A 275,063-nucleotide genomic window follows, 5' to 3' on the forward strand; every position below is an offset into this window, starting at 1 on the left:
GACGTCTTGTCTACTTTCTCTACTCCTAAAAAAACCAAAGAATGAGATTTTTTTGTGAGACCACTGAGGGCCAAACTTCACTTTGCCAACTCGCCATCGACACCGTAAGATTGTTAGGACCACCCAAAATCTTTCTCTATGCCCAAAATTGAGGACGGCGTGCTGGCCATCGAGGGCGAGAAGCAGGAGCACGGCGGGGAGGAGGATGGCGACAGCGAGTGGTGGGCGGCCAGCAGGTACCACGGCAGTCTGGTACTCTCGGACGACGCGCGCGCCGAGGGGATCACAGCGGAGGTGAAGGATGGCGTGCTCTACGTCAACGTGCCGCTCAACGGGGAGCGCAAGCGGAACGTCACTGAGATCAAGGTCCAGTAGCGAGCGGACTAGCGAGACGTGATGTCGGGTGAAAAAAAAGGAAAGATCGCGATGCAGGGTACATGCGAGATACATGGTTGTTTGTCTCTTCGCTAACTAGCATGCGTGTGAAAGCCACCATGATTATGTGTGTTCTCCCGAAATAAGTATTAAGTTTGCTGAGTTTGGGGGTCAACGGAAACCTAGAAAATGATGATACGCATGTTTAGATTGCCGCATGAGGTGGTTCTCGAGATTAGAGGTATGAGGTTGTTCTCGAGTGATCTAATCTTAAAACCTATTCTATGATTTTGTTTGGATTTAGTTATGAGATGATCTCACCCGGCATCAAACCGTCCTACATATTACGTAATTAACTTTCCGATTGACTTGTGGGCCAACTCGGGCGAGTAAGTTGATGACATCATCTGGAATGATTCCATATAGACTGTTAGTGTATAAGTACTTTGTAGAGTTTAAGCCCGTCAAAATCTAAAATTTAATAGGCTTAAGTCTACTAAAATCTATAGCTGAGGGGCACGTGCCCCCACTAGATATTTACTGGGTTTATGTTGCCTGGAGATCTTCATCGGGTTCATACCGCTTGCAAGCATATTATCATTGATGGTACCATCAATACTAAAATGTCTGTTCGCTGGAGTATAGCTCCATTGCTGTCGGATTTTCGAACTGTTGTCCTAGAGGGAAATAATAAAGTGGCTGTTAGAGTACGTCTATTACTGTTGTACTTTTTAACATTTGATCGATGTTTAGACTGACAACCTACCGAGGGATATTCCGAGGTAGTAGATTGGTTGGATGGGTTTTGTCGAGATCAGAAACTTAAAGGTGAACGTGTAACACAATTTAGACAGGTTCGGACAATGAATAACGTAACACCCTACATTATATTTGGTATATTATATTGTGTTGGGTTATATGATTCTTTGGAGGGATTTCTGGCTTGATTTATATATCGGGGCAAGGATTACAAGTCAGTTATTATAAAATTTCTTGTCGGTTAAGATAGGAGAAGTCCTAATGATCTAGTTATAAATGATTAGTTTTCATTTATCCGGCTAGTTCTCTCGGTCAACTACGTCGTCATGCATTGTAGTCTGTAGTTTCATGTTTACACTTAGCTGCTCTATCCCCTTTCCAAAGTAAGTCCATGACATGTCAGTAGACTCATGAATCTTGATCCATGTTGTCCTAGAAAGAAACAACGACTGGCTACTAGAGCATACCTCAGTGAGTCAGTGGCAGCCAACTTAACAGCTACATGGTCAGAGTAGGTCGCCTCATCCATATATACTCTGTTGCAAACCAGGATAATATGAAGAAATTAAAGAAAAGACTTACATGGAAAACATATAGTTAGACTTAGACGATTGCCCTATGGTGGATTAGTAAAAGTTTTGCACCAGCTACACCCAATCAGTGGGAAATTACAAGGATGGGATGCCAATCTTCCAGTAGCGCATTAAGCAATTACAATCTAAGGCCCTTAACCGTTCATTCTGCTTGGCAAGTCACTTTTTCCCTATGTTATCCATAGTGCTTTGAGATTCCAAGAGGCACCAGCAGAATGACAGGATAGTTTTTTTCTCGAACATGCAGGAAAGTTGTGTATCATTGTATTAGGAAGACAAATAACCGAGGATAGCTAGAACCCACAAAATTGAATATACATACAAACCCCATAGTCTCTGCAGAATAAGGGAATGATTGTTCTTCCCATTTTACAAGATCAACAGATTGATTTAAACAAATCTGTTTGCATTTACAAATTGTAGAACCTAACATATTACTAAGCCTAAATTCATCTACCTAATCTCAGCAACCATTTATTTATGGTGCCCAGTTGTTCACTGACTAAATCGTCAAGAAACAGAACTCACTAGGCACTGAAATCAACAGATGCGAACAGAACTAGCATTTTTTATACCTTTACAAGTACTTGCTTCCCAAGGTCATCAGCAACCAGTATTCCAAAAATAACTGTAAGTCCATAAGTCAAGGATATATCATACTCTATCAAATTGCTAAATCTACATGCTTTCAATTAAATCAGCAGTTAGTCACAGAAACGAGCTAACAATTATCATTTTCTAGTTTCACAAACAAATATACACGAGATTAATCTAGTGGGCAAAGTGAAAAATATGAATCTCTGTTTGTCCTTTTCTGTTGTACCAGTTATGTTTAGAGGCCACTGATTGCAAGCTTTACAGAGCAGGATAGGAAAAGGAGCTCAAAGAAATATGAAACCAAGAGAATTAGGGCGATAACCAGCATTTCTGGAAAACCACCAAACACTATTCACACAGAATTGCCACTGTACAAATAACCATAGTACAATGTAAAAGGGCCATCCTACTGTCGATTCTACCTGTATGACCTGGGTTTGCTAGGGTTAAGTGGGTTTTGAGACTAAGAACCATTTTGGAGCCTGCAAACTTCCATTCCAGAGATTGCTGAGGTAACATTTCATCAAGGGCTACAGCATATAGCCAATTGAAGATATATAGATAACCCAATCTATAGTCAATCGCGTCCGAGCAGCAAGGAGATTCACCTCCTGGAATTTTTGCCTTTTTCCACCATTAACTTTTGTGAAGTTCTTCAGACCCGGGATATCTTGCTTGTGCATCCCCTTTGAATGATCAAACCTTGAACCAAGGATTCAAATATATTCATATCCATATACACATCATTTCAATACCCCTTTCATCTTGCGCTCAAAATTGTGACCATGCCGACTTGCAAACTGTTGGAGCTGGTCGTAGCCGGAAAGAACTCCAGCTCCTGCCATTCCTGATAGAATATTCGCACCAACTCCTCTGAATAATGTGAAGAACCCTTCAGTTAAAACTATCTGTTTTACTGCATGGAAGCCGTTCCTGTATTTGAATGGCTGTCCTGAAGTTAACATCATTCTACGACGGACCGTGTCGAATGGATAGGCGCAGGCCCCCGAGAAAGTAGTTATTGCCCAGCCCAAGGCGAAGCTGGCAAAGAAATTCCCCTAGAATTGCAACCAAAACAAGTTAAGGGTGTCATAAAGATTTAGCTTGAAACTCCTATGCGATAGTGAAATTATGTCACAAGAATGGAAGTACCTCCAATGGTCCTACTAGAACAAGAGGTTTCATGGTGTCATAGATGCCAAAATATAAACCCCGGTACAGGGTGATGCCCACAATAGACACACTGAAACCTCGGTATAGTCCAGATATGCCGTCGGTTGTAAGTGTCTTCTTGTACACATCCAGCAGCCCCCTGAACTGGCGTTTGTTGCCTCGGGATTCAATTGCATCAGTAGCTAGCCTTGTTCGTGCATAATCTAGATGGTATAGCAGTAATGACGTTGTAGCTCCTGCAGCACTGCCAGAGGCTACATTACCAGCCAACCACTTCCATTTTCCATTTTTCTCCCTGTCGTAGCCAAAGAAGCTTTTAAAGTAGCCCTTGAATGCAAAGTTAAAAGCCTGTACAATTGAGGTTCCATTAAGATTTTGAATCTTTCTCCTGATGGAAAAGAAATATCATATTCATTCATCGCTCGAAGGGTTAAGGGTGCATGTGCATCCTTCTTCTGAGGGCCAGGTTTCATAATGCAACATTAAGTACAGTTATTACAACAAACTGAAGGAAACTGGAGGCACAAGTTTCAGTCCTTGGCAGTGACATACAATCTTTACAGTACTTATTGTCAACACAGTTAGAATAAGTGGCTGCAAAGATAGCATGAGTCTAACCTCCATAAGGTTGTAGATTTGCTCTTTTCTGAAAATTTATGCCTTAGCAGTATTGTGCACAAAAACATATGGATGCAAATGTTGAGTCTAGTCTTTCTAATATCATTTACAAACCATAAGCACACCACAAAATTTGGCTTACTTTAGCTTTATTTATAAAGATTCATCTATATGATAGTCCAAATGTGAAGTGCTCCTACATACTCCAGTAGGAACACCTCAATAAACACATAACCGGGCAGATTACACGCCCAAGCCAGCTTTACTTCCTAGTATTAGTTCTAAGAACTGTGCTTGCGAAATGCATTATGTGGTGAGGAAGGATGTGAACGTTTTTCCTTTTCCTTTCCTTTTCTTCCTTTTAGGTGGGGTCGTGAACAATTGAGTCCATACAGAAATCAGCGGCATTGAACGCAAATGTTTGCACGAAGTTGCTAATCCATACATATGATTTGATTGCGTGTTAATTTTGTGAAAATTTGATCAACAGTTCGCATCAAAGCCATATGCAGGTTGACAGGAAGAGAAGAGCATGATGCATCGAGACACATCAAGCGATGGCAACTAGTAGGAAAAGAAAAAGGAACCGGAGGCCGTCGGACCTGGGTGGGGAAGTAGCGGATGACGTTGGCCTGGTTGCCGCGCCAGAGCGCGGCGGCGCCCTCCTCGCGGAGGACGCGGGCGAAGGCGTGGGCGATGCCCTCGTAGGGCCGCGTGAGGGTGCCCCGCCGCAGCATCTCGCCCTGGTTCTGCAGCAGCAGCTTGACGCGCTCCACCGGCGCGGCCCCCGTCTTGGCCACCGCGGCGGCCGCGCCGCCCATGGCGAAGTCCGCCGCCACGCTCGCCGGCGACCTCGCGGACCTCACAGGCGGCGGCGTCGCCTCCTCTCGCTGGTTCGGTGGTACGGGCGCGGCGGCGGCGGCGCCCATTGCTCCCCGACGGCGGTCGGGGTCGTAGATAGACGGGGATTCGGGTGTGCCTTCCTTTTTTTTTTTAATTACTCCGCCTATTCTCTCTTTCAGAAGAAAAAAACAAATCACCTTTTTCAGGTGACGTATGGAAAACCAATCGGGATAGCAAGAAATTGGAAAACACAAAAAAAATACTCCAAAAAGCGAACCACACAGTTTGTGCAGGAACAGGAAACGACTGTTCTTCCCATTCGAGGCTGATTTAAATAATTCTGCTTGCATTTACAAATTGGAGAACCTGACACATTACTACATTAGTGCACGTATCTACCCAATCTGAGCAAGTGATTTTCTCGGTCTTCGCAAAAAAAAAATGATTTTCTCGGAGCTTGGAGGCAGGCTGGGCGTGTCTCCAGGAGGCGTCGTATTTGGATTTTAAACTTCCTCGTATGCGAAATGAACCGTGGGAATTTGCTTCGCGTAGCTCTTCCATCCGTGGCTCGACTTGCCTCGTCGTCCTGCGGGCGCGCAATTCGGCGGAGGAGAGAGAGTTTCAGAGGTGGGCGCAGGCCGTTAGTGGAGCCTAAAGGCGCTTTGGGCCCTGGTGGTGATGAGGTAGCTGCTTGGTCCAGCGTGAGTCCGGCCCATTTTATATGAGACCAGCGTGCTTTCTCGACGACTCTGCCAGCGAGGCCCCCCCCCCGGCCCGTTTCCTCCGTCCACGACGACCTCGCTCTCGTTGCCGGCGGTCTTCTTCGTCTCCAACTCCAATGGCTCTTCGCGGCGACTGCCCGCCCCACCCCCGATAGCTCTCACGACGAGCTCGTCAGCTGTAGTACGCGCGCAAGGATCGCCGCCCTGCCTGTGCTGAGCTGTGCCCTCGTGGCTCATGCGGTCATGCCCAGTTGGCCAGTTCGTTGCAGCAGAAACAGAGAGCTGTTTCTTTCTGACGGGGCTGCATAATTAGCAAAATATCTTATGACAGTTTGTGCTGCATAATTGGAGTGATGAGGATTGTGCTAGAATCTTGAAACGGTCAAAAGAAACTATTATTTCCACTCGAGAACAAGGGAAAGGTGATAACCACATATACGGTGGCAGGCTCAGGGTCCAAAAAAGCATTTGAAGCTTAAACTTTTTGATGGATATATGCATGATGATGCTAGCAACGGGTGAAGAGAGAGATGATGAAAGGTAGAATATGCTATTCCTGAATGCAGGGTTTGGTCGAGACAAGATAAGTCCATCTTGGGATCTCGATCACTCATGGAGATCTTTCAATAGAGAGAGCGCGCGCGCACATATATATATATGCTAAAGTTTAGCACATGTCACATCGGATGTTTAGAACTAGAAGTATTAAATATAGGCTAATTATAAAACTAATTGCATAGATGGAGTTTAATTCGCGAGATGAATCTATTAAGCCTAATTAGCTCATGATTTGACAATGTGGTGCTACAGTAACCATTTGCTAATGATGAATTAATTAGGCTTAATAGATTCATCTCGCGAATTAGCATAGGGGTTCTGCAATTAGTTTTATAATTAGTTCTTGTTTAGTCAACCTAATTAGCATCCGAACATCCGATGCGACACTGCTAAAGTTTAGCACCTAGTATCCAAACACCCTCATAGGCTAGCTGGGATGCACATATGGTATGAATCTTACCATCTTGGGATCTCGACCACTCATTCAGGTCTTTCCATAGACCATGGCCTCGTTCGGCTGGCTGCTTTGCAGCTGGCTGCTGTTGCTCGGCTCTCTGCCGCAACAGCTGCAGCACGCAGCAGCTCTCTGCCGCAGCAGCCAGAAGCCGAACGCAGCAGCCAAGCGAACGAGCTGCATATATATAGGCTAGCTAGCATGAATATCATCTTAATGAGAGCTAGCATGAATATCTCCAACTCCAATTATTCTACCTTATTAATTTACATCATCTTATATCTGTGTTGCCATTTCAACGGTTGGCTCTTGGTAGCGAAGAAGTTCTTTACCCATGCACATGCGGTCATGCCCAGTTGGCCAGTTAGTTGCAGCAGAAACAGAGAGCCATTTCTTTCTGGCGGGGCTGCATAATTAGCAAAATATCTTATGACAGTTTGTGCTGCATAATTGGGGTGACGAGGATTGTGTTAGAATCTTGAAACGGTCAAAAGAAGCTATTATTTCCACTCGAGAACAAGGGAAAGGTGATAACCACAGATACTGTGGCAGGCTCAGGGTCCAAAAAAGCATTTGAAGCTAAACTTTTTGATGGATATATGCGTGATGATGCTAGCAACGGGTAAAGGGAGAGATGATGAAAAGTAGAATATGCTATTCCTGAATGCAGGGTTTGGTCGACACAAGATAAGTCCATCTTGGGATCTCGATCACTCATGGAGATCTTTCTAATCCCCATTTCAACGGTTGGCTCTTGGTAGCGAAGAAGTTCTTTACCATGCACATGCGGGACTGCGGGACGGTCTAGCTTTTGGATTGATGGGGATTGGGGATTGATGGTATTTTTTTTTATTTGGAAGTGTTTATCATAGAGTTATGCCGGGAATGCTTTTTAAGGTCTTGTAAGAGCATCTCCAGCAGTCTCCTTTTCTCCAATCCAACTACCATATTGGAAGAGTTGATAAAAAAATAGTGCTCCAGCAGTCTCCCTTTACCTTCACCATTTCCCAATAATTATTGAAACAACCCAGCCCTTGTTTACTTCCCAAGTTGGGAGGTGCCAAATTGGCATTTTGCCATAAATGCGACACTGTAGCGTTTCGTTTGTATTTGTGAATTATTGTCCAAATATTGACTAATTAGGCTCAAAAGATTCGTCTCGCAAAGTACAACAAAAATGTGCAATTAGTTTTTGATTTCGTCTACATTTAGTACTCCATGCATGTACCGCAAGTTTGATGTGATGAGGAATCTTCTTTTTGCACAGTGTCAAAGTTGGGAGTTTGGAGGGAAGTAAACAAGGGTCCAATAATTCACCACATCCCTCCCTAAATAAAGGAGGAGTTGTAACTCTCCCAATACGGTAGTTGGATTGGGATGAAATTATTGAGAGACTGCAAAAGCAACTCTCCCAATAACGGTAAAGTAATATTAGGATATCCCTATTAACTAGTTATTGGAAAATATTTATTGGGGAATTGCTGGAGATGCTCTATCATCTCTATGTAAAAATCTTGAAAATGAATAAACTTCCCTCATGAAAAAATATACTTGATAAGAGGGTGGATTTCATGTGCAGATGATGTGTCTCGATCTAAGCCCTTCAGTGTTGATCTGTCAGCTTGGATTAGGATGGGCAGGCCTTCTGCTCGCAAAACAAGGCAAAAGATGGTGCATTGCATGTATTTTATGATCTGTCAGCTTTCTGCTCGCAAAACAAGGCAAAAGATGGTATATTGCATGTATTTTATGATCTGTCAGCTTGGATTAGGATGGGCAGGCCTTCTGCTCGCAAAACAAGGCAAAAGACGGTGCATTGCATGTATTTTATAAGTGCAACAAGAGAGCCGTTTAATTCCGGCAAGTTCAATTTCTCCATACGCCAAGGCCACTATGCTGCCATGTGGATGGTGGGTCACCGAGATCAAAATGGGATACTGAACCCCGAATCTGCAGTCCATACATATTTTCTAGATTTTAGATTTTTTTGTTTGGATCTTGAGTTTCTTGATCTCTCTTATATCGAGATGGTCAATGTTGGTGACAGGACCGAGATGTCGCCTAGAGGGGGTGAATAGGCGAGATGATCAATTTATAAAACTTCCTCCGTTCCAAATTATATTATAGATCATTTTAGCTTTTTTAATTCATAAGCACTTAGATATACCCTATGTCTAGATGCATAATAATATCTATGAATCTAGAAAAATCAAAACTACTTATAATTTGGATGGAGAGAGTTATCCAATAGATGGTTTGCTGTCTGGCTGATTTCAGTACAGACTTCTGAAAGAGTTTTATAAAAAAATTTACCCCTTCCATTCTAAAATGCACTATATGTTTTACTTTTGTTCTATGTCAAACTAGTTGAATTTTAACCAAAATTCTAAGAAAAATACACAATATATATAACATCAAATTAATTTTTTATTAAAGCCATCATAAAATATATCTTGATATTAAATTTATTTAGTGTTATAGTTTTTAATATTTTTTCTATAAATTAGTTAAAACTAAATAAGTTTGATTTAGAACAAAACTAAACAACTTATACTTTGAATATATGCATTATGATTTTTGGTTAGTCAACTTTGTGGTAGCGTCATCTGCTCAGTGCTACTCCTTTCGTACCAAGACATATGCCATTTTAGTTTTTTTTTCTAAGTTAATCTTCGCTGTATTTGACCAAGTTTATATGAAAAATGCACAATATCTATGATATCAAATTAGTTGCATTAAATCTATCATGGAATTTGTCTTGATAGTATACTTATTTGAAATTATAAATGGTAATATATTTTAAAAAATTATTCAATGTTAAATAAGATTAACTTAAGACAAAACTTAAACGACCTATGTTATGAAACGAAGGGATTAGTACATGCCTAGCAATCCCATGTGTTAGGCAAACTGAATGTTAACTTAATTTGTTAGGTTTCTTTGTATTATGTTTGAGTCAAATGTTTACACTTATGATGTCCTTGTCAATCTTAATATATGCTGGCCCACTATTTCGAAGATGCTCACATGTGCATATGTGCATATAAGTATATGTTGTGCACCGTGTTTCATAAAAAGCAAACTTATTTTTAAATATTGCGTAAATTATTTCACGAAGTCAAAGAGTGATCCCTTTTGACGAACGGTGCCAGGGGTCTATAAATACCTCGGAAACCAGCTCAAACTGCCTCTCAATCACGTTGAATCAAGGCATGGCTCAAAACCACTCTACGCATCCCATGATGGCTACCACCACCACCTTTGAACTTCTGCAAGCCCAGACGGAGCTTTGGTGCCACACCCTCGCCTACCTCAAATCCATGGCGCTGCAAAGCGTGATCAAGCTTAGGATCCCCACCGCCATCCATCGTTGCGGCGGCGCCGCCTCCCTGCGCGAGCTACACGAACATCTCCCGGTCCCCGCAAGCAAATTGCCATGCTTGTCTCGCCTAATGAAGCTGCTGGTCATCTCAGGAATCTTTAGAGAGGGCAAGGAAGGCGTGTACCATCTCACCCCGGTATCACGCCTCCTCGTGGAGGACAACGCCAAGGGTGGCAAAGCATGCCTGTCGCAGTTTGCACTCCTGGCCACTTCACCATTCCACTTCCGGGCGTCTCAACTCCTATCTGAGTGGCTGGAGAGTGAGGACGATGCTGTGGCAGAGACACCGTTCATGATGGCGCATGGAGCGGGATTTTTTCCCTACACGGCTCGTGACTTGGAGTTCGGTGAGTTGTTCAACGGGGCCATGGGCGCCGACAGCCGCTTTGTGGCTGAAATCGTCGTGCGCGAGTGCGGCGATGTATTCGCCGGGTTAACGTCTCTGATCGACGTCGGAGGTGGGGATGGTACCACGGCGAAGGCTATTGCAAAGGCCTTCCCACACGTGAGGTGCTCGGTGTTGGAGCTTCCCCAAGTGGCGGACAACATGCCGGTTAATGGCGTGGTTGAGTTCGTTGCAGGTGACATGATGGAGTCCATCCCTCCAGCTGATGTTGTGTTACTCAAGGTACGTGTGCCATGAGTAGCAACTGTGTCACTTTCATGTTTTTTTTTCAAGACACGGGGTTATTTGTGCATTATTTACATATAGCTTAGTGTTTATTATACTTGATTTTACTTACGTGATTACCAAACCATCCCTATTACAGTTTGTGCTGCACAACTGGAGTGACGAGGATTGTGTACGGATCTTAAAGCGATCGAAGGAAGCTATCTCTACTCGAGGACCAAAAGGGAAGGTGATAATCATAGATACGGTGGCAGGCTCGGCGTCGTCCAAACGGACACTCGAAGCTCAGCTTCTGATGGATGTATGCATGATGATGCTAACAACGGGTGAAGAGAGGGGCGAGGAGAGGTGGCACAGGTTGTTCCTAGACGCGGGTCTTAGTCGATACAAGATCAATCCCATCTTGGGATCTCAATCACTCATCGAGGTCTTTCCGTAGACCAAACCATGCATTAATAATGCCAGTTCCAATAGCAAGTTATTTTTTGTTGGTTCTGATGGTGACACACCATTTACATTACTTTGAGTTGATGAATGAGACGCCACCCTTCAATGTGCTGTGCTTGTGCCATTTTATTGTTTAATTATAGGCACAGGATGGGAGAAAATTTAGCTGAAATGAAACTGGTCACCCCCAACCTCCATCTGGGTCACCTCTGCCTGCCTGCCTGCCTGTCCAAGCGAGCACGGCATGTGCCATTGCCGCTTGCCACCTGAGCATTGGCAGGCAACTGGACGCGAGAGCACGGGACAGGCGGAGGCCGTTTCATCTCTGTCCCATACCCGACAATGTGCAAGTGAAATATCTCCCGGATCTCTCCGTACGCTGCCCCAAGGCTGGGCTGCTGATACGGCACGAATCACCTGATGGCTGCCATGTGATGATGGCAGATCGGATCGCCTAGCACCTAGCAGATCGAAGCGGGGATACCGTACGCCGGAGTAGCCAGATCTCACCAGGTGACCAATCACCAAGCACCAGATTCGAGGGAGGAGAGAGATCGAGGACGCGTCTGGTGCTCGGCATTGCGCTCGTCGGCCTTGGAGGAGGAGAAGGTCGCGGCAATGGCGTGTAGCTCGGTGTGTCATGTGTGTGAGAGGGGGAGAGAGGAGCATACTACCATTTCCGGTCCGGTCCATTTTGAAGTCGAAACCAGTTGGGCCGGGCCTCTCCGTACTGCTGGGCCGTCCATGCCCATGCCGACGAATGAAGATTTTGTACTCTAGGCTATTGGGATGGGTTCTATCCGGACCATCCTTATACCGAAGCTGCTCATATAGAGATCTGGATCTGATCAGAATTAGCAGACATTATGGGGCTGTGTATCTAATTCTCAAGACGAATCTATTAAACCTAATTAGTCCATAATTTGACAATGTGGTGCTACAGTAACCGTTTGCTAATGACGGATTAATTAGGCTTAATAGATTTATCTCACGAAATAGCACAGGGTTCTGCAATTAGTTTTATAATTAGCTCATGTTTAATCCTTCTAATTAGTATCCGAACATCCGATGTAACAATGCACCCCTGTGTCCCGTCCCTCCTCGTTTCAAATCCCTCCTCTCTCTCTCTCCCTATTGTTCTATCTCTATCTCATCCAGCAGTGGCGGCGGCGACGCCGCACCGGGCCAAATTCGGCGGTGTGGAGGCCAGATCCGGGCAAGCTGGCAACAAATCTCGATGAAGAAGACGTCAGGTACGCAGAGGCGTGCCTCGCCGGCTTTGGGCCTCGAGGGCGCTAGATCCGGTCGGCGGCAAAACCACGAGATTCATCGTTACCGTACATCACCGAGCAAGCCCATTCGGCCGCTGCTCCCTTCCTCGACGACATGATGGGAGCTGGTGCAGCAGAGCATCTACAGCGGCGGATCGGGCTAGGCGTTGCTAGCTCTCAGGAAGGAGGCGCCAGATCTGCGCTAGTTGGGGGCTCCGGCAGGCAGACGACGGCAATCGGTGACGCTAGGCGAGGGGTTGATCAAGTCTTCACTGCGGAACCGGCAGGAGCCTCGACAGGTCAGCAGCGGTGCCATGTCGCTGTCGCTCAACTTCCTGAGCCATGAAGGAGGTGGCGTCCATCAGGCCGCAGATCGTCTCGCCCGGCGGCGCTCCCTCCAGCCGGCCGACCGGGTGGCGGTCTCCTCCACGCGACTATTTTTGCCAATGCCGTTCGACCTGAGTTGCCTCCCGTGGCTTAGCGACCTGAGCACGCCGCACGCCGGCCACCAGCGGGAGCGCGGCCTTCTAGGGAAGGCAATAGGGACGGCAACGGGGCGGGTCGGGGTCGGGTGGAGCTTCCGCGGACCCACCCCGAAACCAAGAATAAAACTTGTCCCGAACCCGAACTTCCTTTCGGGTGACAATGTGCACCCAAGCAAGAACACGGTTTACAGGTGAGGTACGGGCGACCCACAGTGTGCACAGGCGAGGTACGGGCAGCCCACGGCGTGCACAGGCGAGGGGCGCGGGTGGGCGGCGCTCACGGAGTCACGAGCGAGGACGAGGGTTAGACGGTGGACTGGGTGGAAGAGGTTAAAGTTGGGAGAGTTATATATCTAGGGTTTCCAATTACGTATTGGGCTGGACTACATCTAATTTTTGGGCTGGAATGTAATTCGGGACCCCGTGGGTCACCCGGGAGGATTAGAAACCTGCTCCCACCCCACCCAGTTTCGGGTCCCTAAACCCGCAAACTCGCGGAGGAAAACAGATTCACCCCCACTCCATTGGGTCTGAAACCGCAGGTTTCAGTTTCAAACCCGCTCGACTGGCATCCCTATGGCCTCCGTGTCCTAGTTGCTCAGCCGCACCAGGCATCGTTCCATCCACTCGAAGGTACCAGCATACGAGCACAAGCATGCATGGCCACTGCCGTTCCATCCTTGCTACGCTCGCTAGGCGCAGCGCCTCCTCCTACTGCTCTGTTCCTTCTCCTTTCTTCTTTGTCATTTCTATCTTGAAGAAATTAGCAATGGACGTCTCCACTGCTGATTTGGGTTCCTGGCAGTTCATTCATCTCCTTTATTTGTTTTTCTTTACGGATCTTGTCCCATGGACCGCCAATCTGGTAAAGGACGCAGCCGATGGCCTCCTCCACATGGTTCTGTATCTCCCATCGCCGTAGCAGCTCCTCAATTTTTTGCATAGACTTTTGCTTATATTCTGGTGCATATATCATTTGTTTATGCATTATGGTTCAACGACAATAATGTCTAGTTGGCTTGGCCGCTCTCTGCTCTGTGGTTGTACATATTTATGTTGGTTGAATAATGCGGTTTAGTTGTGATTTAAATTTCGATTCATATTTTTCTACCGTGTTTGTCACATGGATTTCTAGTAACTTTATTTGCGATTCAACAATTTCATGCCAAATGTTAAGTTACATCTATCGTAATATGTATGAAAAATGGATAGTGATTATTATTAAAATCTTCTCAATAATTTAATTTTCATTCATTTGTTCAAATTGGGCAAATTATTTCTTAACACAACAACCTCAGTACATGCTAGTTTAATTTTTTTAACATAATTGAGTAATTATTTGCTAAGCTTGTCTCGTGTGCATCTTGATGTAGCAACAACTGGTTGATGTCATGGTACATGTTAAGCTCCAGCTCAGGCTTTTGATCTGTGATGTCACTTTCATGCTACAGCCATCAAGTACTTGAGTAATCTTGCATAATATTTGTTTTATTGGATAAATCATGTGTGTGTGATATTTAGCATGTTCCTGGTACAGTTAATTCAATCAATTTTTTCTCTACCAGGCCATCTTGTTACAAGTGTTCGGTTCTAATAGCTTGCCCACCTTTTATTTTGTTGTTGTTTCATCATGTACTGACATAGAAACATGGCTAGTTGCTGTTTAATTTACTACTCAATAAATCTTATTTTGTATGCTTATGCTTACTTTTTTTTTGTCTGTTTTCGAATCCAAGCTAGTTCGTTTGATGCTTTCGAGCATTTCCATCTGCTCCTATCTCCTCTCTTTGAGAATGATAAAACCTGTGTCTAGGCAGCACTTACTTTTTAGCGCTTTATATGCTTGTACACGAGATCTACATTAGTTGTAACCAAGTAGATGCAGCATATATCAATTTTAGATGTACATTAGTTGTAACCAAGTAGATGAAGCACATATCAATTTTAGATGCAGATTGACAGATTAAGAACCATAATTGTCCAGTAGGCAAATTATTGTGCACTTTGTTATACACCTAGATCTTAGATCTCTCGAGGTACCATGAATATTTCTTGATTGCTTGTGCATTCCCACCCTAGAAACTAAGCTTTTTGGTGCAATTGGTATACATCTTTAATTTATGACGCTTTTGCGTAATTTTTTAAGGTATGTAAAATCTGGGTTAGTGTTACATATTATTTTGGATAAAATTTCGGTATGAACTTTTTAAATTTGAGTAGTACAGATTCAAAAGTATAAAGCATAATAGTGGTACTTATAGTTTATACTGAAACATGTGTTGACATGTGTTGCATGGTATCACAAAACATAGCTAGTCGACTTGCATATTGGTGTGTAGTGTGTACATTGTGTTTGACTATTTTTCAGGAAATTCTCCATCAAATCTTTGCCTAGTTTGTGCTTGTTGTGCATTTATGCTTTGGGCGTTGACCTGATTAGCAGATTGTGTTGTTGTAGGACCGATCTGCAGATTAATTTGCATTCAGTCGCCTGTACATATGAGTAAAAAGGATCGTTGAATTTTGATCAATTATTAGTATTTTGATTTATAACTTTGACGATCATTCATGCACCCCTTTTATTTTGGTCAATTTTTGGATGGTCCCTGTATGATGGTCGGTACATGTGTGATACATGCACTATACGTATCTACTATTGATGAGTTAAGAAAAATTTTGAGCAATGTGTGGGGTGTCATGATACATGCAATATACATGGCTAGTACATGTGTGATACATGCATTATATATAGGTGTCTGCCACTGAAGAGTTGATAAAATTTTTGAGCAATGTGTGGGGTGTCATGATACATGCGATATATGTGGCTAGTACATGTGTGATACATGCATTATATATAGGTATCTACCACTGAAGAGTTGATGAAAATTTTGAGCAATGTGTGGGGTGTCATGATACATGTAATATATGTGGCTAGTACATATGTGATACATGCATTATATATAGGTGTCTGCGACCGATGAGTTGATAAAAATTTTGAGCAATGTGTGGGGTGTCCGCAGCATGTTTTAATTTTCTACTTTATAGATATGTTCAATTTGGTTCTTGGAAAAGAACGGTATTTTGGTTTCTAGGATGGATCACAACATAACTAATTGTTTGATTTTAGCAGCAAGGTATGTCCCTTTGGCAATAGTGAGGTACTAGCAAGGTACCTTTAGCAATAACGGAGGTACTATGGTAGCAGTAGTTCTCTCATTTGTTGCACGTGCTGTTCAATATCCATATTTTTTTTACCGCGCAATCAAACTTTGAGTGAGAGGTGTGCATGTGCTGCCAGTATCTACAATTTTTTTTATTCTATGCATTTAAAATTTGAACGAGTGGTAAAAGTTGGCTGCATGAGCACATGGTAGGATAAAAAAGTAGTTCTCATCGTGAAATGTGTAAGGAAGCAACCTGACAACTTTATGTCTGTTCCAACAAGGACGAGTAGTGCGGGCGTATCTGACATCAAGCAAAAAAAACTTCATTTACACTGTGAATACATCGACAAAAGACAAAATGGCACGTCTCTTACTGTAGAACGAACGAACCAACTCGCTCGAGTAAAACGTCCCTTTCGCATGCATGCCGAAGCACATAAACAGCCCAACCACCCGTTCCCAGTCCTCCGTTTCACTGATGATGAGTTGATGACTGTGACCCGGTCCCGCCCAACTATTCTCCCTTCTTCTGTTCTTTTGAAAAACAAGCTGTCTAACAATTCTGAAACACGTGCAGGAAGCAGCTGTAGCCTGCAGTAGCTAGTGAGTGACGGTGACGGCCAGCGAGCGGTTCACCCACTTGCTCCCGCAATCCTGCGCCTGCTCCCCGTCACCTCTGGCTCTGGAGATAACGCTCCCCTGCTCGCAGTCAGAGCCAGTGCGTCGGTCCCTCTCACCGAGCGACACCGCGAGCGCCAAGCTGGTTATTAAGGATTTTGGTAGCATCTGAGTCAAATGTAGTGGTATTCTTTTTAGAAGAAATATAGTGGTATTTTCACGGTCGTTGCAGTTAACCTTGACCATGTTTTGCGTAGAAGGAAGAAGATAGCACCAGTGACATAGGAGTAGTCACACAAGCTGACAAGCAATTCTTATCAGAGGTATTTCAGCATTCTGCAATCGGTCTTTCAACTTTGTATACTTTGATCACTGTTTTACGAAAAAAAAAACTTTGAACCTCTGTACGCTTTCCTTAAAGGAAGAAAATCCTTTTGAGGATAAAAGAGAAACATTTTCACCCTCAGCGGCTAATAAAACTGGTCATAGAAAATCAGTAGCAATTTCTTCAAAATCATAGTAATTATACATTATCAGGTCATAAGACTTCACCAGAGTGATGTGTAATTAAACCAGCTGTTCCTAAAACTACACATCAAAGACCGTGTCAATATCGTAAGCGACAAAACGGACCGGATCACACCGTATCTCGACGGATCACTTAACTAAACCGTGGGAGATTTAGTAGTACAAATCATTGATCCACTAGGCGATTAGACAAACCCCCCCTCTAATTAAACAGGTAAGACGCCACGCAAGTGGGGTGATTATGTTAGGCTGTTAGCACAAAGGAGCCTGTGTTAGTGGGCGGTTTTATAATTAGCAAAGCTCCGTGCGAAACCATGCACCTGGACTGGTACGCTTGGATGGATTTGGGTGGAGACGGAGAGGAGGATAGGCGAGAATCACGAGGGGGATCGTGGAGTGGATTTTGAGGGGTGGGTCATGGGTGCAACGCACCTGGCCGCGCTGGGGACGGGTGGGTGGTGGGGTAGGCCGGTGAGAGGTAAAGGGTGGGCCCGGCGCCGGGGAGGGGAGGGGAGGGGAGGGGGCTAGGTTCGCTGCACGCGCGGGAGGGTCGTAGTGACGAAACGTGCGTGACGCGCTGGGAAGTTGACAGGGCCGGCCTTTTTATGGGTGAAAATCCGTTGCCGGAACGGAACGGAACGGAAGGGAATTTTGTTTTGCCAGTCCTCCTGTTGTCGTTTTCGGGAGGTTCCCAAATAGGGAAGCTCATCGCAGGTGACTGCTATTTTCTTATGCATCCCTTTTCTATGAGGTGGATCTCGGTTTGTTGATAGGAATTCAGGGTGAAAAGGTTTGTCGTGGAAGAGATGAAAAGAGTACTTATTTTTCACCTCTCTTTTTTCAGGCAAGGTGCACGATGTTTTATCCTCTAAGTATTTAGCTTAACGGAACTGAAGCAACGTAACAAGGACAACCTCTACCGGCCACTAATTCTCCGGAGCTATGTTTAGTTTTAGTTTTTCTTCACATCCAACACTTAAAAGCGTCTGACCTCTGAATGTTCGTTATGCTCTGTTATTAACCTTTCTTTCGCAATTTTGTCTTAAAAGCTAATTATTAAATATCATATATAATTTAAAACAAATAGAGTATATGCAAATTTATCTGGTTGCTTCTATTCATTGGCAATAATGTACTTTAACAAATATATGCTAGTAAGCAACGCAATGAATATAATTTCAAATATATGATAGTCATACTCTCATATATTTTTCTCTCATGTTAAGTTATGATTACAATATTTTTGCAAGAAAAAAAAAGCAAATACGGAGATACCTCTTGAGTTGCGAGACCTATCCAACCTTACCAAAGGAGAGAAAACCTTCACTAAAATCCATTACTCATAGTCATAGCATCATCATGCACGCAAGCACGTTGGATCTGTCATCCATAGGGTGAACACCAAACCTTAGACCTCGTTTGGTTCTTTAGGAGCTCCTAAAATTCCTGTCACATCGAAATGTTTAGATACTAATTAGAAAGTATTAAACATAGACTAATTACAAAACCAATTGCACAGATGGAGGCTAATTTGCGAGACGAATCTATTAAGCATAATTAGTCCATGATTTGACAATGTGGTGTTACAGTAAACATGTGCTAATGATGGACTAATTATGTTTAATAGATCCGTCTCGGGAATTAGTCTCCATCTTGTAATTATAATTAGCTCATATTTAATCCTCTAATTAGCCTCCGAATATTCGAGGTGACATGAATTTTATTCCGAACTAAAGATCCAAACACCCCGTTACCACTCCCAAGATCAACATGCATTGCATGTAGTCGTGCCTTCCATAGTTCCATGCCGCATCCTCTGCATCAAGCCAGCCCAAACAAACCGCCCACCCCCCCCCCCCCCCCCCCCCCCCCCCCCCCCCCCTACGCGGCTACGCCGTACCTGTCCAGCGCGGAGGTTCAATGAACCCATCCACGATGCGCTTGCAACTTGGCGCCACGGGGGGCACGCGACGCGACGCCGAGGCCCCCGCCCCGCCCCTTGGGCGCGCCAAGGGCGGTCTCCTCCCTCCCTCCTCCTCCCTTCGCCCCGATCCATCCGCGCCGCCCGCGGCCCCGCCCGCCACACGCAAGCAGACCTCACTTTCTCTCTCATCCGGTCGTCACCGCACCCCCCTTCTCTCTCTCTCTCTAGCTGACTGGAATAGTCCATATTCCCCTCTCCCATATCTTCGCCCGCCTCTTCTTTTCCTCCCCAGGTCGCGGTCTCCTCCCCCCCTACCCTCCCCCCAGAGGTTCCCCCTTCCCCTTCCTTCCCTTCGTTCCCCTTTTTTCCCTGTCGCCGGCGGCGATAGGGTTCCGTTTTCCTTGCTCCGGCGGGCTGTAAATGCTTCCGGCCCTCACCGGCGCCTCAGATCCGGCGGTGGCTGCGTTCTTGTTCGTGCTTCTGGTCTTGATTCGAGTACTGGGAGGGGAAGGGGTCCCTTTGGTCGTGGGAGATTCGGAGACATGCCTGCGTTCTGCGCTTACGAAGGTGAGGCAGAAAGATCTCTTCTTTGTTTGCCCCCTGAGCTTCGTCGATTTGATTTGGGGATTTTGTTGGGGGTGGGAGTGATTGCGTGTGCTCTTCCGCTCTGGTACCAGGCTAATTGGTTGTGTTTCTTGGATCAGATGGCGGGTGCCTCGTCTCGGCGCCGGCAGAGCTGTCCGGGCTCTTCTGCCGCGGCGCCGTGCAGCAGCGGAAGCGCACGCTGGTGGCGGCATCCGCGGTCGCCGTGGCGGCGGCCACGGAGTGCTTGAGGGCCGCCAAGAAGCAGAGGCAGCAGCAGCTGCCGCTGCCGTCGCTCGACGCGCTCCCCGATGGGTGCCTCTTCGAGATCCTGCGCCGCGTGCCCGGCGGCCGCGGCCGCGGCGCCTCCGCCTGCGTCTCCCGCCGCTGGCTCGCGCTCCTCGGCAGCATCCGGGCATCCGAGCTCGCCCAGGCCGCGGCGGCGGCGGCGGACACCCCGGCGCTGCCCGACCTCAACGAGGAGTTCGTCATGGAGGAGGACAAGGACGACGAGACCCCCGCGGATTCGTGCGTCGAGAGGGTGCTCGAGGGCAAGGAGGCCACTGACGTCCGCCTGGCCGCCATGGCCGTCGTCGCTGGATCCCGTGGGGGGCTGGAGAAGCTCGCCGTCCGCGGCAGCCACCCGACCCGTGGCGTCACGGACCAGGGGCTCTCGGCGGTTGCTCGCGGCAGCCCCAACCTCAGCTCGCTCGCCCTCTGGGATGTGCCTCTCATCACCGATGCTGGGCTTGCCGAGGTCGCTGCCGGGTGCCCCTCGCTGGAGCGTCTGGACATCTCTCGCTGCCCTCTTATCACGGACAAGGGCCTCGCTGCCATCGCGCAGGGGTGCCCCAACTTGGTGTCTCTGACCATTGAAGCATGCTCCGGTGTTGCCAACGAGGGCCTCAGGGCGATTGGCCGCTGCTGCACAAAGTTGCAGGCTGTGAACATCAAGAACTGTGCGCATGTTGGAGACCAAGGCATCTCCAGCCTGGTGTGCTCTGCTACTGCCTCGCTTGCCAAGATCCGGCTCCAGGGTTTGAACATCACTGATGCTTCGCTTGCTGTGATTGGGTACTATGGGAAGGCTGTCACTGACCTTACACTTACTCGTCTCGCTACTGTTGGTGAGAGGGGTTTCTGGGTGATGGCTAATGCAGCTGGCCTGCAGAATCTAAGGTGCATGAGCATTACCTCTTGCCCTGGGGTCACGGATCTTGCTCTCTCTTCTATTGCCAAGTTCTGCCCAAGCTTGAAGCAGCTTTACCTCAGGAAGTGTGGATATGTGTCGGATGCTGGCCTTACGGCTTTCACAGAATCAGCAAAGGTGTTTGAGAACTTGCAGCTTGAGGAATGCAACAGGGTTACTCTTGTCGGTATTCTTTCTTTCCTCCGCAACTGCAGCCAGAAGTTCAGGGCTCTCTCTTTGGTGAAATGCATGGGAATCAAGGATATCTGCTCTGCGCCTGCACAGCTTCCTCTTTGCAAATCACTTCGTTTCCTGACAATCAAGGATTGCCCAGGTTTCACTGATGCAAGCTTGGCTGTGGTGGGGATGATTTGCCCTCAGTTGGAGCAGGTTGACCTGAGTGGTCTTGGTGAGGTCACTGACAATGGGCTTCTTCCTTTGATCCAGTCTTCCGAAGCTGGTCTGATCAAGGTTGACTTGAGTGGTTGCAAGAACATCACAGATGTTGCTGTTTCCTCCCTGGTGAAGGCACATGGAAAATCTCTGAAGAAAGTTAGCCTTGAGGGTTGCAGCAAGATAACAGATGCTAGCCTCTTCACCATAGCTGAGAGCTGCATGGAGCTTGCCGAGCTTGACCTTTCAAACTGCATGGTTAGTGACTATGGTGTTGCTATCCTGTCATCCGCGAGGCACCTCAAGCTCCGTGTTCTCTCACTGTCTGGCTGCTCCAAGGTCACCCAGAAGAGCGTGCCGTTTTTGGGCAACCTGGGCCAGTCTCTGGAGGGTCTCAATCTTCAGTTCTGCAACATGATTGGCAACCACAACATTGTATCACTGGAGAAGAAGCTCTGGTGGTGTGACATCCTTGCTTAGGCAGACAAGATGGTCCGGCGCTGGAGGGGCTCGTGTCTACTGAGAGCCGCTTCCAGATGCAGATATACGTCCGTAGCAGTAGCACAACCAGATGATCTCAGTTTTTTGGCTCGTGTGCGAGTCATGATGGTGGGCTTCCTCATTGTTCAAGGACCGGTTGTTTTAGGGGGTGCTTTCTAGCCGAGTGCTCGTTTTTCACAGATCACCTCACAGGAGGTTAATCTGTTTTTTGAGCCTTGGCTGCCATCACTGGCATCCTGCCCCTCGATCCAGACACTGGTCCTTGCCATTATAGTCATAAGGTTTTTTAGGTTGCCGTAGTGTCCAAGTCCTTTTCCATTTTACTGCTTCCTGGTTATGAAGTTGCAGGCGCTGGCGATCCATTGGCAGCTCTGGAGTGTCACAAATCACAAATTAACTCAACCCATCACTCATGCTGGTGGAGGACATCATTTCCAGAGCTTCTGATGCCGGAGCGTCTGTGGACTGTGCAGTGTGTTTGGTTGTCGAGTTTGAGTATGTTGAGTCTTGATGTGTTGTGTGCTGTTCTCTGTGGTGTGTAAGGTCATGTAGGGTTGCATCTTTTTTACAGTCTCTTTGGGATGCCTGTTGTTCATGGTGATCTCGGCCATTGCAAGGCGCATACTAGAAGCCTTGCCTTGACAACCTTGTATGGTTGTTTTTTTTGCCAGATCCCAATTTTTACAGGCAGATTGTTGGGTACTGTAAGCTTGGCGACCCTCTATGAATAAATGAAGTATGTGTTTATGTTGAAACTTCTTGCTTGCCTTGAATTTATAATATTGTTGTGTTTGCAAGTTAATCCTATGGGATGTGCTTAAATTTTATTAGACAATCCTGAAAATGTGGAGCCCATTGTCTTGCTGATGCATCACCTTCTAGTTTCAGACTTCCAGTATTTCAACCAAGGAATTCAAGTACTGAGGCACAACTGCTCATGCTTCAATCCTGCTAGTGGAAAATGCTGATTGTTTATGAATGAGTTTTTTCTGGTTTATTGCCCTGCAATCTTGAGTGTGCTCCAATCGACTTCTTTGTGCTTGCCTAAATACGGTCTTACCTTTCTTCATAAAATGACACGTAGTTCTTCTGCGTTGTTCGAGAAAAATAATTAGTCTTATACATCTTTCGTCAAATAACTATGGAGAGAGGATTGTTAATTGGATAGAGTATGCTAGAGCACTTCGTGCAGCATTCTGTTGTCAAAGTAAAGTTGATAGTTGTCTGAAAAATGTTGAACGTGGCTCTTTTTTTGAAAAGAGGAACTTGCCTTTGAATTGTTATCTTGTGAATCGTGATGCGAAGCTGAGCTGTGACGAGGGCCTCCCGGCAAGGTTGTTTTCACATCCCCTATCCCCCTCCCTTTTTATGGTAAAATTTTGTTTCTGTGTACTGATCGTAAATTTGTAATAGTAAATGTAGTCAAGTTCTCAATTTCAAAAAAAAAAAGTAGTCAAGTTCAAAAGATCTGTCACAAACCGTGGTGTTTAAACCAAGTGTCATACCTCAAGTAACTTTTGTTGGAGGTGATGATGTTTTCTGAAGCAAGTAAACTGCAACACTTGGAATGCCTCATGCCAAATCCTTGTGTTTGACGCTTGGAACATAGAACTTAGGTTTTGTGGAATTTACTCAGAGAGAAAATGCAATGTGCTTGTTATCTGACTAATCATGTGCCTGCATAGATGTCTTTTGTTGATCACAAGCACAAAGTGGAGTCTCAAAATTAACTAGATTGTTCTCTTCCAGGCTCATCATTGTGTGTTGCATTTATGATGTGAATGTTCATTGCAAATCATTTGTATGATAGTTTTTCCAAAAAAAAAGAAAGAATATGCATGATATCTTGGCCTGCAACTCCCTTTTATGTAGGAATTGTTCATTTGTACATCTTAAGCATTTCGTCTCTTTTGATAGCAGCTGAAGAATGTGTCAGCTCCTTAGTGGTTTCAAACTATGGACCTTTTTGTAGTTTCTGTTTTATGTTCTATGTACTGATGTGCTGCCACTTGCATGTGTGCAGCAACAGAAACTTCAAAGGATTTCTCGAATAAAAAACAGAACTTTAAAGGGATATGACCAGATTGATCGGTGCTAGATAAAGCAATCACGTATGGAAGAGGTACTTTCCTATTCCTTTGCTTCTGTTGTACAATCACATGGTTTAGCACATTTAAATTGGTTAGAGTTAGGACTTTAGACTCAATTTACAAGCACGTATAGCCTCACTTGTTTGGACGGTTGGTATATACAAGCACATCCTACAATTTTTGTTTAACTAAATTTTGACTGGAGATAAGATACCAGTTTTGGAAAAGAACATGATCAATGCAGCTCATTTCTGAAGCTCATATACTGCATGGAACAATGCTAAAGTTTCCTTTTCTTCAATGTTAAATGGAATAATCCAGAATCTTGCAATTTTATTTTGTAGAGCAAGATGACCCATTGAAACTACCAGGAAGACCAGACAGCTTGGCCTCATTGTAAGTATTTTTTTTCTAATGCTGATTTTTTTATCACATTGGATTGAGCATCATACAGCATGCCGAGCTGTTTCCTGTAAGGTCTGCAGAGTAACCACAGCCAAGCTGGTATCACCAACTGATGGGTTCCATCAATTGGTGATACCAGCACACCCGTGCTTGGGTTCACGGATGGATCATGGTGCACTCAAATATGAAAGGGCCAAGCATTGTACTTAAACAATAAGTAGAACATCGAAGAACTTAAAAGTACTCACAAACTAATGGTAAATCTTTTACAAGATGATTGAACACACAAGGATAAGATTTATGTAAGGTACATTAGAGAAGCTATGGCCTCTCTTTCCCAGGCCATAGGCCGTAGACATTTCACATTTGGAATGCCACAGCTATGTTCTATGGGTAGACCTCAATGAGTGAACGACATCCTAAGACGGGGCTAATCTTGTACTGACTGAACCCTGCATTTAGGAATAACCTATGCCACTTTTTCTGGTCTCGCTCTTCACCCGTTGTCAGCACCATCATGCATAGATCCATCAAAACTTGGGCTTCAAATTTTTGTTTGGATACCGAGCCTGCCACCGTATCTATGATTATCACCTTTCCCTTCGGTTCTCGACTAGAAATAGCCTCCTTTCACTACTAGGAAAACAAGTAGTGAAAACGCCATTAGTATCGATTGGGAACCCACTTTAGTACCAGTTTCGTAACCGGTACTGGTATACCGGTTGAGATAACCGGTACTAAAGGGTATCTCTTCTACTCCTAAAAAAACCAAAGAGGAGAAAAAACTTCGTACGTCGTCTGTCCTCCGCTCGGTTCACCCGTCCGCTGGCTCCCGCGTCCTCCGTGCAACCCGGTCCGCCCTTCGATCGAACGCGCTTCGACGCCCACCACGCGCACCGTCCGCTGCTCCTGCTCCAGCCCTGCGCTTCACGCTCCGCCATCCGATGTTCCCCTCGCTCGCCTACTCCTCCTCCCTCGCCCTGCATCGCCGCCGCCGCTCGCAATCCGCATCACCTCGGCTCGCTCGGCTTGCAACGCCGCCGCCGCCTGCAATCCGCCTGACCTCTGCTCGCTCGGCCTGCAACGCCGCCGCCGCCCGCAATCCGCCTGACGTCGGCTCGCTCGGCCTGCTTTGCCTCCGCCACCGCCCGCCATTTTCCTCTCCTCGACTAGGTCTCCCTGCGCAGCCGGCCTCGCCTGCCCTCCTCCTCCTTTCCTCCGTCGCCCTGCGCAACCGGCGCTGCTCGCCCGCACTCCTCGGCACGGTCTCCCTGCACAGCCGGTGCCGCCAGCCCGCCCTCCTCTCCTCGCCGCAGTTGCCCGCCAACGAGCCAGGTTCTATGTATTTGCAAGAAATGCTTCAATTGAATTTCAGAATCTGAATGCTTTAGAGAAATCATCTAGATTGCATCTAGATTGCATGATTATCTCCTTGTTTGCTGTACACATAGACTTGAGTCAAAGTTGTAAATGTTTTTTCTTATGCATTATGCAGGAAAATCACATGCATTGCAAAAAGAGAACCCATCCTTTACTATGCTTCATTCTTGGTTAAAACAGGCATGTACTGAGATGGTAATGCCAATTTCTTTGCAGTGAAGACAGGAGCATATATCCACCATATTAATTTGACAAGAGCATGTATCCACCATATTAATTTGACTACAGAGTTTGGTGTCAGGCCAAGGCCTCGGTGTATTACTACAGAGTTTGGTGGGCAACTGGGCATGTAAGTTTAGTAAATGCAGCATTATCACAGAATGAACGGGTTCTTTTGATTACTTTTCCAGCTAGATGTTTTAATTAATTTCAATTGTAGCCTGATGTATCTCACACACACTACTCCACTGCTACAATATTGCTTGGTTTCTGCAATTCATTTTTTCAGCGAGCATAGTAGCACAAATCTTCAATGGAGTTTAGTGGAACCAGATTCAGTGCTATCAGTATGTTTTGTGGCAGGTGTAGCTGAAGTATCATGTGATTTTGTTTATCTTTTCTCAGTCAAATCATTCTCTGCATTTCAGGTCATGGGAAGGATACATGCCATTCTTTCAGATTGAACTATTGTCACGGATGTAGGGGTATGACATTACATTATGTCTCTCTGTTTTCTGGGATTTTCTTTTCCAAAAGCAGAGGCTACCAGCTTGCTGCCGGATAACTAGGATTGTAAAACAGAAATGTTCTGTAGCTAATGAAAAGCATCAGTTAAACATGAAATTAATGAATGAGTAGATGTTTCACTACCAGTCTACCGCAGACCTTTAATACATCTCTTTCTCCTGCGTTCACTTAAATTCTCTGTGTTGGTGCGTAAGTGCAAGATTTTGTCCTTGTGTTAATGAGTCCATACAATGTTAAAAAATCAAGATTGTTAAGTTTTAGTGTTAAGCAAACTCATGCACTAAAATTTTCTTGATGAAGTCCAATGCACTCTTGCATGCAGAGATTATAGTCATTATCATTAGACTGTTACAGTCAATGTGCTGACTGTAGCGAATCATGTGCTAAATAATTTGCAGTCTAAGTTAATCTGACCTTATCTTCAAGAATTAGTTTATCAATTTGTAGTTCACCAGAGGTTTTGGGAGTACAACTAGGAATATTTCCCCCATTAATTGCTGTTGAGAGTCTCTGCCAGTACTTGCTATTGTTCGATGCCTATAAGGCTATAATCATTCCTCCATATGGGACCTATAATATCTTGTCCAATGCTCCAACCAGCCATTACTAAGCCCAAGTGATGACTTGATTTATTTTTGTCTTATAGACATTTTTTGCAGTACTTTGAATAGGTGATTCAAGTTTGTGTTGTATGCTAGCAATGTCCATCGATATCTGGAATCATGATGGTTTGTTGCTCCACATAAGGATCTGTTGTACAACACTATTTGAATGAAAAATGAAATGTGCTGCATGCCTGATTCATTTTGAACCGCACAAGCCTACAAAGGGTTGTAGGTCAGCCAGTCCGATTTAACTGATCTCAAACAATACAGGGACCAGTTTCCAACAAAAATTGCATTTATCCAATCATTGTTACGAACTATTATCTGATGGGCCAAAAATACAAAATATACAAGGTTGGCTAATTTCATCCATTAGAAAGTGACAGCCCACTATCTATGCTTGAATTTCTCCTAGAGCCTGTGGACTGTCACATATAATCTGCTACTACCCTTCAGGTGATACAGTTCAATCATTTGCACTCAGGGCAAACTGATCTGGGCCACACCACATTGATATAATCATATTCAGTGCTCATTTCTGCGATTCTTGTTGATCTCTCTCTGTTTGGTATGGTCAGATCTTGCTTATTTTCTTGTGTTCTAATATTATTTTATTTTTTGCTTCTTGCAGATTGGGAAAAGTGACCACACATCTTTTCCTATACAGAAGAAACAGGCATCAAGAGAGTTTCTCAGAACTGTAGCCCATCTCCGTCCTCAGACAAACACTTTTGGTGCAGTATGTTTTACTCACTGCTGTCTCCTTTTTCTTCCCTCTCTGGCATTCGGGACTTCAAAAGTCACCAATTCGAGTTTCTTTTTAGTTTCTTTCAGTATATAAAGGTGCATAGGTTTGTTGATCATGAGACTGGAAATGATTCTTTCCTTCCATTACTCAACCAGAAATTGAAATGCAACTTATCAAGTGTCATCCTTTATCTATTTGTATGATTTGTTCCTTACGGTAACTTACAAGTTAGTACACAATCTGTAAATATGGTTGCCTCTGTAAATTTCTAGATTTGGCAATGATATGGTCAAAGGTACTCACAAGACTGGCCACCACATGCATAGTAGTGTGGTTCTATAGTATGTATGAATTTCCAAGACAAGCTATCTGGGGTTTAGTTGCAAACTTTCATTTATGAGGTATCAAATCATAATTGTGTTGCCTAGGTGGTCACATAATTTCTTACAGATTATTGGTTGTGGACTGTCTTACATATTACAAGAGCTGCAAGGATAATATTATTGTGCCCTTTTGCAAAACAAGCTTTCTACAAACAGAAAACTGAAAAGGTATTTCCTTCTTTAGCAGTTGGAGTATCTATCGTGTTTAAGTGTAGCTGTTAACTATACAATTTTGGTGATCCTCCCTGCATTAGCCAAGCAAATCGATTTAGAATCAGCAAAAGAGTTATCATAGCTGAATGTCAATAGAATACAGGATTGGAGGATTCCTCGAAAAAAAAAGAATACAGGATTGGAGCATAACACAATAGAAGGACTATATACTGTAAGGTGCCATCAACCTCAGTGCCAAGGGAAAAAGATGGATCATGTAACTTGCAATAAAGCAGCAATCTGGCAAGATAACTTTATTTTAGGTCTATCCAATGCTTGCTTTGAGAACATGTGTTTGCAAAAAAGTGGCCAAGAAATAGAGATTGTTGTTGAGGGAACTATAAAAGATCAATATATGAATGCATTGCTCAGGCAAGAAAATAAACCTTTTGAGATAACCTGCACACTAACAAGTATATGCTATGTGGGTGGTTAACTTGATCCAATCACATTTTAAATAAAGAAATCCTATCAGTAATGTATGACCTGCCAAGCTAGAGCAGGAATAGTCCCATGTATAATTTACCAGGCCTGTACCCTTATAACCTATATTAGTTCCCTGGAAGTTAGCAAAAACTACATGAGATGCGCAAGCAAATTGGTTAACTGGCAATAATTTTTCATTGCCTTTCTTGAATGTTATTGTAAACATCAATTTTATGAAATCCGGTTTTGCCTTTCATTTAGCTTGTGCAGGGACTATCACTTTGATGGAAGGGTCAAGGCGGTCTAAGGAACCTTTTAAAGAACTCACAAACATAACAATCCAAGGTGAGGATACAGTTGGACATTTGGGTCGTGATGTACTATGGTCACTCATTATGTCATTTCAATATGATCAAGGTACGCAAACCCCACATCATGTAGATCCTAAGGAACGTGATAGAGAGGGTAAGAGGAGAAAAGGGGAACAAGGTGCCATTCAACACATTCCAAACCATCGCCAAGGTACTGTTGTGTTCTTCGTTTCACTCCATTTCTGCATCGTTATTTTTTCATGACAAAATATTGACACTTAGGAGTTTACGTAGATGACAGTGTACACATGGAGGTATAGGGGAGATTTGGGAGAAAATAAAGACAGACTTCATGTGGGGACAGGTGAATCAGGTGCGCCTACACACTTTTGTTGTTCTGGAAAAACATCAATGTTTCATAATGTGCTTTATTTTTTATGATCTTTTAAAGATGTAGGCACTGGTTTAATCAATGATAAGGCTACTCTTGGTGAGATGGAAGATTTATGCAATCAGAGTTGTATCAGCCCTCTATGTGAAGGAGGTAATCGTGTGCTTAATAATCATATGATATGCCTGATTTCAGGAATTTAAATCTCTAAAACTTTTTTAGATATAAACACCGCATTACGCAATGATGATGCTACTCTTGGGGACATAGGGGACGTTTGCGTTGAAAGTTATAGTAGTACTACGGGTGAAGTAGGTAATCCTGTAGCGGCTAATTATTTAGTGCTTCTTAATTATGACGGCCTCCTTTAATAGGTATTTTTATGAAAACATCGCATTAATAAATAAGAGGCGGTGCGATTCATATGCCAAATCAAATAGAGATCTTGTTATCCTCAATTGTTGCCATCTTAATGCACGAAACACATTAACCAAACATCAATGCAACTTATTATTTAGGTGTTGGATTAGATCCATATTCTATGGATGATCATGACCTCTCGCCTAACGAGCATAGGCGTAGAAGGGATAGGGCACGGAGGGCAGCAATGTCTCATGGGCAGAGGGCTATAATAAATAAGAGGCGACGTGGTTCATATGCTGCAAAGAGATTATTTATGAAGCTAGAAGAGAAGAAGGAGAAAATAAGACAGTCCAAGAGTGAGTATAGAAAGAGGGTCAAAGAATAACGGGCAAGCAATTTGCATCCTGACTCTATCGCTATGCCAAGTCCTCACTTCAAGCAATCAAATATTTGAAGCAACCATTGGCAGGAATACCAAACGGCCTGCTGGTGAAAAAATCAATTATACGAGCCAGCCGACTCAAACGTCTTGTGTCATGGACAATGTTAATTAGCTCACATCCTTGGCCCACCTTAGTATTCATATTTTCTATTATTATGATATTTAAAGTAACCTGCATTTATCCTACTGATATTCTACTACTAAAGGTGGCACCCAAACGGACGCTCGTGACTCCCATCCCTTCATTGCATCTAATGTATTTGGAGTGGGTAAAAAGAAATTCAATTTGATTATTTGTCAATACCGGTTCTATGTCTCACCCGCAATTCATCTTTCGCAGAAAATATTAGGCCAGCACCTAATGACACTAATGACGCTACAGGTACTCAGACACAGCCATCTGTTGTTGACCAGCTATATTCAATGCCTCCACATGGTGGACAGGGCAGAGACACATGCCTCTATGGAAGAGGACGGTAAATGTTGCACGTGTTTCCTTCGTGCTCTTATTCTACCTATGTAAATACGTTTGTCTCATCACTTATTTGCCAATGTTGCATCAGATTGCGACGAGAAATCATATTTGAGGAAGATGAGGAAGAGGATGAGGGGCACAATTTTTGGAGGTCAAGGTACACCTCGGCGCATCTATGTGACGCTTGAGTTATCTTATTTCCAAAATCTAACACTTCATACTCGTGCTAATGATTAGAACCTGATTATTGGAAAGCTGATGAGGATGTTGATCTCGAGACGGCTAATGAAGATCCCAACGAACCCGATGTACCAGATCCATACGATGCGGTTTATGCCAATGTCCCTAATGAGACGCACATGCTTAAGCCAGAGGATAATTGCGAGCACTGCAATGCAAAGAAGTTCGAGTCAGAGCCACCTGGATTCTGTTGTCATAGTGGAAAGATTCATCTTTCCACCCCTGAGACACCACCAGAACTCGTGAGACTGTGGTCGAGTTCGAACGCTAATGCTAGGCATTTCTGTGCAAATATCAGATATTTCAATGGCCACTTCTCTTTCACTTCTCTGTACTGTAAACTTGATCGTGTGACTACTGACATGAAAAACTGTGGAATTTACACATTCCGTGCCCATAACCAAATCTACCATAACATACGATCATTTGGTAAAGAGGATGGTCACGAACCTAGACACCTCGAGCTTTATTTTTACGACGACGATCCGTCTCTTGAGCATAGGCTCCGCAAGTGCCGTGAGAAGTCTGCCCAAGAAGACAGGGAGGTCATCCAGAGGCTAAAGGATATCTTACATGGCATTAATCCCTACTCAGAGAATATTAGGAGTATAGGCCAAGTTGACAACCTTAAGGATTACCATGTCGAGTTGAACCTTGACCAACGGCTGGACCAGAGAACATATAACGTGCCATTAACATCAGAGGTTGCTACCGTTTGGATTGAGGGGAGCGAGCATCGGGGCCAATTCGATAATAGTGTTGTCCTCCAAGGGAAGGATAGGTCGATCCATGGCATCCAGTCCTATCATGGGTGCTACGACGCTCTCTCATACCCGCTATTCTTTCCAAGAGGTGAGCTCGGGTGGCACAACTGCATTCCAAAAGTTGGTGTGACTGAGGCTGAAGTCAATAAAGCTTGAGCGATCCGCAAGGCGCATGTTGATGGTGGTGGCGACGATGATGCTGGTAAATTCTGATCTCTTTATAGTGTCTTACAAACAGTATACAAATGTTCTGGATGCCGTCAATCACGATACTAACATGAACAATGTTTATGTGTGTACGCTCTGCTGGAAATAAATGTGTCTCCGTGCGTGATTACTATTGCTACAAATTCCAGATGCGTCCTGGGATTTTCAATCCAATACTATACGACAAGCGTCTATTCCAGCAGTTTGCTATCGACACCTACGTCAAGATTGAAAGCTCGCGTTTAAACTACATCCGCAACAACCAGGACCTTCTTAAGGCTGACCTGTACCAAGGTTTGGTTGACAACTGGCGTACGAGGGTGGAAGACGCTGATGAGGTTGGCAAACGTACTATGTTGTCGCCGACTTTCATTGGATGGCCCCGTAATATGAGGTGTCGGTACATGGACGCGATGGCTCTAGTTCGAAAGTTTGGTAAACCGGATATCTTCCTCACAATGATGTCCAATCCTAATTAGGATGAGATCAAGAACGAGCTTTATCCCGGCCAGAGTCCACAGGACCATCCCGATCTTGTAACTCGAGTGTTCAGGGCGAAGTTGGAGAAGCTCAAGAGGATGTTGATGGAAAAAGACATACTTGGAAAGGTCCGTGCATTCGTATATGTCATGGAGTTCCAGAAGAGGAGCTTGCCGCATGCACACTTTTTGCTAATAATGCAAATGAAATACAAGATCACGTGCCCCGAGCAGTATGACTTGCTTATCTCTGCTGAGCTACCAAACAAGAAGAAGTACCCTGACCTCTACAAGATGGTGACGAAGCATATGATGCATGGCCCCTGCGGGACGCTAAATCCATTATGTCAATGCACAAGGGGACGTACTTCATGCAAGAATCGTTACCCGCGGCCATCCTGCGATTCAACGTCGCAAGGTAAGGATTCATACCCCATCTATCGCGATGCGATAATGGTCGTAAGGAAATAATTCAAGGTCACATCCTGGACAATCAGTGGGTCATTCCATACAACCCATGCCTGCTACATACTTTAAATTGCCACATCAATGTTGAGGCATGTAGTAGCATTAAATCTGTGAAATACCTATTCAAGTACATATACAAGGGCCATGATAGAGCATCCGTGGCTGTTAGGGAGGCTGGAAAAAAAGACAAGGGGAATGTTGATGAGATCACGCAATACAGAGAGGCCCGGTGGGTGACACCTCCAGAAGCCATGTGGAGGATATACGGCTTTGACTTGAGCAAGAACCATCCACCTGTGCAGCAGCTACAACTTCATCTTCCCGACATGCATATGGTTACATATCATAAATAGGACAAGATCGAATAGGTTGTCAAGCGTCCAGGTGCCGACGAGTCAATGTTGACAGTGTACTTCGAATACAACAGGCTTCATGAGGAAGCTCGAGGAATCTTGTACCGTGACTTTCCAGAGCATTATACTTGGGAGTCTAATGGTAAATTTTGGAAACCAAGGAAAAACGCTGTATACCTGGTCGGGAGACTCATATCGGCTCATCCGGCTAAGGGGGGACACTACTTTCTTCGGGTTCTCCTGAACCATGTTGCTGGGGCTACTTCATACAGGGACCTGAGGACTGTTGACGGTGTGCTCCTGCCCTTGTTCCGTGAAGCTGCGGAGAGGCGAGGCCTAATCGAAGAAGATAATACACTCGATGAGTGTCTTACTGAAAATAGTTTGTTCCATATGCCATCCTCATTGCGTAGGTTATTCACGACTATATTGGTATTCTGTGAATCGAATGATGTGTTTGGGTTGTGGACAAAACACCTTGACGCAATGTCATAAGACTACAGGCGCAACAATCCAAACCCGAGTCTGGTGGAACAGATGGTTTTGATTGACATTAGGAACATGTTGCAATCTACGGGGAAGGATATAAGGTCGTTTCCTCTCCTAGGAATTGATGACTCATATGACGACGCTAGCGGTATCCCTCGTGAGATATTTGAGGAGGCAAGCATTGACCAGAATCCGGAAGATGTGGGACTATCCAATTCCCTAAACGAGGAGCAGAGGGCTACCTACGAAGAGATAATGTCCAAAGTGGACACCGAACAAGGCGGTTTGTTCTTTGTGGATGGACCTGGCGGCACAGGAAAGACATTTTTATACAGGGCACTTCTCAGAACCCTTCATGTCAGAACAAGCCTGCTGTTGCTACAGCTACATCTGGTGTCGCAGCGTCTATAATGCCTGGTGGGAGGACGGCCCACTCACGTTTTAAGATACCCCTTACTCTTGAGGATGGCAGTTGTTGTAGTTTCACCAAACAGAGTGGTACTACAAAGCTACTGCATCAAGCGTCTCTCATCATTTGGGACGAGGCGTCTATGGCAAAGAGGCAAGCTATGGAAGCCATAGACAATGACCTACGTGATATAATGGGCCGGCAGGATCTGCCGTTTAGTGGGAACACTGTTGTCTTTGGAGGGGATTTCAGACAGGTTCTCCCTGTTGTACGGAAAGGATCCAAGGCTCAGATAGTCGATGCTTCTCTACGAAGGTTGTATCTTTGGGAATCCATGCGCCATCTTAAGCTCGTGCGCAACATGAGGACACAAAGTGACCCGTGGTTTGCGGAATATCTACTGCGCATTGGTGGTGGCACGGAGGAGGTTAACGGAGATGGTGATGTATGTCTTCCTGACGATATATGTGTCCCGTCCTCTGGAGATTCTGAGAAAGATCTTGATAGTTTGATTGAATGCATCTTTCGAAACCTCAATGCAAACATGACAAACAAGGACTACATCACCTCCAGAGCGATTCTATCCACACGTAATGATTGGGTGGACAATATTAATATGAAGATGATTGGCATGTTCTAGGGAGAGGAGATGGTGTACCATAGTTTCGGCTCCGCGATTGATGATCCGCATAACTACTATCCGTCGGAGTTCCTTAACACATTGACTCCCAACGGGCTTCCTCCACATTTGCTAAAGCTCAAGATCGGCTGCCCGGTCATATTGCTTAGGAATATCGACCCTGCGATTGGACTGTGCAATGGTACAAGGCTGGTGGTTCGAGGCTTCCAAAGAAATTCGATTGATGCTGAAATTGTGCTGGGACTGCATGCCGGAAAGAGGGTTTTCCTTCCTCGAATACTGTTGTGTCCCTCTGATGATGAGATGTTCCCATTCCAATTTAAGAGGAAACAGATCCCTGTTAGGCTCAGCTTTGCCATGACGGTCAACAAGTCACAGGGCCAAACTATACCAAATGTGGGTGTGTACCTCCCCACCCCTGTGTTCTCTCATGGTTAATTGTATGTTGCTATGTCTAGAGCCACAACCAGAACGAATATCAAGATCCTCGCCCTCCCGCCTAATGCAGAGGTAGAAGAGGAACAGACTAAAAAGAAGGAAAAGAAAAATGGTAATAAGAAAGTGAACGACCAGGGTAATCAAAATAACAAGGAACAAAAAGGTAGATCCGAGAATAAGAAAAGGGTACCAACAGTAGATGGCACGTATAGAAGAATATTGTATACAAGGAGTAACTAACCCCATAGGCGAGGTAATATAATGATTAGTCGTGCGTGTCTTACACTTTTCATTTAATTTTTTAAAATACTTAACTCATCAATTCCATGTTTCTTGTTCTTGCTAGGTAATTTTAAATGCTTTGTCTGCATGGATAATTTGCATCCACACGAGCTGCTAATTATCAAGTCAAGCGTTTAGGTAAAATTGATTGCTTAATTTTGTCACATGATGTCACTGCAAAATCTGGATTACATCACATGATTATATATGATGTTTGGGACATGCTAATTAGTTCAATATTTTGTTTCTTCAAACTCTTCTCTGTTTCCTGTGCTGCGTGTCTGAACTTATTTGCAAATTTTCTTAAAATTCTTACCCTTGGTGCACTTGTGAAAACAACTTATTGCTGATAAATTATTCTGATTTTGTTTGGATTGCAGCCTGCAAAAGTCAAAGAATTTATTGATCGAGTAATCAACATTGCACTACATGACATTGCCATACCACTATCAGGTTCCGTTGGGAATTTAATAAGGTGACTTTCTTTAAAGTGGCAGCCTATTTTATATTTTGCTTGCTTACTTTCGTGCAGTTGCTTACTTTTGGTACTTGGTAACAGGAAAATTTCCACCACTCGAAGCTTTTATTTATGCATTTTGACACATTTCAAGACATACATTTCTTCTAGGAAGGATCTTCTTTTATCTCACGATATGGCTGAGGCTGATCCTTTGCCAAAGAATACCATCTTGAAAATTCAGTTATACAGATTGTTTTGGAGAATTATCAGAATAAAAGTTCTTTTGCTGGTCTTGAGGTGAGCTAAAAGTTTATGCTACTACCTCCTCATGACTTCAGAAGATGCGAGTTATAACCATCCATGTTTTTTTAGTCGCCTCATGTTAATTTGTTACTTTTTTTCAGCATTTTAAGCTCCTGGCATCGTCGGACCCTGAGATAGTTGTAGCAGCTTTGGAAATTCTTGCTGCATTGGTGAAAATAAATCCTTCAAAGTTGCATATGAATGGGAAGCTAATTAGCTGTGGAGCTATAAACACCCATCTTCTATCATTGGTCCAAGGATGGGGCAGCAAGGAGGAAGGTCTAGACTTGTACTCTTGTGTTGTGGCAAATGAAGGAAATCAGCAGGAGGGCTCATCCTTATTCCCAGCAGATTTGGAGAACAAATATGATGGCATACGGCAGTCTTGGTTAGACTCTTCGTCTCTTGACTGGAATCTGATGAATGGAACGGCATACTCTTTCTCATTTCCACAGGACGACTGCGCAGTATAAAATATCCACGTCCCATTTTGAGTACATACGGTGACATATCCAATGTTGAGTTTAAGTCGCCGTTAGACCTTGCTAGAAACGAAGACGATGTAAAGGTGGTTAACTGCCATATATTGTTTGGGAATTGGTCACATGATTATTCTTTTGCAACTCGAGATAAAGAGCATCAAGCGTACTTATGTTATTACTCATTGCAAATTCATTTTTTGTTTCACATTGGGGGTATTTCGAAGTAAATATTTCACACGATAATATTTAATGCTTATAGATGAAATTTGTTTTGCCTGTAGCAACGCACGGGCACGATCCTAGTTAAAAGAGTAAAGAAAAAGAAAATCCGCCGGCCCCCGCCACCGGCCCCCTCCAGTCGCCTGCCGCCGCCCGCTCTGCCTTCGCCTCCGCCCCGCCGCGGCTCCCGCCCTCCGCCATTGCCGCCACTCCCTCCGCCGTCGCCGCCGCTCCCACCCTCCGCCGTCGCCGCTGCTCCCGCCACCCCTCCACCCCCACCGTCGCCGCCGCTCCCGCCGCCCGCCATGAGGGTGAGGGTGCCGGGTGAGGAGGAGGTAGAGGAGGAGGAGGAAGCTAAGGAAGAGGAGGCTGGGTGAGGAAGAGGAGAGATTGAGAGAGAAGAGAGATAGAGGAGGGGTAGGTGAAGACGGATAAAGAAGTGGATGGATCAGGCAGTGGCGGTGGGTGGAGGCACATTAGTATCGGGTGGGATTCCCACCCGCTACTAAAGGGGGTCAAAGGGGGCTCTTCGGGGACTATCCGTAAGACCCGGTACTAACGCTCACATTAATACCGGGCGAAAATGCAACCGGTACTGAGACTCGGGACGAATGCTCATTTTTCTAGTAGTGTTTGATCGCTCTAAGATTGTAACACAATCCTCGTCACTCCAATTATGCAGCACAAACTGTAACAAGAAAGATTGCTAATCGCATAACTGAATCAAGTGTTGCAAAATAACATCAACACTAAACTTTGTATATCACAGACTGTACTAAACAAAAAACGTATGCCTGGATGAAGAAAAAACTAAGATAAACACAATTAGTAGGTACTATTCCATGGCCACACTCGTACCTTGAGTAACACAACATCAGCTGGAGGGATGAACTCCATCATGTCACCTGCAACAAACTCAACCGTGCCATCAACCGGCACGCCGTCAACCACCTGCGGAAGCTCCAACACCGAGCACCTCACGTGTGGGAAGGCCTTTGCAATAGCTTTCACCGTGGTCCCGTCCCCGCCTCCGACATCGACCAGAGATGTCACCCCGGCGAACACCTCAGCGCACTCACGCACGACGATTTCCGCGCCCATCGCCTCGTTGAACAGCTCACTGAACTCCAAGTCACGGCTCGTGCAGCCGAAAAACCCTGCTCCATGCGCCATCATGAACGGTGTCTCCGCAGCGGCATCGTCCTCATTCTTCAGCCACTCGGGCAGGCGTTGAGACGCCGCGAAGTGGAATGGTGAAGTGGCCATGGCTGTGAACTGCGACAGGCATGTCTGGCTGTCGTCGACATCTTCCACAAGGAGGCGAGATACCGGGGTGAGAGAGTACACGCCTGGCTCGCCCTCTCCGAATACTCCCATGGCGATCAACAGCTTCATGAGGCGAGACAGGCATGGCCGTTTGCTTGCGGGAACCGGAAGAGCCACGTGCAGCTCGGACAGGGAGGCGGCGCCGCCACAGCGGTGGATGGCGGTGGGGATCCCAAGCTTGATCGCGCTTTGCAGCGCCATGGATTTGAGGTAGCCGAAGGTGTGGCACCAAAGCTGTGCCTGAGCTTGCAGAAGCTCCGCGCTGGTCAGGGTGGCTATCATCGGTGGTGTAGAATGGTTTTGAGCCATGCTATGTAGCAGTATGCTTTGCCAGTCTTCTCGCGCATTTTGTATAACATGTTGAGTACGAGTGAATTGTCTCTCTTTCCTCGTCAGTTTTCGCCTTTTGGCTGAACTGAATGATGCTTTTAAAGAATCTCTCTCTCATCAGAATCTGCCAGGTACTTAGCCAAGCATACTGCTACATCCGAAAGCAAACCTTGAAGCGTTGCAGTCCGCAAGGGCGAGGCTTGATCACATTGACTATTCGTCACGGTTGAACCTGTCTTTGTGTTCGCACTGGCTCTCTGTCCACTCTCTGTTATTGGAGTTGGAGGAGCTCCATGGCATCATGCAGCAGGACAGAAGTAACATCATCCTTCAATTCAGTGCTGGCCATGCTGTTCAGGCTGCAGGCACGCAGCTGGTTTGGTGTTCAAGATGATGCCGTAGCTTCATGTACCATGTCATCAGCATCAGCATGTGTTGAAGCTAAGACCTTGGTTGATCCACAGAAAATTTCCCTGTGTTATTTAGATAAGGGAAAAACATCCGGCCGCTACACTGACAAGAGTGTATATAGCCAAAGAAAATTTCCCTGTGTAACATTGACTTGAGTGGCAGTAGTAACTGGTCGTTTCTCTCCCTTGCGTATGCGTTTAGCCTATCCCTGCTGCATCAGATACTTGGTCCCTTTCTTCACGCAGTAGGAGGCCTTGTGGACAGCAAGACAATCAGATAAACAGATTTTCTTGTGCTAAAATCACTTGGAAGCAACATTTACCTTCAAAAAAGAGTGAACAAAGGATTAGCAGGAGAGGTTACATTCAGAAACCAATGCGCCTGACCCTTTTTTTTTACAAGGAAAATTTATTTTAATCTCTGCATGAGACATGCACACTTCATTATTACGGCCTCAGACTAAGATTATGCACACAACCATTCATTTAATTATTACGGTGCATGCACTGATGCATATAACCTCTCCTGAAAATACACGCGCTTCTCATCCAATGGGCCGGCAGCCCACTCTGGTCAAGCCCATGATGAGGGCCCACGAATACGAAACTCTAGTGCACAGTGTTAGGCACAGTGTTCTCTTGCCGTAGCCTAGTAGAAAACTCTGAATATTAAAGCAGGACCACTGAGGATTAGTATGTTATGGTTTGCAGGCACTTGAATTAGTAAGTTATCATTTTCCCTTGCGACAAACTTCAAACGAATAAGTACCTGTAGATTATGAACAGAAGCTATCTAGACAAGCAGCATACAGGCTCAACTCCAGGAAAACGAAACAGGAGTACATCACATGTAGCATAGTACAGGTCACAAGTTACTCTAGCAGACAAGCACAATATCATACAAAGCTTCCGAGGCACACCATCCATGACAATTCTCAGTTGGTTTGCTCACCGTGATTTTCGCTAAACGGCAATCTGTTCATCAGGATTAGCTCCAGCTTGGATCGGCCCCTGAACGGAATCTGTCTTCATCTCAGCTCCTTGTAGCTGCCCTGCAGCTGACTGTCTCTTGAGCTGGTTTGGTGCTCTTTAGCTGCCTCGCAGGTGATGAGCTTGCTGCGGCATCAAGCGTACCAGTTTCCTCTGATGGCAATCTGGGGAGTGACTTCCTCTGGGGCTTCTTTGCTGAATGTGATGGAGTTGATTTTTTCACACCATTTTGAGAAACCTTTTCCTCGAGGCTCAAACGGGCAGGTTGGTCCGGCGTGGTATTTTCTTCAGCCTCTGATGTGGACTTGTTTTTAGAACGACCAAGCTTTGGTGATTTTGCTCTAGTTGGGGGGATCTACAACAAATACCAGCATACAGTGAGTAATATATTACCACATGTCCATGTCAAAGCTGGAACACAGAAAGTTTGTTTGAAAATAAAAACTCCATATTTGGCCATTACTAATATATATACATGTAGAGAAAAGAAAGGTGTCTTCTACCACACGTATCACAACTGAATTAGTAAGATGCATTTGATTATCTCATCTGGCTTGATAATTGCTGAGTGCTGGCCATATGAATAATTTTGCTTCCCGTCCATTTTTGACAAGGTTGTCTGGTGCTGTGTCATGTGCTTGTCTAATAACGAATGCCATATTTGGAGTAACCAATCATATTAGCGAAGCGCGAAGAATGATGACAAGTTGAACCATGTCAAATATACAAGGACTTAAAGAGAGTTGCTAGTCACTAATGCAACTGTCAAATCTCTGTCATTGTCAGCAAGAGATTAACTTTATTTAAGTAGTGTGTCCCGATTGGCAATAAATATTACTTAATTAGTGTGGATGCTATGAAACCAGACCAGTCAGCCGAGAGTAGAGTGTTCTTGTATAGTTGTATTATTCATGTCAAGGCCCTGTACAAGTTCTGCCACTCAAGATGATCGAGAACAGAACATTCCCTACATATGTAAATAGAGAAAAACAAAATACCCAACTGCAGTTAACCACCTCCCTCCAGATAACAGAGTTTTATGTTATCATGATAATTCAAGGTTTCCAGGTTCCACCTAAACTATAAGGTAGTTTCAACTTCACCTCCTTTTTCTAAAAGATTTCTGTGAAATACATATTTTGAAATGGCAAGAAAGGCAGTGGATGATTATAACCAATAGAATCATGCTGCATGAGTGAATGTGATGACTCCACACATGCTCATAAGGCATATCAGTCACAAGTTCACTGAAAGTATAAGAGACTATAGCTAGCCATGAGTCATAATCACTAAATTACCTTTTTCAGTTCAACCTTCGCAGGAGTTGGTTCCTTGTAAAAGCTTGGCATTGGTGTTGCCTTGAAATTCAAACTCTTTCGCAGCATTTTGAGTTCTGCTTCTTCATTTTCCTGTGCATTTTAAAGAAAAAAAATATCAGCAAGCAACATAAAAGATGTGATAAGGGAAAGCAGCACCCAAAAGAAGGGCAAATAAGAATACCTTTGATTTAGCTTGCAAATTGCTTATTTCTAACTCTCGTGCATGAATCTTCTCCTCAAGCTTCGAATAGAACTATTTGATTGAAGAATTGGGTAAACAAAACAGACAATATACATATTTCAAAATAGATCAGCAAATAAAATAGCTAAACAAAAATTTTACCTCACGCCTTTTTTCCGATCTCTCATCGCACTTGAAGGTGAAGCCATATGAAGGAGTGCTGCCAACTTTTCGAGGCTTTGTACTCTCACAGTTGGACTCTTCTTCATCTCTCTTGATGGAAGAGTGCTGGCCTGATGACTTTTGAGTTTTGCTTTTCTCCCTGGATTTTAGTGGGTTGAACATAAATAGCATAAGTGACCCTTTGAACATATATAGCTGTATTAGATAATTTTATTCGAAAATAGCTATGGAGTGCATCTACTATGCCTACTCAGGGAATGATGATGAGTCAATGTGAACAAACACTGAACACAACGAAGAGGGGATTCTTGTCTGGAATAGTTCGAAAATAGCATGGTTTGTGCTGAACATCTCCATTTTGAGGTGTTTAAACCAATATACCATTAGTCTATTACTATGTTTCTTCCTTTTCCAGATTATTCTGATTTAATAGACAGATACAAACAGAAAGGAAACAAACAACTTACTTGGAGTCATCCAGCAATGCTGCATCCTTGGACGATGGGTGAGACTCATTCTTGACAGCTTTCTGATAAAAGCGAAACAAAACATATAAGATCCAACTGGATTGGGCAGGAAGCTGATTCCAGATATCCATAACTAGAGAAGAATGAAGATATTAAAACAGTGTGCATCATCATGTAAACTGCTTACATTACTACCGACACCAGCATCACCATTGGATACCCGGGCAACGGCTGCCTTAGGAAGAGAAGTATTGGGAGTTCTTCTCCTTGCCTGACCTTCATCTCCACTCCTTGGGCTCTTAGACTTGACAGCCTTAGGTCCATGACCTTTGTTCCCCTAAACATACATCACGTAGGAAATGCCAATCAGCACAATTGCACAAGGTACCATTATCCTACCGATATGTACAAGATTGCCACTGAAGCATTACAAGACATCACCGTCAAGAGCTCACATTGGAAAGACGAGGCTTCCTGCTCTCCGGGGGCGAGGTGGCCTCCCCGCCGGCCTCTTCGGGTGGGTTGATCACCTCGCTCTCCCCTGAGTTATCCTCATTGCCTTTCCCCTCATGCTCTTCCTCACCATGGACCCCTAAGCTAGGCAATGCAGGCTTCCCACTGGCCCCATCCTCGACGGCCACCGCCGGACCCCTTGCGTCGATGACGTCATCGACCACGTCCTCCATCTCAACCAAGCTGCCACCGACGCACCCCGCCGAGGGAAACGAGGTACAAGCGAGATCTACGCCTGAGATACGCCAAATGCGCGCAGATCTGGCCGAGCAACCGCGCAAGAAATGCCGGTGGCAACTACGGGGCCGGAGGGGGCGGGAGAAGGTGGAAAGATCGCTTCTTTACCTCCACCCGAGGGGAGTGATGGGGAATGGCAGTGCGGAGGAGCGCGGCGGGGGAGATGGGGCAGGCGGCGGCTCGCCGGCTTCCGCGGAGAAGGGCCGATTGTGGCAGGGAAGGGGAGGAGACAGCGGGGGTTGTAGGTGTGGTGACTGTGTTTGGGCTGGAGGTAGTTACTCGTCTCCAATCTTGCTGTCTTTTCATGGTTTTCTTTTTTCCGTTTGTTTTCCTACTGTTTTCTTTTTCCTTTTTGTCCCCAGTTCCTCCTTTCAAGATCTCCTGTCCTTAGATCTTAAAATGGAATCTTATGTTCTCCGAAGAGGATAAAGGATAGATCGTGCGAAATAAACGCCTCCTAATACTAAATGCACGGTTAATTCCACTCAAGCCGTCACTCAACCTCTTTTATGGTCAAGGTAGTAGGATTAAAAGGAGCAAAAGAATGATTGATGATTTCAATTTTACCATAAGAGGATATGGGTAGTATCTCATGTGTCTACGATGCTTAGATTTGCTTTCACCATGCTATTCTTTTTAATGCTATATCTTGTCACATTATGTAGTGTCAACGTGCGACATCCAACATTGCACGGCCGTAGTCGTAGCGTGTAGCTTAACCTTTTCTTCTATAATGATATGATACAGTGCGTATTGGATAAAAATACTATCCTATTACCTCAGTAGTCATTAGAAAAGTAAGGTAGCAAGAGATACACATGCTCTGTAAACCTTGGTTAAACATTAGGTTAAGGATCTATTGAATTTGTTTCATTTTAAGGTGACGAAGCCATTGATTCTAAACCTAAGATATTCCATTTAACTTTGTTAGAGGAGCATTTAATCGGATAGAATTTTGGTGATGATGGTCAATCCGTGTACCAGCTATGTGCTTATTTCTTCCTTATTGTTGGACTTATTATCTCGATAGAAAAAACTCAACGTTAGTAAGTATAAAGTTAGTGAATCTTAAGAGTGAAAGTGCTCTGTTTATGTGAAATGTTGGAAATGACTGTGTAAAGTCTATCATTGAGCGCGTTGATAAGTCCAATTTATATATGTCTTCATCCTTGTTTCGCGCATAAAAATGGTTAATTTGGATCGTTGATACGGACTCAAGTAGCAAGGTATGGGCCACCATGGGCCTGAGTATAACTGAGTCGGTATGTCACAAGCTAGCTTGAAGCTTGGCTCAATAATAGCTCAGTAATTACGTCAATTCGATACCTGATTTAACATCAAGATAAAAATAGGTTTGAAAATTTGGAATGCCCTGAAAATTAGCATGGAGTAACTCGCAAGACCAAAGATAGAAAAAACAGGCTTGAAAAATTGTTAATGAAAATATTCGATCTTGATTATGTTAGGCTTGCGGGCTTTGCCCTTTCGGAGGTTAGCCCTTAGCTCGAATCCAACCTAGAACAAAGCAAGCTTGAGTAACCCGCAAGCCTCGAGCTTTTTTCGAGTCTTTCTACTGCTATTATTGGCACCCACTGCTCCTAATTCCTATTCACTCCTTCCTCTGAGAAAATGACTTACTCTAGTCATCACTCATCAGTAGTCAAACGAGTATGTCCATGGCGGCTCGTTTGTAACAGCTATGGTTTAGCTGCAAGCTTGTCTTCAGGGCACCACAAAACTTTTTGTGGTTAGAAAGACGATGCTATCTCATCCGATGTATGTATACATGATGATATATTACTTTTGCAGTGTTTTTTTATATATAGCCACAGATGATTCTTTATCCTGATAAGCATAGAATGATGAGGTCAAGTTTCTTTCTCTGTAGATTGTCTGGTGCTGAGAATGAAGTGTGGGGACAGGGACAGGGAAGGTGCATCCAATGTCCATCACTCCATCCCATCTTGCCTCCCCCCCCCCCCCCCCCCCCCCCCCCCAACCCAACCCCCCCAACTGGTCATTTCTTTCTCTTATTTCCCCCTCCTCTTTGCATGACATGTCTGAGAAAGGTCATTTGCGCAAATTCTAACAAAACATGTCTACTTTTGCAGTGTTTCCAATAAGTCATTGCAGGGTCCAAACTAGGGTTTGGAAGGCCAATTGCATGATTACATCCATCAGGTAGTAGTTCAAGCACCACTGGATCGAAGGGAGGGAAGAAGAAAGTGATGATTGCTTCATATATACTGTATTGCAGCCTTTTTTTTTCTTTTACCTTATTTAATTGCGTCCTTTTGCCTTTCCTTTCTGCTATTTTGGTCCTCCTAGTCTTCTCTATGGAAATCAGTTGTGCTGACGTGGATCCGACATGGCTTTCCATCATGTGATTACAAAATATGTTCAACACTTGTTTATATACTTTTATTGGGGTGATCCTTTCTGCTGATTACACTTCTCTGAAGTCTTGGCATCCTGTTTTTTTTCTTTTTCTTTTGGAGCCCATTACAGAACCCCTAGTGTCTTTTTCCACTATCTCCTTATCAGAATGTTTATCCTTTCACGAGAATAACGCAGGCATGGAAATATGGAATATCTTCCCCACGGGATCTAAGAGGCCTGTCTCGTCACTTTCCGCGAGTGGAACATAGGCCACACATCGCCCCTTGCTGATGCACAAAGTTGTGTCGTCTGGTCAGATTAATGGCTGCAACCAAAATTTAGTCTTCCTGAATTTCTGGGAACTCGTTGCAGAGCAGACGCCTGGCCAGTTCTGTGCGGAAAGACCATTGCTGGAATGATCGATGATAGACCACTACTCTTTACAACACTTTGTTTAAACTGCAAAGGCTAAATGTGCAAGGGCAAAGCATGCACTGAACTAGAAAGCATGGAGAAACGTCATGCAACTTTTGCTATTTTGAGAAAAAAATATCAGGTCATGGCCAAGTGGAGACTGAAAGGTTTGTGCCCGATTTGCCTAGAAATTGGAGGAAATAAAACACGTGCTTTGATCAAAGGCACCCTCATCAGGTTTGGTGTAAGTTGCACCATCAGCATCAGGATTCAGGAGTGCACTTGTTCATCATAAGTCGATTCAGCTCTGATCTCCTCTTCGACCTGATTGATAATGGCCATTGCTCCATGCTTAGTTATCCCCTGACGCGGTTCCTGCTCTGAGCCTCTGATCAATCACGTAGGAAGGAGTACCTCGTCACTGTCAGCATTCCACTCCATTCACTTGCTCTGCTTTCTTCCAATCCTTGGATCGATCTCTGCAGCCTCTCGTCTTCTTCCTCCCTCCTTTTCTCACCAAGGCAAGGGAAGTCAGTGTAGAAGACTCTGCAGAGCAAGAGCAGAGGACGCAGCAGCGCTCAGGTGGCGGAGCAGTGGAGCAGAGGCAGCGGCAGAAGCGTCGCATGCGGACAGGCAAGGCAAGGCAAGAGACCGGATACCATTCCCCCTCCCCCACCGCCATTCCATTCTTGGCAACCCGTACCACCACTCTCCACCCACCGAGCCCGGCCGGGCAAGCAACCGGCCGACCTCGCCGGCGTGCGCGCGGGGGAGAAGTACTAATCTAACCGTGCGCGAGGGCGCTCCATGGCCGCCGTGCCGCCATGCCCCGCGCCCCACGCAACGTGCCCCGCACGCCGCCCGCCTGCTCTAATGCCCGCCCCCCGCGCTGCCGCCACACCTTCCTCCTCCGCTCGCGTCTCCCGCCGCCGTTGCTCGCGCCAAGCTCCTCGCCACGCCATCACCGGGAGACGGCGGTGATGTCGTCGCCGCGGTGGAAGTCCGGCGACGGGCGCCGCCGGCTGCTCCTGCTCCTCTGCTGCTGCCTCCTCGCCTTCCCCTGCTGCCACGCTCAAGCCACCACCACCAACATCTCCCACCGCTCCGACCATGGTTAGCTGATCAATCTGTTGGTTCTTTTGGTGCAAAAAAAATGATTAGTGTTCTTGATGAGCTTAACATGGATTGACACATGATTTACCATGCCTGTGGCTATGATGCAGACAGCCGCTCGTTCGTGGGCACGTACGGGATCAACTACGGGCGCATCGCCGACAACCTGCCGGCGCCGGAGGACGTGGTGCGGCTGCTGAAGCTGGCCCGGATCCGCAACGTGAAGATCTACGACGCCGACCACAAGGTGCTCGACGCATTCCGCGGCAGCGGGCTCAACCTGGTGGTGGCCATCCCCAACGAGTTCCTCAAGGACATGGCCGCCAACCCGAGCAAGGCCATGGACTGGCTGAACGAGAACGTGCAGCCGTACCACCCGTCCACGCGGATCGTCGGCATCACCGTCGGCAACGAGGTCCTCGGCGGCGGCGACACCGGGCTCGCCGAGGCGCTCGTCGGCGCCGTCGCCAACGTCCACGACGCGCTCAAGATGCTCCGCCTCGACCGCGACATCGAGCTCACCACGCCGCACTCCGAGGCCGTCTTCTCCAACTCCTACCCGCCGTCGGCCTGCGTCTTCCGCGAGGACCTCATGGTGTACCTCCGCCCGCTGCTCGACTTTTTCTCCAGGACCGGCGCGCCCTTCTACGTCAACGCCTACCCGTTCCTCGCCTACATGAGCGACCCCTCCCACATCGACATCAACTACGCGCTCTTCAAGCCCAACTCCGGCATCGTCGACCCCAAGACCAACCTCCACTACGACAACATGTTCGAGGCCCAGCTCGACGCCGCCTACTTCGCGCTCGAGGCCGCCGGGTACCCGGGCATGGAGGTGCGCGTGGCGGAGACCGGCTGGGCGTCCGCCGGCGACGCCACCGAGGCCGGAGCCAGCATGGTGAACGCCGTCACCTACAACCGCAACCTCAGGAAGCGGCTGTTCCTGCGCAAGGGGACGCCCTACAGGCCCGACCGGGTCGCCAAGGCCTACATCTTCGCGCTCTTCAACGAGGACCTCAAGCCCGGGCCCACCACCGAGAGGCACTACGGCCTCTTCAAGCCCGACGGCAGCGTCTCCATTAACATCGGCCTCAAGGGGCTCGTGCCCTCCTCCGCGCCACCGTCGCCGTTGTTCTTCAAGGTACGAATCTCGATTTGCTTTTCTTTTATTTGTTTTATTTTCTTGGAATCTTTGGCGTCCTCATTCCTCAAGTTGTGTTCTGTGTGTGCACCGTTGCACCATCCAGCATCAGGCATGGTGCATTGGGATGTGTGGCACACCATTTGGTACTTGAACTAATTTTCAAGGGCTGGATGGTGTCTCAATGCAGTATGAACAAACGTCTTGGTGGCTCGAACTAACTAATTACTTGTGCATTTTTTTCCTAATTATTCGTAATTTCGATTTTGCAGAGAGTTCGGGCATGGGGGTGGATTGTACAGTACTCGGCCGCGCTTCTTCCATGTACATTGATTTTTCTAGCATTAGCAACATGACCGCAGATTGATTAGCACGCATGGCTGCAAAACTGTATAGTGTGTTAGGGCCATGCTTCTTGAACTGGATGCTCGTGGCGCTCATCAAGAGCTAGCCGCTGCTGCTCCAGGCTTGAGGCTGGAAAAGTGCATGCAGTTTATTAACACTGATTCTTTCGACGGGAGCTTCATAGAAAACTCAATGGATGATTAGGATCACATGTCAGGATTTTAGTTCTCCTTGCAATGAGTACCAGATGCATTTCTCATTTCTGTATAAAGTAATCAAGCCTCACGGTTCATAGTTCAGCATGATGTTTTTAAATATTGAAACTTCGAGTTTACCTCTTCGGTCGGCATTTCATTTCCCCCTGTTTTACCTTACGAAATCTTGTAAGGTTATACCATGTCCTTGTAATAATTCACCTTTTTTTTAGTTTCCCCACAATTTGAACAATCAGGACTAAAATTCCAGATGTGAACTCCTTGTACATTTTCTTTTACAGAACTCCTTATACACCAATCACCAGCTTTCCACTCATATTGGAGAATTACTGCTACTTGGATCTTTGAATCAGTATTTATGCTTTTCACTTTACTAAACAATTTGTGGAGGCAATAATTCAGCACTACTTGTCATGGACACACATGAATTTCAATTTAGAGCCTTTTCTTCCCCAGTAAGCAGCTGTAGAATCACTGTCCTATGTAAGCATAGGGCACTCAAGGCATCCATCTGACCTGGTTGGCGGTTGGCCACAAGCCTGCCACTGCATGCAACCTCTGAAGAAGCACAGGCTGATGTGCTCAAGTTAAGGATCACTTGCACAGGATGGAAAACCTCATAATCTTCTGCTTCTGCTTCCAACAAGTCTTTCCAAGGTTGATGCTGCCTTGCAAACAAGAGGGTTTTCTGATCCTTTGCTTACCATAATAATTTACCGGGTCCGTAAAAAAATTACCGCAGTGATTCACTGGAAAGCTAGTTTCAATCCTGCAGTGACAAGAACTGCTCGAGCAGATTCCTGTGGCTCACCGGCCATTGCTTTTTTGTAAAGCCAAGGGTTCCTTCGGAAAAGCAAGGCCTGTAACAGTGTGGTCTAGCTGCAGCAGCTGCAGAAACGAATTATTGGCAAACATTTTTCTCCCTCATGGCTGACTTTTGGAAGAGCTCGTGGGCCAGTGATTTTTTCTTTCACCTTTGGTCCTTGGCTCCTTGCACAAAGGTTTGGTATCTGTATCACAAAACTGAAAAAGAAGGCCGAAAAGCGCCCTTCTTGCTCTTTCCGCTCCTGACAACTTTTATCATACAAAACAAGGAATCCCGAATCCCTAATCACAATTCGACATGGAAAAGAAAAACTTTGCTCGTGACTAACCACAATCCTCCATCCAAAACATTATGACTTTGCAGTGAGTGCTCACGAGACCATAAAAGAACATTGAATTAATTAAGAAGTTAAATAAAATAACATTGAATTAATTAATTAAGAAGTTAAATAAAGGTAAAAAAGTAAAAAAAATCATAAAAAGTAAAAGTAACTGCGCATCCGGGGAATCGAACCCCGGTCAGTACCGTGGGAGGGTACTATGATACCACTACACCAGATGCGCTCACTTTGCATCGTTTGGCCAATACATTTTATAAACGTTTTGAGGAAGCATATATATAGCACGCGTCCTGATCCGAGTCGCGGCGCGGCGTTCGGGTGAGGGAGGGATGGTCGCCTTCGTGGCCTCCTCCTCCTGGTCATGGGGCTGGGAGGACACGATGCCCATGGGCCACGGTTTGGTCCCCGCCGCAGCTCTACGAACACGCACAGCGATCAAACCGTGCGATCTCGTCGAGATCACATGCTGCCCAAGTCTTGAGTTGCAGGCGCGCATGGGCAATTGCGGCCGGCGGCGTATATCCTGTCGGCGACGGCGACGGCGATGGGCAATTGCGGCCGGCGTTTATGCTGTCGGCGACGGCGATAGCACCGCGCTGCAGCTGCCGTCCCCTCAAACTCATCCTCACAAGCCATTTTGTTGGAACTGCAGAGAGGTTTTTGAGTAAGAAACAGCTGCAAAGAGAAGTCATCATTCACAATCCACCAAACACTTCTTTTGAAAAATGACGCATATGCAAAAACTGTGCGGGAAAAAAAAAGGCGCTTCCATGGATCGCCTCTCATATACCAGCTAAATGTATGTCGGGGTTACACTAGCAAAAAGGTGTTTATGGCAGCTCCATGTCCATCTAATATACACCGACTTGTTTATCTCTCAGCCTCCCCAGCTATAAACTCGAGCTTGCACCATGGGAGGCGCAAGGCTTTGCTGCTATATTCCCCAGGCAACTGGGGACCGTCAACCGAAAAGCGGAATGGACATCAATTGCCAATTTCATCAGAGGTCACCGGGGCGGCACCGGGCAGGGCGTTCCAGAGATCGATGGCCAGCCTCGGCGCGTGCTAGTCCTTGTGGCCGTTGGTGGATCCGTCCTGCTCACCCATCTTCTGGAACTCGGCCTGGATGACCTCGACGATCTTTGCGTCGTTTGGGTCTGGCTCGGGGATGCTGACGTGCAACGATCCCATCTTGATGAGCTCCCTGTGCGAAGCTTGCTCCTTGATGTGGCCATAAAGTTCTTTGTGGAAAGGATGGTCGAGGGAGAAGCAATTGTCGACATCCGATGATGAATGCTTCGATGATCCGGAGCCCTCCCGGCGGCAGAAATGGGGGAGTGATGAATAGTCCATAATCTACAAAAGTCAAGCATCACAACTGTTTACCATAGGGAAAAAATAATAAAAATGTTCTGTGGCCTTCCATATAGGGTACTTGTGATATTATTGCAACCAGAAATGAAGGATCTAAGTGGAAAAAGTCACCAACAGGAGGGAAGAATATTTTTCCAGTTATTTACCTTTAGAAGTTCATCTCTCCCACAACCACTCAAAACTTTAACTTTCTTTTTGGTCCTCTCCTGCAATAAGGGCTTCACAACCTGGCAGCAGACTCAAATTAACTGCCATCAGTTTTTCTAAAAACTCACTAGTAAAATCTTAGGCCAGAATATCAGTGGAAAATCGATAGTACCTTCCAACAGGCGGAAAATATGTACGGAACATTAACTACATAATAGGTCTCTGTCTTTTCAGGGTAATTCAGATCATCAACTGTCGATATGGAAGTCAACATCTGTAAATCATATTAAAACTATATCAACAAAATAACATACCACAACTGAAACCCAGAAGTAACACAAGTAATGAGCATGGCTTGCAATGTTTTTAACAAAAAAAAAGGAATAAGTGAAAAACTAGTCCAGGGGTTTCAGTGTAACACTTCGCTTGAATGGTATACAAAACTGAGTTGGAAGTTCAAGGAAGTTGTTCTTCATGAACACAAGATGTTAAGATAAAGATAACTCCAATATTCTATTCAATTACTAGTACAAGAATATGCTTATTAGCCAAGTTATTATTTTACACATCCATACATGCATAAACAATAATACTAACTCATTTGTGTATGATCTCATGAAAAAGTACGGTTTCGGTTAATAGTCACAAAGCATACCTTTATTTGGCTCAGTGCTGATAGCTTCAAACCAGTCATATCCAGGACTTTTACACAGCTGGTAACAGGACGCCCGAACTGTTGTGACAGCCTAGGCTAAATGTGGTACAGATAAACATTAGGAAATAATTTATATGTTAACATAAGAAATCTATTAAACTCACAGCATTTTGTTGGATACTCACCAAAATTATACGATCACGGTACTCGTTAATTTGGATATGAGATTGCACATAGTAGTGGACCTGAGACAAAAATACCTCTATTTTTAGTCAAGAAAACTCAATTCAGTAGAAGGAAGCATAGGGCCATAGATAAATCAAGATAGTTGGACAAGAGAATTATTTAGGTAGCTAACTGATTATGATACTATGTTTGAAGGTTATATCAGCCTCTGAAAAATATATGTTTCCGCAGACAGTAAAAGCAACCAGTTCCATGATTTCGGTTCTAGCCTAATCAATATATAGCAAGCATCTGGCAATTACCGAAGCTTTGTCATATGTGCTATGTCCAACACCAATGGCAAAAACTGGGAGACCCTGCCAATGAGAGAAACAAAGATTTATTGAAATAAAGATGAAAGAACTGGGGTAGCAGACTTGCTATATTTTAAGAAAGCAAAACTCAAAGGTGAGAAACATCACATAAGATCCTACATATCTTAAAAACAATATACTGTCAGGTCAACTGCGACAGTTCCCAAGAAAAAAACATCACCTATGATCCTACAGTCCTTAATAATCAAACACTGTCAAGTCAACTATATCATAGTTGACTTGACTTGACAGTGTTTGAGCAAATCATCTTGATGCTATATCATACGTTGAAACTAGAGATCTTAGGATGGCACTACCCACCTTCCCTAGCTAGAAAAGGTTGGCTACAGTGTTGCTGATAGTAGGACATCACTCCATGGGAGTTTGACGATCAACATAAGTTAAAACTTTAACCTCTTCAGTGCTACCTTCTTTCAGCTTATATAACTTGTGAAAAATTAAAATTCGAAGTACTCTGTTCGATGGATTTCAACATGTAGCTAGATCAAATTAAGTACAAGAATATAGTGGCCTTACACCTTAGGGCCTGTTTATTTGAGCTACACCTTTTGGAGCTTTTCTGAAAAGCTGTTGCTGGCTTTTGGTTCTGAAAAGCCAACAATACCTTTTAGAAGATGTTTTTAGCTTTCTGGGCTTAGAAAGCTTCTGAGTTTTTCAGCTTTCCATATAAACTCAGCTTTTCTGGGCTTCTGGCTTTCCAGAAGCTGCACGAGAAGCTCAAACAAACAGGCCCAGGACACTTACCAATAAAAAGGTATGTCTATTTCAAAATTCAAACACACAAATAACTGCTTCATAATCAATTCAGAAAGGTAAGAAGCATCTTGCATAACTGTGAAACTAACGTTCAACCGACACATAGATTTTAGTTATTGGAAGTAACAGCTATACCTCCTTTGTGTATCCTGACAGGCCAACAAGTTGTGAATCCCGTATTGATCTGTATAAGTCTACTGGGACTATAGGTCTCTGCACATGTACAATGCAAACATTGATCGGCAAAAGTGAAGAATTTTGCTAAAGAAACATTGCAGAAATAGGTAGATTATCAGGAGTGATATATGGTGCACTAAAATAAATAAATAAAATAACTAAAATGAGAAAGGATTAGGTTTTGGTGATGGTGGTGTGTGTGTGTGTGTGAGGGGGGGGGGGGGGGGGGGGCAATCAAAACAGTATAACTATAAGGGGCTCTTCCGTAGCTTTCTGACCCGGTAACATCTGGCAGGATTATATTCTAGAGAGGGTGACTCACCTCCAGCACGCTATCAATTTCGTTTTGAATCCTCCAATTCAAAGAATCTACAATCTATAGAAACAACAATATTAGTAGTCAATTTCAGAAAGCAGTTCACCCACTGTTGGGAAACTTTGTATAAAAGCTTACCATTTTATGAGCCTTTGATACATTCCACTCTCTAGCCTTAAGGAAACGCATCAGTGTTTCTTTGGGATAACCCTGGTGCACATTCTGAAATAAACAAGATATGGTTAGATTTGTTTTCCCAGAATCAGTCTATGAGTCACAGATTAAGTCGATGATCATCAAACAATCATATTACATCAAAGTGCCACAGCAGTGAAGGTAGCAATCCATCTTTTCCGAGAAAAATGTAGTCATATCCATAGTCATGCATTTGAATACACAACATGGACATGTGATGAGTACTACAGACTAAAGAGCCAGGATATGAAAACACTATGAACGTAGGTAGTATCTGTAGGAGGTTCGTAATTACTGCAATCACGACTATGAAAAAAAGCATGTATCATAAACAGAATGCTGACTCCATTCACTGAACATTCTCCTATGACAAATGCAACTTATAAAGTATGTTTGCGACCACCAAAATTTAAAACAGGTGGAGATGAACCAACTAATAATCGATTATTGTTCTAACGATGGTTTATGAGATTCAATTAAAGATTACAGGGCTGGTTTGGTCCACAGAACATCAGTTCTTGATCGCGATCTCCCAAAAGCATGAAGTTACATTAGATGTTCTCTTCCTATAATCTTGAAATTTCTGCTTTGGAAGTTACATTAGATGTTCTCTTCCTATAATCTTGAAATTTCTGCTTTGGAATAAATCCTCCAAAATGGGTTAGGTGGATTTGGTTCTGCTTCACTAGTTTAAGGTTTATTTCTTTTGTTAGCCTTCACTAGAAAAATAGAAGGAAAAGCTCAGCTTTACACCATTTCCACAAGTTCTAGGTGCAGTGATTACATGAAAAATCTAGCAGATGAGTTCATTCTTGAGAGGGTTCATGGGTGTACACACAACTAGTTTTCACTCCCATCAGAAAATGTAGGTTTCTAAAGATAAAATGAAATGAAAAAGCAGACAGAAACGGTAGAACTAGCCAAATCCAGTAGTACCTGGGCTTCAGTTTAACCAATCATAATCACAGCCCTTGTTGGTTTCTGCAGGTTTCCTATTTGTTGAAGTATAAGTGAATTGCCAAGCAATGAATGGAACTGACTTAGCACATGTGTAAAACATTTACGAACATATCTTAAACTGGCAATGTAAACATAGTAGATATGTTTATGTTGAAGCACGTGTCTACAGACTCCTAGCTGCAAGTTTGGTTAACATGAAACATGGAAAGGGTGGATCACACCGCAGGATACCAAAAGTTCCTAGATGGCAGCTAGTTGCGAATGTATACAGATGGCACATCAAATGCAGACTCCTGAATACGTCCAAATCTACTTAGCACACTTAATGGACTAGAGATCAGCACAATTTTGCCATTCAACTCATTGTGGACCAGAAGCATGATCCACGGGGCTCCCAATTGATGTCAACCCAAATATGTCCAAACTGACTTAGCATGTTAACGAACTGGGAATCAGCATGATTCTGCCACTCCATTCATCGTGGAATACGAAAGCTTGATCCACAGGACTCCCAACTCATGTCAACCATGAAACTGTAACAAACTCCATAGAGCACACACAGCTGCGAAACTACCATACTAGGCAAGGGCAAGCAGACAGCCAGACAGGCACCACCAAACCTGACCAACCCATTGAAATGCAGCAAATTCACATGGCACATACTACTTGTTACAGATCAAGCAACATCTCCAAGCACGCACTTGCCTAGCAGTAATAGCTACATCACCATATCTCTAGCATGTACTATTAAGTGTTAACCACGAAAACATCAGAGATGAAGCGAATTGTCCCATTTTGATCTATGCTGATTTAGCAATTCCAAAGGAGTAACGATACACTGAGTAGCTCACTCTCCCTCCCCAAATCAGATCAAATCTCGACAAAATTAGCTAAGCTACGCTATGATCCGGCAGCATAGGCTAAATTCTACCAGAAACAACACCAAGATCCATGCTTTCCCAGCGAAATGGCTGTACGGCACCCCCAGATCCATACCTGAAACGATCTCTTCAGCGGCGTCTCCACTGTGAAGATCCGGACCAAGAAAAGGGAAGTCAGAAACACAGAAACACCTCAAGAATCGCAAAGAAACACCGAGAAACGGCGCAGAGCTTCGCCTCCAGCAAGAAAGCACGCACCTTGCTCCATGAGGAGGCTGAGCTGCTTGACGGCGTCCTCGGAGTCAGCCCCCATTGCCGCGGGAAGAGGCGATCCCGAGCTCCGATTCGGCGGGCCCGGCGCGGAACCGGAGGCGCGAAGCGAGGTAGATTCAGTCGGCGGTCGGAGGGAGGTCACCAGAAGTGTATCTGTCCCCTGGTTGTGTGCTCCCGTGGGCGCCTTTGCTTCGAAGGTCTTGCTTCCGTTTATGGCCGATCGCGCTGCCGTCTGAGTGTGCGTATGCTTCGGTGCAGAAAGTGGGGGAAGCGTGCGTCACGCCGTACTAAGCTCCACTTTTTCGCGTCGGCAGATGGAAAATATCCTTTCCTTTTCAAGAAAAATAAAAAACTAGGGAGCAGTCAACACAGTGAGCTGATGCAACGCCTAAACCCATCATATTATATTTATAAAGTGGAAATTGCAAATACTTTAGAGTTTAGAGGCCGCTTCAAGTTGCAATTTTCTTTAATTCCATTTGCAACATGGTGTGTATCTACAAGCTACGCTGAATAATCTAATTGTCCACATAACGTAGGTGAATTGCCTAGAGCTCTTCTGTTTTGTCACCTGATGCCCAAGAAAGAGCATTTGGATTTTCTTTTTGTCATTTTCGTTCGCGTTTGACATTTGCTGCTTCCCTAACCAATTGTCCTGGTAAGCTAAACGTCACTTTTAGGCAAATAGACAGATCCTATATTTTCGTTCTTCTAGCTTAGGCAATAGTCTTAGCTGTTATATATCTTTTTCAGCTGGCAGCATATTCTAGGAAATATTCCCATCGCAAAGGACATGTAGCGAAGACGAAAGAAAATCTTTGATGTTTTGAAGTACTCCTATTTCCTAGGACGGGGAAAAATACACCACCGGGTTTAGACTATTGTTTCTTGCATTGGTATGGAATACATGTGACAGTTCAAACTTTGTGGTATTAATAATCCTTTGTCTTAGTATACAAATCGATTTAAACGTATGATTTCGTTGATCAGCCCTCTTTTGATGATGAGTGAAGGGAGCCTTGCACATTCCACTTGCAAAAAAAAAAACTATTATACTAAATATTGGATCGGCGCCTCTTTCGGTTGCCGCTCACGTTGCCATGGCCATTACTGGGGATGGCATATCTTTTCCGAAATATGTGACGAGTTTAAATCATTTCTTTCTCTTTTATACTAAGAGCTTTGATTTGCTCCTTTTATTTGCTAATAATGGAGAGAGTCTTGGTCAATTCTGCTTGGGGTTTATTTACAAGATGGTTGTTTTAGAGAACAAGGTGTTAGCGATAGGGTTTATGTGTAGTTACCGATGAAGTACTTGTCAACATTCCATTATAGAGTTAGATACGTTTCGGAAAGGGTTCTAAGACATTGGATCATGCGGAGTATCTAAGAGGTGCTCGGCGATTTTAGAAGGTAATTATTTGGTCGTGGTGTGTTGTGTTGTCTCGAGACAACATGAAGTTCTCTGAAATTGATTTACAAGAAATAGTGCGAATACAAAAGAATGATAGAAACATATCTCAACATCGTAGAATGAAGGTTAACCTTTGAGTTTTGATATGGAGCGTGAAATATCAACGAGACCTAATATTTTCTTAAGTTTAAGGACTGACCTCCCGTCGTCCATAAATTACACTGGATCAAAAATTCGTTCACAGCGCAGACATCACCTTTGCTATTCACCACACACAACTAGATCAAAAGTAGATCAGCATAAGTTCACTGAAAGTCTGAAACACATCAACATCCAGCTGCAAACAAAGTTACGCAAGATCGCCATTTAACCCAAAGGAAACACTCTTCTGGTACAAAATCGTAGCATCAGAGGTAGGCCAATTTGAATTTTGATGAAGCTTCTGGAAAAGAACACGATGACGTTGGCTGACATCAGGGGCTTGCTAAGCCCGTGTCCGTCCGACGCGAGCGCCGCAAACCAACTTTCCTGAAATACAGGCAACCGCGGCCCACCATACCAAAGAACCACGGCCCACCACGCTCGCGAAACCAGTTTGCGGGTCGAACACGGATTACGTTTCCAGTATTTAGAACGCGGAACAGCCCGCCCTGCAGCCTGCTTGTGAGTTGTAGTGGATAAGTGCGGCGGCCTGTTTTACGTAACCGTGGGAGCGGAGAGAGGAGCCTGCGCGATTCTCTTCTTGCGACGGAAGCCAAAAACTAGACGGGCCGAGACTGCGGGAGGACGAGATGGCCGACGGGGAGGACGCCGCCGCCGCGCGCCGCCGGTCCGCCATCACCGACTACCGCAAGAAGCTGCTCAACTGCAGGGAGCTCGAGTCGCGCGTCGGCACCGGTGAGTCGTCCGTCCCCCGCTCCCCTCCCCCCCGTCTCCCCTGGCTCACCCTGCTCGATCCCAGTCTCCCTAGGGTTCGGAGCGGCCGATTCCTGTCTCTCTCTAGGGGATTAGAGGTTTTGTGCGCGGGATCTAGTCAGAGGTTTGGATGGCGAGTAATTTTTTTTAGGGGGTAAGATTCGCTAGCCGCGGTGCGGCGTACTCAGTGATTTCGAGGTTTTACTAGGGGGTCACCGTTTGTTTTGGCGATGTGCTTCGGTGTTAGATCGGGGACTGGGGTGTTGGCTCGGGCTGTTGTTTCAGTAGATTTGGTTTTGGGGCGCTGAATCTGGTGGTCTGGATGCTGGGTGCTTGATGTGGATCTGAAGTTCTGAAAGTATGAAGTGATCTTGGGTTTAGTTTGGTCAACCTCGGTAGCTGCGTGGATAATTGGGCCTGATATTGCCCCCCACCCTGATTGAGCCACCTATTATTTTTTTGATCTCTCAGTAGCTTTGCTCATTTGGCGTTCAAGAGTTTACAGTTATCTCAAACATGAACGACTCATGTTTGTTAGAGCATCAATTAGACACCGATAATTTTGTGTTAACTTTGAACTGCAAGATAGATTTTTTTCCGTGCATTCTATACATTTTATTTGCATAGTTGATGAGTTAGAAATTTATGGTATTCAAGTTGTACTGCAGGTTGAGCTAAGTTATAGGTCTAGCAATCCTGTAGTCCCACTTTTCAGGATGCTGATTGTCTGTTGGTTAGTAAGGAAATTGTATAAGGTATAAGTGCTCCAGTCCAAGCTTGGGCCTCTGTATCTGATTATGTGGTAATGCGGTATATTGAAAGCTTGGGTATAATATCCTTTCTACCAAGTGCCACGGTTATATGTAAATAAATGATCATAAGCTTGTTTTGCATATCATCCCAGTGTACTGGTTTGAGATTGTTCACATTTGAAGCTTCTGTTTTTTTAGTCTAACATAGAAAATAAGGTACATGATATGTCTGTTGCTACTTGGCTAATGTGGTCTAGTAATATTTTTCCTTAGTAAATTTGCTGCGGCAAAATTATCAGCCTTGGTGCTAAACGGCCTTTGTTCTTAGGGGGGTAATCTAAGAAGTTTGCTTGTTTACTGAAAAACTTCGTCCAATTTATTTATCTTGATTTTCCTTTCCTTTTACATGCAGTGAGAGAGAGCCTTAAAAATGCAAAGAAGGACTTTGCCAAGACTGAGGACGACTTGAAATCGCTGCAAAGTGTGGGTCAAATAATTGGAGAGGTTCTCCGGCCTCTTGATAATGAACGATGTAAGTACAAAGTATTTTCCCCACAATTACCTATCTTTTTTGCTGTTCTGCTTCACTTGGTAATAACTAACAAGATTGAGTATAGTGTTCTTAGTTAGCAACTCGGTCATTTTCATTGACATCTATATGAAATTTGAAAATATCACTTTTAGTTTTTGTTTTTATTCCTCAACACCACAAAAACTAAACAACTGAAACACCTGTTTCTTCAAGTTATCGTGAAGGCCAGCAGTGGTCCCCGGTATGTGGTTGGTTGCCGAAGTAAAGTAGACAAGGAGAAGTTGACTTCTGGAACTCGTGTTGTACTTGACATGACGACCTTGACAATAATGCGAACTCTACCACGGGAGGTATATTTTTTATCTGAATCATTTTATGTATTTTTTGGTTGGATTATCCTTACATTTCTATGATAAGATCAATGGCTTTATATAGAGAAACTGATTTTGATTATGTGGAATGAAAATCCTTTAGGTTGATCCTGTGGTATATAACATGCTTCATGAAGATCCAGGAAATGTCAGTTACTCTGCTGTAGGCGGTTTGTCTGATCAGATTAGAGAACTCAGGGAGTCCATCGAGTTACCGCTTATGAACCCTGAACTCTTTCTTCGGGTGGGAATTAAGCCTCCTAAGGTAAATGCAATACGTGTGTTTGTGTGTGTGTGTGTGTGTATACTTAGACCCAAATTATGCATATGAGGCAAAAGAGGTAAATTCTAATGTTCTGAAATCAATGTTTTGTTTATTTTAATCATTCAGGGCGTTCTGCTCTACGGTCCTCCAGGGACCGGGAAGACACTATTGGCGAGGGCTATTGCCAGTAACATCGATGCCAACTTTTTGAAGGTGTGTGGCTTTTCACTTCATTGATAGCATTTGGTCTTTCTTACACTTCTAATATATTGCTTATATAATCATTAAAACAGATTGTTTCAAGCGCTATTATTGACAAGTACATTGGAGAAAGTGCTCGTTTGATTAGAGAAATGTTTGGCTATGCACGTGATCATCAAGTAAGTATTAAAGTCTTGATATCGCTCAATTTTTATTTCTGGAAAGATAATTCGATCTTAACTGACTATTCATTATCTGTAAGACATTACTGTGGGAATAATAGAGAAAGCTTGTCCTCTATAAACTGTGCACATTTATTTGATGAATATATTGTGCCATCAAATTTATTTCCATTTATCTGGAAGACACTAGCACTGTGAGATATGCAGGTCCTTTATGCAATACTACAATAGTTTATTTGGTGAATATATTGTGCAATTAAACCATATTTCCTGTCAACACGAAATGAAAGCTATGCTTTGTTTATAAAACTGAGTAATGTACGGATCTCATGTTAGTTTTGCATGAGAGTTGCCCCAAATTGTCAGTTTAACATGAAAATAAATCACTGGGATCAATGACTTCATTTGAGTTGTTGGAACTCTACCAAATCTATACACTTAGCCATGCATCATTCATCGTACTTCAGTAACTAATAATTTTCTTCATGTCAAATTGTTCTTACTTAGCCATGCATCATCTTCATGGATGAAATTGATGCCATTGGTGGGCGAAGATTTAGTGAGGGAACTAGTGCTGATCGTGAGATCCAGCGGACGCTGATGGAGCTCCTTAACCAGCTAGACGGATTTGACGAGCTTGGGAAGGTAAATTTTATTATTTAGATATGTTGATATTTGCTCGTATAGTTTTCTAGCTTAATACAATCTGCAAATACATGTGGATCTAACCAAAGTTTTGCACTCCACATTTGGATATAATGACATCTGGGTATCATTATCTGTGATTTATTATTGGAACTTCTCAATTTTGTGAGGTCAATCCAATCCGCTTGATTCTGTAGTACGGTTGAGCGATGCTGTTTAATACTACAATAGATCTGTAACATAATGAAACTTTATTTGAACAATTGGGATATACCTAATGGTACATTGTCTGTATGCTGCTTTATCATTTGTGTACACTTATTTTTTGGTAGTTTAGGACTATACAGGTTTAAGATGTGGTTTTGTTGCATTATCCCTCAATTGATGTAATCAATGTAGTTATTTGGTTATATATCCATCCAATTCGATGTACTTGTTTTTTTCGTATACTTGATTGCAAGTTAGCTACTTCTATGCCTGGTTAGGTTTTGAATGGTTAGTTGACACCTGAGTTGAAACTCCAATTGAGGATACTAGTAACAGGATGAGAGTTTAGAATCCTAGATATAATATTGATTTATTGATCTCTCCACTTTCTTGTTACCAGGTTTGTGGGCTTTGCACAATTAAGTACATGACACTCACTTAACCTTCTCTTTCTAAGAATGCTGCACAGCACACCTTGTATTTGTTGGTTCTGTATGCATTTAGCTTGAGTGCTTCAGTGCTTGACAAGGTTATTTTTGTTGAACAGGTAAAGATGATCATGGCTACGAACCGACCTGATGTTCTGGACCCTGCACTGCTGCGTCCTGGACGTTTAGACAGGAAGATTGAGATTCCACTACCCAACGAGCAGGCAAGAATGGAAGTTCTTAAAATTCATGCTGCCGGTATCGCCAAGCATGGGGAAATTGATTACGAAGCTGTCGTGAAACTTGCAGAGGTGAGTTAATTGTATGGTGTATCTAACTTCTTTAAATCTCATGGCATATCTTCTCCTAACTTGTCCAGTTTTAGGGTTTCAACGGGGCTGATCTTCGTAATGTCTGCACCGAAGCTGGTATGGCTGCAATTCGGGCAGAAAGGGACTATGTTGTTCATGAAGACTTCATGAAGGTGAGCTATTTTATACACCCATCTATTTGTACCTGAACAAACTGGTGGTCATGCATTGACTCTTGAAATCCCTGCAAACTTCATTTCAGGCTGTGCGGAAGCTAAATGACGCAAAGAAGCTGGAATCAAGTGCGCACTACAGCGCCGACTTCGGCAAAGAGTAACATGGGACGCTGATGCAACGAGCAATCTTGCTAGAAGTGCATATGCCGTGTATCGTCAGGGAGCTCAGCCATCGCAATGCAGAAGAAAGAAATCAGCTATTTATGTTCAGGCTCCTGGACAGTCCTCTTTTTCTGATATTCATAATCATTGCTAGGAGGATTATCAAGCTGACCACTGGGAGAAACCATTCGAGAATTTACTAATTTTGAACCAGTCGCTCTTTGCTTCAGTGATCATACATCATCAGCTTCCCTGTGTATTAGTCTGGTAACTCTGGTTCGAGCTGTTTCATTTCCATCATTCCATGTACTTGACTGTGTGCTTGCCTGCTCGGTAACAGAAAACGAGGCTAGTTCATCTTTGAATTGCGATTTTCCCTCTTTTGCATAATCTAGTGCCAGATGGATCACGCAAAATTAAACATGTTTGGAATGCATGAGTTTTGCCTATTTCGTAAGAAAGAGTTCTCTAGGGGATGTTTGGGAGCACTCCATTCCAAAAAAATTGCTCCACTCCACCAACTCCGAAAATTTCGCAGCCAAACGTGTCTAGCTCCAACAACTTCGGCTCTAGAAAAAAGGTGAAGCGAGAGGTAGATCCACGTTTTTTTTGAGTACCTTAAAAGGTGCTCCAAAAATTTCCTTTACAGACCTAAAATTCCCTTTACAGACCTCCTCGTGGAGTTGGTGGGTATTTACCCACCATTGCTACTCGTTACACAACTTACCGGTTCGCGAAACAAAAACAAGCCTCCCGCCCGCCGCGCGCCCTGCTGCCCGCCTGTCACGCGCCGCCCTGCCCGCCCCTGCCTGCTCGTGACCTTCCTTTCCCTACCAACAAAGGAGAAGAAAGGGAGAACTAAAGAAGATTGACAAGTGGGACCCATTCACATGGGTATAATGGACTTTGCATAGCAAGATCTTCTGTTTCCGGAGCTGGATCTGTGCATTTTGCCAAACATGTGGACAGCTCTGGTATTTTTTTTGGAGTTGGTAGAGTGAAGCTGCAATGTAGTGGAGTTGGTGGAGTGGAGCTCAAAAATTTGGAGTGGAGTGCTGCCAAACACCCCCTTACTCAGTTTGGGGGTATATGGATTTTTACTCCACGTCCTCTAGTTTTAGCGCATCCGACTCAGTTTAACCTGAGGCAGCCCATGCTTCCCGGAACAGGGCCCACGCGTTGGGCTGGAGCCACCCCCGGCCCCGCTGATCGAACGGCCTGCGAAATGCCTCCTTCCCACTGGCACGAATCACGAGGCCGAAATGCGCCACGGGATAAACGCTTCTCGAATTCAAACGGCCGCGGGTAATCCCCCACCTCTCGCTTCATCCAAATCCCCAATTCCTCGGAGCTCGCTAATCACCCGCCATTTCTCGATCTCTCCCGTTCTCGCCGAGCACCGCCGCAGCGCTCCGTCTCGTCTCGCGGGGGCCCCACAGATGGCGAGGCCGGCGGCGGCGGGCCCTCCGGGTCGCGCGGAGCCGGGCCACCATGACGCGCCGATGCTGCTGCGCGTGCACGTGATCGAGGCGCGGGGCCTGCCGGCGATCTACCTCAACGGCTCCAGCGATCCCTACGTGCGGCTGCAGCTGGGGCGTCGCCGCCCGCGGGCGACCACGGTGGTGAAGCGAAACCTCAGCCCCGTGTGGGACGAGGAGTTCGGGTTCCTCGTCGGCGACGTCGCCGAGGAGCTCGTCGTCTCCGTGCTCAACGAGGACCGCTTCCTCGGCGCCGAGTTCCTGGGGCGGGTGCGGCTGCCGCTCACCGCCATCATGGAGACGGACGACCTCTCGCTCGGCACCAGGTGGTACCAGCTCCAGCCCAGGAGCGGCGGCAAGTTCAGGAGGAAGAGGCGCGGTACTCCCATCCGTTTTTCCTCTTGCCATGGAATCGTCAAATCAATGCTTCATCGGTAATAGGATCCAAAGCAATCGAAACAGATACCAAGGAAATGTGGGTAGGAGAATGGATGTTATATACATGGGCTACACCTCATAACAGGCGTTCTACTTGTTCAGGGAAATGAAATCGTATTGCCTTGCTCTGTTTGTCTGTAGTCAAAATTTGCCACTTCCTAGAGCAATGCCTCCCTAATTGACTCAGATTCACAAGCAAGTTCTTGTCCTAAATCTGCAACTTTCTTTTATCACCAGTCTGGTGAATGCTTTCCTGCTGAGAGCATTTCAAATTTTCTGGGAAGTAAATGCAGTGGTGAATCAAGCTAGCATTATTCACTGTTTAATTATATTTCCTTGCAGGTGAAATTTGCCTGAGGGTATACTTATCAGTTAGGGCCACCCTTTGTGAGGACGCACATCAAGCTCCACCACAACTTATCGATGATATATCATGCAGCTCACACAGGTCAATTGCAACTACTGACTCGTCATTATCAGCTACCACTGGTAGTCTGGATCTTTTAGCCTGTGGTAGCATGGATCGGGCATCCCTCAGAAGTTTGGATGGCTTGACCCAAAGCATCATGGAGCAGCAAGGCCCTAGAAGCACAGGGCCACCATCCTGTGTCAGCACAGAGCAATCCATTCTTCTGGAGCCGGAAGAAGATGACGGTAGTTCCATTGCTGATACATCATCAGTGGTGGAGGTCATGTCTCGATACTTCAGGAAATCTGCTGATGCTGCACATTCTGCAGCATCAGATCTTGTGTCCACAGACCAGTTTCGAGATGCACAAATGCATTCTGAGTCTCGTGAAAACGGAGAGAGCTGCATGCTGTCCGAGGTCAGTCTTGATGAACTACTGAAAACTATGGAGTCCAAAGACCAAGCTTGTGAAATGCCGGGAAACTTGCCTGGTGGTGTATTAGTGGACCAATCTTACAGTATTGCACCAGCTGAACTGAATTCATTGTTGTTCTCTGCAAATTCAGATTTCTGGCCAGAAGTTGCTGAACTTCAAGGAACAAGTGGATTTCACATCGAGCCCTGGAAACATGAGAACAATGAGAATTGTTTGAAAAGAACATTAACTTACACAAAAGCTGCAAGCAAATTAGTTAAGTCTGTTAAAGCTACTGAAGATCAGAAATACTTGAAGGCAGCTGGAAATTCTTTTGCAGTTCTTTGTAGTGTTAGCACTCCTGATGTTCCCTGTGGCAATTGTTTCAAGGTGGAGATATTGTACCGTATAATACCTGGTCCCCAGTTCCCATCTGAAGAACAAACCACACAACTTACTGTAAGTTGGCGTCTGAACTTTGTTCAGAGTACAATGCTTAAAGGAATGATCGAGAATGGGGCAAAACAAGGCCTTGCAGAAGGATATTCACAGTTCTCTGAAGTACTGTCCCGGAAAGTTAAAGTAGCTGAGCTTGATGATGCTAATAACAAAGATAAGATTTTAGCTTCACTGCAGCCACAGAAAGAATCAAACTGGAAGCTGGTTGCCCGCTTCCTTGGGAGCTTTGCATTCATATTCTCTCTCAGTACAGCACTGTATATTATTACACATCTTCATCTAGCCAGAACCAATATGGTGCACGGGGGACTTGAATATTTTGGTATTGATCTTCCAGATTCCATTGGAGAAGTTGTATTTTGTATCATTCTGATCATTCAGGGGCATAATATCATCAAAGTAGGGCGACGTTTTTTGCAAGCCTGGAAACAACGAGGTAACAATCTCTCTATTCTAAATGAAGTGAATATTCCTTTTTCATTGTTCTCCCCTAGTCTTTTCTGAAATTGATGGGGCCCTCTAGATGATTTTAATAGAACAAATTATTTATATTGGAAAACTATAATTCATTCATTTTTACCGCAACTTGGGAAATTCTGCCATAGCTCTTAGCCTCCTTTGAGGTCTTTCTGAAGTCTTTTTTTTTCCTTTTTGGGCATTGAGGTGCCCTCTGGACTTTTGTCCTTGTACAGTTTTATTTTATCCTTTTAATATATCTTACCACAGCGGGGGCCTCCCCCGCTGTATAGTTTTAAAAAAAAACTTGGGAAATTCTCTGTTTCCTGGGGACGAAGACATGTAATTTGCATTTTTCCTGTTTCAATGTTAGGCAGTGACCATGGAATCAAAGCTCACGGAGATGGTTGGTTATTGACAATTGCACTTATTGAGGGAAGTGGTGTAGTAGGTGCAGGTACACCTGGCTTGCCTGATCCTTATGTAATCTTTACCTGTAATGGAAAGAGAAAAACTAGCTCTGTCAAATACCATACGTCTGAACCAAAATGGAATGGTAAGTATCACTTCTATGTTGAGTTTCCTCTAACCTGCAAGATAAAAGCACTATTGACCTTCTCTGTGAATTTGCTTGATTCTTTGCTTTTTCAACTCCATAGAGATATTTGAATTTGATGCAATGGATGACCCTCCAGCAAGGTTGGACGTGGTTGTGCATGATTCAGATGGTGCAAGCAATGAAACTCCTATTGGTCAAACAGAAGTCAACTTTGTGAAAAACAATTTGTCAGATTTGGGTGATATGTGGCTTCCTCTTGATGGAAGGTTTCCCCAAGGGCACCAGCCAAAATTGCATCTGCGGATCTTTTTGAATAATTCACGGGGAACTGAAGTTGTTTTGAATTATCTGGAAAAAATGGGGAAAGAAGTTGGCAAGAAGGTATGAATTGTTCAAAATTTGCTTGAGGAAAAAGTTGTCAAAAAAATTTTTAGTGCCATCAAAATGCATTCTATTACTGAACTTGTATTGCATGACTAAATGTTCAGATGCACTTGCGCTCAGCTCAGACAAATTCAGCATTTCGTAAGCTCTTTAGTCTTCCTCCTGAAGAATTCCTCATTGATGATTTTACCTGCCATCTAAAACGGAAAATGCCACTTCAGGTAATTAGATTTCACTAATGTTCTAACTTTGTATGTATTGAATTGGCATTGATTTATCATGGTACTGATGCTATTTTGCTTAGAATAGGAGATACTGTCTTCAAATACATTATTATCATTTATTTTCAACGCCCAATATGCAGAGCTAGACCTTGCTTATGCGAAATATAAATCAATGTAGACCTTGCATATGAAGTTATACTAAAAACAAAACATAAGAATTGTAGCCTGTAAGTCCGTATATCATGGTTCCCAGTGAAATAGGGCCATCGCCGTACACTTTTTGATGATTGCATGGCACACTAGGACTTGCTACAACTTGTTATCTTTTCTTATCCTTTGCACCTGCTTTTGGTCATACTAATCGATAACTGAGGAGGTTATCATTTTTAACAGGGGCGCCTCTTTCTTTCCCCAAGAATAGCTGGATTTTATTCCAACATATTTGGCCGGAAAACAAAATTTTTCTTTCTTTGGGAAGACATCGATGATATCCAGGTTGTTCCACCGAAACTTGCAACAGTTGGCAGTTCATCCTTGATGCTTATCCTTCGCAAGGATAGAGGTCTTGAAGCCAGGCATGGAGCCAAAACATTGGATCCTCAAGGAAGACTAAAATTCCATTTCCAGACGTTTGTTTCATTCAATGATGCTCACAGGTATGAGGCACCCTTGTTTTAATTTTCATGTGATATGCAGAATTCTGGATTTTATTGATCATTATCACACCACTTGATTTAGTGCTCTTAAACAAGAACTACCATTGACACTTTTCTGAAATTTGTTATCCTGAGTTCCTGTCTGGTATGATAGCTTCAATAATCAACTTGTATTGAGGCTGCATGATTGACATGCCTGAAAAAATATCTGGAATTTCTTCACTGTGTATACTGTTTAAGGTAATTGGTGTTGCCTCCTGTTCAAGCATAGTAGGTCAACCTCCACAGGCACAAATACTTCTCTCCAAACTATATGAACGAACATATACACAGTTGGATAACTAATATCAAGTCATCCTACTCATATTTTCAGGAACAGGAATAGTGTAGTGAATTAATAATAAATTCATTTTTATTATCAATATATTCCTTACTGGTAGATTGCTATATTTTGTTCAGGTTCTATAAAGCATTGCGCGAACTCCCATTTTTCCATAATTATTTGGAATAGGCTTGTCATATGATTATATGATTATTGTTAACTGTTAGATGTATATGTATTCTTGTATTTTCCCCATTGTATAAGGCGTTTTGTGCATATTTCCTAATACCTGTACATGTATATATTTGGGCCTAGAGCCCCCATATTGAATACAAGTGCTATTCCTAACATGGTACAGATCCAAACTAGGGTTTAGATTTCTTCTCATCTGCCCTAGGTGATCTTTTCCCCCCGCACGTTGCACTTGCATGCCTCTGATCACCAGCCCATTGGATCGATTTTCCCCTGCTCTTCGTTTTGAGCACATCATCGATTCCTTCCGCCGTCTGTCGCTTCTTTCTGTCAGTGCCCCTCGCCAACCTTGTCCCACGGCTCCTCCATCGATTGGTGCGGCTCTCCGCCTCGTCCGCCTGTTGCCGGCTCTCTCGCACCGCCGACCCGCGAGCCGCAGGTCCGAGCGGCTTCCCATCGGCTATGGAGCTCGTCGCCCTGGCTTGATTCATCCATCGTGGAATTGATTCTGCGATTCCTCCGTTTGCCCGCTGTCCGTCTGCTCTCTTGCCGTCGATTGCCGCTTCTTTTGCGCTCTTGTCGTCAACTGTGTTGTTTGGAGATGTCTTCTTCAGTTCCTCCGTCCGATGGTGTGCAGGTTATGCGACGTCCGGTGCTTTTCAATGGCACCAACTATCGCAACTGGGTTCCTCGTCTACGTCTGCACATGAGTGGTCTGCATCTATGGGAGTTTCTTACCGGTGATATACCCTACCCAGCTCTCCTATCCCTCCTGTCAAGCCTACTATTCCTGACACAGCTGATGAGGCCGTGCAGAAGAAGCTGCTTGATTTTGATGATAGCATGGAATCATATGCATCTTAGTTTGCTGCATACAGGACATGGTTAGATGAGGATGCTTGTGCTGGTGCTGTTCTTGCTGCTAGTATGGAGGAGAGTCTTTCTGCAGATATTGTTGACTTTGATCATGCACATCAGATGTGGGCTTTTCTTCGTCTGCGTTATGAGCCCACCGGTCAGTCTACATATATTGCTGCTCTACGTCAAGAACAACTATTGCGACAGGGTGACTCTACAGTTGAGGAGTTCTTTGCTCAGATGTCTGCAGTGTGGCGTCAACTTGACTCTATTGGTCCTCCATTATCACCTAGCACTTGTGAGTCTTGTAAGGCTCAGAAAGTTGCTCTGGAGACTAGGCGCACCCATGATTTTCTGACCCGTCTTCATGATGAGTTTGAGCAGCTTCGTGCTCAGCTGGTTTCCCGTGAGCCTTGTGTGTCTCTGATGGATGCTCTTGCTGCTGTTTGTAATGAGGAGATACGTCTTCGTAGTGCTGGCCTGTTGCAGTCTTCGTCTTCTTCAGTCTTGGTTGCTCGTTCTTCTTCCAAGGCCTCCACTCCTCCACCTATGGTGCCTTCTTCTGAGAGTGGAGGGGGTGGTGGTCTTAAATGTGACTGGTGCGGCAAGGATAACCATGTGGAGGCATATTGTTACAGGAAGAAGAAGGCTCAGTCTCGTGAGGCTCAATCTTGCTGAGGTGGTCGTTCTTCACAGGGTACTAGTGGTGCTGGTGGTTCTGGTACTGGAGGTTCTCAGAGGAGTTCTGCTAGTTCTGAGACACAGGAGATGCTCATGTTGCTTCGTCGCCTAGCTGCCTCTACACCCACAGGAGCTGCTGGTTCTATTACTCAGGCTTCTACACCGCCAGGTTCTGCTGCTCTTCTCAGTCTTCTTCTTCAGGTACTTTTCCATGGATTCCAGATTCTGGTGCCTCTTTTCATATGACTCCTAATCGTACCAGTCTTTCTTCCATTGGTATTCCATCTCTTTCTGTCACTGTTCAAACCGCAGATGGATCGTCTCTCTCTGTTGCAGGACGAGGCACTCTTTTGTCTTCCTCTTTTCATGTTCCTGTCATTTCTTATGTTCCCAAACTAACCATGCAGCTTATCTCGCTGGCCAGCTCACTGATCATGGTTGTCGTGTTATCCTTGATTTTGACTCTTGTTGTATTCAGGATCGCAACACAGGTCTCCTAGTTGGTACTGGCCCTCGTCGACGTGATTCTCAGCGTCTTTGGGAGCTTGAGTGGCTTCGTCTTCCTTCCGCTGCCTTTACCAGTCTTGGGGGCTCAGTCGCTTCTTCTATGTCATCTACATCGTCGTTTGCTTAGTGGCATCATCTAGGACATCTTTGTGGCTCGCATTTGTCTACGCTAGTTCGTTGTGGTCTTTTAGGGTCAGTTTCTGGTGATGTATCTTTGGATCAGTGTCAGGGTTGTTGGCTAGGAAAACAGTTACAACTTCCTTATTATTCTAGTGAGTCAGTGTCAAAACATCCTTTTGATTTTGTTCATTCTGATGTATGGGGTCGGGCTCCCTTCGTTTCGAAAGGGGGTCATCGATATTATATCATATTCATAGATGATTTTTCTCGCCACACCTGGATCTATTTTATGAAACATCATAGTGAGGCTTTATCTATTTATAAAAATTTTGCCACCATGATCCGTACTCAGTTTGACACTGCTATTAAGGTTTTTCGTGTTGATTCTGCTAGGGAGTACTTGTCTGAGCTCTTCGTCAATTTCTTTCTGAGCAGGGCACCCTTGCCTAGTTCTCTTGTCCTGATGCTCATGCTCAGTATTGCGGAGCGCAAGCATCATCATTTGCTTGAGACTACTCGTGCTCTGATGATTGCCTCTACTATTCCACCGCATTTTTGGGCTGAAGCTGTTTCTACAACTACTTATTTGATGAACATTCAACCTTCTTCTGCTCTTCAGGGTGGGATTCCATATGAGCGTCTTTAAGGCAAGCTGCCTGACTATACTAGCCTCCGTCTCTTTGGATGTGTGTGCTATGTGCTTCTTGCACCTCGTGAGCGCACCAAGCTGACCACTCAATCTGTTGAGTGTGTTTTTTTGGGATACAGTGCTGAGCATAAGGGATATCGTTGTTGGGATCCTGTTGGCCGTCGGATGAGGATTTCTCAGGATGTTACTTTTGATGAGTCTCGTCCTTCTCTTGATGCTTCTCATGCATCTTTCGTTGAGCCCCTTTCTTTTCTAACATTTCCTGATACTCCTATTGCTCCTATGCATTTTCCACACCTAGTGCCTGCTTTTGCGGCTCCTGATGAGCCTCCTGTAGTGCCTTCTTCTGCATCCCCTTCATCTGTGGAGCCTTCTTCTTCTGATTCCACTCCACAGGTTCCTATGGGTACTATTTATGACACCAAACCACCTGTCACACATTTCTATGTACGTACTCGGCGGGTTCTTGAGCCATCTTCCTTTGATGTTTCTTCTCCTCCTACCGAGCCATCTTCCTCTGGTGTGTTTCTCCTCTTGATAAGCCACCTTCTGATTTGTCTTCTCCACGATATGCTCTTCGTGATCGTCTCTCAATTCATCCTCCAGACCAGTATGGTTTTCCTCGTGCTGGTGTTGTTCTTTCTGAGCCAACTTCTTATCGTGATGCCATTACTCATCAGGAATGGCAGCACGTGATGGCGGAGGAGCTTGCTGCTCTTGAGCGCACTAGCACATGGGATCTTGTACCTCTTCCCTCACATGGTCATCCTATCACATGTAAGTGGGTTTATAAGGTTAAGACCTATTCGGATGGTTCTCTTGAGCGCTATAAGGCTCGTCTTGTGGCACGTGGTTTTCAGCAGGAGCATGGTCGTGACTATGATGAGACATTTGCTCCTGTGGCTCACATGACTACTGTTCGCACTCTTCTTGCTATGGCTTCTGTTCGTGAGTGGTCTATATCTCAGCTTGATGTGAAGAATGCTTTTCTTAATGGTGAACTTCGTGAGGAGGTTTATATGACGCCACCACCTGGCTATTCTGTTCCTGAGGGTATGGTATGTCGTCTTCGCCACTCTCTTTATGGCCTCAAGCAAGCTCCCCGTGCTTGGTTCTAGCGCTTTGCTTCTGTAGTCACTGCTGCTGGCTTTTCTGCAAGCGCCCATGATCCTGCACTCTTTGTTCATACTTCCTCTCGTGGTCGGACTCTTCTCCTTCTTTATGTTGATGATATGATCATCACTGGAGATGACTCCCAGTATGTTGCCTTTGTGAAGGCACGTCTCAGTGAGCAGTTTCTTAGGTCCGATCTAGGCCCCCTACGTTATTTTCTTGGGATTGAGGTTTCTTCCACACCTGAGGGCTTCTACCTATCCCAAGAAAAGTACATTCAGGATCTTCTTGATCGTGCTTCTCTTACTGATCATCGCATAGTTGAGACTCCCATGGAACTTAACGTTCATCTTCGTGCTACTGATGGTGAGCCTCTTTCAGATCCCACTCGTTATCGCCACATTGTTGGGAGCCTTGTCTACCTTGGTGTTACTCGACCTGACATTTCTTACTCCGTACATATTCTTAGTCAGTTTGTTTCTACTCCGTACATATTCTTAGTTAGTTTGTTTCTGCACCTACTCAGCTCCATTATAGTCATCTTCTTTGTGTTCTGCGATATCTTCGTGGAACTATATCTCGTCGTCTGTTCTTTCCTCGCTCTAGCTCCTTACAGCTCCAGGCTTATTCTGATACGACTTGGGCTAGTGATTCCTCTAATCTTCGATCTCTTTCTGCTTATTGTGTTTTTCATGGTGGTTCTCTCATTGCTTGGAAGACTAAGAAGCAGACAACAGTTTCTCATTCGACTGCAGAGGCTGAGTTACGGGCTATGGCTCTTGTGACAGCGGAGGTTACTTGGCTACGATGGCTTCTTGAGGATTTTGGTGTTTTTGTTTCTATGCCGACTCCTCTTTTGTCTAACAGTACCGGAGCTATTAGTATTGCTCGTGATCCAGTGAAGCATGAGCTTACCAAGCACATTGGTGTTGATGCTTCTTACGCACGAGCCTAGGTACAGGATGATGTTATTACTCTTCAGTATGTGCCTTCAGAGCTTCAGTTGGCAGACTTCTTCACTAAGGCACAGACGAGAGTTCAGCACAGGTTCTATCTCTCCAAACTTAGTGTTCGGGATCCACCTTGAGTTTGAGAAGGGGGGGGGGTTAGATGTATATGTATTCTTGTATTTTCCCCATTGTATAAGGGGTTTTGTGCATATTTCCTAATACCTGTACATGTATACATTTGGGCCTACAGCCCCCATATTGAATACAAGTACTATTCCTAACATTAACGTATCAAACATTTCTGACAGGATTATCATGGCAATATGGAAAATGCGGTCATCCGGTCTGGAACAGAAAGGTGAGATACTTGATAAAGAATCTGAACTCAAAGAGCTCCCCTGTGAAGAAGGTTCTCTATTGGCCAATGACGATGTAAAAATGTCAGAAGTCTACTCAGCAGTTCTTTCTGTTGGCGTGAGTCTTGCTGTCTTGTGATCCTGTCAACATGCAATCTCAAAGGAATCTGCTAAAATCTCTGTAATTCTGTATTTGCAGATCAGTGCTTTTATGGAGATGTTCTCTGGAGGTCCACTGGAACATAAAGTGATGGAGAGAGCCGGTTGTGTTGACTACTCAGCGACAGAATGGGAACTGCTAAACCGTGACATATACCAAAGGCGTATCAGCTTTAGGTTTGACAAAAGCTTGTCCAGATATGGTGGGGAAGCAACGACCACTCAACAAAAATACAAGTTACCAAACCAAGATGGCTGGGTCGTTGAGGAGGTGATGACCCTCCAAGGCATCCTGCATGAAGACTACTCAAGTGTAAGATAAACAAACCTGATTTTGTCCAAACTGCTCCCATGTTTTACTTCAAATTGTCAGGTCGCAGTGTTTGCTGAAAATGCAGATCCAGTTGAAGTACCACATGACGAGCACGCCCTTGAAACCGAACACCTGCAGCCTGAAGGTGTTATTAGGGATTGCGTGGTTGAAGGGCGCTAAGCACCAGAAGAAGGCTGCAAAGAATGTCATGGCAAATTCCGCCAACAGGTTGAGGGAGATATTTGCAGATGTTGAGAAGGAGATTGCATCGAGAAAAGGTACCCTTTCAAACACAACTGGTTCCTCCCAAGAATAAATTGCCGAATTCAGCACAGAAACTACAGATGTTCAGAGTAACATACTCTGAACGACATGCAGACTCAGTAAATTACCGTCTTTGAAACAGCAGCAACACTGACCTGTACTTTTGAAATGCAATTCCAGGCACAAGCTAGTACTGGCGTAACGCAAGCACTTACTGATCCAGGTAGATTAAAAGATGACAGCAATTATCAGCTGGACACGATCTCTGATAGTTAGTCAGCGTCTCAGTTTGTTGCAGCTATTGACCAATATAGCTGCCGACCCAGTTTTTACACAGATGGTCGGCCTATGTGAAAGGAGTGTTTGCACAGATAGCTACAGACATGTCTTTATCATTCATTTTATTAATTCAGTGTTTACCATGTAGGAGTTCAAGCAGAATTGTATATATACAGTCAAAATATATCACAAGATATTTCATTGCAGCCGATCCAGATAATTGTACACGCAGATTTCAAATTTGTATCTTCCTATGACACAGTAGCACAAAGCCAAAAGATATTGATTCATAAGGCAGCTAAACTGCCAGCATAAGGCATGGAAATATGGTGGCTCAAACAGAAAGAAAAGAAACCACAGAGAAATTTTCAAAGAAAATAATGTAACTTATTACTTTGGAAAATAGTGCAAGCATTTCAGCTAAGAAGTTTCTGACATCCCAACTTCTGATATCGGCCCCTATTACAAAGTCAAAAAGGCAAATTCAGCTTGCCATGCAAAATGCGGGCATCAAAAACTCAATTTAGCATGCATCAACCCTCTGCCAATGCCGCTGTGACAGGTTCTTCCAGCTTCATCCTATTGAAAACATCACGAACATCAGCATGGTTTTGGATGCTATCAGGAGACTGGGAAAGCAACTGTTGGGCAACTTCATGCCTCTCTTCTTTGAACAAAGCTTGAAATAAGCGCACATAAACTATTCTTGATGGCAACCCCCTCAAAGATGTTGCATTCAGCAAACCCAGGGCATCATCCAGAGTCCCAGACTTTGAAATATGTGGGATAAAAGGATCAACGAAAGTTGGATAACCATGGCTTTTCATTAAACCTAGCACTTCAAATGCTTGTTTCAGATGCCCTTGGCGGATCAACTTGTGGATCAAATACTTGTAGGTAGTTTGCCAAGGAACTACAGCCTTCTCAGCTATCAAGTTCTTCAGAACTTGGAATGCTTCCTTTGCCCCTTTCTTCTTGTATAATCCAGAAACCAGTGCCTCAAGAGCAGAACCCACATTCTCATTGCCACATTTTTCCAGCATTTCATGGAAGCACGAGACTGCCATATCCACATTTTCACCAAGAGAATACTTCTGAACTAAACAAGACCATATCCTTGGACCCAACTTATGCCCTGATTCTTCCACACCAGTCAAATAATTTCGTGCTTCTTCCAGATTGCCAGCATCACACATTGCAATAACAGCCTTTTCATGTTCAGCACTATCTGGTTCAAAACCACCTTCCTGCATCGCCTTCAGAACTCTGCCACTCTCCCCAAGCCTCCCTACACTCCTCAACGACTTTAGAACAGAATCAAAAGCTGAGTCTTTGACCTCATTGCCCGCATGCCGATAATACCGCAAGACCCTCGTCACCAACTTGAGATCCAAATCACCAGTCGCTACAACCTTCTTCAGCAAGAATATGAAATAATCCGTCGAGAGCTTCTCCGGCCTGCTTGACATGAATCGGAACAGGTCCACAGTATCCTCAACCATCTTCCTCTTGAGGAACCTGTCGGTGACAGTAACATACACATCTCGATCCATCTCAAGCCCCTTGCCCCTCATCTTCCGCAGGACCTCCCGGAACTCCTCGATGCAATCCTCACGGCCAAGAACCCTCGCCATCGCATTGTAAACCTTGTCCCAACTGATTCCGGCCCCAGCTGACTGCTCCACCCACCGGAAGAACACCATGGCCTGCTGCGGGAACTGCCCGACCTTCTCCACCACTAATGCCACCAGCTCGTCAGTCACCTCAACACCCGATTCACTCAGCATGGCTAGCTTTGAGGCATCATCCTTGCCCGGCGCCCGGAGAACCTTGCATACCTCGGCAGCCGCCGCGTTCCTGCCGTGCGCGGCGAATGCCTCCTGCAGCAGGTCGGCGTCCCTGGCCATGTCCTTGGCCCGGAAGCTCTCGGAGGCGGCCCGGAAGGCGGGCTTGGAGATCCCGTAGCCCCTGGACCGCATGGAGGCGACGAGGGACCAGAAGCGCTCGGCGTCGCCGTGCGCGGCGGCGAGCTGGAGCATGGAGTTGAAGGACCGCGAGTTGAGCGCGGCCTTGGCGGCGGGGTCAGAGGCGGCCCAAGAGAAGAAGCGCGAGGCCGCGGGGTAGTTTCCAGAGAGCCCCGGGTCGAGGAGGAGCGCGGGGACGGTGTCCGGGTGGGAGAGATCGACGCCGGCGGACTGCATCGCGGCGGCGGGGTCCGGGGGAGGGGTGGGATCGGAGAAGAGGGAGGCGATGGTGGAGGATGAGGAGTAGGAGGAGGAGAAGATACGGGCGTGGTGGTGGGGAAGGAGGGCGGTGAGGCGGCCGCCGCCGGAGGTGAGGGCGGCGCGGAGCATGGTGGTGGCGGCGGCGGCGACGGCGAGGAAGTGAGGGGAGAAGGGAGGAGGGGTTTGGAAATGGGTTGGGGGTTTGCCCGTTGATTAGCGTTGGGTTGGGTTGTCTGCTTGGCCCGATGGTGGTTTCTGGGCTTCTGGCTTCGCTTGGGCCGTCTCTCGCCCGGGAAGAACAAACGGAAGTGCTATATGTATCGCCAAGCTCTCGGCCCAAGAAATGAGCCCAACCGGCCTGGCCAGCCAGATGCATATATACTCTAAAAAAAGCATCATCAGCATATATTAGTACTAATGAAACCAAACCGATTCCATTTATTCGGGCTTCTCTTTGTAACGCTCGGTTGATTGAATAAAAAGCTACCCGTTGCTCTCAAAAAAAAGTACTAATGAAACCTCCGTTTTCATTTTATTGACGCAAGTTTTTACTGTGGCAATTTCTATCGTACGTTTTTTTCCCAAAGAGGATTCTTATAGACATGCAATCTTCATATTATATGATTTTTCATTGAAACTTAATTTATTAGTAGCATATGCTTGTAAGGATTAAAAAGCTTTTGTAGGAAAAAAAAAGATGGTGGTTAAAGTAGCTCTTTGGTGGTAAATAGGGATGCAAAGAGGTCTTGCCCGTCTAAATGAGGATTCTTGGGCTAGCAAACTTACATCCCTAGCAGCGGCAAGTTGATGAAAATGGAGGTTAGTGCGTTACTTTTGTACATACAACATACTAAAAAGAAAAAAAAACATCAGGTCCTCCGCACCATAGGATCACTAGTAGAATATGTATTTTGACACAATCGCATCACACAGATTGTTGACACCACAGCTTTCAGTTCTTTCCATGCCACACAACTAAACAACAAGCTATGACTGTTACCTTTTCTATCCACAACTACAAAAGATTATAAGTCTGTCCTGAATCAAACTCTGTTAAATTCGATCAAATCAAAAAATAAATACAAAATTATTTTATCTAGTGAATCTAATGATGCTCATTTGGTATTATAAATGGCATTAATAATCTCTAACTAAACTTAAAATAGTAAACGCAATCGTTCTCATATTGGTGGACGGAAGAAGACCACGCACCATCGTGTCAATCTCCTGTGCTCCATGCCCTCCGATAGCTCGGGTGGCCCCCACGTACTCCAAGATTAGCATCAACGCCCGCCGCAAACTATGGCTGTCACGTCGCCGTCCCTGTTATAGGCCCGTTTGGTTATTTTGCTTATTTTTAGTACGTGTCACATCGAATGTTTAAATATTAATTAGGAGTATTAAACATAGACTATTTACGAAACTCATTACATAAGTGGAGGTTAAACGGCGAGACGAATCTATTAAGCCTAATTAATCCATCATTAGCAAATATTTACTGTAGCAACACATTGTCAAATCATGGACTAATTAGGCTTAATAGATTCGTCTCACCATTTAGCCTCCACTTATGTAATTGGTTTTGTAAATAGTCTACGTTTAATACTTCTAATTAGTATCTAAACACGGGTGCTAAAAATAAGCAAGGAAACCAAACCAGGCCATAATTACGCGCCGGCACCGCCCACCACCACCAAAGAAGGAAAAGGCTGTCACGTCATTTTCAGGGGGTGTTTGGCACACAGGGGCTAAACATCGGATGTTTGGACATTAATTAGGAGTATTAAACATTGGTTAATTACAAAACTAATTGCACAACCCCTAGGCTAAATCGTGAGACGAATCTATTAAGCCTAATTAGTTCATGATTTGACAATGAGATGCTACAGTAACCATTCACTAATGATGGATTAATTAGGCTTAATAGATTCGTCTCACGATTTAGCCTAGGGGTTCTGCTATTAGTTTTGTAATTAGCTCATATTTAGTCATCCTAATTAGCATCCGAACATCCGATGTGACAGGTTTAGCCCTGTCTCCCAAACACCCCTTATAGCTGTGTGCATCACAACAACGTGCCAAACATGTCACGTTCAAACTTTTAACAGGACGAGGAATACAGATGAAGCCAAGTGGACCAATCGCTGCATCTAAGGTCCTATTTGGCATGGCTCCAACTTCGAGTGGAGCTGCTCCACTCCAGAACTCCACATGGAGCCAACTCTGCTCCAAAACTCCAGAACAAAAATGGGGTGTTTGGCTAGATGGGTGCTCTCAGCTCCAAAAAAAAGATCGATTTCAGTGTGGATTGCCATTGTTCCCCCCAATTAAGGTGCCACTTGTCATCCTCTCTATCCTATCTTCTTCTTCCCCTTTTTCCACTGCACTGTGCCGCACACGGGAGACCCTCCACGGGTGGCGGGGTGGGTGGCGACGGGCGGCGGGGTGGGCGGCGGGCTGGGCGGCGACGGGGGCGGCGCTGGGCGGCGACGGGCGGCCGGCCATGGGGGCGGCGACGGGCGACGACGAGTGGCGGGCGGCGACGGGCGGCGGGGCCGGCCGGCCACGGGGGTGGCGACGGGCGGGGCTCTGGCGGCGAGTGGGGCTCGGGAGAATAGAAGGGAGAATAGAATGAAACGTTTTTTTTAACCAGTGGCATTGGTGGGTAATTACCCACCAACTCCACGAAGAGGTTGAAAAGAGAGGTTTCTGGAGTAGCAAAAGAGATGCTCCAAAACTCTACCTCCATTTGCACTACAGCTCCATGGAGTTGGTAACTCCATGGAGTTTTGGAGTTGGGGTGTTTGGCTGAATTTTTTGATGGAGTTGCTGGAGTTTAGGAGTGGAGCCGTGCCAAACATGAACTAAGTTCTCTCTATATAAATGCTGCTGCTTTTTTTTTAAGATTTGACCTCATGCAAAACCACAGATCTCTCTACCGTACTCCTCTCGAGTCCTACGGATTGCAGCCAGCTCAACAAATTTTGTCATGTTCACCGTTCACGCTCTCCAAACAACTTGATGATGATTCCTAAAAAAAAAACTTGATGATCTAGATTGGGAACCGATCGAACAGTGGGCGGGGCTATGGCTTGCAATACGACAGCTACCTTTTGTCTGCAACCAATTTGACACCAGCAATAACAACCGCTAGCTCACTTAAAAGTCCAAAATCATATCCCATGCGGCGAGATTGCACCTCACATTGGAATAAAACATCTATAAAAAATCCCATCCCATCCATCACGAACAGGCCAAGGCTGTCAGGCTTTTTCTTGACTAAGATAACAATTCTTTTGGTAGTACAAATCGTGAAATTTGAAAGTGTTTAATGTCCCTCCTGTTTGATTTAATTTTGTATAAACTTGAGTATATATGCTTATTTGCATCATTTTCAATCCAACTTAGTTTACGCAATATTTCTTCATAATTCGATCATTTTAAAGGTCCTATGTTGATTATATTACATTACTTGATATATCACAATAGGTGAAAGAGTAACACATATGAGATTAAACATACAAAACTTAGTCTCCGGTGCACAATGCCTAAATTTATATGATGACAAAGTTAAACTTAATCTTGATGGGATCTGGATAGTTTTGGCAACCTTGATTATACCTCTTCCTGTCATAACTACTCAACAAAGTTTAACATACGAGTATACGACCTCACCATTGCAAAGTGACACACTAGCCGTGCCAATTTTCTAGCTCATCATACACGCACACGCTGTTTGCACAATGCAAAATTCTTGTAAAATCTTACACGGAAAATAATGCTCCTTTGGAATCAAGAACTCGTCGCTCTCATCTTTTGTCTTCAACCAATTGTCACCAATGATACCACCCACCCACTTGCTCATCAAAATCCAACCCAATAGGAGAAATATCACAGCTCTCGGCGGCGGAAAAATATCCTATAAAAATTGCAATGCATCATATCATGGAAATCGTTGTCCTTCTGTGCTTTAATTTTTTAATAATCCGTACAAAGAAATGATATAGTAGCAAGTGATCTCAAAAATAAGTTTGGTGTCATTTTGTTCTAAAATACCAAATCCTCTTTGTAAAATCATGAATTACGACCTCAACCCCAAACACAAGACCCTCCGAAATGTGCGTCCAAAATGATTAAAAAAAATAGAGAGATACTTTAGATATCTCTTGGAATACTGTGGCGGCCATCGAAGCCAACACATAAAAATAGGGATTTGCATGCACCAATTCCATCTCTGTAGGGAAAAACATCGCGTTGTTGTTTCCAAGCGTCGCGTGCAATGGCACGGGTTCGATGTATAAGTAAAAGGACGTGGAGTCCAACATGGATGAGCGACAGCTAGAGTCATTGACGTCATGGAGGTTGAGCAAGAGGAAGAGTTGGTCGAAGGGATGTTCGGAGACGTGGGGGATGCAACAAGGTGTTCCTTTTTTTATTTACCATGTGGGCTCCATATGGTGATGTAGGTCGTTGTAATCTACATAGCGCGATGCTGATTTTGTAGCATTTTTCCCATTGTGAAAGACCGTATTCTTTTTTTAAAATACAGTACACACAGATGCTCCCGTACACGCATACTAACCTCAATGAGTATATCAAGAGATTGAGTCGACATTTCTTGAGATTGAAGCCTCGAGAGATTGAGTCGACATTTCTTGAGATTGAAGCCTCGCTCTCGATGGGTACGTCACCTATTACTGAAAGAATAATGTAAGCACTGGTGTGGAGTCCTCCACTCATTTCGCGCGGAGGCCTTACTTTTCTAGAGAATAAGACCTTGTTGCGGCATTGCATTATTGAAGATAAGGCTAACCCCACCAATAAATATAAATTTCCATCCAAACCATAAAATCTAAGAAAACTTACCAAAAACGACCTAAACAGATTGCATCTGATATATAAATCCCATATACTTTTTTGTGTTTTAAGATGACCCTCACAAAGATCAATTATATAAATGCTTTCAAAAATACTTGAGAATAATTTTGTTCAAACCTTGTTGACCTCACCATCACTCTCGGCGGAGGCTAGTGATGTTAGGCGGGAATATTTTCTTCCTTTCTTCTTAGACTAATCCCAATGCAGGTTTCATAGAGGTTTCATGCACATTAATTAGGGTGCCATATCAGCATTTTTGATGATGTGGCAGTGAGTTAATGAGGAGAGAGGTAAGAGGAGTTTCATCTAGATGAAACCATGTATGCACAGTTACCAACACAGTTTGTGTCTTGCATGTACTGCATATGAAACTACACCATGAAATTTTGCATTGTAGAGGTAGTTTCAAACACAATTTCATTTTCATGTTGCTTATGTAGCTATCTTAGAAACATCAAAATGAAACTCTCCATTGGGATTAGCTTTAGCAATTTCTACGGATTGTAGTGGTTAGATGGTTACGGTAATGACCGTGATTCTGTTACTCTTTCCCAGCACTATAGTACTTGCAATCCATCACTGACTAGCAATGAGTTGCCGAAACGTATAACGGTTCCGTTTTGTTGCTTCGCAAGTTCGCAAGCATGGTACAGCACCAGAATTCAAACAAAATGGGCAACCACAGGTTTCCAGAGAAACCAGAGGCTTTAGTTTTGTTTTGTTTCACCCGCCACGGCGCCACGTGGAAGTAAACCATGCCATACTTGAGTAATCAGAAGCCTCCCATCATCGCCGCGGTTCAAAATGGCCTCACCTCACCGTGTCAAACCGCAACTCAAAGCCAAGCTCACCGCTCTCGGCCGGTGCAGAGGATCCGTTAAGATGGGACCAAGATTAACCAATAATCAACTGTACGGAGCTGTTTCTCAAACAGTCAAACTAAACTAATCCTATGTAGGCCCGTTTGTATCCGCTTATAAGCGGCTTATCGGTGGAAATAAGCGAGAATCCCACCAAACGTTTTACTTATTTCCACCGATTCTCGCTTATATGGTAAGCCACTTCAACGATTTGAACTACGAGAACCGAAAAACAAGAAGCGAGAAAACCTTCGCTTAGATTATAATCCAAGCGGCTAGAAAAAGCGTATAGCCGTAGTCTACTTTAAGGTTTCCTCTCGCTGTCGCTGGGCCCAGACGCCGCGTGGCGACGCAGGCCCACGTCGCCCACCACCTCGCTTACGAGGTGTTAAACTTTAACACTGTCACATCAAATGTTCGGATGCTAATTAGGAGAACTAAATATGAGCTAATTATAAAACTAATTGCAGAACCCTATGCTAATTCGCGAGACGAATCTATTAAGCCTAATTAATCCATCATTAGCAAATGGTTACTGTAGCACCACATTGTCAAATCATGTACTAATTAGGCTTAATAGATTCGTCTCGCGAATTACACTCCATCTGTGCAATTAGTTTTGTAATTAACCTATGTTTAATACTCCTAATTAGCATTCAAACATCCGATGTGACGGGTGTTAAACTTTAACACCGGTGAGCCAAACAGGCCCTAGTTTAATGCGCTCGCGGAGCTCGCGCCACGGCCCCCTCTCTGACCAAGAAGTCACAGCGCGCAGCTCACTGCTCCAGCAATCCCCTACCCCACACGCACCACGAACTCGAGCAGCTGTAGCTCAGCTCAGCCAAGCTCCCAACCCATGGCCCGCGGCGAGGCAGGAGGCGACGCCGGCAAGGGCGAGGAGCCGGCCCGCAGCGAGATCCCCGACGAGATCACGGACGAGATCCTGCTCCGCCTGCCCTCCCGCTCCGCGCTGGCGCGCGCCGCCGCCGCCAGCGGCGACTTCCGCGCGCTCGTCTCCTCCCCGCGCTTCCTCCGCCGCCACCGCGCGCTGCACCGGGACCCCGGCGCGCTCCTCGGGGTCTTCACCTTCTCCCTCAGCAGCGACGGCGGCGACGGCACGGGCTTCCACCCCGCGGAGCCGCCGCACCCGGCGGCGGCCGCCGCCCGCGCCGTCGCCGGCGCCGCGGACTTCTCCTTCGGGTTCCTCCCGGCGGATCCCTCCGCCGCGGACGGAGCCGGAGCCGAAGCCGAAGCCGAGGGGTGGATAGTCCGGGACTACCGCGACGGCCGCTTCCTCCTCGACCGCGTGGCGTCGGGGACCGAGAGGGGCACCGTGTTCACCGAACTCGCCGTCTGCGACCCCCTCTCCCGCCGCTACGCCCTGCTCCCGCCCATCCCGGAGGACCTCGCGGCGACCGTCGACGGCGTGCTCAACGTCTTCGGCGGCCGGCGCGCGTGCGAGCCCTTCCTTGCCCCCGCCGAGGCCTGCTGCGACGATCCCGACGCGGCGCCGCCCTTCACCGTGTTCTGGACGGCCCGGTGCCAGCGGAAGGTCGCCGCCTTCGCCTTCTCCTCGAGCGACGGGCGGTGGCGCGCGCTCCCGTCGCCGGACTGCTTCATCTGGCGCCGGCACAGGTCGCCGTTCAGCTGCCCGATGCACACCGTCTGGAACCGGCGGCACTACGCGCACGGCCGCTTCTACTGGGTGGACTGCCTCACCAACCGGTGGCTCGTGCTCGACACGCGCGCTATGGAGCTCGCCCTCTCCATCATCCCCTCGCCGGCCGGCTACTGGGAGGAGCACGTCGCCGTCGTCGAGGCCCCCGACGGGAACGTCGGCGTGTTCGCGCATGACTTCCACCACCCCGGCGGCAAAGCCGATCTCCACTACTACACGATCGTGCAGGACGCCGACGGGCCGCGGTGGCGGCTGGAGAACACGATCCCGCTGCCATGGCCGGCGGCGTACCACCGGCCGTTCTGCCTCCGGGGCACGGCCAACGGGTGCTTGATCCTCGAGGTCAGCGAGGAGAAGCCGGCGTTCATGGCGAGCTACCGCGTCAGGGACGCCGAGCTGTTCAAAATCGACGTCAACAGCTTCCAGCTGGAGAAGATCTGCCAGGCACGGTGCGCCGGTGGTGCTGCCGGGCAGTGTTGCTGGCCGTACTTCGGATTCCCGCCATCGCTGTCCGTGCCCACTGTATGAGCAGCATGTGATATTGCTGAACAAAATTATGTTCCAGCTGGCTGCTCATAGAGTTAGAGCCTTGAGTTTGTCTGGCATATATATAATAATGATAACAATACAAGCAACAATTTGTCCTGATCCAGTCTGTTCACAATCCCAATGCATACATACAGATACAGCTTACAGGTACAAAGCAAAACAACAATCTCAACATTATTCAGCTGTACAAACCCCACAAGCAGGGGTAAACATTACCCAAAACTTATAGGTTACAGTCACAGCCATGTCACTTGCTGTTTATTAAGTTCCTCTTGTATACTCTGTCCCATTGCCATGGATTCTTATTTCCACCAGTACTGCAGCGATGAACAGCTCCTAGCTTGCTGTTTATTCAGTTTCTTTTGTATACCCTGTCCCATTGCCATGGCCTCTTACTTCCACCGGTACCATACCAGTGCGCTAATACAGCATCGCACCTTACACACAAACGATGGCAACTTGTAAGAGGCAAAAGGAACCAGCTGATGTACAGTCCACAGAGAGAGACCGAGCCGGGTGCTCCTAGATTGCTCTGTGTTTCGATATCTTCCACACCCTAGATTGCTCTGTGTTTCGATATCTTCCACACCCTAGATTGCTCTGTGTTTCGATATCTTCCACACCATGTTCATCGTTCTCTTTGTTCTCTTAAAGGACCGCTCGAGGTCAGCTGAGGACCATCCAGTGAAACCGCAAGATTTACCACGGCCTAACGAGGAAGAGGATGACCCAGCGCCTCGAAAAGATGGTCCAGGGTCTGCTGAGGATGGTTCATTGACACCAGAACTGTTTCCATATGATGACGCAGTCGAGCTCACCAAGCCAGTCACAGCAGGTGCAAAACTCTCCACAAACATGCCACAAGATATCAAAGTCTCGCCAGAAGGCATGTTGATGTACGAAACTGTACAATCCTGAAGATCTATGCAAATGAGTCTGTTTTGGTTGCCAAAGAAGATCTTCCTCTTGAGCTGGAAAAATGGGCTCATGCCCACAGGTATCCTAAGAGCAACGGTATGCAAGTGGATCCAGTCTTCTTGATGAGTCAAGTCCACCACCCAAATATCAGAAACTATATTGCCAGATGATCCATCACAATGATTTGACAATGAAAGAAGCTTTCCTTCCCCCTCAAATAGTTCCAAATCATGTTTTCTTACAGCATCTGGGATGGCAATTTTTGTGAACGTCTCATCCGTCAGATTGAGCATAAGGATATCTCGAGAAAAGCTGGAGGATGCCTCGTTAAGAAGTAGCCAGTACATGCTACCATTAACAATGACTGCCTTCGTTGCCTTTAGAAGCTCTGCAGATTCACGTATGGTCCTCCATGACAGCACACCGATAGTGCATATTTCAAATGCCAAGAACTGCACACAGTGACGGACAGAGACCACCTTGTACTGTTTTGTGGAGTGCACAAATCCAACAAAATATTCAGAGCAAAGAGACCGTGACTTGAGTACGGAATCTGGCAGTCTCAAATGCTTCCTTGTTGTGGGATTCAAGACCTCAGCATTGCCTTTTATATCATACGCGCACACTAAGCCATTGCAGGGGCCTGACATCTGAAACCTATTTGAGAACACAAGTTCCACGCTTCTGAAATTCATTGTTGCAGGATCAAATGTGTACAAGTGGACTAGGCCATGATCAAGCACGGTGAAACAAGCAATGGACTGGTGGAAGCGGCAAGCATTGTTGAGGTGACGGTCCACAAAATTAGGTTCTTCAATGCAGTCACGCCAGAACTTGCATACACTGCGAAGCTTGACTACAACCCTACCAGGAAGAAAAGCAAGGACAATCCCTTGGGCATCCTGAGGAACGTATACTTGAGCTTCTGTTGTTTCATTTTGCTTATCAAGATCATCGCTGTTGCAGTCCATGTCTAGGATGCAATCTACAACTATGTCCAAGGTAAAAGTTTAGTCAGTATGCAACAAAAACATAAAAACAGCAAGACAGGGAAATTCACTGATACAAAACTGTAGTGGAATAAAAGTATACCCTTTAGTACACAAAATAAAGTATAATATCTTTCTACTTTATCAATTAACATCTTAGGTCAAAAGAGAATGGGTTCGGTGCTGCTATTCGAAGTCACTCATAAACTACTGAATTACATGTAGAACATATTCAAATCAGTACCAGCAAGTTCTAACTAAAATTGAATCCAATATGGATGTGCCAGATTGATGAAATGGAGACTTAAACTTAACACTCCCTTCTTCCAGAAAATGGATACTGAATACTACAGATGTAACTCTACAAATCACAATAAGAAGAGACTTTCAATGACCATCCATAGAGGAAAACATTACTGGGCTATTGTCATAAGCATTAAGTGAGGTATCAGAATCAATAAAACTTATAGGTGGAAATAATAAAAGGTGCACAAGCATACCAAGTTCTAAATCAAGAAAGGAACAACCATGGTACAAAAAGCACAATACTGAATCAATATGCTTTGCCCTCTCCCTAACATTTATGATGCACTAAAATTGAACACTCGCATATTAGTAAAGATATTAGACCCACCCAACCCTATCTCCAATTTTAGATCACTGGACTTCACCAAGGACAAATCAAGGCACTTTGACAGAAAATACTTGTTATTTTTGCCATCTCTCTGTGCAGGTTTATTCTACTGTTAGAAGCAGGGATTCAGGGAAGTTAGAAATGCACTCCTATATCTACATAGAAGCAGGGAAGTCTTAAGCAAGTTTTCTCCCCCTTCAAAACACTGCAGTGATTAGCATTAGCTTCACAAGTTAGGTGGTAAATAGAGGTCTAAGACTATGACCAATTCCATCATCTGGATGGCATTTATGCATTTTCATTTAGAGATCATGGTGAACCCCTATTCCCCATGATAAAAGCAAATATGGAGATTTCTTTAAGGGATATATTATTGTCGTGGATCATGTCCCCTAAAATGCAAAGTGAGTCAATAGATGAATGTTCTAATAGTATGAAAGTTCAACTGCCATGCCTGCTACCAGCTAGTAACTTGATATATGCAGCCACCCGATCTAAACTGTTTGCCAAAGGGTGCTGATTCTACCAATGGTCTAGCTAAAATGGTAAGAGACCTGGTATACGCACAAATCATAGAAACAGTACATGACCAATGGCACAAAGATCTGCTAGTTTGTGCTGCTAAACTCCATTTCACATAATACTTCAACATGATCATGGATCATGTCTGAATCAAAAAGTATGGCTTACAGATTCCTAACCACAGGTGTGACAGAGTTAATAAGAAAAAGCTAAGGGCAGATTTGGCAACTTAGGAGACAGACAAATCCTGTTAGGAATGTCAAACACCAGGAATTTAGGTGCCTGCAGGATCTTCATGGATAGGGTTTTCATTAGATTGCAGTAAGCTATGAACATGATGAAATAAACAAATCCTACCTCATGAAGAGCAACAGTATCAATCTACTAACAAAAACAGTTATCGAACAACCGAAGAACCCCAAAATTGAGGCGAAGCAGAAGAGCCACCCTCGAAGCAAAACGCACGATCTGTACAGCATCCCAGTCCTTGTCGAAGGGATGAACAGATCGAGGTCGAGGATGACAGAGGGGAGAGATGGGAAGTGTAGTTTCTGACCTTGCCTAAGAGGCTGAAGGCTTCCTTGGATTCAGCGATATGGTCGTCGGTGAGCTACCACCGTCGCCGCCTGCGCGCGGACGCCGGCAGGAGCCCTCGATCCCCAGTCGCCGCGTGCTCAAGAGGAGCCAGAGATACCCCGCCGCCGCCTGCTCAACGGGAGCAGTCGATCCCCCTTCGCTCCCTGCGGGGCAGGGAGTGCCGCCGCCGCCTTCTCCGTCGGTGGTGCCGCACGGCACGAGCGAAGTGACGAGTCGAGCCGAACGGGCCCGGCGAGTTCAGGGAAAAGGCAAAAATAAAAACAAGTCCAACTTTAGCCCCTCGTGTCTTGTGTTGTTTCCTTTTGGTCCCTCAAGTCAAAATGGGTTGAAATTTATTTGTACTGTAACAAATATGGCATCGTTTGGATCCGATTTTGGATTCTAAAAATCTGGATTTTGGATGGATTTCCAAAATCTGGATTTTGGGCAAAATCTGGATGGAATTGTTTGGATTCCTAGATTCCAAAATCTGATTTTATAGCTATTTGTTGCATACATGACTTTTTTGCCCTTGCTACCATTTCATAGCCAACCTGTTGCTCAATATCAGAAGAGGGGTAAATTAGTAATTTTCATGTGCAGAAGCTGGTGGAATCAAGCCTTTAGCAGATTCTGGGATTCATAGAATTTGGAAAATTGGCTTCTGGAATCTACACCAAAATCTGACCTGTTTGGAGCCACTTTGGATTCCAGATTCTGGATTCACATAATCTGCCATGCTCCAAACGGGGCCTATAAGTTTACATCCAGGCTCATACAAAAAAACCCTTGAAAGAAAGAAAAAATACATTGAAATCCTTTTTATGAGCCTACTGAACATCTTCATCGTCACCAATTTAAAACTACAATGAGATCGAAAGATGAAGGCATACCCGCTTGGATGAATAAGCATAACTTTTTTTTCATTTTCTTGAAAAAGGCATGAGTGGCACATCGAACAAATCGATCTGCACCTGAATAGTTGAAGCTCCAACAAGAAGTCATCGGTTGTAACTCCATCACAAGAAAAGGGATTTGCATTTCACATTCTAATAGCATACCCCAATCCACGAACGATAAAGAACCCAAGAAAGGTATTTATACACAACCTAATTTTGTTAAGGTTGTAGTAGACATACCTCACAGGATCAAACCTGAAAGATTCATCGCCATCATCGTAGTTGCCAGAGATGACTTGATGGACAAAAACTCAGCAACGGTCATAACACACCACTAATTAGAAACCAAAAACTAAAACCTAACTATCTAAGCAATTATAACCTAGTGGGCATTGATCAGTTGATTACCCTGTATCAATGGCCTCTGGAGAGGTCGTCGGAAGTGAGGAACCAACAAGATCAGTGCCAGAAAAGGAGATCGCTTTCGAGGTTGTATTTTTCGCTGGAGATGACCTTTCTCCGGAAGATCTTATCCTAGTCCCTTATCTAACCATTTAGCATTGTTAATTCTCTCAATCCATCGCAAGTCATTCAGAGATTTAATCTGATTTAATCCTCTTTTAGATCCATCAAATATTTGCAATAATTACACAATTGACTGTGCATCATCTCGATGAACTTTTAAATGCATATTATTTGATGTGAAATCACAATTGGATTGCTTAGTGGTTTTGCCTATCGAACATAGCTTATTGAGATCTAAAATGTTGCTAGGAGATGCCGTGGTGGGATTTAGAGGTGGCGATGTAGGTCGGACTAATGAACAGGATAAAGTAGAGGATAAGAGAAGATAAATAATCGATTTGACTCAACCAAATAACACTAATTATGTATTACAGTCATCATATCATCTTTCTATATAAACCATTCAAAATAATAGTGGTGTGAGACTAGGGACCCACATGAAACTACCATCATCATAAGATATAAGGAACAAAAATAGACCTTTTCCTATGAATATTTACCTATTCGTATTTCCTATCTAGAATAGCGCTACCTAGTTTGTCAAACGTTTTTTCTTTCTGTAATATTATCCCTTAAATTCTAGCTAATAAGTGAAATACTAAGTCCAAACATGCCAAAGTGTATGACATGTGGATCGGAAGCTAATAAAATGTTGATTACATGATTGTCATGACTAAAATTAGACGTAGTAATGTTAGGCTCAAACCATATGAACCTTAAAATTGTTGACTAAACCCTTCAACCTATTTAGCAATTCATCCAACTAAGGTGTTGAGATTAGAAACATATACTTCGAAATCATAGCCAAAAAAATTGAATTTTGTTGGTTGATCCGTTTGTGGCGCACAACGCACCTCAGCACAATGAGCAACATAGTGGATGACAGGAGATTGGGATCTGGGGAGATGTTGAAGTAGCAACAAATTGGAAAACATGCTTGTATGTTGCGCGCTTGTGCTTCCTATTTGTTCTAGGGTTCAGACAAGCACAAGGGATCTGGGTGCGGACGTGAATTACGAAATCAGAAGAGCAGCAAATACTAGTGCTATGGTGGCACATAATGGACTTGGGTGTTGGTTTTTTAGTCCTATGGGCCAGCCTGAAAAGGGTCAGATCCATTTTAAGTTTGTCACCATTTATATCTTGAATGTTATATCCCTTCAACTTTTGTAAACAAAGACATGAATGGATGATGAAAACAAGAAAAACAAAATAGATTCTTTCTCTTAAAAACTATAGAAATTTACTCTACAACATGTTGTTCAATAAGGAGGCGAGGGATGCAATTGCGGGCTAGCAATGGCATCAGGTATTTGAGAAAAAAAATAGGAGAGAGTGATGAGGGTCAGAGGAGGAAAACAGTAGGGTTAAAATAGAAGGGATGAATGTGGTTGCATGTTGGTGGTGACGTTAGATTACCAAGGGAGAGAAAGAGGAGAGGAAGAGCTTAGGGTTAAAAATGAAGGAACTAGATATAAGCAGATGTCGAGATCAAATGGATACCTGACATTACTCATTTGACATGGAGGCACACAAAAGGAGATCTTTTAAAAAAATTGAAGAAATATAATATTCTCATATGAAAAAGAGCTTGCTATTTATGGTGATTATCAAGCCATAGTTTGCAGATTAAATATAGATAGGAAAAAAATCTGTGGATTATTTTTTATGTTGTCATATTGAGTGCAAATCATGGAAGTGGTTATGAATGTTTTCATGCTTATATGATGTTTTGTATTAGTTAATTAGGGAAGAGGAGAGGATTTCCAAGAGTTAAGTATACTAAATTTAAGTATGTATAATTCAACGTTCACCACTTCATCAGGAATCGAGCTTCTTAGGATTCCAATCTGATTTTTTGCTGGGCAATGCTTTCGTCCTGATTTTTGCTGGGCAATGCTTTTGTTCCGTTCCGTCATCCATCTTCGTCTTTTGGTGTTTTTTACAAGATTTATTGCAAAAAAAAAACACACTCAGCTTGATGAGAAAATAAGACTCGATTGACCCAAAGGGCCAAAGGAATTGGAGGGTGTGCGGGTGAGAAGAACATTCCAGCAGATCTTAAACTACAAGGGTAAAAATAAATTGTTTTACGAAATTAAAAAAATAGCAAAAAAAAGGAAAAATTTTGACGAGAGTGGGATTTGAACCCACGCCCTTTCGGACCAGAACCTTAATCTGGCGCCTTAGACCAACTCGGCCATCTCGTCGCGTTGTTAGCTACATTTTCTTTCATTATATATTTCCTATCTGTAGCTTTATCTCGCGCTTATCCACTTCGTTCCCCGTCCGTAACCCGAAGCCGCAACAATGGAGTCTGCGTCGCTCACGCCACTCGGCAATCCATTCCCGTGCACCTCCCAGTCTCCAAGGTAATGCAGAGCGGCATCTTCTACGGTCTCAACAAGAAAATTTGTGAGTCTCGCTCGTGTTCAGTTTTCTTAATTTCGACGCTCCATTGAACTCTCTATGCGAGTTTTTTTTTTTTCAATCAGATGCCGGTGTCCATCGGAGTCCAAGAAGATCCGGTTGGCATGCCGCAGGAGGGCTTCCTCTCTGAAGGCAACCTGTGATCTCTCTAGGCGGAGGGCAGTTTCAGGGATGGTGGTTCTTGGCGCAGCCGCCTCATGCATCGATCCTCTTGCCGTCGCATCGCCTGCGCAGGCAGCGATTCAGGAGCCTGACATTATCAGGTAACCTGCATCGCCTAGCGTAACGAGTCACAACGGATAGATCGGTGCAGTCGGTGGTTGAGGAATCTGATGCCTTGATTTCGTTTTGAAGTTTTCAGGTACCGGAAGCTGGACAGTGGAGTCATACTCGAAGGTACAAGTAGCAGTGACATGTTCTTGCAGAGTTTTCAGCCAAGTTTCTGACTACTCATGGAAGAATTGTGCTTCTTGAACTGAAGATGTCGTCGAAGGGGAGGGACCTGAAGCACGGGAAGACGATCTGGTGCAGTTCAACTATGTCTGCCGCCGCGCAAATGGTTATTTCGTGCATAGGTGAACACAGTACCATTGACTATATGCAGTCCATACACTGAAAACATGCTGCAGTTTCAGTTTGATCAGTTCCAGTCTTCTAGTGGTCTCACCATGGTTTCCCTGCATTTTGTAATCCAGCACGGTGGACCAGTTCAGCGGTGAGAGCAATCCGGTGACGCTTCCACTAGGCGGAGAAGAGGTTATAAACTTCAATGCTGAAAATTTTTCACATCCTTCAGAAAAGTTCAGATCTCCTCTAGGTTCACTCCGCCTCAGTTTCTTGTTCTGTGAATTTGTTTGATGTGCGATCTAGCTAATGTGGTATTCAGATGATTCGAGGCCTTAAAGATGTCCTAATCGGGATGAAGGCTGGAGGTACATCAGATATCAGCTTAGTTCCAGACAGCATACAAATTGTGCTGTGAATCTTGACAGTTCAAAAACGCAACTAAAAATTATACTTTTTTCTCGATGACTCGGTATCCAGGCAAGAGGAGGGCTCTAATTCCTCCTGAAGTTGGCTACATCAGCGAGACCTTGAAGCCCATACCAGAAGAGGTATAATAATATATCCTTGATGAACTCTAGTGCGTGTCTTTTTGTTTTTATGTCCTTTTGGATTTCTCTTCTCATGAAGGAACAGTAGTAAAATGCATCTCTAAAATGTAGACTTTGCAAGTACTTGACGGTTTATATAGTTCATTTACAATTACTCTTCTACTTGCCTTGGATGTTATTACAGTTTGGACCACGGCGGAGTCTGCTGTCTCATGCCAAGGAGCCACTAGTGTTTGAGGTTCAGTTGCTGAAGGTCCTGTGATTCTGCATTTCTGCCATCGTATCATGATATCATCATCATTCTTGGTCAATGCAGACACAGTTCCAAGGGAATCACAGAGTTCATTCTGAACTTGAATTTTCTACCATGGAAAACGAAACCAGCAAGTTGAATTAATGAAAGAGTCAAATAGCAGCCATCCCAGCTTTTGTCAAAACATCAGACCCTCTGGATAGTTATGCACTGTAACTGGAGAAGCGTATTAAAATTTTTCTGAACTTCCTCACGAACATTTGCAAACACATTCGCTAACTGCAAGTCATCATGGTTGCAGTGTTGCGCTGTGGAATTCAATGACCAGTTTTTTCCTGATAACTTGTTTGAGAGCTTTTAACTAGGGGTGTTTGGGAAACCCCTGTTAAAGTTTAACACCTGTCACATCGGATGTTTGGATGCTAATTAGGAGTACTAAACATAAGCTAATTACAAAACTAATTGCACAGATGGAGTATAATTCGCGAGACGAATCTATTAAGCCTAATTAGTCCATGATTTGACAATGTGGTGCTACAGTAACCATTTGCTAATGATGGATTAATTAGGCTTAATAGATTCGTCTCGCGAATTAGCACAAGGTTCTGCAATTAGTTTTATAATTAGCTCATATTTAGTCCTCCTAATTAGCATCCGAACATCCGATGTGACACTGTTAAAGTTTAGCACCTCATATCCAAACAGCCCCTAACTGCTAAATCCAAAAGTAAAAAAAGAAGAAGGAAAAATGTGATTTTGAATGCCATCGCTGTTTTCTATGCAAAGGTTTTTATTGTTTATCCTCTCTCTCGATCGTGCAATAAGCGGTGTAGTTCAGACAGTAGGAAGGGAATATCGACTTGCACAGCAGCACAGGCAATTCCGATCGGTCGCTGCCAGTGTCACGAACTGGAGTTGTCAGAGAGGCGTCTTGCAGGCTGACGAGCCCTCTCACCGGCGAGCCTGAGACGGCGACGCCGCGCACTGTCACGTGAGGTGGGAGGAGGCTGCCGGCCGCAGCGGCGACGTATCCACCGTTGCCAAGCCACGACGGCTCGGCGTGGCTGGCGGCGAGCACTCGCCGCCACAGCCTGTGGTCCGGGCAGCGCGACCTCAGCAGCGCGCCGACGACCTTGGCGCCGAAGAAGGAGCCGTGAAGCCTCTCGGCGATGGACTGGCCCACCGCCGCAAGCCGCGGGTCCGCCTCGGCGTCGTCCGCGCCGCCGAGCGCGTGCGCCTTGAAGAAGAACCAGTACTCCGCTGGCGGCAGCGGCCGCACGACGACAGGCTCCGTGGTGCCGAGATCGGCGATGTGCTTGCCGTTGCCCGTGACAAGGACCCTGCTGCCCCGCCGCCCGCGCCTTAGGACCGGCATGATGGCGTCTATCGGCCGCCTCCTTCGCGTGTCGACGTTGTCGAACACGGTCAAGAACCTCTCGCCGCGTAGCTTCAGCTCTAGAAGCCCCAAGAGCTCGCCGGCGCCGGCGCCGGAGAGGCTGGCGCTTGACGTGCCGGCAACGGTGAACAGAGAGCGCAGAAGCTGCACGGTCTCGCTGGCCACCGTGAGGCTCATGCAGTGGAAGTCCAGCATCAGGATCAGCGAGAAGCGGCGGCGCACGGCGGGCTCGTCGCAGACGTGCTGCACGAGGGTGGTCTTCCCCAGGCCGGCGCGCCGATTATCGGAAGAACGCCCAGATCGCCGCCTCCATCGCCGCCGCCGTCGTCTTGCAGCAAGAAGTCGATGACGCGGCGCCTCTCGAGGTGCCGGCCGAACATCTGGCAATCCACGTAGATGTTCGTGGCCAGCGGCCGGTGCAGCGCCGGCGGGCAGCACTGCAGCAGCATGATGAACTCGGCAAGATCGCCGGAAACGCCCTCCACGCTCGCGAGGACGCCGTCGAGCTCGCCAGCGCCGCCGCCGCCGCCGCGGAACAGCATCCTCCTGGCCGCGACGCGCAGGCGCTTGGCGGGGTTGAACGAGCTTGGTCGAAACAAACCCCGCCGCAGCCCGCCGTCGCCGTGGCCGTCACCCTCGTCCTCGTCCGCCTCCTCGATCGCCTCGCCGCCGCCGAACACGTCGAGGAAGTAGCGCCCTCGGTGCGCGCCGTCGGCGAGATCCGAGAGCCACTCGAGAAGCGCGCGGCTCGCGATCCGCCGCGCGTCGGCGGCCTCCGCCGCGCTCTCGAGCTTGACGACGAGGTGCCGTAGCCGCAGGAGCTTGCCCTCGACGCCCCGCCGGTCCCGGAGCCGCCCCGCGAGGAAGGTTATCGCCCTGCCCACCGCGTCGGCGACGACCGCGGACACGACGGCTTCGTCCATGCTCAATCAAATCCCTTCGACTGTTACCTCTACAGTTCGAACAGGACCGGCGCTTAAGCAGTCGCTCGCGTAGCACGCCGAGAGCCCGAGACCTCACCGCTTCTGGCCGCTCTAGCTCACCGGCCGTCAAGGTGCAAGACCCACCCAATGATCCGTCGATTTTTAAGGAAAAACTAAACGACAAGATGCCAAGCCATCGAAGATGGTATGGAACATTGTTCGAGTTCGAGATCGTCGATCATATATTGGTGCCAAGCCGTCGACTCTGAGGCTGAGCGTGTGATTTTGACGACCTAGCAACTAGTATGATATTATCGATCAACGACAACGTTCCTAGTCTTCACCTCTTCATTCCAAAATCGCCGAAGTGTCCACATGAGGACGCCGTAGTAAGACCATTTCCATTGCACTGTTGGCAATGAAGGCATGCTTGTTTCTTCAGGATCACCCTTTTCAGTTTTTTTACTGGCTTTTTGTTTGTTGTGTATAAGTTTTTATTCTGGGGCAAACTATTTTGCCGTTTCCAAGTGTGTCTTGGTCAACATTTTGTTTTCATTTAGAATTAGGGGGGCTTGAATCTTGCAAATGTCAACCTTTGGAATGCTAAAATTTGGCAGATTCAGATTTTAAGCCAAAAATTAGAAATGCCCATCGGGGCAAAACAAATGCTGCCTTGACCATACAGATTACACGAGGCCTTGACCAAAACCGAAGCATGGCCGGAACTCTGTTAACTCTGAGGCGTTTCCTCGGCCTAGTAGGCTGTATAAACCAAACGCACCCCAAAAGCGTCTAATTGGCCCAGCGGCATGGCGCATGGCCCATGAGCCGGCAGCAGGGGAGCTCAGGCCCAGAAAGCCAGAACGCATAAGCAGGCCAGGCCCAGGAGCTCAGTGACGACGGCTTCCCAATCTCTCGCTCGTCTCGCCGTTTCGCTCCACGCAGCCGCCGCGCGCCTACACCCCACCGGCGCAGAACCCTAGCGCCGCCTCGACAGCGCGCGCGGCCGGCTTCTCCTCGCCTCCCCGCGCCACTGCCGGCGCGTGGACGCCGCGCCGCATAAACGATTCCCTGATCCGTTGCTGAGTTCTGAGCCACCGAGGTATGTGCCCATTTCCAATTCTTTACGGTTGGGATGGATGCTCCAATCCCGTCCAGTTCGTCGCAGATTAGTTTGATGTTGTCGGTTTAGTATTTTCGGAGGTCCTCGCGCGGAGCGATCTAGCTTTAGTGGTGTAGGATTTGGCTTTCACCGGGCCTGATCTGAGGCTAGAGTGATTTGGAGGAAGTATCATTTAGAGGGGTTCATTGCGGAAATCTGGAAGCATGGATCTTCTAGGCCTCTTGTTCCTGCGTGTTAGGGTAGCAAGTTGTGAATCATTTAGGTTTGATGAATTGAGAAGAAAAGATTCTTTTGCTGAATAACCGGTGATTTGATTAGTTGGTGAGGGCAAGATCAATGTGACGGTTTGCTCCAGATACCATTAAAGTTCAGGTTAATTATTAGTCTTCTCTGCTTATGAGTTGTACTTTACCAACTGCCAATTGGGCCTTGTGTTGTATGATTGTATCTGTTGCTCTCCCTGCATATTGGTATGCAGCATTTGTGAACTGGGTGAAGCTAAACTGCTAAAGCATCCTACCTTTTATGGGTTATGAGAAAGTGTTATATGACAGAGCCATTTTTCATGAATCAAGTTAGTCTGCTTGTGTATGTATGGTTGTGTGAATACAGTTGTCAGTTTATCCGAATCACTGATTACATACTTTTAATTAGCTTCAAAACATGTAACATAGCCACCTTGGAATGCTGGACTGGCCAACACTTTATTAACTTGTCCTCTTAGTGACTTATACATGTTCCTCTATTTGTGCTACTAAACAATTGTGGTTCAAATGATCTCTGAGTACGTAGAAAGTTTCCGTGGCTTCCCATTTGATGTTATTTTTTCTGGGTCCTTGTGCAGGGAGAGTGTTCCACTCACATAGCTGATAGTAGGATGAGTCTCTGTACAATAGCAAGACGGCTATGTCTTTCAAGACCGTCCTCTAGCAGTCGTCTTTCAGCAGTTTGGGCCCATCTATACAGCACCGAGGCTGCAAAGGACACAGGTGCTAAGAAGTACAAATACCCTGATGTATATGATCCTTATGGGCCCATGCCACCACCATCAGAGAAAGTTGTGGATCTTGCTGATCGCATTGCTGCTCTCCCTCCTGAGGAGATCAAACAGATTGCTCCAGCCCTCCTCTTAAGACTGAACCAAGAGCCACCTCAGGCGATATCAGGCCAGGGTTTCAGTTTTGGTGCTCAGGGTGGTTCTGGTGCTGGTGCTGCAAAGGCTGAGGAGAAGAAAGCTGAGAAGACAGTCTTCGATGTGAAGCTGGAGAAATTTGATGCTGCTGCAAAGATCAAGATTATCAAGGAGATCCGGACGTTTACGGATTTGGGGCTGAAGGAGGCGAAGGAGCTTGTAGAGAAGGCTCCTGTCATTCTGAAGCAATCGCTCACAAAGGAGGAAGCAGAAGCAATCATAGCAAAGATCAAGGCTGCTGGTGGTGTTGCCGTGATGGAGTGAAGGGATCATCTTCGGGACACAACAGGATTTTTTTTATTTCTTCCAATTGCTGTTGTTACCATGATGGGCATTTGAGATTGCACATTGCCGTGCCTCTGCTGATGGATGAAATGGTTCAGCTACGTTGGTAACCAAAGTGAGAAACGGGACTAGGGTTTAGTTGCTATGATGATAGCCTTGACTTGGTTCTAGAATAAGCTTTCGTTGGCCCGGACACGAATTTTCTGGTGGAATGCTGTGCACTATAACTCAGTCAATGAGTGCGGACACCATTGCCATGAATGTGATGTCTCATACCTTCTTTTCTGTCTTGTACCTTTTATGACTTGAAAAATGGGCATCTATTGTGAAATCTTTCTCCCATACATATCCCAGTTACACCACAATGTAAGATTATTGTTCTTCTGCTCATTTGTCTAAGAAATCTCATGTTCTTGACTCAGCATTTCGTCATATTAGCAAATTAATCAACATCGTACTTTTGTGCTTGTGGCGATGGAGCATTTCATCTGGTGTGCTTGGATGAATTACCAGTGACAAGAAACTTTGATACACTTGAAGTATTCCCTGTTACAAATTTGTAAAGCTGAATAAGCTTTCAATGCCATTCATATTAACAGACCTTTGACTGTGGCACACATGAAAACAAGAACAAGATCGTTGCCCCACCCTCCAAATTTCAACGCTGCCATATATGCCATGGCCTCATTCCGTCCTCCATGCCTGAAGGAAGAAACAGAAGTCAGTCCCTTCACTCTGGATGCCATTCCCTCCGCTGTCCTCCTGGATCTCCGGCGCCGCGCCGGGCTTGAAGACGAAGGCCGCTTGCGAGCCTGGCCCGGCGAAGAGCCAGTCGTGCACGTCCCAGATCACCTGCACCGGCGCCTGGTCGACGAGCACCGTCTCGTTGCCCCGGAACTTCCACTGCAGGTTCTTGACGTGCAGCAGGACGAAGCCGTCGACCGTGACCCACAGCTCCGGGTCCCTGATGGCGCCGGCGGCCGGCGAGCACTCGACGACGATCTCGTGCTCCTTGCTCCTCCTGGCGTCGAGCCGCGCGCGCGCCGCGAAGCTCCGGCGGCCGAACACGCTCTCCCGGCGGCACACAAGCACGGCGTCCTCCAGCGACGGCCGGGACTTGGTCCGCTTGTAGGCGTCCTTCTTGCCGTCGCCGAGGAGGAGGACGACCTCGTCGTTGCTCACCACCGCGACGTAGTACCCGCCGGCGGGCTCCGGGCTGCCGCCGCCGGCGAACTTGGCCCCGCGCAGGTCCCAGAATATGTCAGCGCGGTCGCCGCCGCCGACGTCGAGCGCCTTGTTGCCCTTCTTGCTCCAGAACGGCCACGGCTTGAGCTCCACCTTGTGGGTGACCGGCCCGTCGCCGCCGTCGTCGCCGGGCCGGTCGATGGAGATGGTGAAGGACTGGTTGATGAGGTTCTTGCTCCAGACGGCGGTGACGAGGCGCGGGGCGCCGCTGATCTTGGCGAGGTACACCGACACCGTGGAGCACTGCGCCGCGGCGGCCGAGGGCGGCGGCGCCCTGCCGCCGGCGGTGGCGGAGTCGTCGCACGACGTCGCGCCGCCGCTGCACCCGACGTGGTCCTCCATCTTGCTGTACGGCTCGCAGGATTTGGAGCGCTTGTGCATCATCAGAAATCAAATCCTCCGTACTGTTATTTATATATATATTATTAACAACAACAGGATCAAACGCATTGGCATGGGCTGTTCCACATTCGTCGCGTCAAGAACATGTTGGACATGAATTGGGCTCCTCCACGATCGTCGTCATGGGCTGCATGCGTGGGCATAAACGACATGAACGAGCAGTTAAAAAAACAAAACAAAACAAAAAGCGTGGAGAGGAAGAACATCTGGACAGGAAATGAATCAGGAATCGAATAAAAGAAAATGTCGTGAACAGTTCGACGTGAGGAACATACCTTCATGTCCGTTTGCAATCAATTCTTTTTTGGTTCCGTTTGCAATCAATTCTTTTTTGGTTCCGTTTGCAATCAGTTGCGGTGGAGAAAACTCATCTTTTTTTTAGAACGAGGGAATTCCTATTTGGGTGCGAGAAAGGAGGTTGACGGAAACGAAGAAATGACCAGGAGACAGAAAGTAAAAAGGGTGGCGGGCGTCTCAAATTAGTTTCTGCGTTTTTACAGGTGGGATGAGGATCTTGCGCATGAGCCACGGCACTGCATTGTATTGTTCGGTAGCTGCTACGATTTGTAGCCGAAAGTTGGGTAGCGGTATTTTGTTCGACGGGTGGTAACGCAAGCGGAAATGGAATCAGACTTGCAGTGGGATTAGGTTAGGCATCACAAGCTTACAAACACAAATCAATTGAAATCGTGTGTTTCAAATGATGATTCCAAACATATCCACATATAGCACATAGTGGTCAATATCAGACGAACGATAAGAGACCACACTGTGTTTGGATGATATTTTCTTGAAACATTTTTTTTCCGATGGTGGAGCAATTTGATTGTGAAGCTTCCAAAAAAAAAAATGTTCCACATTCGCAATCAAAAGTGTTGTAGCTAAAAAGCCATCCGAACAAATTCAAGAATTATTTTTAAGATCCTTGTGTAAGAAATATAATGGTGCAATCGAATTTTAATTTAAAATGTTTCGTTTAAAATTGTATCTTTTCGCATTTGTACGTGGCCTTTTGTTTTCTTCCATCCGGCCCGCTAGGCTGGCGGCTATGTGAGATCCCTCAGCCCAACATGGTCGCACCGAGCCTAAGGAGGCCTCCTTCCTCTCTAAAAAAAAAACTACCAGGCCTCCTGGGTTGGGCTGGGATGTGCAGCAGTTAATGATATGTTTGTTGTTGCTCTAAAAAAACTCTGTGGGCACCATTCCAATCCAGCTTGTGGAGATGCCAGAGTGATCGAAGGTGACGGCGACCGGTCGGACGCCGGCGCTGACCGGCCGCCGCACGCAGGCGATGGTCATACGTACTAGATGAATGATCGGCGTCTTTTGAAAACACGATGCCAAATCGGTCAGGTTACCGTCTTACGGAGCGATCATCTTTTTCTGGATTTGCTCCTAACGCAGACACTTGATAAAACAAGAAGAAGATGGAGAAGATTTGTTTCTGATGCTAAACACTGCTGAATGTAGCTAGCGTTCTCACCGCTCGACTGCTCGAGGTCGCAGCCATGCGAGCTCTGACTCTTTGCGCTGATGGCGGCAGCTGCGGCGCAGATTGATTTAGAAAAAATTATGAAATTTAGAAAAATCAAAATGAACTATAATTTGAAATAAATAGTCATTGCCAAAGTGTGATCGTAGAAACCAACAGAAGCAAGTTGAAGAAAGCAACTGCATGAAAGTAAGCAAGCAAAATATAAAATAGGCTGCCACTTTAAAGAAAGTCACCTTATTAAATTCCAAACGGAACCTGATAGTGGTATGGCAATGTCATGTATGTTGATTACTCGATCAATAATTTTTTTGACTTTTGCAGGCTGCAATCCAAATAAAATCAGAATAATTTATCAGCAATAAGTTGTTTTCACAAGTGCCAAGGGTAAGAACTTTAAGAAAATTAACTCAGTGTATATTTCAATTACCAGACACTAACGCGCCCGGTATTTATCAGCATTAACGTCAGCTTTAAGAACGCACCGAAGACCTCCTTCAGAACTGCAGTTCGTCAGCATTAACTCAGTGGGCATCACCAATCCAGCCAAGCTAAAAGGCTTCTGGAGGCTGCCACTGCCAGAGTGGAGGTGACGGCGACCAGTCCAACGCCGGCGCTGACCGGCCGCACGTACTAGATGATTCCGGCGTCTTTTGGAAGAGAGAGACGAACATTATCGCCAATGCAAATTGGTCGGGTTACGGGGTTGCTCCGATGCTACAAAACAGCTCCAAGTCGCAGCAAGAACGCACGGCGCTGATGGCGGCGGCGCGGCATGGATTGTTGCTTGGTCAGAGTCTCCGCCACCCTGGCGATACATCTCCGCGTCCCCGCCGTCAAATTGCGGCGGCGGCGGCGGTGGCGCAGATTGATGGTGCCGGGTCGTCTGACTCCCGCCGCCGGCGCCCATGATCCATCGTGCTGCGATGCGACCACCGGCGCCTGGAGTGGCCGGGAATTGGAGCTGGACGACCTCGCTGCACGCGCGCACGTTCCGTCGTGCAGGCTCAGTTTACTTTCCTCCTTTCGGGTTGCCCATGCCAAGACTGGCTACGACATTACGTCGTTGGCACGTGCCATCACTTGTCAAAACTCCCAGCTGCTGCAGCGGCCAATATATGGAGTACGTGTAAGTGGCCATTAGGCAACTGTGCAAAGTTTTACTGAACTATCATGTTCATCAATATGAAACTGCATTATTGTTTCTCCGATAATCCACTGGAACTATACCCTCCTGTGGTAATATTATTACTGGTCCTCTCAGCCACTTTAATTTTCTGTAGACAATGCAGTGCCAACTGACATAGCGAGGCAAATGAGTGGATTACTGAAATGACGCTGCTGGGATCTAATTGAAGCTTGAAAGGTTACAGCAAATGAATATAGAAACCCCCAACCGACAGCTAGTATCCTAGAACCGTTACAAGTTAGCAACTACCAAATATACACCATGAGTTGCTAAACAGATTACAGAGATATTTCAACACAAACGTAATAATTTTGCTGATGGAAACGAGCACGTTGAATTTCTGATCGCATGCAAAACGACGAGCAGCTGGGTGTAGCAGCAGCGCCGTCTCCGATCCCCGTCCGCCGCGGGCATATGGCGCCGTCGACAGAAGCTTCTCCATCGGATTCGTAGGTAATTTTACGTGTATTTCATTATTAAAAGGCCGCATTTCAAGTGTATTTCATTCGTAGGTATCTTATTACCTGTGTATTTCAATTTCTGTATTTCATTGACAGGCCGTATTTCAAGTGTATTCCGTTCATAGGGATCTTACGTGTATTTAATTTTTTTTCTTATAAATTATCCATGTTCTAGACTGATTAAGACTTTTGATGAGCGACTAAATTAAAGTGGCACTACCACTTTGGTGGCTTCATGCGCATTGACGTGCACGTGTCTGAGCCGCATCGTGCATGGGGTCAATCAAAGGGTTCGCCAGCCGACCGTTCGGCTGCATGCCTGCATATGCTTTGATTGATCCCAACACTTGTCAATTTTTCAGAGTACTTCCACGCTGTTTTATAAACTGTCTTTTTTTCCCTTCTTCTACTAAAATTTATGACAAATATCTTGCCATTCATTTTAAAAAAAATATTTGCAAGTGTAACACTATTCTCAACACAAAAGCTAAACCGAGAGGCCTTTTGGTTCAAGCTTAACCCAAAAGCCCTCTTGTTACTTCGTTGAGAGAACGGGAGGAAGTATTTGACATACATTAGGTTGTGGGGTGAGGGAAGCTTCCATGGCCGGTGCCTTAGAGGGATGGCCGTGGGCGGCGGCTGGACCGGTGGAGGAGGTGAGGTGTGAGCAGCATGGCCAGGCGGCGATGGCGCTGCCGCTCGGGCGGTGGTGGACAACCGGTGGGTTGGGTCAGCGGTGGGGGCAAGCCACCGTAGTTGTTAGGAAGGGTGGGGAAGGGGCCGCGGCGGGGGCAAGCCACCGTAGTGGTTAGGAAGGGTGGGGAAGGGGCCGTGGCGGGTGGCAGTCGTGGGTGGTGGTGGTGGCCGGCAGTGGCAGGGAGGGAGGGGCACCAGAGAGGAGGAAGATGAAGGTGGGGACACTCACTGGAGATGAGGACGGTGACGTCGTGTCCGTCTCCGCAGATCTGGATGGAGAGGAAGTACGGGGAGGGGAGGGAAGAGGAGCAATGGAGGTTGGGAGGCGACGCCGGTGAGGTGGAGGGTGGCGGCGGTGGGGAAGGATCGGGCGGTGGGGGGGCGAGAGACGTGTCCGTTTTTTTCCTGCACATAAGGTTGGGCTTGAGCGGTTGTGAGCAGTGCCGCGGGGCTCTCGGCGGATGGCTATTCGGAAAGCCCCTCCGTCTAGTCACCTCCTATTCTCAAAAGGAATTTCATGTTACGACTTTTAATTTGTACGTGAGGGCAAAATTTTGAATGACCTTTTATTTTCCTTGATGCATTTTATTTGAGAGGTCTTTTGTGCGTAATTTCACGTAAAACTGTCGAATCCTTTCCTCGTCAGGAAATTTTTGCTTGTTCTTTACTGGACATGAGTCATGACGTACTCCTGGGTGCTCTAAAAACACGAGCATCACTGAAGATTGTGGCACCTCGCACGTCGACGTGCGTGCGTCCGCGCCGCATCGTGCATGGTCAACCGAATGGTGCTTACCACTCGCTGCTGCCCTGACCGATCGTATCAGCTGCTGTCAACGCGTGTGTCGCCGTGAAGAGTGCAATGCACACTCGCAATCCTCCGATATCGTGTTTAAATTCATGGATTTGTTTGGACTTTTTTTGGTTTTTGCAAAAATCTTGAAGGACACGTACTAGCCTAGTACGAACTAAAGAATATTGTGGTGCACCCAGCTGGATATGTATGATTGCGTGTCATAATTGCGTGCATGGTTGTTTGGAAAGTTCGTATTCTACGCAACCGCGACGACGGAATCTCGACCGTATGATATGCAATACGGTATCGACGTGTTCAATAAGTCGCAAATATGAGGATGGGATCGATTGCTTTCATACGGTGCCATGGTGATTGCAGATTCTGACCGACTACAGGCATGTTGCTTGGATAATAAGGCTATAAGGAATGGGCTCCAGAAAAGCCTTTTTTTTCCCCTTAAAACTTATTATCGAGCTAAGAGTTTAACACTTACTTGAAGCCTTACAAATGCACAAAATTTAAAAACTCGCACAGCATTTTCATCCGGTGCTGTAGAACCAATTTTTCGCTGTTGGTATATTTTAGGAACGACACGGTATTTCGGTGCTAGAGAAAACGGTAGATTATGCCATAAGTGGTTATATTTTTGACAAATTTAATGGTAGAAATATTTATTATATTTATGGATGGAGAAAGTGTTGACTTTTTCAGGTCCTGTTTGGATTCAGGGTTAAATTTTAGTCGGCTAAAAATGAGCCCTTGATGATCTAAACAGTGGGGTTAAAGTGGGCTAAAAATTAGCCAACCCCCGAAGTTCATTAGCCCTCCAAACCTAGCTAATTTTAGACATGAATGGTAAAAGACCAAAAATATCCTCCCACTAAATCTTACTATGTTTTCCCTACACCTTCTAAGGATAGAATGGACTTTTACCGATAAATAAGCTAAAAATTAGCTAATTTTAGCTAACTTTAGTTAAGGCTAAACTTCACTAGGGTCAAATAATACAGATGGAGCTCGTAGAAGAAAACAAGAAGCAGCACTTGGAATTTCCATCGTGTACCTAACTTGCACCCTTTTCTTTTTCTTTCTTATATTTACGAAGCAAGAGATAAATAGGGGAACACCTAAGCTAGCTCATTTTACACTAGAGTAACTCTTTCACATAGTTAGATAGTTCTACTTTCTAGAGTTCACATCGTCTCGATCTATTACTTGACTCCTTGATTTACAATATACTATGTGAAAGGACGCACCCCTCAAGTTCACACTTACACCAAACAACAAGATTAATTCTAACAGAGAATATGTGATAACTAAATATAGTTAGAGATAAGGCGCGTATCCTCCGGAAAAGAGAGATGTCATACCCACTATCCATCTTGGTCCAAGACAAATCCACCAATTATTAACTAAGTAATGAAAAAAATATATAGGATCCATTTTTTTTCTTACAAATTTTATCCCTACGAGCACCTCTTGGGACAGGAAATGTTTAGATTGATGATCCACAGGCCCGACATTGTCGGTGCCTATCACTGAAAAAATAACATCGTTTACTACTAAAATAAATCTACAAAAGATCAGCACGTGCCGAGTTTAGGACTCAAACCAAAATCGGTATTCGAGTTTGACACATATTTACTCTTCCAGTATCACTTAAACCCCAGCTGGTAGTCACATTTATTTTAGCGAAAAATGCTAACCTGTCACATATCATGTTCTAATGGGATGTTGGCTGTAAAATTAAGAGAGTTGTGATATGGTTTTCCATGTTATTGAAAGTTGATACCAATCCAGTTGATAGCAGTTTTGGCTCTCTCTCTCTCTCTCTAATTCTTTATCCTAACAAAACCGTGGCGATCTTGAGATATAAACCGCAAATATTGCAGCCGATTTCCACCGCTAGCAATTCAATATTGCAGCTAGAAACTAAAAAAAATAAGTATTGCTGGCTGCTGCTAAGAAAATGGGACGCATCTCTCCCACACGAGATATATCGGCGAAACAAAATAAAACTCGCGCGAGAAGATTATTCTTCCCCGCCGTAACAGACGCAGCCGATCCCAGGGGTAGCCTAACCGCCGCAGCGGGCAGAGTCCACGCGCGCGCCAGAATAACCGCCGCCGCCGCCTCCGCCTCGCCGCGGGCGTACGCGTATATATACCCACCGCGGGCGCTCATGCTCCTGCATCCCACCTCTTCGAACTCCGGCGCGCGCGACTGTGTGCCATGGCCGCCGCGAGAACCATGGCGATCGTCCTCGCCGCCCTCCTCTGTTCGCTCTCGCTCACCGCCGCCGGCGACGGCGACCGGTCGTCGTACGTGGTGTACCTCGGCCAGCACGCGCACGGCGCGGCGCTGGGGACCCACGGCGCGGAGGAGCTGGCGGCGCTGGAGCGGGACGCCGCCGACGCCCACTACGAGCTCCTCGCCGGCGTCCTCGGTGGAGAGTATGGACGCGAACCACGCGATCGCTGGAATTACTTCTTGATTTTTAGACCAATCTGACAGGCACTAGTTACATCCTCTAACAATGGCGCGCGTACGTGATCCGCAATGCAGCAAGGAGAAGGCGCGGGATGCGATCTTCTACTCGTACACCAAGCACATCAACGGCTTCGCCGCCAACCTCGACGCCGCCACCGCCGCCGAGATCGCCAGTGAGTTAGCCTTTTCCGCCGCCGGCCGGCGACCGCCGCTTCTTGGTCTCATCTCATTTATTCCTCGTCCACGACATCAATAACTTTCGACTGGTTCCGTTTCTCCTCTGACCAGGGCAACCCGGCGTGATCTCCGTGTTCCCCAACCGTGGCCGCAAGCTGCACACGACCCGGTCATGGCAGTTCCTCGGGCTCGCCGGCCCCGGTGGCGTCCCCCACGGCGGGGCGTGGAAGAAGGCGAAGTACGGCGCCGACACCATCATCGGCAACTTCGACACCGGTGAGACGATCCCATCCTTGACACACACACTCTCTCTCTCCACTCCTTGGCCGTTGTTGTCCACAGCCATCGTTTTCGGGGTAGCAGTTGGCGATAAGATGCTGTACCAGCCGATGCCTCCCGCTTAGCTAATCACTCTCCTCGCCAAGCACAAACACCTTTCTTAATCCATCGAACAGGACGGCACTCTTTCCTTGATCCTTCAAAAAGGATTTGCCCTTTCTCTACACCTTTTCCTGCAGCTACTAATCATGGCACTTCTTTCCTGTTTGATCATGAGATGGTTGAGTTAATTTTGACTCAATCAGGATGCTGATGAGTGGCAGTAGTACTTCCAAAAAGGAACATAACCTTTTTTCTGTTTTTTAGCGAAAAATAGTATTGTTGTCTAGACATAGGTGTACTGTAGGTTATTTCGCAGGGTAGTTCGTGTTATTTGGGAAACAGAATTTCACAAATTTGAAAGCAGCGTAAATTGGTTCTCAAGTAGTCGTGGGTGGTTGCACGCCATTTATATTTTGAAGTTGTGTATTAATAGGAAGTGGTTGAGAAATTGACCAAAAACGGGTTTTAGTTGCGGACGATCAGTACAGTGAACATACAATTCAGCAAAAATCCCACCTGCCCAGTATTATACCAACATGTTCGGCCCAGTGGGCATCTAGAAAACCGGCGCTTGGCTAGCTGTCAGAACATTCGACACGACTCATGCCAATGGTACTTCGACCGATAAACGATTAGCATCTCTATCCATATGATTTATCACCTAAAACTTTTGTTTACAGCTAATGCAAACTAAGATGCACATGTCCCGTCTGAACAAGAAACACGGAGCAAGTCATTTACAATGCAGTAGCGCTGCTGGCTTTGCCCATCAACTAGCAAATCAATTGCTTCAGTTCGTGCCATCCAATGATTTGGCACGCTGATGTGCCCGTTCCTCCTAACTCATCCTGCATGCTCTCTGCTCTTGTACCTTTGGGCAGCTAGTAACCACATAGGATTCAGAATTTCAGATGTAGCCAAAGGCTTGGCCATCTAAAGAATGTTCAGTTCTCATTGTGCCTAGATTTTTCTCGCTTTGACTTGAAATGGATGGAAGATGCTTTTGTATTTTGTCATGTTTTTGGAATTTGACAGGCTTTGTTTGTCTCACTATACGCTTTTGTGGGTGCAAAGGTGTGTGGCCGGAATCAGAGAGCTTTAGGGATGATGGCCTGGGACCAGTTCCATCCCAATGGAAAGGAGCATGCGACAAAGGCCAAGATGATAAGTTCTCTTGTAACAGGTAATCAGAGCCATGCAAATACTTTAAAACAAAATTAGGAGTACATACATGTACCACCTTTGGTCGCTAGGATTGTTGTCAGTTAAACCCTTTAAACTTTGACCATAATATAAATACTTTTAAAATCCTATAGATTGACAACAAAATATTGATGTTATTAGATTCACTGTGAAAATTTCTTCCACAATATACAACTCTTTATATTTATAAGAATAAGATTACATTTTCTTAGATATTGTTAGCCAAAGTGTTACATTGAATATTGTATTCATGCACTAATGGACTTGGATTTGTGACCAGAAGTATATATGAATTGGCATTTCATTTGATGAACGTGTTGATCTCTTAACACACTTCTGACTAAATTCAAGCCTTCTGGCCTCCTATAGTCCTCCGGAAATGAAACTCTATATGCAAGTCCATAGATTCCAACTTTTTCTTTCAAAAAGTTTTTGAGTGTTGTTTAGAAACTCTGGTCTGGTCCATTATTGGAGCATATCCAGTGTATGTGATACCAAAAGATTGAGTTGATTGGTTTGGTACGGTGTAGCACTACGAATATTATGGGATTGATCGAGTTGAGACCACCACATTGCACGCATGACCGTGAGTGTGAGACCACCACCAGTTGATGCCTGGGATCAAGCGGCAACGATCATGGGCGTCCATCCATGCATGATGATTCTGCTTGATCCCACTCAATAGTGCTATGATGTTGATTGATGCGCTGTATCAACCTTGTTCTCAGAAAATCTAGATCGGAAAAAGAAAAGAGCCTGAAATGAAAGAGTGGGCTGTAGTCCAATTTTCTGCCTATTGAAAGATTTATTCATGAGCATTTGGAAAGCGTGAAAAAATTATACTTAATAATGTGAAGTATACCTAATGTTCTGCACGTACTGAGTTGGAAAACATAGATTCTTGTTGCTCATGGTTCCTCCCTGATATCGGTAATGCTTTTAGTGACACTATCCATGCCAGTATCTAGAAAGGAAAAAAAAAATCCATGTTTAGACCACTTGTACTGTCTTACTACAGCATATCACTATTGATTTTAGATGTAATAGGCTGAACTTTGTTCTCAGCCTTTTTTGTTTACTGAATATTGGATCACTTCTTCAACTGATGCATGGTTGATATTTTTTTAAAATTTTTTGAAGAACTAAACTTGTTCCATGCTTATCCTTTTTGTAATTTTACTAAGTTACAGAGACAGGTGCACCTGAATTTCCTCTGTAAAGCTCTAGTGCATCTTACATGTAGTGGATTTTTATTTCCAGACTAGTAGACAAGCATTCTAGTATTGTCATGCCATCATTTATCACATATCTTTAGCGGAACATTGCTACAAGAAGAGCAAGTCAAACATCTAACAGGTGCTGGCATCGTTTTCAAATGAATTTAACAAAATGCTCTGATTTGCATCAGAAAATCATAGTGAATCATTCGGTTGTAGAGACAAAGTGACGCGTCATGTTAAAACAGTTCTGCAATATCCTGCATCTTTTATTATTCCTCCAAATATTGCAGAATCATAATGTTTCTTACATCCATGATGATGAATTTGGATTCCAAATTACAACCTTTTTTACAAGAAAATAAAAAATAAACCCAAAATTTTATTTCTCTATTGCAGAAAGCTGATCGGCGCACGCTACTTCAACAAGGGCTACGCCTCGGCAGCGGGTATATTGAATGCGTCGATGAACACCCCGCGTGACATGGACGGCCACGGCACGCACACGCTGTCCACCGCAGCCGGCTCGCCGGTGCCCGGGGCTTCCGTGTTTGGGTTCGGCAACGGCACGGCGTCCGGCGGCTCACCACACGCGCGCGTGGCGGCCTACCGCGTGTGCTTCCCGCCAATCAACGGCAGCGAGTGCTTCGACGCCGACATCCTGGCTGCCTTCGACGCCGCCATCCACGACGGCGTGCACGTGCTGTCTCTCTCCCTGGGCGGCGACCCCAGCAACTACTTCGACGACGGCATCGCCATCGGGTCCTTCCACGCCGTCCGCCGCGGCATCGCCGTCGTCTGCTCCGCTGGCAACTCGGGCCCCGGCCTCGGCACCGCCTCCAACCTCGCGCCGTGGCTCTTCACCACCGGCGCCAGCACCATGGACCGCGAGTTCCCGTCCTACATCGTCTTCAACCACACAAAGGCCAAGGCACGCAACTCCTCAGAATCTCCTCTTGCCAGACCACCGCACAAAAGCCTCACAAAGATTAAGGCACGTTGCATGCATCACCCCTGATTCGCTTTCCACACACGATATGATTAGCACATCAAAGATCCATTTTTTAAGGTAATTAGCTGTTCTAATGGCGTGTTTGTTCATTGATCCGTGCAGGGGCAGAGCCTGTCCATGACAAATCTGCCGGAGAAGTCTTACCCATTGATCGACTCGGCAAAGGCTGGAGCTGCCAACGCAACCACTAAGGACGCGTATGTGCAGTGACAGTTTCCACATTACTCGACAGACTAATTCTCTTTTTATCTACTACTGATTACCGGTAATTGTGATGTTTAATGGCGTGCAGGCAGCTGTGCATGATAGGCGCGCTGGACCCGAAGAAGGTGAAGGGCAAGATCGTGGTGTGCCTGCGTGGGATCAATGCCCGGGTGGCCAAGGGCGAGGCGGTGAAGCAGGCCGGCGGCGTCGGAATGGTGCTTGCCAACGACGCCAGCACCGGCAATGAGATCATCGCTGACGCGCACGTGCTCCCGGCCACGCAGATCAAGTACAGCGACGGCCTGCTCCTCTACTCCTACCTCAACTCCACCAAGTAAGCCAACACATCGAGCATGGTGCCATTTGTTGCCGCCCTATCAGTGTTCTTACGAGGCACCGACAATGTTGTTGCTGATGTTTCTGTAACCTAAGGAATCCAACTGGTTTCATCACTAAGCCGGCGACGGTCCTCGGAACGAAGCCGGCTCCGTTCATGGCCGCCTTCTCGTCGCAGGGGCCCAACACCATTACCCCCGAGATCCTCAAGGTTCTTGCAAGCTTTCCGACTGACCGATCCTCCTTGGCGAAAGCTCTCTACGATCGACGTGACATTAACTTGCAATGGTACATGTGTTGCAGCCGGACATCACGGCGCCCGGTGTGAGCGTGATCGCGGCATGGACCCGGTCCAACTCGCCGACGGACCTCGCCTTCGACCTGCGTCGTGTGGCCTTCAACTCGGAGTCCGGCACGTCCATGTCGTGCCCGCACGTCTCCGGCATCGTTGGCCTCCTCCGCACGCTCCACCCAGAATGGAGCCCCGCCGCGATCAAGTCGGCCATCATGACCACCGGTAAGCCACCGCCGCCGCCACTGTCAGCCAATGAACGCTCGCTCCTGCAGCTCTGACTGACAAAGGCACACGCCACGCCATACTATGAACGCAGCGATGGAGATGGACAACAAGGGGGAGCTGATCCTGAACGCGTCCTCGTTGCCGTCGAGCCCCTTCGGCTACGGCGCCGGCCACGTCTCCCCGGCCCGCGCCATGAACCCTGGCCTCGTCTACGACCTCGGCGACGCCGACTACCTCGACTTCCTCTGCGCGCTAAAGTACAACGCCACAGTGATGGCCATGTTCAACGGCGCGCCCTACACGTGCCCCGGCGAGGCGCCCCGCCGCGTCGCCGACCTCAACTACCCGTCCATCACCGTCGTCAACGTCACCGCCGCGGGTGCCACGGCGCGGCGCAGGGTCAAGAACGTCGGCAGGCCCGGCACGTACTGGGCCTTCGTCGTCGAGCCCGCCGGCGTCGCCGTGTCGGTGACACCCAACGTCCTCGAGTTCCGCGCCAAGGGGGAGGAGAAGGGGTTCGAGGTGAGCTTCCAGGTGAAGAACGCCGCGCTCGCCAAGGACTACTCGTTCGGCGCGCTCGTCTGGACGAACGGGAAGCAGTTCGTGAGGAGCCCGCTTGTGGTCAAGGCGTTGGCTTGATCGATTGAGCTCCTCCTCGTGTAGGGTTTAATTCGAAAATTAGTTTAGGAAGGCAAAGTGTAGAGAGGGTACATTGGTTCGTTCTGTTAGGCAGGGAGGCTGTTAAATTTTGGCCTCTAATTTAATAAATTATAAGAAAATTTAAGTGATCGGTTGTTTCAGATTTTTTGTATCGTCTTGTCCTTTTACTCACGCTGTAGCGCAAGAAATAAAATTAACCGACCCAAAAAAAACTTAATATTCAGTGTGAACCTTTTTCACTAATTAGAAATCCCTTTTTATATATTGTAATATTCAAAATAAATTACACCTCCAAGTTAATTTTGACTTTGAAAAGTCGAATATTCAAATATTTAGCCCAACAAATCAAACTTTTGACTTGACAATTGACATATTAAGCTTTCCCCTCTATAATCCAACTTTCAACTTCTTAGTGGTGAAGGATGCTGGACTCACTGATATCCGATATCAGTGAGCATTATTCCTGCGTCTAGATTGCTCTAACATCAGAGTATCTAAGTGATTTGAGTACTGAGTTAAGCATAGGTGAGAACATTCACTTAGTCTGATGTACCATTCTAGACGCAGAAATGAACAACTGGCCTGGGAATTTGTCATTTGTCCACCATTTTTTTGCTCGTTATCACAAAACACCCAAAACCCGGCAGATAAAATAACAAGAGAGATCTTCACAAATTTGTCTGCATTCAGGTGTCTATCAGTCTATGTATCAGGTACAGAAAGAAAGAACGTTTGTTCTCACAAACAAGAGAAAATATGGAGCGTCTATAAATGCAAGCCTTTGCATTGGACGAGCAATGGCCTAGTTTTCCGAAGGGAAGCCATCTCTTGAATCACTTTTGTATCTGTCAAATATTCAACCCTGGGAAAGGGTTGGGCAAACAGAAAGAAAAGGCTGCTCTCGGGGTTCTAACCACCAAACAAGAACGCAGCAGCCTGCTCCTCGTTCCCGTTAAACAGCTTGAGCGCTTGTACAACAGATGCTCGGTCGAATCCAAGTTCCGCGAGCTTTGTGACTTTCGCTTCGAAATCTCCTCCCTGCTAAGAAGAATTTAGTAATGGTTAGGATAGATGCTATTCAGTAAGACACTAAAGCAAGCATTGAATTAACAGGTACAGAAAGTGATCTTGACTTCACCTGTGGAGGATTTGCAACTGGGGCTCCTGCAAGTAAAATGAAAGTGTCGTTTTAATTAGTACAGTTATATGAGGATACTAGTTCTGTGGCAATCATGAGTACTAGAGAAAAGCAAACTAACCTGCAGGAGGGGTCCGTTGTGGCAAATCAGGAGTCCCCTCGCGTGCCTTTGATGATTCCTGTGTTATATTAAGTTAATAAGGATATGCCAGTGATACATATCATAGTTGAAGAAAAAGCAAAAGCTGCATCATGCAAAGGTTGTTAGTTTGCTTACTCCGGTTGCTTGGCCGAGAGAGGATGCTAGCTTAGATAATTTCTCTTCATCTCGTATATGTGCAGGGATGTCTTTCTCTGAAGATGCAACAGTAGACTGATTGGTAAATTGCAACTTACAAATTGAATCTATGAATAACAAGATAAAAATGTAGGAAATTTTAAGAATATATAACATTCAGCTCCTTCAGTATCTTATTTCAGTAGAACACCTCATTGAGAACTACAGTGAATCCACTAACCTTGTAAGAAGGGCACTGAAACCTCACCACCTCCCACTCTAAGAACATTGTCCTTTAGGTCAATCATGCACTACGTAGGAAAACGAAAAGCATGAGGCACAATCAGTCAGGTGCAGTGACCTGGTCCAAAAATTACTCATACAAATACCTGATGTTTTCGCAGCATATCAAGCCCAAATAGGAATTCCATATTGGGGGCATCCAAGACAGTGAAAGAACAAGGATAGAATTGTTGCCCAATCTATCAAATATAAGCTGTTAGTCAAATATTCAATGCATTTTGAACAAATGCATGATATATGTATCAAGAATTTCATAAGCACTGAAGTTTGTATTCTGTATACATCCAAGAAAGATTAAGATCTTGGCACTGACTCAGAAGGCACTAAAGTCCCTTATACAGTTATAGGAGTGAAATATGGGACTTTGGCTTTGGTTCATCCATCTCATGGAAGAACCAAGGTATTCATAAACATTTTTATTTTTTCTTCAAAAGATATGAATTTGGTAATAATTGTATGTATAAAATGACTCAAATAATATTGCAGGAAGGATGCTTAAGTCATGCTGTTGCAGTTCTCAAGTGAAAAGTTGTAAAGCTAAGTGAAATCATAACAACCAAACATACCTTTATTGGAGCTACATGTATTCTTCCCAGTATCTCCGATTGACCGACTCCAACAGCAACCCCTCGGTACCGCTGATCAAGAAGCCTCAACAAACTGCTCAAAGCATTACAAGATGTAATAATATATCTACATACTGCAAACTGTACATTTAAGTTCACTGTCAAGAGATAGTGATTTATTTATCCTCTTTAAATAGTAATAAAATTCCATGTTCCTTGACAAACTAAGGTTGCTATCTAGTATCCTTGGTATTTTCTTGCTGAATTTCAGAAAAACCATGGTATTATTACAAATTTAAGTCAGAAGAGTTCCAATCAACTGATTTATTTATAATCATACCCGCAACGTTCAGCACAACTTTTTGATATGATAGTCGACTGTGCTCCACTGTCAACAAAGGCCTGCAGATGAAGAAAAAGTAAAGATTCCAATCATCGCTACATCATAGTAATTCAACCAACTATTGCTTCTATCCCAGTAACGCAAGTTCATGAGGAGGCGACATTGCCAACACAGCAAGGAAAGTTACAATCATGATAAGATCATTGGGTATATAGTATAGTTACCAAGTATAAGTTAGATTAACATTAAATTCAGTAGGAGTTACCAGCAAAGTATATGCTAGTTTTCTGATATTTTGAATCTCATATGAAAATACTGTTCTAAGAACAGTCGGTGCTCAATTGATTATATTGGAACAGATATATGAAATAGTTTTAATACCTTCAAAGGTACCCCATTGACCTCCATATCCACATACAGCATTACCTGGTATAAAAAGAAAGTACTGCTTGATTAGCAGATGCTACAAAACATAGAAAATAGAGTAGGATAATACTCTTCTTCTCAGGAAAATGATAAAGGAAGAGGAATGGACTGACTAAAACACACCACTCGAGCAAATGCTTCAGGATTGTGCTCTAAGGCAGCCTCCCAGTTTTCATCGATACCTTTCTGAAATAGTGAATTAGACAACAATATCAAAACGTAACCAAATAAATTCTCTGCAGGAAATGAGGAAGAAAGTATAAATTACAGGCAAGACTAAAGACACAACAAAGCTTTTGGCATTCCCATTTTGGTATATAAAACAAAATGCTCTGTAGCAACTCAATATTCTATCAAGAATCTGGCAGAAGATGCATGAAGAAGGGAAGCTTTTTTCCTGTCCTCTATGCACCATCCTGGACTACATCATTCTAGCTTGCTTATTTATTCTTATTATTTTGTAGTAAGCATCCTTAACCATTAGATGTTTCATGTAATGATGTTCATCATGTCATATTTTCCAGTGATATATGAAAGAAACAGTCATAAGCAATATGTGTTATCCTGAGAAAAGTAATGCCTACCTGCCGAATTGCAGCTTCAATTTTCTTCTGAGCTTCGACATCAAAAGGATCAGCATACAATAAAGCCTACAAAAAGCAAATGTATTAATCATTTGACCTACTATGATCAAACAAGTTAGGAAAGCAACATAGGCAAGAGTGAACATGAAAAATCAAGCCGCAAAACGGTGAACATATCAATCTGGTCAAACTTGTAGATTAGTTTTCACGGAAGTATAGGAAGCAGCAAGAGATATTTTCTTCAAACACATGGAGTGATTCAATTATTTTCTGAAACAACTGAAAATAAAAATTGCAAGTGCTCTCTTGCTGATCAAGCGGTACTTTTTTTGACACGATCTATTGCTGAGTGAATAAAAATTTAACAAAGAGATCCTCACAAGTTCTTCTTCCTGTTTACGTTTCAGTTCCATTCTCTGTTGGTGGCGGGACCGCAGGATATTCTGTAGCTCATTGATGTCATCTCCAAGAATAGCTTGTGCTAGTTGCGGATCATTCTGCAAATCAAGACAACATTGTTTAGAAGAGCATGTTGTCTCCAATTAATACATGTTGGTAAATAAATGAGGCAACACGAAAAGATTACCTGAAGGAGCTGTGCCATAAGTTGTGAATCACCTCGAACATGTTGTTGAAAAGCTTGAGGATTTGCAGCTGATCCATCAGGATTTACCTTTACAACATCCTGGGATGCCCTGAAATTTTTTTGGCCAAACAATTAGGAGAAAGCATCGGTGCTTTGGTGGCATTTGGATTCTTGAGATTAGTTGAACTAAGAAAAGCCACTGCATATGTTTTCAATATGATGCCAATCCAGAGTTCTGTACCGAATAGCTTTGCATCTCTTTCAATACGATGCCACTAAATCAGGAGAAAGCGTTTGTACTTTGGTGGCATCTGATCTTTCAGTTTAAACAAGCTAAGAAAAGCAAATGCATCTATTCAACGGATCCGAATTCTAAGCCTTGATAAAGATGTCTACAGGCAAACTAAATACAGACAAGCAAATCACCTGGACACCAAAAAGGATAAGAAATCATTTACTTGTAACAACCTAAGCCCTTTTCTTGTGCAAGAAACTAAGGGACAACTTTATGTGATGTAACAACTACTAAGGCCAGAAGCATTACATCATCAATAAGCAAAATGGCAGGAATCTTGTTCAGCCTCTCAAGAAAGCCCCTTACGAAAGCGACAACTATATGCAGCACATGCCAATTAATCTACTTATACACCAGAAAGGCCAGCAAGGATACCTATCATTGGAGGGAAGCATCATGACAAGATCACCATCCTGGACCCCGACAGAGCTAAGCTTCTCCGAGTTTTGCATCTCCTTCCCATTGAAGTGAAGCTGCTGCTGCCGCAGCGGCACACGAGTCTGGTCACACAGACACCCAAAACCAACAATGTGAGATCAAACAAGTGACGGCGAAAGCTTGTTCAAGCAGGAAGCTCAAACAAGATCCCAGCCCGGCTTACCTCCACCTCGAGGAGCGCCTTGAGATTCTCCACCTGCAAGCACATAGGCCAAACGATTTAGCCAAAAGAAGCAAAAAAATCGCAGCTTTTGCATCGAGGCTCAAGATAGCTACATGACGCAGGCAGAATTGGACGCGCGGAAGGGGATCGGACGGGCGGGTATCTCGATACGGACCCAACCACCACCAGAATTAGCAAGGAAAAAAAAAGATCCCGCCAATCTGTACACCTAAACACGAGAAATCACGCTACTATGACCGAATTGCTCATCGCCTTTCAAAACGCGGGGTCACCCCTTCCAAAATTACAGATTATTTCCAACTCTCCTCGCGGATTCATCACCAAATTCAGCGAAACGGGCCAGCCGTGACAAGAGTACAGATTGAGATGGAGGTGGAGGGAGGATGGGGCGGGCGGGCTTACTGATTCGTCGGGGTCGACGTCGAGAGTGAGAATCTGCTCGTCGGCGGTCATCACAGTGACCTTCATCTCGCCGCCGCCGGCTGGAATCGAACTCGCGGAGGGAGAGAGGGAGTGGGGGGTTGCGGGCGAGATGAGTCGAGCGGAGTTGGAGTCCACCGTGTCAGTTAAAGCTGGGGCTGGGGCCTTTGGCTGACCGCTCGAGGACTTTGGAGTTTGCTTGGAGAGTTGGCAAGCCAAGAATCCGGTGTATATCAATGATCAAATCGAATTCACATTATCCGAGTAGAACTGTACAAGTGCGATTCGGTATAAAGTACGGGTTGGATTCCGAGATGGACCTCTCCTTTTCCCGGTGTTTTACTTTTATCCGTTTTCCACATCCAAGCCCTTTAACATTTAAAACAAAAAAATATAACTCAAGGATTTATTTTGAGTTCATGAGTTCGTAGAATTTATTCTATGTGTATATGTCTCAGAAAATATGCAACTTTGATTAAAAAATATAAATAAAAAAGTTCGTCTAAATATAATCAAGTGGGATCTTGTTGTGAAGCTTTTATGGTTAGAAATCCAATTGTGCAGTCGGAATTTAATTTTGATGCTCAGTTTAAGATTCATAGTAGTTTTAAGTTCCAAACGGTTTTGCATGTGAGATGACATCAGCATTTTTATCTTTTCTTACCTGCATGCACCGGCTCTGCGATAATCACCGAAGAAACAGTCTTATTAGGCTGAATTGTGGCCTGCTAATCGCAGCTTTTCCAATCGTACATGCGGTGATAAATTTAGAAGGCGGCAAGCGCGGATTTGTCACCTCTGGTGACGTATAACCGCACCCGTCCGGCACGGGGATAATATGTCCGCTTGTGTCCTTAGTCCTGCATTTGAATAAAAAAATAAGCACTTAGAAAAAAAATAAATGTAAAAGTGTAATGATGCTTCATGTATTTATTCTTCTTCCATCCAACTTGTAATGCTCCTATGCTGGCACCACAATTGTTTCTTCAATCTTCAAGACACATTGCGGCCTGATTTTCGATTGAAGAAACAATTCGAACAAATCCGACTTGTCTCGTGGAATTGTCTACCACATTATGGCACAATATTTCCGTATTGTATTTTTCTTTTGTTGCAACATACTTCAAAGTAGCATTGTGGATGAAATTGTCGGCACTGTGTGCTCAGGATCGAAGACTTATGTGCCGCCCGAGAGGGGATACTGGGCATAGGGGTAGAATGTCGGATGTCGAGCTCAATCGAAATGGAGGGCCAAGAAACTAAACATGAACGGGAGATGGACGAAAGCTCACGCCGGTGGCTGGCTTGGTTCACCTCTAGTGGAGAAGGTCGGTCACCGGTTATCCTCTTTGCAAACGGAGAGGAAGACGGTAATAACGGCGGAAACATTTTGAATCAAACGAGAGAACTCGTACGCGTGTGGAGGGGACCACTACTAGAGACAACCCTATTACTATCGGTTGGGAACCCTACCGGTTTCGCAACTGGTATTGCTAGTTCGGTAATAAGGGGGTTTCGCAACCAGTACTCCTAGTTCGGTAATAAGGGGGCCTAGGGTATTAAAAAATTAAAAAAAAGGAAAATCCGCCGCCGGCCCCCTCCCGCCACCCTCTGCCACGGCCCTTCGCCCGCCCGCTCCGCTCGCCTCCGCCACTCCGCCCTGTCGCCGCCTCCGCCCCGCCCTTCCACCTTCGCCCCTCCACGGCCCCTCCGCCTCCGCCCTTCCACCCTACCTCCGCCTCCGTCCCGCCACTCTCTCCGCCGCCGCTCCCACCGCCCGCCGTCGTCGTCGCCGCCTCACCTCGCCCCACCGCTGCTCCTCACTGCCGGTGAGGGACGAGCTGAGGGGGGAGGTAGAGGAGGAGGAAGCTAAGGGTGAGGGGTGCCAGGTGAGGAGGAGGAAGCTAAGGAGGAGGAGGAGGAGGTCGGGCGAGGAAGAGGAGAAGAGAAAGTTGAGAGAGTGAGAGAGGAGAGAGAGAGAGATAGAGGAGGGGGGTTGGAGACAGATAAGAAGCGGAGGCAGCGGCAGGTGGAGGCGCTTTAGTACCGCGTGGGGTTCCCACCCGGTACTAATGTGCCTTAGGACCTTTACTACCAAGTGGAGACTCCACCCGGTACTAAAAGGGGTCACGGGGGTTCCTTGAGGATTATCTGTTAGGTCCGGTACTAATGCAACCGGTACTAAGCCTCGAGACGAATACTTATTTTTCTAGCAGTGGACAGAGCCGCATGCATGCATCTAAAAAATTCTCCAAATGTCCTAGTTCAGGGGCGGAGCTACAGCTTCGCATCGGGGTCAGCTGACCCCAACAAATTCTGATAAATACAATAGAAATTAGTGTTGTTAATTGTGTCTTGATGACCCCATCATACGATAAACATGACCCCGGTGAACTTTTGGCCTGGCTTCGCCCCTGCCTACGTTTGATTACGGCTCCACACTTTCGCGTGTTCCAAACAGCCTCATGTCATGGTCGACTACTTAGCCTTAGCCTGAGCAGTTGGACAAAATATGCGACCATTTCGACCCGCTCGATCGATCCTTCGATCCATCTCCACCATCGATCACGAGGACCATCCGGCGGCCCTGCCATGCACGGCGTTTGGTTGCCGCCATCGCCTTCCGTATCAGCAGCTGTAGCCTTTAGTCAACCAAAGACCGCGCGGAGATAGATTGACCTGGCTGCCTCACGTCTGCGCCGGCCAAAGGGGGCCAACCCATCCGTGCCACGGCGCCAGTGACCGTCCGCTGGACCGGTCGCGGGTGCCAAGTTTGACATGGCCCGGGGGGAAGTCTAGGCTAGACCGTAACGTAGAGTCCTGTCGCGCATGTCAAACCTGTGTGATGGGGCAGTAAAGGCTCGGAGAGTCCAGTCCAGCCTCTGTGCCAAATCTGTGTGCTGGCTGGGTACGTAAAAGCGAAATTACGAAGGCCAAATCATTAATGAATGGATGCCAATCCTCCCATTCTTTTTTTTTCTCCACCAAGGTACCCTTTGGATCCCTTTAAATCCAAATAATCCAAACAGATCCTAACAATCCAAATAATCCACTAACGATCCAAATAGATCCAGACTAAATTTTAGCTGTAGCTAAAAATCTTTGGCTGGTGTTTGGATCCCCGGGCTAAACTTTAACCCTTATTTACTGTAGCACCATATTATCAAATCATGGACTAATTAGGTTTAATGGATTCGTCTCGCGATTTAACCTAGAGGTTCTACAATTAGTTTTGTAATTAGTTCATATTTAATCCTTTTAATTAGTATCCGAATATCACACGGACTAAACTTTAAACTTTAGCTCAGTATCCTGGAAACTCCTAGCTCCACAGCCCGAGCATCGGGGGATCAAGGCGCACTGTCTTCCGCGCCGCCGCCGTACACCCTAGCGGCACCCACCCCGCCAGCCCCCGACGCGCCGCCACCGGACTCCCCATCCGTCCCCGCTCCGCGCCGTCCGCTCCTGCTTCCGCGGCGTGGCGGCGCCCGGCGGCCGACCGTCGGCGTCGTCGGGGTCCGCCTCGTCGTCCTCCGCCGCGCGCCGTCGTCCCGCCCGTCGCCGCCCTGCCTGCTGCCGCCGGCCAGGGCCCGTCGCGCCGGGGGTCGCCACCGCCATTAGCAGTCGGAGGTGGGGAGCCACGCCGGGAGATGCGGCAGCTCCACCTCCGCCGCCGGGGGCCGCCGCTCCCTCGCGGGGACGGCCCGGGGCCGTCGCTCGCTGCTCCCTCGCAGGGGCCACCTCGCCGCTGGACGCCGCGGCGGGGCTACCCTGGGCACCCTCGCCGCTCCACGCGGGGGCCGCCGCTCGTCGCTCCCTCACGAGGGGCGCCGTGCCGCTTCCACGCGGGGGGCGCCGCTGGCCGGACGCCGCGCCGGGGCTATCGCGGGTGCCCTCGGCTAAAGTATAATCATCTGGCTAAAGTAAAGTTTAGAAGGTGGATCCAAACAGCACCAAAACATCCTACCGAACACTAAAGCTAATCAAATTGTAGTTAAACCATCTTTATCATTCAGCCAAACGGAATATCTACCTGCCCCTCGTCCATTATTGGAGCACTCTAGCTAGCACACTGCCACGCCACCAAACGGCTCCTCCAGACTTCCAGAACTAAGTATATTACTGGTCAGCGGTTTCATGTACCGTCTCATTGCCACGTAGTATTTTTAATGATGTGGAGGAAAAAGAAAGAGGTCGTGATTTCGTGAAACAACCACCTCATAAGTTAAATTGTAGGACTACGAGACAACTCAACAATAATTGTAAGAGTTATTGTTGACATGTAGCTCATAATATTTTTTTCATATGCACAAATTAAGGAATTATATAGCTTACTAGACAAATTATAAGATAACTTATTGTACGGGTTGTCTATTGAGTTCTCTTAGGATTACGTGTCAAAGATTGTCTATTAGACGATGCACTTGTTCCAGCAGATGCGACAGTGCTCCCCGTGCGTAAAGGATTCTAACGAACCCTTTTGAATGGGAAACGAAGGGGGTGTTTGGATACTAGGGGCTAAAGTTTAGTCCTGTCACATCGGATGTTCGGATGCTAATTAGAAGGACTAAACATGAACTAATTATAAAACTAATTGCAGAACCGCTATGCTAATTCGTGAGACTACTCTATTAAGCCTAATTAGTTCATGATTTGCTAATGATGGATTAATTAGGCTTAATAGATTCGTCTCGCGAATTATACTCCATCTGTGTAATTAGTTTTATAATTAGACTATATTTAATACTTCTAATTAGTATTAAACATGCGATGTGACAGGCGCTTGAGCCAAACACCCCCGAAGATATAGGTGTTTGGTTCCTTCCCCTAAACTTTAGCCCCCGTCACATCGAATGTTTAGATACTAATTAGAAGTATTAAACGTTTACAAAACCCATTACATAAGTGGAGGCTAAACGGCGAGACGAATCTATTAAGCCTAATTAGTCCATAATTTGACAATGTGTTGCTACAGTAAACATTTGCTAATGATGGATTAATTAGGTTTAATAGATTCATCTCGTCGTTTAGCCTCTATATGTGCAATTAATTTTATAATTAATTTATATTTAGTTCTTCTAATTAGCCTCCGATTATTCGATGTAACACGGACTAAATTTTAGCTCGAGAAATCCGTAAAGATTTGTATGCATCATTTCGCAAATTGTCGCCGGTTGCAGCGCAGGAGCAGAGCACCTGGTTTTATCCGACCAGCACGGCAGGGCCGGACAGGGCGGTACGCGTGGAAGCTTCCCCGTGCGTCACCTGTCGCCGCCGCCCGCCGAGGACCGCGACAGCGCGCGCGCATTTAATCAGCGCAGCTCTGCGGGTCAATTCGCCTTTATAAGCCACGACCGCTCTCAGCTCGCCGTCTCCCCCTCACCTTGTGCGCTCCGCACCGAGCAGCGACCAGCAAGAATTCTCAGAGAGACCAAGGCAAGGCAGCGAGAGAAAGAGAGAGTGAGCGGCAGAGCGTTCTACATGGGCGGCGGCGGCATGGTGTTCGAGCCCCACGCCGGCGCGGCCGTCGGTGGCGGCGACGTCGTGTTCTGCGTCGCCATCGCGCTCCTGTCGCTCCTCTCCATGATCATCTTCGTGGCGGCCGCCGGGGGCGAAGGGAAGCCGCGGCGAAGTGGGCGCGCCAGCGGGCCGGTGTTCGTCGGCGGGAAGGGCTGCGGCTGCGGCGGGTGCCGCGCGGGCGCCGGCGTCTGCGGCACCTACCTCTCCTGAATCCTGATCGACCACGCGCACGAGCAGAGAGCATCGGCGCCGCGGCCTCGGCGACCGGCAAACCCAGGCTCGCCGGCGTGCACGCGCTGTACATACACACGGCACTGCTCTAAACTTTCCTCTTTTTTCCCCCTTCTGACTTTCTTTCTGAGGACTGTCCTGCTTGGATATCATCGATCAGTGTTGCTCCTAATAAACACCATGCTGTAATTATAATTTCATAATCTAAAAAGAGATGGAACGCTTTCTCTTGAAGATTATATATCTTTCCTCTCTCCATGTTCGTGCTGCTCGTGATTTTTGTGCAGTTTGTGTTGGATGGAATAACGATTTGATCGTTCTGGCAAGAAATTGAAGATTATTTCTTTCAGAAAGGGATTTGAAGATTAGTTGCAAGCATGGAACACAAGGATAAGGATGTCCAAGCGCTACTCCTACCGGGCAGATTAATAATCAATTAAGAAACCCCGGGAGCTTGACACCGAAACAACAGTTGCGACCAAGTCACCAACTGCTTCTTTCTTGGTGTGGGTTCGGGACTACTCCGCTCCTGTTTGGTGAATAGTCACTCTAGTGTGAATAGTCTCACTCTTGCTCCATGGGTGGGGCTTTTTTCGCGAGCTACAGTACCCGCATACAATTATTGGCAAGCAACGTCTATCGAAAGCTCCGAGGTAGTCTACTAATCGCACATGCGCATGGCCGATCATGTGTAGAGGAAAAGGGAGAGAAATTGCTGAGCACCATATTTTGTTTACAACTTTAGAGTTTTTATTAAGAGATATTAAGAGGAAAGAAAATAATTGCAGTACCCTAGGGCGGTCCTAACAAAGACACTACATGACAATGCCATGTCACGTACACACTACGTAAGAAATTATAGCTCCCTGTGCACAATATATATAATTATGGCTACAAAACAAACTCATCCAATCATCTTCCTCCTCTCTCCTTCAATTATCTTCCTTCCCACATTTTAATCTTGTCTTGGTATTTATGATATATATCCCAATGGATTTTAGACCATAGACTAGTCACGTTGCACTGTTAACCAAGACTGAGAACTTGCACGGTTAACAAGACTGAGAACTTGATAACCATGCTTAGCGGGTATTATTGGGATGAAACTCCTCTCTTGTCCGATGAAACTCCCTTCTCCATTCTTCTAAAAGGACCTTGATGTCGCCTAGAGGGGGTGAATAGGCGAGTTTACCAATTCTTCAAAATTTCCACTCAGCAGCACTGCCAGGGCCAACCGGTCAGACCGGTTTCTTATACCGGTCCAAGGCAGTGAGCACATCAAGTGCTGCTCGAGCTCCTCCATGACTTCTAGCACCAAGCAAACTTGAAGAGTGGATTATGTGGATGATATCCAGCAGGGTAAAGTAGTCCCTACACACAAGACTAGCACACCCAAGTAGATTGAAACGAAAGCACAAGTTATTTGCTAGAAATCAACAAGTGAGGCAAAGCAAATGTAGACACGAGGATTTGTTTATCCGAATTCAGATTCACCGCAATGGTTCCTATGTCTCCGTTGAGGAGTCTATTGGAATACGAGTCTATTTCAACTCCCTTCCAACAAGCCGGGTCTCTTTCAACCACTTTTCTCATCTCCACTAGATGATCTTTTTCCTTGCGGAGGTAACATCGCAACCCTCACAAACTTGCCGCTGCTCACCACACTTTGGGAGCTAGCCGGTGACGCCTAGCCGTCTAGGAGGCACACCTCCAAGAGTAACAAATGCTTCAAAAGCTTTCTCGACATGAACCACAAGTGCTCAAGTTATGGATTGCTCTTTTTAGCTCACTAATGCTCACACAAGATCACTCTCTCAACCCAACGCAAAGATTTCTCAAGAATCACTCAAGTCTCACAAAGAGAGGTTGGGAAAAGTTTTTCTGGTCACTAGATGATGTCAAATGCGTGTGTAACCTGCAGCCCACCAAGGAGGAGGCTAAGGGGTATAAATACCCCCACACACCAGAAACTAGCCATTGAATCTATTCCAACCGGTCAGACCTACTAGCTAAACCGACTTAAGTCAACTGAGCGTGGACAGTTAGCTCACTCGAGGGTTTTCTCGAGGCCAATCTCACATAGGTCAATTAAGAGCACTTTTGGTGTTGTCAATTAGCTAATGTTGCATCCCTCTTGATAGTATGACATACCTATACTCAAGAATAAGTATAAACTTGTAAGTCTTTATCCATGCCATACTTTGATCAATACTCACTTGAGGGCTCTCAGCATTGCTTAACTTGAGTATATCCATCTTGAGCTAGTGACTTAAGATTTTCCATTATTCATGATGAGATATACTTAAATCCTTAAGTCACTTCATTTTATCAATTATAATAGATTAGATGCATTGCATTGCTTCCCTCGGTAAGGTTTCGATACGATACTTCGAAATCCCCCGGATACTAGCCACTTCACCTTAGCAAAACGCACATAGTCTAAGCCATCGCTTGACCAAAGCTTGCTTAGTCTCTCGCTCTAGTACATCGCTTAATTTCTTCACCTATTCTTACCACTATAAGTTTAGCTTTGCTTTTGACATCAACAATGAAATCCCATTTGAAATCCTCTTCAAATGCTTGTTCTTGATTGATAAAGAATGCGTCCCATGAATTGCAAACTTCCAATAACAAGGCCAATATGTAACACATAATAAGCTCATGTCTTTTTATCATATGCACATGTCCATTTATGAATATCACTATTTTTTCTTAATGATCCCTTTACTTGTCAATCAAGCTATCACATGATTTGGAGACTTATAGATCAACCATAAAATATATCCCCAAGTTTCACTTCACTTCACTCTTGCTTGTCATTGATCTTTCATTTGCATTATGGGATCACACACTTGCTTGCTATCTTCATTTTGAGCCATATAATACACATTCAACACATGAGACAATATTACACCATTAATATAAGCATAAAATCCTGCTCACAATCTTAGGCAAACAAGTTAGTCCTTTAATTGTTTTGTCATTCAATTCACCAAAACCTGCTTAGAGGCCTAGATGCATTTTCATATCCTCATAATGGCTTTGCCAAGTCAGCTTGCTAAAGTGATATAAAATTTAATGTTAATGAAACTCTTATCAAACCCCATTGAAATTGGCCTTATGTAGGTTCTTGAACTTCGGTTGTTTGCAAAACCCGATTTATTGCATTTTTCATCTCTTTTCTTTAATGCCATTGCCAAATTAGTGAACTATCCTAGTCATTACAAAGGGACTGCTCTCTTTCAATCGCCAATACTGAGATGTAGAATACTTGCCTTTTAGCTAAACAACACTGATTAAAATTTTAAACAGGATAAAATGGCAGGCGCTAATTAATCGAGGAGTAGATTACGCTATTAATATTTATATTTACGGATAAATTTAAATGCTCAAAATATTTATATTTATGAACGGAGGAGGTTTTGATATCCTAACGTGCGATGAGATGACACCAATTCACAGATTACGTATTATTATGGTAGAAAATAATTAGTTAGAATTAATAGCTAATCTAATGGTGTGGTCAGAATATGGGAGGATCTTGGCCAGGATGTAACAGGTAGTATACAGTTAGTTAGAATTGGTTGATCGTAATCTCTTGAGTATCTCTAAGATTGTTTTTAGGATCCCTATTTACTTTTGATCTGAGAAAAAAATCTGAACAATTACTTTCAATCCAAGCCAAATGTATTATTTTATAGAAACTGCAATAGGTCATTTACTATTCTCAATATACATTTAATAAGGAAATTATCCATCAAGCCCACCTGTACAATCTGCACTGACATGTGGGCCCTGCGAGCCCTGTCCGGCCAGGCCAGGCTGCGCTGTGCCGCTGTCCAGCTCAGCAGCGTAGATCCCTTCAAACCCGCGCCCGAGGAACTAGCCGTTACCCCCGCCCCCCCCCCCCCCCCCCCCCCCCCCCCCCCCCCCCCCCCGCGTCCTCCTCGGCTGCTCCTCTCTACTACTACCCCCTCCCAATTCCTCTGTTCTCTCCCCTCACCAATCCCCAAATCCCCAATCCGGCGATCCCCGATCGCGAAACCCATCGATCCCCGCTCCTCTACGTCGGCGCAGGCCCGCAGCTGAGCAGACGGCGACGATGATGTTCACGGAGGGCCTCGACGAGTCGGCGATCAGCTGGATCAAGCAGGGCACAGACTCCCCGGCTCCCGCCCATGCGCCGCCGCGGTCGCCGCTGGCGGAGCGGCCTCCGCTGGGGCAGGTGGCGGCGCCGCCGCCGCCGAGGAGCCCCGCTTTGCACGGCAGGGCGTGCGGCGCGGGCGCGGGCGCGGGCGTCGGTTTCTTCTCCCCCAAGGGCCTCCCGCCCGTGCGGACCACGGGGTCGCGCCACTCGGGGCTGCTCGGCCGCCACTCCGTGCTCCTCTCGGCGGCGGACTCCGACGAGTGGGAGGACGGGGAGGAGGAGAGCGTCGAGTCGTGGGGGATGCCCGAGGACTGCCTCGGCGGCAACTTCTCCGAGACGGCCGACGAGGCGTGCTCCAGCGACTCCAGCCTGCTGCGGAGGGCCATGGACCGGTGCGGCGGAGGGTGGGACGAGGAGGTCACGTCGCAGCTGAGCAGGAAGGGCGGCGGCGGCGGCATCGTGCGGGGCCAGTCCAAGGAATTCCTGCGAGTGGAGGTGCGCGCGGCGGGCTCGTTCGCAGCAGGGAAATGCTCCGGGGCACAAGATCCGGTGGACTCCAGCTCGCATGTAAGGTTTCTATTCTGTAGCGATTGATAATCTTCTCCTGTTTCCGCAACGAGCATATGGGATTGTTCAATTCTGCAAATCCACTTTTCGATGCTTACATACGTATGGTGATTTGAAATTAGCATAAACGTGCAACTTCTCATTTCATATACAGGGGCACTATTTTGAGGACGATAAGTTTCAGACACCCAGTGCCCCTCCAATTGCTGGGGACGAGGATGAGGTCATGTTTGATGCAGTAGGTGAGACAACCAGAACACTCTGTAATAGAAACGCGGTTCAATTTATTGCTTTACTTGTACCGAAAGAGGTGGATATGGTGACATTTGATTTTAATTTTTATGTTGCAAACAGAAACGGCTGAAACAACCGGAGGCCTTGAGAGGACTGGGCTATCATCAGTAGCAGATATACTGGCACATGATGCTCATGAGCTCCCTATGAGGTAAAGCAATCTGGAGATGTTAAATTGCAGTATAGCATTTGCATTTTGGAACAACTCTAGCTGATATTTGTTTTCCCCTGTTATGCAATTCAGCTCAAACATCCATGAAGATGGTGCTCAGATGCCATATGTCGAGGCTAATTTATTAGCTCAGATACCGAGCTTCACGATTAAGTGAGTTTTGTTTTACCTGTGACTTTACATTTTACCCACTCTTAGATCTTATTGTCTACTTCCCGTTCTTACTGGTCTCTCTTGTCAGTGTCCAAAACGCATGGCAATCATTTGTTGCATACGATGCATGCTTCCGGTTATGTCTGAATGCGTGGGCAAGAAACTGCATGGAGGCTCCAGAATTCCTTCGGGATGAGTGTATGGTGCTGCGAAGTGCCTTTGGGTATGCAATAGCTTACGCATGAATCCATGTTCTGAGTGATCTAGAATTACTGCACCACATTTTTCTTTTGAGCATGCAACTTATGGGCTCTTTTTTCTGAACAGGATACAGAACTTTCTGCTTCATCCCAAGCACAGCAGTCAAGTTGATGGGAAACAAGTGTATGATAAGGATGGAAGTTGTACCATAAAGGGAAGAAAGCTTGTTAAACAGATTGAGATCGAAGGTATGCGTAAGCAATATCAAGCAGTCTTCAGTACAAAACGTTTGCTCCTCTACCTCTATTTCTTCCACATAGTACCAATGCATTGGCAAATTGTTGAGAAACTATTAACAACCAAGGCATAGCAGAACTGTGTAATCAATAGCTTCAGTACAAAACATTTGCTCCTCTACCTCTATTTCTTCCACATAGTGCCAATGCATTGGCAAATTGTTGAGAAACTATTAACAACCAAGGCATAGCAGAACTGTATATTTATAGACTTATCAGGCACCTCATAAAGATATGTAAGGTTACATTTACATTTTTATTTTTTCTTACAGTAAAAAAGATACGTGTTGTACCTCATAGACCAAAGCTTCGGGCAACATCGTCCTTTAGAAACCTCTACATGCAAGCTGGCAGCGACTATGTCAAACAGATTTCTAAAGTTCTGAAGAGCCAGGTTACGATGTTGACATCCACATCATCTACATCTTTGCCAGAAGGTTAATATGACAGTTTTAGTATTTATATATAGCCACCTGTCACAGTTTATTTGCATTCTTAGTGACATAGTGGCATACTTGCAGAAATGTTCACATGCACGCTAGAATTGCAAAGCTCCTGCAAAGGTCATCAGAGAGATTCCATTTCTCCGCTATATCTGAAACCAGGGACTGGTGAATCTCAACTCTTGTAAGTTGTATCCTAGTTATTGTTCAGTTGTATACTTACATATTTGTCCTATCATTGACACAACAAAGCTTAGATGATATTCTTGAACCAGATATTTACATTGTGTTTCAGCTATCTAGAGAGCCAGGGGGATGTTATTCTTGTTGAAGTACAAGACAACAATAGGGTTGTCATAGGCCGTGCAAAAATTCAAGTTTCATCAGTTACTGATACTCAAGTATGTTACATAAACTCAATGAGACATTTGTGCAAATGTTTCATCATCATACTGAAAAGTCAGTGTTTTCGAGAGAGAAAAACTGTTGAAGTGTTGAGTAGTCACTGAAAACATTTTTATTTGCACACCGTTTGGAAAAACAGCAGGATGAAATCATTAGGTGGTGGCCTCTATATCTTGAGGATCAAGAATGTGTTGGCAAAATTCAGCTTTGTATGAACTTATCCATGTCTTCCAACAATTCTGGATCCGAAAAGGTTAATTCTTCTATTCTTTTCTTGTTCCAAATCCATCAAACAATGTCATAATACTTTGTGATTATCATATTCTAAAAGAGCATTGTGTGATATCATTACAACAGATGCTGCAAGGTGGTCCAGCTGTGGATACCATCATATATGACATGGTTTTGGAAGCAGCAATGAGAGCTCAAAGTTTCAATAGCAAAATGCTTCATATCAGTGGTTCATGGAAATGGCTATTGGATGAGTTCTCTGATTACTATGGAGTTTCAGATGCATATAGAAAATTAAGGTGAACTATTATTCTGTGATTTATAGTGACTCAATGATTACTGCTGAACATAGTGGAACATAATAGTACCGTTTGTTACTTTTTACAGGTACCTGTCTTACATTATGAATGTGGCAATACCAACAAAGGATTGTTTGGAGCTTATATATGAACTTCTTCTTCCTGTCATGAAAGCAAGGGAAGATAGGACTTTAACAAGACAAGAGGTAACTTTCTTTAAGCTCTCTATGTATGTTTATTAATTTGAATGTATAGGCCCAGAATTCAAAGATAACAGTGCAAACATTAAAATACTTGGCCATACAGGGATTTGACCAATTTCATTCATTTCAATGTTATTGGTAGCACAATTCATTTGGCATCATTTATACCTGCAAAATGAGAATCTTTTACAATTCTGGATTTCAATAGTAAGTAGATGCAAGTAGAAATTAGACAAAACGCATCATTTATGGAGTCTTGTTTTTTTAATAACAGAGAAGTATAATGCTAGACTGTGAAGATCGGATTAAGAGTCTCCTTGCAGCTGTGTTTGAAAATTACAAGTCACTGGACGAACATTCTGCTACTGGCTTGTCAGACCTATTTGGCCCCATATCAGATTGTGCAGCACCAGCTTTGGCACCTGCAGTTCAGATATTCAGTGTACTAAATGATATACTCTCCAAAGAAGCACAGGACATACTTAGAAGCTATTTGCAGGTCAGACATCACAGACACATTTTGAGTATTTTTCATTTAGATGCCATTTTTCAGACATCTCAACATGTCTAACTAGTAACTACCATGGTGTCAAGCATGATGAAGGCATTTATATTTTTGCATGTGATTGATATATATATATATATATATATATATATATATATATATATATATATTTTGTAACCAACTATAATTTGTGAACATTAAGCATGTATGATTGGTTGTTAAATGCAGTTCTTTTTTGTTAGTTCTCCAGCCTGTACGAAACAATGCATGTGAATTCAGAATAGACTGGAAAAAAAATGTTCGAACCTTTACTTATGGTGCAAGCGTACAATGAATAGAAAATGTACTACATAATGGTGAACAGAACTGAATAACATAAAAATATCTTTTACAGACTGCTTTCTGTTGATTGTTTTTGTAGACAGAACTGAATGGCATAAAAATATCTTTTACAGACTGCTGCGGCGAAAAGGTGCAGGAGGCATATGATCGAGACAGATGAATTCTTGTCAAGCAATAACGACAGCCTTCTTACAGATCCGATGGCTATATCTGCTGCATACCTCAAAATGAAGACACTATGCATTAACATAAGTCGTGAAATTCAAGCAGACATTAAGATTCACAATCAGAATATACTTCCAAGGTAGCAAATATGCTTGCCCTAGTAAAATGATTTTCTTGTGTTTATACACATGCTGAACATCACTCACAATTTTTTTCTGTTTTCTTTTAGTTCGATAGATCTGACAAACATAGCAGCATCCATATATAGTACCGAACTCTGCAAACGGTTGAAGGGTTTTCTTTCTTCAAGTCCCCCATCAAGACCACTACAACATGTTGCTGAACTGATAATTGCTACTGCTGATTTTGAGAGAGATCTTGACTCCTGGCAAGTGAGGTAAGATAGAGTAGTTGGTACTCTTTTTGGCTGATTCATTATGCAATATTGACTGTGTTTAGCTGATTCATCTTGTTCTGTCTATACAAATTTTAGGCCTGTTCATGGGGGTGTTGTTTCAAGAGAGTTATTTCATGACTATATCATGGTGTGGATTGAAGATACTCGGTTGCACTTACTTGATAATTGCAAGGCTGAGAAGGTAATAATCATAAACACATACTAGATGAGAAACAAAACAAATTGCTGATTGTGTAGTAGTTGAACTTTGTTGTTTATTTCACTCACCTCCTTGCAGACATCATGCCCTGCAGTGTCAACAATCTCACCATTTGTCGAACAAATGTATGAGCAAATAAAAGAGAGCATACATGAGTATGGAGTGGTTATCAATAGATGGCCTCAATATCTGATGAGTTTAGAGAGTGTATGTACACCTACATTCCTTGAATCAGCTCTTATGTTTCTCCTGCAATGGATTCAATTGATATTTCTTGTATTCAGGCTGTTGCTGATGTGGAAAGAGAAATTATGAAGACACTGGAGAAGCAATACATGGAGACTCTGATGCCTCTGAGAGACGGCATACCAAAATATCTTGAGAAGCAGGTTCAAAGACTAACAAGAAGACAATCTATAGCTCCCTATGTTGTGCCAAGTCAGGTAGATATGCATGCAGATGTTGCAGCTTGATGTAATGATTAGTTCATTATTGCCCAATTTGATATTTTGATTGTTCTTAATCACAGTTAGGAGCATTCATGAACACAGTTAAACGGATGCTAGATGTGTTACACTGCCGAGTTGAAGACATTCTCAAGTCATGGGCAGCATATCTTACCATAACAAGTGGGAACACTGTTTTTGGAGAGCAAATGAACTCCATCACAGTAATGTTGAGGAAGAAGTACAAGAACTACCTGAAGGCGATAGTGGACAAGCTTGTCAGCAATGTAAGAATGACTTTTGCATGCTTTATACTAAGTTTCACACTAGATCCAGTACTAACTATGGTGGTTTGCATATGGACTAAGGTCATTATTTTCTATTGCTTTTTCAGGCACAAGCTAACCGAAATACGAGGCTCAAGCGAATCCTTGAGGAAACAAGAGAGGCTGATGGTGAAAGTGATATACGAGAGAGGATGCAGGCTGTCCGCCTTCAGCTCTCGGATTCCATCCACAATCTGCACGAGGTCTTCTCCAGCAGAATATTTGTTGCTATCTGCCGAGGTTTCTGGGATAGGTTGGGCCAGGTAAACCTGACAAGAAGTCAAGAACCATATTACATTGAACATTTCCTTCACTGTCAATTTGTGCTTATGCATCGAACCAATTTTTGGCAGATTGTGTTGAGGTTTCTTGAGAGCAGGAAGGAGAACAGGATTTGGTACCGAGGATCCGATTATGCTCTTGGGGTAAGCCTGTACATATAAACCTATGTAATATTGCCAGGTGACCATTGACCTTCTTCTAACCCTGAGAATTTTACACGCAGATCCTGGACGATGTCTTTGCATCAGAGATGCAAAAGCTGCTGGGCAACGCCCTCCAGGACAAGGACCTGGATCCACCGCAATCGGTGATCGACGCCCGCTCCATCCTTTGCTAAGGCATTGAATTTCAGCAGGGTTGGTGTTGGTGTTGGTGTTGGTTTTGTTTTATTCTTTGGTGTGCAGATTATATATACGGGTGGAGACGACCGATGATTCTTTCTGTTCATAGTGTGTTGTTGATTGTTTAAAAAGAGGTAAAAAAAATGCACAAGTTGTCGCTGGTAAGCAGGTTTTGCTTTCCAAAGAAGACAATCAGTGTGTGTACTTGCTTGTACTACCAGGGACTGAAAGTATAGTGAGGGTGTATTGCTACCACGGTTTCATGCTGTAACTGTCAGGAACTATCATTTACTTTCTTTACAGAGTCGATCGAAGCAGTTCCTGACGGTCCCGTTTCATGTGGTTTTACTACCACGGCACTGAGCACTGATCTCTCGCTGTTTCTATGCCTTAAGAGCATCGGACAGCACCAATTCATCAAAATTTAAATTCCCGTGGTTCATGGACACGTACACTATACTGCATACGGATTAAGGCCGGACTAAAGTTTAGTCCCTGTTTAGATACTAATTAGGAGTATTAAATATAAACTAATTATAAAACCAATTGCACAGATGGAGGCTAATTCGCGAGACGAATCTATTAAGCCTAATTAGTCCATAATTTGACAATGTGGTGCTACAGTAACCATTTGCTAATGATGAATTAATTAGGCTTAATAGATTCATCTCGCGAATTAGCCTCCATCTGTATAATTAATTTTATAATTAACTCATGTTTAGTCCTCCTAATTAACCTCCGAAGAATTGATGTGACATGAACTAAACTTTAAAACATCCCCTCTGAACGCACGATCCCTCTCGCTCGCTATCCTCCGATTACGGTTCCTATTCCGAATCCAAACCAGGGTTGTATTTTGATCTAAATCTAAAAGGCTTATAAAAGACGAGGAGATCGAATTCATGAGAGGCCAAAGGAACTTGGTCGCCGACTCCTGATGAACGGGAACGGCTTCGTGGTTGCTGCGGTGCTCAGCGTTCCGCTCGTTCTCTACTTCAAGGTTAAGCAGGCCGGCGGTGTCATCCGCCGGATCTGCGCATTTCCGGCGAGAGCCCATGGATGCAGCCGGCAGCCCCTCTCGCTTGATGTCGCCGCTGCAGAGGTGGAGGTTTCTTGGGCAAATTTACTCAATAATTGAGTAGGTCGTAGATTGTTGGATTGTAACAATCTGCTGGCTTGTCGATTGTTAAATTATAGCACGACGTTTTGTTTCAGTTTGCACGCCAACATCCAGCTGACATGCTTTGACAGCATACTCAAAGAATAAGGTAGATTAGTCAGGATTTAGGGCTTTTCAGATGAAAGAGTGTTGAGGAATAAGGGAGGTATAAGTTTTGGATTAGGAAGAGCAAGAGACAAAAAATGTATGCTTCACAAAAGGCATTCATTGTGTTACATTCTTATTTTTCACTATGGCCCCGTTTGGATCATTGGAATTGAATTCCATCCTAATAATCATAATTTAGACACAAATTAATTAAGCTAATATAATTGTATGTGGAATATAGTTGTATATTATAGTTGGTGATATGGGAGAGATACTTGTATGCTGCATTTCTACTATAGAGAAGCGAGTCTAAGAGCGTGCTATAAGAATTGAATTCCATCTAATAACCATAATCTATAGAATCAATTTCCATCTCCCACCCCATGAATTTAAGATAGGCTTATATCTAAACTTTGGAAAGTTGTGGAATGCCACATTCCAACATAAATTAGCCTACTCCATTAAATAGATTCCAATTCCTTGGACCCAAACGGGGCCTATACGTATATTGTAATAGAAATTAGTAGCCAAAGCTGCACTCCAAGAGTGAATCATCGCCTCAAGACCAACATACTTTCTTAAAATTATTGGAGTTGCTCCACCGAAGAATAAAAAGAGGAGGAAGAAGAAGGTAGCCAAAACAAAGCCGGGCTGTGGTGAAGCCGAAGAAGTAAGATTAAAAATATCAATTTCTTTCTAAAAATTAGAGCAGATGTTCACTCCACTGCAGTATATTTTTTCTTCCTTTGGAAGGAACACGAACAACTAGGGATGGTAATGGTTTAGGTCGGGTGCAGGTGGAGCAAAACCCATCCATAATAAAAACTGTCATGTCTATCTACACCCACACCTATAATGCCTAACGGGTGAATTTTTGCACATACACCCGCACCCACTGAGCACCCACTGGGTCTGTTAAAAGAAGTAGAAATTTACAAAATATACACACATGAGCATACAATGTCAAGCGACATAATACGAACTTGGCACACAAAATACAATTTGAGCAACACACCGAAGTAGGGAACCAAACATTCATATGTTTGATCCCAACAAAAAAAAGTTAGGTTAGCAATAGCACGAAACTAACTTTTATCTAACATTACATGATACATCAACAATTCAACTTCAGTACATCAGCCATCTAAAATTTCACCTTATGGCCCATGATACATCAACAATTGAACATCAAAAATCCAAAAATATTAGTACGAGTTCAATACTATGACAAGAGTTAGGGATCAAAATTTTAAAAGATGGGCACCCGCTGGGCACCCATGGGTGAAATGTTGGACCCAGCCCTAACCCATCTCAATACGGATCGGGTCGGATTCAGACTCATAGGTGAAATTTTACACCCACACCTGCACCCGTTAGGTGCCAAACCTGTGAGCATCCGCACCCATGGGTCTATTGCCATCCCTATCAACAACCTTCCTCTCCAAGAGAAAATCTAAAAAGTATAGCATGTGAGCAACTGGGCTGAAAGGTTTGCGGGCCAAGCCCAGGATCAGCCAATACCAGCCCGGCCTGCTCTCCCATGTACACGTGGCCTCAATTCAGTCACAGTGGTCGCGCCAAAAATCGCAAACCCAAGCCTCCCAAATGCGCCGCGCCGCAGCGCCGCTGGCGACCGAGCCGCAGCTCCTGGCGGCGGCGGTCGAGGAGGCGATCGCCTCCCGCTCGCCGCGCCTCGGCCGCGCTGCGCACGCGCGCGCTCTCAGGCTGCTCGCCCCGGCCATCCCGCCCTTCATCTGCGCCCACCTCGTCAACCTCTATTCCAAGCTCGACCTCCCGGGGCCCGCCGCCGCCGCGCTGGCCTCCGACCCGAGCCCCACCGTCGTGTCGTACACGGCGTTCATCTCTGGCGCGGCGCAGCACGGGCGCCCGGCCACGGCGCTCTCGGCCTTCGCGGCCATGCTCCGGCTCGGCCTCCGCCCCAACGACTTTACCTTCCCCTCCGCATTCAAGGCCGCCGCGTCCGCGCCGTCGTGGTCCACCATCGGGCCCCAGGTTCACGCCCTCGCGCTCAGGTTCGGGTACCTCCCCGACGACCCATTCGTCGCGTGCGCGGCGCTGGACATGTGCTTCAAGACTGACCGCCTCGCGCTGGCACGCCGCCTGTTTGAGGAAATGCCCAACAGGAATGTGGTCGCCTGGAACGCTGTGATGACCAACGCGGTGCTTGATGGACGGCCCCTTGAGACAGTGGAGGCGTACTTTGGGCTCCGGAAGGCTGGTGGGATGCCGAATGTGGTCTCAGTCTGTGCGTTCTTCAATGCATGTGCTGGGGCGACATACCTATCCCTTGGGGAGCAGTTCCATGGATTCGTGGTGAAGTGCGGGTTTGAGATGGATGTCTCCGTCTCCAATTCTATGGTTGATTTTTATGGGAAGTGTCGATGCGTCGGGAAGGCCAAGGCGGTGTTTGATGGGATGAGAGTTCGGAATAGCGTGTCCTGGTGTTGTATGGTTGTTGCATATGCGCAGAATGGTGGAGAGGAGGAAGCTTTCTCACTCTATCTTGGTGCAAGGAGAGCTGGGGAAGAGCCAACGGATTTCATGGTTTCCAGTGTGCTTACCACGTGCGCAGGACTGCTAGGCCTTGACCTTGGGCGTGCTCTGCATGCAGTTGCTGTCCGCTCTTGCATTGATGCAAACATTTTTGTTGCAAGTGCGTTGGTTGACATGTATGGGAAGTGTGGGGATATTGAAAATGCTGAACAGGTCTTTTTTGAGATGCCACAGAGGAATCTTGTTACATGGAATGCAATGGTAGGAGGTTATGCACACATTGGTGATGCTCGGAATGCACTTGCAGTGTTTGATGGTATGATGAAGTGTGGAGAAACAGCACCTAATTATATCACACTTGTCAATGTGCTCACAGCATGCAGCAGGGGAGGTTTGACAAAGGAAGGGTATGAGCTGTTCAAGACAATGCATGAGAGGTTCGGGATTAAGCCGCGCATTGAGCATTATGCTTGTGTGGTGGACTTGCTTGGTCGTGCAGGAATGGAAGAGCAAGCTTATGAGATCATACAGGGGATGCCGATGAGGCCGTCCATTTCTGTCTGGGGAGCGCTACTTGGGGCATGCAAGATGCATGGCAAAACAGAGCTAGGAAAGATTGCTGCTGAGAAGTTGTTTGAACTTGATCCTCAGGACTCCGGCAATCATGTTTTGCTCTATAACATGTTTGCATCTGCCAGCAGGTAAATGTAACTTCAAATATGTTTTATTACAAAAAAATACCCTTGCAATCAAATTACACTAGCTCATTAATTGTGCCATGGATTTAGTGTATCTTTTTTACTTCTCCAGGTGGGCAGAAGCAACAGATGTGAGAAAGGAGATGAAAAATGTTGGAATCAAGAAAGACCCGGGGCGCAGTTGGATCACCTGGAAAAATGCTGTACATGTTTTCCACGCTAAGGACACAAAACATGAGATGAATAATGAGATCCAGGCGTTACTGGCCAAGCTCAAAAGTCAAATGCAAGCTGCTGGGTACATGCCAGACACACAATATGCTCTCTACGATCTTGAGGAAGAAGAGAAAGAATCAGAGGTGTTTCAACACAGTGAAAAGCTTGCTCTGGCTTTTGGATTGATCTGCATACCACCTGGTGTACCTATAAGGATCATGAAGAATTTGCGAATTTGTGTAGATTGTCACCGAGCTTTTAAATTCATATCTGCTATTGTTGGTAGAGAGATAATTGTGCGAGATAACAATAGGTTTCATCACTTCAAAAATTATGAGTGCTCATGCAAGGACTATTGGTGAATGTTTTATCCACAGGATCTACTGACGCATGCTTCTTTGGGCACCTCTAGAACCACTTCTGCAAATGTAGAAGGTATCTATTTTAGTTCATGTGCTTGATTCGTGTTGTATTGCACGCCATCATGGATTTTGTTTCAGTCGACCTCTTTAGCTATCGTGACCATTGACTTGATCTTATAAATTTTAAAAAATGGTAAGCGGTAACTGATTACTATGATGTTAGAGAGATTAGTGCAGCTGGAAGCTATAGAGTGTGTATTCCCAAAGCACATGATATTTCTGTTATAATCATAGCAGTTCAGGTAATTGCATTTACTAATTTTTAAAATATCCTTTCTGAATATTCAATTCGGAAAGGCAGTACAATACCCAGTATATATTTTGCCATATTGTTGGTTCATTAATGGTGATGTCCACTGGATCAAACCGAGCAGATTTAATTGATAACTACTTTACTTCCCACCAATCTATCTTCTGATAATATTTTCCTAAAATTTCCTCAAGGAAATGGATTTGGTACTTCAATCCTTGCACAATAGGAACTGGTAGTTTCCTTAGATTTGAATGTATTGTCAGGAAATGGATTCTGTGTTTTAGTTACCTAGAGAGCCTGTGTGTGTGTGGTGGGGGGGGGGGGGGGGGGGGGGGGGGGGTATTCTTATTGAAGTACAAGACAACAATAGGGCTTTATAGGCCATGCAATATTCAAGTTTCGTCAATTCCTGATACTCAAGTATGTTACACAAACTCAATGAGGCATTTGTGCAAATGCTTCATTATCATACTGAAAAGTCACTGAAAGCATTTTTATTTGCACCCGTTTGGAAAACAGCAGGATGAAATCATCAGGTGGTTGAAAGCTTTCTTTCTTCAAGTCCCTCATCAAGATCACTGCAACATGTTGCTGAACTGATAATTGCAAGTGCTGATTTTGAGACAGATCTTGACTCCTGGCAAGTGAGGTAAGATATGAGTTGTTGGTACTCTTTTTAACTTTTTCTCCAATTGATATGTGCCCAAATTACAACACTCTTTTTTTGTTGTTAATCACAGTAAGGAGCATTCACGAACACGGTTGAACGGATGCTAGATGTGCTACACTGCTGAGTTAAAGACATTCTCAAGTCATGGGCAGCATATCTAACCATAAGAAGTACAAGCTTGTCAGCAATGTAAGAATGATTTTTGCATTCTTTATTCTGATTTTCACTCTAGATCCAGTGCTAAGCAAGGAGGTTTGCACATGGACTGAGTTCACAAAATTTTTATTGCTCTTCCAGACACAAGCTAACCAGAATACGAGGCTCATGCGAATCCTTGAAGAAACAAGAGAGGCTGATGGTGAAAGTGACAATACGAGAGAGGATGCAGGCTGTCTGCCTTCAGATATCGGACTGCATCCACAATCTGCACGAGGTCCTCTCCAGCAGAATATTCGTTGTTATCTGTCAAGGTTTCTGGGATAGGTTGGGCCAGGGAAATCTAACAAGAACCATACTACTCTGAACATTTCCTTGCACTGCCAATTTGTTCTTATGCATCGAACGCATTTTGGGAAGATTGTGTTGAGGTTTCTTGCAAGCCGAAAAAACAGGATTTGGTACTGAGGATCTGATTATGCTCTAGGGCTAAGCCTGTACTTGGCACTAAGTTATTACTTATATTAGGACAAGCAATGCATTTTCCTAAAATGAAAATTGTTGTTACTGAAAGCAATGCTGTAGGGAAAATGAAATGAAGGATCAGTTTCCATAGTGTAATGTTGCCTTGAATGACCGTCATACTAAGTTACTAACCCTTAGAATTTTACACGCAGATCCTGGACTATATCTTTGCATTGGAGATGCAAAAGCTGCTGGGCAACGATCCTCCAGGACAAGGACCTGGATCCACCAGTGATCAACGACCGCTCCATCCTTTGCAAAGGCGTGTGGCAAGTGTTGGAAGTGTTGGGGGGACTGAATTAACGCGGGTTGCTTCAGCAAAAGGCTAGTTTTGGTGTTGGTGTTGGTGTTGGTTGTGTTTATTTTTTGTTGTTCAGATTATATACGGTTTCAGACGACCAATTCTTTCTGTTCATAGTGTGGTGTTGATTGTTCAGAAAGAATAAACAAAGACACAAGTTGTCACTGGTAAGCAGGTAGTTCTTTCCAAAAGAAGACAACGTGTGCGCGCGCTTTGCGCTTGCGCTTGCTTCTATTACTAGGGGACTGAGTGTACTTGCTTATATTGCTCTGTTACAGAGTGCGTTGGAAGCATAGTTCCTGACAGCAAATTGCAGTACTCCTGGCAACAACTAACTGTCACGGTTGGACGCGGTCCATGTTTCACCTGTTTTGCTACCACGGCACTGCACTGAGAGCACTCGATCTCTCGCGGTCTCGCTGTATCACATCCTCGTAGGAGCCGAAGCAGATTTGTTTCACTGGTTTACATGTGGACGTGGCCTGAATCTTCGCTGCACTCGATTGCACCAAGGTTTGCGGACGTGGTGCACGGAAACAACGGTTTTGACCTTTCCCTTTTGACGCCGGAGTCTAGTGCGCCGGCCGGCGCTGTACGCCCGGAGGCAGATCGAGCGCTCGCTGGAGGTCAGGAGGTCAATGACCGGCGCATGATGAGCAAAACCAAGAGGAGGTGCAGATGAAGCTCGTCGTCGCCCAGGTGGCCATGGAAGAGAAGAAGCTGCACGAGATTGACGACGCCGTGCAGGTGCAGGACGAGCCGAACGTCGGCCAATCCACCGCGCTGCCGTAGCCCTCGCCGTCGACGAACTTCAGGACGAGGTACTCATACCGTCGACGAACTTCAGGACGAGGTACTCATACGTTCCGACTAACCACACGGAGAGTGCACTGGTCGGCTCCACGATGAGCTTCAGCTGGTCAGCGGACGCCTGCGCTACTGCCTGGGCTTGGTGCTCATTGATCTCTTGGTGGTGACGCTGCTCTTCTTGTTCCTCTGACCGAAGAGGAAGAGCTTGGGCGTGAAGTATGTGGGCTCGATGAAACCATGGAAGATCTCACCAGCTGGCCGGCCGCTCGGGCATGCACTACGGAGGGAGAGATCAAAGCTTGCGGTACGTGGCGGTCGTCTCGACGAGGACGTCTTCTCCGGCTTCAGGTCCTTCCGATGTCACCGCACCCGAGCCGGCGCAGCACCCGGAAGCTATCCATCTCGAGCGCGCGGGCGCGGCGGTCCTTCCATTTTTTTTTTTTCCTTTGGTCCGTTCTTCAGAGGGAATCATGGGGAAGCAAGAAACATGCCATCATTGTGGGGTCACAAGTGAGCTCCTGTTCTTAAATAAGCTAGAATTTTTCTCATTTGTTTTCTTTTGTCTTGTTTGCACCCCTTTTTCCCCCTTGTTCCTCAGGAATTAGTACTTTTCGGGTGATGATTTGCCCCAATTATGCATCTGGGAACCAGGCCTTAGACGAAATCTTTGAACTCCATGGGACTTGGATTCATCTTTCTGTGTTCGTTGGTGACTATTTTTTTCTAGAATACGCAGGAGAGCTGCGTATCATTCGATTAAGAGGAAAGGAAATAGCCTTTTCTTACAACGCGGGTCATTACCGGGCTCACGCACACGGGTTTTGAAAAAAGTCAATTACTTTAGGAAACCTCCACATCCAATATTTATCGGGCGGTGTAGCTATTCTAAACCATTTCCTAGGATCTAGATGCCATTTGCGGTGGAGCCGAACGTCCATCCCGTCGTCGCCAAGCATCTGGCACCTGCCGCCAGCCAATTTGCCACTTCTTCTTGTATGGCAATTAGCAGCTCCTGTGGTGATCTCTCCCTGGCCGTGGCAAATGTCCTACCGTTTCTCTCTTTCCAAACCGCCCATGAACACATCATAACGGTGGAATCAAGTCCCTTGGCCCTTTTGTTAGATTGATCTCCTTCCCAATGGGCCCAAAGGCCCATCGGGACCCTGATCCGCGCCCTGATCGGGGGCGCTCACCCTAGCAATGGGTGGTGGGCCCCTGTCGCGCTGCGCTATATAAACAGGGTGGGGGACCCGGCTCGGCTCACGAGGTTCGCCGCAGCCAGCCGCCCCACCGACACACCTACCGATCTAGGTTTGCGCAGTAGCGGCGGGAAGCACCACCGCCACCTCACCGGCGACCGGACTCGGCACTGCGCGTCGCTGCCTTGCGCAGACTCCACCAAGCGAACCCGCGATGGCCAGCAGCTCTGCTGCTCCCACCTCTAGGGGTGAAGGTACCCCTATCTCTCTCTCTCACTCTCGGCACACACACACCAGGAACACTATGACCCTCCTGTCTTTTATGATCCCGACTAGATGTGCATCTAGAGATCTTAGGCACGGCCCTAACACCTTTGTCTTGGCAGCCTGCTTCTTTTCATTGACCACCATTCAAGCAAAGATGTATGTCCTGCCGTTAGTATTATTGGAAAGTTGAGCTGCAGGTCTAATTGAGCCCAAATTTGTTGGGTGTAGCTGCACTGCACAAATAGATGAGTGGTGGATTCGATCATCTGGCCACACAAGGTATCTGAGTTTTGAAGGCCATGCCGTTTGCGCCGTTCTGCCGTCCATAGCCTATTCCGAACCGCCAGCCAGGTAAAGAACTTGACCTTCAGGGGAGCCCAGGTCCCCCATATGAACTTGTATTCTGGCCAATTTATCCATCCAATGAAGTAAGCTTGGTATGCGGAGCTCGCAAAGTAAACGCCGGAGCTCTTCCAGCGCCAAGTCACATGATCTGCTATGCCTGGCTGCAACTGGACGTTGGCAAGTGCATGCCAAAGATGTACATTTTGTGATAATGCATTTACTGTAGCTCGTCCGACAACATCCCTTATCCATCTTTTATCAGTGAGAGCCTCTGCGACAGTTCGTTCTCTTCTTACTCGCGGTTTCACCATGTGGCAAAGGTCTAGATCCAGTGTACATGGTGAGAGATCATTGAGCCAGGCGTCGCTCTAGAAGAGTGCCCGATGTCCATCTCCCAGTTGCACCCGTATGGATAATTGGAACATCTTGCGTAGGGCATCATCTTTGTCAAAACCTGCTGAGAGGTATTTCCATGGTCGAGCATCATCTGTTCTCGCGAACCACAGCCAACGTAATTTGAGTGCCATAGATGCAGCTTTAAGGTCTGCAATACCCAGACCGCCCCCAAGTTAAACGGTCTGCAGGCAGTTGGCCATGCAACAGCACATGTTCCCCCTTTTGCATTTTCTTTTCCAGCCCAGAGGAAGCCTTTTATTCTCTTGTCAATCTGTTGGAGGACCCAATCTGGCACATCTAAGGAGAGAATGGTGTGGGTGCAAACTGCTGTCATAACCGCTTTAACCATAGTTAGTCTGCCCCCTTTGTTCATCAAATGTGCTTTCCAGGTCGGTATCTTGCTGGCCACTCTGTCAATCAGGTACTGGAAATGTGCCCTCCTCAATCTTGTGATAGAAAGTGGCAGACCCAGGTATTGTATTGGGAAGCTAGTAACTTGTGCAGGGAAAAGACTAGTGACTCTATTAATCTGTGCCTCAAAACATGATATCGGTGCAATGACACTCTTCTGGAAGTTGATTTCCAATCCAGATGCACAGCCGAAGAAGGTGAGGATCTCTTTTATCGTGATCATGTCCTGAGCTGTTGGTGCTGCAAATATTACCACATCATCGGCATATAGAGAGCACTGATGGTGGATGCCCCTGTCAGCCGGTGGGGAAAGAACTCCTTGCTGAACGGCATACCTGAGGAGTCTATGCAGCACATCCATCACGAGAATGAACAGCATGGGGGATAGGGGGTCGTCCTGCCGTACCCCTCGTGCATTGTGAATTGTTCTTCCCGGTGTGCCATTTAGAAGAACTCTTGTCGACGCCGTGGACAAGAGTATAGAAATCCAGTCCCGCCATTTTTCTCCAAACCCCCTCGCCTGGAGCACCTGAATCAGGAACGGCCAGCACACTGTATCAAACGCTTTTGATATGTCCAATTTGATTAGGAGGCTTGGTTTCTTTTTCCCGTACAAAGTCTTGGCCGCCAGTTCAACAAATTTGAAACTGTCATGTATGGAGCGCTTTTTTACAAATGCACTTTGGTTAACATCCACAAGTCTGTGCAGTTCTGGTGCTAGTCTGTTAGACAGCAACTTGGCCAGCATCTTAGCAAAGCTGTGCACCAGACTTATGGGTCTGTAGTCCGCCGGCGAGGTGGCATCTTGCCGTTTGGGTATGGGGGTAATTAGCGCTGTATTGAGACGACCAAATTGTGCACATGTCCTCCTGTGAAATGCGTTGAAGGAGGCTATTATGTCAGCCTTGATAATTGGCCAGGCTGCTCTGTAAAATTCAGATGTGAATCCATCTGGCCCAGGTGCCCGTTCATTTGGCAGTTCTTTGATTGTGTCCCATATCTCCTTTTCCGAGAACGGTGCATCCAGATGGGTGAGCTCGAACTGCTGGATGCCAATGGTTGGCATGTCCACAGCTGCGGTTCTAGATGACGGTGTACCTAAAATAGCAGCGAAGTATCTGTGGAGGATGTGCTCCTTGTCCTCATGCGCAAGCGCAACTTCACCATCCAGTTGCAGGGTGGAGATGTATTTCTTCTTTGTACGGTAGCTGGCATGGGTGTGGAACAGCTTCGTGTTAGCATCTCCATCACGCAGAAAGAGTAACCTCGATCGCTGCTGTGCCATGGTTCTCTCAAAGGAAGCCAATCCAAGTACTTTGCATTTTAACTGTTTCCTCAGGATCCCCTCCTCGGTAGTGATTGTCCTGCAGTCCTGCGCCTGGTCAAGCCAAAGGACCAAGGCCTTAGCCATCAGTAGTTGCGACCTGATGTCGCCTACCTTCTTGCTGCTCCAGCTTTGCAGTGCTCTCGCCGTTGCTTTGAGCCATTTATCGTTGGTGACTATTATTACTATGAATTCACTGAAGTGATATGGCTGTTAGAGAAATATATATGTGGACATGGTTCATATTTCAGAAGCCTTTGCCCGTAAATTCTGAACATTATGAACATATTATAACATGCTCACGGAACACATTTGGACTTGTGCTTGACTACGGTGGATATGCACTTCTTAGATAACTTCCGCAGATAATGAGAGATTAGATGGTTTCTTTCAAAAAAAAAAATTCTCAGAGCATGTTGCACTAGATAAGCCGATGCTCTTCAATGCATGTGGCTTCGAGATGGAAAACGAAGGGTTCATCGGCAAACCACACCCCGATGCATCACAAGGATACGATGAATTGGTTAATTTATGTTCTTAAATTTAGCACTAATTCACATCTTATTCAAGCTTCAAACGTGGTCACATTTTTTATCTAAAAGGTGTTGGTTACTGATTTTTTTATATTTAGAATTAGAAATTGGCACGTGCATCTATGCTAGTTTCAATAATTATTCAAAAATAAAATAATAAAGAGGATATGCTGGAGCACTATTTTTTCACTACCTCTCTCAATATATTAGTTGGATCGAAGAATGTGCATATGCTCTAAGTTTGTGGGTCTGATTAGGTAGGTCTTGTTTGGAAGACTTGCAAATTATTTCACCTGATCCCGTATGTAATTTCTCGTGCACAAGAAAACAACTGTAACATGATTCCCCTATGCAAAAATGATGATTGGATAAATTTTGAAGAAAAAGAATAAGAAACAAACCATTGAAGAACAAGTGGTGGTGATAGCGAGGGAGACGGGGAGGAGAGAAATTGATCGACGCACTCGACTTCTGTCAGAAAATAACTGTGGCCTGGCAATTCTTTTTTTTAAAAAAAAACTGGGTGTGAAGGGCTCTTATACCGGCGTGATATAAGTTTTTTTTTCCCACCCGGATAATTTTCCGAGCCGATAACTTACCACCAGTTTTAGGTTCCAGCATCCCAAACAGGATCGATTTGTAAATTGTAACACGTATAGTACATCTCGGCCACCAACGGCCTCCTTCAAACGCGCGGGCCAATTTGGCTGAGAATGGCTGAGAAAGAGGACAAGATGCCGTCGCGGTGCCTCGCCGCTGCCGCCGCCCCACGCGCTCGAGCGAAAAAGAGAAGAAAAAACCGGTGCGGGGCCTCGCCGCCGCCCCAGCCGCACGCGATCGGGCAGAGAAAAGGAGAGGAAGAAGCCGGTGTGGGGCTTGCTTTCTAAATCAAATGCAAGAACTGAAGGCATAAACTCCCAAACCAATCTGGTTTGGTTACAAAAGACGTTCAAGTTGTGAACATTTGAAAATACAACCAAATCCTAGATCTGACTTGGTTACAAAAGAATCTGGTTTGGTTACAATATATGTTCAAAACGAGGCCCCATTTGCAATGTGGGGTGTTGTAAGACAAGTATAAATTCCTCTAAATTCACAAGACTGGCAAGTGCTCCTCTGAAATAGAGCCATTGAACTGGGTAACCTATATACACTCTACTGAGTTTGCTGAGCATACCAATTTCCAGAGGGATAATCCCACAAGCTTATTAGCAGAAGCTGAAGAATGCTCAGATTAGTCCATGATTTTTTTTTTAGGGTCAACGGGGGGAGATCCCCACCTGATTTCATTAGGACCTTGAGCAGGCCAAAGGTCTTGTACACTGATGTTTTAGCAGAGAAAAACTAGGGATAGGGGGGAAAATTTACATTCTTATGTGGGATTACATGGAATTAAACATTGAGCACCAGACGTCGGCTACCAGACGGTCTTCCCGTGAGAATCGCCGGCTCCAGAGACGGGCTTCGTCCCTGCAGCTGAGCTAGAAAGTTGAGTGGCATGGTTGTATGTGTTGGAACACCAGGTCGTTGCGTTGCTTCCAGAGCATCCAACTGACGAGCAGCAGTAGCGTGTAGAACTGACGGCTCGGTACCATTGCCGGACGACCTACAGTCCACAGGGACTTAACTGAAGCCCCTTCGATTTGGAAGCCCATTGCTCTCCAGACATGCGACGAGAAACCGCACCAGAAGATGATGTGATCACAGTCCTCCGTGTGCCCACAGAGCTCGCAAGAGGAGTTGTCGATGATGTTTTTTCGTACAAGGTTTGCTCGGCTCTGAATCCGTTCCTGCACTAATAGCCACCCAAAGAACTGTACATGCGGGGGTGCGCGATTTCGCCAGACGAACTGAGCGAAGTTAGCTTGCGCTGAACCTGTTGCAATCTTGAGCTTTGAATAGGCGTCGGCAGATGACAGTTGACGGTGATCTCGGCTGCTTGGGTAAAGCCGCTGGTCTTCCTCTGCACTTAGGGAGACCTGAGCCAGCAGTTGAGATATCTTAACAAGTTCAGATTCAGCCTGGAGCGACAGCCGCGCAGTGAGGTGGGTTGTCAGGCCATCGTTCCGAACTTGTGCCACTGTTTCATTCTGGTTGACCGAGTGAGTGTGGAGTTTCGGAAACATGTCACTGAGACGGCCTTCGCTTAGCCAGCGATCGTGCTAGAAATTGGTGTTCCTTCCATTTGACACAGCAGAGCAAGACAGAGACTGGTATACTGGAAGTAGTTCTTGCATTCCTTTCCAATGTGGGCCACTGATATCCCCACTTAGGTCGTGCAGCTGAACGAGCCCTCGCACCCAACGTGCCCAGGAGGAGCCATTCGGGTGGTGGAGGCGGTGAAGTAGCTTGAGAAGCAGACTTCTGTTTTGCATTGCCAGGTCTTTCAGCCCCAGCCCACCGTGTTCCTTGGACTGGCAAGTTCGCTCCCACGCAACTAGGCATTGAGCGCCAGAGACCGTGTCCTCACCAGACCATAAGAAACGTCTTCGTCGGCTATCCAGTGCAGCAATCGTGCCAGGAGGGAGCAGCAGTACTGACATGGCGTATGTAAAGCTACTATCAACCACACTGTTGATGAGAACAGCTCTGCCCGTTGCATTCAGTAAAGAGGCTTTCCAACCGCTGAGCTGCCTGTCAACCCGAGCTATCAGGGGACTGAACGCCGAGAGTTTGAGCTTTTCATGGGACAAAGGTAACCCCAAGTAGGTCTGGGGGAAAGTATCAAGCTTACATCCAAGAATTTCCTGGAATTCTGCTGCTGAGGAGGGTGGCACATGCATGGGGACCATAGTACTTTTGTGGTAGTTTATTTGCAAACCTGTTGCTGCTGAGAATCGGTCCAGGACCTGCTTGAGCGCGGTGAGTCCACCCTGATCAGCTTTGAGCAGCAGCAAGGTGTCGTCAGCATACTGCAACGCCGGGTATGGTTGGTTCGTTGCAGCTGGGTGTGAGATCCTTGTGTCTGCCTGGACCATTTGCTGTAGAACATCGGCCACCAGCAGGAAAAGATATGGGGAAAGAGGATCCCCTTGCCGGAGGCCCCTCCCACAAGCAAACCACGGTCCTGACACTCCATTCACCAGTACTGAGAGCTTCGAGGTCCTGGCACTCCGTTAGTCCATGATTTATCCAGTATGGAGTTTCCGCACTGAATTTTCTGTGACACACTACTGGGGAAATAAATATGGTGCATGTCATTCTGCTGTAAAGAGAAATGTTTAATGACCATGGCAAATAAACTAATCACAGAAAATGCATCTCAATAGGTAGCAGTATTTTTGCAATTCTGTAGCTCTAACAGCACTGGAGGTTTACGGAGCTTACCTTGAATACATTACCAGGAAGTATCATAGAGTTCAGTTCTTGAAGGGTTTAATAAAATTGATCAACCACAAAAACATAATGCTGTACTTGATTCAAACAGTAAACTGCGCTGCAGTAGCATCAAAGTCTATTGTGGATAGAGCAATACTGAGTCAAACAAATTAATGCACAACTTATAACACATACAACGCTTGTTAATGCACAAGTATAAAAAAGTGAAATTACTAGGTCCGAAGATTGACCTGTCTTAGGTCTTCAATACTACGGATGCAGACGAGGGGTTGTAGGCCACAAGTTCCAGCAAAAATCGAATTTTGGTTCCAGCCATCTCATACTATAATCTGTTTTGCAGAAAACCCGCAGGTCACATTCAGCACACAATGGCAAAGAACAAGGGGAAGAAATGTAGAGATGTGTCTTCTAAATTGCCGAGAGTGAGTCATTTAACTCCTACCAGTCAGCTCCTTTGGTTTTTGTCATCATTTGTTAGTTGCGTGACTGCAATGGTTTACTTGCAAACAGAATATGGTAACCCTTCGGCTAGATGGAAGTGAGGAAGAATTTGGCAGCAGATACTACAACTGTCAGCTTTATTACCGCTACTGGATACTTTGCCACTCAGCATTCCGTGTGCAGTATGGTGCCAGACTCATGTATACTACACCGGAAGCAGGAACATTCTTTTATGTGGTGCAGTACGAGCAACACTATGTAACCTTGGTCATTGATGCCCGACAGGGCTGGCTGCTTGGCTTCATGAACGCCCAAGGTGTATTTCAGATGCAGCTTGAGGATACGGCAGATCTTTACATGGACACAGTGAACTGTCAGCTGCTTGATTTTGTGGGAAACCACTCTCAGATCTCCCCCAGTGCACCAGAAACACATGGATCAGCTTGCGCTGGCTGAGGCGCTGTGTCATGAGGTGGGAGTCGAGGAGGAGAAACAGCACGGTGGCTGTGGCCCAGCCGCCCCGCAGGAAGCGGCAACGGGCCGCCGCCAGGGGTCGGAGCCGCCGAGCAGCGCCTCCAGCCGCCGCAGCGCGTCCCGTCGTGCCGTGGGTCGCGCGCATACACCGTCATCGCACCCCGCTGCCGCCTTGGGCCACTGGTGTCGCCTCCGCTCATCGGGACAGCACGCCCCGCCCGCATGCGCAGGTGGATTTATACATCGAGTGGATCTGCCGGCAGGTGTTCGAATCCGTGGGCACAACCCCAAAAACTGCTGCTTTTTTTTTGACACGTTGAAACGGACTTACTCACAAAATGAACACAACGGCGCGGCGTCGTCATCCACGACGTCAGCTGCCGCGATCGACCTCGTCCACGACGTCAGCTGCGCGGTCGGCGGCGGTCCTGGTCGTGGTCGGCGGAGTCGTGGCTCCTCACGACAGGACAGCATAGACATTATTATTACGCTGTATCCCTAGAAAAATCAAAACGATCTACAATTTGAAACGGATGAAGTATTTTTAGAGTAGTAATATCTAATCTAAGTTAAAAAAAGAAAAAAAGTCTACAATCAGCTTGGGTTTACTCTAGTCTCGGTCCACAGCTCTATGAATTCCCAACTTATTGCATGTAGTTTTATGACCATGCAAAGCAGCAACAAGTGGAAAATAAATTCAGAAGCAAATATCAGATCGTCAGATCCAAGATATCATAACATAGACCACCATTATATTTATTTAACATCTACTAATATATATCCAATATATATCCGTAGTTGACGGTTGCATCCATCAACGGAATAATTACATGATCGTACCAATAAGTACAATTCCCCTCTACCTAAATAAGGTTATTATCCTAAGAGCAATTTAAAACTAACAAGACTGTACCCACTACCCCTAGTGCTAACGTTGACGCAAACCATCCATGCTCCGATCCTCTTGGTAGTTGCTACTGCTATGACATATATTACCTGAAGACAAAACGAAAAGGATATTAGGTGGCGATTACAACACAAATTGCAACAAATCATTCAGAATAAGGTGTGTCAAAGAACATAAATCACCTAATTGGTGACGCTGGAGGATTGGCAGGCACCAGCGCCGCCATTGGTGGCATTATCGGCGGCACTTGTTGCGCTGTCAAAACATATCACACCATGCTGTTGTCAATCTCCTTGCAGGCATATCTGATCCACGGATCAAAATAACGTTCGGATGACATATGCATGAAGAAAAAAGTTGCAAAAAACTTACTGTTGCAGGAGAAGAGTGTTTGGAGCGGCAGCATGGCACCGCAGGTGAGCGGGAGGATGATCATGCGGACGGGGTCGATGGGCAGGGGCATGAGGTCGTTCATGTCGCCAGTCATGCCGTGGCAGAGGCAGATGGGGGCGTCGCGGATGACTGACTTGAGGCCGTCGCAGCACTCAGCGGGAGGCGCCAGCACGCTAAGGTTGGTCAGGTAGTTCATGCACGGCATCATGCCGATCAGCGACGTCATGCACTCTGTCAGCTGAGCCGGCGGCGACGGTGGCGGCGGGGACGAAAGGTGGGGTGGGACGGCGCCGCCGGACGAACTCGGCGACTGCGGCGGGGTGTTGTGGAACGTCGAGGGGTGGAGCAGTTGGTCTCCCCTGATTCTCGCTTCGGACGGCTGCACCGTCGTCGCTGCCACCACGGCGAAGGCGAAGAAGAGGGCGACGAGCTTGCAGGATGCCATTGGTCTTTTGCCTTGGGCGTGTGCTTGGGATGCTATGGCCGTGGGCTTGTGGCTGATTTCGTGTTGGATGGATGGAGGCGCGGGTTGGTGTGAAATTTATAGTCCTCCTGGTGTCGAGATTGAGGATTTGACCGTGCTGTTGTATGAATTTTGGACTTCAGTACTGCTGCTTCTAAACTCTGCATTGGTCGTTTATCTTCAGGTAGGCAACGAGTCCATGAAGCATAAGGTTCTATCTGTAGTTTCTTGTGCCTCTACGGGTGATGCAAAAGGAGGTACAGAGTGCAAACAATCCCGTCGAGTGCAAACAATCCCGTCGAGAAGGCGACGGTGTCGCCTGAAGCTTGAGCGGGCCGCACAGGGAGGTGGAAGCTTGAGCGGGCCTCGCACGGAGGAGGTGGAAGCAGTCCCGATCAGGAGGAGGGTTTGAAGCAGGCTGCGAAAGCGCGCCTAGCGGGCCAAGCGAGAAGGTTTGGCTGGCCTGCCTCAGTTTCATACTGGGCCTTAAGCTTTTGCTATCGGTTCATTATTTTATTACAGCTCGAATGCTCCATCAAATTATTGCGGGAATGACTCTATTTGCGTGAATGACTTTACTAGGATGATGGTTGGCGCGCTAACGCCGCGCCCGTAGAGAAGCCGCGTATGATCTGTGTTGTCAGCATTAGTGTAGACATTATGCCTTAATAGTTGTATTTGAGTGTAGCTTTTAAAGGTCCAGCTATGAACAATGCAGAAGGTATGAATCGTAGTTTATAAGTTATAACCATAAATTTGGCAGCATAACTAATTATTCAGATTGCCAAAGACTATGTGTCGATTTGCAAGAACAATCGACTATAGCATTGCACATACACAAAATGTAATACATAACAGTAGCATCCGTGTAGGCAAGCCAAAGATCAACAATGCTTAGAAAAGATAGGCAACGGCTTGCCCCTGCGGCGCCAGCAGCGAGCGCGCGCGGGTGTTGCGGCCTCCAGTGGTGGTGGCGTCACAGCACGTGGGGTGGTCTGCGGCGGCGGCGTACGCTGTGGCTGTGGCCGCGCGCGCTTCGTGGGGGCCGGCGCCAGGACTTGCTGCCGCTCCCTTCCACTCCCCCTCGCTACCACCGGAGGGGGCGATGCTGCTAGCGACTTCGGCAGTGGTCGGCGGCCCTGGTCCGGCACGCGCACACCGGATCCACTCTGGAGGGCGCAGTCCAAGGTGCGGCGGTGCTCGGCTCGCGACGTTCGAGTCGAGTTGCGATGGGGTGGCTGAAGCAGGGGGAGTGGGGCCGCCAGTATGAGGAGATGCGGAGGAGGCACCAGAGGAGGAGACGCGGAGGAGGTGCAGAGACCGGCAGCAGCTTGTGGAGAATAGCGACGCGAAGGATGGCGGCACGGAGATGCCACCGGCGCGGAGGAGGTGCTGCGCGCAGGCCGCACGCGGGGTAGCGCAGGGCGCGGTGCGTGGAGGATGATTGCCGGCGAGCGAGCGGACGTGGAGGTTTGGCGGCGTGGTGCGAGGAGGCGCGGCGCCGCCGCCGCTCTAGATGAATTGTTGTGACTATAGCTGGGAGTGCCGAGCCGTGAGCGTGCAGGGGTTGGGATGCTCCAAGCGAAAGCCCTTGTCGGCCTTCTTGCTGGTGGAGATGATGGTGGCACCCTAGGGTGTCGTTTTCCCCGTTGGGGGCATCATTTCTGAGCTACAACCCTGCTGCACAGGGTCCTCTGGGTGAAAACCCTGTCCAATTTATGGACGAGCGACGGCGGCGCTATTGGCACCGTGCTCTCCTTGGAGGCGTCGTCTCTAGATACCCATCTCGGTCTGTGGCATTCCTGGTTCATTAGTCATGGACGACCGCAGCTGGTGGCAACAATTCCGCCGTGTGGCAAGTTGGATGGGTGTTGCTAAGGCCACGTGGAGGCGATCGCAGTTATGGTAGCGGCAAGAGGTTGTCGCATGGCTGTCGGTCTTGGCCGCTTGTAGCGGACCACGGTGGCTGGCGTTGCTTGGCAACGGTCAGTGCGGCGTGGGATTGCGTCGGAGGATGGCGCTTGCGGCAACAACATCGTGGGACAACTAGGCATGCAGCGGACCGCGGCGGGGTGCTCAGCTTGGCTGGGCTACTTGGTACGGTACATTGTCGAAAGATGGCGCAAGCGACTTCTTTGGCTTGCTTACATGGCGGTGGATGCTTTTGCATGTACGAAGCAACGAGGCGAGGTCGACCTGAAGCGCCGGCTTGGCTAATTGACGGAGATCTTGTGGAGGAGGGCAATATTGCTCACCACGCTGACAACGATAAAAAACCCGGATCCGGGACGTTGAGTACTACGGCGGGTGTGGCGAGGCCCTCGCACGTGGCGTTTCTTCGAGGCGATGAGAGTGAGGTGGAGTCCAACGGCGGATGTGGCGAGGCCCCCACGCGTCGTGTTATCGCGGTGGCGACTGCAAGGCAGCCTGCGAGAGGTCCGGATTCGATGGTATCACTATGCCAGGTGGAGTGTCGTGTTGCAGCGGCACTACAGCGAAGGATCCCGCATGGTGGTGGCCTTCTCGACGCGGTGCAGCCTGCTTCTATCGGTTCCCTGTCGACGTCGGGCCACGTTTGGAAGTTTTGACGAATTATGAGCAGGGATGTTGGTAGGTGCCGCTGTGGCGAGTGGAGTGATGATGCCGCGTTGATGTCCCAATCCAACCGGTTGGGGGTAGTAGTTTTTGAGTTGAGTGGCTACCCGCGTTGATGTTCCAATCCAACCGTGCGAGTTCATTTTCTTTTCTTTTCATTTTTCGTATCCAGCCTGGAACTCCTTCTTTTTAATATAATCGACAGCTCTCCTACCTGGTTCGTTTAAAAAAAAATTGAAACCAAGTCGGATATTGATCTAAAAAGATTTTTCCTAAGATAAAAGGGGACTCTGGAGTCGGGATAGGCAAAAGAAGCTTGCAGGAAACCCTTTCCTACCTAAAGCCGAATCGAATGGTTGAAGGATAGAAATGAGATGTCTGCTGTCATAAAACATAACATGTTGAGAACTTAGCAGCGTATGAAGCATCAGGCTGACAAGAAAAGATAGGAAAGAACATTTGAAGTGGGTGACTGGGTGTATGTCAAGTTACAATCTTATGTCCATATGTTAGTAGCCAAGAGATCAAACCAAAAACTGAGTTAAGTTCTTTAGATCCTACCTGATAACATAGAAAGTGGAGCGTGTAGCATACAAACTGCAATTACCTAACACAAGCCATATTCACCCAGTCATATCTGTATCACACCTGAAGAAAGCTCTACCTCCTAGTACCAGGGTGAGCAATGATGCTAATCTCAATTGTATCCTTCAAACAACTGTATGCCATCCTGTGCAGGTTGTTCAGAGTTGACTCCAGAAGGTGGGTAACAAGATGATTCCATTCCTTTCGGACTGGTGCAATGGCAAGAATTGCCTCCAACCTAGGCTACTTGGGAGAATCTGCACGCCTTGAAGGTAAGCTTCCCTTCCATTGATGATAGCACTGTGGGGTGATAGTCGTTGCTTAACAAGTTCCATTGATGCCTGGTGTTCTGATTCTATTCGAGAGTTTTCAACTTGAGAACAAGTTGCTTCTTAACAGGGGGAACGTTACCGTCTACTGTTTATGGGCCCAAGGCCATGCAATAGCAAGAGCCGGCCTGCGTGCCGTAGCTGGGCCTCCGGTCCTGTAACCCGTTAACGGCCCATGGGCTGCCGGTAAAGACCCAGAGCTCGAGAACGAAGCGTAACGAAGAACAGAAACCTAAACTATCTGTCCCGTCTTCTCTCCCCTTTCGACCCTGCTCGAGGCGGCGCCGCCGAACTCACCGCCGTGCGCGACGCCGGCAACCCCCTCCTCGCTACCTAGGCTCGTGACAGTCCGTAGACTTACAAGAAGGCAATATACACCCCGTCGTGTACCAAAAAGAAAAAGAAAAAAAAATACGGACGGGTTTGGCCGTTTGGGCTGCTTTTGCCCATGTCGGCCTTGGCCCATTCCAACAGACTGATTGGTTTGGAGACCGCTGCTTCGCCTCCGTCTGAAGAAACCCTAGCGCCCGCCGCCTCCAAATCTCTCCGACTCTTCTATATAAACTGACCTCCCGGTGATGCCCCAGGTACCCGCAGCCCTAAACCCTAGCCGCCATCGATCGCACCGAGCTCGCTTTGTTCTCTTCCGGCGTGTTAATCTCGTCTCTTCTCGATTTTGCTTTCTTTCGCGCTGCGATGGACTCTTTGCGTGGGCTGATGATGATTTGGATCCGAAAGGATCTTAGCGGATTTCGGTGAGGCGGATTCATCCGCCGTTGATCGTTTTCATGTTGTTACACACACTGAAGCCCTGTTGTCCCGTCGCGCAGATCGATTTGTTTCTCTTCTTGCCCGTTGTTTTTTGTTTCTTTTTGTTCGATTTTATTGACGTTGGGCAAAAGGATCTCTGTTTTTACCGCTCTCTGAGAAAAAAAAAGAAATCCGCTGGGCAATGCGATGATGAGTTCATAAAAGGTTGAGGCAGTGGTGGCCTTTTAGGTCACCGTGAGCCGGCAAACCAAAAAACGACTTCTCTTTCCACTGAGCATTGTGTTCATCGGCACATCCCTTCGTTTGTTCTTCCTTGCAATACAATTTTTTTTCCTATTCTGATGGCGGCTGATGCATTTGGATATCGGTCCCCATCGGTAATCCAAACAATTGCAAGCTCTGTATCGACGTGGTTAGAGAATAACGGCGAAGGATTTGAAGGACGAAGCAAAAGTTAACGCAAATCCTCAATTTTTAAGGAGAATGCCACACCAATTCTAAAGTAAAAAATGGGCTAACTATTTTAACGAAAATTCCGGGTTCATTGGTTTAATTTAACAAAATTTCCAGGTTCTGTTGCTACTTGTCGAATAGTTCGCAACTAGCCAACAAAATCAAAATAATATTCAAGTTAGCAAAATTTACATATTCTACTGCCACTGCTCGTACACAGCATTTATTTAGTTGAATGCATAGCAGATTTCTTGTCTGCCGCATGAAAGCAAATTTGCATCAACAAAACGGATTATTGGCACTGCCGCACTGGCACGGCAATTTCAATTTCAACAGGATATGCTCAAGAGTTAAGCTGACAGATGGCTACGTTGACAGAACATGCTCAAAGAGAAGCTTGTTGTAATCACAAGCGCAATCAGATTCCAAAGGCTGCTTCTGCGAAGAGCTTTATTTGCAAGAACTCTTGGAACTCCCACTGAACATTTTCTGATTGCAACAAAAGCAAAATGAAATCCTCTGAGCACAACACCATTTATGTTCTGCCAATACGCAGATAGTTTTGATTTCAGAAAATAAAGTTTGCAATTTGACAGGAAAACAAAGTTTGCAACTTCACAGCTTTTTCTACATGTTGAGCGGCATCCACTCCATTTCCAGCTCTAGTTCCCCGGACTCCGTGTGCTGCAGTTTCAGCGATACCCCTTGCTTCACCTTGCCACCGGCGACCACCACGGCGCTGTCCCTGACGAGCGCGTTGTCCTCAGACTTGAGCCACCGGCCGATCTGCATGTCGCCCAGCAGCTCCGGATTACCGAACGCAGCAGCGGCGTTGATCATCGTCTGCAGGTCAATCTCGGCCTCACCCATGAGATCATCCTTGGACATCATGTCGTGATCGAACACTTGCTGTTTGCATTGTTGTGTTGTGGGAGAGTAAAGGAGAATAACATTGGTTATTTGATGAGGCATTCTCAAACTCAGGTGCATCAAAAACATCAAAATCCAGATAGCATTATCAGATTCATGTTAATTACCAGCTTCAGAGGTCCATATTCCCGAGGAACAGAGAGCTTCAGTTCTTCATTCCAGACAGGATTCAGGTTGCCTTTGATTACAGAAGATTGTACTTTCTGCACTCAACAAGGGCGTGCTGAAATTTGACAACAAAGAATACTTGTTTATTCTGTTAGAAATATGACAAACGGACCAAAATTACCTGATGCCCAAGCGTCAGGACCACATATGGGTCACTACTTGACATGTCCCTGATGGCTAGGTTGGTGCCTCCTATCACCTTGACATTCAATATTCCGATGAATTCAATCATGCCGATCTGCAATTTTTTTTTTTAAAAAAGAATTACAGAACACGCTAAATACTGAATAAGAAAGTGAACGTCTTGTAATAAATGTTAGGTTCTGTGACAGCTTACTTCACTCTTGGAACCATCAGAATGGGAGGCACTGCCTGCATGCTTTCCACAGTCATCACTAGTATGATGAGAGACAATCCGCAGGCTTGGCTTCAGAAATTCCTGCAGCTCATATTTTGACCTGAAACATTGGGAATGTATGCATCGGTAGTAGTGACTATGACAGTAACAATATGGAGCTCGTTAGTACGCTACACTCTTGAATCGAAATGCCTTCCGAAGATCAAGTTTGTAAAGCAAATAACAATCCTCAAACAGCTTGCTGAAGTTTCTTGTGCTCATTGATAAAGAAAAATCATTTCCAAATAATTACATACCTGATGAACTTTTCTCTCTCTTCCTGGCTAGAATCTGGATGTGGCTTCTGGTAGCCCTCTGGCAGAAAAGCCTCATATATTGCATTGGCATTTGAATTCCCACCAACTTCTATCATTGACTCAACTTCATTGTCAGTCCACTTATCTAGTGTTACTGACAGAACCTGTGCCAGAAAAATAACAGGTTAATTGTGATATTATGGCTTAATTGCAATATTTCCATATATGAACTAATACTAAGAGTTATTTATATAGTTACAACTTACAAATATTTGCATTGCTACTAGAAGGCTAGTAAGCTAGGGGGAAAAACCTTCTGGTACGATTGTAATTTCAAAAAATAGAAACAAAAAGGAAGCGTGTAAAGTTATCTAGGTTGCAAGTAGGGAAACCTTTGAAATATGTGTACCAAGACTTCTGTGGACGCCAGAACATTTTACACAAATGAATACCCCAATATTGGCTGATCTGCAAGGAGAAAACCCATTTACTTTTGTGAGGGTTGTGTTTCACAAAAGCTAGAAGCAAATGATTCTGCATATTGCATACAAACCTGATCATGTTGAAAACGAAAAGGGTGTGAAACAGACAAATACACTTCAGATTTATAATGAAATATTCTATTCCTAAAAAATATTGCGGGGTTATGAATAACGAGTTATTTCATTATATATTCCGCTGATATGTCATCTACACAAGCACTAACAGAGCCCAAGAAGGGGATATTCAAGCTCAACCAAATCACTCAGAGGGTGATTCAAGGTCATGCAAATACTTACGCCCATTTGGGATCAGGCACGCTGCAATCAGCACAAATGCGATTTTCACTTCTGTGCAATAACTCCTTCAGCTTTGCCATCATAGCTGCAAGGCAAAGATGCAATTGAATCCATAGTGCAATACACACGGCTGCTTTGAACTTACTTTAAACAATACTTCAGAGAGAACCAGTGTGTTACTATACATATGCTGCAGAATGACCAAGATCAGAAAGCCCTCAGAGAAAATTATGTATTTATATTTTTGGTTGGACATGTGTGTGTCGTCACTAATGCAAATGTCATTTGTCAAGCATTTCCTTGTGACGCTGGAATTTCCAGCTTGCTCCTTTAAAGCAGTAGCAAGAAGAGAAGGCCATTTGCAGTATACCTGAGGCCCCTGTGTCGCCATGTCCTGCACTCATCTTCTTGCTGTCACCTGTCAGAAAGGCCAGCTCCAAATGCGTCAAACTGTAGTGATCCTGCAAAGATAAGGCAACAAATCAACAATAGCTTGAAGTGTCTCTGAGAAATTCATACGAATACAAAAATGCAAAGGAAACAATCATCTGAACTCTCAAGAACACCATTGAGCGGAATTACTGATATCGTAGGATCCTTATTCCTATCCAGTATCCACACTTGAGTGATCCTCATCTCAACTCGAATGCGCTTCTCAATGCATAAATTTTCCAAAGAAATTGGAATGAAGCGCAGGTGCCAACCGAATCTCTCGGAGAGGAATCACAATTCGGCAAAGCATCCCACCTACTACTCATGCGCTTCTTGGGGCCGGTTGCACCAGAGATCCAGAACCGAAGAAGAAACGGCAGGATTGCTTACCCTGAGAGAGAGGCCGGATCAGCTCCGATAGTCCGATTCCTTCCGACCTTCCGCCTCCTGGCCTTGAGGTCGAGGGGTTGGGGCTGCAGCGCTGAGATCTCCCTCCTACTATCGCAAGAACAGGTGGTCCACGTGGCTTGGTCGGCCGTTCACACGTGCGCCACTGTGGATAGCAGCCAGATCCCGGCTTAATGAGAGGCTGATGAGTAGGCCCCAGCTGCAGGCTTTCGCGTTTTCTAGCCAACTTGTCGTTCTTGCTTTCCTGGTAACGGTACAATGATTTTTCCTTTCAGCCGTCCGATTGGGAAACAACGCAGGGAGGGTGCTCCCCACCTCCATGTCACGATGTGTGATCGATCATCTATGGTACAATTGAAGTGTGAGGATGCAGAAATGGAAGAATAACTGGCAAAGCAAATGTAATCATTTCAGAATTTACCAAAGGAACAAACCATAATCTAACTCTCAGATAATTAGAGAAAATCGAGCAAAAACCTCCTCCGATGACGCAGAACCTAATCAGGATATCAAAACATACCCCCTTGATTTCAAAAAAAAAAGTTTATCCTAAAAAATTAACAGAGGTGTGAAATGATTTTGATTGTCCTACTTTAACGATATTTGATGCTAATTGAATGCCACATGTGAGTGTACATGCTAAATAGACAACAATAATAATATGTTCTGGGACAAATTTTGAATGCAGTGACTTGTTTTGTTTTGGTACAGAGGGACTCCAATTTGTTATAACCTAAAGCTTCCACAGTATTTTCTCTAAGCATGGACAAAAGCTGCAAGCGGGAGACTAATCACGCAGATTGTCATTCGGAGGTCGGACATTGCCATGAGACATCAGACATCAGTGGTCTGCTTTCATTTTGGTGAGTAGAGAAAAGAGAAGAGATCAAGAATCGATCAACTCATCAAATGACGTGTTGATGAGCAAACGAGAGAGCGCCCACCATGCTGATTGTTTATTTTTCGTTTATGAAAATACTTCCTCCGTATCAAAATATTTATTGCTCTTAACTTTTCTCGTAATATTTAAGCATTCATCTTATTTAAAGATTTATTATGAATGTACGAAAAACATAAGTTACGCTTAAAATAACTTTGATGATAAAGCAAGTCACAAAGTAAATAAATGATACTTACATATTTTTTAATAAGATGAATGGTCAAAAGTCATGATCAAAAGTTAACGGCGACAAATATTTTGATACCGAGATAGTATATAGCATCAGTGCACTTATTTTTGGTTCACCGGCGAAAATCCAGAAACTCTCAAAATTCAGTGAAATTTCGCAGATCGAATGCAATGCCACTTGCCAAGTGTCGTCGACACATACCCAAAACTTGCACAATTTGGTATGCACAAGACACCAAATTTAGCAGCAACATATTCGAATCGCCTGCACTCTCTCCACCTTTCCGAATTCAGAAAGGCACCCAAAGATATTATGGCCTTGTTTGGCATGGCTCCAGCTCTGGGTGGAGCTGCTCTACTCCAAAACTCCAGGTAGAGTCAGCTCCACTCCAAAACTCCAGAAATAAAATGGTGTGTTTGGCTAGATGGGTACTCTCAGCTCCAAAAAAAAATCAATTTCAATGTTAATTGCCATTGTTGCCCCCAATTCAGGCCCTACTTGTCATCCTCTCCCCCTCCTTTCTTCCTCCTTTCCTTTTCCTCTCTCTGCCGTTGCCCACTGGTCACCCGAAGGAAGAGGAGGGGAAGGCACCAGCAGGTGGGTGGTGCTGCCGGCGGCGGGAGGTGCGGCCGGTGGCGGGGCTAGCGCGGGCGGCGGGGGGTGCGGCCGGCGGCGGGGCTCGGGCGGCGGCGGGGGGCGGCTGGCGGCGGGGGGTGCGACCGGTGGCGGGGCACAAGCGGGCGGCGGTGGGGGCGGCCGCCGGCGGGGCTCGGGCGGGCGGCGGGGGGTGCGGCCGGCGGCGGGGCTCGGGCGGGCGGCGGGCGGTGCGGCCGGCGGCGAGGGTAGGGCGGGCGGCGGTGGGGTTGGTCGGCGGCGGGGCTCCAAGGCCGGAGCGCGCGGGACGGAGGGGCCACGGCGGCCGGCGGCGGGAGCGACGGGCGGCGCTAGCGCGGTGGAGACCGGTGGAGACGAGCACATGGAGTCTCGGAGGAAAATAGAACGAACCGTTTTTTCTATGTAACCAGTGGCATTGGTGGGTAATTATCCACCAACTCCACGAGGAGGTTGAAAAGAGTGGTTTCTGGAGTAGCAAAAGAGGTACTCCAAAACTCCACCTCCATTTGCACTACAGCTCCATGGAGTTGGCAACTCCATGGAGTTTTGGAGTTAGGGTGTTTGGCTGAATTTTTTGATGAAGTTGCTGGAGTTTAGGAGTGGAGCTGTGCCAAACAGGGCCTATATATAGGGCTCATTTGGTAGGGCTCCGGGAGCGACTTCTCTCGAAACCCTGCTAAAGGGCGCGCGCGTAGCAAAATGGCTTCGGCTCCGGTGGCAGAGCCCCGCAAATCGCGCTCTCTGGAGCCCTTTCGGGGAGGCGGAGCCAAAAAAACCGGCTCCCGCGGCTCCTCCTCGGCCGTTTCCCACGCTTGCCCTTGAGGAGGGCCCGCAGGTAGGCCAGGCGACAGGGAGCTGGCCGGCACGGCGACGGGGGACCCGAGGGCCGGGTGGCAACTCAAGGCGGCGCGACGACGGGATGGCGGTGGAGCTCGGTGTTGGCGGCGAGCTGAGGCGGAGCAACGCCGGGGACCCGAGGGTCGGGCGGTGACGGGGAGCGCGTGAGGGAGAAAGCGGTGGAAGCTAGAGGAGACGAGAAAAAGATAAGGCAGATGGAGATGGGGAACACAAAGGAAAAAGAAAAGGGGAAGGGAAAAAAAGAAAAAAAGAAAAAGGTGAAGGAAAAAAAGAAAAAAAGAAAAGGAGAGAGAATTCCTTTTCATTTATTTTTTTAATTCAAATGGACTTAAATTATAATTATTCGAAGTCATAAATGCCAAATTGTGATTTTATTTGTTGCAGGGAATATGGGTGGGGGTGCAGACGAAGAAGTCATACCCGGACTTCGTCGGTTTGTTCGACGCTCTTGTCGACACTGACGTGAGGTGGAGACCCTACACCTTCGAGGAGGTGCAGGCTCGTGCCCCGCATGGCCTCTCTTCGCTGTGCCATCGGGATATGGAGTATTGGAGGACGATGAGGCCACTAGTCTACGACATCCACGTCGAGGACTATGCGGTTCACCGTGTGATGAGGCAGTTCGGCCTGTACCAGCACTCCCCACTTCCGGTTATGTCTGTTGTCCCGACCGTCGTTCATAGGTACACCCCCAGCCTTTTGATTGACCTTGAAATGTTAATTTTTCATTTATATAACTTGTGCAACAATGGTTCCATTAGGGCTAGCCGTCAGGGTGGTGGTGGTGGTGGGCCTGGAGTCCAATGGGCTCCGAGGATGGTTCAGTGGGTCGACATGTGGATGACCGCACTAGATGAGGTGGTGCAGGAGGCCCGTGCACACGACAATGACGCTTTCACAGCGTACCTTCAGTGGTTCTTATCGAGGACCAGGACGCGCGTCACGTATGTTCCGAGGGAACCACCGACGGAGACCACGCCAGTCACGCAGACGTATTCGCGTTCGAGAGACATCAACTTGAACTACACGGTAAGCTACTATATATTTTTTACTCAACTTGCATCATTTGGTGTGACTAATTTGAACCATTTTCTCTCCCCAAAAGTACGACGTTATTGCTGAGGTAGCCACAAAGCTGACATACGACATCGACCACTACGATGACGTGACTGCTCATTAGCACCGGACGCTGTACAGGAGGGTCCGGGACACCTGCAGTAGGTTCATGAGGGCTGTCAGCTGCCATGGCGGTCACGGGGATGTCATACTTCCACCACGGGCGGCCTACCCCTATTCGTCCTGTCCAACTCCTACTCAGCAGGCAGGTACGTCCTCTCAACCGCCTGTTCGTCCACCACCGGCCGGGACGTCCTACGCCACACCAGCACCACCACCGTCTTGGTATGCCACACCTGGTCCGTCCACTGTTCCGCAGAACGTCTTGCCGACAGCCACGCAGATGCATGCTGGTTATACTGGAGTGTGCTCCTCGTGGCCCTCTTCAGCTGCACCAGGCACAGAGATACGTCCAGCAAGTGCGTGATGAATACATTTTTTCTATTCCTTTTTAATTACGCAACGGAGCTAACAAAACCATTTCCTTTGTTGCATAACAGGGTTCGCAGGCCGCGAATGGGTTTCGGAGGACTCCATCGACGAGGGACAGAGGTCCAGCACCCACGCCTGGATCGACGACCTTTTCCGAGTCGAGCCTGACGTGATCGGTCCCTCCCAGTTGCCTGACGCCCCGCATGGTCCTCCACCGGGCGTGACCCAGTATCTTGCGACACCACCTGCGACGGCACCACCAGAGGCGGCATCAGGACGACGTCCGACTTGCGACGTTGGCCCGCCGAAGCTGTTGATGTACGACCAGCAGCAGACCAGAGCAGCGTAGCGGGCAGCGAGGCGTGGTCGTGGTGCCGGTGAGCCTCGTTTCAAGCGAGGACGCATTTAGTGCGTAGGATGACTTGTATCTTTTATCATGTGTACGATTGTGTAACGTACGATGTGTGCTCATTCGTGAACTACTCTATCTAGATCAGAAGTTTAATGCTTTTCAATGATTTCGTGCATTCACTATACATGTCTAAACAATTTTGAAATAATTATTAAAACTACATAATTGAAATAATCGATCAAAAGGAAGGACAAATATGCGGCAAATAATGGAGTACATGACCTAAGGACAACACAATGAAAGGTCCAACAGTGCACAACATTATCCATGAATAAACCATGAAACTAGCCAATAATAGAGACTACTGAGTACAACGAGGCCACTTTCCCTTAGGGCATCGGGATTCTCCTCGATCGCTGCTTTCGCTCGGCGTGCACGCTCAAGCTTCCCCACCCTCTCCTCCCTCTCAGCAGCAACACGCCTCCTTTCCTCCTCTTCCTTGTGCTCCTTCTCTGCAACCTTCTCTCTGAGTCTCTTCTCCATCCTCTCCTTGTTCTCTGCCGCCCACCGCAACATGTACTGCATCTCCTCCTTGTCTTCAAGCTTGATCTCAGTGTCAATCCACTGCTCAAAATCACAGAGCAGTGGAGGGGTCTGCAACAAATGCAATTGTTACAAAACAAAACAAAATCATGCAAGATGTCATATGACACGAAATAATTATTACAGAACATCAATTCCTCACCATCTTGTTAATGCGGCGCTAACAAAGCATAGGCTCAAACTGAAAGTTTGAACACATTCAGTAGCTCTGCCTATACGTGTCCTCTGCATCGAACTTAGCTACCTTGCAAGGATCGTCGCAAAAGCACATGGGCAGTGGAACACCACTAGGCAGAGGCAAAAGGTCGAAGGCATTTCCGGTCAACGGAGCACCACTCCACCTTTACCGTTTTCATTGTAAGAACCGAAAGCAACTAAGGGGCTGTTTGGATACGAGGTGCTAAACTTTAACAGTGTCACATCGGATGTTCGGATGCTAATTAGGAGGACTAAACATGAGCTAATTATAAAACTAATTGCAGAACCTTGTGCTAATTCGCGAGACGAATCTATTGAGCCTAATTAATCCATCATTAGCAAATGGTTACTGTAGCACCACATTGTCAAATCATGGACTAATTAGGCTTAATAGATTCGTCTCGCGAATTATACTCCATCTGTGCAATTAGTTTTGTAATTAGCTTATGTTTAGTACTCCTAATTAGCATCCAAACATTCGATGTGATAGGTGTTAAACTTTAACGGGTGTTTCCCAAACACCCCCTAACATGAAACCATACGACTAGCATTTAACGTAATAACGTGCACTGAGATTACCTTGGTTTCCTAGCTTTTCACGTCTTGGCATCCTACGGTTGTATAATATAAATATTAAAATTGCATCAAACTATACTACGCTAGAATTACTATGAACTAAATACTAAATCTACTATACTAACTAATCTAGATTTTTGTACATCTAAAACTACCAGATATTTCTAAATCTACTATACTACAAGATTGAAAAACATACCTGTTGACAATAGCTTCTTCCCCTTCTTTCCTCTCTTTCTTTCTTTCTTTCCTTCCTTCTTTCGCTTCTTTCTTCTCTTCCTTTCCTTCCTTCTTTCCCTCTATGGTTCCCCTTGCACTCTCTGTAAACCGAGCGAGCGTGGCGCTTAAATAGGGCGAACCCACACCAGTTCATCCGGCGGTAAGGGTCCTTACCGCTGTTTCAACCAACGGGGGTACCTCGATCCGCGCGCGCACTACTTCGGCGGCAGCGGTAAGGGGGTGAGGGCCTTACCGTTGGTTGAAACGGCGGTAGGGCTCTCCCGCCTACTGAAATGGCGGTAGGGACCCGCGTAGGGGCTGTCAGACCCCTACCGCCGGTTGAAACGGCGGTAAGGGCCATACCACCGTTTCAGCCGGCGGTATAAACCCATTTTTGCAAATTTTTTATTCGACTGTATATTTCTGCAAAATCGAAAAAAAATAAAAAAATAAAAAAAAATTTGGAAGGGAGAAAGGCCGTAAGAGACCGTGGCCCGGGTGGGGGTGGACTGGATCGGGTCCAACCGAGTTAGGCTCGGCCCAATGGAAAAGAATTGGCTAATAAATGAACGCGCTTGATTTTTCCTTTCTAAAAAAGCACGCATGCTTCTTTGATCGCCGTGAGAAATAGCAAGAAAAGTTTGAGAATGATTAAAAGTTTGAGCCTGGCAGTGACGGGCGCTGATCGGAATCAGATCAGCTCGTGGCCAATGATCTGAAGAACAAGTTCATGTTCAGCTGCACAGCCATGACCTACTGAAGAAGAAACCACCACGAATCTCACCCCCAACTCATCACCGGGGTAACCGCGCCGGATATCCAGAAATCACCCGCTCGAGCGCGCGGATCTTGAGGAGCAGCCACCTCGCCCTGACGCTGCTTGTGCTCGGTCGGCGGCGACGCCGGCCAGCAGCCGGGGCAAGAACTCGACAGAAATAAGGGCCACGTCTGAAGGAGGAAGACAACGAACGAGCACTCACCTACGTAACCACGCTGAATCGCTGATCACATGTTGCAAAAGGTTCCTGTCCCCAGCTCCCCTCGATTGCCGGTCGATTCCCGGCGGCGAGGCTCCGATCCGGCGCCGCCGGCCTGGAAACGTATGCACGATGCATATCCATCCAGCCACAAAATCGACTTGAAAAATTAAAGGAACGCGACGGAAACAAGAGGAAATCATCTGTCTTTATTCATAGACAGCTCCACCACCGATCTGCTACAGCCGACCGATTGAACAGTAGCATCCACCCACAAGCCACAATCCACAAGATAGAAAGCGAAGCGCAGCAGCAGGCCAGAACCCTCACCCGACGGCGGCGAGCGGGACCACCACTCCCCTAGCGGCGCCAGAGGCAGCGGCAGCGGAGGCGGCGCGCGACGACATTGGCGACGGCGACGGCGGCGGCCGCGGCAGCGGCGGCGTCGGCGACGGGGTCGAGCGGGTCCCCCCTGGCGACGCGGCCGCCGACCAGCCACGCGACGAGGAGGAGCGGCAGGCACCAGAGCGCCACGTCGAGAGCCGCGTCCAGGTCCACCTCCCATTCCCACACCCTCAGCGCCGCCATCGATCGGCCGGCCGGAGGAAGGAGGAAGCTCGAGCCGGACGACGCGCGCAAGAACGCCGAGAAAAGGAAAGGTGGAACGAGCAGCGCTGCGGCTAGCTGTCGCGAGGTGGAGAACGCGATCGATCGACGCGGCCGCGGAGGAAAAAGAGGCTGGGGATCGATTGCGGCCATGCCATCCCATCGCGCATCCCATCCGGCGAGCGGAGCACGAGTCCGCCCCGACATGGACTAGTCAGAGGCCCGGCGGGCGTGAGCTGAAACGGGCAATGGTCGGCCGAGTGCGCTGTTCGCTTGCGGTTGCCGAGACGGGCGAGGGGGAGGAGAGTGGGGGAGGAGGCGGATAGGTCCGCTCCGGAAGAGGAAAGGGGTGGCGGGAGAGGGAAGCTTCCTCCATTCCCGCGCGGGCCAGCAAGCTGCCTAGCTCTCGGCCTCGCACTACCGGTCACTAGACAGTAGGGGGAGTCTAGGTCTCTAGGACTGGACAGCACGCACTCCATAGTCACAGCACCTACCGATCACTGACGCATGAGCATTGCTTCCCCGCTTTAAGCCGTATGATGATATGATGGTAAGAACGCCGGATGAGCGTGCAAAGCAGAGGAAAACAGTTCGAAAAGTAGGATAGTCAAAAATTTTGGAGTGAAAATAAAGTATTGTTCTTTTTTAATCTTTTTATAGGTTGAAGCTTAATGAGAGATGCAATGAAATGTTCATTTGCTCATGAAACAACACCACCGTCCTTCACCAAAGCCATAACATTCTGATAGATTGCCCATCTGTTTTTGAAACCAATGACTTGCACTTGTCCTAGGTTTATTTCCCTTGTTGTTATCAGCCCCTCTATCAATGTTTAAATCCAGCAACCTACCGAGGGGGTGTCCGAGATAGTATTTTGGTTAGTGGGGCTCGTCAAGATCAGGAACTCGAAGGTAAATGCAGACACACTATCTAGAAAGGTTCGGACCGCTAGATTGCGTAATACCCTATGTCCTGTGTGTTGGTTGGATTGAATTGCTTTGGAGGGGGTCCCTGCGCCTCGCCTTATTTTGTCAAGGGCAGAGTTACATGTCGATTGGTTATAAGAATACTAGTCGGATATGACTAGAGGAGTTCTCCTCTTATTACAACGAATAATTTCCTAATCTCGACTAGTTCATGTCTTTCCATGTAGACTACACCGTCTTGCGCCATGGTCTCCATGTTAGATGCGTCTTGGTGTGGAGCCCCATATTTAGGACTGTCCAAACCTTCTGGTGGATCCATAAATATATGTACGACTCTAGGTGCCTGACCACCGCGTCCTCCTCTACGGCGAGCAGAGGCTCCTCGAACAGGCATCTTTGCCTCCCTTGCCTCGGTGCTCTGGCTGCCGGCTGACGCCGACGCCGACGGCGACGATGCCGCCAAGATGCTAGAGAGCCAATCCGGCCCGAGAGCTGCGGCCGCTGTGCTGCTCCACCAATCTAGCAACACTCCGCCACCCGCCATGGTCACCCCTTCGGGAAGCACACCGGCGCCCACACCATAGAGGGAGGGGTGCAGGCCACACTCCTGCACCTACGGCTGAGGCGGTCACCGGACCGCTGGTCCATGAGCTATCGTCCTGGTGAGCCGCTCCCTGGTCAGCTGCCTACTGAGCCACGCCTTGGCCGGCAACCGCCGGTCTGCTCGGTCGCAGGATGCCATATGGCCTAGATGCAAAGGCTCCTGCGCCCCCAATCCTAGGATCGAGCTCGGCCATGGTGAAGCCGCTATTTTTCCCACCCGGAGTGGCCTCCCTGCACGCGGCCGGCGTCAGGCGCGGAGGGGATTCATGGGGCGCCGTCGTTTCTGTGAGAGAGGGAGTAGAGTCGCGGAGAGGAGACGAGTCATGGTACAGAGGATGGCCAGATGGGGATCAGGTGCCTGCGGCTACGGTTGCAATTTGGATGTAAATTTGGTGAAGTGTAGGGGCAGCTCTATAACTATTCATGCGGGCATGCGGGAGGAGCTGCAATTTCTGGCTCCATCTCCCCAGTACAAAAATGAAACGGCTTCTCACTTGCTTCTTGCATGGACCCATTTGTTTTGAAGCCCTTTGGCATAGCTTCAACTGAAGCCATTCAAGGAGCTGTTGGCACAGCCCTGCCAAAGGGGCTCTAAATCTAAATCATCTACTTTTGTCATAAAATTTCAGATAAATTGAGGAGGCTCTGCATATTACCCTTTTCCCCTTCTTTTACAAAGAATGTCGATATGCTTCCCTTTTAACCATTAAATTCATGCAACATTTACAAAAAGACCGACCGTCGACACGATGGTGACCCGCAGCTCCTGCCTGAAATCGGCATGGCTGGCCTAGTGCTCTTTCTCTTGTCCTCGCTGCGCTCAGCTCGATTGTAATTGGGGGATAAAATGCTTTCTTCCCGCGCAGATTGGGAAAGGCCACTGGCGCCACACGATGCACCAAATGAGTGTTAATGAACTGGCAGCTCTCTCCTACCTTGCTTCATCCACCTTTGATTATCGTTGCTAATCCAGTGGCTGAAAGTCTTAATGAGAGTGATCAGAGTACGAATGGGTGTGCACTGGGTGAGAAATTGGGAATGGCACTGTTCAGCAGGAAGGGGGAGCAATTTAAATCCTCTACAATTTGTTACCAAAAAAATTCCAACAGACTAAAGATTATCTGAGCGCAAATGCAATGGTGCTTTTCGGCATCTTCAGCCGTCCCCATTTCCCTAATCCAACTACCGTATTGGGAGTGTTTGTAAAAAACTAGTACTCCAGCAGATCCCTTTTACCTTTCCCCTTTCCCAATAATTATTAGGATAAACCAATAATTCATCCCAACTCTCCCAAAATAAAGCGGGAGTTGTGACTCTCCCAATACAGTAGTTGGATTGGAATGAGGTTATTGGGGAACTGTAAAAGCAACTCTCAAAAAAATAATGAATGAGATATTAAGATATTCTAATCGACTAGTTATTGGTAAAAATTTATTAGGAAACTGCTGGAGATGCAATGGTTTTCCTCATGCAAATGGAAGTAGCTACCAAATCTTCGAACTAAAGTTTTCATGCACCTGTTATTCTGAAATATAAAAGAAGAAATTCTTTTCTTGAAATATAAAAACCACTGAGTATACACTACACAATTCCTAAATACTCCCAAATTAACGGGACCCGATTCAATTTTTAGAAGAAGGAAGATCTAAGCACCACTTTATAAAGGCTACACAGGACTTTAATAAGACATAGAACACCAATCTTGAATAACCCTGAGGAATAGTAGTTTCCATATACACATGTGCAACACTTGTTGACCGACACTAAATCTAACAACAAATTTCTTCTGTTCATTTCCGTTATCTTTTCATGACCCGGCCCTAAAGCCAGGCATTTATGTTGAAGTAGGCATAAAGTATATATAGTACTACTTTCTTTTGCTTGCGATGAAATTTAAATTTAAATATCTACGTTTTCCTATGAATGTTTTTAAACGGTTATAGAGGCTATGATAATGCACTTGGACTTTGGGGGACCTACTGATTTAGGAGTACAAAGTATACCGAGATTATTCCTCGTGCTTATTATGAAAAAATAAAGGGGAAAGCTATACCATACTCGTGCATTTCTCATCTCCTGCACACTCAAATTTTTTCTGACGAATCCAAGAATGCCACGACAGCTTTCTTCCCCAACGCCGGTGAGGTTAGGGTCCAGGGTTAGGTTCGGGGTTGTTGGGTTACCTAGGACCACCGGGCTTCGAAGGGTCGCCAGGGAGCTCGCCGGCCTGGCTGTGGTCGCAGTGGGTGGGCGGGACGGCGAGGCGGTAAGGGCGCTGCCTGCCGCAGTGGTGGAGGATGGCAGTTGGGCAGTGCAGGTGGTGGGGGCGTCAAAATTGAGCTGATTAGTGTTGGCGGCGGTGGAGGAGTTGGTGGTGGTGGTGTGGGGGGGAGGGGAGTTGGCTAATTTGATGAAGAATGATGCGGAGGAGGAGCCTCGCTAGGATTGGTTGATGCCGGGGTGGAATGGTGGTGGGCCATGACTTCGATGGCGGGGGACGCTGCCGCAGCTGGGCGGTATGGTGGCGGCAATCGGCGCGGAGGCTGGGGTGGCGTCGCAAAATTGCGACTCGTGCGTGCTGGTGGAGGAGGTGGGGATGAGGAGATAAGGTGGAGAGAGGAGTTGATCTAGACCGCCGATTCTAGATCCAAAGGCTCCAAAATTCGAGTGTGAGGGGGTGGCAAAATACCCAGGTATGAGGTAGACAAGCCAAAATAATTCAGAGTGACTCCTGGGGCGAATCCACTTTGAAATTTGACGTGCAACATTTATTTACGTACTTAATCTGAAATTAGTTCTTCAAAGAACGTAGACAACCCTGATGAGCTTACAGCTAGCAAGACACCAAGAACATGCATGAACCGATGAACGTGGACTGAATTGCTACAGCTGAGTAGCTTTTTTTTAGGACATGTTTTTTTAGAGCTCTCTTGTGAATTGTGGCCCATGTGGTACCGTTTATGTGGGACCCACTGTTCAGGTGGGCCCATGTGGGATCCCCATATTATTCGAGTGGGATCCACATACTATTCAGGTGGGACCCGTACACATTGATTGGTGGGATCCACGATTCTATGAGTGAGTTCCATAATAAAAAAATAATAATATATTCCCAGCAAGCAAGGAATGAATCATGATAAAAAAATAATATATTCCCATTCAACGAGTAAGGAATGTCTTGTAACCGCAACTTCTAAAAGCGTTCTTCCGCACGATTCTATTGCTATCGAGTGGGTCCTATAACTAAAAAATTATACTTTTCCCATTCGTCGAGCGGAAAAGACCTCAAGTAATTTAACAGAGATGTTACGTCTATGTCACGCTGCTCTCAGCACGTAAACGAAGCTAACACCGTTTCAACTGATTCTTTTTTTTGCACGACAATAATTCGGAACGGGCGCGCAAGGCGCGCCGATCCGCCTAGTACTTGTGACAGCAACAAGCCAAGAACATACTCAGGCGCCGACGCCTCCAGGGACGAGTAGCAGCGACTTGATCAGCCAGGCGGCGGCGGCGACGACGGTGGCGAGGGCGTTGCCGACGGCCGCTTCGACGGCGGGGTCGTCGAGCTGGTACCTGTCCGCGAGGCGCTTGCCGATCCACGCGCCCAGGAGGAAAGAAGGGACGAGGAGCCAGAGCAGGATCTCCAAGACGGAGCCGAACTCGATCCCCCGGAAGCCGTCGGTGAATGTCGCCATCGTCGAAGACCCAGGAGGAGGAGGTCGTCAGGAGGACGGAGCAGAAGACGAGTTACTGAAGGGATCACGTTGCAGGCTTGCAGCGGAGGGGAGAGCAGAGCCGTTCAATTGTGGCCGGTCCACCCACTGCACCCCACTGCCGTTCAATTGTAGGCTTGCAGCGGAGGTGAGTGCGCCGCTGCCCTTCTCGGCAAGACCGCGGTGGCAGGGTCACCTAGCGAGTTTCCATCGACGGGTGCTTTATGGTTTCCTGCTACACGCACGTCTTTGATCACCTTTGCTGCTGAAGCGACTCAAAGGGCGTGATTGGTTGGGGTGCGTGCCTCGGGCCAGGATGGCCGAACGGTGAAGACTCAAAGCAATCAGGATGCGCTCGTGCAGGTAGTCATGATTGGTTGTTTTTGCTGTTGATCCTGAGATGAGATTTTGTTTGGATGCAAGTATCAAAGTTCTAGGTGACTGACATTAGGGCCCATGCACCATGCGTGCACCAAGCCATCCCAGCTCGCGAGGGAAGGGAGATTTCTGTGGACGGAGGGATACGGGATGAGAGGGGACAAGTGAACCAGACGATGCAGGCATATGGTGCGGGTGGGGGAACCAAACTAGATCTAAGTGCACGAAACGGTGCCGGATGACCCTAGGACGATCCCCTTCCCGCTATCAATCACGCCCAAAGTCGTGTATATGGACGGTGACCAAAGTTGTACAAAACATTATCCATGATAAGCATTTTTGACCTGCCATTTCAGAATTTGCTTGGACCAGTTGCAACTTGCAACACTCATTCTCTTCTTGAGTCGCCTACTCCGCACCCTTGATCACCTTTACTAATACACAAGCTACCGAAACGTTCTATCGATGGACAGTTTGCCTGAAAAGTGAAACAACAACTTAGAATACACTAGTAGTAGTAGCTTCGGTACACATGCGCGACAGTTTTGACACTGCTTTCTTCGTGAGCTTTTTTATGGTACACAATACTAGGCTATACTGATGCTTGAAAAGGATTAATATAAAAACATTCGACGGTTAAAATTAATTGTATCCTACTGAAGACTCCACCTGTGGTATGGGTAGTATACATGAGTAGTATAGGGGTATTATGGGAAAGGTGTCGAATGGCATCATTGAAATATATGTATATATCATATCTTGATTTTATTTCTTCCTCGTCTCATGATTCACCTACCTTTATCCCGCGTACTGGCGGCGGCGATGCAGAACTCCTCGCATGAGCGGCTGTCAATTGCGGGACGGTAGCAGCGGCTCCCGCATGAACAGTGGACACTAGTTGGGAGAGCGGATATGTGACGCCCGGACTAGAGATTACTGAAGCTGAGGAGGGAACGTTCACTGAAGAAGGCGCCAACGACATGTCTCAGGCGTAGCGAGTGTTAGTTGTTATGTGTGTGTGTCGCGTGAGTATGGGTGGGCCCATGTTGGCAGTGAGGTATCGAGAACTCTGTTAAAGAGAGGAGAAGAGTCTGTAGCCGGTAACACTATTATCCATCTAAAAATACAGCACGAGCAGAGGAACCTTTCCTCGCCCGGTCTCAAATTCCCATCTCTCGATCCGATTGTTCTTCTCACGTCGCTAGCGATCGTCGGCGGCCACGGGTGCGACAGTTGGTATTAGAGATGATCCTTCCTCAGCCTGCGTCATGGGAGATCCAGTACACCGTCGGCCTTGAACTGGAACCGGAGTAAATTGGGGTAGATCTCGCTGTCTGCTGCGCAGCACCAGCGATGGGGATCGATCGACCGTAATTCCTACACCACCCTGGTTCGGCTTGCGGGTGATCCACCACGGTGCCTCCGAAACCCTCTGCCCAAACTCAGTTCATACTGGAAGCAATGGTGGCGGCGGCGGGCCAAGGCAACGAATGCTAGGACCACATGCTGAAGAGTCTGGACTTGCTCTTCGAGCGCGTGGCCGAGGTGAAGCTCACTCAGCAGCAGATGCAAGCCAATCTGGATCTCAACACCAAGGCAATTGATCAAGTGATGCGGGATAAGGATATCATGGCAAAGCAAGTGGAAGACACAGGCAAGGTGGTGGCTCAATTGCGGTTGGAGCACATGGTGGAAGAGGACCTGGGAGCAGCGTCTAGAGGCTCCTCAACTTCGACGACTCCACCTCGTCGTCGCCGGCCAGTACAACATCCACATCGACATGGTGAGCCGCCTCCAAACTGTTCAACATTTGGTTCACATCGGGAGTCTGGGGATAGACCTCATGAAAAGGGGCAGTACCCAAGATGCAATTTCTATTGTTCACTGGGGAAAATCCTAAGACCTGGAGAGATAAGGGTGAAGAATACTTTAGAATTTTCAACATTCCTGAATCTAGATGGATTACTTCAGCAACTATGCACATGGATAAGAATGCAGCTAAATGGGTACGAGTTCAAAAGCGTAAGAATGGGTTAGGCACCTGGGTACAGTTTATGGATGCAGTTGAAGCTAAATTTGGTGCTTATGATTATATCCATGCCTTGAGTGATTTACTGGAACTGAAATAGAAGGGTTCAGTGGAAGAATATGCTTCTAAATTTGAGGACCTACAGTTTCAGATTGAAATGCATAACAGTGGATATGACACCATGTTCTTTGTAACTCAGTTTACCAAAGGGTTGAAGCCAGACATTTCAGCTGCAGTGCAGTCTCAACTGCCTAAAACCATGGAAAGAGTTGTTATGCTAGCCAAGATACAACAGCAGTTATGGAAAAGCACAAGTACAAATTCCAGAAGAGTATGGGTTCTCACAGATTTTCAGTACCTTCTGTAGGCCCCAAGCCAAATGCTAAACAATTGGCACTTCCCTCTACTCTAAGCAAAGAGAGACAAAAAAGAGACTATTGCAAGGCATACAACTTATGCTATTATTGTGCCGAACCATTTGACCCAACACACTTGGCTAAGTGCACTAAAAGATCAAAAACCCATGTAAATACATTGGTATTGAATGATTTGAACGTCACATTGACAGATGAGGTGTTAGAGCATCTAGCTGTGGAAGAAGCTATAGCTGAAGAATTCTGCTCACTCTCCATCAATGCAATCTCTGGTACTGATATAGGAGAAGCTCTCAAAATCAAGGCCTTACTTAAGAACAAGGTGATGCTTATTTTGGTGGACAGTGGGAGCTCCCACAACTTTGTGAGTAGTTCTTTTCTGGCAAAGGCTAATATTCAGCCAACCCAAATGAAGCCCAAAACAGTCAAAGTGGCTAATAGGGATATGCTGATCATAGAATCTTATGTCCCAGATTTGGAATGGTGGGCTCAGGGACTTTTGCCACTAACATGAAAGTGCTAGAGATGGGAGCCTTTGATGCCATTATGGGTTATGACTGTTTGAAAACACACAGTCCCATGACTTGTCATTGGGAGAATAGGACACTGAAATTTGTAGCAAATGGGAAGAAAATTTTCTTACAAGGGATCAGGCCACCTCCCCTGGAATTGCAGGAGATCAGAGTCGAACAGTTGGCCAAATGGTGTGCTGGCAATGAAGTTGGGGCTTTTGCTATAGTGGAGACATTGGACACTACAGCAGAGCAATCTCCTCCACCTGAGGTACAGATTGTACTCTATCAGTATCAGGACATCTTTGAGGATCCAAAGACCTTACCTCCAGAAAGACCTTTGGATCACACAATTCCACTTCTTCCTAATGCTATTCCAGTCAACTCCAAACCTTATCGCTATTCACCACTTCACAAGGATGAAATTGAAAAACAAGTAAATGAGCTGTCAGCTGCGGGCCTAATCACCCCTGGCACAAGTTCATTTACATCACTAGTGCTCTTGGTGCATAAGAAAGATGGTAGTTGGCGCTTTTGCATGGATTATCATAAACTGAATGACATTACAGTCAAGAATAGATTTCCTATGCCGATCATCAATCAAATCTTGGATGAATTGGTAGGCGCTACATACTTTTCCAAGCTGGATATGCGGTCTGGTTATCATCAAGTCCGCATGAAGAAAGAAGAAGAACATAAGGCGGCTTTCAAAACACACCACATCTACTATCAATTCAAGGTAATGCCATTTGGTCTCACAAATGCGCCAGCTACATTTCAATGCATTATGAACACCGTGCTGGAACCTTTTCTCAGAAAATTTGTCTTAGCGTTTCTAGATGATATCCTCATATATAGTCCAGATCTGGAGTCCCATGTGCAGCATCTCAGGATGGTTTTGGACAAATTGAGAGAACATAAGTTGTACATGAAACTTAGTAAGTATTCTTTTGCTCAAAGCCAATTAGCTTACCTTGGACATATCATTACTGAAAAAGGTGTAGCTGCTGATCCTAGTAAAATTGAGTCAATGGTGAACTGGCCTATCCTAAATTCTATCACTGAACTTCGTGGTTTCCTTGGCTTGACTGGTTACTATAGGAAGTTTATACACCACTATGAGATATTGGCCAAACCTCTTACCAATCTGTTAAGGAAGAAGCAGTTTGAATGGTCCCATGTGGCACAACAAGCTTTTGTTCAGTTGAAACACACCATGATTTCTACTCCAGTCTTAGCTATTCCAGATTTTGCCCTACCATTCATAGTGGAGACCAATGCTTGTGATCTAGGAATAGGGGCTGTATTGATGCAAAATGACCAACTAGTTGCATACTTAAGCAAGGCCTTGGGACCACTACATCAAAAGCTATCCATTTATGAAAAGGAATTCTTAGTCCTCATTATGGCAGTGGAGACATGGCGCCCATACTTGCAGAGGCAGGAGTTCATTATCAGGACAGATCGCAAGAGCCTCTCACATTTAACTGAGTAGAATTTGCACTTTGAAATGCAAAGAAAAGCAATAACTCGACTTATGAGGTTGCAATTCAAAGTGGTGTACAGAAAAGGTAAGGAAAACTTGGCAGTTGATGCTCTCTCAAGGGTCTGTCATTAATGGCCATCCAAGCTGTTTCTGAAGTCACACCATTGTGGGTCCAAGAAGTGTTGAATGCTTATGCCACTGATCCACAAGCACAAAGCTTATTAACCAAATTAGCCATTTGTAGTCCTGATGAAGAAGGCTATTCTTTGAAAAAAGGATTGATCAAATGCAAAGACAAAGGATTGATCAAATAAGAATACAAAGTCTAGATAGCTAACAATTTAGCACTGCAAACAAAACTGATAGCTGCTATGCATTCTAGTGCAGTGGGAGGTCACTCTGAGGTAAAGGCCACATATCAGAAAATTAAGAAACTTTTCCAATGGAAGGGGCTTAAGAGAGATGTAGAGAATTATGTAAAGCAATGTCAAATCTACCAACAAGCCAAGCATGAGAATACCCACCCTGCTGGACTCCTCCAACCACTACCTATACCACAAGGAGCTTGGCAGGACATTACTATGGATTTTGTGGAAGGATTGCCTCCATCTGAAGGGTTCAATGCTATCCTTGTGATTGTGGATAGGTATACCAAGTATGCTCATTTCATACCTCTTAAACATCCTTTCACAGCTTCAACTGTTGCTAGATTGGTCCTGGATCATGTGGTGAAACTCCATGGAATGCCAAAATCCATTGTGACAGACAGGGACAGGGTGTTCACAAGTACATTTTGGCGTGAGTTATTTTCTCTATTTGACACTACATTACTAAGAAGCTCAGCATATCACCCACAAACCGATGGGCAAACGGAGAGGGTCAATTAGTGCCTTGAGATGTATTTGTGTTGTGCAGTGCATGATTCCCCAAAAAAGTGGAAGGCTTGGTTATCTTTAGCCGAGTTGTGGTACAATTCCTCTTATCATACAACTATTGGGTGCTCTCTATTCAAGGCCCTGTATGGGTATGAAGCCAACTCTGGAGTCACTGTACCTAGGACTGACCGAGAGCCCTCAGAGGTAGTGGAATTGATTCAGGACAGGGAAGCCCAGCTTACTAATCTGAAACACTGCCTGGCAGCTGCACAAAACCGCATGAAGATGCAAGCTGATCGCCATCGTGTTGATAGGCAGTTTCAAGTTGGGGAACAGGTGTTATTGAAGTTGCAGCCTTGCACACAACACTAAGTGGTCAGCCGACCGTTTCCTAAACTGGCTTTCAAGTTCTTTGGTCCTTTTCGTGTGCTGATCTTTTCCAGAGCAGCTGCTTACAAGCTCGAACTACTTGACAACAGTTTGATTCATCTAGTGTTTCATGTCTCACAATTGAAACCTTTCACCCCAAATTACACTCCTGTCTCACAATTGAAACCCTTCACCTCAAGTTACACTCCTGTGTTTTCTGATCTCACCAAGCTGCAGGATCTCAGTGCCTAAGACCTGGAACTTTAGCAGGTGTTGGAGAGGAGGCTGGTAAAGAAGGGCAATGCTGCAATCCCTCAAGTGCTGATCAAATGGTGTAACATACCAACTACATCAGCTACCTGGGACATAACATACCAACTACATCAGCTACCTGGGAAGACTGGTACGTGGTTGCCTGGGGACAGGCAACATCTCCGGCGGACGGAGGTGTGACGCCCGGACTGGAGACTACTGAAGCTGAGGAGGGAATGTTCACTGAAGAAGGCGCCAACGACATGTCTCAGGCGTAGCAAGTGTTAGCTATTATGTGTGTGTATCGCATGAGTATAGGTGGGCCCGTGTTGGCAGTGAGATAGCGAGAACTCTGTTAAAGAGAGGAGAAGAGTCTGTAACGAGTAACATTATTATCCATCTGAAAATACAGAATAAGCATAGGAACCTTTCCTCATCTGGTCTCAAATTCCCATCTCTCAATCCGATTGTTCTTCTCACGTCGCCGGCGATCGTCGGCGGCCACGGGTGCGACAGGATCCCGGCGAGCGGCGAGTGCCCAATCGGTGCGTCTGGATTGGGGCAGCGCTTGACACATGACTGCGCATAATTATAAACAATCCGATCCCTCACGAACGATTACACATCATCGCTATCGTCTTTCCGATCGACTCATTGTAGAAATACAAAATAAGTCGCGATGCCATCCCTTGTCTGGTTGCTAATGCTACATGTACATGCATAAAAGTAGAATCTTTAATTGTCTCGCTACATATACATACACATGCATGCTTGTGCCTGAATCACGACCCTTCGGTGGCACTGCTTGAAGCAGGCTCCCAATCGAACTAGGGCTGCGGCGGCACAGGGACGCCGGCCCCCTGGCAGGTGGCCGGCAGGGACGCCACAGGAAGTAGGGCGGCCGCCACAGGAAGTAGGACGGCACTGATTCTGACGAAAGGCAACCGCGAAATGCATGCTCATCGCTCGTCGATCGTCGTGAGCACCCAACCTTCGTCATGGGCGATCTGCATTTTCAGCCCCACAACCATTACTTAATCGTGTTCAACAGAAACACAAACCATCACATAATCGAGCGCGAGGAAGAAGACGAGAGCAGCTTAGATTAGAGAAGATCAGCGAAGTTTAACACAAACCGTCTTGACAAACGCGAGAAATCAAATGCATAGAGATCCGTCTCCCTTTATTGACACCATCACTAAACTGAGCTGCTATAGCTGATCAGCATGAGCTCGCCACCCAGAAAAAGCTACTACGACCAAAGGAACAGAAGGACGCTCAGGCTCAGGCGGCGGCGCGCCGACGGAGAGGGGCGAACATCAGCGACTTGACCAGGCGGCCGGCGGCGGCGAAGATGGCGCCGACGGCGTCGGCCATGACTCGCGCTTCGAGGGCAGCGTCGTCGGGGTGGAACCTGACCCCTGATGCGCCAGCCGGTCCACAAGCCGGCGAGGAAAAAGGGCAGGTAGAAGAGCACGAGCTCCAGGATCGAGTCGAACGTGATCCCCTCGTCGGTGAAGGTGACCATCGTCGGCGGCGGCGGCGGCGGGTGGGACCGTGGGAGGGCTGCTGTGGATGCCGAGGAGAGGAGATTGCTCGGCGCGGTGTAGGGAGTGTGCAGTGGGAGGGAGGGACAGAAGAGCGAGGGAGAGCTCCATTTAACCGCGGCGGGCGATGCCGACCCGTTCACCCACCCACCCATGGAGCACGGATCTGCCCCGGCATTGACCCGGCGAGGATGCGGTCGCGGTGGCGTTACCCGAGGCCGGCATCGGCATGGGCGGCCGAGCTGTGCGCGCTGTCCATTCTCGTTGCCGGGTTTGGCAAAGGGGAGAGCGGGGAGAGGACGCGGATGGGGCCGCCCCGGAAGAGGAAAGGAGAGGACGGTCACGGAGAAGGATGCCTTGCCTCCTACGTCCTGCAGTCCTGCTACCGCGCAGGCTCGCCGCGCGCTAGGAGCCTTTTCAGGTGCCTGTGACGATATGGCTTGCTACGGGATTCGATTAACCACTCGAGTACGCGGATCTCACGATAACAGTGTCTACAGGCACATCGAGCAGCAGCTCGCCGCCGTTCCATCACCAGGAGTACAAATAGTAGACGCCACCGACTGGGTCAACTACTTCGACACCCAGCTCGGCCCATAGTATAAGCAGTTGGGCCTCTTTATCCTCCTGAGCCTTTTCTCCATATTCGCTTCCTTCTCTTGGCCCTCGTCAGCAGAAGCAGCAGCATCTTCAGCATGTACAGGTTCACCGCTCGCCGTCACGGTAGCCGGTACCGTGACAGCGCCCCACTCCACCATAGCTCGGAGCACAAAGCAGCCAGCGGTGGCCACTGGGACGACGACACGATGAAGGCGTGTAATTGAAGGAGCTCGTCACCGAGGAGGGAGCTAGCAGCTAGGTGGATTAATGCAACCGGCGAGCACGGTGCAGCGCGTTCCTTTTTATCACGGCCAACAACCCTCTCGGCGCCTGCTTGTACATACAGCAAGGGTCTGGCCAGGTTGCCATATTGGGAAAGGTAGCTTTCACTCGTGGCCTACGCTATGACCCTGACCTAAGTCCTCTACACATGCTGTGCTCGTTATTCCACTACTAGAAAAATAATCTCTTATCCCGAGTCTTAGTACCTCTTGTCACATGTTAGTATTAGTACCGGGTCCTCCGCCGTAGTCCTTTAGTACTGGGTGGGGGTCCACCCGGTACTAAAAGTCACCCTTTACCCTTTAGTACCGGGTGGAGCCACCACCGGGTACTAAAGGCTTTAATACCGGGTGGGAGCTCCACCCGGTACTAAAGGGGGACTAAAGGTACTAAAGGGGGACCTTTAGTACCAGGTGGGAACCTCACCCGGTACTAAATCCCCCCGGCCCCCCCGCACGCTGCTCATCCCTCTCTCTCCGCGTAGTACTGGCCGGCTCTTATCCGATCCTCTTCCTCCTCCTCCTCCTCCTCCTCCTCCTCCTCTCTCTCTCACACACACAAAGTCTCCTCCTCTACTGCCTCCCCTCCCCTTCCCCCTCCGCTCGCCCCTCACTAGCGGTGGGGCGAGGTGAGGTGGCGGCGGCGTCGACAGCGGGGTGGGGCGGCAGGCGGAGGCGGATGTAGAGCGGTGGGGCGAGGCGGAGCAGCGGGGCGACGGACGGAGGGGCGGAGGGAGGTGGAGAGGGGCGGAGGGAGGCGAAGTGGCGGGGTGGAGGGAGGCGAAGTGGCGGGGTGGAGGGGGCGGCGGAGGGGCAGCGGGAGGCGGAGCGACAGGGCAGAGGGAGGCGGAGGGGGTCAGCGGAGGGGCGGGGCCGGTGGCGGGGTTGGGGGATTTTTATTTTTTTAATTTTGCAACACCCCCTCTAGCATCGGATTGTTAGTACGAGTTGCACAACTAAGTACTAGAGGAGGATTTTTTTAACGATAGTAAAGGCATTTTCTCTAGTAGTGTTCATAAAAAATTGATTCCTCGTGATGCGAGCCGTGACCGTCCCTTCCCTGAGGGAAAGTCTCCATGAATCATGCATGTGACCTCCCTGGCGACCAAAGAGGGAAGAAGGCAGGCGTCGACTGTTATAAGCCGGCCGGCCTGTTAGAGCACGCGTGTACTGTAAAGCCAGCAACCCATCCCACCACTCCAGATCGACCGGAGATACCCAGAGGAACCACACCGGCGGGAGCTAGAGAGCAGAGATGGAGGAGGTGGCCGAGGGTCAAGCCGGCGGAAACCGCCGGCCAGCGGCGAAGGTAAGCCGCCGGCGCCGCGCTGGACGTAGAGCGTCGGAGGAGGCCGCTGATGACACGACGGGGGCTGGTGAAGGCGGCAACCACCCCGCCGCCGCCGACACCGTGAGCTAATTCTTCCACTGTTGTGATCCCTATCCATGCTCTTTTTTTTTTCCTGATCTCGGGCTTTCAACTCGATCTGCATGCTGGATCATGTGTTCTGAAACTTCTGATCTTGAAAAGAAAAACCCTACTCATCGATCTGTAGCAAATGTGTGATCTGATTCCTTCGTTCTTTTCCGATCACTGGGGTTTTGTTGAATGTTCTTTGTGCTCATCAGCGTGCCGACGACGAAGAGGATGAGCCGGACGAAAAGTACCTGGAGAGGATGTCGGGCTCGCTGCTGCCGTGGTCGACGCTCCTCATGTTAGCCAAGGCCCGGCCCTTCATCAATCCGCCGGCCTGGCTGTAGCGGGCCTGGGAGGCCGGCGGCGAGACGGAGCTCCTAGCCGCCCGCCTCTACGAGTCCCTCAGCGCGGCCTCATACTAGGTAACATCAAGCACAACTTCATTATCTCAGAAAACATACTGAAATGACAAGCGGTGCTGACGAAACGACGACGGTGTTGCGGACGAAGCGTCCCAGACCACGCCGCAACGCCCACGCCCTGCCCGACAAGGCGTGATGAGCGAGCGCGCATGTGAAGCTTTCCTTCTCTCCCCATACACATAGCGTAGAGGAGTGGAGGCAACCTCCATATTTAAGTTGGTCATCCTCCTCCTCTACTAGCAATATGGGACTAAAGGTTTGCACCACTCCAACCACTTGCTCATGCCACATAGATCTTTAAGATTTATTTGGAATTTTTGAAATTGGAATGGACCAAGCCCATTATTTCACCACGGTTCACGGTGGTGGGCGTCGCTGGCGGCCTCCGTCGTGGGCGCCGGCGCCTCCGGCGACTGGCACGAGGCGGCGGCGTCGGCGTTCCTGCCGCTCGTGCCGGCCGCGGCCACCGCGGTCTCCTTCGTCCTCGGGAAGCTCAAGGAGCTGGTCGGAGAGCTGTTTCGTGGCTGATGATGATTCGCTTGGAAGAATATCGTCGTGGTTGTATGCGAGCATTATTGCAGATTTGCAGTTGTCTTGTCCTAGTTCATTTCGTCAGTTTAGTTCTGCTGTCAGTTCATCTAGGTCTAGGTGGTTCTGCTGTCAGTTCATCTACTAGGTCTGGATGATGCTCTCGATTAGTACCAGTTTGTAATCTCTGATGAAAGCATGAAACTTGATCGTTGCTACGAGTCAAGCCCTTCAGCCGCTCAACCCGACAATTGCTCGCAGCACAAAGGGTATGTCGCTCCATTCGGCTGAAATTAGATGGTTGCAAAGAGCGATGGCCTCAAACGGGCTTAAATTGGGAGAGAAAGCACAAATCGACTTGGGGGCCGGTTACAACAGGGCGAGCACACGTACGATCATCCGATGAGGGCGAAACGCGAGCATCCAGAGCCAGAACTCGAGGCTGGAGCCGTCGTCGTCGTCAAGAGAGGCCATCGCAATTTGCAACTACGACACGAAAAGGCGTGGAAGGAGCTCAGCAACAAGGTGAATGCAGCGGCCGGTGAGCACTGTGCAGCGGCCGCGTGCTCGTCGGCGCCTTGTACAGCAAGGTACTGGCCAGATTAGGAAACTAGTAGGTTCCACTTGCTTCCACCAGGCCGGCAAAGACGCCGGAGAAGATGAGCCTACGCTTGGCTTGGGTACGGTGCCACCACTGTAGTGGTGCTTTCACTCATCGCCCGCTCTCTCACCACCGGGATGCTATCCTACTGCACACCTTGTCACCTTTGATCACTACTGAAGCGACTCAAAGTCTGTACGGGCCATGACCAAAGTTCTACAAAGATAGGTGCGGGTAGCATATACAATTGTGCAATCCAAATTTATTAATTTCACTACAAGATATACAGTCATTCCCAACAGTTTTTAATGAGTGGCCAACAGTTTTGATGCTTTAATTTCTACTACTTTTCCTCGAATGGCCGACAGTTTATATAGTGTAATTTGTCTTTTTCCTAAAAGTTTTATCAAATCACCCGCAATGTAATCCCCACAAACTCATTTCCCACAGTTACTAGAAACCGTTGGCCATTTGTAAAGAAACTGCTGGGAAAAAATATTCTTGTAGTGTTTGGCCCAAAACACAACGGCGCGATCCGGATTTGATTTCGGATGCTCTGCTTTTTTTAAAGAAAAAATGAGCTGGTAGAAGCGCTGCCAATTATATTAAGAAGAAGGAGGCTTCGAGATGGGCAAGTACTATTAATTACAACACGTCACGCCTATTCATAAATCACACATACAGAATACATAATAGGTAGTTAATACAAAGTCGCTAGCGCCGAGAGGACAAAGAGGGAAGAAGGCATGTGGTGATGGGGTACTGACCAGAGCAACCGGGGTGTGATTATGTCTCAATGCAGGTGACAAACCTGTAGTTGTCGCCTTCTATCGGCAGTATCCGGTGGGCCGTTTTTTAGCCCAACAATTATCGCACATAAGACTATTTTTGTTAACTGTTTGCACGCTTAGCGTGCTCCATTGGCTATTTTCGAGCTGGTGTATGCATGCAAGAAGAAATAAAACTGATGATGTCATCTTACTTTCAAACTAAAAAAGCTATAAATCTTACACCGAACATCAAAATTAAATTCCAATTGCACCATTGGGTTTGTTATAATAAAACCTTCACAACAAGATCCAACTTGACTATATTTAGATGAAACTTTTTATTCATATTTTTTAATCAAGGTTGCATATTTTCTGCAAGACACGAACGCGCGGAACAAATTCTACAAACTCATGGAACAAAATAATCATACGCATCGAACAAATTATACGAACTCACAGAATAAAAACGGATACATACACTCATGTAGTTTTGAAATTAAAAGGACGTGCAAATAATAATATACTCAAACAAAAGATTGAAAACTTGATATTGTAAGACAAAATAGTAGAATATGAGCATCTAAGATTTTTTTTCCAGATACATATATCTGGAACAAATATACAAACTTAAGGAAAAAATTATACTCACAGAACAAATTAAATGAATTCATAGAAAAAAAATAAATACACCTAGAACAAATTATATAAACTCACGGAACAATAGTACACATTGAACAAATTATATGAACTAACGGAACAAAAGATCTATATACCTTCAACAAATTGTAGGAACTCACATAATAAGTATTTATACACATAAAATAAATTATATAAACTCACCGCATAAAAATTCGTACACTTGAAATAAATGCATTATAGACATATAATAATATTGTAATCCACAAATCTGCATGGTTGAATAGTTCAATTGAACAAATAATTTAACACACGAATCTACATGGTTGACTAGTTCATATCATGATAGGCAAACAAAAATATTTATACATGGCCAACAAGTTGTAATAGCAAGAATAAGAAAAATAAGTTGTTCGATGATGTGGATTTGTTCACGATGTCCAGTTTTTATTTTTGTCCAATACAATCAAATGTTCATGATGCACAATATTTTTGTTTGCATTGTACCATTTTTTGTTCATCATGTTTATTTGTTTGTTTGTAGAAAATAGTTATTTGTTCGTGGTGTTCAAGTATTTGTTCGCAACGGTGAGAACTAGTTAATGCGTATTTATAAAATATATTTTTAAAAAATGTTATCCAAACTTATCATAAAAAAGAAAAAGTCAGCCAACAATTCAGTCGTAAGCGAATAATCACATTCTGATGACACACTCAACCAAACAGGACTGATCCGGTCGATGATTCATTCCGTTTATTCAGACGTTTGAAATGATGAAGTGCCATGCACATGAGTGCTTTGTAGTTTTCGTAAGACCGTGCTGTGTACACACCCAACCGGAATGATTTTATCCATCACTGAATATTTTAATTTGCATAAACAACTCAACCGTAACATGTTATTTTATCAACAATTCATTTATTTATTCAGCTATATTTTAAATGGAAAATGCTCGAATTTGAACCTTCGATTCCTCCTGCTTTGTAATTTGTATCCCAAGTCATTATCTGCCCCTCGATCAGGAAAGATGTTCCACCGATGACACTGTGCAGCGGCGTGCCTTGTACAGCAAGGGTTTGGCCGGATTGGGAAAGATTCCTCCAGTCCTTCACGAGCAGGCCGGCAAAGGCGAACCTAAGCTTGAGAGTGAGGTTGTAGTGGCTCTTTCACTCATGGCCTATGACAGACTATGAGACTCTGATTCTATCCTACTGCACACGTCTTTGAACACCTTTGCTACTGAAGCGACTCGAAGTTTTGTACTGGCCGTCTGGCCGTGACCAAAATTCTACAAAGATACTGGATGTAGAGAAACAGCCAGTATCAAAGGACAGAGCATCGCTAATCTTTGCAATTCTGCATTTTCTTAACATGTTCCAAACTTCCGAATAACAGGGTAACCTAACTGAACATCATCTCAACAATGTAAATATTTTATCAGTAAAATCTTACCATAACTAGAAACAACTCGGGGGGTTCATTCTATTAATGCGAACATAAGCATCTACGATCAGCTAGACACCATGGAACATGAACAGCTATAGTACTAGCGGAGGAAGCTGCTGGAGGCCTCCTAAGGGCTGACATGGCCAAATCAGAACGCCTAATCTTCAGTTGGCACGCTCATTCATTGTCCTCCTCGTCGTCGTCTTCATTGTCAATCCCCACCCACCGAGTAAAAGCGAAGAGGAACTCCTTGAAGGTCACTGTGCCATTCTTGTCCCAATCCATTTCCTCTGGAGACACCAAGAGAGTAAATATTAGGCCAAACATATACATGTAGTAGACAGTATTAACTGGATTGGAGTAACCATTTTCATCAATGAACACTGAATAACCCTAAGCTTTGCTGAAATGATATGGGAAATCTTTGTCTCGAATACGATATGGGAAATCTTCAAATGTAAGCATCAGTCTTCAATGATGGGAGTCTTGGACTGGTTTCAAAATAATTTAAAGTTTCTGAAAGCATGAAGTTGATCCTAAGTCCTAACTTATCTTTTATCAAAATGCCTATCTATCTTTGATTATCATAGCTGAAGAAAGAAAAAAAAACAAGCTATGAGCAGTTTCATCCTACCCATCATGACCTCAAAAAGAGAAAAAGAGCTATCCACCCAGACCAAAGTATCAGATCACTGATTTCTAAAAGGAAAAAAGAAAAGCAATGGCATGACAAAGAGAAGACGACTGACAAAGTACTGGCGTGCCAACATCGGGTGGTTATAGTGAAAAAACACCTAGAAACTAACAGAGGAGAAGATAAGGGGATGTGGTCGTGAGATGATGGTGCCAGTGAAAAGATAACTAACCAAATCTTTTCACGCCTATGCGCCCAGAAGAGCGCTCTCCTGCAGTAGTTTCATTTATTGCTTGTATCATCTCGTTCTTACTGACATACCCATCTTTGTTCTTGTCCAAGAAGACAAATGACTCAACCAGTGTCTCAAATGTTGGCTCAAGACTGCCTAATCCCATTCTTTTTCTCTGAAGCATCATGTCAAGGACATAAACAATATAGAAAAAAGGGACAAGGAAACAAGTAAAATAGGATCACAGCTAGAGAATGTCTAGTGCTCAAAAAATGTCTAAGGTATCCTCCTAAGAGCCCTTATATAACTTAATATAAAAATTATACAATGACCTTCAAGAAGGTAATTTTTATGTATTAACTTCTTTCAATCTTTTTGTCTTCAAATTCTCACAAAGAAACAAATCTTGATACGATATATGCATCATATGAAGCAATTTCCTTGATTAACTCCAAATATCAGGTAAGCACATACCACAATTTGAGTAATATCTTATTTTTCCATTAAAATAGAGAAATAAACAGACTCTGAATATTTTGAGAAAATTAATGCCTTATGTGGATTTCCTGTGCTAAAAAATATGAGCCAAATCAAACTTTGGAGAGTAAATATTTTTTACTGTATGAAGGATACTGCTTCAGACACCGCAGGATCATTGAGAAGATAAACAAGGCACAGGAAGACAATGAACTCATTGAATTTCATGCCCATGTGTTCATAAATGTCGCATGCCTCAAACAGATCTTTTATTTCATCATCAGTAGATTCGATACCCAATTTCTGGAAACAGTGCTTGAGTTCCTGTTGATCTATTTCACCATTGGAATCTTCATCTGCATAAGTACAAAAGTACATTTGTCAGAACATACGAAAAAGGGTTTGATGAAATGCCTCAAGAATGAAAGAGAATTTCAAATGAAATAATGACAGTATTATAGTCCATTTAGACAGGGTAATTCTGGATGACAAAACAAATTCCTCGTATGGGTGTCAAACCATGTCGAGGCTCAAAATCCCCTTGCTAAAGGTAAATTGGGACAGAAATTTGGGCAGTCTATCTTGTGCCCAATTATTTTAGTGGATTCAATTTCATAGGAGCAGTTTCCCTAAATGGCTAAATCTTCCAAATAAAGCCGTAATGAAGAAGGTACGCCTGAAGTTTCATCTGGTTGATTTCACCCTGAAGTCACTCGTTGGCATAATACAATATTACAATGTACACGAAACAGGATGCCATGGTACCTTCGGAGAAAGAGAGTACAATGCATTCATCTGACCAGGCCTCATTATGACCAAAGGCAGCAGCAGGCTATGGTCCTATAAGCCTGGTGTGGTTGGATGGAAGAATGTGTCATTTGTGGAGCAGTACTCTTTAAGAAAATGTCTTTGCTTTCCTTTGGATAGAACCAAATGAATCCATGTGATTTCATTTTGATTGAGCTAGACAATTTGGTCATGCTAGTTTTCTCAAATGTTTATCATTCAGGTTAACTCTTCAGTGCTGCTTCTGGTTACATAGTTCAACTATACATCAATTTTTTCTTCCAAGTTTTGACTTTAAATGACATGGTATATATCATAGCGCTGGTCCAGATAGAGGGGTAATGTAAAGCTCACCAAATTGCTGAAAGATGGTCCTGCAGTTTCTCAAGCTCTCGTCAATTTTAGGAAATTTCATGATGACACTGTTGAAAGATTTCACAGAAGTTCCTTTCAGTGCCCTCTGCTGCATGGCCTCAACCATCTTCCTCTCTAACTTTGTTGCCGGTGAACTGTTCCTTGGCGAGTCACCACCGATTACACCTCCCATTTCCGCAATCTTGACGATTTTGAATGGTGGCAAAACCTCCGTGCCTGGAGATATAAATAATATTCAGGATGAGACATTAACGATGGTGATTAAAATCGTGGCGGATGCAAAACATGTACGATTTCTGATTTAGGTTAGATAAAACAGCAACAACATTGCTAGTGGAGATGTGGAACAACATAGCGATTAAACGTCAGGACAAAAGAACAGTTAACAACGTCCAAATGTAGGCTAAGAATGAATCTCCTAACGCGGCCAAAATACTTTGGGGAAAATGAACTGCAAACGAGAGGGACTCCACAAGCAGCAAATAAACGAATCCGCACACAAGGACCAGAGGATCGGGGAGAAAGATTCCGCGGAACAAGACGAGCGATCCGTCGAAGCAAGGCCGAAAAAGAAAAGATCGAGTTAATTACCGTTTTCCTTATACCAAGAAACGAAGAGGCCAATCGAATTCCGGATGGATCTCCAGCACTCACGCCACGGCAGGGGCAGAAGGGCGATCGACGAGGGGGGACGCGCCTACGGGGCGGAAGGGGAGGATGGGGGAAGAGAGGACCGGGTTGCGGTGGGAGGGGAGAGGAGAGGATGCGCTCGATCGCGGGGGATCTGGTGGTGGATGGATGGGGTGGCGAAGCAGGCGTGTTCGGCGCCGAGGGCGGTGGGGAGCCGACGAGAGCGGGCGCGCGAAACGCCCGCGTCGCGCCAACACTCCGAGCAAACGTTTCTCCTGCCAGCTGCAGCTGGCGTCAGCGCGCAACACTGCCACGTTGCTCGTTTCCGAGGGTCATGCTCTCGCACTCTAGCATGCATGTGCATGCAACTATCATTTTTAGAAAAAAAAATATTTTACTATCCTTACGGATTCACTTTGGCCATCTAAGCAACCGAATAAAATCTAGACTCAATTTACTTCCCCAAACCTTTTCGATTGATCCAATTTACCTCTAATGAGATTTATGTTTTTCCCGGGTACATGTTGAGCCTTGATTTTATCCTAATTTTTATATAACTTTATAAAAGCCCGAATTTTTAAATTGAGTATCTAGATTAAACATCGATAGCATCGTGTTGTGTTGTTGCCATAAAAGCTTCAGCATAAGGCCTCCACTTGCATATGCATTTTTTAAAAAGAATTTTATGGTATAAAAATGCTTATATTGCATTAGGAATTGCTTGTTGTTTTTGTAAAAATGGCTTACCATTTTTTTATAAAAAAAATTCTTGCTCAAAGAGCAAATAAACGGACTATTTTTTATGCTCAAGTTATGAACAGATATGGGTGGGTGCTTGACGCAACTCAGGCACTCACATTCTACCTCAACACCACACCAAGCAAGGTGCAAGGCTCCACAATTCGTGTCTAACTAATCCTTCAAAGTTCAAACAATACAAAATAGCGAACAAGATGTCCAAAGAATTACGAACAAATGGCGGTACAAGGTGAGAACACCAAACCCATTCCATTTCACCAACAAGCTGTTGTCACACTGCAATCTACAAGATGCAAAAGTGGGGTAAGGAAGTTACAGGTGACAGCAAGTCAGAGGTGGAAGTTACACTTGTTTCAGGCAATTACAGCGGATGGTACAAGGGCGCGCCTCTCAGCTTTCCGAGCATCCTGGCACGCGATCGTGGCGTCAACCTACGTATATTCACCTATGGTTACAGGTTACAGTGTTGCAGTGACGACAATCCGTCAGAATCAGGACGATCAGTGGTTCAAGCAGGCTTGTCAGGGTCAGGGCTATGGAGTTGTAAGCTCTCCAGACGATTTGTTCCTCTTGTGCCGAGCAGGTTGGCCGAGGCACATCCTGAAGCGCTGTGATAGACTGTCCCCCATCTCCACCTTCTCGCTCTTAATCTTCTTCCACAGTGCTCGGATCTTCTTCTCCTTAGCTTTATCTTTATCAGATGGTTTCCTCTGGCTTTGTCTTTGAGGCGTAGCCAGAGCCTTCACTGTCTTATTCTACGATGCATAGATCAATTACCACATCAGATTTCTTTTATTGCATTAATCATTTCGAAGTGTTGAGTAAATGCCACCAGCTTGAAAGAAGTCGGCTAGAGAAAACTATAGCTTTAATTAAGATATAAGCACTGAATTACTAAGTTGTCAAGCAACAGAGGCAATGTACCTCCTGCTTATCGTTATTATCCCCCGAGGATGACTCATCATCACTGGCCGCTCCTAAAGATGAACATCTGCCCCAACTTTCTCTGTTAGAGCTCGTGTATGAGCAGGACTCCTCATTGTGCCTACTAATTTTATCCTATAAGAAAGGAAGACTTATCATCAGTCAATTCACAAAAGGCAAGTATCGAGTATATCAAACCTCAGTTCTTAACACTGTAATGTGTTTCTGATGGCATTCACTGATAAGCCATCTTGGTATAAAGCGTAACCACCATATCTTATGATAAGCTAATTTAAAACAAGGCAACGGACGGCACAAGATAAGGCAAGGAAAAATATATCACATGTATATAATGCTAAACTTGACTAAAGCATACAGGGTTCAAGATTCTGGTAAACCAACTCGTAGTCATATGATGAACTTTTTACCTGCAGACGTGATCCAACACTATCCCCATCCATCTCTGAAAGGCTACGATTTTCATCTAAAAGGAAATCCTGCATTTAATGGAATACAGATAAGGAAAAGAGTTAGAAAAAAAAAAGGCTTCATATCAGACACAAAGAAAACATCAAGAAACCTACCAAGTCAGTCTCGTTGTTAACAGACAGCTGATTCAAGCTTTCTGACAGCAAGTCAACTGCAGATCTTTTAGCTGGAATAATTTCAGGTGAAGCAGTTAGTATACAACCACTTACTATAACATTACAAGGAAGCAGCTAAAGGAGCTGTACCACACCATTTGGAATGTTAGGTGCATCTGTCGATGAACTGCAGGCAGCAGTGTTAGCTGGCTGCAGACCATTGATGATTTCAAAGAAGAAACTCTGCAAGAGCAGCCAAAAAACAAAGGCTATTCCTTAGAGTCAAACCATATAGATAATTCCAGGTTCAAATTGAGTTCTGCGATGGGTGTTTCGTGAATTTTACCTCATTGGTTACATTACCAACTTTAAATGCACCCATATGTAGCTTATTAGAACGTGCTGCAGGCAACAGAGGAGGATGCAATGTTTTGTAGAAGAATATTGAAACTGAATCATAATATGATTGAGGTCTTGGGGAATTGTGATCACCCTCAAATTTTATTATACTTTTATCCCCCTGCATACAACCAGGCAATGATTAACAGAATGACTAGCATGCTCTTCGGCAGCAATAGTCAACTAGTAATCTCCATATTGTCGAGTACATGTGGCATCTATATGCCCTTCGACCTTTATAAAGTAAGCTACATAAACATTTACCCCATATGCCTGGTGAATACGCTCGCAATGGTGAGGCTGAATAAACATATCATTCAAGCCATGTCCAAATAATGCAGGGATAGACATCTTGGGAGCCAACTGGTTAAGAACAAGAGAACGCTTAAGTTAGATCAATTTGAAGTATGAGCAGGTTCTTTAAAAGTAACAGGAATTGTGCAGGAAATACAGCATACGGAGATGTCAATAATACATAATGCAGACTAATAAAGAACCAGAAAAATGTAAATCCTGGCAATAACCAAATATCACTGTTAGGAAACTGGAAATTCTTGAGTGGAGCAGCTTTTAGATAAAAAGGAGAAAAAGATAACGCAAAAGTTCAATTCTAAAACTGCTCAGACCATGCAAAAGTTCAATCCTAAAACTGCTCAGACCAATCTGAGGAAATCACAATAAATTGGAGCCAAATCAAGAAATGGATTTCTTTTCCAGAATTGTACTGGAAATTCTATGGTTAAACATCCCACATGGAAACTTGAAAATGCCAATTCTACAATCTGAAGATGTGGTTAGTCATTATGACCTTGCCATATTAGAAGCAACTAACAAATAGCTTATTGTTGTCATTTATAAGGTCTGTTATATTTATTTTTACAGCAGTAAGTAATGGATACAATCATACAATGCAAAATATAAACATAACTTGTATAAGCAAAAAAAAAAGTTTGTACAACCATCATGATATGGCTATTTTACTGAGATAGGGAAGGTAGTAGATGGGATCTCGCCCTCACGCTGGAGGCTCTGAGATTAATCCTCTACTTCTTCCTTGTCTTTCATTGATACAATGGGGTCTCTTTTATAGAGATGACTGACTTGACCCTTAAGCAAATATCCTAACCTCCTAACCAAATCCATCTAACTTATCTCTTTCCTAAGAAACCAACTACTCCTATTCACGGCACTGTTCACGAGCTGCTGTGCTCGTGGGCCTAAGCCTGTGGCCAGCCCACTTGCCATAACACTTCACTACCCCTCGAAGACAGCTCGTCCTCGAGCTGTGGCAATGCTCAGGACTGCAGACCATGTGATCTGAATGGTGCCGGAAGTTGCTGAATCTTATGCAGCTTGAACCCGGTGGCGAAGAAGCACGTTTGAGCAGTTGGCAGCTGAAGAAGTTTGACGTCGTCATGTGTTGGAGACACTACACAGCAGCATGGTACACCAGGCAACGCCACGACCCTTGGTCCACAAGCAGCACACACAGCTGTCTGCAGCAGCCTAGCAGGACACGACCCAGCACGTAGAAGCCCCTGGGCTAATCCTGCTGTCTGTGTACATCAAGGCCCAAACAGGATGCCAGCGGCAGACAGGATGCTGAAACTTGAGCCCAGCCGACTCCTGTCCCGAGTCTGGCCAACGAGTCATGTAATTGTGTCGCTACCCACGTGAAGAGGCCCAAACTCCTGTATCAAACGAATCTGAAGATGCCTAGCTCCAAGTCGACGCCGGTGATAGGTCTGTGCATTGTGAGTTGCAGGATCAACCATGGCCAACCACAGCTGACGGGGAGTTGGTGCCCTGCGCCGAGCCAGCACACCAAGGTGGCTGCAGCTTTGGGGGAGGCGAATCCCACCCGATGGCCTCCAGGTCTGGTTCTCAGGCATGGATGATGCAGTGTGGAGCCCGGCAGCAGACAGAGGCAGAACCAGCGAAGAGGATGGGGCGCAGCCGGCAGCGAGTTGCCTCCCCAGCATGCAGAGGCGCGCGGAGACAGATGAAATCCTGTGCAAGTGTTGATGTGGCCCCGCACGTGAAAAGCCAGGGAGGAGTGTTGTAGGCGGTGGCACGGAAGGGGGCATTTGCATCTGAGGCCGCGGTGCAAGTACGTCTCTCTGCTGGGAGGCCTGATGCGTCCGCCCAAGATGTGCTGAAGGCGATGGAGAGGCTGATGCGGCGCGCGACAATGAAGGTGCAGCCTGTGACGGTGGCCATACGTGTCATACGACCGCAGGCCCATACGAAGAAGTTGCCGAAGCCCGATCTGTGCTACAGTATGGAGGTGCGGTCGGCGGCTGTAATGCCGCATGGTACGCGCGCGTCTGTCAACACGAGACATCACAACATCCGCCCCAAGACTTGGCAGCTGGCTTATGGACGACACCTGCGGGGGCAGAATCGTCAGCACAGATTCAGATGATGTTGATGCAGATGTTGCCAGCACTAAAGTCAACGAAGGCGGTGTTGTCGCGATTGTCGTGGTAGGGGCCGTTGTGCCTGGAGGTGCTAGTGGCAGCACAGTCTGGAGTTGCATTGGTGCTGATGCGGCAAAGGTTGCAGTCGGTGGTGATGCCGCCAGAGTAGATGTTACAGCCAGGATCAAGGATGACGATAACCGTGCGGGGGCAATGGCCCGCAGTCGTGGAGGCGTGGGTGGAGTCACTGCTGCTGTTGGTGGAGGAGACGCTGCCGCAGGCCCCAGGATATTGGACGTCAGGGCCGGAGTAGCTGGCGGCGCCACTGGCATCGCTTTGCCACTCGGGGATGCTGGTGGTGATGCGAAGACGGAGTCGATCTTGGCGAGTATCTCAGCGATGGTGGAAGATGCAGTCACAGTTGGCACCACTGCCATTGCTGCCGATGTTGGTGGAGACGGCGTGCAGGCCCACGGCACCGTGACTATACAGATGTGGTTCCCATGGATGCTGTTGGCGAGGATGCCGGCAGAAAGGATGCCATCACGGAGTCAATTGCAGCGGCGATCTTGTCGACAGCAGTTTGAAAGTCCTCTTTGGTGATGTATTCTCCCATGGTGGCGAACAGATGCAATCTAGGTGTGGTAGCTGAACTGGATTAGGGTGGAAAATTGGTTGGGATTTGTGGGCAACAGGAACAGATCCAATCTAGAAAAAAAATTGTGGTGGGAAAGGTTGCAGGATCAAAGGCTCTGAATACCAAAGTTGATATGGCTACTTTACTAAGATAGGGAAGGTAGTAGATGGGATCTCGCCCTCACGCTGGAGGCTCTAAGATTAATCCTCTACTTCTTCCTTGCCTTTCATTGATACAATGGGGTCTCTTTTATAGAGACGACTGACTTGACCCTTAAGCAAATATCCTAACCTCCTACCCAAATCCATCTAACTTATCTCTTTCCTAAGAAACCAACTACTCCTATTCGCGGCACTGTTCATGAGCTGCTGTGCTCGTGGGCCTAAGCCTGTGGCCGGCCCACTTGCCATAACACATCATGAGTTGAATTCTTCTATGGTTTTATATTAAAGATTCAGGGTGACAGGGTGCCAAATTAATGAATGAAGGGATATGGTATAGGTTTAGGAATGTACCTTTAAAACATTAAGATCCATTATGTCAAACTTGGCTCTTTTCTGAATAATTCGCCGCATGTACTGTACAGCCATCTTAACCTGAAAGGACAGAGTTTAGAACAACCCATTAAAACTTTACAAGTAAAGTAATTATCCTTGTGCTAGTAAGGAAGGAAGATAGTATGGAACATCACAAGATCTAACAATTGCCTCATCCTTTTACGAATTCCCGAATTTAGTCCAATGGCGAGCATGCAGATTCATCTATTAACTCAATAACATAGGTGAAAGTTCAATATAAAGGGAAAGAAAGTACGTCCTATTGGCTTATGCTTCGAAGTTAAAAATGTGAAAACCATAAGTCCCCATTTATTATGGCAATGCACATCTACAGCATTCTTGTGGTAGTATTGTAGTTGCACAAAAGTAACACATGCAGGAGTGCTGGGCATACCGTGAATTTAGGAACTCGAATTTTGTAAACGTCGACAAGTTCCATCATCAAGTCATACAAATTAGTAAAAGCACTATCCAATACCATGCCAGCAATAGAGGGATCTTCTGCTCCATAGAGTAGGCTGTATCACATTTGTATACAAAATATTGTAATGAATTACAGGGGACATCCATCAATTGGTGATGAAATATTTGAGCCATGAAATTAAAGTGTGAAAACAATGTTGAGAATATCATTTGAAAAGAGCATGGAAGAATCAAGAGTCTCTTCATACACAGTGCTTCTTAAAATAATGAATTATGAATCATATGAAGTAAAACAGAGAGATCTCGCACCAAGTAAAAAAATGAACTTTATCCAAAACTAAAAATTACCTTGTAACAGCGCCCATCGATCGCCCCCAAAGGCCTATACTGGAAACTTGCTTATTGGCCCGTAGACATGACACCGCACATTTGAGGTCCTCTTTCTAGAAGTAAATTGTTGTGGACTTCAGAAGTGTGTGATCACCCAAAATATAAATGTAGAATAAGCAAAGAACAACATTGATAGAGATTATGTACCTCATGCCAACCCAGGCTGACATAATCTCCACCTGATAGACCTGACCCAGAAAAGTCAAGTGTGAAAACAGTGATATTTGAAGAAAGCAGTATTACAGCGGCTTCATTTGCATCCGCTCGGCATCCACTGCATTGAGTCAAAGCAAAGCCTGTTTAATATTCCAAAAGATACAGTGACTGCTTGAGGTGCTGTGTGATATAAATAAAGAGGAGCAGAAAATTGTAACTTGTGCTACCAACTCAATAGATGATTTTCCAAAGGCTTGTGTATCAATATAAAGCGACTTGCACAAAATCAGAATCTTAAAAGAAGGAATCACCCAATGAATCATCAAACATATGGAACATGGAGCAGACATGTTGAGTACCTACCTATTTCCGTGGCAGTAGACCACACATGGGAGAGCAGTATTCTCTGGGATAAAAGCAGGAACATAGTGGCTGCATTTTAAGATATAGCCTCTTGCATTTGTAAGCTGCCAGGTACAAGTATAACAATAAGGTTATCAACAAAGAAGCTTATAGTTGCCATCGAACTTCCCTTCAGCAAATAAAAGACAGAAAAAACCTCGATAATTGATCTCCGTACTTGCCTCCAAGTCTAGTCGTTTGTATTTCCGTCCTGCGAGGATAAACTCTGTGTCCCATAGATACTGATCTGGATCATATTCTGATCTGCAAATTAGAATCCATTCAGTCTCAATACACCAGATACATTGATGAATCCTTAACTTGTTCAATGAATTTAACTTTTTTTAGCTCAATGAATTTCACATTTTGATGGACTCCAATCATTATTGCATTTTGAAAAGACTAGGTACAAAACGATACCAATGAGTATGCAAAAGGTGCAAAGCCATCGATCAGCTAACTTTATTATTACATCAAATTAATATTTGCAACCAAAACTATACAAGGCACTGGCAGCCTATTAGGATATCTTCCATGAGATTCTCAGCTTTGAAATGTGAGGAACAAAGAAGCATGCCATGTTCCAATTAATGCTGCAGAAAAATCATACACATACATCCTAAACAAAGCAACACTTTACAGCTGTGTTCCAAAAAGGTTGCAACAAAAAGAAAAAGAGCACCAGCAAGTAATAGAAGCCAAAAATTCACACATGATCTCTCCTCAGTCAGGATCTCAAATTTGTGACTCGAGCAGAAGATAACATTAACAGGGCAGTTAAACTTTATTCTTTTATGCATACATTAACACAAAAAGCGACTCTTGACAGCTATGAGCATCATACGGCATGCTCATGCAAGTTCAGCTACTACACATAACATGACAAACAGAAGACCCCCAATGAATATTGCAACCGTACCTAACTCTTGCTTTAATAGCACATGGTACAGATTTGCATTAACATAACAAAGGACACATGCAGACCTCCAGAAACCAGTAACTAACTATCCTCAATCTCATGATCTCATCCTCCGTTGGAATTCGAGATTGTACGTTTGCAGGTAACATTTCGGCCTCAATATCCATCGACAACGCTAACATTTCAACAACGCTTGCGGACCTGCGGCTGCACCTAACGCTAGCATCCATCCCGCGGCGCTCTAATTTTCAAAATAACACGGCAACATCCAATGCAGCAGCACATTTGATGCGCCTGTAATAGACACAAGCAACCAATGCAGCAGCTCGGGATATATGGGGGACAGGACAGGGCGCGTACCGGGGCGGCCGGATGACGAAATTGACGAACTGCTCGATCATAGCGCCTCCCAGTGGTGAGCGGCGCTCCTACGCTGTGCGGCGGCGGGGCCTCCCCGCGCTCATCCACCACCCCCGCGCGCCTCCCGGCTCGCCCTCCTCTCGGAATTACGCCCCCCGCCTGCAAGGTGGCGCCCACCCGGACCTGAGGAATCCTCCGCGGAGCCGCCTCGGATCTGCCTCGCCGGATCCGGCGGCCCGAGGGGGATCCGGGAGGCCGAGGCGGTGGTTGGGGAGGCGGGGAGGAGGGAGGGGGGGGAGGGGTGGAGGGAGGGGAGCAATGGCCGCGGGCGAGCGGAATGATTAGAACGTTAATGAAGCGGAGGTAATCGGGTGGGTTTTTAATTTTGAATTCTTTTTGTCGTGTTTAATTCGGGGTCTTGGTCATTGATGGTGGTCAATCCGTTGCAGGTGTCGGCATGGGCCCAGGTGCAGCGCACCACCCTGCTGGTTTGGTTGTATGCGACGTGCAACTGTGCATGTGAAGCGTATGGTGTGGTTGGTAGTTAACTTATGTGATCTTTGGGTTATCCACATTTTAAACAAGTTACTTCGTGATGAATAGATGCTTCAAATGTTGAAATGTGTTACTTGAATCCTAGTGACAGCAATGGAACGATTTGGTTTTCTATATTTAGCTTGGCCAACATTGTAAAATGCTTATTTCAGAGTAACTTGCTTATTTTCGCACAAGCGCTCGTAAACTATCGCTTGGTTGACGAGGAGATCCGATCGAACGCATTTTTCGAAAATAAAAAACAATAAAAAAGGAAGATTTTTCTAGCCATCGAGATACTCGAGAAAGAATTTTGATATGCGCCCCGTCGAAAGAAATGCGCCACTAATACTAATTTTCTCCTCTTCTTAAGAGTGCGTCTTACATACATAGCCTACCAGAAGGTTTAGACAGTATTAAATATGGGACTAGATATCGAGACACATCTGACATGAAGACCACCAGCTGCTAACTTGTCAAACTCTTCTTGTATGAAGATTTAGCAAACAAAATATGTCACCATTGGAACTAAGCTACCTCAGAGGCTCAGACCAAGTAATCACTACGAATTAGTATCAAACAAGAAGAATATAAATTAAAGAAGCCTTCCCAATCTAAAATCTCCTATTTCTCTTAAAGTCAACCCCTCTTCAAGCTTGTCGGACAGTCTCCTATACAACAGTTGCACTGATGATCTAAGAAGAATGAATTCTGACAATAATACATGAAGGTGGAGTCTTGAACGTCTGCACTTGAATTTCCTATCTAAGTTGATACACTTTTAATGACCTAATTCAGTAACGATACATTTCAATAAGAGAACAAGGCTATCCCATGATTAGCAAGCTTTGGACAGTTCTAATCAGGTAGGCACTCTTCATAAAACGAAGCAAAAGAGGAAATCAAAGGCCCGAGGTAACATTGTGTATCAAGAACGGGGAGAGAAGTTTCAAAGTTTTGACAGGAGGAGGATGGGCACTGCTCCAACCTCTTCATCCAGAACCCATTCAATCGGAACCCTCTCAACTCAATATTGCAAATCCAGCAGGGCAATCGAATTCCCCCAATCTGATAAACCCCAGCCCGACAGTCTGCGCCCAGTCAGGAAACGCGGAGGAGGAACGGATCAATCGAGATAATATAAGGACAGGATGCAATTTTTCATACCACATGTTCAAGGATTAAGAATAAGCACAGACTGAAGTCAGAGGCTGGCACGAGAGCCTGTCAACCGAACATCATGGAAAAAGCCATAGTCAGCTACAGATAAATAGAATCAATGAAACCATTAGAGGTTATGACCTTAATCTTCCTTTCTAGCAAGCACCATTGCTGCAATGTAAGATGTAGAATTTAACTATGAGTGCAACACATAAGACTGAAAAAGAAAAACAAGTACTGAGAATATAGAGTCCAGTTAGCAAACTACTTGTTGAAGTTCTATATCCTGCAATGCCTTGGAGTAATCAAAATCATATATGTTACTATTATTGTTCTTCTTTCACATTTTCCATCTGCAATCGTTCAAAATAAGGGGTAACAAAATAGAGACTATCAGGACATAGTAATTCGGCACAAAATAGTGCAAAAATGTGACAGTAACCAACCACATGTCAGTCCCACCTGTAGAATGACTTCGACAAAGTGTCTACAACGGATCAATGACACCGAACACACCTCCACCTCAGAGATCTCACTGGGCACACAAAAGTAGTAGGAGCAACATATCCTTCCTACAAGAGGTTGGCCGTGAAACATAGATCAAAGTTGCCTCAAACTTACTTTAATTCACATAATGAAGTTTTGGATCGAGGCATGCATCAAGTGCTAAAAAACAACCAGTGAATACAATGCACTCCATTCAGACAACTCCATTCAGAAGCACAATACTACTGACAATGCTATATCCTGAAACAATACAGACAACAAACCTCATGTACTGATTAGTTATTTAAATATAACATTAGTAAACACCTTGACCAAATTATATGATTAGAAATGAAAAATTAATGGAATCTATCACAATAAACAAGCAGTACAGATAGTTTTGACTCCAAAAGAAAGTGCACAGTACCAATATAAGACATAAGGTGTCTCCTCAAAAAGTCAATTAGGCATTCCCTTGAAAAATCTAACTTGTAAGACAGACAAGTTTTAAATTATTTATAACACGTTAATTCATGTCAAATAGCTACTTTTTTGCTGGCTATATAAAACAACTAATAGATAAACATAACGTAGAACGCTAAATTTGGAGTCTGCTGTTTATAAAAATACCTGCAGAGTCTAAATCTGGAGCCTACCACAATTAAAAGATAGAGCTTTTTAAAATAACATGAGATCAAGACCGGAGCTTTCAAAGACAAGCATGCCACGGCCCATCAAAACAATGCCTTCCTGCTATGATTTGGCTCTTCCTCCCATCAAGAACAGAGTGACATGGCTGCAACAAGAGGCCATTTTTCCATTTTAACATACACATTGTCATAGTAGGATAACATTAATACGCTGCAAAGGAGCATGGCTGATGTGTCTTGATCACAAAAGGATGAGAAGCCTAATAAAATGGACCCCAAGACTAAACCAGCAGCACCTGACAACAAGCTTTTCAAAGTTCGTAGCAAGAACTTCCCACATGACCAAATGTCTAAATCTTCTTGTTTGTATGTTATAGCATGTCAGATAATATAAAGAATTTTAATAAGCTAATATCCAATTTACAGATACCTGCTGCAAGCTATCTAATGGAGCTTGCAGCCAGTGATTGGTTTAAGGACACGAAGCGTATGTATGGATAATGTTGGAAGGCAAAAAGAAATTGTGTTACTCAGGTAACCAAAGAGCTGGGCTAATTGCTTATCCTATTCTACAGCTGTAGTTCCTGAACTTGAAACAGTGACATAAACAAAGATAACAGTAGCAACGATGTTACATCTTTAGAGGATGATTCGTCAAAGAAACCAAACTGATTTGGCTTTTTTTGAGAAATTCAAAAAGTTTACTTGATTATTTTTCCAAAGCTCTGCTATTGCCACCGTGGTTCAGCGATGAGCCTAATGAGCTCCATCAGGCTTGAGTCAACCCTGATTAACTCTATCAGGCAAGCCGCATGATCCTACAGAGTCCACTAATGGAGGCTATCAGACGCAGCAACGCCACGCCATGTTTCTAATCTGAGTTCAACTACGGCCACGGACCCAACAAATGCAAGCCAGTGCAAGTCAAATCATTGTTGGAAAAATATCAGAGGTGGTCAAAAGGTCGAGAGAGAAGGGGAGGGATAACGAGGATCGTCACCCATGACTCGGACTCCCGCGCCACCTCGCGTCTTGATCGGAGGCGCAACCAACTTGTGGTTGCGGCCCCAGATCGCCCAGCGCTATATTAAAAGAGGGTGGCTCGGCTGGTTTTGGGATCGTCCAACGCACGCCAAACCCACGCACGCCACCCTACATCACCACCCCGATCCCGGCGACGTTGGAGCCCTCTGAAGGCCGCTGCCGCTTCACCGTCGTCGTCCCGGACAGACGAGGTGGAGACCCGAAGGTCGATGGGACCTCCTACGCGGTACCCCAACACCGGCGTCCCCTTCACTGACCACTGCCCCAACTGAGATGGCTGACTCATCGCACAACATTGCCGCCGGTTGATTACTCAACTTATTTACTAAGATGTGTTTATGTTCTAGATGTTAAGATCCTGGTTTTAGTTGATCTAAGAAATGTAGATTCCTGCTATTTTTAAACTTATCAAGTGCTTCATACTTTTCGTGTATGGGATAGATGTATCCGTAGCGGGAGAAATCATCACTGAAGGTAATGAAATAATTATTTAAATGAAGCTTGAAGCCATTGTTAAGTTCTAATGTGAGATCCCCAACTGCCTCAACTTCAACTTCAACTCCATTTGCAACTCTAAGTGCGCGAATCCCCTTTCTTATAGTCCGCGCGCCATTTAATCCATGTGAGGAATTAGTAACATGAATGGTTGCACCAGAATCAATCCACCATGTACTTAATAGAAAATCAGCATAAAAGGACTCATCGACTATAGAAATAAAGTCATGATTATCATTTTTAATGCACCATGTCTTAAACTCATCACAGTGTTTCTTAATGTGTCCAAAATTTTTGCAATGATGGCATTTAGGACCCTTAGAGGAAGAGGATCCATTTGTCCCATCTATCTTTGGAGGTTGACAAGGTTTCTTATTTTTCTTTATTTTCTTAAAAGGGATGATCTGCTTATTTTTGCCCTTATTAACCTCGTGCCTAATGAGGTTGGCAAAATCACCCTTCTTAGATCTTAGCCTCTTTTCCTCCTGACTGCACTTTGCAATTAGTGTGGGAATGTCCCACTTTGCATCGCTACCATTATAGTTGATCTTGAAAGGATCAAACACTAAGGGCAACGAAAGCATGATGTGGTGAAGTAGTATGTCATCATTAAGAGGGCACTTCAAGTCCTTTAGCTTATCCCTCAGGTCAACAAGGCTCATTATGTGCTCCCTTACACTGCCTTGCCCATCATACTTAGTGTTCATCAACTTAGACAGAAGGGTACTAGCATTTGCCTTAGGGAAACCTTTGAAATACTCCTCAACCCTTTCCATAAAGTCCTTGGCACTTTTGGGATTCTTCTCTATGCCATTGACATAGCTTATGACACTAGATGGAGTCAAGTCTGAATGAAAGAATTTCAATCAGTAATGATGACAATAATAAGCAATGAACTTAATTTGCGTTGGCTTGATTAAAAACATAAAGAAACAACTTTGCATCACCGTTGGACAGAAGCAAAAACATAAATTAATTTTGTATCACCATTGGGCAGAAGCAAAAAAATTAACTTAAAACTTAAATAAAGTATTTATGGACAACCAATTAATAACAACGTTGGTCAAAAATTAATTGTTGTTCCCAAATAATCATTAAATAATTCTGAATAAATTTCAGCGTTGGTTCTATTTACTCAGAATATCATCACTTAAAATTAATCAGGTTAATTATGCTATACAAACAATAATCTAGCATAATTAATAACTCATGGAAGCAGAACAGACAATAAAGACCAAACATGTTTTTTAAGGTTTTCTACAACTCGGTCACTATTTGGTTATTCATGCAACTTTGGGAACAACAAGTGTGTAATAAGTTTTGACAATAAGATTATTGGTCATGCCCCTTTACATGATAAGCTTTACTTGTTGCCTCAAAGTATATTAATTCTTCTGTGATGAATATAAGTGATGTCAACCATAAGTGAAAGAGAAATATTGAGACTTCGTCAAAATTGTAGCATTTCCGCTTAGACCACATTTCGAAGGGGAGGATGAAGCGTCTCATTAGAGAAGAGATACTTCCAAACTTAGATTTCTCTAACTTAGATCAATGTGTTGACTGTATTAAGGGAAAATTTGCAAAACAAATTAAAAAGGATGGAGCTAAGCGCAGTTCAGGAATATTAGAAATAATTCATATTGATATATTCGATCCATTTAATGTAAGATCAGTGGATGGTTATAATTATTTCATCACCTTCACTGATGATTTCTCCCGCTATGGATATGTTTATCCCATACGTGAAAAGTCTGAAGCACTTGATAAGTTTAAAATCTTTAAAGCTGAAGTAGAAAATCAGCATGACTTAAAGATCAAAATGATAAGATAAGACATGGGAGGGGAGTATTGTGGGAAACACTTCACATATGAACAAATTCTTGGACCCTTTGCCAGATTTCTCCAAGTTAATGGTATAGTAGCTCAATATTCTACTCCTGGTGAGCCTCAGCAAAATATTGTTGCTGAGAGAAGAAATCGCACCCTTATGAACATGATGCGTAGTATGCTCAGTAATTCTACAATGCCAATGAGTCTGTGGATGGAAGCTTTAAAGACTGCCGCACACATTAATAATTGTGTTCCTAATAAATCAGTCCCTAAATCTCCTTATGAACTTTGGACTGGTAGGAAGCTCAGCATGAATATTTTACATGTATGGGGCTATGCAGCTGAAGCAAAGATATTTAATCCACAACTTAGAAAATTAGATCCTAAGACCGAAAAGTACTATTTTATTGGATATCCGAAAAAGTCAGAGGGGTACCGCTTTTATTGTCCTAAGTGTACCACTAAGTTTGTAGAGACAAGGCATGTTGTCTTCTTAGAGGAAACTGGATGCATCGAGGTTAGGAAAATTGATCTTGAGGAGATTCGAACCTATGAGCTGTTACCCATGAGTCAGGATTATTATACCCCTATGCCTCGTACTACAGTTACATCTCAGGTGGTGGAACCTCCAGTAGAAGATGTGGAAGTAACACCTACCACAAGTGAAAATGTAGATGCACCTGTGATAAGTGAGCATCGAGGTGAAGATGTGGTAGAACCTGCTGATGAATTGCAAGGGGAGGCCACTGATGAACCCGAGGTGGTTCAGCAGGAACCTGCTCAAGTAGAAGCACCACAAGCAGAAGCACCACAACCTCTGAGAACGTCAATGCGTGATAGGAAGTCCACCCTTTCCAATGAGTATGTGTACATAAGTGAAGAGGGACACAACATGGGGAAGGTGGATGACCCAAACTTATTTAAGGAAGCCATAAGAAGTGAGCAATCGCATAAGTGGTGCGAAGCCATGGAAGAAGAGTTGAAGTCCATGAAAGCAAATAAAGTATGGAACTTAGTAGAAATTCCTGAAGGAGCCAAGATAGTAGGCTGTAAATGGGTCTACAAAACTAAATATGACTCTAAAAGGAAGATCGAAAGGTTCAAAGCAAGACTCGTGGTAAAGGGCTTCACACAAGTAGGAGTCGATTATAATGAAGCCTTCTCGCCTGTCTCAAAGAAAGATTCATTTAGAATCGTTATGGCTTTAGTAGCTCATTATGATCTTGAGCTGCATCAGATGGACGTTAAGACTGCGTTCTTTAATGGTGACTTCCATGAGAATGTGTACATGATGCAACCAGAAGGTTTAATCATGGAAGGCAAGGAACATATGGGATGCAAACTAAGAAAATCCATTTATGGGTTGAAACAAGCGTCCAGACAATGGTACCTTAAGTTTGATGAAGTGATTAAGAGAATTGGCTTCATTGAAAATAAGAAAGACAATTGCATATATGTTAAGATCAAGGGGAGCTCTATAATCATCCTAGTGCTTTATGTGGATGACATCCTATTAGTGAGCAGCGATAAGAACTTGCTGCATGAGACGAAGGGTTTTCTCTCATCGAACTTTGACATGAAGGACCTTGGTGATGCCGCTTATGTCTTAGGCATTGAGATTCACCGAGACAGGTCCAAAGGTGTATCGGGACTCTTTTAAAGAGTTTACATAGAGAAGGTCCTTAAAAGATATAATATGCACCAATGTTCAGGCACAGCTGCTCCAGTTGTTAAGGGCGATAAGTTTGGGTCATTCCAAAGTCCTAAGAATCAATTAGAAATTGATCAAATGAGAACGATTCCTTATGCTTCAACTGTTGGAAGCATAATGTATGCACAAGTGTGTACACGCCCTAACTTGGCCTTTATTAGCAAGATGCTTGGAAGATATCAATCTAATCCAGGAATGGGCCACTGGAAAGGAGTTAAGAAAGTCTTGTGTTACATGCAAGGCACTAAGAATTACATGCTTACGTATAAGAGAACTAAGAAATTAGAAATAATCAGCTATTCAGACGCTGATTTTGCGGGTTGTGTTGACACCAAAAGATCCACGTCAGGTTATATCTTCACATTTGCAAATGGGGTTATATCGGGGAAAAGCTCCAAACAAACACTGACAGCATTGTATTGTGGCATGTTATGAAGTCGTGGGGCAAGCTGTGTAGCTTAAGAGTTTCATCCCAGGATTAAGAGTGGTAGACAACATAAGTAGGCCACTAAAGTTATACTGCGATAATAAGTCAACAGTTTTCTATTTGAATAACAACAAGTCAAGTGATGTTGCGAAGCACATAGAGATTAAGTACCATGTTGTGAAAGATAGAATTCAAGATCACACCATTGAGTTAGAGTATATAATTACTAAGAAGATGCTTGCAGATCCATTAACAAAAGGCTTACCTTCCATTATATTCAGTGAACATGTTGCCGGCATGGGATTATCGGATAGCCTGTGATCTTGGAGGGTCATAAGACAACCGCCTCCCATTATGATAGGTAGTTTTATACATTACATTGTCTCCTTGCATAATTCTACTTTAATAATGGCATAAGTTATAGGCCTTTAGACCAAAGGGGAGAATGTTGGAAAAATACCAGAGCTGGTCAAAAGGCCGAGAGAGAAGGGGAGGGATACAGAGGACCGTCACCCACGACTCGGACGCCCGTACCACCTCACACCGTGATCGGAGGCGCAACCAACTTGTGGTTGCGGCCTCAGATCACCCAGCGCTATATTAAGAGGGTGGCTCGGCTGGTTTGGATCGTCCAATGCACGCCAAACCCACGCACACCACCGTACATTGCCACCCCAATCCCGATGGCACCGAAGCCCTCTGAAGGCCGCTGCCACTTCACCGTCATCATCCCTGACAGACGAGGTGGAGACCCGAAGGTCGACGGGACCTCCTACGTGCTACCCCAACACCGACATCCCCTTCACTGGCCACTGCCCCAACTGAGATGGCCAGCTCGTTACACAACGTTGCCGCCGTTTGATTACTCAACTTATTTACTAAGATGTGTTCATGTTCTAGATGTTAAGATCTTAGTTTTAATTAATCTAAGAAATGTAGATTCCTACAATCACTGGAAAAAATTGATCGATCCCTCATCGCTCACCTTGAGAGCTTGCGCCCTATTAAAGCGGATTCCGAGCGACGGCGGCGCGGCAGGTTGTGGAGTGCGGGCGCGAGGGTGCGGCCATCCACGAGAGCGTGAGGACGTTGCAGGTGTTGATGGAGCGGGTGTTGACAACATTGATGGGGAAGCGTAGTGGGTGGTGTAGATGCGCGGGTACTTGTTGGCGAAGATGCAGATGCCCAGCACCTGAGTGGATCGTTGTCCTCCGTCGCGGACGCCACGAATCCAGCTTCCTCGAGTGGATGGCGGCGGGCAACGCTGCCCCAGTGCCACCTCATCCTCACTCCTCACCACCTCTTCCGCTTGCTGGGGCGGTGGCGGCGGCAGAGCGAGCGGTGGAGGGACGAGCAGTCTGCAGGAGTGTGTTGTCAGATCTGGCGAGGCGCGATGATGGCATGGCTCCGGCGCGGCAACAACGTCGCGACCTCCACGGGGCAGCGCAACGGGCGGTCGGCGACCGGGTGATTAGGGCCTATTTGGCTTCTAGGGACTAAACTTTAGCCCTTGTCACATCGGATGTTTGATATTAATTATGACTATTAAATATAGGCTAATTACAAAACTAATTGCACAGATGGAGGCTAATTCACGAGACGAATCTATTAAGCCTAATTAATCCATGATTTGACAATGTGGTGCTACAATAATCATTTGCTAATGATTGATTAATTAGGCTTAATAGATTCGTCTCGCGAATTAGCCTAGGACTTCTGCAATTAGTTTTATAATTAGCTCATGTTTAGTCCTTCTAATTAGCATCCGAACATTCGATGTGATAAGGGCTAAACTTTAGCCTCTAGTATCCAAACAACCCCTTAGACGTGCGGGAGCGGCGGCTTATTTAGGAGCGAGACACGGATAGAGGAAGGAGAAAAAAAATTGAAGGGCGAAGAGGCGTGCGGAGGCCGAGGTAGCGATCGGATGACCTGCGTTTGCTAGCGGGTCAAAAAAACGCCGGTACGATGAGCCTGTTTGTATCCGTTTATTTCCCGCTCACCGGTGAAAATAAGTCATAAACTCATCCAAACGCCTAGCTTATTTTCCGCCTGCCACCAAGCCACTTAGGGGGCGTTTTCTTCCACTGTCTTATTTTTAGCACGTGTCACATCGAATGTTTAGAGACTAATTAGGAGTATTAAATGTAGACTATTTACAAAACCAATTACATAAGTGGAGGCTAAACGGCAAGACGAATCTATTAAGCCTAATTAAGCCTAGTTAATCCATCATTAGCAAATATTTACTGTAGCAACACATTGTCAAATCATGGACTAATTAGGTTTAATAGATTCGTCTCACCGTTTAGCCTCCACTTATGTAATGGGTTTTGTAAATAGTCTACATTTAATACTCCCAATTAGTATCTAAACATTCAATGTGACGGGTGCTAAAAATAAGTTAGTGGAAGAAAACGCGCTCTTAGCCCACGATACACGATAGAACTAGCGGACCGATTTTTCTGTACGCGGCGCTTCTCCCGCGAGCGAACGATTTTTACCCCGATACCCCCACCCCACCGACACCTGCTGTCCGCCCCCACGCCATCGATCCTGCACCCACTGCCGGCTCCGTCCGCCGCCCTCCAACGGCTCCCTGCACCAAATCCCGCCCTCCACTGGCTCCCTGGCCAGATCCCGCCCGCCACCTCCCTGCCGGCAGATCCCGTCCGCTGCCCGCCGCTGGCTCCGTCCTCCCTCCCCGCGTCCTCCCTGCCCGCCTCGCGTCCTCCCTGGCCGCCTCGCGTCAGTCCGCCGGCACCTCGCGTCCTCCCTGCCCCATGGCTCGCGTCCTCCCTGCCCGCTTGGCATCAGTCCGCTGGCGCCGCCAGCTCCTTCCGCCGGCGGTCGTGGCCAGGCTCATCGGGCACACGGCGGCGAGCGGGCGGGCGGGCTGTGAGCTCTCCCAGGGTACCCTCTTCTGCCGCACTTGTCAGGATCGCTAGCAAGTTAGTGATCATGCACCGTTGATATGCCAATTCCATCTTCATTTGATACTGTATCCATTTGCATAGATTGCTCCTTTTTATTCTAGATGTGTAATTGTTGTGTTTGGTGAATTCGTGACCGTGCGATGATTCTAGACATTTGAGTTGGGAGGATAGCTTCCTTGGAGTGTTCTTTCATGTGCTGCGGGCAGTGTTTTAAAAATTCGGCATAGTTTGCTGAAGCTGGAATGGATTATTGTGTCTTTGTAGAATCTATCTTGTACTTGATTATGGATGGTTTTGTTTGAGAATTGATTGGTTAAAAGCTGTCCAAGAGATAATCAGAACTAGGATCATTGATTATGGAAATGGGTTGGTGTGACGCCTGAGTGGTCAAAGTATAGGTCATTATGGAAGTTAATAATTTTGAATTGTTAAGTTGGTGCATGGCATTATAAGCCACTGATTGGAAGGAAGTTTCAGCATCATGACAAGATGAGAATTGAAATCTTTTCTGCAGGACCATTTTCTTTTGCTGCCATATCCAAAGGCGACAATGAAAATCCCTCTTTTTTCCATTTTTTTATCAGGCCATTTTCAGTCATGGTAAAATAAACAATATCTCTGTTGTAGTAACTAGATACTTTTTTTAATAAAATATTCCTTAGTGTTATCTGAGTTAAGAAACTATAAGGATATTGTATGAATGATTTATGAGGTTAAGAAATTGTAATAAAGACTGTCCTGGGCCTACTCGTACATTTGTTTTACTGCTCGAAGTGGGTCTGACAAGTAATCAAACTTTATGGCCAAACTTGTTCAATTGGTTTGAAAATGATTGAGAGGGAAAATATTTTTTTGGCAAAGTTATTTTCATATTAGACCGATCTATCATATGAATTTCATATTATTGTAATGCAATTTCTATTTAACAAACTCCAAAGACATTAGAATTATTATCTTCTCCTTAGATTCACAACAAAAATGAGCTATTATCAGCCTCATATGTATTTAGATCAATTTACCAGCTAGGACAGACAATCGACATAAACTTATCAGCATTGCCATATAAGCGAGTTCTATACAAACAGCGCCGATGACGTTTCGTCGCCATCCTAGTTTTATTAGCAGTAGAAATGGGCTTAACTCACTGGACATCCATCCCAGCCCAACAAAACCCATAGAAACCACTTCCACTTCCAAGTCCAAGGCTTTTCTTCCCCTGCTCCTCCTCCTCCTCCCTCGCCGCCGACGCCTCCCCGGCGCCCCCGCACGAGGCTCCGTCCGGGCATCTCCAATCATGCGCTCCTCCAGCGCTTCTATCTCCTCCAGGCGTGGTGAGCGGATTTGTTCCCATTCTCCATTTTTTATCTAGGGTTCGACATGAAATTTATCCGCACTACATATCCGTTCTTACTACCAATCTGTAGCTTTGATTAGCAAGTTTCAACTCCCAAGATTTTTTTGAACGTAATTTTCAACTCCCAAGATTGCGTTGCTTGAGCATAACTGCATAAACTGGTTGCAGGTTTGCTCGCATGTCGCTTGTGACCTGTTCATTCAGGCATGCATCGATCGTGACAGCCATTAATTAAAATTGGTTGGACCTATATGCTGCCCATCATGATAATGCACCACTAGTCATTTACTCAAGCAGTCAAGCCTCCAATAATTTATAGACTCCAGTGTCCAGTCAGTAAACTTGTCTTATCTTAAGGTACAGTTCTATTGTTAGGTCTTATCAGGTGCTTAAGAGTTTGTTAGTACCCGAATCTTAATTACATCTACATCAAGGAAAGGAAAGCACACTTGTGGTTGAAGCCTTTAATGGTTTCAGAATTGTAAGAGCAATGATGAATTTTTCTGAAATATGTGACTATTATCACAAAGCTAAATGCAGAAGACATGTTTAGTTCCATCTGATTGTTACGAGGAAGTATCAAAATTTTCTGGGCTTGAGCTGGCTTGCCCTATTTTCTGGCATATATCTATTTATAGTTTATACTTCGTTTTTGTGTTCCATAAAATACACCGCTGAGTCCAGCCATGTTGTTTACTGCAGATATTTTGGTCAGACATGATTTTAAAGCCCATCCTAGGATGGCTGTGGTGCCTCATCCACATGGCAATTGGCCTCTTTGATTTATGGTCATGCTTGAGTAACAAACTAGAATGCTACCTCATTTCATCTGAGTTGTTGTCCCAGTACCAAATTCTAAATCTTGAGAGACTCAAGTGCTTGGGAGTGGTACTAGATAGCAGAGAAGCAAAGAATGTTATGGAGGTCAAACAGCTTTTACACTGGTTCTCCACTGCTGGAATCAAGTATGTAGTTCTCTATGACATAGAAGGTGTGACAATGAGCATTTTTCTTACATGCTTTGTTACTTGGGTTGGGTATCTCTTACTCACTTTTAAGTTCAATGATGCACATCGTCTGCCTATAATAGCTTTCCTTGCAAAAACAGAAGTTGTGAACTTCTGATTAGAAATGGTTGGAAAAAAATACGCGACATGGTCAGTCTGATTTATTTATTTTAATATTCCTTCCTAAATTCATCTCCTAAAACTATTTAGCGCAGCGCAGCTGTGTTTTTGTGCTGCAAAACAATAGCTTCCATTAAGCATATAAAATAAAATCACTTCAAATAATTTGAACTGCCCATCAAATACTGAGCTTTACAGAATCCAACTAAATTGGAAGTATAATGTCTAGATGTTCATTATTTTCCTGATTACTTTTGTCTTTAATTTAGCACTCCATTAATTATTTGCATAATAAATCAATAAATAGTGCAACAATACCCTGCAGGAGTAATAAAGGAATCAATTGAACCTGGTATAGACGCCTCAAGAGAGCAGTAAGTAAGAAGTAGAGCTTTCTATTGGCCTTGTATACTTACAATTGTTGCCTGCTTGTCTACTGTTTGATCTGTCCATCCTTTTTATAATTGCGATTCATGTGAACATGTAGGATGTTTGTGCAAACACCAAGAGTCCACATTGTAGCCATGGAGGGATGGTTATGGAGTGTCTTTCTGGTTCTGATGGCAAGGAAGCCATTGCCAAAGCAGCAAACTTACTATACTCAGCTTCCAGCAAAGGCTGCAATAGCTATACAACCTATACTCGTGGATATGATAAAATGGATACTGTTTTTACAGAAGCTCACATGGCTAGTGCATTGAGCGCAGTAGGTATGTTTAGGGGAAAAGAGGCACCTTTACTATCCTTGTTAAATTTGCCATCTCCAGTAAATAGGCATTTCTACTTCTCATACTGGATAATCACTTACTGTTCCAAACCTTTTTTCATTAGGTTGTGGCGGGCCAGAACCTGATCTTATTCTTGTGTATGGTCCAGTTAGATGTCATTTGGGATTTCCTGCTTGGAGATTACGGTACACAGAGATAATGTAAGTTTAATTTCTCTATCTCATCGGTTTTCATGATAAGTAATTTTGTTGCACCCCTTGCCCCCAATCACATGCAAGATTGTTCCACTTGAAGAATGACTGGTGTGTGTGTGCTCATTGGTTTCTTCCTCCGGAAGGGTTACTATGAATTTTACCAATTCAATTAATCTCTAATATTTCTTGTGCAGGCATATGGGGCCACTGAAATAAATGAAATACAGTTCCATCGTGAAAGTCTTGTGTCAGTTTGCACAGAAACATCAAAATTATGGTAAGTTTGGCAAGCTGTCTGTTATATGTATTTTCTTTACAAGTTTCTGTTGGCCCCATCCAACTATTGTACATATGAAAGATGTTAAGCCGTCAGATTTTCAAATGGCTAGTTTTTCTTCGAACTGCACATATAGCTTGTTTCCCTGTTGAACTCCACATTAAGTTTGTGCAAGTACCACTCTCTCTTAATTTTGACAGAACTTTCACGGGTAGGGAACATAATCTTGAAATGTGATTCAGCCAACAGCTCTATGCTCGATATTTTAAGAAAAGAGTTAAGGCTTGATTAGCAAAATAGAAGTGGTCTTGTGCTTAATGGTCCGTTCTGACAGCCTGTTCTTCAGGTACATGACGGTGGATACTTGTGTAAAAGAGGACCCATTTGTTGTGTACAAGGACATGCTTCCGGACTGGAACTGACCTCCATTTACGGGCATCGATCCTGTCATGGCGGCTATCCACTTTGCGCTGCCTTTTTGTAGCATCGAAGGGAAACTGATTTTGGTTTCATTGGGATGGAAAACTCGCAGACTTGCAGTTCCGTGGTGAAAGCGCTCATGGGCTCATGGCTGATACATGGAGACTGTATTTCACTGCAGAAAACTAAATTAACTCCCATCGTTTGTTGTTGTACACTATCCTGTATCAAATAGAAATTAGTGTGTTGATAAATTTTATGTTTGATGATTTATTACATACCGGTCCTTAGTAATACTCAGGCAATTGGTATTACCCTGGTTGTATATAGGGCATATTTTGTTTATTTTTTAACTGGGAATTGCAATGTGTATCAGTGTGCTTCTCTCCTATGCTCAACCTATATTTGGAGGCTTTAAATATTTTTTCCTTTTTTACTGTACTGATTTTCTTCTAATCTTAGGCTAGTTTTTTTAGCAGAAGGAAACTCGCATGATTTACCTTTTCCTTTTTTTCTTTTTCTAAGATGATTTATTTAACTTTTCTTTGAGAGGACCCATAGTTTGTTTACTGTGGAAGGCCGAGGATGTCAACCTCCCTACTGGGTCTACAAGCCCAAGAGGCACATTCACCAATTGGGCCATATTTTCTGAACGCGTATACAATTAGCCCAACCCACTTACCGTCGTCTTCCTCCAACTCCGATCCCGCAATGCGTTCGCTCCTCCTCCGCACGCGCGCCTTCGCTTCGCGGCGCCTCCTCTCCTCGCTTGCCGGCGCCGGCGGAGGGGACGGGACCCCGCGCACCGGCTCGGTATACGGGTTCGGGGACAATAGTCACGGCGCGGTAGGCCAGCCGCCGCCGGCTGCCGACGCCTACGTCCCCACGCCCGTACCCTTCCTCCCGTCGTCCGTGAGCGCCGTCGCCGCCGGTCACTACCACTCCCTCGCCGTATCTGCCGACGAGGAGGTATGGGCGTGGGGGCGCAACGACGAGGGCCAGCTCGGTCGCGGGCTTCACTCTCCGAGGTGAGCTAAAACCCCTCATACAACTTTCCTCTCTTTAGATTTCAGAAATTAGTTTAATACAGCATCGGGTAAATAAGTAATCAATCATGATGTGTTTGTTCCAGACTAGCAGATTTACTGGGTGAAAGCGGTTCTTCTCGTGACACTCGCGCAGTTACATGATTAAACTACATATGGGGATTTGGAGAAAGAAAAACAGATATGCATAAGCAGAGAGCACACATCGTGATGGTTATGTATGTGCTAGGCATTAATTAGGAGATAGCATCAGGGTTACAGGAAGAGTAAGAACTAAATGGACAAAAAGAGCCCCTTTGATATATTGAAATGTCTTCTTCATCTGGTAAACAGTTGAAGAAGAAAAGGTTTAGTGCAGGAAGATAATATACCAGGCCTTAAGTGAGTCAAGAAATAATTATGGAATTAGAACAACAGAAGTGACGCCATTTGTTGAAAGAAACACAGAAGGTGGTAGAGTCAAAGATTAGAGATTTATTTTTAGTATCGACACTACTTTCTTTTACTGGTTTCACTTTTGTTTTTAATTGATTATGTTCTATTAGGGATATTAACATTTTGTCCATTACCTTTACCCAATGAAACTTCCTCTATTGGTTTCCAGTTCCTTGGAACTCAAACATTCATACAGAGAATAAACATAGTTCAAACAGGACAGATGCGATCATATTTTTATTGTCTAATCTAGTGTTGAATAAGCAGGATATGATTCATGGGTTAAACTATAGAGCTTATTTACCTGTTCCTGTGCAATGTCACTGGATATGCGCAAAACTATTTAACTGTTTCACTAAATGGCAGGAATACTTGGAGCAACCCAGAACAGGTCAGAGGATTGGAGAATGTTCAAGTTCGAGCTGTATCTGCGTCAGGTGTTGTTTCAGCAGCAATCGGATCTGATGGCTCTCTATGGGTTTGGGGGAGGTCAAAGCGTGGCCAACTTGGACTCGGGAAGGACATTGTAGAAGCTGCAGTACCATCTAGAGTGGAAGCACTTTCTAGCTACCACGTCACTAAGGTGCTAACTTTCTCCCACAAATTAAATAACTGGATGGGCAGTGACATTAACTGAAGGAATAATGGTAGGTATCATTTGGATGGGGGCATGCCATGGCATTGACCAAGGATGGAAAGCTATTTGGTTGGGGCTACTCAGAAAATGGTAGGTTAGGAGAAATGGGTCAAAGCACTAGGGCACCTTCTGCAGAAGAATACATAGGCAAAACGGTAGATAAGTATTCTAGTTCAATGATGGAGGCTGTTGAAAAGATGGTTGAAGAGAAAATTCGGAGCGAAGACAATATGCCCATCATATGGGAACCATCTCTTGTTCATGAAGCAAGTCCTCTTGAGGTGTCTGATGTGTCTTGTGGCATTGATCATTCCCTGATCCTCCTCTGTGAGTATTTCTTTCTGCTACAAATCAAATCCCTTTTGTGCATTGTGGTGTTTAATGCTTTTCACGTGCTACTTTGCTGGTTTCTGGTAGTATGACATACTTTTGCATAAATTATATCTGTTGTCATAAGGCCAACATTGGAAATAGCTTGTCCTTTAGATGCAAATGGTGCGTGTCAGATAATCATTGGTTATTCAAGTTTCATTATCATGTGGACAATTTAACATACGATGCTAGTTTCTTGCCAGTTGTGTAGTAAGTCTCTTGTTCTGCTAGGATGCCAATGTTATTTATACATCATCATCAAAATTGGGTCATCATAGGAACTGCTTCCTATTTATTGATGACTCGACCGCCTCACGTGGCTTCTGTAATTTTCCAGCTGATGGCGTTCTACTGAGCGGTGGTGACAACACTTATGGGCAGCTGGGTAGGAAGGCAGGGCTACCCAAACTGCTTCCTGTTGACATGAGCTATAAGCCATTCTCCATTTCGGCTAGTGTTGGCCACTCCCTCGCACTATGCCATACATCAACTGAAGGCACTGACGGTGTGGAAACGGGTGTCCTCTCATGGGGATGGAACTGTAGCTCTCAGCTTGGGCGATCCGGCCAAGAAGACATCCCAGCACTGGTCAACTGTCTGAGCGGGGTGAGGCCGGTATCCACCTCGGCTGGCCGAGTCCATTCGGTTGTTCTCACGTCGAGAGGAGAAGTTTGGACGTGGGGATCTGGACGGAACGGTAGGCTAGGCTTGGGCAGCTCAATTGATGAGGCAGAGCCGTATCTTGTGGATACATTGGAAGGAGTAGAAGTCTTGCAAGTTGCTGCAGGGATGGACCATAATCTCCTCCTGGTCGCCGAGTAGGTTGCCATTTGATCCTTCATCTGGTCACTCACTGGAAGTCTGGAACCGATTGTTATCCAGGTGGATGAAATCCAACACTTTTGTTGCTTGTATGGTCTGAAGTTTATACCCTTTTTTTCTTTTTGTGAAGGAGTACCGTGGTGTCATTGCCAATGCCAAGCCTCGTTGATCTGATGTAACCACCTTTTTGGGTACCATGGTCTATGTAAAGATGACGTACCTTGCTCTCCGTTCCATAGTTTTGGGTGCCACTGAATGTACTGATACGTGATCTGATCTATGTTTTGAGCCTTTCTTTTTAAGGAATGTTTTGCGCCTTTTCCCGTAGCAGATCAAATCGAGGAGTTCTACATGACACACAGAGTAGTAGTATGTTCACACTTCACACGAACGCAATGGAGCATATGTAATTTAAGCCCATCAGCCTGCTTACCAGCCCAACTCTACGGCCCAGCCCAAAAAACCATTTTCTCCAGATCTCACATACTCGCCCGCAGTGGAGCCCACTCGTCGGGCGCACGCGCACATTGACACACCCGCGAACCGGTCGGCGGCGCGGCGGCGACGGAGACGGCAGAGCCCAAGTCGAAGCGAGCGGCTTCGCCGGCGGCGGCGACCAGAGAGGATGGGGCTGGGAGGCCGGGGCGTCGTGGGGGAGAGGTGGTCGCAGCGCGTCCTCTGGATCTGCGCCCTGGGCAGCGCCGTGAGTAAGCGCCCCTTCCTAAATCCCTAACACCCTGCTGCTCTACTCTTCCCCATCCCGTCGCGATCTTCCCCTAACCGTCTCTCCGTTGCCGCGGCCTCGTTCCGCTGGCGCCTCCGTGCGCAGGCCTCTACTTCGTGGCGGTGGAGAGGCAGGCGCAGAACCGCGCGCGGGCGGTGGCGGAGGGCCTCAGGGCCCTCGACGGCGCTGGCGGCGGTGCCGGGGAGGACGTGTGAGGCACTGCTTGGAGGTGGGCGCACCGTGGAGAGGGCCTCGCTTGGTTAGATCATGAGACGCGTCACCTTTGCCTTTCTGCTTCATGTTCACAGAACTACAGAAGCTTTCCAATAATGTACTAGAAACATCTGTGCACAATCTTTGTAGAAAGTAATGTTGATTGGTGTCAGTGTTTTCATAATTTACACAATTTATCTGAGCCACTGTTGCCGTGCAGAAATGTTGAATGTTGTGAGTGTTTTTCCTATTTCACACCATTTATTCCTGTAAGGGTCCTTAAGGTGTATTCCTATGAACATTGAAGCGAAGGTGGTGTGTAAGCAAGGCAGAAAGCTCTCGTTAGATAATTCTAATAGAAAATGTTGCTACACTATCATTGTTGTGCGTTTCTGTTTCACTCAGCTAAATTTAAGTGAAAAGACTATTTCACATCACCCTTGTGCAGTAAGCAAATGGCACCATGCACTCTAGTGGCAAAGAAGCACTGCATACTTCCATGTTTTATCTGGAATCCAAGAACAAAATTTGTAGGAGTGCTGCAATGCCATGTCATTTGCCTTTCAGTTTCTCCTTTTGTATGTCTACCACTCTAAACTAATAACCAACTCTTTCTTGTATACCTGGTCTAGCGATTGAATACTTTGTATTCATTTCTGTGATTTTCATCACTAGTTGACCTGAATTGATTTAGGTTTATTTAAATTATCCTGTGTCTACACATTGAAACCTTGCAGCAATTAGGGCTGCCAACTGCCATGCAAATTGAAATATCACATCACATGGAAAATATTTGCTACCACCTGGGCAAGAAAACAGCAAGTGCAGAAGGCAAGCATAGTAATTATTTAAGCCCAAATTTGGTTCCAGACACTTTCAGTGAATCAACCACTTGGGAAAGAATGCCCTATAGACATCAATGTGGTTAGTGCTTCGTGGTATCTTTGATTTGTTTGATGTCCATGGTATGGTAATTCGCTTATTCTCTAATCTGTTGGTTTCTCCACAAGTTGACGAACCGTGCTATCAATATTTTTTTCTACTAGAAATGTGTTTGCTAGTTACTTATGTAATATTTCTTATCTTGTAGAAATAACTGAAGTTTTGGTTGTTACATTTGAAAAGGTGGTTACTATGCATTCATGGCTCTTAGTTATAGGTCCTTGGCTAAGTTAAATGCTAATTAAACCTTTGTTATTTGTTTAGATTAAGGCAGCAAATAATCTATTTATGAAAAAAAGGCTATTTGCTCTTTGATTTCAGTTCATGTGTGGTTTTGTATATAGGATGCACATTCCGATCATAATTTTCATTGTTCCAAATATTAATATTGCGGTACAGTGATGCAACACTTGCAACAGAAAGGCATGGTATTCATAGAAAATTTCAGCAGTTTTGGGTGGCAACTTCAGTGCCAAAATTAATAGGATCAAGAATTGGTATCTCAAAATCCCCCCCCCCCCCCCCACACCACCACACACACACGCACGCACACACAGATGTCTCATAAACTATAGTCATTGGGTCTATTGAGAAGTCTAATAGAGGTCCACCTTTGAAAGGTACACTGTACACTGTATTGACACCTTTTCATTATCTATGGACTTTCTGGGAGGATCAAACATAGCATCTATCTTTACGTGATTTGTGTTGCAGTCGGTCATGATATTAAATGAAACCAGTGGCTGTACATAGTCATCCAAAGAAAAGGTAGGTAGATGGCTGGGGACAGCGCAAAGTAATTGAAATTAGGAATGTGCTATTGTTAGATTAACAGTTATCTTGCTGAATCTTTTACTGTGTCAAACTGGGTAATACGAAATATAGCACTGAGCTTGGTAATTTGAAACCGGAATGATTATTAAACTACCTTCTTTGTTGTTCAATTTGCACCGGACCTTGATCTGATCAATCTACAATATGCTTGAGAAGTTCACATAGGCCTTTTACTTTAATAACCACTGTGCTAAGATTTGGAACTCTTATTTCCTTTTCTCTTTTGCTCTTTGGATCCCTTTATTTGATGCCTCTGTGCTTACTGTTTGCTTAATGGCAAGTGTTCACTTAAATAATTGTTATATTGTAGGCCTAATGATCAACTAGTTGTCCACCTTTTTTGCACTAAGTATGAAAGCTTGAAAATGTGAGGAATCTTCCATGCAGAGAGCCCACTGATGAAGGGGGATTACAGGGTTGTGATGCAAGAACCCATCATCCATCTTGGTCATACATAATCTTGAAAAGTACTTTTTCGATCACAGGATGCTGTTTTTCTATGACGCATCTGTCTTGAGCTTTACTGACTATGTTCTATGAATAAACTGAAATATATTTGTGCCTCATAAAAACTATTAGTTGATCTTACAGTTTGTGCTGCCTTTGGTTTTTTGGTGACCCTATTTGAGACCAAAATGTTATCAAGTTACAAGAGAAGAATTCATGTTAGGTCCTTAATTGGTGCCACTTTAGCTATTTGTGTTTGTAACAGTCACTCACTAATCAAAAGATGCCATATACTAAAACCTGTGATGATGGCGATTATGTGCACTCCACCCTTCCAGATGCTGTTAGTGCTTTTCTTTTCCAACCTTCCTCTTTTTTCTCCTCTCGCTAATGAACCACAAAGATTGATGTCACAATCAGCTTGATGCAGAGCATCTTTAGCATGATCTTCCATGCTTGGACACTGCCTTGGGCCACCAAATAATACCCATTAAAACTGTTTAGCTTTTCTGTAAATTATCCAAGGCGGGCACGTCAAGATCAGGCATGAAAACTTAAAAGTGCAAGAATGATTGGTACATTTACGAGAAGGACATTAAAGGTTAACTAATTGAGAAAAGGTAAGGGTGGATAAGGGAATCTATGAAGCTATAAAATTTCTAATCGGTTGCTTAGTTGAGCATCTTAGGGTTTTTGCTTTGGTTCCAGTAAGATGTAGGAGCAATAAATTATGTGATCAGTGAGTGGAAAAGAGCCGTTGAAGTGATAAAGCTTAGTGCTTATTTCTGGAAGTTCAATAGTTCAATGAATGTTCAGCCATTTGCCTGTGGGGCTAGAGGGGAGGACAGATTCTTTAGTTTGAACATTTTTCATAGCCATAGCCTCAATGCCTCATAGGTCTCCTATTCTCCGTGGACCATCATAAGCATTGTCTAGCATATTTAATATTTCCTATATTTCTTTAGGAATATGAAACCTACAAGTAGGGTAATGGTTTAGCAATCTACCTGTTCTACCCGTTCCTTTCTTGCATGTATTGCAATATATTGTCTTTAGTAGTGATGGGTGGCCAAGAATTAACCGTGTAAAATACTATGTTGATTTATAAAGTGGCCTAGTTAGTGACACATTGTAATCCAATCTTTACACAGATGTGTTGGTTTTTGGTGGTCCACCTTAACCTTAAGATATGATATCTGCCAACTCTGCACAGCCAACTGTTGGTCCGAATCCTTAAATTTTTGTTAGATATGCATAATTGTTTCTTCATCGCATTTGTAAACAGAAGTCTTTCCCTCACGTTTAGTATTACTTGAATTATTCGTTTCTGAAAGTAATCGTTGGTCAACTGTTGTTCCATGAACAATTTTCTCTGCATTCATTTTGCCTCCTTTTCTATATTATTTTATCTAAACTGGTATATTTTGACTTGCATGACTTGCTGACCATTTTCTTATACATTTTTTGGAAAGACCCAGTCTGGTGCTGACTAAAGCTATGTTGTCCCACTGTGCTGGGGTTGGTCTATGTTGCACGCTTACACTATGGGGCATTTCTGTTGGAGAATATACACTCTGCTCAACTGCTTTATTTGGACAAGAATTGAAAAACGTATGAGCAGGCAGGAAGTTTATGCCTCAACCAATCCCAAGTCACCAACTGTGGTTGCTAGCAGAAAATAGGCCGACAAGTTCAGGAGAAACTTATTCATTGATCCGTTTGTTTAGAGAACAAGATCTTGGATTGATCTATGTCATCTTTGAATTGCAAAAGCAGGTTGACTTTTTGTCCTGAGAAAAAAGGCATGGGTATATTCTTTGCTGTTTTATGCTAAACCACACGTCTGTGGTGAAAGTTATGGCAAAAAAAAAACACTTTTATATTCTTATGATATCATCTTTGATTAACTTTAAGTTCTAATGCTTCAGACTTAAGTTTATTTGGATCTGGTGTTTGGTGCCATAAACTTAAGTTTATTTGGATCTGGTGTTTGGTGCCATAAACCAAAGTGGTTTGCATGATTGCACTAGTTCCTAACTAGCCAAAGACGTGTCCCTTTTAATTAACTTTTTGCATAAATCACTTGAGAAGATTAGATGGACATGGAAAAGAGGCAATAATTGCAAAAAAAGAGAGTGGATACAATCAATTGGCTGCTATCTCCACCTGGCCACAACTGTACCAAAGTGCATGGCTAGCTGTAACATGATTTTACAGGTTTGACCTGACTTGGACTTAGAATTTTAATCTAGCCCTATGGAATGGGTAGTTGTAGACCTACGTTGCCCTTCAATTAGGTGAGCTTTTGGCTGAATTGAACATCCTAGCCTTGGTCAGATCTAAGATTCAACGTATTCTAGAATTTTGCCTTGTGCGCCTGCCTGCCTGTCACTACTTGTTCTCTTGATGTGCCCCTGTGCTATGATGATTTTCTAAAACAGGCTGCCTTAAACAAACATGCTTGTTCTATACTAGGATCCCAAGCTAGATATGTTATTATAATGTTGTTGTATTAAGAGCTATGACTTTACAGAGTAGCTTGTCATGAACTCTGTTCTGTACTGATTATAGCACATCTGTTGGCGCCCAAATGAAGTTCATAAATTCTCACTGGATTTGTGTGTGATCTGAAGCTTTTTCTCACTTCTGTCACTACTGGTTCTCTTGATGTGCTCCTGTGCTATGATGATTTGCTAAACAGGGCTGCCTTAAACAAACATGCTTGTTCTATACTAGGACCCCAAGCTAGATATGCTATTATAATGTTGCTGTTGTATTAAGAACTATAACTTTACAGAGTAGCTTGTCATTGACTCTTTTATGTACTGATTATAGCACATTTCTTGGTGTCCAAATGAAGTTCATAAATCCTTAGTGACTGTTAAATTAAATAATTTACAATACCAGTTTCTCTGGTAAATTCTCACTGGATTTGTGTGTGAACTGAACATTTTATCTCATGTCTGTCATTTTGGTTTTATGTCAGTGAGAACTCAATTGCTGTTGATAGCGAACATTGCAAAGCCTCTTGCTTAGCTTCTCTGTGGCTATACTAACCTTCCAAAGCAGTTACATGACTAACTTGATTATCACAGGGATGAGGACCATAGGCACACACTTTTAACATTTAAGAGAAGATGCGGCTAACAAGAGGTCCAAGATAATACTAGGTGCAAGGCAAAAGCCCTTTTTTGGAGACACTTGAGGAGGTGGTCCTCCTAGGTCCTAGCTCTGGAGAGAGGGACATGGAAGACGGGCAGGGTGAGGTGAGACTCAAATCCACCAGGTGACCCAGACGATGGCAAACTTTTATCACCAAGCTCCTCCGTTCACCCTCATTTATTTTTCCATGGCACATCTTTTTCCTTTGAATAATCCAATATTCCAATCCAATCTTAAGATCCTTTTTGGTAGAACATTTTTCTTGTTTTGATCACTACTAAATAAAGAATCGCATCGATTGATGCTGCTGTGTTCACTAGGTAAACACAAACGACCATATATAATCATAACAGAAATTACATAATGTCATAGAAAATTTATACTCAAATTTCCACCTTGGAGATTGTATTGATGTCCTAAATGACAATGAATGTCATTGAAATATCATACTTTGGCATCAGAGGAGAATGTGCCTCCATGACCTCGTTGGAGCATCCTTTGGACCTTTGACCCTTTTAGTGCCTTGGAGAATATGATCTGAAAGATTTGTGTTTGACTTTTTGCATGATACGTCGCGTTGTTGGGACTTGGGCAAGAGTAGTTGGGAGCAACCTGATGGGACTGGACTGAAAAGAGCTCGGCAGCAAGGTTCTGGGCTTCTCGCATCTGAAAAAGAAAAAAAAAACAGCACGGGAGCTGTTGCACCAGTTGCACTGCCCAATTGGTGAGTTCATCCATATTGACGCACTGTATGAAACAGACATTTGAATGGGGTAATCAAATCGAATAAATAAAGAAAAGCAATGCCAAAAAGGTCAGCAAGCCAGAATACAAGCTACATAGCATATGAGTGGAGCAGCATGTCTTTTAATCTGTGGATTGGATTTGTTGTCTGCCTTATTATTAACTAACCCGTGCCTCCTCCTGTCTCATCTTTGTGCTATCTAATGTGTTGGTCTGGCATTATAGTATCACACGCCTCTGGCCCCACATGTCCTTGACAGTGCTTGCTCCTCCAGTCCATCTCCCTTGAGCCCCACTCAAGACCCTGCATGATCCATGTATATGTATATATGCATATATGCAGATGCAGCAAATATTGTTTTATTTACTTTTATTTATTTTCCTTTATTCATTTTTATCTTTACTTTTTTTTGCAGGGGCCGGAAAAGCAAGGGATATGCATGCTTTGATGCAGTGAAAACTGCAAATCTGTCTGGATGATGGCATGGATGGTGTGCAACAGTGCAGGTGGCTGCAGGTAGGGCTGATCATGGTAGACTTTGCCATCTGCCCATCTGGGAGAGCAGATCAGGTGAGCCATTGCATCAACATCCACTGATCCAGAGCCACAGAGCCCTGCAGCTCGAGCTCAAGCACCTGCACTGCACTGCACCCCTCTCCTGCCTGCCTTTGGCTACACCCCCCTGAAATATTCCATTTGCTTGCTGCTAGCTGCCTAGCTACTCTGTGCGCGTTGTACCCCTATATCAAGATGCCTCCCATCTGATGTGAGAGCTCAGGAGGGCTCAGCTCAGTGCCTCTCTCTCTCTCATGGTCATGGACATATTTTTACAGGGAAGCTTCCAATTGTTTGGAGCTGGGAGATGGCGCAGGCGGCACGTGAAGCAATGGCAGGCGTTTCGGCATCTGTGGGGTGGAGGAGAAGAGAGGGAGGAGATCCAGCCATGCGCCATGCAGAACGGGACAGGAGGGATGATTGCCAAGTCGGCCCTGTCTCGTCTCTGTCGCCCAGAGCTTTGCCTTTGCGTGTGCGCGTGCACACAGGCCCGGGACGTGGGACGTCCAGAGATCGCAGATGGGTGGTGGCCTGGTGGGGGTGGGTGGCCTCAGGCGAGTACGAGTAGGAAGGATTAGCAGTGTAGCGCTAGCAGGAAGAAACGCCTCATTACATACGTTGATCTAGTGCCATCTCTTAAATGCTACTCCATCTCCATCTTAAAAATGTAGGGTACGGTTTGGCTAGACGTGATCTCTAAAGCCATAACTTTTGACTGCTAATATCTTAATTGAATTGCTCATGATTAACCATCTGCATGCTAAGCTATGGATAATTTAGTTATTGGTCAAAATTAAGAATTTTTGGATATCGTAGTGCCCACTATATATATCTAAACGTGTGGCATCCTAAAATGTCAACCGGCAAACTTGTCTAAGTTTGAACTATGATTAAAAATTCAATTTGGACCAACCAAATGGGAGTAGTTTCATTGGACTTTCTGTAACATTTATATAGTAGTTTTCATGTTCAAGAAAAATTTTGTAATCAAAGGTGCATATTGGGGATTGCATCGATGTTTATATCATCATACGTTTACAAACAGAGGAAAGCGTAAACAAAATGAAATATGCTGCTTTTTAGTCACCACATACATTGATTTTGGGGTTCATGTGTTCCTATGAACTTTGGATTTCATGCATATTTGCATGCAAAAAATTGTAAAAGAAAAGGACCAAACAACAAATGGAATCTACACAAAGTTAAATAATAAACCCTTTTATTTCTTTTGTTTTGCGAAGCTAAATTGGGCGTGCTGCCAAAAAAATAATTTAAAAGGCCAATAAATAAATTAAACAACCATACTGTGTCTTTGGTAAAACTATCACAACTCCTGCGTTCCAAAAGCCCATCATTTGTGCTTGGCATGGCACGATCGAGATATCCGCCTCACCGAGAGCTATTTAACTATTTACCATCGTTACCAAAGGTGAGCATTCAAATTTCAAAAGGGATCGTTACAAACGCTCCTACATTTTTGCCACTCTTACGACGAACCTCCGAATTGTTTTGCCATTTTGGCTGAGGTGGCACGACGCGCGAGCATGCCACGGTGGCTGAAACATGCATGTGAAAAGACAATGCTACCCCCGCCTTATCCAGATAAGGCTCATGAGGCCAGCCTAGGCCGCGACGCTGGGCTTCTCGTCGCCGCGGCGGTGCCGGACTTCGAGAACGAGCTGGTGCCGAGCGTCCCGAGGGCAGAGACGGGCCCGGCGCTGCCCATCGCCGTCGAGTACCCAAACTTGAGGATGGAGATGACGAGGATTCTTTCTTTGCTTGTCGAGTCATCCCACTGATCTAGCAGCTGTGTTGATGCAGCGTGCTCGCGTGCGAGCGGCGAAGTCCAGGCGTCCAGCAGCTGTACGGCGCGGTCCTGCAGAGGCTTGGCCGCTTGCGGTTCACCGGTGCACGGCCAGGAAAATCCTCCGTGTGCACTGCCTCTCCTATGTTGTGAGATGAAAGCTTGTTTTGCTTCGTGGCTTGTGAATCGTGAGTTTCTTGTTGGCTTTTGATCTTGGGAATTGTGAATTTGTTAGCTTGTGAGAGATGCGAATTTTGTTAGCTTCTGATCTGTGTTGGGAAATTAGCATGCAAGTGAACTGATGAACTGCTTGCGGCCATGAATGAACTTCTGGCTGCAGGAAAGGAGAGCAGAGAGAAGAAGAAAGAGCAAACTGGGAGTGGCGCGGGGAGGAAGAAGACAGCACAGGGGCAGGAAAGTCTTTTCGCGCGCCTCATCCACGCTGGCCAGCAGACGTGCCGTGCCAAAATGCCAAACAATTCGGAGGTTCGTTGTAAGAGTGGCAAAAATGTAGGAGCGTTCGTAACGATAGCTTTTGAATGCTCGTCTTTAGTAACGATGGCAAATAGTTAAATCACTCCCTCACCAAATAAGGACAGTGTTTAAACGTGAGAAATTTCAAAAACGTATCATGCCGAGAATATATCGTGTTCCTACGAAATTTCTGCAAAAATCATGCGTCCTGGTTTCCAATCGGGGCTAAGAGCTGCTAGCTTGCACGTCAATGTGATTCGCAGCCTAGTCCTATACCTACGGTGTCTATCTACCATCGTCTATACCAACCAGTGCCATGCATGCATGATGATATATACACCTCACTAAGTCACTGGGGCCCACCCTAACCACATAGTATACTTCGGGGTGATAAATAGCTCTTTAATTTAACATGATATATACACCTCACTAAGTTACTGGGGCCCACCCTAACCACATAGTATACTTACATAGTATACTTAAGGGTGATAAATAGCTCCTTAATTTAACTTAGCAATTTAAAGATCAGGCTCGATAAAAAGGGCTGGATCATAATAATATATGATTTTAAGCTAAAAATAAATAATCCTTAGTTGGATTGTGAAGGAGGCGGTTATGATCCATTATCATCCCTACCTATACTTCCCTACCTATACTTGTATTGCTAGCACTGGAGTTTAGATTCCCCTAATCTCTCCCATGTTTCTCTCTCTAACGCACCAAAAGAAAGAAGCAGCTTGACCATTCTCACTCTAAGTCCACTGGGAGAAAGAATACAATTGCACCTTGCCATGGCACCTTTCCTCTCAATCTGAGAGAGAGAGAGAGAGAAAAGACACCTCAAGTAGCCGAGTCCACAAGACCACAAGACCTCTCTCTGTCTCTCTACACAAGCACGGAACCACCTGTGTCTGAATCTCATGTTACTGGCAGCTGAGCATGTCCTGTCACAGAAGCTGCTGCCCGTGCCCCCCGTGCACATGCTGCCCAGCCGGAGCTATTAACCCGCCCGAGCCATGCGATCCTGCGCCCACCGCGCCCTGACGCCGCCATGCTCGGCGCACCCCGCCACGACGGCGACGCCGCGGCGCGCGCGCGTCATCAGGAGCAGGACGCCGCCGCCGCGCCCTCCTCGCCGAGAGGGCTCGTGCTCGCGTGCGCCGGCCTACTCCACCGCGGCGACGTCGACGGCGCCCGGCGCGCGGCGGGCGAGGTCCTGTCCGCCGCCGACCCGCGCGGCGACGCGGCCGACCGCCTCGCGCACCACTTCGCCCGCGCGCTCGCCCGCCGCGTGGACGGCGGCGACGACAAGGCCGGCGGGGAGGAGGAGGACGCCACCTCTGCGCCCGCGGGGGCGGCTCCCACGGTCCCCGGGGCGCCGTCGGCGACGGCGTACCTGGCGTACAACCAGATCGCGCCGTTCCTGCGGTTCGCGCACCTGACGGCGAACCAGGTGATCCTGGATGCCGCCGCCGCCACCGGCGCGCGGCGCTTGCACATCGTCGACCTCGACGCCGCGCACGGCGTGCAGTGGCCGCCGCTCCTGCAGGCCTTCGCCGACCGCGTGGACCCTGACCTCGGCCCACCTGAGGTTCGGATCACGGGCGCCGGCCCCGACCACGACGTGCTCCTCCGCACCGGCGACCGCCTCCGCGCCTTCGCGAGCTCCCTCAACCTCCCATTCCACTTCCACCCGCTCCCCCTCCCCTGCACCACGCAGCTCGCCGGAGACCCCGCCGCCGTGCTGGAGCTCCACCCGGACGAGACGCTGGCCGTCAATTGCGTGCTGTTCCTGCACAAGCTCGGCGGCGAGGGCGAGATCGCGGCGTTCCTGAGCTGGGTCAAATCCATGAACCCCGCCGTGGTGACCCTCGCAGAGAGGGAAGCGAGCGTCGGCCGCGACTGCCCGGAGGACCTGCACCGGCGGGTGGCCGCGGCGATGGACTACTACTCGGCGGTGTTCGACGCCCTGGAGGCGACGGTCCCGCCGGGCAGTGCCGACCGCCTCTCGGTCGAGCGCGAGGTCCTCGGCCAGGAGATCGACGAGGTGGTGGCGCCGGGCCGCGCCGGCGGGCGAACCCGGGGGTTCGAGTCCTGGGCCGCCGCCGCGCGCGCCGCCGGGCTCTCGCCGCGGCCGCTCAGCGCGTTCGCGGTGTCGCAGGCTCGGCTGCTGCTGCGGCTGCACTACCCGTCGGAGGGGTACGTCGCCGAGGAGGCGCGCGGCGCGTGCTTCCTCGGCTGGCAGACGCGACCGCTCATGTCGGTTTCGTCTTGGCAGTAGATCATCAAGAGGTCAGTGATGTCGATCTAGGCAGGGTGCGCCTGCTTCGTCCATGGCTTCTCACTCGCTAGCTAAGCAGGCCATCTGCACCACCGCATTGCCACCATCAGTGACACTCTTGATCGAGATGATGATCTCGTGGTTGAAGAGACGGTTTTGGTGATTACATGAGGGAAAAGAAGACTGTGCATGCATTCGTCCATGCAAGGATCTAGGGGGAAGAAGAAACATGGTCCTAGGCTCCTAGCTAGATGATGCTTTAATTTGCTTCGTTTTCAAGCTTGGGCAATGGCGGCTGCTCAATCTTGGAAGGGTACTACTACTTTTGGTGTACTGTACGCAATGGACGAAGGAGGAAGAAGATGCGGTGGATGTGCGTGGTGGACACGTTGCATGGGAACGCACCATTGGGGAGATCCATGCGAGGATCTTTGGCATAATTCAATTGCTCAACTTGGTAAGCCATCCTTCTACCACTAGCTACCATCAATTCTTTTCCTTTTCAATTTTTGATTATATATATACACTTACTTTTACTGCTCTCTCTCTCTCTCTCTCTCTCTCTCTCTCTCTCTCTCTCATATTTGGTGGAGTTGTTATGGTTTGCTCATCATTTTTGATATGGGCTATCTAATGTTGTCAATATTGTAATGGTAAAGGGATATGCTCATTTGCATGCTCCTGCAAAAATTAGGTCAAGTTGTATATAAAATCGATTTGCTAAATCCCAAACGATGAAGAGGATCTTGAAGTTCCTACGCCTCAGTGGATTGGGTCCATCTTTTTTTAAAGTTTATCCTGAAATTTCACTTGCCCTTTCTTGCTGTTTGATGCGGTTGTTTGTATTATAACTAATCATGCTTTGGCCCTCCACTAGACATAAACTAATGCTCATTTGGCTGGTCTTTTTATTTTACTCAGGGTAATCATCGTCACTCTTGTGTGCCGCGAAAGGCCAGTGAGCATTTATATTCATCATATATATATAGTAATCAGTTCATAATATAAATATATACATGAAGCTAGACTAGTATATATATGTATTTAGATGTATATATATAATAAATATAAATATATAACTATCTAGTAGTATATATGTTTAGATGTATATGTATAAATATATAGCTATCTAGTATGTTGGGCTATCTCTTGTACAAAGAGGAAAAAAGTACTCATCTGTCCCCTCATATGCTGAGGAGGGAGGAGGATGTGGTGCTTGTTTTCTGCCTCATGTCCCAGATATGCTGGCAAGCTGTCCTATCCCTGGGAGAGCAGCACACACTACAGAAATGGCATGATCCCATGCATCAGAGACCAGCGCTGCCCTAATTCCTGCTCACTGTCCCCTCAAACAAAATCATGGGACTTCTCAAAACCGAGCACCCACTTTTGGCGGCCAGCCTGCGATCCTGAATCTCTCTCTTGTTGAGTTGCCTCCTCGTCCTCTCCTCAGCAGAGATCATTCTCTTTTGGATGGGCCCATGCATTGGTCTAAGCTTTTCCTCTGTATGTGTCTTGACTTGCATTGGGATCTTTGCGTGCATGCCGTGCTCATTGGCACCTCACTCAAAGAGAGCCATGAAATGCAGCACTAGCTACACTTGATGCTAGATTACTAGCCGGATGGCCATTTGGCTTTCATGCTTGGATAAAATATGTGTGCAATGTGATCTTGCTAACGGCTCCATGCATCATTCTTCTTGCATCACGGCCACTTCATTCGGTTGGATGGAAAGGGAGAGCAAAAAGGCGACAATCATGTTGTCTCTCTCTTCTATTTTTGAATGTTATTTAGTTTGAAGAACCATATGTGACAGTTGCATCCTTTTTTTTTCTAAGGAAATAAAGAGAGGAACTTTTCTCTTCATTTAAGAGGTGGCAAAACATATGCTAATCAGGGGCGGACCTAGCCCAGAAAATGAGTGGCGGCCTCCTAGTAGAAGAGTCTTTAAAACATATACATCGACTTTTCTCCTAACAAATTAAGGCAACACAATGTCGTTTGGTTTGAATGTTATAAGTTGTACTCCCTCTGTTCCAAATTGTAGGATTTTTTTAGCTTTTTTAGGTTTTATAGATATTATTATACATTTAGATATAGTGTATGTCTAGGTGCATAATAATATCTATGAACTAAAAAATCAGAACAGCCTACAATTTGAAACGGAGAGAGTAATACCCAACCATATATTTCCCTATCAGAAAGTCATATAACTAGGGCAGTAGATCTTCTTGGTTTGTATACTTTACTTGATTGTATTTTATCGTTTGAAAACATGTGTAGATGCATGTATTTTAACCAAAGAGTATGGCACGAGAAAATGACAGGAGAAAATGAAAGCAGCACCCACATTTACTAAGTGTTGTAGTACTCGATATATAGTTCCCCTAGCTACATGCTATATCATATGGTTTTGGCGTAATGTTCATATGTAATATCACATCGACTCCAGCTAAGCCTAAACCCGTAGCTAGCTAGCTCACTCGATCGGCATCTGCATTATTACGCAGGATTGCTTAGGCCTCCTCCAATCATCGCATATGAGCTGGTTCATAGAATATTTTCTCATATTTTAATAGGAGAGAAGAGCTATCTCTTGATCAAGAGATAATCTTATACACGTACTTCAACAATATGCGTGAGGTTGACATGTATGGTTATTCATATTATAAACTATATACTAAGAGTCAGATAATTGAAAGAGTTGTCTCTTAGAGTGTACTAGTTTGCACCATTGGAGGATGCATTACTGATGCCTGATATGCATTCACTGTACGTACCTGGTGTCTCTGTCGCTTGCATTGTGGTTCCTTGCTAGAATGGAACTGTCGGCTACTCGACTATATGTCCATTGGGGTTTGGAATTTGGATGGCTCTATTTTTTTTTTGAATTGTTGGTTTTAGCTTACCTTGATTAATTTATGCCGATTGATAGATTTTTTTAATTAGCGTTTATATTCATGCATTTCGTGGCAGTAGCTGGTCATTTATCATTCCCATAATATCCAGTCTGGCAATCTGAAGTGTGAATCAGCATCCTCCCCCCCCCCCCCCCCCCCCCCCCCCCCAACACACACGCACACGCACGCACACACGAACATGTGTGCGCGCGCGCGCATTGTAACTAGTTGTATTTTATGGTCGACAAATAATTAAGCTAGAGTGTTTGGGTTTACTGATCCTTTTTAAATGCAATGCCACAAATTCTGCAGGAACAACATAACGGCATGCCTGCATTAGCTGACGACGAACAGCAGTGGCGTCGTCCTGGTGGAACGGACGAGACGAAAGAAGAATGTGATGACACAGTTGCATGCTTGGCCGCAGCGCATGCATTTCTCCCGTTGATTACTTGATTTGGCATGTCTTGCACATACAGATTGAGGTGACCGTAGTATGGCCATGCGCGATATGCCGATCGATATGCACTGCTTGGATGTTCGAGCACACTCTAGTAGCATCAAATATATCGTCGCCATGCAAATTAAAATGGCATAATAGCTGAACTGTTGCCCTCAAGTCGGGTACATGTACAGGCTAAATGGGGTAATTAAGGTGGTGCATCAATTCTTTCAATTTAGTTAATATGTTTCCATTTGTTGCATGTATACATAAACTTATATTTGATAATGATATTTTTATGATAATATTAGTTCTTCACGGCATGTTTCGCAGAATTAAGCGCAAAGACTATCTAGCTACAGCCTACTGCCTTCTCTCTCAAAAAAAAAAAAAACTACAACCAATCAGCTACACTTCACATTAGATGTTAATGTATTTGGCTATAAACTTGATCAAAACTCCCTCCATTTTAGATTATAAGCCATTTTAGTTTTGTCATAAATCAAATTTCTTTAGTTTTGGTTAAGTTTATATGAAAACATATAAATATATATACCATTAAACTAGTTTAATTTCAACAGATAGATAATAAGATATATTTTTACAGTGTACTTATTTGATATTGTAGATGCCAATATATTTTTCCATGCATAATCTTAGTTTAGAGTCAAAATAAAACGACTTAATTATAATTAAAACATAAGTACATACTCGCGGCGGTCGATGGACCAGTACTGTCTAGCTACTGCTAACGGCAAGACTTTGAGCAGATCGAGATCCTCCTTGTTTCAGATTTGTCATTGTTTCGGTTCGTACCGCCGACTGACTAGTGATTGTACGCCGTACTCTTCTCATTTCCGATAGCTAGCACACAAGAGATAAGGAGTTATACTGGTTCGGAAAGATCCCTACGTCCAGTTCCGGTAGGAGTCGTGTTCCTTAGATCAAGTGCACCGGGCTTACAATGGGGTGCTTGCAAGCAAGCGTTTGTGCGATGTGTGGTGTATGTATGCAATGCGAGAGCGAGAGAAAGGAGGCTCATTTCCCCTTGTATAGGTCAGGGATTGGGCGACAAAGTTGAGAAATGGAGGGGGCCCTGACCTTAGAGGTCGGGGTTCGTGTCGTGGTTGGGTCTTCCTTGCACCAATGGGCTTCCCTGTCCTATCCTTTCAGCAAGTCATGGGCTTCGCACGCCCTGTACGGTGGCTCCTGTGTGACATGGGCCACTTATGCATGGCTTGGCCTGCTCCGCGGTGTGCTTCGTCCTGTCCGCCAACCCCGTGGTAGTGAACGGGACGGGAGCCGTTGCTGACATCTGTACTGGTATGACTGGGCAGGCCTTGATCAGTGGTCTGGATGGGGTGTGCCGCTCGTCCCGGCTTTCCCCGACCTCTTTAGTGCGCTCACGGCCACTCCACGCCGTAACATGGGGGCAGGATCTTGATCTGGATGGGTCGTCCCAACAGCGAGGGTGATGATGACGTCGGGGTGCGTGGGCACATACGATCAAACGTGGCCTCACTCTACAGGTCATCCTGGGCGGTCTAAGGGGTGTAGCGTCACCCTCAGACCCCCCGGTAAAGGGTGGCCCCCGTCGCCAGGTCACATCCTCGGCGCGGTGCGGTCAGGGAAGCCACCGCTCGCATTTAATGCCTCCGGTACGGCGCAAGTCTTCCTGAGTCAAGGAGTGGGTGGGGTGCTGCGGGCCCCTTGCAAGCCCCACCCTCGATCTGGTCGGATTAGCGGGTTATGGTCCACAGTCTCGGCCAGGGAAGGTTGGGAGGTGGGCCACGGTGTCTCCTGGGCCGCCTCTAGCATGCTTCTTCGTTGTTGGGCCCTTGGACTTTGTGTCTTGGTTGCCTTGAATCCCTTTCCTGGCAATACCCTTAGTACAGGAACCCATCAGTAGCCCCCGAGACTTCCCCCAACCTTGAGGTTGAAGGAGGGCTCATTTGTTCCCCCCGTGTGTTGTTTGATGGTTGAGATGTCCTGTGGGTTCACGTGAGCAAACCCACTAGGTCTAGCCCCCGAGCTTCTGAGGGAATCGAAGATTCGCTCGAAAGGTTTTTAGTGTGCACACCACTTGGTCTCCGTTGTTGCTTGGTGTTTCAAGGTGACACGTTATGAACCCCTGATCACTCGATGGTCGCGTGCCGGTGTGTAGTCGGGACCGGTTTGCTCGGTTCCCCATGCGGCGCGGAATCCTAAGGCCCTGCTCAAGACATCATTCTGTCCTGTAGCTATTCACATGGGTTTGCCGGTGCATTGGGGCTTGCGGCATCCTTTCCTGGCAAGCACCCTTCTCCGAGCTCCGCGGTCTCGTGCGGCTTAGCCCCACACTCGGGTTATAAAGCCTGCGTCGTGTGCTGCCTGGGGCTCCATACTTCACTTCCAAAATGTTTCCGTGTGCGGATAGAGGGATGAGGCTGATGAGAGGGTGTCTCCGAGTCTTCCGGGCCGGCTGCCGTGCAGCCTGCCCTTGGTGCTAGAAGAATCTCGGCGAGCGGCTGGGCGTACCATAGGGGGTCTGAGGCACCTCCATTCCTGTTGTCGATCCTGCTCGAAGATCCTTGTGGATCCGACGGGAGGAACTGGTAACAGGTAAGAACAACCTCTGGTTTTCTCGGAGATCACTCTGGAGCTCTGATGCTCCCATTCGACTCCTCGACGGACCAGCGGGCTCAACGAAGGCCGCCATGACGCTGCTCCTGAGCCTGTTGGGTGCAACTATGGCCCCCTGTTGCCTCCGATGGGAGGCTTTGAGGGTGGCTGGGGTTTTCCCTCTCACCATGGGAGATGGTGGCATCGCTTGCTGGAGCTGACAGTGCTCTAATCCTTGGTACCACCTCTGCATAGGCGGCCCCTAAGGTGCTGAGGCTATAATTAACTCAGTGACGTGAGCATCCCCCACTTCACGCTATCCTTGTAGCAGCACTCACCATGGGCCCCAGGTGTTGCCTTGCTCGGCAACACCAGCTTTTTTTGTATATGTACATGGCGTCTTGGACACCCTTCTTGTGACATTTGTTCAACGAAATAATAAATTTTGTCCCCGGTGTATGTTGCGAATGGCTTGCTTGGCCTTGGGGGCTGGTTGCTCCGAGCCCATGGGTGCGCTGCTCCCGGAGGAGTGCTCTCGTGTGGTTGGGATCGTGCCCCACGCGGTCCCTTCATGGGGAACGGCTCCTTGCCTACCAAGTTGGTCGGGTAAGTGCGCTCGTTCGAGCGTCGCTAGGAAATCTAAGTGGGACCCGATCACCTCTCTAATTGCAGAAAGTCTGGCTATGTCTCGCTGGGAGACATCCCGTTAATCCTGGCTGCCTACCTGTTTGGTCCCCGACCTCCTACGTGGGCGGTCAGAGGGCTCATTGCCTTCCCTCGTCGGGAATACCTGGGGTGGACCCGTCACCAGGACTTAGATATGGTGGGGAGAGGTCGAGGGCCACGTGGCATCCCGACTCACAGTCACTAGGACTTTTTCAGCCCATCCATCCTTAGCTCTAGGTTTCGCTGGGTCTCAGGAAAGTCGCGAGCCCGTTTGTTGAGCCGACCTTTGCATCCTGGCCTGTTGCCTGGGCTTGGCCCAGCCACCGGAGCGGTGCAATTGAGGGGTCACCCGCACGGGAGTCGAGGTGCTACCTAGCGGCCGTCCCATCACGTCTTGTCATGCCTTGATGGCGTAGGCCACGCGCGCACATCATGCTTTTGGCACGTGCGTTTCCAACACTGCCGTAGGGGCTGGGCCCACCATCTCGCACAGTTGCTCAAAGGGGACGGTTGGCCTCCCTAGGGTTGTGCCCTTAAATCCACCACCACTTCTCTTTTCCCCATTCTTCCTGCTTGCATGCCCTTCCTCCGGCCGTTGCCATGTAGTCGCGCGCGAGTAGCTGGGAGAGCGAGAGGGAGGAGGGAGGGAGGGAGGGAGGGAGAGACAAACAGAGAGAGAGAGAAGGAGGAGTTGTGAGGGTGACCTGGTGAGTTCCACGATTCTCTCGCATGCATCATCCCTTGCCTCCACCGACGCCGTCACCTCCGCCTCTTCCCCAGCAATGGGTTCGTGGGCTCCCTCGGTGGTGACGGAAGCAAAGCTGCGGGAGTTGGTCGCCACGAGCTGCCACCCGCCGAAGGAGGTGGTCGGGTGGCATGCCGCTGCGGGGGAACAGTTCCCGCACCCCAAACCCGGGAAGACCATCTCCATCCTCGAGTTCCATACCCAGCGGTTCGAGCTGTCGGCACATCCCTTCCTCCGGGGCTTCCTCCACGAGCTCGGGATCGAGCTGAAGCACTTCAACCCCAATGGGTTGCTGCAGCTCACTGGCTTCATGACGGTGTGTGAGGGATTCCTCGGCATCACCCCCCACGCGTCGCTCTTCCGCTAGATCTTTGAGGTCTGGCAACAAAAAATAAGTTCGGGGGATGCGGAGCTTGTGCCACTTGGCGGCACCTCCATCCAGATGCGCCTCGGGTACGCGGACAAGTACCCGAAGATCAAGGCGAATGACTCCAACTGGGGCTGGCACACCAATTGGTTCTACATCCGCGACGACGGCTATGGCTTTGAGAAGGCCACCGAGAAGTTGTCGGCGTTCACCGGCGGGTGCCTTGTATGGCAGGAGTCATGGAGGTATGGCTGCACGGATGACACAAGGACAAGGTCGACCAGATCATCGACGTGCTAGTGGGATAGGTGCGATGAGCTGCTCCATCTTGCGGGATTTGACAACGATGTCGTCAATGTAGACCTCCACTGGATCCCCAACCAGGTGGTCGAGGCAATGGTTCATGCACCTTTGGTAAGTGGAGCCCACATTCTTGAAGCCGAACTGCATTGTGACGTAGCAGTACGTGTTGTACATACATCTATGGGTCCACCAGAAGGTTTGGACAGTCCTAAATACAAGGCTGGATACCGAGACATATCCGACATGGAGGCTATGGCGCTGGACGGCGTAGTCTACGTGGCAAGATAGGAACTAGTCGAGGATTAGGAAAAGTACTTATAGTAATTAGAGTAGGACTCACCTAGTCGAATCCGACTAGTATTCTTGTAAATCAACCGACCTATAACCCCGCCCCCGACAATATAAGGCAAGGAAGGGACCCCCTCCAAAGTAATTCAATCCAACCAACACATAGGACCTAGGGTATTACGCAATCAAGCGGCCCGAACCTATCTAAATCGTATGTTTGCGTTTACCTTCGAGTTCCTGATCTCGACGAGCCCCACTAACCAAAACAATATCTCAAGTACCCCATCGGTAGGTTGCCGGGTTTAAACATCGACGTCATATCATGCTATCCTCGGAAGACCAACATTGGCCAAATTCATGGCCATCCTGCACTACAAGGGAGTACTCTCCCTCCGCGGAGACTTGAAGAGATCATATGACTATGATACAGATGCTGTGGAGCTAATAGCAACTACATAAGTACTAAATTCGATGATGCAAGTCTTCGCTGCAACCAAGAAATTATCCCTGTTAGAACTCAAGATTCCAGAAAAGAAGTCAGGGGCAACCAAGGTCAAGCCGGCAAGAGAAGCAGACATCAAATCCATTGACCTTGAGACTGGTGATAGCTCCAAGATAGCCCTGATTGGCGCAGGGCTAGATCCTAAATAGGAAAGCGCGCTCGCCAGCTTCCTCCGAGCCAACCAAGACATCTTCGCGTGAAAGCTAGCGGATATGCTGGGGGTGCCCAGGGAGTTGGTCGAGCACTCGCTAAACATGGATCCAAAAGCTACACAAAAAGGCAATGCCTACGATGATTCACCCAAGATAGAAAGGAAGCAATCAAGAAAGAATTGGCCAAACTACTCACGACGGGCTTCATAAAAGAAGTCTATCATTCAGAGTGGCTTGCCAATCCCATCCTGGTACGAAAGAAGAATAACAACGAGTGGAGGATGTGAGTTGACTACATAGACCTCAACAAATATTGTCCAAAGGATCCCTTCGGGCTCCCTAGGATTGATCAAGTCATCGACTCCACAGCTGGATGCGTCCTACTTTATTTCCTTGATTGCTACTCGGGGTATCACCAAATAACTCTCAAGGAAGAAGACCAAATCAAAATTGCGTTCATCACCCCATACGGAGCTTTTCTACTACACAACAATATCCTTCGGGTTAAGAACACAAGTGCTATTTGTCAACGGATAATCCAGGAGTGCTTCAAGAAACAGCTACACCACAACGTAGAGGCGTACGTGGACGACGTGGTCGTAAAGACCAGAAATCCTGATGACCTGATTACGGACTTGGAATAAACTTTCGCAAGTTTACAAGAATTCCGGTGGAAGCTTAACCTGACAAAATGCGTTTTCAGCTTACCCTTCGCCATCATTGAAGCTAACCCCGAGAAGATCTCCGTCATCACTGACATGCATACCCCATCATGCATCAAAGACGTCTAGAAGCTTATTGGATGCATGGCGGCCCTCAATAGATTCATCTCAAGTCTTAGAGAATGGGGCCTACCCTTCTTCAAACTACTGAAGCGGCAAGATAAATTCCAATGGATCGAGGAGGCAAATCAAGCCCTACAGCACTTAAAGGACTTCCTATCAAAGCCACCAGTCCTGATGGCGCCAAATCCCAATGAAGACTTGCTGCTTTACATCGCCGCGACTACTAACATCATCAGCATGGCGATCGTGGTTGAAAGACCAAAATCAGGCCATATATACAAAGTACAGAGCCCTGTCTAGTTCATGAGTGAGGTGTTGTCAGATTCCAAAGCCAGATACCCGCCAGTCTAGAAATTGCTATATGCAATACTACTCACCTCGCGGAAGCTACGACACTACTTCCAGGAGCACAACATCTCCATCATCACAAACTTGCCCCGGGAGAAATTCTCCACAATCGGGATGCAACGGGAATAATAACTAAATGGGGGGTAGAACTTAGAGCATTGTCCCTGGAATTCAAGTTGAGGACTGCAATCAAGTCCTAGGCACTAGTCAATTTCATGGCAGAATGGTGGAAGAATCAACTACCAACACCAGTAGAGCAGCCAGAGTATTGGGTCATGTATTTCGACGGATCACTCAAGCTCGAGGGCGCCGATGCAGGAGTACTCTTAATATCTCCCAAAGGAGAACAACTCAAATACGTCTTGCAAATTTTCTAGGAGGTATCCAACAATGAAGCTGAATACAAAGTGATTCTGCACAGGTTCCGCCTGACAGTCTCGCTCAGAATCAAGCGATTGTTGGTCTGTGGTGACTCACTGGTAGTAATCAATCAAGTCAACAACGAGTGGGACCGCCACAAGGAGAATATGGATGTGTACGGCATGGAAGTACGCAAGCTAGAGAACAAATTTTCTAGTCTAGAGTTTCACCATGTAGCTCGCGACAACAACATAGCCGCGGACGTCCTATCCAAGCTTCGATCTACTCGTGCTCAAGTTCCAGCATGGGTTTTCATCCACGAGCTACACAAGCCATCCATAATAGAGCCGGCACTATTAACAACCACCAATCGAGGTCATGTCGCACCAAACCGAGAGATTATGATGATCGATGTAGACTGGAGAACTCTCTTCACCGAATACATCAAAGAACACAAGTTAGCTCCAAACAAGACAGAAGCAGAGCAAGCCTCACGACACGGCAAGAACTATGTTCTAGTTAGAGACAAGCTTTACAGAAGAGGTGCATCATCAGGAGTACTCATAAGTGCGTCTCATGACAAGACATCAAGGACATACTGGAGGAAATTCACAAAGGCATTTGTGGCAACCACGCATCCTCACGAATAATCGTGGGTAAAGCTTTCAAAGTATGTTTCTATTGGCCTACAGCTCTCGCTGATGCCGAGGAACTAGCCCGCAGATGCCAAGGATGCCAATTCTTCGCCAAGCAACAGCATGTCCCCGCCTACATGCTTATCACCATGCCACCCTCTTGGCCCTTTGCTTTCTAGGGGCTTGACATGATTTGCCCACTACCCACGGTGCCTGGAGGATTCAACTAAGTACTGGTGGCAATCGACAAGTTTACTAAGTGGATCGAGGTGAAACCAGTAACCTGCCCTAAGGCAGACAGAGTACTCGACTTCCTCGATGAAATCGTCCACTGTTACGGCTTCCCCAATCACATCATCACAGACTTGGGCTCCAACTTTAACAATCACGAGTTCTGGGAATATTGTGAGAACAACAGGATCGACATCCGGTACATCTCTGTCGCTAATCCACGAGCCAATGGCCAGGTTGAACGCGCCAATGGTATGGTGCTGGATGCTCTCAAGAAGAGGTTGCATGACATCCGAAACACGAAAGGGGGCAAGTGGCTCCAAGAACTTCCCAATATCCTCTTGGGGCTCTGTACCCAGCCGTGCAAGCCTACAGGGTAATCACCCTACTTCCTAGTCTATGGATCCGAAGCCATCCTCCCTGCTAACGTCATGTGGAAATCTTTAGCAGTCGAGCAGTACGAGGAAGGTGCAGTTGAAGAAATAAGATATTTAGACTTAGACAACCTCGAAGAAGCTCGCTGTTTAGCACTCGTCTAGTTTGCAAGGTACTTGAGGAAATCCACCACTATCATGATCGCAACGTCAAAGAACGTTCGTTCAATATAGGTGATATGGTCCTCAAGCGTATCCAAGACACCAAGAGTTTGCACAAGCTAAATTCACCATGGGAGGGACCGTTCATCATCTCCACGGTCACTGGACCTGGATCATACAGGCTCCAACATCTCTCCAGCAAAGATGTCAACAACTCGTGGAATATTCAGCAACTCGGTCGATTCTTCCCTAGTTTACATATTCATGTACACCGGCCACCGGCCTTAGTTATAGAATTACAATTCAATAAAAGCAGTTATATTTTTCATCGTAACACAACTACTTATTGTTGCCTAAATTGCGGCTTGTAGAAGCAAGTTCGCGGAGCTATTCAGCTTCCTAGGTAAAATCGCCCAAATCGCAGCTTGTAATAACAAGTCTGCACAGCTACAGCAGGCTATTCAGGTCCTTAGGTAAAATTACCCACATGCGGCTTGTAATAACGAGTCTGCAAAAATTTTAAAGAGTTTACTCAACTCACTGGACAAATCTGTCCTTTAGCGGCTTGCTACTTCGGGGGTTAACTAAACTACTTGAGATACTTTCTACTAGACAAGTTTGTCTAGTCGTGGCTTGTAATAACATGTTTGCAGTTCCAGGGTTCTTAGGAGCATAACATCAATACAGCCCAGAGAGGTTGTAGAGACAGGCTCCAGTTGAAGAAACCCTGAAGAGACTACTCGCCCAAGAGGTCTAACTACCCAGAGTTATTGTACTCTGCAGAAAGAAGTCACATCCTAGGTACTCTACATCGTGTATCTGAAGAGGCTCATCAAAGAAGTCTTGTGCACAGACACTTACATCTACTGTATGAGTACTCATCAGGGTATCTCGTAAGAGGCACTAAAAAATAACTCAAGTTGAAAACAGCCGCAATTGCAACAAGACTTGAAATATTTACATTTCAGAGCATTCATATTATGTTTATAGTACAATAACTAATGTTTGATTTTTGTACAAGACTACTCAAGGTCTAAATGATTTCCTACTTCTTCCGCAATAGGGTCCATCTCTTGCAGGTACTGCTGAAAGAGCTCATCCGAGCATTCCTCCACTATTCCTTCAGCAACAGGAGCTAGATCAGCCTGTGGGTAGAAGGACTTCACAAAGCTCAGTAGCTTCTTGGAGAAGGACTTCTCTATCTTCTGAACGTAGCTGATGAACTTCACTAGCACATCCTTGAGTATTTCAGACAAGGGGTGGGGCTCTACACCCTCAATCGGGGGCTCCACCATGTTCGCAATTGGCTAGGCTACTTCGGATATTTCCTTCAGAGCAAGCCTAGCAGCTTCCAGCTAAACCTCGCGTTCCTGGAGGGTCTTCATGGCATTGACCAAGTCGACCTCACCATCTTTGTGCATCTTCTTCTCCTTCTTCAAGTGATGGTCCAGGTTCTCATATAATGCAGTTAGCTTATCATGCTAGTCTGTTACTTGGTAGTAGGAGTTTTTCCAATCGATGACTTGGCCCTGGAGATCTTTCAATTTCTCGAGCACCACATGAATAACACATAAGAATATGAGCATTACAGACAAAATTAGTACTCGAAGACCAAGGAAGAAAATTAGTTACCTTTCATCTGCTAGTTCAGACTTGTTGCGACCCTTGAGGCGATCTTTCTCCTCTTCCAGCTGCTGGACACGATTCCGATACTCGGCGGCTTATCTGTCATACTTCATTAGCAATCTGGAGGAGTACTCCCTCTCCTTCGCCAGTTCCTTTGTAAGGGCCTCATCACGGAGTACTGAGTCCCCATAACCTTGCAGCACCTCGGACTTCTAGTGGGAGCGTCTGATGACATTCTGCACCACAGGGTAAGTACTCAAATCAGCGCACGGCTACTAATTACTAATTACAAAGTGATGGAAAGGATTCAGACCAAGCATACCTTTGCATATAGACCAACACGATGGTACATATCCATCATTCCGGCTACCATATCCATGTCTAACAGCGGGTCGTCAATAAACTGAATGTCTTCAAGATTAAGTTCTCCAGCTGCTAGTGGTTTCCCGTGTGTTTTAGTTGCTGTCACGCTGAGTGGAACCATGGCACGACTTGTCGACGGACCTGGCTCATAAAATGGGACGGTCGCCATGACTTACAGCCCTTTCACTACTTTGGTTTCTACCTCTGGCTCGGGTGCTACGAGAATAGCCATAGTGCCAGAGGTAGTCACCACTGCGGCTTCGGGCACTAGTTGCTCGGGGGCTGACACTACAGCATCAATCAACAAAGATATAACATCCTGCATCAATACTACTACGAGAGATATGGCACCTAGGTTGCCTATCGGCACGGGATGCTCTTCTAGCTATGGACTTGGTTGAGCTGGGAGACGTCCTGGACTGAGTGGCTACTGTCATCAGTCATGGACTTCAGGCTCGACCCTCCAAGTTCCACATTAGAAGATTTCCTACATAAGACAAGTTTTCAGAGACATACAACAAGTCGATCACAAGTTGCAATTAGTACTAAAAGAAGTAGTAAGACTTACTTTGAAGATCTCCTCAATTTCAGGGAAGGTTCCTCTGTCAGGCGGAGAGGCTTGATCGTTAGGGACGACTTCTTTGGCGTGGCTTGCAGGGTCGCAACACGATCATCGCCAGCCTTTGTCACCACCTCTGTTCTTTGAGTACTCCTCCTGCTGATAGGGTCTACCTCAGAGATAGGAGGCTCTGGATCATCTTCGATCTCGATTACCTCCTCAATGACCGGCAGCTTGTGTTGAGCGGCTTCAGCTGCCACCTTCTCCGCCTCGGTTACCTCCTCAACAATGTGCAAACCATCAATGCCATATTGAGTAGACATGCTGATATTGGATTTACTTACTAAGAGTACTCGATCCTCAGGATCTTGCCCTTCCTCATAAGTTATTACCACTGGGAGTATGTCTTCTGCAGTGACAGGCTTCCTCACGGCCCGCTTTGCAGCAACGGTTCGCTTCTTCCTCGGCAATGGAGCGACGGCGGAGCAAGTGCAGCTTCAAGGTCATCTTTAGCTGCATGCTTCGACGATCCAGAGGATGACCCAACCTTATCAGATGGCCGGGCCTTCAGTTCAAAGTCCCCCGCGGCTTTAGAATCAGAGCTGCTAGAGGCTTCGACTACTTCTTCCTCCTCCTCCTCCTCGGCTTCCACACTTTCTACCGTGTGGACGCGAGGAGCAGCTTCGCAAATGTCTTCTGCTTCAGGAGGAGGAGGAGCAGAGCAGTACAATTGTACATCTTCCTGCATATATACAATTTTTGGCATAAAACTCTTGCACAATGGTGGGGATTTCACACGCGTTCTTGAACATATGCCTCAACCGCACCATGACCTCATCTGTGCTTAGTTCCTTGGGAGACATTCTTGATGGATCATTAACTCCTGAGTACTCGTAACCCCAGTGGCACCACAGCTGTAGGGGTTGAGTTCACCACTTCATGAAGCTAAATGCTACTCTGACTCCTGTTAATCCTTCTTGCTTCAGCTTGGATATCCTGTCCAGGAGTTTAGGTAGTTGCAGACAGTCTCCATGGCTTGGCTCGTCTAACCATGTATTGTTCCAGGTGGGACGATGCCCTGTCAGCTTGGGGAGCTTAGGTTTGTAGTTGCCGATGTAGCACCATTTCTCTTTCCACCCAGAATGTGAATCAATCAACTAATAATCCATGTAAAGGCTCTAAAGCTTCTCCTCATTTGAATTCCAGCCCCTCCAACTACTTCGGTGTGCTCTCTCTTCGGCTGCAGCTTCACTCAGAAGAACTTCCGGAAAAGCTGGAAGTGAGGCTGGATCCCTAAGAAATGTTCGCACAAGTGCAGAAAAATCGCGACGCGCAGAATGCCATTGGGATTCAAATGTACAAGCTCCAATTTGTAATAATCTAAGAGACCGTGAAAGAAATCTGATGCACGTAAAGCAAGACCCCGCTCAATGAAATGCGCGAAGATTACCATTTCTTCAGGGTACTCCTCCAAAGGCCAAGGGTTGCCGTAGGCGGGTCTCCAGTTGATGACATCTTTCTCTTGGAGAAGGTTGGCGGCCACAAGTATCTTGATCTCCTCTTCCTTCAGAGTAGATCGCTTCCAAGCACACACAGGAGTCGGTGGTGCAATTTGGTCTATCTTCCCGTACTTGGGTGCCGGCAATTGTAGCTCCTTCTTCTTATCCACCTTCTTCTTCCCACCATCAACCACCTTGGATGCAGTTGCCTTCTTCCCCATTCTTGTTATCACAAGTGTTTTCTCTTGCATACGCTCGGGAGCTAAGTGGTGGGGGACGGTGGCGCTAGCGCTTGGAGATCGAGCAACGGTGGCGCTAGGGCTACAGTGTGGAAGTTGAACAGGCAGATGGCAAAGGTAAAATTGAAGGGATGATTTCCTCCGTTATTTATAACTGCGATGCAATAACAAACCGCAGGAATAAAGGGATATTTAGGCTTAATGGACCCGAGGATTTTGCACCTGATTGGTAGTTACCTCTATTTTCGGAAGAGTTAAGGTTTCCATTGACGGATGGTCACGTTGACCGAAGGTTGACTCTTGTACCCACCAAACTAGTCGGTAAAAGGCTCGAGGGCTATGTGCCACGTGCCTATCGACAAAAAAGTTTTTTCCCCGGGTTTTAAGGGCAAAATATTGCAAATTACAGATTGACCCTTAGCGAGATTCTTCGATTCAACCTAAGGCTCGGGGGCTACTCCATATGGAGTGTGACTTTTTTCGTATTTCCATATAAAAATTCAAAATTGAAGGATTCAAGACTAAGTTAAATGAGGCTTGAACACATTCTAGCCGCATGGCAGTGCTCACGTACGTTTGAAAACTCAACCTGACGAAGTACTCGAAGAGCACCAAGAACTAGTCAGTGAAGAATACAAACGTACTCGAAACTGCTGCATTTGACTAAAAAGTACTCGGGGGCTTGTCGTACATACCTCTATGGGCCCACCAGAAGGTTTGGACAATTCTAGATATAGGGCTAGACACCGAGACATATTCGACATGGAGGCTGTGGCGCAGAATGGCGTAGTCTACATGGCAAGACAGAAATTAGTCAAGGATTAGGAAAAGTACTCGTAGCAATTAGAGTAGGACTCGTCTAGTCAAATCTGACTAGTATTCTTGTAAATCAACCAACCTGTAACCTAGCCCCCGACAATATAAGGCAAGGAAGGGACCCCCTCCAAAGCAATTCAATCCAACCAACACACAGAACATAGGGTATTACACAATCTAGCGGCCTGAATATGTCTAAATTGTGTGTGTGCGTTTACCTTTGAGTTCCTAATCTCGACTAGCCCCACTAACTAAAACACTACCTCGAGTACCGCTTCAGTAGGTTGCCAGGTTTAAACACCGACATCATATCATGCTATCCTCGGAAGACAAACATTGGCCAAATTCATGGCCATCCGGTACTACATGTACTTAGTACTCAAGATGCTGGGACACAAGCGAGTACTCTCCCTCCGTGGAGACTTGAAGAGATCATATGAATACGATACAGAAGCTGTGGAGCTAGCAGCAACTACACAAGTACCAAATTCGATGATGCAAGTCAGATCTAAACACCGATAGTACGCGTCGAACGGAGTGATGAAGGAGGTTGCAAGCTGGTCGGACTCCTTCATCACGATCTGGTGGTACCCCAAGTAAGCATCGAGGAAGTAGAGGACCTCGCACCCCGTGGTTGAGTTGATATACTGGTCGATGCAAGGTGACGGGTACGGGGCCTTTGGGCATGCCTTTTTCAGGCTTGTGTAGTCCATGCACATGCGCCAGGAGCTGTTCTTCTTCTTTATCAACACAAGGTTGGCCAACCACTCAAGGTGGAAGACCTCCTTGATGAATCCGGCTGCCAGGAGCTGAGCGATCTCTTTGCCAATGGCCTTCTACTTCTCATTGTCAAAGTGGCAAAGGCATTGCTTCACAGGTCAGGTGTCCGACCTGATGTCGTGGGCGTGCTCGGCGGCTTTCCTCGGGACTCCTGGCATGTCAGAGTGTTTCCATCTGAAGATGTCCCGATTTTCACATTGAAAGTCGGCGAGCTCGCCTTCCTATTTGGCGGATAGCGCGGTGTTGATCCGCGCTACCTTATTGGAGTCCTCGGGGCCGATCTAAACTACCTTGGTGTCCCCCGAGGTCGAGGCGTTGTTGGAGTCCGAGGCGACCTCCTGCGTGATTTGATGGATCTCGAAGAATTTGAGGGAGCGGATAGTCTGCGTCGCCAGCTCGCAGTTCTCCATGTCACAGACAAGCGCGAACTCATGGTTGGCGCTAACCATGATCACACCGCGGGGCCTGGTAATCTTGAGCTTGAGATAGGTGTAGTTCGAGATCGCCATAAACTTGGCATCGCATGGCCTCCCGAAGATCGCGTTGAGAGATTTGGGTACCCCACGGGTCCCCACCGACCAAGATACTGGTCGGACCTGACAAGTGGGCCTACCTCACTAGAACGTGTGGGCGAAGGATATGAAGTTACTTGGAGTACACGCCAAGGAGGCCGAATGATTCAAATCAGTCCGTATATTGCAGAACGCGTGTTGTAGTTCGACTCAGATTATCTTCCATGTAACTACCAAGTAGATTAGATTCAAACTGACTTTTACCCCTAGGTCATCAGCCTATATAAGCCTAAGGGCGCCTCCTGAGGGCAATCCAATCCAACCCAACAATCTCATCCCAATTGTCAAGCAATACAACCACCAAAATATAAGACATAGGGTATTACTCTCCGGAGGCCTAAACCTATCTAAAATCCCTTGTGTTCTCGTGATCACCTTTGAGTTCTTGGTTTCACAATTGCCCTCACTTACAAATCAACCACTTGGGTAACCCCCTGGTGGTTTGCTGGGTTTACAAATTCGACAGTTGGCGCGCCAAGTAGGGGTGGTTGCGAGATCGTCTTAGCAACCTCGATGGTATCCCGTCATGACGTTGTTTTTCCCGAGAGCATGAAGGATTTCCTTGCCAACCCGATCAATATTTTCTTCAAGACCATGCCGGCGGATTTCGATCAGACTGCTTCTTTTATTGACTCGGCGTCTTCCGTTGACTCGGCGTCCTCCACCAGCTCGGCTTCCGTCAAATCTGCTCCGGCAGGACAAATTCTCCACCCAAGGATCGTCACGCCGCTTGCCTAGGAGGTCAGTGATCTCTCTCTCTCCGAGAAGGTTCCAGATCTACTTGCTGTTGCTCGCCCACCCATGCCCTACGACCTGATCGCGGGGCTAGATCGCATCAACAGCACTATTGCTGAGTGCATAGATTTATCTGAGGCGGTGCTACGTTCAACAAGGTCGGCGCAGGGTCCGTCCCGCATCCCCTTCAGTCTGAGGAACTCGGCTGCCGAGTACTCCGCCAAGCTCGACCAGATTTTCCAGATCCAATCTGGAGATCCACCCGAACTCGCCCAGTTTCCGGACTGTGGTGAATTCCAGATGCCCCGTATTGTCCTGACGCAAAATCCATATGGAAGCAATAATGAGTGCAACTCTTCCACACCCAATCGTGAAGCTTTCATGGTCTCCGCCGATGAGCCACCTCGGGATGGCAAAACAAAATCTCAGGAAGAAGGACATAACGCTAGGAAACAAAATCGTGCGGCACGGCGCTAAAGAGAGCAAGCCAACGCCTAGCAGCAACCCACTGCTATCGACCAGAACAAACCACCGCGCAACAACTACAATTACACCAACCAGGGTGGTCCTCGGGACAGACGCAGGCACCCTGTACGCGCCCGCAATCTACTAGCCCACCTCGAGCAGACTGCCCACAACATCTTCATAACACCCTAGGCCAACCTGGGGGCTGTGTATGCAGAGCAGGAGAATCTCACAGACTCAAACCAAATCTGACAAACCCGAGCATGACTTCAAGTTGCCAACACCCAGATCAAGGAACAGGCCAAAAATCGGCCCGCACACTCTCGGTCCACAGCTACCCGGCACTCTCGGAGCCGATCTGGGCATAGTAGATCCGACCACCATTGAGGCAACATCGTAGGAGGTCCAATGGAGCCAATCCTCGAAGAAGTGGTGGTGCAGAACGCTAACCCACCCATCAACGACAACGTCAAAAACAACAACATCAGCGTGACAACAACGACAACCGCCACCGTGGTAGGAAAGGTGATGATGAGGATCGCGGCTGACCAGATTGGCAACACGATCTCCGCGATGAGTTGCGGGACCTCGATCAACATTGCGACCTCCGCCCCAACCTCAACAATCGCCACAATGAGCGTGACGAGTACGAGCTCTGCCGCCACACCGAGTACGACAGCGACTACGGCGCCCCTGGACTCAACCGCGATGCTGAACTCTAGGACCGCCGTCACCAAGAACACGAGATACGTTGCTACGCCGACTACGATCATATGTACAGTGCCCCTGAAGACGCTTATGATCCACCCAAGCGAGACTACAGCAGACGCCCCATGGCTCCACCCATCGAGTACTACATCGACGACGATGATGATGACACGGCGATTGATGGCTTCGTTGCCTTCACCCTACATCTCAGGGTAGTTGATTGACCGGTCACATTCAAGCTGGCCATCAACAAAAAAGTACGATGGACGCTCCGACCCCACCATCTGGCTCAAGACATACAGTACCAAGGGCGCCTTCCGAGGGCAATCCAATCCAACCCAACAATCTAATCTCAAGTCTCAAGCAATACAAACCACCAAAATACAGGACGTAGGGTATTACTCTCTAGAGGCCCAAACCTATCTAAAATCCCTTGTGTCCCTCATGTTCTCGCTATCACCTTCAAGTTCTTGATTTTGCAATCTCCCTCACATACAAATCAACCACTTGGGTAACCCCCAGGTGGACTGCCGGGTTTATAAATCTAACACGCATGGTAGGACCCCTCGGAGTCTACCACCTCAAAGGTGAGGATTTCGGTGCGTAAATTGGCGCAGGTCCCGAACATGACAGGCAGGTCAATCTGCCCCAGAGGGACTGCCTGCTTCCTCGGGATGACCCCGCGGAAGGGGGGCCCAGTTGGTCGGTGCTCCAACCTCAGGATCGTCATGTCATCCAGGGTGGTGATGTACATTATGTTAAGGCTGGAGCCCCTGTCCATGAGGACCTTGGATAGGCGGGAGTTGGAAATGATCGGGGCCACCATGAGAGGAAGCCGCCCGGGCGCTCCGATGTGGTCGGGGTGACCCATCCTGTCAAAGATGATCACTTTAAGTAGATCAGAATGACGGGATCAACGCTCAGTACTTGCCTAGCTGTGTTCTTCCTTTTGCGACTCCCATAGAAGTCCGGTCCGTTGAAGATCATGAGGCAATCCTGGGGCTCGGGGAAAGTGTCCTCCTCACCTGTGTTGACGTTGGCGTTCGGTGGCTGCATCCCTTTAGCGGCGACCTTGAGGTCACCCCTCAGGTAGCACTTCATGAGGCCGCAGTCCTTGTAGAGGTGCTTCACAGGATAGCCATGGTTCTGGCACGACCCTTCGAGCATCTTCTTGAAGTGGTCGGGGGCGGGCTTCCTCCCCTTCTATTGCTTGCCGGTGCAGTCAGCAGCTGCCACGAGGTCGCCCTCATGGTGCTTCTTCTTCTTCTTCTTCTTGCCATCATGGTGGGAGGGACCACCTCCTCCCCTGCCGTCGCGCCTAACGGCACCTTTCCCCTTGTTGAAGATTGTGATCACCGCCTCCTCTTCGGAGGCGTGGTTGGTGGCGATGTCCAGCAGATCCTTGGTGGAGGGCTTGGCACACCCGAGCTTGTGGACAGGGTCTCACAGGTGGTCCTTGAGATGAACGCCCCGATCACGTCCGCGTCGACCACATCGGGCAGCTCGTTGCACTGCCGGGAGAAGCGGTGATGTACTCCCAAAGCGTCTCTCCTGGCTTCTACTTGTAGCTCTTCAGGTCCCAAGAGTTGCCAAGTTGTGTGTATGTACCCTGGAAGTTGCCGATGAAAATCCGGTGGAGGTCGGACCATCTGTGGATGCATTTTGGCTGGAGACATTCCAGTCATGCCCGAGTTGAATCTGTGAGGAAGATTGGCAGGTACTGGATGATAAAGTCATCGTCGTTGGCGCTACCGACTCGGCAGGCGAGTGTTGGCGGCAGCTAGCACATCAATTTATGAACCGCAAGCATACAGATCAATTATAGATCTTCCCTAAGAGTATCCCCCAAGGTTTATCAATCCGTGAAACAAGTGGATTTGCACGCTTAACTAAGCACCAATTTATGTAACCGAAGGTTCTTTGTATATGATAAGATTGATCAAACAAAAGAACTAGTGACTTAGATTAAACTAGATAGAGAGTATGGATGTAAAAAACATAGATAAAACGCTTGTCCTAGGTACCTAGGATCACTTGTAGATGTAATCGCCATGCATGAAAGAACTAGATCTAAGTGAATGTGAATTATGCCCAACACTTTCCCTCTTGCACGTTGTGACTACACGAGGGTACTTAAATATTGAACGATAAGAACATGGCTTGATGATCATTCTTGGTAAGAAAATAAGCAACCCAAAGTAGCGCTGGCCAACCATTACAAGAAGGGACATCATCAAGATATGATAAATAACAAACAGATCTTAAACAAGAGGTTCAACGATTAAAAATCAAGATCTCCATACAACTCCAAGGACAAACAAAGACTTTACCCCATGATCTTACACATGTTGACAGAATTCTAGGTAAAGATCACCCGGTAGATCAATTGGATCAAAGGGGATGACGAATGGGGGCAGAAAAGCCCCAGGCCGATCAGCCTAAGGACCCCCAAGCTGATCGACGCGTTGTGATAACGCTGATGGTGGTCATCGCGGTTGTGATAACGTTGTCTGTCGGACTCTGCGTGTTCGCGGCGTTGTACCTGGATCATTCATCACGCATCGTGCACCCTGCCCAAGTGGCTGTGTGCCAAGGCCGCGGGGTGCCGTGGCGCTAGCACCCCTGCTGTAGGTTGGCCAGCCTCCTGCTTGCCACCTACAGGTGCGACGGGCATGTGGGAACCCTGGGGGCCGCTTACACTCCACGTCCGGTGGCTGCTGCTCACCTCCTGTCTTTGTTGGAGGGAGCTCTCCGCCTGCTGGACCGCCACGGTCTTGAGCAGACCCTTAAGCTCACGAGGGATGCGTATGCCCTCGGGGTCCTGCGGCTGCGGGCTTGAGCGCAAGATCATTGCCGCAGCGGCCACGTTTTGGCTAGCACGGGCGAAGCGGTGGACTCCGTCTTCATCACGCATGACCTTCTCATGCACCCGACGGGAACGGTCGTGGGCTGCTCCAGCTACCTGTTCTCTGCGCTGCTTGCTGAGCTTGACGCGCTCGCGCTCCAGCTGGGTGCGCTTCCAATCGAGCTCCACCGCTTCGGCAGCGAGGCGTTCCACTTTCTTGCAGAGGTATGCCTCGCTCTCCTCTGGCGTGTGCTAGATCGGCTGCGTGCACTGCCCGTCGGGAGAGGTGTGCTCGGCGAGCTCTACCATGAAGCACTCCCTCAACAGGTTATCGTGGTGGACGAGCTCCACTTTTGATGAGGAGCTGCTCACGGAGTGGATCTCCATGAGGTCGTGGAAGGATGCCGGCACGTACTCCACCGCACCGATGAACGTAGGGTTTGTGGGGTCGGGGCGGAGCCAGCACTCGAGGTCCAGCTGGAAGAGCTGGGCTGCATCCTGGAGACCATGCAACAGATAGGATCCCAGAACTCACTCTCCGGGGGGAGTGGGGCCTCCCCTGAGAGCTGGGTGAAGACGTTGGCTAGCGCATAGAAGGTGCGCTGACAAGCCTCGGGCTTAGGGTCTGCCCCGAGGTGTACGTCGATCTGACACGCTAGGGTGTTGCCATCGATGGGCATCGTGACGGGGCCGCCACTTGGTGGTGCACCCTCCAGCTCAGGCTGTATGGGGAACCCCTCCTCGAGAAGGTGCAGGTGACCTAGCTGGTCGGCAACGAAGTCAAGGCTTCCGAAGTAGAATGCTTGGGCTGGAAGAAAGCTAGGGACGAGCTGCAACTCACCCCCAGCGTCGAGCACAAACTCGAAGCTCCCAAAGATTGGTTCGGGAAGATTCCTACGTCTAGTTTCGGCAAGAGTCATGTTCCTTGGATCAAGTGCACTGAGCTTACAATGGGGTGCTTGCAAGCAAGCGTTCATGCAATGTGTGGGTGTATGTGTGGAATGTGAGAGCGAGAGAAAGGAGGCCCAGTTTCCTTTATATAGGCTAGGGACTGGGCGACAAAATTGAGAAATGGAGGGAGTCCCCGACCTCTATGGAGGGAGTCCCCGACCTTAGAGGTCGGGGGTCGTAGCATGGTTGGGTCTTCCTTGCACTAAGGGGCTTCCCTGTCCTATCCTCTTGGGTGGTCATGGGCTTCGCACGCCTTATACAGTGGCCCCTGTGCGGCGTGGGCTACTTACGCTTGGTCTGGCCTACTCAGCGGCATGCTCCATCCTGTCCGCCAACCCATGGCAGTGAACAGGACGGGAGCTGTTGCTAGCATCCGTAAAGGGCGGCCCCCGTTGCCAGGTCACATCCCCAGCGTGGTGTGGTCAGGGAGGCCACGCCCCACATTTAATGCCTCCAGTACGGCATAGATCTTCCTGAGTCAAGGAGTGGGTGGGGCGCTGCAGGCCCCGCCCCCGATCTGGCCAGACTGGCGGGTTACGGTCCTCAGCCCCCGACCAGGGGAGGTCAGGAAGTGGGCCGCAGCATATCATGGGCCACCGCTTGCATGCTTCTTCATTGTTGGGCCCTTGTGTGACATCCCTAGTAATTAAGAGACTAAATCGAAGAAACATCGAAGTGATTAAGGAATAAATCAAAGCTAACTCTAAATGACTAAGTGTTCAACACCCTTGTAGTGCTGTGCTTGGGAAGCAAATAAAAGCAAATTTTCTATAAGAACTAAATTTTTGGCTAATATAAAAGTGGTAGATCTTTTCAAATAGAGCAACTTTTATGATTGAGCATCATGAGCATCATTTGTGTATAATTGAACATCTTGGCCATTGTTAAGTTCACATGATTGTTGTTTATTGTTTAAATTCAAACTTGTGAAGCATCTCCAATTTCTGCCATACAATTGTGCCTCTTGTTATTTTATTTAAATACTAGATAGAATTTGGTGATTTTACAATATTTTTACATAATTTTTCAGTGATGTTTCCTTGTGTTAAAAATTCATTTAAGTTTCAGTTTTAGCTATTTTCTTTTGTCAATTGTGTGAAAACCTCAGCAGCTCTTGAGGTGATTCTTGTGGCATTGTGTTCTTTGCAATTTTATCTTTCAAATAAGTATTTTTGGGAGATTTTTGGGTGCCTGTAGCTGGGTCGTTTGAGTGGGGAAATTTGAATGTTTTAAAATTTGCTGGCCCACGCATCAGTCTCCTTTCTTCCACCTTTGTATGCGTCTCCCTCGCTGGTTGGACAGAACTGGTGGTGCTCGCCCGTTGGCCAGCGCCGGTGGTGCTCGTCACCAGATTGGCCGCTGTGGCCGGCGCCACGCTCCCCTCACCTATTAAAGTCCGGCGCCGGCCCTCCCAGAACCCTCGCCCCCTTCCTCCCCCACCATTGCCGCACCAACTCCAAGCTCAGCTGCCTCTATTCGCCAGCCCGATTCACCGCCAACGGTGAACCTCTGTCCGATTCCTCGCGGCCACGGCTTCCCCTCGAGCTCGCGCATCCGTTTTGCCACTTATCGGCTGCTCTCCTCCGCCCTGAAGGCGCCCCCACCGGCGAGCTCCTCCCTGTCTGCCGCCTGCCGCCGTCCCTGGAGACTCCCTGCTGCGCTGCCTTCTCCCCGACATGGATCTGCTGCTGGTGAGCCCCTGGCCTCCGTGCGCCGTGTCCTCACCTCCCCACCACCGTCGCGCCATCTTTCCCTACCGCTGGCGGCAGCGCCCCGGCCGGCCAAGTCCTGCTGTGCCTGTTCCGTGCCTGTGTGTGTGTGTGTGTGTGTGTTGTGTGGGAGAAAGAAGAGGAAAGAGGGGGCTTATGGGGAAGATTTCAGGGACCTATATGCGAGAAATCTTTAGATCTGAGGGTGGTTTTACAAAATGAACTCGATTTTGTTCTATTTCCTAGATTTAAATAGATGCAAACTTGAAAAATGCATAGAAATGTGTAGAAAAATGCTAAAATGTGAATCTTGTTTTCTTGAGTTCCTAATGATATCTAGTTTATTTCAAAAAAAATTGTGCATGTTACTATTCTATATTTGGTGCTACGTTTTATTTTGTCTAAAAATCATAAAATGCTTTATAAATCATTTGGTGATCTAAAAATTGTGAAACAAATTTTTGTTAGCTTCAATTTAACATGCATGTTCCAGATCTACAACTTGTGATAGTAGAATCTATGGTGTTCATACTATTTGAAATCTAATTGCCTAATTGTTCTCTTAATATTGTTATTTGCATGATAATTAATGAAAAATCAATAAAAATGCAAAATAAATTTTATTAGATTCTTGATGCTCATGCCTGAAATATGTATTTTTGGTTGCTTAACAAAATGCATGTTATTTAATCTCCTTATTATGGAATAAATAGTTCTCATGCTCCTAGAATCCTGATAAATTCACAGTAGCCTCTCATAGTGTTGAAAACCATTCTGTAAAATTCGTGAAACTACACTGATGATAGAACTCTAGTTAAAAATCATTCTTCATGTTTTGCAATTTAACATTGTTTGATTTTTAGTAAATTTACAGTAGAAGTTTTGTGCAGAGGGAAAGCTCCTGTAAACATTTCATGTTCATATCTTAATACTGCGAATTGACGGGAACCATTGATATATGCGAACCCATCACGGTAGTAGCATATATCGTGTGTTTAGGTCCACCTTGCAAGGTTAAGAAATTCGATTTGAATCGTCTGCTTCTCACAGTTTGGGACTGCTTGACCACCTTTCCTGCATTGAGTAAGAAGGTGAACAAGGATGATGCTTAATATTGATGCTTGATTAAATTGCTTGTTCTACCATACTTGCTTAGAATAGGTGCTTACCTAGAATGGTTAATCAACTAGAACTTGATGCTAAAACTTGAAAGCAAGGACCTACTTTAGTAGCTTTTGGTAAAAACAAACCCCTCAGCCAAAAAAGCTTTGCATATCTATGAGTCGGTGGATTAGATACCACATGACGGGTAAGTCTTGCGGAGTATTAGTATACTCAGCCTTACTTGTGGCTATGTTTTCAGGTAATGTTGATGTTGATGACATGATTGCTAGTGTGACTTGGCCGTACTAGATCCCTCTAGGATGGATGGTTGAGTGGGACCTGTCCTCGGTGGGCGAGGACCGTGGTGAGTGATATCATGGATGGCTTCACCATGGTATCGTGTATCGATAATAGAACTATCGCTTATTTCCACTGCAATTGAACTCTGAACACTTTTATGATTGAACTCAGAACTATTTTATGTTTGAACTCGGTTTGTGCAATTGAACTCTAAACACTTTTATGATTAAAATCTGAACTACTTTATGTTTGAACTCGGTTTGCAATTGAACTCTGAACACTTTTATGATTGAACTCTGAACTAGTTTATGTTTGAACTCGGTTTGTAATAAATAATTTAGGACCTCTGTAATATTTCACCTGGATTGTTGTAATCTCTAGGCTCGTCTTCGTACGAGGATTGTATGCTTGTTTCGATTGTAAATACATGGTTGTATTGGGTGAAACCCGACAGACTACCAATTTGATCCGATTAAAGTGTCTATTCGCATTTGAGGTGATGTTTAGCACATTTTAGCCAGGTTAATTTGGGTGGTTCTGCCACACCTTAGCCTTTGTGTCTTAGCTATCTTGAATCCCTTCCCCGGTACCCTTAGCATAGAAACATGTCAAGATTATTTGGCCTCTAAATTATATAATCTCACATGAACAACAAACACTATATATTATAATCCAGATTATATAATTCATACCCTAGATTATCATAATCCTATAAGCCGTCCAAGGTATGCTTATTTAAGATTACTTACCAAAGTACATATAACACTTTAACCAAATTGCCCTCAAATGCCATTACAATCATCGAGGCATACAATAGCAACAATGACATTTTAGAGAATAAACATTCTAAACGGATAATCTAAACCTTTAATAATCTAAACCTTTAATAATCTTGGTTGCGAAACACCTCTGCAGTTTATTTTGTCATCCAACTTATATTAATATGAAAGGCAAAATAGCCAACATCATCCCTGAACTTTCCCCAAGGGGTTAAGTTCATCCTTGGACTTTCAAAAGGGTCAATATAGTCCTTCAACTCTCGTTTTTCGGTCAAACGCGTCCTTATGTTGATGTGGTGTTGCATGGTGACATGAGACAAATGTGAAATGCCAATTTTTCCCTTGGCTCTTGCATAATGACAAGTGGGATCTACATATCAGGATTTTTCTTTTATTCTTTTTTCTTGTACCCCTCGTCTTTTTTCTTGTACTCCTTGCATCTCTCGATGCATCTCTAGCTCCGACGGTGGCAACGACGGAGAGCGGTGGTGGTCCCAGCCTTCTCGCTTCGATCCGATAGCCCGTACCAAGCAGATGGTGAAAAAGTCCACTGGCGGGAAGGTTCCCCGCAAGTAGCTGGCCACCAAGGCCACCTGCAAGTCGACGCCAGCCACCGGCGGCATGAAGAAACCCCACAGCTTCCACCCCTAGCACCGTTGCGCTCCACAAGATCCACAAGTACTAGATGGCTCATCCGCAAGCTGTCGTTCTAGCGCCTTGTCTGGTCCGCCATCGCCGCGCTACAGGAGGCCGCGGAGGCATACCTGGTGGGCATTTTCGAGGATACCAACCTGTGCGCCATCCATGCCAAGATGGTCACTATCATTGCCCAAGGACATCCAGCTCGCGCGACGCATCATGGGCGAGGGGGCTTGAGCGCTAGCTACCCATCATCAGTGTTCATTCGACTTGTTGGTCTATAGTGCCAACTCTCTGATAGAACTGGGTTGGAACCGGTTCTTGCCGTTCTGGTATCTTGTAATGCTCTAGAGAGGTCAGCCACCGGCACCACCGAGAGGAAAATGAGCAGCATAAGAAGCTCCCATTACCATGCAAAATGGACATTTCGCTTACGTCTCATGCCACCATGCAGTGCTACATCAGCACAGGGACATGTTTGACAAAAAACAAGAGTTGAGAGGCTAGATCGACTCTTTTGAAAGTTTAGGAACTTGACTCCTTGTGGAAAAGTTTAGAGATGATTTTGACTATTTTGCTAATATAAAAATTGTATAATATAGTACATATAAGCTGGCCTAAGCTCAGGCGTCGCTTCTCACTTGCACGCATGCGCCGTGAGACGTGGCATGCGTGCCACGCAACAGCTATCCTGCTGCCGCCGCCCGGCGCCCGCCGATCGGGCTCAGAACGCTCGTCGTCAGTCGTCACGGCTTTGCATCCGGTTGCGCTGCGCTCATCCCCATCTGTGTCCAGGCTGGCCTAACGACGCCGGCGTCGAAGAACGATCTTTCTTCTCCGCCGCCATCACCATCTCCGGTGGTGGCGATATTGACGGCTCTGTGGCAGACCATCAGTTAGGCACTCAGGCATGCCGGCGTCACTCGCCGCTCCTGCGTCACTGCGTGCTTCCCGTCGACCATCCATCGATCGGCTTCTCCAGCGTGCGATTTTTGTTCATCATCAATTTTTGCATGATCGTAGAAGATGTCAAGGAGTCTCCATTTATATTTTTGAATGAATTTTTCATGCACATTTAGAGGTGCATCCGCGGGTTGGGAGCACGGTAGCATCCCAACTTGCGGGGAGCACATGAATCTTTCTCGAGTTCCGGAAGGTGTGTAAACCAATGTGGCCTGTTTAGCTGGACTTATAAGCCGGCTGAAAAGCTGAAACGGCTTATTTGTTGTGAGAGAAAAACACTATTCGGTGGCTGATAAACCGGCTGATAAGCTGAAGCGAACAGAGTGTATATAGCTATAAAGCCCACGATAGTCCAATTACGTGTAGACAATCAAATAGCACAGCAGTTGAGCAACGCCATCGTCAGAAGTCCAACGCAAGCATAGCCATTGAGCAATGGTAGTAGGACGGAGGAGGATAGGCTGGTGACAAGTAACATACCTAAGCTTTCTTTTGCTTTGTTTTTTTTCTAATACGTGTTAATAATTTATTGTTTTTGTTAAATACTTATGATCTTCCATGTTCAAAATTGAGTCAACATTTAATAAAACTAAGTTCAACAACTCTAATAAACTACTTTAATATTTTATATGAAAATGTTGAAACTGTATATTCAAAATGTTGGTTCTTAAAAAGGCTCAAAATATATTTATATTGAATCTTGTTTTGTTGCATAAATGCTAAATAACATAGTGGTTCAAATGGAATGTAATACACATTTACGGTTTGAAAGAAAATTGAAGCCAAAGTTTCAAAACCAAAAGGAAATTCGTCCGACAGCTGCTAGTCAGGCGGCATCATCTTTTCCTCCTGCGGACAGCTGCCTCGCGCGTCTCGTAGACTTTAAGCCCAAATTAGGAGTGGCAAAGTTTACATTTTGCTATAAATGCGCAACTGTAGCATTTCATTTGTATTTGTGAATTATTGTTCAAACATTGACTAATTAGGCTTAAAAGATTCGTCTCGCAAAATACAACAAAACTGTACAATTAGTTTTTGATTTCATCTACATTTAGTACTCCATACATGTACCGCAAGTGTGATGTGATGGAGAATTTTTTTTGCATAGTGCTAAAGTTGGGAAAGAGGGGGACTAAACAAGGCCTAAATGTACATTTGCACGTATCTCGAAGTGGAAGTTGTATAAGAAAAAAACTTCCGGAAGCTGTCGGAAGTTGGGCCTCCATCGACAACACCAATACTCAGGCCCGCTCCGCAACCGTTCTCGGCCCACTCGCAAGGCGACCCATCCATTTGAGGCCCAACTGGAAACGGCTGCTTCGCACTCGCAGGACCCGCGACGGCGCGACGACTCGGTCCCCCATGCTGCCGCCGCCGTCCCCGCCACCCGCAGGCCACGCCGCCTCGTCCTAGAGCCGCTCGCTGCCCGGGGCCCGATGAGTTGCCTCCGCCGCGCTCGCCACCTCCGCCTCCGGCGGAGCCTCTCTTCCTCCTCGGTGGCGGGGGCGGCGGCGCTCCCTCCGCCTCGCGCGTCCGCGGGCCGCCGCGTGGTCGTGACGGGGCTCGGCACCGTCACGCCGCTGGGCCGCGGCGTGGGCGCCACCTGGGACCGCCTCGTTGCGGGGAGGTGCGCGGTGCGCGCGCTCGCCGCGGAGGACCTCCGCCTCCAGGGGGAGACGGCGGGTAGGACGCTCGAGCAGCTCCCGTCCAGGGTCGTCGCCGCCGTGCCGCGCGGGAAGGGCGACGACGAGTTCGACGAGGAGGCGTGGACCAAGGTCTGATGCTTACTTCTATCGCTTCTCATTGTGACCGCGCGGGAAGTGGAGCATTGTGTGCCGGGGCATGTTATACTTTGCCATTAGGATTTAAGAGTGCAAATTTTTGCTCCAAAATCTAAATTAAATACAGTACAACTTACCATCATTTCCTAGCCATGTACAAGGTAACCACATGTATGTCTGGTGTCATTGTCTCGAGGATGGGGTTCCTATATAATTTGCATAAGAGAAGTGTGACAGTTTGCATCATGAAGTACTATACTAGTCTCCCAGCATATGGTGTTGCAGATCATTATAGTCCGATAGGTGGACTTGCTGCCTTCGTCACATATGCTGTTCTTACAAAATTAACGAGTGTTGCACCTCCCTTCAATTAGATATGTGCATGCTTTAAGAAATAGACGTCAGTAGGAAAGATGCGTGTTCTCTGTTTCCTGTGTTATGTTGTGGTTTCTCTCTAATCCAATCATAATTCCTTGTTTCTGATTACAAGTATGTAATGCTCATGCTAAATGCTTGTGTGGTCAAACCTTTCTTTTCATGTTCTGAATCATTGATTGAATATTCTTGTTTCCAGGATAAATCTATATCAGGATTTATATCCTATGCTCTCTGTGCAGCTGATGAGGCTTTGAGAGATGCAAATTGGTTGCCTTCGGAAGATGAGAAGAAAGAAAGAACGGTACCATTTCCTTCTGTGCAAGCTCTCTTTTTTTCTTTCATATATGTATTTCTGAGTTGCTGGGATCTGGTTGGATCTGTATCAGGGAGTTTCAATTGGCGGAGGGATTGGGAGCATCTCAGACATTTTAGATGCATCACAAATGATCATTGAAAATGTTTGTATCCTTACTCCTGCACTCCTCTTTTTTTTTATTGCACATTTTATCTTAGTAGCTATTCATTGTAGTGACTATGGTGATTTGATTTCAAACAATGAGACAGATGCAATCCCATACGTATACATTTTATCTCGTTGGCACGCTTTGTTTGACTTGCTATGAGCCCATGACACACATTCCTTGCAATATAAACGATAGCATTCCAGTTGTTTCCGGTGCTGAAGTATGAAATTTGTGTTTTCTTCTGATCACAGCGTTTGCGTCGCCTCAGCCCATACTTCATACCGAAGATTCTGATCAACATGGCATCAGGCCATGTCAGCATAAGATATGGTTTCCAGGTGAACTTTCTTGTTGCCATTTAGCATAGCTACGGTTTTTGTCAAATGGATATTAATAAGAATAGTTATGCTTCTAACTTAGGGTCCAAACCATGCTGCTGTGACAGCTTGTGCCACTGGTGCTCACTCTATTGGTGATGCTACACGGATGATCCAATTTGGAGATGCTGATGTGATGGTGGTTGGTGGAACAGAGTCCAGTATCGATGCTTTGTCTATAGCTGGATTTTCTAGGCAAGTATGTTCTCAATGCTCTGTTTTGTTTGTCTTCCGAAATAGTAGTCTGTATACTTTGGTGACTGCAAAATGGCTTGAATGCTTCAGTAACATAATCAGGATCAACTGTTGAGTGTGAGGATTGTAAGAAGCCATAGAGAATCCAGTACAATGTTCACTGATAACCATGTCTCATAAATATCACATGCAGACTCAGTCACCTGCATATTTTGATTTTTGCCCACTGTTTCATGATTGATATGTAGCTTCTTCACTTATCAATATACCCAGCACTACCTTATCATTTCTGTGTTGTTTGTTTTGCAGGTTAAGGGCATTGTCTACAAAATATAACTCCTCTCCATGTTCAGCTTCGAGGCCATTTGATTGTGGTAGAGATGGATTTGTGTATGTCATGCTACTATTAGGCTGTCTGTTTCGACGGTTGGCTTGCTTTTCTCTATTCTAATCTTTTGTTCTAAAATGATCAATAGGATTGGTGAAGGCTGTGGTGTCATGGTTTTGGAGGTGAGTCTGGTTCGGGTATCGTTGTCTAAAGCTAATCATTACTTCCAGTAACATCCACAGCACAGTACTGACTTAGCATTTTCTTCTCTACTGATGCATTGAATTTTGCTTACTTTCCCTATACAGTGTGGAAAAACTGTCCTAGTGCACCTTGTTTACCTCACAGATCAACATTTACTTATCTACAGGCACTTGATCATGCAAAGGAACGGGGTGCAAAAATTTATGCTGAAATTCGAGGCTATGGAATGTCTGGTACCCTCCTATTTCACAAAGCATACTGTTTTCTCTATCATTAGCATGTGTGTATTGTGAAGCTCTTCCTTCCAGGTGACGCGCACCACATAACTCAGCCACAACATGATGGTAGAGGTGCTATCTTAGCCATGAAGCGGGCTTTAGATCAGGTGCAAAATCATATGCTCCTTTGTCATTTTATGTTGCATATTTTAGATATTCTTTTAGCGTCAAGAAATTGGAAGCTACATGACTGTTTTTTTAATATAAATTCCAATGTTGCAAATCGCGGGTTATAGAATTTAGCGGAGTGCTTCCAAAAAAGCTATAGGCAGCGCAGCTATTGCGGCGACTATAGCCTTTAGCGGTATGCAAAAAACCAGCAAAATTTAGACCTAAACATTATCAATAAAATGAATTCCAGCTCATATTTCATAAGTACATGCAGACATTAGTGAAAATATAAGCAAATAAGTCGCAATTCACAAGATAAGTCAGAAATCATAACTCGTTGTTCATAAATCACAAGTATCTAAGTTTGTAGCTCAACCATAGCGGTGTTAGCGGCGCTAGGCTATTGAATTTAGCGGGGCTATTTCATGGTATAGCGGAGTTAGCGGCATTAGCGGTAATATTTGCAATATCGTCGCGGCACCTGTCTCAAAAAGCTATAGCGGAGCTATAGCGGGCTATTTGCAACATTGATAAATTATGATACAATTTGTTCCTTTTTTTCAGTCAGGGCTTAGTGCAAATGAAATTGATTATGTGAATGCACATGCAACATCAACTCCTCTTGGTAAGTACTCATACCAAAGACATTTGGTTGGATTACCATTGACTTTGGAAACTTCAGTTTGCTCTGTTTTGGGGTTAACTTATGTTTTGGATTGTGAGCTATATGGAACTAAGATAAAATAATTGATTCTTAATTTGGATCTGAACCACAATTAGGTGATGCTGTGGAGGCGAACGCGATCAAAACCATCTTTGGCGATCACGCTGCATCTGGTGATCTCGCATTATCCTCAACAAAGGTAGCTCCCCTCTCCGCATACCTACCAAATTACCTCTGTTCCCTCCATGTCCTATCTTATGCCAACGGCTGCACGACTCTCTCCAGGGAGCAATCGGCCATCTGCTAGGGGCAGCTGGTTCAGTGGAAGCGATCTTCACCGTGCTAGCCATCCACCATGTACGCCATCTACCGTTAACGATCACCAGTTCAGTTCGGAAAATATTCTCCTGCACGTAACATTGTCTGCTGTTTTCAGGGAGTTGCGCCGCCTACGCTCAACCTGGAGCAGCCGGACCCGCTGTTCGAAGGCGCGTTCACGCCATTGGCTGCCGCGAGGAAGATGCCGATACGAGCGGCCATCTCCAACTCTTTCGGGTTCGGTGGAACCAACACTTCCCTGCTGTTCTCGTCCCCGCCCTAGTCGGAGCAGCACTCCCCCGGTATTCCTGAAGAGCTGTACCGGAATATTCAGAGATTCTCCTGAGGAAACATCGGAAGGCACCGTTCGCGTTGAGCTGGAGTCGATGGTTTCTGGCTGACCCTTCTGTTTATTCTTTTCCCCTGCCCAACCCTTCTTGTGTTGCCCTTGCATTTGTGCCACCGAGAGCATTCCTCAGATCATCGACGGTGACTGTTGTCTGTTGAGGCGTTTGTGGTTGCGTGGTTTTATCTGTACCACACAATAGATCCCGTTAGAGCAACTCCAAGAGTTCCTCAAAAAATTCTTCCCTAAAACGAGGTATTGGGGATTATGCTAAAAAAAATTCCTCTAAAAATATATCAGGCCACATTAGAATAATAAAAAATACTCCCTAATAATTTAAAAAGAATGATCTCGTTGTCATAATCAGGCCTATTTACTTAGCCTGCCCACCTCCCTCCCATGGCACCACACCAGGCACCTTCCTTCCCCTCGCTGAGCACTCAGTTAGCACAACCGCTGGCGCCGCCTTCCTGCCGCCGTCTTTCCGCCTGAGCTTGATGCTGAGGCTTAGCTTGAGGTTGTTGTTGCCGCCGCTGTTCGCCTTGGCGGCGCATGTGGCCGCCGAGCGCCTGGCTGGTGTGCTCGCCCTGCCGCTACGGATCTCGAAAAAGCATGGCACGATGAATTGGTGTCGAATTAAAAAGACACAGTTTGTACTAATGCTTCGATTGCAACCTGATGCTGACAGGTACGTGCCGAGGCTGGACAAGGGCAAGGCCCTCTACTTCCTCTTCGTCAAGTCGGAGACGATGACCCCTACGACTCGTACCACGACTACACCAGCCCGACGGCCGCCATCCTCTGCGCCGACGCGTTCTAGAGCATGTACGCGCAGATGGCATGCGGGCTGTGCCAGCGCCACGACGTGCTTCGCGTGGGCGCTGTCTTCGCGTCAGGCCTCCTCCACGCCGTCCGCTTCCTGCAGCTCCACTGGGAGCAGCTCACCGACGACATCGAGTTAGGTCTTCCTGCAGGTCCACTTCGCGTCAGGTCTTCCTGCAGCTCCACTGGGCGGCGCGAGGAAGAGGGGGTCGCGAATATTTGCGGAAGGAGGAGTGTTTTTTTTGTTGTCAATCTTTTGGGAATTTTAGGTGGACTGTTGGAGTTCTTTTTTTTCTTTTTTTTTCCTAAATAAGATATTGGGAGTAAGACTAATAGCCTTTTAAAGTTGCTCCACATGTTTTGAACTGTTATAAGTTGCTACGTTCTGGTGATGTTTTAGACAAGTACGAAGAAAACACAAAGCTAACTGCCGTACCATGTACTGCTTTTTCAGAACGAGACAAGCTTTTATATGCCTTTATCCATTCATGATCCGTGGATCTTCTGGAATCCGACGTGTCACTGCCATCATCCAGCGCGAACACCCGTGCGGTGCCGGTCGGTTGGCACGCCGTGCGGAAGGCATGGCCCCCATGGGAGACGGGGGTTGGCTGTCGACCTCACGTGCTAGCTACCACCGAACAGAGTCCCCAAACATGGCGCGAAGCTCCAACCTCCAGCACTCAGGTAGACGGTAGTCAGGTGTCGCTGCTCCGCACGCAAGGAACTCCTCGCGCCAGAGCAAGAGAGAATTTTACTCGCCTCCAAACACCGGCGCCCTGGATGAGCACGACTTGCTCGCTGCCTTTTCTAGAACCCTGAGTTCAGGACCGAGACCAATTTCCACTCTCAAATTACAAGACTCTCTTCTGGATATCAGAAACTTTATACTCGGATGTGAGAAATTCTAGACCGGATGAGGTTTCTCTTTCTACTCGTCGGTCAAAAACCTTTGCACTTGGATACTATATTAGAAACTTTACACTAAAATATGAAAAAAAAAACTTAAAGTCCAAAACTTATCCTAGATCAAATCCATTGTTTTCCCCCTATCTCCAAACCAGTGGATTTTGAATGGAATTTACCTGCGAGTAAAACTTCTCAAAAAAAAAAAAGAAGTTATCTGCGAGCGGGGAAGGCTAATTCCAAGAAGGACTGCAACGTGGCCCGTGCCGCTACGCCTGGTTCCTTACGACATCCACTGTTCAACCCACCCACCTGTCTATTTATACGGCGGGCCACGGTGGGCACGCCGTCCGCCCTGTCTCAGCTCTCAACTAGTAGAAGCGAGTTGCTAGCACACACCGGCGGCGGCCAAGCACAAGCAGAGGAGGAGCAGCAATGGCGGAGGCGAGGCAGCTGCGGTCGTTCGTGGAGGTGCCGGCGGGTTCGCACTTCCCCATCCAGAACCTGCCCTTCGGGGTCTTCCGCCGGCGGCAGGCGCAGGAGCCGCCGCGCCCCGCGGTGGCAATCGGGGACTTCGCGCTCGACCTCGCCGCCGTCAGCGACGCCGGGCTCTTCGACGGGCCCGCGCTCGCCGGCTCCCCGTGCTTCCACCAGGTGCCGGATCTTTGCTCTTGGATCCTCGCTCGATTTGGTTGCTCCGATGGTGGTTGGGTTGGGCTGATCAGCTCGATCGATTTATAAGTGGGGTTGGTGGGAGTGACTGCTGGAGATTGAGGAATTAGGCGACTCAGGGCAATTTTGGTGTTGACTAGAAAATAATTGGTGCCTTGATGCTGTGCGCGCAGGAGACGCTCAACATGTTCTTGGGGATGGGACGGCCGGCGTGGAAGGAGGCGCGCGCCACGCTCCAGAGAATCCTCTCGGGTTTGGTTTTCTTATTCTTGCTTCTTTGCTGCGTTCTTCTTTTACTGCCCACGCAATAGGGCTGCAGCCTTGTTAGGTGACGATCCGTAGGATTCTGTCAATCAAGAAATAAAACAAATGTGCTTGTTTGTTCGCTGCAATATGCCAATCCAGGAGGAAACTTGTCCTCACTTTTCTTTCCTTGTTGCCTTGCAGCTGATGAACCAGTCTTGCGTGACAACGAAGCCCTCAGGAAGAAGTGTCTTGTACCAATGGTGAGCTTCATGAGCCTGCCTTGTTGCATCTTTTGTTCTGTTTTTGTAATGCTCAGATCGTTAATGCTCTGTTTTTGTTATGCAGAGTGATATAGAGATGGTTATGCCAATCACTGTTGGAGGCTACACAGACTTCTTTTGTTCTGTTCACCATGCCAGGAATTGCGGATTTATCTTCCGCGGGCCGCAGACTCCAGTCAATCCAAATTGGTAATGCATTTTCTTGGACAATGGGCTTCATTGAGTTTTGAAGAAAGTATTAATCAGATTGCCATGTATCTTTTCCTTTGAGTTGTATAATGTAAGCAACTAACTGTTTATAAAGTGGTACAACATATCTTGTCATGGATGTTCTTGCTACGGTCAAATTCGACTGATAAGACTAAATTCTGAAAATCCATAGCACTGGCTGTTACTATTCTCAATTGTCATGGATATCAAATAATATAATTTCTCAATGTTTTGGTGCATGTTGTTGCTTGCTTCACTTCTTGTTTCTGCACTACACATATGGAAACCTCATGTAACTAACTGCAATGTACATTCGGTTCCCTCAGGTTTCATCTTCCAATAGGTTACAATGGACGGGCATCATCTGTAGTTGTGTCTGGAACAGATGTCATTCGACCCAGGTGTGCATCACAAAACACTTGCTAAAAGAGTTTTATCTGCTGTTTCCAGTTTGAAACCTTTATTTTGTGTGCCATCTGTTGCTCTTTGATTTGATCATTTCTCTGTGTTTGTTAGGGGACAAGGACATCCAACAGGAAACTCCACTCCTTATTTCGGTCCCTCTCGGAAGCTTGATTTTGAACTTGAGATGGTTAGCTTCTTACTAACTCTATATTTACTTGTTATTGTGGCTGTAATCAATGTACCTACCTTGCTAGGCTGTCAAGTCACTTTCAGTTATTGTTGGTATAGAATTATCAGAAAAAATTGTGCTTTATTCAATGATAATTGTCCTTGTTGCTTTCAGGCTGCCATTGTTGGTCCAGGGAATGAGTTGGGCAAACCTATTGATGTTAATGATGCTGAAGAAAATATTTTTGGCCTAGCTTTGATGAATGATTGGAGTGGTATTCCATTCTTTACTATTTTCATTCTTTTTAGCTTCTGTTGCATGATGTGATTATACTGAGTTGCATGTAATATGCCAGCCAGAGATATCCAGGCTTGGGAGACTATACCTCTTGGACCTTTCCTTGGGAAAAGCTTCAGTAAGGCATCTGATACCCTTGAAAGTTTTTTTGGAAAATAAGAATATTAAGCCATGCTTTATAAGAAGTTGGAAGCCCTACACATATCTCACTTAGGATATGTGCTTCCATTTTTGCATTTGGGTCTGAAGCTTTACTGTGCTTTTGCAATTTCTCTAGGTACTACAATATCGCCATGGATTGTCACTCTGGATGCTTTAAAGCCTTTCACCTGTGAGGCTCCTAAGCAGGTGAGGAAATGGTGTATTTAAGATTTGCCCTAGGAATAAAGCTAAGCTAACACCAACCAAATCAGCTATATATATTTTTTATCAGTATTTTGTAGTACTCCAATCCAGGGAGAACTAATTTTCTTTGCATGCAGGAACCTGAGCCTTTGCCTTACTTAGCTGAAAAGAATCACATAAACTATGATATTCCTCTTGAAGTACGTTATTGTTGCATTGCAGCTTCATTTTTTTCCTATTATTTATTTTATTGAAATTAAACTAATTGGAGTACTGTTTTTCTCTGAAAGGTCTGGATTAAGCCCAAAGACCAAAGTGATGCCTCAATTGTTGCAAAGACTAATTTCAAACATTTGTAAGTACCCGGGTTCCGTTTTTCACTAGAAATGCTCATGTCTTTAGTTTGATGCAACAGTTCATCCATGTTGTGCATGTTTGTCTTAGTGTGTGACCTCTGCACATTCTTGTGATTTCCATAGGTATTGGACGGTGACGCAGCAGCTAGCACACCACACTATCAATGGATGCAACATGAGGCCAGGGGATATATTTGCAACCGGCACACTCAGTGGACCTGTAAGGAAGAAACATTCCAACTATTATATACATGCCAGTTGGGAGATACCTATCTGTATGAATCCTCGTCTTCTAATGTGTTTCATTTCAGGAACCTGAATCTCTGGGGTGTCTGCTGGAGCTAACATGGAACGGGCAGAAGGAGATAGCAGTTGGAAATTCGACCCGCAAGTTTCTAGAAGATGGGGATGAAGTCATCTTGACCGGCTGTTGCAAGGTACTGTGAACTCATCTTTCCTGGTCAATCTAGTTAGTATTTTGATTATCTGAAGATGCCCCTGTATTTTGATCATGTCGGCTTGTTTTGCAGGGTGAAGGCTACAACATTGGATTCGGAACCTGCACAGGGAAGGTTCTGCCGGCGCTTCCTTGAGCCAACATATCTTCACTTAATAAGGTCTCCGGAGTCTCAATAATCACAAAGGGTTCATCCGGCGAATCTAGCAAGCTGCTTAGTCTGTTTCAGGCCTAGTGATGGTGATTGAATATTAGGGATTGTTTTCTTGAATGAGGAAACTTGTACTCTCGTCTCTACTGCAATAAAATCGATGCTAAGCCATCTTTTTATACATCTGTGTTCCTCTGTAGTCGTAGGCATTCGCCTGAGAACGTTCAAGACTAGATATTTTCCTTAAACTAAAAACAAACATTTGTACTTAATCTAAAAACAAACATTTGTGTTCCTCTACGAGTTGTTAAACTTGTAATGCCCTCTGCGACGAGAATTTAGAAAGTTGTGCTAATTGCGAGACCGAAAGCAAGTCATCGAGCGTGAAGGATTGCAGACTGTCCAAAATGTGTGCCGAATTTGCTGCTGCTTTTTTTTTTGAATGTGCCAAATTTGCTTTGAAGGATTGCAGATTGCGTAACCGTGGAACCTGATCAATGAGTGATCCGATTTTGTCAGTTAAGGGCGTCACGCTTTACAGATTGCACAAAGATCCTGGCAAGTGGTAGGTAGCTGTCCGGTAGCACTTACAACAGCAGAAGTTCTAGCAAACAAGTACATGGGCATCACAGATTTAACATGATTTGGTAGATCAGGATGTGTATATATATTATTCCTGTATCATATACATGGAATTACAAATATACAATAGAATCAGCAAATTCATACATTGTCAGGTGCCCCTCTTTGTTTTGTTTCTCTCAGCCAAAATTTATATTTATACCTCTAATATTAAAGTGCACTTGTTTCCGTCGTGGTTATTTTGAAAAAAAAAGGTCCCTCAACTTTTTCGTAAGAGTTAAACTGCCGTAGTCCGTTGATGATTTGCAAAAAAATCCCTTTGCTTTTTCGTAATGGCCACTGAGCGCGAGGGCGGGGACAGAGCAGCAGTCGAGCGCCTGGTGGAGCAGCGCGGCCAGAGCGGGCATGGCCGGTGCCGGGCCCGAGGGGTGGTCCTGGCGCAGCTACGCCACCGCACGTGGGGATGGGGGTGCCGCGGCTTCTAACGAGGGCGGACTGGCAGCTTTCCAGGCGGTGGCGCTGGGACTCCCTGTAGTGGCAGCACGTTGCATCACCGTCACCCTTTGCTAGAACCTAAAGCTAATCTCGGCGGGGAAGGCATTAGTGGTGGAGGAGCTCCCCCATGACGTGCAACAGATCTCGCATGGTCATAGTGATGTATGCCACCACCCACCAGGGTGGATTCGCTCGCATGCCCAGCAATAGTCCTCAACTAGAGGCAGCGGTAACTGATGTCGTCTTCATCAGCAACACCCACCGCCACCTGCCAGAAGGGTTGCCACTTCGGCCTCAGCAAGAAGCTCCATTGCCCATTGTTGCATCACTAGGAGGGCAATCCACGACCGGGAACCATATGTGGAGGATGACGAGAAAAAATCCACTGGAGCATGTCGTTGCTAATCTGCATGGGTACTTTTTAAGTCACAAGAATTAATGATAAAAGAGGTAAATTAATGATAATAGGGATCTTCTTGCTCCACTTATTTTGTAATATGATTGAGGAGCTTATCGTGGATCACTCGAATACTATGGTACTTCTTGGGGGCACACTTCATGGTCACTCGGGTGCAGTGCCTTCTCTTCTACAATTTGTGTTCGTTTTATTACAACACCCTCTCTCATATGCCTAACAATAATCATGGTTTTGTTATGAAGGATTTTAGCCCAACTGATGGACAATCAAATCTTAAATATGATTTGTCCTTATATTTTTAAATTTTCAGCTGCAAGATAGTAGGTCGACGGCTATGCCTTTAGTATCTAAATCTGAAAACTAATTTGTAGTTAGAATATTTGGTCATCATTGACTATATTATGAGGAGCAAATTGCAAAAGGATACTTGCATCGGTTGATTGCTCATATTTCTTGGAGCAACTAAGCCATGATGTCAGCTGTCAGGGTGTATACACTCAAGCATGAATTGTTGAGCATATTATAATCAAGGACTGAGCATTTATTTTAGCCTTGCAGTTTTTTTTCCTTTTTGTAGGCTGAAAGTTTTGTGGACAATCTCTTATGTTCATAATAACTCACATATTCATAAAAGGTAAGACAGGAGTTGCATTAGTACTGAATTTTACCAGAAGTTTTAATGCACGTTTGAACCAGAAGTTTTAATGCATGTTTGAACCAGATGTAGGACACATTACATATGTATAAAAATTGAGATTCCACCTTTCAAATAGGCCATGTAGAATTCAAAGGAGTTGTGTTCTTTGCCCGCATAACAAGACTGAGATACTATTTCATCTTTTGCTCGAATGTCTCTTTGCACAAGAGCGTTGGATCCAGCTAGGCCTTTTTTCAGAGTTACAGAGCCATTTTCCATCTTGAGTGCCTTCAAGATTTAGCTTCAGGTACCTTTCTTCATGGAAATTATCATCATCATGAGCTGGTGCATATTCAATCTTTAAAGTGATACCACCGACAACTTAAGGGGCTCTCTTTCAATTTATGCTCCAGTTATTCATAGAGTTAAAGAAGTCTGGAAACAACCAATCTTCGAATGGCTCCAGTAGATATTGTAATCTTTTTGATCTTCTTTTTTACTTTTTTGTTTCTTAATTAGAACTCGATTTGTACCTGTCTCTTTTTTTTAATATATATAATCAGCAGGGTCAAACCCTCCTGTTTCATCAAAAAATATTATGAAATATTCTAAACTAGATTAGGAAGTGAAGCAAGCGAACTAGAGCTAGCGGATGACAACTTGGGAGCAGCAGGTGAGAAACCGTGCATTTATGCTAGTTTTTTTTTAAAAAAATGAAGAGAGGGAAAATAAAGAGGAAAATTAATTAAACACCGTACAGATTTTGAGTAATAACCTACGGATGGCACAGATGAACGGG

General features: G+C 46.0%; 30 protein-coding genes, 2 long non-coding RNA genes, 4 other non-coding genes and 3 pseudogenes across 78 annotated transcripts in view; 24 read left to right on the forward strand and 15 right to left on the reverse strand.

The window, feature by feature from the left end:
- Positions 1-2,511: 2,511 nt before the first annotated feature.
- LOC117853074 (ADP,ATP carrier protein ER-ANT1) lies at positions 2,512-5,103 on the reverse strand. The gene is made up of 3 exons (XM_034735475.2): positions 4,718-5,103; positions 3,477-3,845; positions 2,512-3,382 (listed from the first exon to the last, which is right to left on the reverse strand). Exons 1-3 carry the CDS (start codon positions 5,042-5,044, stop codon positions 3,068-3,070), a joined length of 1,011 nt encoding a protein of 336 aa, XP_034591366.1. The 5' UTR covers positions 5,045-5,103; the 3' UTR covers positions 2,512-3,067.
- Positions 5,104-9,867: 4,764 nt separating this feature from the next.
- On the forward strand, positions 9,868-11,263 carry LOC117843356 (flavonoid O-methyltransferase-like protein Os11g0303600). The gene is made up of 2 exons (XM_034723937.2): positions 9,868-10,702; positions 10,845-11,263. Exons 1-2 carry the CDS (start codon positions 9,905-9,907, stop codon positions 11,142-11,144), a joined length of 1,098 nt encoding a protein of 365 aa, XP_034579828.1. The 5' UTR covers positions 9,868-9,904; the 3' UTR covers positions 11,145-11,263.
- A 6,555-nt stretch (positions 11,264-17,818) lies between these two features.
- Positions 17,819-18,253, forward strand: LOC117859181 (uncharacterized). The gene is made up of 2 exons (XR_004641120.1): positions 17,819-17,932; positions 18,063-18,253. It is a non-coding gene; the product is annotated as an uncharacterized lncRNA (long non-coding RNA).
- A 1,166-nt stretch (positions 18,254-19,419) lies between these two features.
- Positions 19,420-22,562, forward strand: LOC117859066 (EIN3-binding F-box protein 1). Its single transcript, XM_034742243.2, has 2 exons — positions 19,420-19,709; positions 19,847-22,562. The coding sequence occupies exons 1-2, from the start codon at positions 19,685-19,687 to the stop codon at positions 21,784-21,786; spliced, it is 1,965 nt and encodes a 654-aa protein (XP_034598134.1). The 5' UTR covers positions 19,420-19,684; the 3' UTR covers positions 21,787-22,562.
- A 156-nt stretch (positions 22,563-22,718) lies between these two features.
- Positions 22,719-35,543, forward strand: LOC117859075 (uncharacterized). Of its 32 annotated transcripts, XM_034742275.2 has the most exons (13): positions 22,719-23,929; positions 24,242-24,293; positions 25,899-26,031; positions 26,330-26,386; positions 27,666-27,773; positions 28,233-28,333; positions 29,066-29,149; positions 29,222-29,326; positions 29,417-29,488; positions 29,567-29,659; positions 30,518-30,787; positions 30,875-30,943; positions 31,024-35,537. In XM_034742275.2, exons 7-13 carry the CDS (start codon positions 29,089-29,091, stop codon positions 31,944-31,946), a joined length of 1,593 nt encoding a protein of 530 aa, XP_034598166.1. In that variant the 5' UTR covers positions 22,719-23,929; positions 24,242-24,293; positions 25,899-26,031; positions 26,330-26,386; positions 27,666-27,773; positions 28,233-28,333; positions 29,066-29,088; the 3' UTR covers positions 31,947-35,537. The 32 variants fall into 32 exon arrangements, with proteins under 32 accessions (XP_034598166.1, XP_072147511.1, XP_072147514.1 ...); XM_072291410.1 differs by having other exon boundaries at positions 27,666-29,149; positions 29,410-29,488; positions 29,573-29,659; ... (1 more) ...; positions 30,694-30,787; positions 31,024-35,543; XM_072291413.1 differs by having other exon boundaries at positions 27,666-29,149; positions 29,410-29,479; positions 30,518-30,580; positions 30,694-30,787; positions 31,024-35,543.
- Positions 35,544-37,844: 2,301 nt separating this feature from the next.
- On the reverse strand, positions 37,845-38,627 carry LOC117847802 (flavonoid O-methyltransferase-like protein Os11g0303600). The gene has a single exon (XM_034729091.1). It carries the CDS (start codon positions 38,625-38,627, stop codon positions 37,845-37,847), a length of 783 nt encoding a protein of 260 aa, XP_034584982.1.
- A 1,252-nt stretch (positions 38,628-39,879) lies between these two features.
- Positions 39,880-43,262, reverse strand: LOC117859169 (protein WVD2-like 5). Its single transcript, XM_034742374.2, has 7 exons — positions 42,681-43,262; positions 42,413-42,562; positions 42,226-42,287; positions 41,738-41,897; positions 41,576-41,647; positions 41,374-41,484; positions 39,880-40,430 (listed from the first exon to the last, which is right to left on the reverse strand). Exons 1-7 carry the CDS (start codon positions 42,909-42,911, stop codon positions 40,119-40,121), a joined length of 1,098 nt encoding a protein of 365 aa, XP_034598265.1. The 5' UTR covers positions 42,912-43,262; the 3' UTR covers positions 39,880-40,118.
- Positions 43,263-46,136: 2,874 nt separating this feature from the next.
- Positions 46,137-48,666, forward strand: LOC117848166 (glucan endo-1,3-beta-glucosidase 14). Of its 2 annotated transcripts, none has more exons than XM_072291454.1 (3): positions 46,137-46,406; positions 46,992-48,022; positions 48,295-48,666. In XM_072291454.1, the coding sequence occupies exons 2-3, from the start codon at positions 47,198-47,200 to the stop codon at positions 48,376-48,378; spliced, it is 909 nt and encodes a 302-aa protein (XP_072147555.1). In that variant the 5' UTR covers positions 46,137-46,406; positions 46,992-47,197; the 3' UTR covers positions 48,379-48,666. The 2 variants fall into 2 exon arrangements, with proteins under 2 accessions (XP_072147555.1, XP_034585391.1); XM_034729500.2 differs by having other exon boundaries at positions 46,268-46,881.
- Positions 48,667-49,900: 1,234 nt separating this feature from the next.
- Positions 49,901-49,971, reverse strand: TRNAG-CCC (transfer RNA glycine (anticodon CCC)). The gene has a single exon. It is a non-coding gene; the product is annotated as a tRNA-Gly (tRNA).
- A 521-nt stretch (positions 49,972-50,492) lies between these two features.
- On the reverse strand, positions 50,493-56,302 carry LOC117848177 (phosphatidylinositol/phosphatidylcholine transfer protein SFH2). Of its 3 annotated transcripts, XM_034729517.2 has the most exons (11): positions 56,028-56,302; positions 55,885-55,913; positions 53,872-53,955; positions 53,740-53,793; positions 53,376-53,453; positions 52,413-52,466; positions 52,110-52,169; positions 51,925-52,020; positions 51,442-51,543; positions 51,269-51,349; positions 50,493-51,104 (listed from the first exon to the last, which is right to left on the reverse strand). In XM_034729517.2, the coding sequence occupies exons 1-11, from the start codon at positions 56,080-56,082 to the stop codon at positions 50,814-50,816; spliced, it is 984 nt and encodes a 327-aa protein (XP_034585408.1). In that variant the 5' UTR covers positions 56,083-56,302; the 3' UTR covers positions 50,493-50,813. The 3 variants fall into 3 exon arrangements, with proteins under 3 accessions (XP_034585408.1, XP_072147556.1, XP_034585401.1); XM_072291455.1 differs by lacking the exons at positions 55,885-55,913; positions 56,028-56,302 and adding an exon at positions 54,865-54,926; XM_034729510.2 differs by lacking the exons at positions 55,885-55,913; positions 56,028-56,302 and adding an exon at positions 54,047-54,854.
- Positions 56,303-58,152: 1,850 nt separating this feature from the next.
- LOC117862520 (26S proteasome regulatory subunit S10B homolog B) lies at positions 58,153-62,968 on the forward strand. Its single transcript, XM_034746015.2, has 10 exons — positions 58,153-58,353; positions 59,536-59,655; positions 59,869-60,005; positions 60,130-60,291; positions 60,418-60,504; positions 60,585-60,671; positions 61,182-61,319; positions 62,074-62,265; positions 62,340-62,438; positions 62,528-62,968. The coding sequence occupies exons 1-10, from the start codon at positions 58,248-58,250 to the stop codon at positions 62,600-62,602; spliced, it is 1,203 nt and encodes a 400-aa protein (XP_034601906.1). The 5' UTR covers positions 58,153-58,247; the 3' UTR covers positions 62,603-62,968.
- An 824-nt stretch (positions 62,969-63,792) lies between these two features.
- On the forward strand, positions 63,793-74,983 carry LOC117860676 (C2 and GRAM domain-containing protein At1g03370). Its single transcript, XM_072291456.1, has 10 exons — positions 63,793-64,460; positions 64,856-66,238; positions 66,632-66,814; positions 66,918-67,198; positions 67,306-67,422; positions 67,819-68,081; positions 73,782-73,947; positions 74,029-74,301; positions 74,387-74,579; positions 74,746-74,983. The coding sequence occupies exons 1-10, from the start codon at positions 63,866-63,868 to the stop codon at positions 74,754-74,756; spliced, it is 3,465 nt and encodes a 1,154-aa protein (XP_072147557.1). The 5' UTR covers positions 63,793-63,865; the 3' UTR covers positions 74,757-74,983.
- A 394-nt stretch (positions 74,984-75,377) lies between these two features.
- On the reverse strand, positions 75,378-77,198 carry LOC117847812 (pentatricopeptide repeat-containing protein At3g02490, mitochondrial). The gene has a single exon (XM_034729101.1). The coding sequence runs from the start codon at positions 77,196-77,198 to the stop codon at positions 75,378-75,380; it is 1,821 nt and encodes a 606-aa protein (XP_034584992.1).
- Positions 77,199-83,545: 6,347 nt separating this feature from the next.
- LOC117849387 (uncharacterized) lies at positions 83,546-85,136 on the forward strand. Its single transcript, XM_034730924.2, has one exon. It carries the CDS (start codon positions 83,667-83,669, stop codon positions 85,014-85,016), a length of 1,350 nt encoding a protein of 449 aa, XP_034586815.1. The 5' UTR covers positions 83,546-83,666; the 3' UTR covers positions 85,017-85,136.
- On the reverse strand, positions 85,070-88,932 carry LOC117849397 (putative F-box protein At2g02030). 2 transcript variants are annotated; one of them, XM_034730938.2, is made up of 2 exons: positions 88,657-88,932; positions 85,070-86,940 (listed from the first exon to the last, which is right to left on the reverse strand). In XM_034730938.2, exon 2 carries the CDS (start codon positions 86,924-86,926, stop codon positions 85,628-85,630), a length of 1,299 nt encoding a protein of 432 aa, XP_034586829.1. In that variant the 5' UTR covers positions 86,927-86,940; positions 88,657-88,932; the 3' UTR covers positions 85,070-85,627. The 2 variants fall into 2 exon arrangements, with proteins under 2 accessions (XP_034586829.1, XP_034586822.1); XM_034730931.2 differs by having other exon boundaries at positions 85,070-86,946.
- Positions 88,933-92,229: 3,297 nt separating this feature from the next.
- On the reverse strand, positions 92,230-92,310 carry TRNAL-AAG (transfer RNA leucine (anticodon AAG)). Its single transcript has one exon. It is a non-coding gene; the product is annotated as a tRNA-Leu (tRNA).
- A 1-nt stretch (position 92,311) lies between these two features.
- LOC117854957 (peptidyl-prolyl cis-trans isomerase FKBP16-1, chloroplastic) lies at positions 92,312-94,240 on the forward strand. Of its 2 annotated transcripts, none has more exons than XM_034737257.2 (8): positions 92,312-92,472; positions 92,596-92,793; positions 92,892-92,926; positions 93,012-93,105; positions 93,226-93,286; positions 93,417-93,462; positions 93,575-93,645; positions 93,830-94,240. In XM_034737257.2, exons 1-8 carry the CDS (start codon positions 92,411-92,413, stop codon positions 93,905-93,907), a joined length of 645 nt encoding a protein of 214 aa, XP_034593148.1. In that variant the 5' UTR covers positions 92,312-92,410; the 3' UTR covers positions 93,908-94,240. The 2 variants fall into 2 exon arrangements, with proteins under 2 accessions (XP_034593148.1, XP_072147560.1); XM_072291459.1 differs by having other exon boundaries at positions 92,383-92,515.
- A 38-nt stretch (positions 94,241-94,278) lies between these two features.
- LOC117847824 (disease resistance protein RGA2-like) lies at positions 94,279-96,285 on the reverse strand (annotated as a pseudogene).
- An 837-nt stretch (positions 96,286-97,122) lies between these two features.
- Positions 97,123-99,207, forward strand: LOC117838759 (large ribosomal subunit protein bL12m). Its single transcript, XM_034718912.2, has 2 exons — positions 97,123-97,319; positions 98,185-99,207. Exon 2 carries the CDS (start codon positions 98,218-98,220, stop codon positions 98,794-98,796), a length of 579 nt encoding a protein of 192 aa, XP_034574803.1. The 5' UTR covers positions 97,123-97,319; positions 98,185-98,217; the 3' UTR covers positions 98,797-99,207.
- A 176-nt stretch (positions 99,208-99,383) lies between these two features.
- On the reverse strand, positions 99,384-100,904 carry LOC117838749 (uncharacterized). The gene has a single exon (XM_034718902.2). It carries the CDS (start codon positions 100,444-100,446, stop codon positions 99,502-99,504), a length of 945 nt encoding a protein of 314 aa, XP_034574793.2. The 5' UTR covers positions 100,447-100,904; the 3' UTR covers positions 99,384-99,501.
- A 6,221-nt stretch (positions 100,905-107,125) lies between these two features.
- On the forward strand, positions 107,126-113,438 carry LOC117852697 (subtilisin-like protease SBT5.3). Of its 2 annotated transcripts, none has more exons than XM_034734907.2 (10): positions 107,126-107,551; positions 107,664-107,761; positions 107,877-108,041; positions 109,221-109,329; positions 110,966-111,560; positions 111,681-111,775; positions 111,871-112,116; positions 112,215-112,329; positions 112,422-112,635; positions 112,730-113,438. In XM_034734907.2, the coding sequence occupies exons 1-10, from the start codon at positions 107,331-107,333 to the stop codon at positions 113,275-113,277; spliced, it is 2,406 nt and encodes an 801-aa protein (XP_034590798.1). In that variant the 5' UTR covers positions 107,126-107,330; the 3' UTR covers positions 113,278-113,438. The 2 variants fall into 2 exon arrangements, with proteins under 2 accessions (XP_034590798.1, XP_034590805.1); XM_034734914.2 differs by having other exon boundaries at positions 107,127-107,551; positions 110,966-111,497.
- Positions 113,439-113,965: 527 nt separating this feature from the next.
- Positions 113,966-119,047, reverse strand: LOC117852713 (protein DNA-DAMAGE INDUCIBLE 1). Its single transcript, XM_034734926.2, has 16 exons — positions 118,841-119,047; positions 118,418-118,450; positions 118,192-118,316; positions 117,522-117,630; positions 117,316-117,432; positions 116,936-117,001; positions 116,475-116,537; positions 116,307-116,351; positions 115,923-115,984; positions 115,583-115,676; positions 115,103-115,195; positions 114,955-115,024; positions 114,714-114,790; positions 114,558-114,615; positions 114,437-114,462; positions 113,966-114,336 (listed from the first exon to the last, which is right to left on the reverse strand). Exons 1-16 carry the CDS (start codon positions 118,904-118,906, stop codon positions 114,208-114,210), a joined length of 1,233 nt encoding a protein of 410 aa, XP_034590817.1. The 5' UTR covers positions 118,907-119,047; the 3' UTR covers positions 113,966-114,207.
- A 5,137-nt stretch (positions 119,048-124,184) lies between these two features.
- Positions 124,185-124,848, forward strand: LOC117861002 (uncharacterized). Its single transcript, XM_034744455.2, has one exon. It carries the CDS (start codon positions 124,340-124,342, stop codon positions 124,586-124,588), a length of 249 nt encoding a protein of 82 aa, XP_034600346.1. The 5' UTR covers positions 124,185-124,339; the 3' UTR covers positions 124,589-124,848.
- Positions 124,849-128,550: 3,702 nt separating this feature from the next.
- LOC117838258 (uncharacterized) lies at positions 128,551-135,369 on the forward strand. Of its 2 annotated transcripts, none has more exons than XM_034718216.2 (22): positions 128,551-129,323; positions 129,478-129,565; positions 129,678-129,768; positions 129,862-129,942; positions 130,031-130,165; positions 130,270-130,391; positions 130,712-130,876; positions 130,961-131,066; positions 131,178-131,283; positions 131,427-131,540; positions 131,645-131,817; positions 131,906-132,023; positions 132,295-132,519; positions 132,981-133,171; positions 133,262-133,429; positions 133,526-133,631; positions 133,728-133,856; positions 133,934-134,092; positions 134,179-134,382; positions 134,490-134,684; positions 134,775-134,846; positions 134,927-135,369. In XM_034718216.2, exons 1-22 carry the CDS (start codon positions 128,712-128,714, stop codon positions 135,038-135,040), a joined length of 3,474 nt encoding a protein of 1,157 aa, XP_034574107.1. In that variant the 5' UTR covers positions 128,551-128,711; the 3' UTR covers positions 135,041-135,369. The 2 variants fall into 2 exon arrangements, with proteins under 2 accessions (XP_034574107.1, XP_034574115.1); XM_034718224.2 differs by having other exon boundaries at positions 131,430-131,540.
- Positions 135,370-137,901: 2,532 nt separating this feature from the next.
- Positions 137,902-142,328, forward strand: LOC117848680 (pentatricopeptide repeat-containing protein At4g14850). Of its 2 annotated transcripts, none has more exons than XM_034730220.2 (6): positions 137,902-139,526; positions 139,636-140,174; positions 140,934-141,063; positions 141,155-141,273; positions 141,382-141,517; positions 141,918-142,328. In XM_034730220.2, the coding sequence occupies exons 1-2, from the start codon at positions 137,917-137,919 to the stop codon at positions 140,099-140,101; spliced, it is 2,076 nt and encodes a 691-aa protein (XP_034586111.1). In that variant the 5' UTR covers positions 137,902-137,916; the 3' UTR covers positions 140,102-140,174; positions 140,934-141,063; positions 141,155-141,273; positions 141,382-141,517; positions 141,918-142,328. The 2 variants fall into 2 exon arrangements, with proteins under 2 accessions (XP_034586111.1, XP_034586262.1); XM_034730371.2 differs by having other exon boundaries at positions 140,937-141,063.
- Positions 142,329-157,588: 15,260 nt separating this feature from the next.
- On the forward strand, positions 157,589-157,689 carry LOC117841788 (small nucleolar RNA R11/Z151). The gene has a single exon (XR_004637372.1). It is a non-coding gene; the product is annotated as a small nucleolar RNA R11/Z151 (small nucleolar RNA).
- A 139-nt stretch (positions 157,690-157,828) lies between these two features.
- Positions 157,829-157,927, forward strand: LOC117841789 (small nucleolar RNA Z152/R70/R12). Its single transcript, XR_004637373.1, has one exon. It is a non-coding gene; the product is annotated as a small nucleolar RNA Z152/R70/R12 (small nucleolar RNA).
- Positions 157,928-158,522: 595 nt separating this feature from the next.
- Positions 158,523-161,614, reverse strand: LOC117857977 (ADP-ribosylation factor GTPase-activating protein AGD12). Its single transcript, XM_034741304.2, has 9 exons — positions 161,455-161,614; positions 161,003-161,093; positions 160,633-160,717; positions 160,246-160,321; positions 159,854-160,017; positions 159,537-159,657; positions 159,321-159,437; positions 159,139-159,234; positions 158,523-159,010 (listed from the first exon to the last, which is right to left on the reverse strand). The coding sequence occupies exons 2-9, from the start codon at positions 161,034-161,036 to the stop codon at positions 158,729-158,731; spliced, it is 975 nt and encodes a 324-aa protein (XP_034597195.1). The 5' UTR covers positions 161,037-161,093; positions 161,455-161,614; the 3' UTR covers positions 158,523-158,728.
- A 22,353-nt stretch (positions 161,615-183,967) lies between these two features.
- Positions 183,968-185,690, forward strand: LOC140221327 (uncharacterized). Its single transcript, XR_011897095.1, has 2 exons — positions 183,968-184,513; positions 184,732-185,690. It is a non-coding gene; the product is annotated as an uncharacterized lncRNA (long non-coding RNA).
- Positions 185,691-188,819: 3,129 nt separating this feature from the next.
- LOC117862077 (probable calcium-binding protein CML21) lies at positions 188,820-192,375 on the reverse strand. The gene is made up of 5 exons (XM_034745593.2): positions 192,019-192,375; positions 191,407-191,643; positions 190,423-190,622; positions 189,790-189,964; positions 188,820-189,213 (listed from the first exon to the last, which is right to left on the reverse strand). The coding sequence occupies exons 2-5, from the start codon at positions 191,597-191,599 to the stop codon at positions 189,101-189,103; spliced, it is 681 nt and encodes a 226-aa protein (XP_034601484.1). The 5' UTR covers positions 191,600-191,643; positions 192,019-192,375; the 3' UTR covers positions 188,820-189,100.
- A 658-nt stretch (positions 192,376-193,033) lies between these two features.
- Positions 193,034-201,292, reverse strand: LOC117862088 (uncharacterized). Of its 4 annotated transcripts, XM_072291469.1 has the most exons (14): positions 200,988-201,292; positions 199,898-199,972; positions 199,670-199,780; positions 199,298-199,424; positions 199,109-199,203; positions 198,732-198,855; positions 198,296-198,376; positions 194,988-195,086; positions 194,671-194,844; positions 194,480-194,567; positions 194,325-194,395; positions 194,169-194,237; positions 193,741-193,875; positions 193,034-193,571 (listed from the first exon to the last, which is right to left on the reverse strand). In XM_072291469.1, the coding sequence occupies exons 1-14, from the start codon at positions 201,026-201,028 to the stop codon at positions 193,350-193,352; spliced, it is 1,512 nt and encodes a 503-aa protein (XP_072147570.1). In that variant the 5' UTR covers positions 201,029-201,292; the 3' UTR covers positions 193,034-193,349. The 4 variants fall into 4 exon arrangements, with proteins under 4 accessions (XP_072147570.1, XP_072147571.1, XP_034601506.1 ...); XM_072291470.1 differs by lacking the exon at positions 200,988-201,292 and having other exon boundaries at positions 199,298-199,338; positions 199,898-199,977; XM_034745615.2 differs by lacking the exon at positions 200,988-201,292 and having other exon boundaries at positions 199,298-199,338; positions 199,670-199,773; positions 199,866-199,972.
- A 10,553-nt stretch (positions 201,293-211,845) lies between these two features.
- LOC117847874 (uncharacterized) lies at positions 211,846-216,366 on the forward strand (annotated as a pseudogene).
- A 687-nt stretch (positions 216,367-217,053) lies between these two features.
- Positions 217,054-219,905, forward strand: LOC117846566 (ultraviolet-B receptor UVR8). The gene is made up of 4 exons (XM_034727789.2): positions 217,054-217,392; positions 218,212-218,428; positions 218,497-218,809; positions 219,192-219,905. The coding sequence occupies exons 1-4, from the start codon at positions 217,076-217,078 to the stop codon at positions 219,674-219,676; spliced, it is 1,332 nt and encodes a 443-aa protein (XP_034583680.1). The 5' UTR covers positions 217,054-217,075; the 3' UTR covers positions 219,677-219,905.
- A 262-nt stretch (positions 219,906-220,167) lies between these two features.
- Positions 220,168-220,989, forward strand: LOC140221709 (uncharacterized). Its single transcript, XM_072291476.1, has 2 exons — positions 220,168-220,383; positions 220,506-220,989. The coding sequence occupies exons 1-2, from the start codon at positions 220,302-220,304 to the stop codon at positions 220,613-220,615; spliced, it is 192 nt and encodes a 63-aa protein (XP_072147577.1). The 5' UTR covers positions 220,168-220,301; the 3' UTR covers positions 220,616-220,989.
- A 9,086-nt stretch (positions 220,990-230,075) lies between these two features.
- Positions 230,076-235,518, forward strand: LOC117843777 (protein MONOCULM 1). The gene is made up of 2 exons (XM_072291477.1): positions 230,076-232,314; positions 235,071-235,518. The coding sequence occupies exon 1, from the start codon at positions 230,628-230,630 to the stop codon at positions 231,855-231,857; it is 1,230 nt and encodes a 409-aa protein (XP_072147578.1). The 5' UTR covers positions 230,076-230,627; the 3' UTR covers positions 231,858-232,314; positions 235,071-235,518.
- A 20,697-nt stretch (positions 235,519-256,215) lies between these two features.
- Positions 256,216-260,645, forward strand: LOC140221311 (histone H3.2-like; annotated as a pseudogene).
- A 2,078-nt stretch (positions 260,646-262,723) lies between these two features.
- LOC117841716 (3-oxoacyl-[acyl-carrier-protein] synthase, mitochondrial) lies at positions 262,724-267,109 on the forward strand. Its single transcript, XM_034722196.2, has 13 exons — positions 262,724-263,146; positions 263,727-263,831; positions 263,917-263,988; positions 264,246-264,332; positions 264,415-264,566; positions 264,876-264,956; positions 265,043-265,076; positions 265,265-265,331; positions 265,407-265,483; positions 266,052-266,112; positions 266,268-266,350; positions 266,437-266,508; positions 266,588-267,109. The coding sequence occupies exons 1-13, from the start codon at positions 262,808-262,810 to the stop codon at positions 266,750-266,752; spliced, it is 1,395 nt and encodes a 464-aa protein (XP_034578087.1). The 5' UTR covers positions 262,724-262,807; the 3' UTR covers positions 266,753-267,109.
- A 1,778-nt stretch (positions 267,110-268,887) lies between these two features.
- On the forward strand, positions 268,888-272,313 carry LOC117859826 (fumarylacetoacetase). The gene is made up of 14 exons (XM_034743360.2): positions 268,888-269,197; positions 269,389-269,467; positions 269,663-269,721; positions 269,807-269,931; positions 270,279-270,353; positions 270,469-270,544; positions 270,701-270,800; positions 270,882-270,941; positions 271,101-271,171; positions 271,306-271,368; positions 271,459-271,523; positions 271,648-271,744; positions 271,836-271,961; positions 272,055-272,313. The coding sequence occupies exons 1-14, from the start codon at positions 268,979-268,981 to the stop codon at positions 272,115-272,117; spliced, it is 1,278 nt and encodes a 425-aa protein (XP_034599251.1). The 5' UTR covers positions 268,888-268,978; the 3' UTR covers positions 272,118-272,313.
- A 2,625-nt stretch (positions 272,314-274,938) lies between these two features.
- Positions 274,939-275,063, reverse strand: part of LOC117847926 (exopolygalacturonase) — a 1,584-nt gene continuing 1,459 nt past the window's right edge. Inside the window, exon 3 of the mRNA XM_034729235.2 lies at positions 274,939-275,063. This exon is cut by the window's right edge and continues 801 nt beyond it. The gene's annotated coding sequence lies outside the window, so the exon portion shown is untranslated.

Source organism: Setaria viridis, chromosome 1, assembly GCF_005286985.2.
Source record: "Setaria viridis chromosome 1, Setaria_viridis_v4.0, whole genome shotgun sequence".
Lineage (NCBI taxonomy): Eukaryota > Viridiplantae > Streptophyta > Magnoliopsida > Poales > Poaceae > Setaria > Setaria viridis.

Bases quoted from the DNA above. Each gene is read 5' to 3' on its own strand.
- LOC117859066 (XM_034742243.2), top strand. From the start codon at position 19,685: ATGCCTGCGTTCTGCGCTTACGAAG. The intron at 19,710-19,846 runs GTGAGGCAGAAA...TTCTTGGATCAG, and splicing joins TGCGTTCTGCGCTTACGAAG to ATGGCGGGTGCCTCGTCTCG.
- LOC117857977 (XM_034741304.2), bottom strand. From the start codon at position 161,036: ATGAGTGCAGGACATGGCGACACAGGGGCCTCAG. The intron at 160,018-160,245 runs GTTTCCCTACTT...TTTCTGGCACAG, and splicing joins TTGGTACACATATTTCAAAG to GTTCTGTCAGTAACACTAGA. The intron at 159,658-159,853 runs GTATGTAATTAT...CCAATGTTTCAG, and splicing joins GAGAGAGAAAAGTTCATCAG to GTCAAAATATGAGCTGCAGG.
- LOC117862077 (XM_034745593.2), bottom strand. From the start codon at position 191,599: ATGGGAGGTGTAATCGGTGGTGACTCGCCAAGGAACAGTTCACCGGCA. The intron at 190,623-191,406 runs GTGAGCTTTACA...GTACTTATGCAG, and splicing joins GACCATCTTTCAGCAATTTG to ATGAAGATTCCAATGGTGAA. The intron at 189,214-189,789 runs GTTAGTTATCTT...TGGTGTCTCCAG, and splicing joins CATAGGCGTGAAAAGATTTG to AGGAAATGGATTGGGACAAG.
- LOC140221709 (XM_072291476.1), top strand. From the start codon at position 220,302: ATGGGGCTGGGAGGCCGGGGCGTCGTGGGGGAGAGGTGGTCGCAGCGC. The intron at 220,384-220,505 runs GTAAGCGCCCCT...CTCCGTGCGCAG, and splicing joins CGCCCTGGGCAGCGCCGTGA to GCCTCTACTTCGTGGCGGTG.
- LOC117841716 (XM_034722196.2), top strand. From the start codon at position 262,808: ATGAGTTGCCTCCGCCGCGCTCGCCACCTCCGCCTCCGGCGGAGCCTC. The intron at 263,147-263,726 runs GTCTGATGCTTA...TCTTGTTTCCAG, and splicing joins ACGAGGAGGCGTGGACCAAG to GATAAATCTATATCAGGATT. The intron at 264,567-264,875 runs GCAAGTATGTTC...TTTGTTTTGCAG, and splicing joins TCTATAGCTGGATTTTCTAG to GTTAAGGGCATTGTCTACAA.
- LOC117848177 (XM_034729510.2), bottom strand. From the start codon at position 54,250: ATGCTTTTTTTCATAGTCGTGATTGCAGTAATTACGAACCTCCTACAG. The intron at 53,956-54,046 runs GTAATATGATTG...TGTTTATTTCAG, and splicing joins CACTGCTGTGGCACTTTGAT to AATGTGCACCAGGGTTATCC. The intron at 52,021-52,109 runs GTGAGTATCCAA...TACCACATTTAG, and splicing joins ACCGTGATCGTATAATTTTG to CCTAGGCTGTCACAACAGTT.
- LOC117847802 (XM_034729091.1), bottom strand. From the start codon at position 38,627: ATGATAGCCACCCTGACCAGCGCGGAGCTTCTGCAAGCTCAGGCACAG.
- LOC117843777 (XM_072291477.1), top strand. From the start codon at position 230,628: ATGCTCGGCGCACCCCGCCACGACGGCGACGCCGCGGCGCGCGCGCGT.
- LOC117862520 (XM_034746015.2), top strand. From the start codon at position 58,248: ATGGCCGACGGGGAGGACGCCGCCGCCGCGCGCCGCCGGTCCGCCATC. The intron at 60,006-60,129 runs GTATATTTTTTA...AAAATCCTTTAG, and splicing joins TGCGAACTCTACCACGGGAG to GTTGATCCTGTGGTATATAA. The intron at 60,292-60,417 runs GTAAATGCAATA...TTAATCATTCAG, and splicing joins TGGGAATTAAGCCTCCTAAG to GGCGTTCTGCTCTACGGTCC.
- LOC117847812 (XM_034729101.1), bottom strand. From the start codon at position 77,198: ATGCTCCGCGCCGCCCTCACCTCCGGCGGCGGCCGCCTCACCGCCCTC.
- LOC117859075 (XM_034742256.2), top strand. From the start codon at position 29,038: ATGAAATCCGGTTTTGCCTTTCATTTAGCTTGTGCAGGGACTATCACT. The intron at 29,660-30,517 runs GTAATCGTGTGC...CTACTACTAAAG, and splicing joins CAGCCCTCTATGTGAAGGAG to GTGGCACCCAAACGGACGCT. The intron at 30,944-31,023 runs GTACACCTCGGC...GCTAATGATTAG, and splicing joins CACAATTTTTGGAGGTCAAG to AACCTGATTATTGGAAAGCT.
- LOC117854957 (XM_034737257.2), top strand. From the start codon at position 92,411: ATGGAGTCTGCGTCGCTCACGCCACTCGGCAATCCATTCCCGTGCACC. The intron at 92,927-93,011 runs GTACAAGTAGCA...CTTGAACTGAAG, and splicing joins CAGTGGAGTCATACTCGAAG to ATGTCGTCGAAGGGGAGGGA. The intron at 93,646-93,829 runs GTATAATAATAT...ATGTTATTACAG, and splicing joins TGAAGCCCATACCAGAAGAG to TTTGGACCACGGCGGAGTCT.
- LOC117852697 (XM_034734907.2), top strand. From the start codon at position 107,331: ATGGCCGCCGCGAGAACCATGGCGATCGTCCTCGCCGCCCTCCTCTGT. The intron at 109,330-110,965 runs GTAATCAGAGCC...TCTCTATTGCAG, and splicing joins GATAAGTTCTCTTGTAACAG to AAAGCTGATCGGCGCACGCT. The intron at 111,561-111,680 runs GCACGTTGCATG...TGATCCGTGCAG, and splicing joins AAAGCCTCACAAAGATTAAG to GGGCAGAGCCTGTCCATGAC.
- LOC117843356 (XM_034723937.2), top strand. From the start codon at position 9,905: ATGGCTCAAAACCACTCTACGCATCCCATGATGGCTACCACCACCACC. The intron at 10,703-10,844 runs GTACGTGTGCCA...TCCCTATTACAG, and splicing joins CTGATGTTGTGTTACTCAAG to TTTGTGCTGCACAACTGGAG.
- LOC117849387 (XM_034730924.2), top strand. From the start codon at position 83,667: ATGGCCCGCGGCGAGGCAGGAGGCGACGCCGGCAAGGGCGAGGAGCCG.
- LOC117838759 (XM_034718912.2), top strand. From the start codon at position 98,218: ATGAGTCTCTGTACAATAGCAAGACGGCTATGTCTTTCAAGACCGTCC.
- LOC117859169 (XM_034742374.2), bottom strand. From the start codon at position 42,911: ATGGAGGACGTGGTCGATGACGTCATCGACGCAAGGGGTCCGGCGGTG. The intron at 42,563-42,680 runs GTGAGCTCTTGA...ATGTATGTTTAG, and splicing joins GGAAGCCTCGTCTTTCCAAT to GGGAACAAAGGTCATGGACC. The intron at 41,648-41,737 runs GTAAAATTTTTG...TCAATCAAATAG, and splicing joins GATCGGAAAAAAGGCGTGAG to TTCTATTCGAAGCTTGAGGA.
- LOC117859826 (XM_034743360.2), top strand. From the start codon at position 268,979: ATGGCGGAGGCGAGGCAGCTGCGGTCGTTCGTGGAGGTGCCGGCGGGT. The intron at 269,198-269,388 runs GTGCCGGATCTT...CTGTGCGCGCAG, and splicing joins GCTCCCCGTGCTTCCACCAG to GAGACGCTCAACATGTTCTT. The intron at 271,962-272,054 runs GTACTGTGAACT...CTTGTTTTGCAG, and splicing joins TCTTGACCGGCTGTTGCAAG to GGTGAAGGCTACAACATTGG.
- LOC117838258 (XM_034718216.2), top strand. From the start codon at position 128,712: ATGATGTTCACGGAGGGCCTCGACGAGTCGGCGATCAGCTGGATCAAG. The intron at 131,818-131,905 runs GTGAACTATTAT...TACTTTTTACAG, and splicing joins GATGCATATAGAAAATTAAG to GTACCTGTCTTACATTATGA. The intron at 133,632-133,727 runs GTAATAATCATA...ACCTCCTTGCAG, and splicing joins ATAATTGCAAGGCTGAGAAG to ACATCATGCCCTGCAGTGTC.
- LOC117848166 (XM_034729500.2), top strand. From the start codon at position 46,593: ATGCCCCGCGCCCCACGCAACGTGCCCCGCACGCCGCCCGCCTGCTCT. The intron at 46,882-46,991 runs GTTAGCTGATCA...GCTATGATGCAG, and splicing joins CTCCCACCGCTCCGACCATG to ACAGCCGCTCGTTCGTGGGC. The intron at 48,023-48,294 runs GTACGAATCTCG...TCGATTTTGCAG, and splicing joins CGTCGCCGTTGTTCTTCAAG to AGAGTTCGGGCATGGGGGTG.
- LOC117846566 (XM_034727789.2), top strand. From the start codon at position 217,076: ATGCGTTCGCTCCTCCTCCGCACGCGCGCCTTCGCTTCGCGGCGCCTC. The intron at 218,429-218,496 runs GTGCTAACTTTC...GAATAATGGTAG, and splicing joins CTAGCTACCACGTCACTAAG to GTATCATTTGGATGGGGGCA. The intron at 218,810-219,191 runs GTGAGTATTTCT...GTAATTTTCCAG, and splicing joins TCATTCCCTGATCCTCCTCT to CTGATGGCGTTCTACTGAGC.
- LOC117848680 (XM_034730220.2), top strand. From the start codon at position 137,917: ATGCGCCGCGCCGCAGCGCCGCTGGCGACCGAGCCGCAGCTCCTGGCG. The intron at 139,527-139,635 runs GTAAATGTAACT...TTACTTCTCCAG, and splicing joins ATGTTTGCATCTGCCAGCAG to GTGGGCAGAAGCAACAGATG.
- LOC117862088 (XM_072291469.1), bottom strand. From the start codon at position 201,028: ATGATCGAGCAGTTCGTCAATTTCGTCATCCGGCCGCCCCG. The intron at 199,425-199,669 runs GTAGGTACTCAA...GACTCAATGCAG, and splicing joins GTCTACTGCCACGGAAATAG to TGGATGCCGAGCGGATGCAA. The intron at 193,876-194,168 runs GTAAAAAGTTCA...CCTTTCTTATAG, and splicing joins GTGTTGGATCACGTCTGCAG to GATAAAATTAGTAGGCACAA.
- LOC117838749 (XM_034718902.2), bottom strand. From the start codon at position 100,446: ATGATGCACAAGCGCTCCAAATCCTGCGAGCCGTACAGCAAGATGGAG.
- LOC117860676 (XM_072291456.1), top strand. From the start codon at position 63,866: ATGCGCCACGGGATAAACGCTTCTCGAATTCAAACGGCCGCGGGTAAT. The intron at 67,423-67,818 runs GTAATTAGATTT...CATTTTTAACAG, and splicing joins AACGGAAAATGCCACTTCAG to GGGCGCCTCTTTCTTTCCCC. The intron at 74,302-74,386 runs GTAAGATAAACA...CTGAAAATGCAG, and splicing joins TGCATGAAGACTACTCAAGT to ATCCAGTTGAAGTACCACAT.
- LOC117852713 (XM_034734926.2), bottom strand. From the start codon at position 118,906: ATGAAGGTCACTGTGATGACCGCCGACGAGCAGATTCTCACTCTCGAC. The intron at 117,631-118,191 runs GTATCCTTGCTG...AAAAAATTTCAG, and splicing joins ATGCTTCCCTCCAATGATAG to GGCATCCCAGGATGTTGTAA. The intron at 115,025-115,102 runs GTATTTGTATGA...TTTCCTACGTAG, and splicing joins ATATGCTGCGAAAACATCAG to TGCATGATTGACCTAAAGGA.
- LOC117849397 (XM_034730938.2), bottom strand. From the start codon at position 86,926: ATGGACTGCAACAGCGATGATCTTGATAAGCAAAATGAAACAACAGAA.
- LOC117853074 (XM_034735475.2), bottom strand. From the start codon at position 5,044: ATGGGCGCCGCCGCCGCCGCGCCCGTACCACCGAACCAGCGAGAGGAG. The intron at 3,846-4,717 runs GTCCGACGGCCT...TCAATTGTACAG, and splicing joins TCCGCTACTTCCCCACCCAG to GCTTTTAACTTTGCATTCAA. The intron at 3,383-3,476 runs GTACTTCCATTC...TTGCAATTCTAG, and splicing joins TTCTAGTAGGACCATTGGAG to GGGAATTTCTTTGCCAGCTT.
- LOC117861002 (XM_034744455.2), top strand. From the start codon at position 124,340: ATGGGCGGCGGCGGCATGGTGTTCGAGCCCCACGCCGGCGCGGCCGTC.